This window comes from Mus musculus, chromosome 2 (genome assembly GCF_000001635.26).
Source record: "Mus musculus strain C57BL/6J chromosome 2, GRCm38.p6 C57BL/6J".
Taxonomy (NCBI): Eukaryota; Metazoa; Chordata; class Mammalia; order Rodentia; family Muridae; genus Mus; species Mus musculus.
Genome location: NC_000068.7, coordinates 157,656,219 through 157,913,779, shown reverse-complemented (window position 1 = coordinate 157,913,779; position 257,561 = coordinate 157,656,219). Strand labels below are relative to the sequence as shown.

At 47.8% G+C, this 257,561-nt stretch overlaps 1 protein-coding gene, 1 long non-coding RNA gene, 2 other non-coding genes and 1 pseudogene across 7 annotated transcripts; 1 reads left to right on the top strand and 4 right to left on the bottom strand.

Moving 5' to 3' along the window:
* Gm14176 (predicted gene 14176) lies at positions 11,252 to 12,328 on the bottom strand (annotated as a pseudogene).
* Positions 21,877 to 176,379, bottom strand: Ctnnbl1 (catenin, beta like 1). Of its 2 annotated transcripts, NM_025680.4 has the most exons (16): positions 176,221 to 176,379; positions 139,181 to 139,369; positions 133,862 to 133,968; positions 124,649 to 124,788; positions 114,256 to 114,353; positions 107,012 to 107,105; positions 104,224 to 104,315; positions 95,953 to 96,025; positions 95,671 to 95,729; positions 94,178 to 94,326; positions 77,089 to 77,270; positions 45,383 to 45,480; positions 42,592 to 42,672; positions 29,510 to 29,647; positions 29,280 to 29,352; positions 21,877 to 22,875 (listed from the first exon to the last, which is right to left on the bottom strand). In NM_025680.4, exons 1-16 carry the CDS (start codon positions 176,248 to 176,250, stop codon positions 22,787 to 22,789), a joined length of 1,692 nt encoding a protein of 563 aa, NP_079956.3. In that variant the 5' UTR covers positions 176,251 to 176,379; the 3' UTR covers positions 21,877 to 22,786. The 2 variants fall into 2 exon arrangements, with proteins under 2 accessions (NP_079956.3, XP_006500085.1); XM_006500022.3 differs by lacking the exons at positions 114,256 to 114,353; positions 124,649 to 124,788; positions 133,862 to 133,968; positions 139,181 to 139,369; positions 176,221 to 176,379 and adding an exon at positions 112,241 to 112,294 and having other exon boundaries at positions 22,164 to 22,875.
* Positions 176,380 to 187,674: 11,295 nt separating this feature from the next.
* Positions 187,675 to 187,776, bottom strand: Gm23463. The gene has a single exon (XR_003954158.1). It is a non-coding gene; the product is annotated as a U6 spliceosomal RNA (small nuclear RNA).
* Positions 187,777 to 199,978: 12,202 nt separating this feature from the next.
* Positions 199,979 to 200,112, top strand: Gm25407. The gene has a single exon (XR_003954213.1). It is a non-coding gene; the product is annotated as a small nucleolar RNA SNORA17 (small nucleolar RNA).
* A 31,208-nt stretch (positions 200,113 to 231,320) lies between these two features.
* On the bottom strand, positions 231,321 to 237,217 carry Gm34293. 3 transcript variants are annotated; one of them, XR_866908.1, is made up of 5 exons: positions 237,118 to 237,217; positions 236,360 to 236,464; positions 236,125 to 236,256; positions 233,700 to 233,798; positions 231,321 to 232,205 (listed from the first exon to the last, which is right to left on the bottom strand). It is a non-coding gene; the product is annotated as a predicted gene, 34293 (long non-coding RNA). The 3 variants fall into 3 exon arrangements; XR_375173.2 differs by lacking the exon at positions 231,321 to 232,205 and adding an exon at positions 232,413 to 233,104; XR_866909.1 differs by lacking the exon at positions 236,125 to 236,256.
* Between the last annotated feature and the right edge of the window lie 20,344 nt (positions 237,218 to 257,561).

Below are 257,561 nucleotides of genomic sequence, written 5' to 3'. Positions count from 1 at the left end.
AGGCTTTTGTGACAGGAAAAGAGGGTTGGGGGGTTATTTTAAAGAAAAGCCTATTTCATAAGGCTGCCTTCTCCGAGGTCTTGAGAAGATCCGGAGCAAGGTTTCGGACCCCGGGAAGGATTCTTCCTACCCTCATTTCTCCTCTGCCTTCGCCGGCAGGCATTGTTTCAGCATTGCGGACAGCACCCTTTTCGTTTCATCCTTTAAGAACCGCGGACAGCGCCTCGGGGGTGATTAGATGCGAGGGTTCAGCACCGTGGACAGATCCCCGCTCCACACACACAGCACCGCAGGGATCCAGCTTCCAGCACGGCTCACAGTACCTAAAGTTTGAGAGATCTAAAAAGCGGAGTGACACACCGTGCTTGCTGTCTTTATTCTGTCTCCCTATGCCCCTTTCAGATATTATGGTGGATAGTATACTGTTGTCACCAGGATCAACTCAAGTTTCCCTCCCTGCTAGGTGTTGCATGTTAGAGGCACAGTTTCAGCACCACGGACAGCTCCTCTTCAGCATCAGCCAGCTGTGCAGAGGCTCTTTAAACTCCTATCCAAGATCTTTCCAGAACACTGTGGTGGCAGAACCGGGGATCGGACCCGAGTGTTCTCCTCTTCAAACGCAGATTGGAAGTAAATAAATACATTTCAAAATATGAAGAGGGGCAGACAGAGAGACAGAGACTGAGTGAGACTGGAGGGAAGGGCACAGCAAAGGGACAAGAAGTCTCAGGTCCTTCCAGAACAGCCTCTAGGTACTATATCTGTCCTATCATTGTCAGGAAACTGAGGCTCAGAAAGGCTGAACTTGCTGCTTAAAGCAGGGCAATGCTAAAAGTGTGTTGGTCCAGGAAGTAGAGACCAGACTCTCAGGCATATATCTGAGCAGCCTTAACTCAGCCCTCCTTGTTACAGCTTTGGAAGGTAAGAACCAGGGAGGGCTTTCCTGAACAAGGTCCAAGTCCTCTGTCTCTCATCTCAGGACTCTCCCATTGCACCCACCTGCTCCACTTGTATCCCCCATACCAGTACAGTTTACACACCATATTCATATCCGTGACTCCTGAGGCAGGGGAACCTGAGATGTCTCCATCTCCCACCCCCACCCCCTTTAATTAAAGTTTCTAAATTGCTGCCTGAGGTTTGGATAAAGAGAATGACCTACAACTTTAGTAATGGCCATTGAGACTCCTGGCCCATCACTGGAGTGGCCCAGACTACACTGGGTTCCACCATTTACACTCCTGACCCCTGAGACTAATATCCTCCTTTCACAGTCAAGGAGACTGAAGCTCAGGGAGATGGAGTCACTTGTGCAAAGTGCATGCGTGAGTAGCAGAGCCAGATGCGGTGACTCTCCAGGCTATATGCTTTCCTTGTGTAATTGTTTCTTGTCTGCATCCCTGATCCAAATGCAAAGCACAGAGTCTGAAACGACTGAGTTGGGTGAGGCAGAGAGTACCCACACACTGTCCCCAGAAAGTCTCCAGGAATCTACCGGGGCAGAGCATTCTAATCACTCACAGAGCTCTGGAATGCTCCAGGAGAGAGTAAGTCTCCTGTCCCTGGAGGCAACTAAGCAAGCATCCAGCAGTCATGTGGATGGTGTGAGGCAAATATCACTGCTATTTCCCCTACACAAATGAGGCTTGGAAGGTGAGCAAATCCTTTAGCTGGGAAAGAAGCTCATCTCAAAGTTGCTCCAAGCAGGGGACCTTGTGTTCTCACTGCCAAGTCTGCAGAGCTCACTAGAGAGTCCCCACCCTCCCCTTGACTCTGGGAGGCCACCCCCCCTTCCCTCCTTGAAAGGTGTCACTTGAGCACTGTGGCTCTGTCAGTGGTAACAGCCGTAAGATTTGTCCTTTTAATCCAGAATCAATAACAAATTTCATTTAAAAATAAATTAAACTAGGCATTGGAAATCATTCACCGTGCGGGCCAGGGCCCTATAGAGCACCGTCTAAATGGCTTCCTCTCGCTCATCTATCAATGTCACGAGGGGGGAAATACCTGAGCTGCCTGATTCATGGGGAAACGACTTAAATGTATCAGGACCTAACAATGAGCAATGTAAGCCAGAGCCGCACCTTGCACACACCAATAACATGGGAGCGAGGCTTCATGAAAGCTTATCGAGACCCCACGGTCACTGGCTTTGAGGGAGCCCATTTGTAAGGGGGAACAATGGCTTTAGGATACAGCTGCCTAATTTCTAGAATGCATTACTGAGCTCAGAGGAGCAATGGAATTCTATTAAAGCCTTATCTGCCATGAGAGGGTATGAAACCGGCAGGGAAATCCAGACTTGGCACTAGCATGCCTAAGACAGCACCAGGGCTGACCTGGGAGGTGAGTAAAACAGCCCAGAGGTGGGGGTGGGGCAGGCGGGGCCCTGGGTGTGTGGAGATATGTGCATTAATAGAACTCCAGTTGCCAGCGATTACGTTTACATCAGCGAATAAAACTTGGCAATAAAACATCAGAGCTGCGTCTCCGACAGCACCTCCATTTATAGCCTGCGTATTTCACTCATTCTAACAGGAGGCAGGGAACTCAAGGTGTCCCCGTTTCTCCCCCCTTTAATTAAATTTCCTAAATTGCTGCCTAAGATTTGGATAAAGAGAATAACTTACAGCTCCAGTAATGGCCATCGAGGCTCCTGGCCCATCACTAGAGTGGCCCTGACTGTACCAGGTCCCATCATTATTAAAGTGAAATATAGTAAGCCTTGTCTTCCTGGGCTCTGGTTTGTAGAAGATGATACAGCCTCTTGTTAGATGCTGGCCCAGGCCCGGGCCCAGGTCTGCCTTAGTTATCATTTCTCCCTGTGTGAATTCTCCTCCACCATGCGTTCAACACTGTATGCATGCACACTCATTTGAAGTCTCTGACAATTGATCAGAGGCTAGAGCGACCCTCAGGATCCTCAAGTACACATCACATAAACTACTAGTGCCCAGGCCTCGTTGACATTGTGCCTCATATTACACCAATGCACAGCCAATGCTAAGCACCACTGGCTTAGACGGATTTTTTTTTTTTTTAAACAACCTTGGCTTGCTGGGAGCTCACTACATGGACCAGGCTGGCCACAAACTCATAGGGATCTACCTCCCTCTGCCTCCTGAGTGCTGAGATTAAAGGCATGTGCCATCATACTCACCAAACAATTTTTGTTTGTTGTTTTGTTTTTGAGACCAATTTTTATTAGGCATTTCATTTCCTCCTGGTTGGCCTGGAACTCACAGAGAGCTCCCTGTCTCTGCCTCCCTAATGCTGGGATTAAAGGCGTTTACCATCACACCTGAGCAGATCTTCTAATTTTTTTTTTAAGATTTGTTTTTATTTTTAAATTATAAGTCTCTGTGTGGGCTTGTATACCTGCGTGCAGTGCCCATGGAGACCGGAAGAGAGTATAGGAGGATCCCTTAGAGCTGGAGCTTCAGGCTCTACTGTCAGGCTCAAACTGTCCCATGTGGGTGCTGAGAGCTGAACGTGGGTCCTCTGTACTGCTCTCAACTGCTGAGCCATCTCTCCAGCCCTTGGGCAGAGTTTTGAGATGTCTGTAGCTTTAGAATCCCTAGGAAAAATGCTGTGCCCACTGAAGTATGGGCCTCACCTTGGGGGATTCTTGTACTTGGGTGGGGGGATACATTTAACAATCTGCCAACTTAAAACCTGTCCCCACCCCCACCCCCCAGTGTGTCTAACATGTGTCATACAGCACTGCTACGGTAGAGGGTCCTCAACTCCTGTCCCTGACTTATGATCATGGCTCTATCTGCTCTTGCTCTCATGGAGGTCAGCGCAGGGGTTGCACTGTGGCCAGACCCTCTCTGATGACTGCTGTCCTTCTTCCTCGATCCATCAAAAGCTGGAAACCTCCATAGATAGTTCATGTGAGCTTCCAGGCTTGCAGCCTTCTGCTTCTATGGCACCCTGGGGCAGATCCAGCCCTCCCACCAGGATGGAGCCTACCTTCATATGTGCTCTACCTCCCCTAGGGTGCCTGGCCAGGGCCAGGCAGGGATGGAGAGAGATTGTCCAATATGGCTCCTGCCTTGTCAAGCTAGAAACCCCATGAAGACTCCAGCTCCTAGCTGACAGGGACAGTCACTAGATTGAAGTTAAATATGTCTCCACTTGAACCTTGTAGAGAGTGGGAAACTGAGGCCCAGAGAGGAGAGGTGACACGGGTATGACAACTCACAGGTGGAAACCAGAGAAGGGGATGGAAGTCAAGGTCTCCCAGCTGTGCCAGGCTCTTTCCTCCATATCACGGCCTGACCAGGCAGACAGCCCGCTGTCACCTTGGCAGCCAAGGAGCTCATCCGAAGACATCCAACTCTGAAACTTCCCAAAAGACACCTGCACAGCTCCCAGGACCCTTTGTTTGAGAGTGTTCCATAACAAAACACCACAGACAGGGTGGCTTACACTGCACAGTTCCACAAGCCTCGATTCCAAACTTAAGGTGCCAGCAAGATAGGTTTCTCTTGCCGCCCATTCTCTTGGCTTGGAGGCGGGATCCATCTTGTGTGTTCTCAGATAGCTTCTGCTTTCTGCATGCAGACAGGAAGTGAGAAAGAGAAGGGGAAAGGAAGAAGGGGGGAATGGGGCCCCCAGCTCAGTTCCAGAGGTTCTACCACTCTATTTTGGTTTCCTTGTGCACAAATAAAAGTCAATCTTGAAATATATGAAGTTTTAAAAAATGTAATTTCAACAGATAATCAGTCATCTAACCCTTTCCTAGTGAGGTACGTCACAGCAACTCACTGACATGAGCATGTCTCAAGCTCTGTACATCTCAACTCCGATGGTCTCATGTAGGGCACAGTAGTCTTGCATGACTCCTGATTTTTATTAATGGCCAATGCAAGATGGACCAGGGGCTAGAAGGGACTAGAAGGCCAGTGTCTCCATGTACTCACGAGTGGGAGAGGCTCATCTGTTGAGCTGTGTGTGCCAGGTGTAGGACTTACCACTTTTAACTCTCACGCCTTGGGTGTGGCTGTTCACCACAGCTGGCTGTGTTGGCCAAGGTCCACTGCCCTAACTTCCTGTAACCAGAACCCTCAGGTGGAGGCCAGCAGAATTCAGGATCTCAGTATCGGGGAACAGAAAGAAACAAATCACCTTGTGAGTGTCCATCAAGAAGGATTGCTCACACTAAGGACTATTTCCCTCTTTGGAGACAATTCATTTTTGTGACTTCCTGCTACAGAGCAAAGGACAGACAGGCAGCAGGGTCCCAGCCAGAGAAGCCACAGAAGACCTCCAAGATGACCTCCATCACTATTTTAATGAAGCCATGGGTTGTACAGTTAGCCCTCAGTACGGCCACTGCCAAAGTGTAGGCTTTGTAATGGCAAAATAATGCCCCTCTCATTCCCCACGGTGTCCTCGAGGCCAGATGTAACCCCTGCTCGGTCAGCCACACCCTCTAGTAAACAGCAGAACCCTTCCAGAGTAGTTTCTTGCACCTGGGTTTGGGACCTGGTGTACAGTAAGCTCTGGTGTATGGCTGCCTTGGTGGTGATTTTTGGATCACCATAGCCATGGCTCACCAAGGGCTCAAACTGCATCAGGCAAGTTTCATGCCAAATAGAACCATGGTATTCTATTTAATCCTCCTAGGACTTGGTATACAAATACCATCTTGCATTTGGGGAAACTAAGGCCCAGGGAGGTGCCCAATGCCTGTCTGGTGGCAGATCCTGGAGCCATGGTGGATCTTTCTGAAGCAAACAATGAACAGTGTGCCTCAATGGCCATGTGCTGCTGCAGAGGAGAACACCAGGCAAATGCCACCCCATGTGGTGCCAGAGGTCCTGCAGGGACCCCTCTTGCACAATATGAGCCTGGTACCTAGAGGCCCAGAGGTGCGCTTAGAGGACAGACTGGATGGTCTGTGGGTCTTTCCATGGAAGCAGGGGGATTCTTTTTGTTCTGAGGGCAGGTTTGAGGTCAAGACCTCAGCTTGGTGATGAAGGTGGCCAGGTTATCCTCCTCCAGTGCTGGGGTTCAGTCCTCCCTACTAGGTGGCCCTAAGATCCAGCAGACACAGACCCTGTCTCCACTTCCTCTGGGTTCCAAGTCTCCTCCTGCAGGAGTCATCAATGGTCCCTGAAGGTTCTGGTACAAGCACTGGTTCAAGCCAGCATCCCCTCATTCCTTCGTGTGCCTAAGGCTGAAAAGGGCACTCAGCCCACCAGCAAGTGTCCCCTTCCATTTCAGAGACACAAACATTGCTGCCCAGTCTGTGTCTGATGGCTGGAACAGGCTTCAGTCTTTGCCAGCGTGCATGATTAAATCAAGCCACAGTGGATGAAAGGCAGAAGAGTCACCTTCTTATCTCGCTCTCTGTTTTTGTAGCCTGAACCTTCTAGCCCTGTTCCATTTACTCCTGGTGGTCTGTAGCCCTCTTCCTGGGTCATCTGGACCAGCTCCAGTCATGGCCCCAAATTCTGCTCAGCACAGGGACTTTTCTGAACCTTGCCATCCCAAAAGACCCTTCGAGATGTCTAGCCAAGAGTACCGAGGCAGCTTGAAGAACAGCTTTCAGGTCTATATTCATATTTTCATATTTCTTTCTGTCGTCCATAGTTCCAAATTTGCCATCACTGCTCTGCCACTGTGGTGAGAGACAGGCGATCACCATCACCCCTCTGCCACTGTGGTGAGAGGCAGGGCACACCACTGGCATAGCTCCTCTCGTACCTAGTTTCCTACCTTAGGAAATGTCCCCCTTACCCTGTCTCCCCAGGGCTGTTTAGATGAGCAGATACACTTGGCTGAAGATCCCTAGTGAACAAGCAAGGGTGTGCCCTTGGCTTCAGATGAATTGGCAGCTCCTGGGGGGGGGGGGGCTGTGATTATCCCCATTTCCCTGACGGACAAACTGAGATGGGAGAGGGTAGAAGCTTGGTGAGAAGCCTGGTTCTTCTTGCTGTGTGTACCTACATTCACTGCATGTCCTCCAGTGCATATCATCCTCAAACTGTCAGCTGCTCTCCCACCCTTGAGGGGTACAACTCCAATTGGATACACATTGTCCCATGTATGGATCAGAAAGTGGCCTCAGCCCAGTTCCAGAGTGCAGTGCTGAGACCTTCAGTTTCTTCCTTTCTAGACTGGAGGCAATGACTCTTGCCTTAGCTTTGTGAGAATTGAGATGTGCGAGAGAAATGTGGTTCAGCACCAGCAACAAGACGCCCAGAACACCAGTTATTGATTTGCCTGCCCTTGCTCCCTCTAGGTCATTCTCTAGTTGTTGGAGTGCTACCTCATTGTACATGTGGGGAAACCAAGGCCCAGGGAAGGGCAGAGATACAGGTCACACTGTACCTGGACAGGCCTGGATCTTGGGAGTCTCACTCCCCTTTGTCATGGTTCTCCATTTTGAGCTCCCATTGGCACTGCAGAGGGTCCCACAAAATCTGCACACACGCATTCACACACACACACACACACACACACACACACACACACACACACAGAGAGAGAGAGAGACACACACACACACAGAGACACACAGATACACACACCATGCATGCCCGGGCTTCCTTCATTACTGCCATCTTCTACCCCCATTCTCCCACTCCTTGGCCTTCTGGTGGCTTCTAGATTGTTCCATGTTCCTTCTGATTCCCTCTTCCTGCGGCACCACTTCCTGGAGGACAGAACCTCTTGAAAGCTTCCGATTCCCTCAGTAGCCCTGGCCTTCAAGATGCTGCCTTCCCAGGTGGCTCTCACTCTTGTTCAGAGCTTTGGGCCTCAGTAAATCCTGCTGAATGAAGAGATGGAATGTTAGGCCTGATGTCAGGGACTGGGCCTGGTGGGCCTGGGCCTAGACTCAGGGAAGCCCGATTCCACATAACTCTGATTTCTGGACCCTGTTTTTTCCTGGGAGAACAAAGGAGTGGGTTGTGCAGGAGGAAGGCTAGTGGCAGAGCTGAGGCCCAGAGGTGGCCTTAAGGGGTTAAGCTAGGAGAAGGACAAACGTTTTCATGGGCAGGGTGAGCTGGCTTGCTTATGGGGAAGTGAGTTCCCCATGGTTGGAGGCTTGCAAGCAGGCAGGATTAGTGGTGGAGCTAGGGGAACCCAGAGGTCAGAGCTAAGCCCAGTCACGGATGGAGCTGAGAGGGTCTGACTGAGTCAACTCAGTTCCAAATAGCCACAACCCAGTCTAGAAATGGAGGGGCAGGGCCAACCTGGTCACAGTGCTCAGAGCCAGCGGTGGTGCAAACGCTTGCTGGCACTGTCTTCCAGCCAGGCTGCACACCAGGTTGACAGTTTGGGCACTCCCAAGATGGCTGCAGCATCCTGAAATCAGAACGCCCTGGCCCCAGTTACCAGGTTTCATGGAGTACTCTGCCTGGGGCCTCGGTCTGGGGCCTTGCCTTGAACCCTGAGGGCTAGAAGACAAGATTCTTAAGTAGACCCCCACAGCACCTGCCCCTGCAGAATCTCCTGTGACCTTTTCCCTAACTCTCCATCATCCTCTCTCCCTTATCCCCCTCTTTCTCATCCCCTTTCCCCCACCCTCCTCTCCCTCATCCTGTCTCCCTCATCCCCTCCTCCTCCTCTCCTTCATCCCTTCTCCCTCACCCTCCTCTCCTTCATCCCTTCTCCCTCACCCTCCTCTCCCTCATCCCTTCCTCCTCCTCTCCTTCATCCCTTACCCTCCTCTCCATCATCCCTTCTCCCTCACCCTCCTCTCCCACATCCCCTCTCCCTCACCCCCCTCTCTCATCCCTTGCCTCCACACAGAGCCCCATCCTTTCCACGCCTCCCAATCACGGCAAACGGCCTCATCAATCATGTTCTCTCTAATTAACTTCTAATTTACCTCTTTAGTCAAATTTGTTTACAATCAGAGACAAGAAAACACGCAGCAGCCTGTGGTACGGATGAGGGGACCAGCTCCGGAGCCTGTGAAGGATCAATCAGCCCTTGACCAGGCAGCAGCTCTGAGGCCCCGCCTCCTTCTAAGGGCAGTAAGGTGCGGATGGGACCGCTGCTCAGTGTCCTTGGCACCTAGAGCAGGCAGGCATTCAGAGTGCCTATCTGTCTGGCTTCCCAGCCCCTCTTGGTCTTCTGCCTATCCATGGAGGAGCCAGCTCTAGCAGGTCTCCTGCCCCTCCATGGCCATGTGGCCTCAGAAAGCAGCTGGACACCTCTGCACTTTAGTTATAGCATGAGGGAAATTACCACCCATCTCACAGGGCCATGGAGTCGCCTGCGGCCCCCAATCACGGCCTGGTGCAGCTTATGACCCTGGGTCCAGGGGTGGGGGGCAGGAAAAAATGCCTTCTTTGTTTTTATAGTTGGGAAGTTTCAATTGTTTCAGAAATGTGAACTAATTTCAAACTCAAAGGAAAATCACAGTATGTGGCCACTGTATTTTCTAAGACACAGTGGCCAGTATTGGGACCTCTAGGTTCCAAGTCATATCCACACCATCTCATTGAGGGCCCAAGGATGTGGTTTTTGTCTTTGCCTGCATGTGTGTGTGTTTATACTCAGATGTGTACATGCGCGGCCTATGGAGGCCGGTGGCAGATGTCAGGTGTCTTCCTTGCTTGAACTACACTTTATCTTTTGAGAGAGGGTCTCTCACTGAACCTGGAGATCAAGAATTGGCTCTGCTGACTGGCCAGGGCCCCTGGAGAGCCTATTGCAGTCAGCACCAGCTCTGAGCTCAGTTGCTTTGCATGTGAGGGCTGGGGACTCCAAACTGGAGTCTTCACGATTGCATAGCCAGGGACCCCAAACCTGAATCTTTATGCTTGCATAGCTGTCTACTGACTGAGCCATCGTCCCAGCCTGAGGTTGTTTCGATTGCTGCATCAGCTCCTTGTATGGCCTGGACTTCACCTTCCTGCTCCATTTCTGAGTCTGGAAAAGGGGTGCCATATAGCACCCCATCCTCAGGTTGCCTCCGCAGCCTAATGCACCAGGGTGTGGAAAGGTGCACAGTGCCACTGGGTCACAGCTAGCTGCAGGACACATGGAAGTCTGGGGCTTTGAAGAGGAAGAGCCCTGAGATTTTTGGGGGGAGACTTCACATGCTCCAGTCAATGGGAGGACTTAGAAGACACGGAGCCATTTTCTTGGGCCTGTAGCCAATGTCAAGGGACAAACAAGTGATAGAAGGTAAGGGGGGAGGGGTAATGATTATTAATGGCTTGGTAATAATTCGAGCAGTGGAGAGCGCTCAGTCACCTTGGAGGAGGCCATGGTGGGGGGTGGGGGGGTGCGGGGCGGGGGTGCAAGAGCTCAAAGAGCAGAGCAGAGAGAAGAGCTAGGGGAACAGAACAATGGGCTCTGGCAGGGGACCAAGGATCCCTGAGCGACCTTGGTCCTGTGCGGTTGATTTCCTGCTTATTGTTCATCAATCAGATCATTGACTGCAGTTTGTACTCGATCTTCCCTTCCTGCAGCACTGCTCAGCTCTTCCCATGCTTGCTCCCACAAGTCTCAGCTCAGTTCTTCCACTAGAACTCTCAGGAAGCCCTCCCACCACACCACACATGCATACATACATACATGCATGTACACACACATGCATACTCATACACACATACATGTACACACACTCTCATACACATATATCACATATATGTACTCTCTCTCTCACACATGCCATCTCTCTCTCACACACAGACACATATATACATATACATGCACACTCACACACATACATGCATACTTACACACATATACACATGCACTCACATTTATACACACATACATGCACGCAGACATATGCATACACTCACACACCCATACATGCATACATGCTCTCATACACACATATACATCACACATAAACAGTCTCTCTCACACACACGTGCCATCTCTCTCACACACATACACACATACACACTCACACACACATACATGCATACTCACACACATATACACATGCACTCACATTCACACACACATACATGCACACAGATATGTGCACACTCACACATATACATGCATACTCACACACACATACATGCATACTCACACACATATACACATGTAATCACATTCACGCACACATACATGCATACACTCTCATATACACATATATCACATATATATATATATATCACATATATGCAGTTTCTTTCACATACATGCAGTCTTTCTCTTTTCTCTCACATATAAGCACGAACACACACACACACACACACACACACACACACACACACACACTCATTTGTTCTTTATCTTTTTTTTTTTTTTTTTTTTTTTTAACCTTTATATAAACAGTTTATTTACTCTAAACAGCAACACAGACGAAACGCCATATAAACACAAAGGAAGTGGTGCAGGATGGAAATGCTGGCCAACTTTGGATCTGAGGCTCATAAGCAACAGCCCAGGTTTCTGAGAAGGACGAGGGTAGGGAAGGAGGGACAGTGTGGTTCTGTCACACAGCCAGATGGAAGCCAGAGCTCTGAACAGTGGGAAGCATGCCTGCATCCGAGCGTGACGCAAAGAAACTAGCTGCTAGGGGCTTACCAAGTACAAAAGTTTATCACTTTACAGCAGTTGAAATACTGACATCAATATTAAAATAAAAGCAAGTTTTACTTAATAATCAAAAATACAAAAGACTGAATATGCCAGTGGCGGAAATGGAAAATGGCGCCCGCTCAACCCTCCCAGGCGACTAGTAACTGTACGGAGCGACTTAGATCTGCAAAAGGTTGTAAACAAGTTCTTGCCAAGCCAATCCCTTCCTCGTCATGGAGCCCAGGGCCGCTGCTTATGAGGGGGCAAACTTCTTCGCTTGTGCTCGGACCCTTTTCTCATATTCCACTCTGTTTTGGCAGTAAATTGTGTAGGCCTCTGCTTGAGCTGGGTCTTGAATATTTGGTTCATTTAGAAGTTCTTGTATTCCTAATAAGATCTGTTTGATGGTGATAGCTGGCCTCCAGTCCTTGTCTTCCTCCAGGATGGACAGGCACACTGTGCCAGAAGGATACACGTTTGGATGAAACAGTGGGGGCTCAAATTTACATTTTGGTGGTGAGGACGGATAGTCATCTTTGAAAAGCATCCGTAGCTTGAACAAGCCTCCTTCCCATGGAGTCCCCTTCTTTCCAGGGATAGCGCACTCCCCGTTCATCAGGTTCATTGTGCCATCAGGGTTCTTTGTTGGGACAGCTACAAAGCCAAAAGGGTGGTCCTTCCTCCAGGCTTTCCTTTCCTGCGCAAGGCGGCTGAGGGCGATCCCCGACATATTCAAAGTCCCTGGGCGACCGCGGCCCGGACCGTCGCGGCAGCAGAGGCGGCGGCGCTCCTTTGTCTCGGGACTTCCCTCCGCTTGTTCTTTATCTTATTACCTTGTTTATTTTCTTCTATCAGCAGTTGATCAGGGACCTCTGTCCTTTCTGTAGAGTCTTCCTTTTCATGAGTTCCTTGAGGGGGAACCCCATCCTCAGGTTGCCTCTGCGGCTTAACGCACCAGGATGTGGAAAGGTGCAGTACCATCCATTATGCTAGATTTTTGTCTCCCAGAGTCCAGGGAGACACAAATCCCACACTTGTGTCAGTTTAAACCTTAAGTCACCCATCCAGCAGTGTCCACTTGTACACCCAGTGTAGGGACAGGGGAACATGGCCAACAGGGGCTCTGCCCTCACCTGCCTGCTGTCCTGCCCATGCATCACTATAGAACCTCATGGTGGACTCTGACTAGTTAAGAAGAACCAAACTCCCTGGAGAAACACCTTGAGTGCCAGGCCAGAAGAGAGCCCGCCCACACTGAGTCTCCCAGAGCATGCGACCAGCCATGCCGTGTCCACTCCTGCAAAGCCCTGAGCACCAGCTGTCAACCTAAAGGACACCTGCCAACCATGAAGTTCTTGGACAGCTTTTGGAGGTCAACCTCGTGCCCACCCAGATGGCCACAGTCAGGTCCATGATTCTCCATAGGCTCTTGGAGCCTGCCTAGCTGCTGAAGGTCTCCATGTTAGGAGCAGCGGGGTCTTGTTTGGGGACCAGGAGGCCCACCGTGCCCAAGAGGTCCCCAGACAAGAGCTCCTGTGGTGATCAGTGCTGGGAGGGGCCAATGCCACCTCAACCTTGTTTGATCATAATTCCGTCTCCCCTTTGCTCTCATACCGGCCTGTGCAATTAGGCCACAGTACCTCAGTTCCGAAAGAATTTGCCTTGTTTAATCAAGGAACAGCATGGCTGTTCCTGATGGCTGCTCTTTTTTCCAGAAGAGAAAATAAGTTGTTATGGATGAAGGGAGCTTGGAGGTGGGGATTTAATCCGTCAGACTCTCAGGACCTGGAGCCTGCCATTTCCCCCCTCCCAGGCCCCAGGGTGCCCACTTGCAGAACAAAGGGCTGCACTTCACTGTCTCAGAGCTGGGGCTTTGGATGAAGGGTTGGCTGAGCACCTACTGTGCGCAGCATGATGCCATGAACTAGTGCATCACTCACTCTGGTACTGGAGGCAGAGGGGCTTAAATCCAAGGTGGCATTTTATTGCCATGTTCTTTTTTGTTTTGTTTGTTTTGTTTTGTTTTGTTTTTCGAGACAGGGTTTCTCTGTGTAGCCCTGGCTGTCCTGGAACTCACTCTATAGACCAGGAAGGCCTCGAATTCAGAAATCCGCCTGCCTCTGCCTCTCGAGTATTGGAATTAAAGGCATGCACCACCACTGCCCAACTATCGCCACGTTCTTAATTGTAATCACAATTTGATTAATGATATTAATAACACTAATAGTGTACCACTGTCCTTTGTTTGGGATGATGACATTGTAGGGTGGCTATCCTTAGGAGCTGGGCAGCAGTGGGCTCTCCCCCTCCTCTGTCTTCCTCTCCCTTCCCAAGTTTGACTTCCCATCATGTGATCTTGTTGCCCTGAGTCATAAACCCCATTGTCACAATGACCTCCCCTATTATGGCAGCTCAGGGACAGTCCAGTCATTCCTGTGTCCCCACATAGCAAGGGGCTGGCCTGAGGGACAGGCTGGTTGAGAGAAAGGATGCATAGATGGATGGTGGGGGGCAGGAAGGCCAGCTTATGTTTCTGGGGACACAGCAGCCACCCCATGTGGTGTGAGGGAAGGAGTGTGGTGCCTCTGTTCTATGGAATACAGGTGGAATTTGACCATGGTGACCCATGAAAGAGGTAAGTCTGGAGCTTCGAAGACAAGGAGCCCTGAGATTTTTGGTGGGCTTCATGTGCCCATTCAGTGGGAGGACCGTATGAAGGCTGACATGATGTGATCTACAGATGTGTTCAGCCACATTCACAGGGCTGCATGCATAAAGGTTGGCCATGCCTGAAGAGGGTCTAACCTTCTGTCTATACACAGCCCTCAGTATGCCCTCTACCTCCTTAGCCTGAGGTCACTGCTCCTCTGGAAGCCACCACCACGGAGGGACTTCATCCTGGCTTCCCTGAGTAGCAGCCAGCTTCCACCCACTCACAGATGGCCTTTTATCTCCTTCATCCTCCCTGCCACTGTCCTGGACTCTGTGCTCTGCACTCTGGAGTGGCTCCCTGCCTGTCTGGCCGTCTCATGGCTGTTTTTGTGCCATCCAGCCTGGTTCTGAATAGTTGTCAGTCAGCCTTCTGCGGCAGAACCAGCACTTCGTCTGAGAAGTCCCATCTGATGCCCAGAGAGGAGGGACCACTGCCCACCACCTGCGTGTCTCTGCCCACTGCTATAAGCGTTTCAGGAAAGGGAATGCCAGGACATACTCTGTTGGCCATTCCTGGGCTCAGAGTTCTAGTCTTAGGCCCCACTTGGAGTAGCTGAGCACCAGCTAACCCTGAGCCTTAGCTTCTCAGCTAAGGCGGGCTTCTGGGTCTGAGAGGGCCCAGCTCAGAGTGGGACCTCTGAACTCTGACCCGGGCCTCCTGTGGCCTAAGCTGTCGTCCAACCCAAGACACAATACCTGTCCTTCAGTCCCAGGTCAGGCAAAAGAAGAGACTGCCCAGCCATAACAGGCTGTTCCAGGAACAAGTTCCAGGTCCCATGTTCGGGTGTTTTGTTCTGACCACTTTGAGGGTCATTTGAGACAAAGCCAAGGGGACATAGAATGAGAGTGGCCCTGCCCCAGCCACAGTGGCATTTCAGTCTCCCCCACCCCCGCCCCCAGCTGTGCTGCTCCTTCACACAAACCCCCTGTGGCCATTTTAGCCCTGTGTAACAGTCTCCATGAGCCCCCTTTGCAGGTTAGAGGTGATCCAACTCCTTCTGGGACAAAGCCCCCCTGCCCAGTCCAGCCCCTCACCTCTGCATCTGCCTCACATTCTCAACTACACATCTGTCTGTTGAGTGTGTGAAGCACACGCCTGTCATAGGGCCTTTGTGCTCACTGTTTCCCTTGCCAGAGATATCCCCCCTCCCCCCAATCCTGATACCCCCATTATGTCAGTCTCAGCTCTGATGGTACCCCCCAGGTCTCCTCTGCTGATTCACAGCTGGGGTACCCTTCCTTTCAGCCACTCTCTCCCTTCTCCATAGCATGCCTCTGCCGCCTTGCTGGCTTATTCTAGGAAGGCAGCAGCAGGGTGCCCAAGTGCCTTGGGCACTGTTCCTCCCCACACCCTGTCACAGCGAGGCCCAGACATGTGTCATTCAAGACCCTGCCAGGCCATCCCACCTTCCACAGCCTGCTGGCCCAGTGAAGCCGGCTGGTGACCTCTCCTGAGGGCAGCGTGAAGGGTTGGGATCCCGGTCCTCTGCTCCAGGGTATGTATGCTTGCTTCTGTCTACGCCTTTGCTCCAGAGGGTGGAGAGGCTGTAGAGAGACCAGAACTAACTCGGGCAGTGCTGAGGGATCGGTCAGAGGTGTGGATGGAGGCTTGTGGTCCTGGACGTGGAACGTGAATACATGCAGCCTTGCTGACCACTCTGCTTCTGTGGGACCCTGTGGGACTCTGCTTCTGTGGGACCCTGTGGGACTCTGCTTCTGTGGGACCCTGACTTGGGGTATACTGATGGCTGAGCAGAGATCTGTCCTTGTGGGTGTGGTCAGTCCTTCTAGACAGTATAAACAAGCGGATGAGGGTTGGTGAAACGGTACGGCATGGCTCAGCACTGTGCGTGGGTACTCATGGCTCTGCTCCAAGTGCACTAGCACGGTCACTGCCCGCCATGAGCACACATCATGTGCAGATGGGGAAACTGAGGCTCAGGGAGGTGAAAGGGCTTGCTCAGGGTCACACAGCTAGGCAGTGACAGGGCTGAAACTTGAAAGAGCTGGCCAGGGCAGGCTCTGTGCTGTGTGGTCATTGCCCAGGTGGCCACCTCCAGACCCTGTGTGGGGCCCTTTGGACACCTCCTCCTTGTGGCAGCTGGGCTGGGAACCTGTCCTCTGGCTCCCAGAGGGCTGAGGTGAGATGAGGAACGGAGACATCTGGCAGGACTGTGGATGGTCGCCTAATGGGCCTAACTGATGACTGGCTGTCCAGGCAGGTTGCCAGCTGGACATGCTCACTGACAGTGGGGACAACAGAGAGACCAAAGGATTCCTACCCAGCATTGCAAGGAGAGCTGTGTGACCTTGTGCCAATCCTTGACTTCTCTGTTCAGTATTTCATCCGTAAAGCCAGTGAGGAGCCTTGTAAGACATCGCTGGGCTCAGAGGTGTGCTTTTGTCAGTGACTTGTGGTTCACAGACTTTCTGCTGGTGCTTGCTGTCACTCAGAATTTTCCCACCCCAGTCTTTTGGTAGACTCCTGGTTTAAAGCTGGGCGTGGTGACTCACACTCATAACAGCAGCACCAGAGAGGCCGAGGTAGGAGATTTGCTGTGAATTTGAGGCTACCCTGCACTACAATGTCAGATGGTCTCAGCTTCCCATTTTGATGACTGAGGCTAGGGAAAACACAACCCCAGCCCCAGCACACAACAAGGGGGAAAGTGCTCCTTAGAGACCCAGGTGTGTATCTGGCTCACCATTGCTGGGACTCAGTGTTTGCACCTGCAAAATGGGCCAGTCAGTCATGAATCAGGGAAATAGCCCTTGACAAGGGCTTGGCCCAATAAATATGGTACTAAAGAGTGTAGCAACTATATGGCAGCTTGAGTGCTGGGTCTGCTAACCTGGAGTGGCCTTAGCATAGCCACCTGTTCTGAAGGGGTTCCATTTCCTCACTTGGAAAGCTCGATTCCTCCAAGTGAGGCTTCACTAGCTCTGAGGTTCCAGGATCTCCTTTGTGTTGAAAGCAGCTGCCCCTGAACTCAGCTCAAGTGAATTAGAGGGGAAGGCTGTAGGGTTCTAGTGTCACAAGGAGGAAAGTGTCAGTGACAAGCCACATGTCCCTGCCTCCTGTGGCCCCACGCTTGTCCTGGTGTGGAAAGGACCAATGTCTGTAGGCCCAGGACAGGCATGCATGTGTGGAACCCTGGGCTCACTCGGGTCACCTGGGAGCCAGGCGGGGCTGGAGGCGGGGGTGGTGGTGGTGGTGGTGGTGGATTTACTGCAGCCGGGCTGTCCCCTGCAGCGCCTGCTTCTAATGGAATTTTATGGCAGGTGGAAATGATGGGACTCGGCAGCCTTAAAAGCACTTCTATTTATTCATTAAAGATATTTATACACTGAGCCAGGCTCTCCACCGCCCCACCCGGCTCCTGCTGGCCCAGGAAATGGCTCCCAGGCCTCATTGCTGGGATGCCTCTGGACAGGGCCTCCTGTGCAGAGCCTGGCAGGTTCTGCCTCCATCTTCCTACCCCAATCCTCAATGGTGGCCCCCGTGGCCCACAACACGAGGCCTCTTCACTGGTCCAGGCTCTACTGCTCCTTGGAGCTCCTTCTTCTTCCACAGCACTGCCTCTCTAGGGCTCCCCAGAGCATGGTTTCGAAGTCAGGCCTCACCCCTTCCAAGCTCAGGACTCCCCTCCTCTGCCTGCTGCTCTGGCCCCATCCTGATTGGCTTCTGCCTCTCCCTGACTCCTGCCACTGTGGCCTCTTCTCAGGCCTTTTGCACGCATGTCTGTACGTGGATCCTTCTGCCCTGGGTTTCCTACTCCCTGTCTCTGCTCAGGTTTTGAATGGGCGCCACACAGAGACCTTTCTAGGGCACTAAGCCAGGCCACTCCCTTGCTCCTCGGTCCGATTTGTGTGCCTTGCTTGCTCTTTTGACTCTCAGAAATTGTCCTCTGCATTCGCTTACAAGTGTACCAACTTGGGGTTTGTCTTCTGAGATCAGAGCTCCCTCAAGGTAGGGATAGTAACTGCTTTGTTCCCACGTGGCGTCTGGCGGCTGCTCACTAAAAGGTGGGGTGATAGGTGACAAAGATACCTGGGTCCCCTGTCGGGGCACAGAGTGGGGGATTGGTCTGTGGGGGATTCACAAAGCTAGCCAGCCCCTTAGTGAGACCCAATAGCGGGCAGGTATCTCAGGAGGCTGGGCTGAGCTCCTGGGTTCCCTGGATGGGCTAGCTGGAGGCTGTGGAGTCGGGCACACAGCCTGGCTTCAGTACAGTCCATTCCAACGGCTTCTACCCACCTGCCCAGGTCCAAGAAGGCGAAGGACAGTCTGGGCTGACCGAGACTGGAGCTGTCCTTCCTTAGTCCCTGTCCTGGTGACTTTGTGAGGCTGTCTCTTGCCTGGGGCTCAGAGTTCAGATTCCTGGGCTGCTGTGGGCTGTTTCTCGTCTTTCTGTAGGAACTGAAAGGGCCACAGGAACTGGAGACGAGGCTTGACCTGGGGCAAGCTGGGAGACTAGCCTCGACCCTTCCCTACAACCCCTCTTTTCACAGGGCTTGTTGGGCTTGGCCATGGGAAAGGCTCAGGTGACCATCACCCATGGCAGAGGGAGGCAGGGGACCTACAGGGGCTGCAGCTGCCAGGTGGGGGAGGGGCTGTCCTGGAGCCTCCTGGACACCTAGCTAGGCCTCCGCTTCTAGTCTGTCCTGCACCACCTTCTTTACTTTTCCTTCCTTTGCATGGGGAATAGTGGCTTCACCAGGAACATGGCTGGCTAGATTGCATTCTCGGCTCTGCCCTCTGGACCAAGGTTGCTCCAGGTCAGGCTGAAATGTGGGTAGTGATAAAACACTGGCTTCACGGAGGAATGTAGCAGAGGCCTGTGGCTTGTGGAAACCTGTGGCTTTCGGAGAGACATGGTGGAGTTGGGGGGGGGGGGCACCAGCTAATATACCACACATCCTGCGAAGACATTCTAAAACCCTGGAGTGACTCAGAAGAGAGATGCCGGCCAAATGCCACCAGAGCCCCACTGATCCAGAGCCACCAGTTCCCTAAGCAGGACTTAGGACATGTTCACACAGGTGACAATGACAAATGCCCTCTCCTCTTTGACTTTGCAACTCTCCTTTAGAATTTAAGCAGACCTGTGGAATGACAGTCAACATGCTTACAGATTGATGCTATAGTCTAAGGTCAGCCATGAGCAATGTACCCATCAACTCCGCAGCTACATCAGGGCCCAGCTTTGTAATGAAGCTCTGCTGTCGGAGCGGGCAAGTGTGTGCCATGTGGCAGATGTCAAATGAAAAGCAAGAGGTGGAACAAGACGAGCTCATCCTGGATGGACCTGGAGGGGATGCCTCCTGGGAGGGGGCTGAGTGGCTAGGAGACACATCTGGAGGGGAGATTTGTGCAGGGTAGCCTTGCATGCTTTCACAAGCCTCTACCAAGGGCATGTGTCAGCTAATCAAGATGAAGGTGAGTGGGAGAAGCCTGCTCTTTTTCCTGGCACCAATAACTAAGGCCCACCGCTGTGATCCAACCAGTTTCCATGTGCACCAAAGAACACGGCAGATTGAAAATGTGGGCCTGCCTTTACCTCTGCTGCTGGGTAAGAAATCTCATCAAGAAGTCTTGCCTCTAGGAAAGCGAGTCTTGTCTCCCTGCTGACACTAAATTGACGCTTGTGGTAATAGCAGAAGGTGCCACCTGGGCACTGGTATTTACTATGGGTGACTGAGGGATGCCTTCCAGCACCCGACAACAGCCCCTCACAGAAAGGAATTCAGCCTGCATGCAAATCTCTCAGACTCGCCCATCTTGCTACCACAAGATTCAGGTATGTGGATCCACCATCAAGCAGCCTGTGAAGGAGACAGACATGGCCTTTCCCTCAGGAGTTCCTTGCTAAGGTTTCTCAGATCACATCTGGATGGGAAAAGAAATACCACCTCTCTGGGGTGCTCTGCTCTGGGACCACTCAGCTGTGGACACAGGATGGACAGGAAGGAAGAGCTCTGAGCTCCAAGAGTCGGTGGAACCAAGGACAAGAGTGGATGGCTTTCACGGGAGCCTAGTAGTTCTCCCAGAGCAGGGGTGGGCACAAGCTGCTCTGTGAAGCACAGGCATCTTAGTCAGCTGTGAGTAGCCTTAAGAACTGGCACCATAGCCCAGGAGCCCAGGGTTCCTAGTTAGCAGAAAAACATGGGTCTGTGTTGCATTTAAAGGTCTCAGCTTTACGGAGCAGGGTGTTATGATAAGGACAGAAGTAATAATTCAGTAATCGTGTCCCATTGGTCACAGTCCCTGGAACTGTGCACTTTCCTGTCCCCATAGGGACTAGACTTTGTGTTTCCCCCTGCCCTTACACCTATCAGAAAGGGGCCTACTTATCGTCTGTGAAACGTGTGTGTGTATAGGGGGAGGTATCAGGCCCTGAACCCAGGGCCTTGCACTTGCTAAGCAAGTGTTCATGTGAGAGACTAAGGAAGCTAAGTTCTGACTAAGCCCTTGACAGAAGGGCTTTGGGGGCATGAAAGGATCTCAGGCAGCTAAGAGCTGGTGTCTGGAGATCTGCAGAGCCTGGCTCCCTGAGCTGGCTAACCTGCATGTGGGCAGGTTTGGAAGCTCATGACTGGACAGTGCTGTCCACATATTGGGAAGACTGGGTGGCAGGAGCAGTTTGTGCAATGTTTTAAAATTAAAACATTGTAGGAGGCTCCTTGTGCAATGTTTTAAAATTAAAATGTGAACTCGGATACCATGTGGGTTGCACTGGTTAAAAACCAATGCAGTTTAAAGAAATACAAGAAGTATTGAACAAGCAATGATCAAAGGAGGACCAGCTTTAGCTGGAGAAGTGCTCTGAGACTGGGGCACTACATCAGAGGATCAGACAAACTTTGGTTTGAATCTGGGTTGTGGTTCACTGGCCACAGGACCCCCCCCCCCCCCCCCCCCCCCCCGTATAACATTGAGACCTCGACCTCAGTACTGGCTTCCCGCAGTTGGGAGTGGCCAGGCCAACAGGGCTGCTGGGATGGTCCTCAGTTCATGATGGAACACATCTTCTCCATCTTCACACAGCCTCCCAGAGCTGACACACATGGCGCCCGCTCTGCCTGTGATGGGCATCACACAGATGCCACAGACACGGAGTGTGCAGGTGGCTGATGCCTGGTCCCTTGTGGTTTAGTAAGTAGCAAGAAGCATTGTGTGGCATCGGGACCACAAGGCATCAGGCCCTGGCAAGGGTTTGGCATTCCTTGCAGCTTTTTTGGTAACTGAGGGCTCATGCTTTGCTGGGAGGAACCTCTGGGTTCCCACTGCTGCTCTGCACTCCCTGGCACGTGAGGACTCTCTGAGGATATTGTGATGTTGGCGGGGTGCTGGTGAGGCCTTCGTTTCACCTCAGCTGGGAGGGAAGACCACATTTCCCAAGCCACAGCCACACAAGATGGAAGTCAGTATCAAAGCTACCCACCACATCTGTCGCCATGGGCTTCTCATTCCCATGAGCACTAGCATACTGTCAGACTGCTCTGGGGATGTCACAAGAGGTCAAAACCATATATCCAACGGGTCACACTTGAGGATAAGGTCAGGGTCATGTGCTGACCTTACCCACACCCCCAACCTCCATGCTCAGAACCTCTCAGGAGCCTAAATCACCAGCACCAGGACCATGTACAGATTATCACTATTACTATTTTATTATTAATATTATTATTAATTTGGGTTTTTTGAGACAGGGTTTCTCTGTGTAGTCCTGGCTGTCCTGGACCTTGCTCTATAGACCATGTTAGCTTTGAACTCAAAGATCTGTCTGCCTTTGCCTCCCAAGTGCTGGGATTAAAGGCGTGTACCACCACACTCATCCAAGAATAAAATCTTAAGGTTGCAAATGGTAACGTCCAAACTCCCACAAGAGCTAGGACAATTCTGTGGGAAGCACATCGCAAGACTAGAGAAGCAGTCCAGACTGAAGGTCGACGGCTTAGCAGCCCCCTTCCCTCAACAGCTTTATTAGAAACCACATCATTTGATTTGTCCTCTGAGAATGTACAACTCCGTGGTATCAGCGTGCTCACAATGAAGTGTGCTCACATCCATGACCAACCACAGAGCGTTTCCACCACCCTGTGAGAAAACCATGCCCCTCTGTTCCTGGCTGCATTCCCTGGCTCCTGAGCTCCCAGCAGCCACAGCTCTGGGTGGTGTCTGCAGACTCGCCTACTCCAGGCATTTGAAGACAGAAGCACAGGGCTGTGGGTGGGGGTGGGGGTGTAGTGATGTGCTGGGACTGCAGTGGCAGGTAATCCCCTGTGCCCGGCAGTCCCAGAGCCCTGTTCAGACTGCTGTGCACAAACGGGTGCTGCCCACACCAGGTGTCTCCTGTCACCACTGGCTTCTCTGGCCTTCCCCAGGTGTGCCTGTGCTCACTGGGGAGGAGCGGGACAGGGCTGGCGGGAAGCTTACACATACAATGTCAGCCCCAGGATACCAAAACTAGCTTTAATTTGTTCAAGCCATACAACTGTAAAAATGGTTTCCAGGAGGGAGCCAGGGGTCGGTGGCCGTCACGCTCTCCCTAGCATTCTAGAAGTTCTCCAACAAGGCCAGGATGCGCTTCTGCTCGGTCTCCCGGAACTCAGGGCTCCGGCCATCTCCAATGTTCTCTGCGTACTCTAGGGAAAAAGGACAGGGTGAGTTAGGTTGGACCATGTATGTGGTCCCCAGAGTTGTGTCTTTCCACACCGTTCCCAAATCTTAGTGCGTAACTAGGAGCCTGAGGCTTGTGAGCCACTGAGGCCCAGCTCTTCATGGCAGCCACAGCAGTGACCTGGAGGCTCTGTGGAAGGGTCTGACTTAGCTTTCCACCCATGCTTAGCACGTGTGGCTTCACTCTTCATGCTGTCCCTCAACAAAAACCTAGTGGGCACCGATGTGCCTGCACACCTGCATCCCCCAACCCTTTATGCTGCAGCCCTGCCCCCTATATGAATGGGATGTGACTCTTACACACATCTCTGGGGAACAACGAGGGTCTTTTGTTCTGCCACACAGACAGACAACATTCTTGGCTTTTCTCTCCTATGCCAAAGACCAACTTTGATCTTGGACATCCCAGTCTCTAGAACTTTAAGGAAATATATTTCTTCCTGTATAATAAAGTATTCCTCCTCAGGCATTTTGCTCTAGTATCACAGCTTTGCAGTGAGGGGACATGATCAACAGCATGGAATCATGGGAGAACATCCTAGAAGTGCAAGGATTGAGGCCCACTCTGCTGCTTAAGTAGGAAACCCTGGGGGTGTGTCTCAGTGCTAGGCCATGCATTTAGTCCCTCCTACAGCAAGAGGGAAGGAGGAAGAGAAGAGAAGGGATTTGCTTCTGCAATGCCTACTTTCCAGTGAGGGTGAGAAAGGAGATATAAACAAGAGTACATGGCAGCTGCCAGGAGCTGTGGGGGAGGAGGGCTTGCTGAGGATCTAAGAGGTCAGTGGAGGGCTGCTCAGGCCTGGGGCAGTGAGCAGCAGGCCCTGCTGGGCTGTGAGCGCTGGGGGGTTAGCCACGTCACATCCTCTCCTGTCCCAGTGTGTTCATTCTGTTTCAGTTCTCATGGATGTTCCCAGTTACTTCCCTGGAGGGAACTCATCCCAGATGCAGAGCACAAAGAGCTGTCAGCCTGTGAATGCCCTGTCCCCATGGCCATCTTAGCAGGTTTCTCAGCCAGGCTGTGGGGGGTGGGGAGGGTGGGGGAGGCAAGTCTGGCTGATAAGCCACACCCTGGCTAAGTAAGTTCACACTTACTGGTGCCTGGTTCTACAGATGTGGCCAAACCACAGGCAGGTCGAAGGGTCAGTTCTACTCAGAGAAGCACCCGAGGATGTGAAGGAACTGAGGTATGGCTTGTGAGAAGAGGGGGAGTTTATCCACAATCAGCAGTGGAAAGAGGTGAGGCTGGTCCTCAAAGTGGCAATCTGCGACCAAAGTAATCTCTGCTCTTGCCTATTCCTGAGCTCCGGAAACTCTGCTCCTGTAGCCTCCCAAAGCTGTTCCACAGGGCAGGCCTGGGTGCACTGCTGTGCTGAAGGGCCTCAGTGGCCGGGACAGGCGTGGGGTGGACTGGGCAGAGACCGACAGGGAGCTGGCTGTCCCCAGAAGCAGGTTCCCCCACCGTCTCCTATAGTCTCTGGCAGTGTGCATCCACAGTACAGCTGGGCCAACGCCTGAGCCCAGCCTCCACCTTTGTTTCTGGAGTTCTGGTTAGAGCAGATCTTGGTGCTGGCTACCGCCAGTTATTTCAGCTGCTGCAGCAGTTGATAAATATTGAACAGATTCCTCCCAGAGGTCTTGGGGAAGGAAGAGGAGAGATGCTAGCTGAAGGGAGCACTCTGGGGTAGGGAAGAGGGAGTGATGGAGGACCAGGGAAAGGGAAGGGGAGGAGGGGTGGGCTAGAGAGAGGGGGACATCACTGCCCTTCCCTACTTTCACAGCATTTGAAAGGCTCTTAGAATAAGGCCTTTGATGGAGCTCTAACCCAGGCAGCAGTGCTGAACGCATAAATATTAAAGCAAACTTTAGACAGCAGGTTTACCATACAGACATGGAATACAAGCTGTTCTGTTTATGTTGAGAGGGAGAGGGAGGGGGTGGGGAGGGCAAAGGGAAAGCTGTCTTCCAGGCAGGGGTCTGGACCAGTGCGTGCAGCTTGCTCAGAGGAGATGCAGGGTGGAGGAGGGAGGGATGGGCAGGCCAGCATCTCCACCCTGAAGACCTCATTGACATACACCAAACACAAGACATAAGCTGCCAAGGCAGGCCCCTCATGTCCATAGTGCCTGCTTGACAACACTGGGGTTGGTGACATGCTTTAGCAGGACATTTGCTGGGCCAGGGGAACTTATTAAGGACACCTTCTGAGAAAGGAAGTTGCTGTTGGTGCTGATGGGCCACATGGCCATTTTAGCTGGCTGGTAAAGCTCCTGCTCGTCCCAGTCTGGAGGCTGGACTGCACTGGCCACAGCTTGCCCGCTGGTTCCTCAGTCCAGGCTGCTGCCAGCTCCAGGCCAAGGAAGAAAGGGCTCCGTGGGATGAGCATATCCTAGACAGCCAGCAACAGCAACTTCAGCCTTACAACAAGCACCCGAGTGACACGCGTGGGACACGGTGACACTACTCAACCCCGCCTTGTGTGCTCAGCAGTCACCCTGCATTCCAGGGCTTCTGGACAACCACGGGTGACACATGATAAAAGTACAGTTAAGCCTGTAATCACGGCTGCACAGGAGGCTGAGACAGGAGGATCATAAGTTCAAGGTCTGCCAGGGCTACAGAGGGAGACCCTGTCTCAAAAAATAAAACAAGAAGAAAGCAACACAAACCCCTACAGCCAGATAACAACCAAGGCCAAGAAGGTGTGTGTGTGTCAGTGGGAGCACTGCTCTTCCTCTAAGGTTGGACTTCTGTCAGAGAGAAGCCTAAGGACCCACCTTGGCACGCAGCTGACTCAGTGGAACATGCCCTGCTTTGTGCCAGGTATCAGGGATGGAGGCAGGAAGCCACCGCTCTCCTGAGGAGCCCACAGGGGAACTGCCCTTCTCAGTCCCTTCAAGGGCCTGTGGTCTTCAGAACTGTCCGCCTGTTTGGGGATGGCTGGACCAGGGAGCGCCGAGTAAGCAGTCTGCAGAGAGCAGGGCTTTAATGAGCCATCAATTATTCGGTAGCTCTTGGCACCCCCCAACAGAAAAGGAGGGGGAAACCATGAAAAAGGGGACTAAAAGCCCTGGGAAAGTCCCCTGCTGGGCCTGCCTCATCAGCGGTTTCCTGAGACCTCAAGGGATACATCAGCTGTCATCCTGCCAGCAAAACTTAGGAAATATGTAGGCCATAAAATCAAAGAAAAAAAAAAGCTCTCATCTAATTAGTATGTTAAAAAAAAAAAGGAAGCAACCCAAACTGAAAAACAAAATTAAAATCAAAGAGGACAGAGCGATGAGCTGGTGTTCTTTACGAGGCTTTGTTTCTTCACTCAGTTTGATGGTGACAGGGAGGGGAGTGATGGGGCTGAGAGGAGGGCAGGGCAGGCTTCCTGGGGTGGCCTGCACAGAGCCAGCCTTGATTTACTGCCTGCCCTCTAATCTCAACCCTGACCTCACACTGCCCTGAGGGTCCTGCACCCTGTAAGGGGTCAGAGATACAGCACCAGCCCTGAATCACAGCACAGGGATAGGCTCCCCTGCCGTGTAAGAGGCAGGGCGGCCTCAGGACAGGATTGAGACCCTCCTATTATAAAGGTCAGCATCACTGTTGCAGGCCTTCTTGACCAAGTAATGGCACCCAGTTCCCTCCTGTAACTGTACCCGCACACTAATGGCTTCAAATATCCAAACCCTCTCCTGTGAGCCCTAGGGAGGTGCTTACAGGCTTCTGGCAAACGGTGATGGTTACCACACGTATCCCAAGCTCACTGTGAACCCAAAGAATTCCTAACCTGCCATGATACCAGTGTCTCACCTGCTGGGACCTAGTCCAGATCACTGACACCTCTGCTCCTCTGCCTGGATGTGGCTGGGTCGGTCTCTGCCCCCTGCCTGTCTGGTGCTCCTTAGCTCCATGTTTACAACTCCTGGGTGGCACTTAGCATGCTATGTCTGTGATCAACAAGGAGAAGGGACGCACTGTCTCTCCTGCACTAGAGGCAGATCTGGGCCAGAGCAGTGTCCACTGAATGTTTGAATTGTAACTGGTCATTGATCCACCCGTGTCCCTTAGATCTGCATCCTCTGCGAGGGTAGGTACTGGGGACACAGTGCCCAGCCAGCACTTGAAGAGCCAGGAGGAATCTTAGGGGACATCCTCACCATGAATCCCTGCAGAGGAGAGCTCTGATGAGCAGTGCTGAAACACTGCTGAGTTCCTATTATGAGCGGCTGCCCAGGAATTAGGAGACATGGTGAATACAGCAGCAACACGCCTTATATCATGGAGCCTCCATTTTAATGTGTGAGACAGATCAAATGAGTAAACAAACACATAAATAAAAACAATTACTGACTGTGATAAAGTGCTTGGGAGGAATCCAGATGGAGAGGAGCAGATAGATTCAAGGCAGCTTCAGGAGGCAGAGTGGGCAGGACTTCCTGCAGGGCTAGCTGTGGTCAATGCTGAGAGAACTGGGCTTGGAAGGAGGGTGTGGGGTCTGGCCAGAGGTGGGGGAAAGAAGCCATAGCAGAGAGCAGCTGCAGAGCCCCCCTCCCCCAGACCCTCAGTGGATAATGCTGTCAGCACGCAGGGTAAGCCAGCACAGAGGGTGGCAGAGGCTGGCTTGAACGGGATGTTTTGAATGACCTAAGGTCCACAAAGAAAACATCCACCTACTATGTTTCTAGCCGCTACCAACACTTTTTTCCTTCCTGGAAGCTTGCTGTTTTGACTAAAGGGATGGAGGTGTGGGGAGAAGCCTGGAAGCAAGACAGCAGAGCCAGGGTGATCAAAAGCTCTAATTGAGCACGTAGGCGTGGGAAGTAAATGGCACTTATAGGCTGGAGGGGCACTACTGGTGGCACCCCCCTCCCCAGGAGGCTGGCTCACACTGAAGGGAACACCCAGGGTCCCCCACAGGGCCAGGGCCACCCCACCCTCTTCCCTTTGAGAGAAGAGCAGATGCTAAGGCCTCGTAGCCACTGTCCATCATCAGCATGGACTCCATGGGCGCCACCCTGCAGGACTGCACCAAGCATATGGCTCGGCTCATACCTTCTTCACTCATACTGTTCTTTCCTCTTGGAATGTCACTGTCTCAGCCCCCAGACCAGCTTCATGCCAGTTCTCTTCCGAGGCCTCCCACAGGCCTTCAGATGAGCCTTACTGATGGCAGTGATGAGCATAATTATCTAACATTTTATGACCGCCATCATTACTCATTGAGCTTATTGAGACTCAAACAGTTCCCATCAACTGCCACAGCCACCTTCTTCACCTGCATGGTGCACAGAGCCTGGGTCTCCTCCTGAGGTAAAACAGCCATCACAGAGCCAGGAGGCAGACTGCAGCTGGCCTCACAGCCTCTCATCTTCCCATCTCCACATCTGTAGCAAGGAGCTACAGGCAACTGAGATGCAAAACCTCAGGCAATGTAGCTCATCTAAGCAGTGTGCAGATCGAGGTCCAGGAGGAAAGTGGCTGTCTGTGCTCCACCAACTCGACAGGACCCTTAACTGTGGTGTCATCCTGGACGTCTAAGGCCACCATGTCCCAGTTAGTGACAAGCTGAAGTGGTCCACGTTGCTCCTGCAGCCTGAGCTCAGGACAGACAGTCTGTCTTGTGACTGAGGCTCACTGGATGACCAGAGCCTTTCCAGGGCTACTCCAGCCTGTCAGGTCCAGATAAAGACCCAGGAGCACTTGGGAGATATCCTCGAGAATGGAGGGAAGAGAAATGCTCACCTTTACACTTGGTGCAGAGCCAGCAGCACCTCGATCAACCTTCCCGCACTCTTCCTCACTGTGCTGGCATGGGTGAGGTGAATCTTGCTAAGATACCACCTCAGAGTCACCGCTCAGCTGGTAAAGCCACAGCTGCTTGTCATGTCCTCGTTCTCTGAACTATGTCCTTATTTTCTGCTTTACTGTGGCTTTAGTGTGTGGGTGAAATGTGTATGTACCTGTTGGTGTGTGAGCGCATGCTTGTGTGTGTATACATGTAGAGGCCACAGGTTAAAGTTGGGCACCTTTCTCAATGAGCCTGAACTGACAGATTCAGCTCGACTGGCTGGCCAGCAAGCTCCAGGATCCTCCTGACCCCACCTGCTGATGTGTGCCAGGCTGTGGTGGGGATCTGAACTCAAGTCCTCGTGCTATGTGAGGTTGAGCACCTCCCTATCCTATATGTGTTTTAGAAGCAGAAGGTCCTGAGCCCGAGTGCTTCATACCTGTGCTCACCACAGATGGCCCGGCACAGTGAGGTGTAGAGGCACTTGTGCTTTCTCTCCAGAACATCTGGAGCACCAGTTGCCGTGCACACTTATGGGGTGTGCAGCAAGCATGAGTGGCCCCCAGAGATTCAACCCAGCAGCACCCAACTCACCCTTGATGATGTGCCTGACGATCTTGATGGAGCTGCCACGCATGTTCAGGATCTGGTGAACCCGCTGGCGAATCTAACAAGGACGGCAAAGAATGGGATGAGGAAGAAGTCTCCAGGACACAGTGTCATCCTTACCCCACCCAAAACTGAGGACCCACAGTGAGGGGACTATGGGAAGCACTGTGCCTCTATCCATGTGCGTGGCCAGGAAGGAGAAGGAACCCTCCTACCTGGGGGACATTGGCATTGCAGATCTCCGCCATGATGTAACAGATGTGCTGTAGGATGAAGAGCCCGGCATCCAGGCGCCGCAGGTAGAACTCGTCCTCCATGTCATTGTCTATGATCTCCCCACGCCGCACTATGTCCTGGAAACAAACAAGCACGGGGTGGGTAAGGGCTGGGTACCACTCGGAGAAGCAAAGGATGAGTCTCCACAAAGAACAGCACTACCTACAGGGAAAGCCCTCGTCCCTCTGTCCTGAGCATCTTCCCGGTGCTCCTCATTCTGCATGGACCATGGAAGCCACAAAGACAAGTTCAAAGCTCAGACTTCCTTTCTGATGACTTGGGGCCAATATGACCTCACTCATCTGCATATTCCATCCCAGAAAAGATGAAGAGAAACAGCCTAAGCAAGTATCAGCCTTTCTATTTTAAAAATTAAGGTTTTCATTTGTTTTTCTGAGACAGGGTCTCTCTCTATATATATTCTAGGACTCACTATGTAGACCAGGCTGGTCCCGAACTTACAGAGTTCCACCTACTTTTGCCTCCCAAATCCTGGGATTAAAGTTATGTGCCACCACATCTTGGCTAAAGTTTAGTTTGCTTAAAAAAACAAAAAAGCTTAACTGGAGGCTGGGGAGATGGCTTAGTGGGTTAAGTGCTTACCATACAAGCCCGAGGACCTGAGCTCAGGCCTCTAGCACCCCAGGAAAAAGCTAGCATGTGGGTGGATACTTGTAAGCAGTCCTGGGGTATCAGGAGACAGACACAAGAGGATCCCTGGAGTCCAGTGGCAGCCAGCCTAACCAAAGGGTGAGCTCCAGGTTATCAAGAGACCATCTTTCAGACAAAAAGGTAGAGAGTGATTATGGGAGACATGTGGACCTCTGACCTCCACATACATGTGTGCACGCATGCAAATGCACTTGCACACACATATTCAAACAAAAATTAAAAAATAAAGTGTTTGACACGCCATACTGGTACATGAGTACGTGGCACAGTACTGAAGTGGAATAACCACATGAAGGGAATGAGTGGCTCTTTTCTTACACAGCCATCATTTCTGTGTCAGGAGGCTTTGACTTGTCTGTAAGTTCTTTATAAAATCCTTTGGTCTACCCCCCCCCCCCAAGCTTCTGAGCCTGCCCTTCCCTCCTCTCCAGGAGATGAGCTGCTTCAGCCTACCCACTCTGCGCTGCACAGGTAACTTCTCCGTAAGACGTACAGTCCTCCACTCTCCATCACAAGAACCCAGTCCCTTTCTCCCCATCCTACCCAGTGTCCAGACAACAGGACTGGCATGTGTGTCCCCTAGCTTCTGTTATATAATATCTGTGACAAGATACAACTGTCCCATTATTTCTCACAAGTCTGTCATCCCTCTATACCTCCGAAGTGATGACAGGCTCTCTCCAAGACCCGCCAGACTGTCTGTACTCCTCTTCCTTTGCAGCCAATTCTTATTTTAAAAAACAATTCCCCAAACGAAACAGGATTATAAAGACACCATGCACACACCATGCCACTCTCTCATGCTCTCCCATGCACGGCCCGTTACGCAGCAGTTTTTACTGATCACCCTCTAGCCTACAGCACTTCTAGAACACCACCCCTCTCCCAAACTGTGGTCAAGCAGCAGGGACTGATGGGAGAATTCTCACCCCCAGTTTAGCCTCATGTTTCCCTAACATGGACCCTGACTGTCCCTCAAGTCTGTGCTGTTTTTAGGCAACCTCTTCTACAAAGCCTTTCCTGATTATTTAAGGTCACTGCCTATTCCTTCCTCTATATCTCATGAGTACCTGAGGTGACACACCCTCTCCCTGTGCACCTCTGCCACAGACTCTGTTGTCATCATGTGGACATTTGACAGGGTGGACTGTGAGCACCGGAGGCTGGGCGGGGCCCAGGGTGAATAAGGCTTCTCTGCTGAGGGCCTTAGTGCAGGAATGGAGGACTTGAGAGTCTGCTCCAATCTAAGACGGTCTACGATGGCAGGCGCACAGCCTACACTTGTGATGACAACGGCCCATTTCCTAATTCCCCGGCTATTTTTATGGCCATGGCTCCTTCTGACAACACAGGCTCCTGTCACTGAGGGAGCCCTGGGGACACTAGAACTGGAAGGCTTAACACATGGCCGTCAATCTCCAGCAGGAGCCCTTCAGAGACCACTTAGTCGCAGATAATGCACTTCTTTATTTACCCGGGGGGCCAGCCTGCAGCAGCGCAAGGCTACTTTTCATCTCGCCCCTAAGGCCTGTCAGAGGGCTGCAAGCCACTCTGCTCTGCCTGGGGATCACACAAGGATCCTCAGCCTCGCTCAATAGCCAACTTCCTGGTTATGTGGTAATCGTTAGTGCTTACACACTAGTCACAGAGCAAGGCTGATGCCACAGTTTATAAAGAGTCTCATTCTCATCTCACGCAGATCCTAACTTCCTGCTCCGGGGGTGGGTGGGTGGGAGGCCCAGGAATCACCCTGACTTCCATTCACAAAAGCATCCGGTACCCGTACTGTGCATTTCTACATCGTTATAGAGTTTAAGGTCTTATTATACACACATCTCTTTAGGAGCAAAATTAAAGGGTAGAGGGAAGGGATTATTAATCCCACCGCACAAATCAGAAACCAAGGCATTCGGAGGTGAAATTGCTCATTATTCATAATTGCCCGTTAACAGAATACAGACTCCCTGAGGAGGGGACACTTGTCTGGTCCACCTCCCTGTGGAGATGAGTAACAGTGGGCAGTTCAGGACCTGGCCTTAGTAGGTGTCGAGGAGCAAGAAATATTACCCTAAGGCAGAGAAGACAGAAGGAAAAATAAATAGGGGAGAGGAAGGAGGCTTCTGGAGGGACTGGAATCCCTGCATCCACCCAGCCACCACCGTGTGCTGAGCTGGGACTGCAGAGGCTCTCACAGTGTCAGGAGCTTAACGTACAGGAGTGAACCATTTCTGAAGGCAGCATGGGGACAGGACATGTGCCCTGCATAAATCCTGTAGGACCCAGAGGCTGGATGAAGCCTGAGGGAGCGGGGAGAGGCTGAGTCTCTACGCTGGGATCTGACTGAGTCTCATAGGACATACTAGACACAAGAAGAGGTGAATTTCGATGACTTTGATAAGGCCAGCCTAGTCTATATAATGAGACCCTTTCTCTAAATAAATAAATAAATAAATAAATAAATAAATAAATAAAACCAACACCAACAAAAAAAACCAACCGACTACAAAAGGAACAGCTAGAAACAATGGTAAAGAGAGGCCAGCCTGGCTGGCCTGGGAGAGCAGAGTGGTGAAGCACGGTGCATGGACAGGAAGCAGGGGAGTGGCTTTGGTTGCGACCTTCCAGTAACCAGCAGCTCACATTAGTTCTGATAGATTACTATGGGAGAGCAATACAGGAGGCCATGGGAATAATGATCACGGCTACATCACGCACCCACGGAAGGGAGCGGCTGAGCCCCTGAAGGTGGCCTTTGGTGTCAGGCCATCACTCCTTTCTCCACATGGGCTCTCACACACCATGGTTAGACCAGCTCAAGCAGGGCCACCTCGCCAGGCCAGGCTGGCAGCACTGGGACGGAGACCTGCACCTGTGTTCTCCACGTCAGTGACCAGCAGGCACTGAGGTCAGAATAACAAACAGAGATGATAAAGAGCCCAGGGCTCTACAATGAGGCTAGGCCAGCTGCTTGTGTTCCTCTCAATGGCCCAGTGCCCCAATACTGCTTTCTGACACACTTACCCTACAGCCTGACTTTTTAACTGGACAGGACACTGTGCCCCCAGGCTTCTCCATGCAGTTCTGTAGAATGCACAGAACCAAGAGACCAACACCAAGCTCCACCTGTCTCTTTTTCTCTCTCTTTCCTGGAAGCAGCCCCAACATCAGTCCACTCAATGCTCAACTCCAAACATACAGCCTTAGGACTGGAAAGCAGAACCTTCAAGTATAGACCTGAGAGAAGTCAACAGCTCCTCTCCAGGAAGGGCGTGGCCATCACTGATTGCACTGAGCCAAGCTGGCTTCTCAAGGCTAGGTGTCCACCCTAGCAGTTTCAGAAGTGCCATAGAAAGTGCAGTGCAGTGAGGCTGAGATTTTGGGTTGGCATTTTATCTAGCCTGTTACAATTCTGGGCGGTGGGTTTGGGGATACAGAATGCAAACATGCTCTTACTATTAAGGGGAAACAAAAGAAACCGTTTCTATGTCACTCAGATGGGAAGCAAGTAAGGTTGGGCACAATTCTTTCCAGCCCACCTTCTCAAGTTCTGTTCTGTTTGCAAAGGACACGATACAGCAAGTCCCTGCCTTCCTCTACCCTTGGTCTTGGCACCACAAAGTCCACATCTGACAGACACTCTAAGGGTGCCGAAGACTCCCAAATGACTATTAGCACAGCTCAAGTTATACAGCTGCCTGGGACTTGTGTCTGGGGAATACAGAAACTTAAGGATTTAAAATGTTCACTGTAAGCTTCTCCATCCAATCTCTTTCCTAGTGAATGGATCCCATAGTGACGCAGGTCTCAGGCATGCCAATGATTTTGTTCTACAGACAGACAAGCAAACCTGTAGGGTAGTTGAGATACATTGAACAAAGCCCACCCACAGGAGAGGCACATTTCAAGAACGATTGCACAAGGAACAGAGTGCTGGCTGAGTGGCCTCTGCATTGTCTACCCTGCAGCCCAGACTTTCTTTAGCACAGTGACACAAATACTAAGCTAACAGATCATCCAGGGCTGAAGTACCTTCCTAGCTAGGTGCCAGGATTTCTGCCTGTTTGAGGTTGTGTGGATGGATTTAGGCTGACGGATGGCGGTGATCAGGGGAGCCAGTTCAAGAAATGCCTGGTGCTGGAGCCAAACATTAACACCTGAGCTGGGCATGGCAGTTAACCATTCAGATCACCCTCCCATAAGTAAATTAAACCTCCCTACAACAAACACACAGCCGCTGGGTCTGCCACTGCACTGGGCAGATAATTCACAACCAACTTGGGTATGCAAATCAAGTGCTCCTCCGCTGGGGCTGTTAAAGAGATATTGAGTCTGGGTGCACATGCCACCCCACTTACCAAGTTTCAGAAGGAGAATCTCTACATATGCTTCCTGTACATGGAACAGGACAGGAGTTTTAAAGTCTTAAAGCCTTCCAGAGAATCTCTACATATGCTGGAATTCACACGGAACAGGACAGGAGTTAAGTTTTAAAGCCTTCCACAGGGAGGTGAAAGTGACTGCCTTCTGCCCTGTGTGGCCCCTGCTGGGCATGGGTAGCAGGTTTCACCTTCAGATTCCAGAGGGAAAAAGCTGAGACATATATCACGTGACTACTGCAGCCCTTCAGTGGGTGAGTCCAGCATCCTTCCCTGGCGCAAGGCCTTTCCTTTAGTCTGTTCATTTTCAGCAAAAGTGTTTTTTCCTGAGTGCCAGGCTGCCCCGGATGAATAATATTTCTTCCTCTGAACCCCAAGAGGTAAGAGGTAAGAGGTATGACTATATCCACATTCCACATTGGAAGCTTAGGGCAGAGAGGCCCACACTCTGGCTCCAAGCCTGTGTTCCCTTTCATAGTGTAAAAGAGCATCATCTTAGTAGCATGGACCACTCCAGCATTAGCCACTGTCTTTAAGTTATATGGGAATTAGTGTAAACCAGGAACATTAAACATAGGGATTCTTGGCCTGCCTTTCTCCCAGTAAAGAAGATATTTAGAAATGAGAGGAGGGCCGGGATGTAGCCTGGCTGGAGAGTGGGTACCTCCCACCTCATGCTCCCGACACCCTTGGGTTTGCATCTCAGCCATCTCATCATGGTGGTATACACCTGCAACCCTACTGCTTGAGGGGTGGAGGCAGGGGACCAGAAACTGAGGACAATCCTTGGTTAGCTACAGAGTAGTTTAATACTAGGCTGGCACACATGGGACCGTGTGAAAGCATGGTGGGTGAGGGAGGAGAGACTAGAGCTAGATCAGAAGATTCCATATTCAGTTTGGGAGACAGAGTGAGAAGACACCCTGCTAGGCTTTGTTTTGCTCACTCTGTACACGAGGGCTGGGATAAAATCTTAGATGGTAATTGAGTGAATGGTGCACTGTAAGTGGAACAGATTGCAGTTCCCAGCAGCATAAGCCTGTCGGAGGGTTGCTAAAATAAACAGATTCATCGCCAAAGATACCAGAGAGGGGAATGTGGAACGTCAAGGTGCTATTACTGCAGGCTGGTGTGTTCTCTCTTTCAGCTGCATCTCCACTGTAAATGTTAATCTGGCTTTGGAAGCACAACCAAACCACCAGTTTCCCTTGCCTCTCTCTGGCACAAGCCCTTGGAGGGCTCTGATGGCATTTCTCATCTGCCCTGACAGGTAGTGAGCTAGCTGTCTCAGGCTGAGGGAAGGGGACCATCATAAAGAGGTGGCTGTGAACCCTTTACATGCAGCCCCAACTGGAAGTGGTAAATGGAGACAAGAGATGCAAATGTCCCCAAATAAAGCCCTTCCTCCAAATGCCTCTAAAATAGGGTGCAGATCTTAGAAGCCTGTCTTCTCAGCTGGGAAGCGGGAGGCTAGGAATCTGGGGTTCGGTGTGTGTGCATAAAAATCCACGGCTGGCTCTTAGGCCAGGGCCTGGTCATAAGGAGGAGGCTGATTACACAAGCACACTTGCATGTGCCAGGTTCCCACAAATGGCCTTGTCCCTCCTAGAACAAAGGGCACTTTCCACTCTGTGTGGCAAAGCTGGTACTTAACCTGGCTATACAGGGTTCCTTGGTTCTGTTGTGCCTCCTTTCCCCTAAAAAACAAACAAACAAAACCCCAAACACCCAACTGTTCATTTTTGCCAACAGGGAACAAGTATTGAGAGGCAGAGTTCCCACCATAGCAGGTATTATCAGAAAATGATGGTTCTATGGGGAGAAAGTACACGCAAACTCTACCAGTGAGGACTCCACTGGATTGGAGGACGGACGGACAAGCACGCAGGCCAGAGCCACTTGTGACAATAATTCTGACGAACAGCCTCTTAAGCCAGGGACTATCTGTGCTTAGGTTCCACTGCGCAAGATCAGTGCTCTTATACTCACTTTCGCCAGTAAGCAAAGCAGGGAGTTCAAGGGAGGCAGAGCCAGAACAGTGGCCAAGTCTCTCATCTGCATCCCGAGGCTGTGGTGCAGATGTGCTTAGTACCACGGCGAGGCTCTGGGCATCCTCAGGGATGGGTTTCTAAGAACTGAGGGAGACTACTACTGCAGCTGCTCTGTATGACAGGCACCACACACACACACACACACACACACACACACACACACACACACACACCTAATATCTGTCTACACACCCGAGCCCTGAAGGCTACTGAAGGGGCGGGCAGCCAGCTGCAGCAGAGGAGGGTGCGGAAGAGATGCTGCAGACATAACGGGCAAGTGTCCAGTGGGTGTTTCAGCCTTGGGTCTGAGATTCTTCTGCCTCGGTCTCCCAAGAGCTGAGATTATGGCTGTGCACTACCACACCTGGCTCTTGCAGATTTGAGAAAGTGAATCCAGAAGCAACAAGTGGCTTCTTCATGTAGTGATGGGCAAGGGATGTGGCAGGGCCTGGTTTAGGTTCACCTACAAGCGGATGGTATCACAACAACACTGGATTGACTGTGTGTGTGTGTGAGTGTGTGTGTGAGTGTTGGGAATGGTCTAAGCAAGTATGCACGTAGATACTCTCTGGGTAGGGTGAGGAAGACCCACAGGGCACACTCCTAGAGTAAGGAGCCTAGTTAGGTGGCTGCTGTGTGAAAGCAAAGGAAGTGATGAAGCCCGTGGCAGTGAGAAGGGCTGGGAGCCAATGCCGGTAGAGCTTGTCTGGTGGATGTGAGGCAGCAGATGGCTTCCAGGGTCTGACTGGTTACACTGGTGAATGGTCCTAGGGTGTTCCCACTCTGCGGACCCCATGGTTTGGGTTTGACTTAATGAGCCAGAGGAGCCTATAAGTGACATCCAGGTACACCGGACTGTGAGCCTACAGAGGTATGGGAGGGGGCACAGCCCTAACCCTTGCAAACCCGACAACAAGCCTGGGAGGTGGCGGAGAGGTGAGATGTTAGCTTCACTGAGTGAGCACTCAGTTTCAGAAAGGAAAAGCACTGTGCTCAGGGCCACGATGCTGTAAGGCAAGTGCAGGGGTGTGGATCCAGAACTCAGACCTACTGACTTCTTTTCCAGTAACTGATTGGAAATGACTGTCAGAGAAGCAGGAGGCACCAAAGGGGCCATGGCTGAAACAGTGGGTGTCCAAAGAGGGCAGTAGGAGACAGGAAAAGACACCCTCCCCACTAGCTTCTACTGGCAAACTCCCTGGCTGAGAAAGTCTGTGAGGTACTGGCTTAAAGATGGGCTGAGAGGAACTCTCAGCAGGATGCACTCTCTCTTTTTTAAAGCTTGCTTTGGAAGCTTCCAGCATAGTTAGTAGAACAGCAGAAACCAGATCTCCACCTGGCGCTCAGGGTCACGCACCCCACATGCTCATTCCACCCTTCACCCCCGTTCACCCATATCTTCAAGTGAGTTCTGGATGCTGAAGAAACAGCCAGTCTGCTTAAGATATCAAGTCCTGTGGATACTGTTTCATTACAGAGTCCATCTTTTTCTTTGCAGGATAAAGCCTAGAATGACTTAACTGTGGCAAAATTAGCATGCAATTTGTAAGTCATTACGGTGAGAAGTATGTGGTGAGAACACTTTATTGAATAAACCTGCTGAGTATAATTTTCCCAGGAACTAAGAAAGAAAAGCCTCTCTCTAAGGCTCTCCTCCCTCTTTCAGAAATCCCTGCCAGCACCTATCTAATTACGTCTTGCTTCTGAAGGCAGCTTCTGTACGCTGAACCCACAGGGATCCTGGTCTTTTCTGGGCTTCAGCCTGTTTGGGGAGCCCAGTGAAATCTGCTGAGACAAGCGCCCTGGATATTTACTGATCACGAGGGCTGCTGCTTGCTGGAAGAGTTGGAAACATTACACGGCCTTTAAAAGTTCAAATCTTGTTAACCAGGAGCCCCTGGGGTATGTCCAACTTCACTCTGGATCTCAAGGACACTGAGTACAGCCGGAACACACTGGGCACCAACCAGCCCAAGGCATGGACGGCGCTCTCTTCCAGTTATGTACTGCTGTAGTAATATACTATGAACTGAAAATGCTAAAATAATCTAGTGCTGGAGGAGTCCCATGCATGCTTCTAAGCATGTTTGTTTCCTTAGTGCAGACAGCTGCAGGACTGGGGATGTTGCTCCACAGGAGAGCATTTGCCCTGCATGTGTAAGGCCCTGGCTTCTATTCCTAACACTGCAAGCAACAAGACAAGACCCATCACCAACCAAACACTATGCTACTGCTGCAGTCACATTAGAATCTACTTGTGTGTACTTTCAAGTATTTTCAGTGAGAGGGGTTGTGTGGGGTTTTGTTGTTTTGTAAACTAAGCACTACCAGCAAAAATGAAAGTTCTGGAACAACGTGGAGGTAGGCAGATCCCTCCATCCTTAACACCCAGGGGGCAGACAACGAACTCCCTCAAGGAGCAGTGGTCCTTTCCTCAGGCTCAGGGTGAAAATCTTAAGAGGAGACCATGCTGGGGTGGTGATGGTGCACACCTTTAGTCCCAGTACTGGGGAGGCAGAGACAGGTGGATCTCTGAGTTTGAGGCCAGCCTGGCCTACAGAGTGAGTTCCAGGACAGTCAGGGCTACACAAAAAGAAACCCTGCCTCAGAAAAACCAAAACCAACCAACCACCACCACCAACAAAATGACAGGCACAGAGGAAGCAAACAAGCACACTGCCTACCAGCTATGAAGGGACGGGTTTTATGACTATTTCTCTGAGGTGGGCACATATTTAATGAGATCTGACCTTGTAGGAGGCACTAGCTCTAATACCCAAGGCAGGAAGACAGGGCTGGAGGTGTAGGGAAGGCAGAGAACCAACTGGGAGTTAACAGGGACCTCCCAGAGAAAAGGAAACAAAGGCTCTCTGCCTGTTCCTGGTGCTGGGTCAGGCGTTACTTGTTATACCACTACCTACCCAGTTTCTCCAAGCACAAAAATTCAAACACCTTAAAAACAAATGGGGAAAAATAGTCCGGGCCAGTGAGGCTATGTGTCCTGAGCAGAGAGTCAGGGAAAGGCCACCTCCCTGGTCCCCCCTCCTCTCCCAGGGTCTGGCAGTAGACTGAAAAACCCCATCCCTACTTGGTGTGCATGTGGAAGAGTCACAGAGTCACTGGGGTGGCTTGAGCTGCCCTCTGGGTCCCTGGCTCTCCCCAGCAGCACACACCACACTCAGGTTTCTAATTGGCACTTGGGCCTCTCGTCTTTGGCCAGTGCCTGGTCCAGCACTTGGCCCAGAACAGGAGTCTATCAACATTTGCCAAATGACTGGATTCTCTCCACTGAATCTTGGTCAAGTGCAAACCACATACAGAGAAATGGAGGTTTTCAGGGAAAGGTTAGGGTGAGAGACACTGAAAAGCCAATGTTTGACTCTGTTATCTAGAGTGGGTGTCCTTTCAGGCTTAGTGAAATACTAGACCCTCATTCCTAATCTGAGGGTCACTGCCATCCAAATGCCTTAGAAATAGTGCTTGCATCAGCACTGGCTGAGGAGTTCCCACTCGGTGTAGAACGTCTGTACTGGGAGCAGGGAGAGCAGCTGTCCATGACTTAGAGAGGACAACAGGAGGAAGGGGTGAAAGGGAGCTTGTGTTGCTCTGTGACACAACACCCATGAGGTGGCTTCATCTGCCAAGACAGCCCAAGTGCTGGCAGCAAATGCCTCTCACCAACATGCCCCTCCTGCCTTGGCTCTTGGAGCAGCACGAGGCTGCTGAGCACTAATGGCCTTGGAATGTTTGCCAGTGCCCAGCAAAACGGCCTTGGCACCAAGGAGACAGCTGTTTGTCAGCGAATGGCAGGGCCCGAGTTGGTGGCACACAGCAGCCTGCTGGAGGCTGGGGGTGGGGCTGCAGCCATCACTCTCCCTCACTGCAAACCAATTCCACACCCTCTTCAATGCAGATAATGGATCATCTTTGGGGAAGCACACCAAGGACCCTAACAGTGACGTGCAAGGTGCTCCCAACACTCAAGTGCCTACTGGTCTTCCTCGGAGTGTGTACCCCCACCTCTAACAAAGCACCTGGCTGTGCCATTAAGTGAAACACTAAGCTAAAGGGACCTAGGAGCCACACGAGGAACAGTGACAAGCCATGACTGATAGTAACTTCAAGATGGTGTATCTGCCTCCCAGGTTTTCTTCTGCCACTTGGAATCTGCTCCAGCAGGTTCTATGAGGGGCTATGGCTGGGCTAGAGTTCCGGTGGTGTCATGGCTGCTCCCACACAGAAGTAGAGCATCTTCATTTGTGTCTAGTTGTCACTCTCACAAAGAAAGGCTCCCTTACTGTGGCACTCATCAGTCCCCCAGTGCCCCTCAGGTATCAGATAGAATGAAGGAGGGGGTGAGGAGCGTGCCTAGGTACCTAAGCCTAGCTCAGTGTTTACAGACTCAGCCTGTACCTGAGGTTGTATCTCTGTGTGAAGAAGAAAGTCCCTATTAATCAATTCAATCAATCAGCCAACACTTGAGCACTGACTGGGCTTAGAGATCACAGGCAAGCTCCAAGACTGAGTCACAGTTACAGTCTACTGCTCTGCCTAGGTGGACTTGTGCTTTGTGTCAGAGTTGAAGTGGCAAAGAAACAAGTCTCAGGCTCCTCTGTTCACCCCAGCTCCAGCTTGGCTGTGCAATGCAGATGAGCAGAGTTCTGCAGGCTGCGGGGTGGATGCCCAACACTCCTGGCAGAGAGGCTCCAAAGCTGCGAGGGTCTCTTCAAGGTGAGAATTGAGAGATTCAGAAAATCAAGATCACAAGGAAACTTGGGGCTCCGGCAGACTGCTAAAAGCAGGAAAGGGCTCACACTGTACTGTGGCTACACACTGGGGGGTGTCCACAGGTCAGAACACAGACTGGACAATAGGGAAATGTGAAAACTTGCTCTACTTAAGATGTGTGCTAAGTAAGGCATAGGCCTGGAGACTGAATGATATAGAGGCAGGGAGAATCGGGGGAGGGCAGCAGCTAACAGAAGAGTAGGTAAGACCCCTCAAGAAGGAAACCCAGCCAGGCTCATGAGTTTCCTGGGTCCTCAGAAAGCTGCAGGACCAGAAGACAGGACCAGGTATGCCAGCTTAGGGCGTGGCCTGGCCACAGAGGTGGAGCCTTTACTCCATGTGCCTTCTGCATATGGGAAGCTGGATCTGCTGACTTCTCAGCTTCCTCCTGCTCTCCTACTCTGGGATCCCTTTCCTTAGAGTCACATCCCCCCACTTCCTCAGGACAACGGCAGCCAGCAACTGACCAATACAACTTGGTCACCATGGTACCAAGTCCTGGCACTGTCCTTGGGCACTTCTGAGAGTTGTGCTTGTCTAGGATCTTGTCTAACTCCTAGGATGACCCTGGCCAGTCCTACATCCACCCTCTTAAAAGCTAACCACTTGAAGGGTAGTTACACTGTGACTGTCAATCTTCACAGTTGACCTCTGTGGAAATGCACATCGGGTATGAGTGTGAGGTTGTTTTCAGAAGGCAGATCCACCCAGCATCATCCCATGGGCTGGGGTCTGGATAAAGACTGGATAAAGAGAGGAGAGGAAGCTAAGCCCCAGCCCCAGCCTCTTCCCACTTGGTGACTGCAGGCGCCGTGTGATGGGCTGCCTCAATCTGCTACTGCAATGCCCATGGACAGATAGACTGTACGGCCTATGGACAGACAGACTGTATGGCCTCAAACTGTGAGCCAGCGTGAATCCCTCTCCCCGGGACTTGTCAGGCATTTGATCAAAACAGTAACAGTAACTAATACACATGAATACACAGCAGTCTCTGGCTCTGCTCTTAGGACTTTAGGTGGCCCACGGCTGCAGGCACACCTTTGTCCTACCTGTCCTGTGTAGAGAGGAGGCACACAAAGGACCAAATGGAGTGTGTGTCAGGGACTGTCAAGAAGTGGGCAGGGTACGTACATGTTTCTCCCCTTCAATCTTCTTGTCGGCCACCTGCATTGCGCTGAGATATTTAAAATGCAGCTCCATTAGTCTGTCAACCTGAAAGAGAGCCACAGGCAGGGAGAGGAGGGATGAGCACACTGCCTGCAAAGGAAGGCCACACCGCCACTTCTGACATGGGGATGAGCATCAGGACATGCTCAGAGCAGACAGAGGTGCTGCTGAGAACACGGCATCAGCCAGCATGCAGCAGCTTGAACATGTGCCCTGGAACAAAGAAGGAGTGCGGGCCCCTCTGGGGCCCCTCCTGCCGGCCCCTTTGGGGCTCCTGAGAATTCTAGTTAACAGCAAATAAATAAGTCAACATTTGAGTCTCTTCTTGCAAAGAGAAGATGCTTGAAGTTACACACTTGATATTCACTTAGAACTTAGATTTCTTTTTTCCAACCAAAACCTTTCATGTTCTGATTCTGCCCCAGAGCTGATCTTTTTTTCAATAATAAAAAAAAAAATGCCTGAGTAAAATCTTTTTAGTTGCTTTTGAGTTGGAAGAGAGAGCCAGAAAAACTCCTTCAGTAACTTGAGAAAAGACTTTGACGTCTGTTCAGAAATAACTTGAGTCAGTTTTCAGCTTAGTAGAGCCATCTTGGAACACAGCCTGGGGACACTGAGCAGGTTTGGAAAGGTTCATTTTCCCAAGACCTTCAAAGGACAGAAAGTGCTGCCGCGATGCCGGCCAGACTTCTGACCTATCCACCAGGCTGGCACCACCTTGGCTCTCTGGCAAGCAGTATTTTTCTGCACAGGAGCTGATATCATGTTGCTCCAACAACACAGCCACCGACAGCCCAGGCAGATCACACCCCAGCCCCAACCCTTGGCAGCTGCCGGTGACTTGGTGAATTTATGCATTTCCCTCCACATGTTTCTTTGTCCATGATTTCCTTAAACCATGAAAAACCACATCAGATAACAGAGAAGTGCTCTCACTCTTCCTACAAACACGTGGAGACTGGAACACAGCCGTGACTACTGAGATGCTCCGTGCTGTGGTACATTGCTACCAAGCAGCACAAACAGTTGAAGGTGGGCTCAAAGAGGCAGAACAAGATCTCTGAAGACTGTGCCCCAGCCCTACTGTGGCTATAAGCAGGAACGTACTTATCGTGTGTTGAAAGGGGACTCTGAGCCTTCCTTCTATTCCTATGGAACTGCCTACCACACAGGGTGTGAAGAGATGTACTGGCTTCCTTGCTCAGCAACCTGGGTTCGAGTCCCAGCTCCGGTAGTATTAGTAGCACGACCTGGGACAAGTCCCTGGATGTCTCTAACTTTCAGTTTCCTAGTGAGAATGTGAATGTCAGGGACTCTAGGATAACTACAGCTTCACATAGTACAATGAAGGGGGCTGCTGGTTCCCCACCCCACAGCAGTGGCTCAGTGAATGGCTGCTACTGCTATTGCTGAATTCTATTGGTTTGGGATGAGAAATGGCAATATGAAGTGCCATCACTCTCAGTTAGCATAGAGACCATTACCACCAGCTTCCACAGCCTACCCGGGGCTGCTCAGCAGCTCCTTCTTAAGACCTGTCTGTCCTTCCTCACCTTTGGGAAGGTCAGTCAACCCTTTCACAGGAGTCTCTTATCAGATACTTATAATTCATAACAGAAATTGCAGTTATGAAGTAACCATGAAAATAAATTTACGGTTGGGGGTCATTACAACAGGAGAAACTGTATTAAAGGGTTGCAGTGTTAGGAAGGTTGGGAATCAGGCTGGACAGATGGCTCAGTGGTTAAGAGCATCGACTGCTCTTCCAAAAGTCCTGAGTTCAAATCCCAGCAACCACATGGTAGCTCAAAACCATCCATAATGAGGTCTGACTTCCTCTTGTGGAGTGTCTGAAGACAGCCACAGTGTACTTATATATAATCAATCAAAAGGAAGAAAGAAAGAAAGGAAGGAAGGAAGGAAGGAAGGAAGGAAGAAAGAAAGAAAGAAAGAAAGAAAGAAAGAAAGAAAGAAAGAAAGAAAGAAAGAAAGAAAGGAAGGTAGGTAGGTTGGGAAACACTAACCTGGTGGAGAGCTCATGTAATCAGTTCATCCCGACGGCCCTGCCCTGCAACCTAAGTCTCCAGTTTAGAGTTGGGGGAAGTGAGGCTCAGAGCCGCACACACCTTTCTGCATGTGGCAGTTCGAGGCAGATGCCAGGTGTCTTCCTTGCTTGCTCTCCTCTTTGCTTATTGAGGTGAAGCCTCTTACTGAGCCAAAGCTCACTGACCCCAGCTAGCCTGGTTCCCAGTCAGCCTGCTCGCCCAGGGATCTCTCATCTTTGGCTTCTGGGATTACAGGTAGTGGCTACAGCTCTTTCATGGATTCTGGGTATCTAAAGTCTAGTCTATCTGCTTGCATGGCAAGTGCTTTCATTCACTCAGCCATGTCTGCAGGCCACGTATCTTGAAAGTAACAAAATCAGCTCAACTGCAGACCTCTGAATCCAAAGCTAGTGTTCTCAATCACCAGGCTGTGCTGTACACCCACCAGACCCTCACCTGAACCCTCTGAAAGTCTCCTCTATCCCCTAGCCTAGTGTCATTGCTGCCACTCAGGAGGTACTGCACTCCAAGGGAAGGACACTGAACACAGGCATGGAGACTTGTAAGAACCTTCAAGAGACAATGCAACAGACCCACATGCTGGTGAAGGTACGTTAAAGCAGAAGCACTTGGCCCCAGCACCCTCAGGTAAGGGGCTGTCTCCACACCACTCTGCTCCTGGCCCCATCTGCATGGCCACGGTCACCCACCTTCTCACTGTCGTTCTCCGTAAATTTATTCAGAAGCCGGGTCCGCTGCTGCCCTCTCAGGTTGCGCAGGAGGGAAGCCAGGATCGAACAGACATGCTCTGGGGTGGGAAGGAGAGAAGAGAACACGCTGAGATCAGAGCAGTAATTACTACCTCTTCAGGCCCGTCTGCTCTATCAGAGGAGGAGAAAGGAGGCATAGCTGACTGAGACTATTGATTAATAAGACAAGAGCATCAACGGTGTCATCAGAAAACCGAACTGATCTTGGCGAGCCCCGCAGATACAGTCAGAAGGATGACATCCTCAAGGACAGAGAGAGCAAGGAGACCAAAGGGAGGTGAGAATTTCTATCTTGCCGGGAATTAATTGACTTGTATTGTCCACAACAGAACCTCAAACTAATCCCCCATTTACAGGAATGACCCGTGAACAGAATACAAATACCATCAGGACATGAGTGAACGATAAATAAGAAATGTCTGTCACTTCTCAAATTGCCTTGTGACTTTCCCTGGCAACTGCCCTGGAATGAAATACGTAGGGTGATGGCGCCCAAACTCGGCCGTGCTAACCCTCACTTGATGCTGAGGGGAGCCGGGAGGCAAGCCGTCACACTGTGTCACCCTCCTGTGCCACTGCAGCTCAGCAGCTCCCTCAGAAACTGCTATTCTAGCCCCACAGAGAGGACAGCCACAGGATCTGGCACAGGCTTCAGTGGGGAAGACAGGTTTTTCTTCAAGCATTACAAAAAATTCTTGAGAGATGGCTGGGTGGGTAAAGGGCAGGTGTACAAGCACAAGAACCCGAGTTCATATCCCAGAATCCACATAAAGCCCCACATGGTAGGGCATGTCTGTAACCCTGGGGCTTCTATACCAAGCTAGGAAGAAGGGACAGAAGGATTCCCAGAAGCTCCAGGAGGGCTGCCTGGCACATGCTGCAGCAAGCAAGAGATGTGAAGACTGACATCCACAATGTTTTCCAGCTCTACCCCCACACCATGGCCCACACATGTGCCTGGACCCTTCCCCCCAGCTCTACCCCCACACCATGGCCCACACATGTGCCTGCATCCCCCCTCCAGCTCTACCCCCACACCATGGCCCACACATGTGCCTGGACCCTTCCCCCCAGATCTATACCAAAACCATGGCCCACACATGCGAGTACACATACCCCCTGTTTAAAAATTCTTCAATAATGACCTTGAAAAGGAGGCCACAGATACCTACTTATAAGGAAACGAGCGAGTTTATTTTGAAATAGATTGCCGGTGCTGGAGAGATGTCTCAGAGGTTAAGAGTGCTCACTGTTCTTTCAAAAGACCAAGGTTCAGTTCCTAGTCACATGGGGTGGCTGACAGCCACCTGTAACTCCAGCTCCATGGTATCCAACATCTTCTTAGTGGTCTCACCAGGCACCCATACAAACTTGGTACATATATATGCAGACATACACTAAAAAGGGGTGGGATGTGGGGTTGAAGGGACAGGTCAGGTTAAGAGCACTGGCTGTCCTTCCTCTTCTGTAAGCACCAGGCACATACATGGTGCACAGACCATACATGGAGGCAAAACACCCATATAAGTAAAATAATTTAACAATTAAACTAAACGGGGAAAAATTGCTCAGCATGGACGGCAGCTGCTATCTGGCAACTGAGGGGTACCTTCACATGCAGATGCTACTCAGAATTCTGAGTTCTGTGACTGTGAACCTCAAAGACCCACTAGGAAGCATCCCACATGTGCCTGTGGCATCCTGTGCTTGGATATGTCCTTACTGAATCGGTGTCAGTGGTAACTCAAGTAAGAGGTCTCTGTATCAAAAGTTCCCCCCAAAGACCAGGCCATTGTTTGGAATGGAACTACCTCTGGCATGGCCTCAATTCAATAGAGAGAGCCCTGAGGGCCCCGTAGTAGCTGGGGATGGGTCATCAGAGTCTGAAGAAATGATTTATCCATCGGAGTAGGACACAGGGACAGAAGTGGTCCCCATGTGGCCAGGAAAGACCAGGGTTACTGGGCTCGGGACTCAATTTTTCCTGGGTTTTGGCCCCATCTGATAGAGTATTTCTCTGCCACCAGTGAACTGAGCCAATTCAAACCAGATTAGATTAGATTACAGGCAGGTTTACTAGAAGCTGGAGTTTACTAGCCCTAGGACCAAGGCCAGGGAAGTCTCTGTGTTGGGGGAAGGGTATGCCAGGTAGGGACTGAGGAAGCTGGAAGAACCTGGAGGCCAGGTCTGCTTTGGTATGTAAAATATGCCCCTCAGTCCCTTGTCTGGGTTGAAACCAAATGGTTCTCTACAGGTCCCCATAAAACCAGACTCCTTTGTTTTCAGACATTGGCAGAGCTGTGCTCATCCTATCTTATGTCTTTGGAAACCATTTACATGCTAAGACACAAACTTGAACCCATAGCCAGACCTGCCCTTTAAATATCTATTCGAGTCACACAATCTACTGCTCCCCCCATCCCCACCCCTGCCCCCAGCTGTCTCAACCCGCCTACAGCAAGACCCTGCCCTCCCTCCTCAGCCGGCTCCATTTACTGCACAGTAACCAGGTTCTCAAGTTTCTCAAGCCCCTCAGCAGATCCTTCATGGAGTCACCTTGCAAGTTCCCCCTTCAGATGTGACCCCAGCTCTACACCATCACAACCGTCCCCCTACTCTAGTCTGGCACACTCTCATCCCAGCCCACAACATGCCATAGCCTGCTAGCAGGTGTCCTTGTGTCCATCCTTGCCCATGGGCGTAGTCTTCACAGAAGACCATGATGTTTCTTCAGCAATGGCTCCTGACCTCTTCCTGACTGCGGCTTCTGACACGACACAGGTGCTCCTGCCTCAAGGCCTCTGCCAGGAACGCTCCCTACAGGGAACCCATGCTTACTCTCAGATTCAGAGGCCTCAGCCTTCTCTACTACTTCTCTGCTCCCTTGTCCACACTCTTTGAAAATGCAAAGCTCTAACACAGCTAGTCCTGGAGTCTCATTGAGTCTTCCTTCTCTCTTCATCACACACTGTATGTTTACTAATTTGATCACCGATCCCTTCAATATGCATGGCCTGAAGTCAGGGACTCTAATCTGCATTGGTTACTGCTTATGCCCAGCTCCCATTCCAGTTTGGTGTTTTGGGAAACCTTGGCAAATGAGTAGGAAGGAAACAGGTACTCTGTATGACCAGCCAGAGCTGGTGGTGGGCCCCAAACAGACCATTTCCGAGTTCTAGATATCTTTTTAATGCCTTCATACTCTGGGTATAGCACCCAGCCTAGGTCCAGAGACAGGCTGCCTTGCATGCTAAACAGGAAGAACAGGTTACGAGGTGCCAGGAAGCTCTGCTCTGGAGCGGGCATGGCATAAGCAGGACATTTTCAAAGGCACAGTGGGGTTGGAAGCTGGTGGCTGGGGGTTTGGGAGGGAAGCAAGGCTGCGCTCGGAATGAGCCAAGAAGAGAAGAGAAGACCAGAAGGTAGAGTGTGGGACACCCCAGTTCTACTACTCAAGGCTGATTGAGCAGGGACTCTGATCCCTTCAGCTGGTGAACAGGTGTGAGATGAGCCATAAGGAATGCAGTGAATCTCATACTCAGGCCTGAAACTTTGAAGTTACTTAGCACAGCAGCTGGGAACAACCTCCATGTATATCTACATATAAAGCACCTGACAGGCACAGAAGGAGAGAGGGAACATCAGACAGCTCTCATGCAGTGTCTGAGACAACCCGCTCTCTGCAGGATGGAGAAACCCAGGCCAGGAGCAAAGCACCTCATGGCCCCCCTAGTTGGTGCCAGAGGTCGGTAAGATCCAACTTCAGATGGCACGTGTGTTCACTACCAAGCTCTGCATGTGTGAGAAGGGAGTGCTCAGGGCTCCAAACAGCAGGATCCCTAACCTGAAGGAGCTCCTTAAGGGCAGAGGGTGCAGATCGACAACCACAGCGCAGTGTCAGGTAGGTGACAGCAACTTGGTAGGCATGGGACATCTGCCTAATGCTTCCCACTGGAAAACAAAATTGAAAATCCTCATCCTGGTAGCCTTGCAGAAAAGGAAAGAACCTTTTAGAAAGGCCACTGGATGGAGTGTAATGCACACGTTGGTAAGAGCAACCACCCAGGACCACCAGTGCATTTAGAGGGGGCGCAGAGAGCAGAGCTCTCAAGGTTTAATCCCATCTCAGCAGCCACATTCCTGCAGACCTAGGAACCCTAAGAATGGGTTTCTTTCCTGAGGAATTTTTTGTTTTTCCTTATCAAGGTTCCTCCCTCTGTCTTGGCTTTTAGGAAGTTGAAAGACAAGCTTACAGTAACCAGAGGAAACGGCTTCCTTCTTGCTTTACTGACCATTCCAACAGAGAGCAATGGATGGATAGATGCACGTGGTAAAAAAGTAGCTACACACGGACGGCACAGACATACGGAACATCACGAGTGTCTGTACAAGCATTCTCCTTTCCCCATTCTCCTCCCGCTGTCTTGACCTTCCAAGAAAAACCCACAAAGTATCTTGGGTAAATTCTCAACAGAGAATTGATATTATACTCATATATGTTCCCAAATATAACTGCCCTTACCAGCACAGACTTTCTTTTTTAAACCGCTATCTAGAATGCCACTGAATTTAACTAGTGAGCCATTTCTGGGTATTTTTGGTAGCTTCTAGTGTGAGGGTTTTTTTTTTTTTGTTGTTGTTGTTATTAAGGACAATGACATTCACACGCTGTTGGCATACTTTTGCATGTTCTTTTTCCCTTATAGTATATCCTTAAAAATAAAATATGTGACTCAAATGAAAATCACACATAAAATGTTAAATGCCATTTGGGCTGAAGAGATGGCTCAACAGGTAAAGATGGCACTTGCCATGCAAGCTTGGGAACCTGAGTTCAAGCCCTGGAACTCAAATCAAAGTGGAAGGGAGAACTGACTTCACTACGATGTCCTGACTTCCGTGTGTGGGCTGGCTGTGGCACAGGAGCTCCCTCCGACATACCATGTGTACACATACACAAAGACATACATATGTTGAATATGTCTCCCTACACCTTTCCTCACAGTCTCCACGACCCAAGAGAAGTGACAACAGCCGGGCAGATAGAACCAGACCCCCTTCTTCCCCACCTACGTCCCTGATTAGCAGTTGTGCAACATCCTTTTCCTATGTGCTTGAACCAGGGAACAGCAGGATACCTTACAACACAGAGGCCATGAGGGTTTGGCTTGGGTGACTCAGAAATCTTATCCTAGGCATCTGCAAGCTGAAGGCCTGGGAAAGCAAGAGGGGGCAGTCCCACTGCAAGCCCAAAGGCCAAATACACTAAGCCCCAGTCTTTGGAGGGCTGAGAACGATGTCTGAGGGCAGGGAAAGATGGCTGTCTGGCCCCTCCTCTTTGTTATTATTTAGAGTTCTCAATAGATGGGGTGATGCCCACCTACACAGGTGAGGGTAATCTTTACTCAGCCACCTGATTCAAATGCTAACCTGTCCCAGAAACACTCTCCTAGGCACACTCAGGCCCCGTTACATCCGCTAGCAGGGCTTCCTTTAGCACCGCCGCAGTAGCACATGACGGACTCATAAGACTATGCTTACTAATGTTTGTTTTGCTTCTCCTGCCAACTCATAGCTTTCTTAACTTTGATTCCTAAGGGATCTTTGTAAGTTAAGGAAACTACCTTCTTCGTATATCTTGTGGATGTTTTCCTTAGTTTGCCATCTGTCTTTCGGAAATTCTTACTCAAAGTCAGGCTTAGCAGCAGCGTGCTGCCCTGCTCTCACCCTGCTTCAGATGCCTGTTTGTGGGCTAGAGGCACAGCTCGGCAGGCAGATGTTTCTACCACACGCACGAGGTCACAGGTCCGGGTTTGGCTCCAGCACCCTTCTCCCCAGTCTTACTTGGGAGCAGGTTGGCACCTCGTGCATTTGTCGTGCATGTGTGACAGAACACTATTTTGTCAACATACCTTACAGCCAAACTATGAGAAAAGTGCTATTTTTATCTTAGTCTTGTTAATCTGGAACAGAAAACCCAGAGAGGTTAGTTTGCGATCCCATGTATGAAAAAGTTACCCGACTCCAAACTATAACCAATCCTTTGGCTCTTAAAGATGAAGAGGAGACCTGAAACCAACCTTGCCTAAAAACAGGCCCCACAAGGGCTCACTGTGCCCAAAAGACAGACACGATGTAAATGTGGATTTATAAAACCCCACAGTTTTAACGAGGCTAAAATGAAGCAAAAGGCCATATGGAGGAAGACACAAATAACAACCCGTCTTCCCACTTTACAGAATTAAGTCTTCCCAGAAGCAATTTCTTTCAGAGTCTAAATAAAGAAGAGACTTTGGATTTTACAGTTCCACAGATACCGAACCAGAGCCTTACTCTGCAGTCCTCTCCCCTTTGAATCCTGCTGATTCTGATGGGGAAGAAAGTTACAAGGGACTGTTCTTTCTATGCCTTACCAGGAGGGCGGGGGTTACCGGGGCCTGGGAAGGCATCTGGAGCACTGTGTTTCAAGCAGGGAAATGTGGTCCTTGAAAGAACGTTTGTGATACTCTTAGTTAGCATGCACGTCCACAGCTCAGCCCAGTCTAGGCAGGAGAAACCTTGACCACCAACACAGTACACTAAGCAAGCTGTCACCTGCCTGACTGATAGGGCTTTAAGCCAAGCACGCCCAAAGCTGCCCTTGCTCCTTCTACCTCTGTAAGCTCTGGCCTGTCATGTCATAGGGAAACACTCCAGCCACCCCAAGTTTTAGCACACAGGTTTCATTAGCTACTAATAAATGTAGCTTCCCTAAGAACAGATTTCAGCCCATGGTAGTGTCAATTTTTCATACACCAAGGAGATGGGGAGAGCCGCTGGCACAGAGAGCAGAGGAGATAACAGGTTTATCTGCTGGCCAGCACCGCTCAGCTGCTCTGTCATTTCGACAGCATAAAATGGAGGTGAAGGATGGCTACGGAGCTGTCAGTGTGGACATGTAGATGCAGTAGCTCCACGGCAGAGGAAAACACATAGACATATATCCTCCTATCAGGCACACATGCTCCACATACATACATGCCACACAGGTGCCACATACACAATCCACCACACCACATCTATACATCCCACATGCTACCCCTGGAACCCACAAAGGGGAGGGTCAAGTAAACCTCCATTTTTCAATTCACTGGTGAGAGAGGTTGGCATCTTAGCATCCTGGTGGAATGTATGAGCCAGCACAGACACTGTGCCCATGTAACTCCCTGCCTGCTGGGCATCCTGCTCAATAGTCATACAACTGGCTGCCTCCTACATTAATTACTGAAATTGCCTGGAGGGGTGGCTCTGGTCCACCCTTCCCCCTTTACTCTCCTCAGGGCCTCTCTAGGGCGATTAGCAATGAGCTAGATTGCTAAAAGTTTGATTTTCCAGGGCAGTTAAGAGTTTTATGATTTTCAGAGCTGGAAGGGGCTAGAGCTCTCTAGTCTACTTCCCCTGGGGTTCTTCATATAGAAACAATGGCCTAGGGAAGGGTATGACTTGCCTCAGGTTAAAAGCACATTCGAAGGAGCACAGGAATCTACAATCTACAGCTGATCCACCCACCCTCGCTCCCTCCCTCTGTTCCTCAAACCAGTCTACTGTAGAATCTGAGGAATACTTCAGCATGGACTCTGGGCATCCACCTCTCTTAGAGATGGTGTCTCAGTTAAGGATCCTCACTTACACGCAAACCAGGGCTTTCCAGACTAGGGAAATGAGGGAGTCATTCCAAGTAGGTTTCTGGTGTACACCGTTTTGCAAAAAATTGAACAGGTCAGTGTTTCTTAAAAGTCAGCGAGGTCTAAATCCCAAGATGCATTTGGTAAGCAGCGTCTCACTCTGTGAGAAGAGCCATTTCCCCTCTAGAGAGACCTGTTCCTAAGGGGAGATAGGTATCAGGTCCCTGCAGAGAGAGACAAGCCCCAAGTCCTTGCTTCAGAACCATCCAGGCTTGAGTTCAAATCCTGCCCCCAGCAGTTCCTAGCTATTAAACCTCAGAGTGGGTGTTTTTTCTGCCTCAATTTCCTTGTTTGTAAGATGAGGTTGATCCATCACCTATTAAATCCATGGTCTCAAGGGAACATGCACAGTGCTCACTCATCAGATGGCAGCCTAAGATGTGCTGCACCAAAAAGAGCTTCGTGGGACTTCTTCACCTGTGCACTGGGGGCTTGGCTCTCTCCTTCCACACTTTTCTGGTCCCATAGTCCCTGCAGTGTGCTTGTCTGCCTGGGTCCTGGTGAGAAAATATCTTTCTAATACTAAAATGGAGCAAGGTCAACTTCACTCTTGCTCTTTAATCCTACAATAAATTAAAATAAAGTGCTGGGGTGTGACTGTCTATAAAGCCAAATAATACAAAATTCTGGAGACCCGCAGACATCCCCGAGGCAAGTAGTAGCTGTTTATAGGAAGCTGAAGGACACATCATATCTAGGCAGAGATGAGCTTACCTTTCAATAAAAATGAATACATTTAGCCATAATAACCATTTATTGAAAAGAGAATACATAATTTGCAGAACTATAAAAAATAGCTTATTGTTCCTCAGTTGTGGTCAGTGATAGGACATAAAGCATTCTGAATATCTTCTATGTGCTAGATACCATAGCAAGCAGAGGACCATAGAGATGAATGTAGGACTGTGCAAAACTACCTGTGTCTTGAAGAGAGGTGTGTGTGTGTGTGTGTGTGTGCGCGCGCATGCTGTGGTACATGTGGAGGAGTTGGCTCTCTCCTCCCACCATGTGAGTCTCAGGGCTCTGACTCAGGCTGTCAGGCTTGGCAGCAAGTGCCTTTACCTGCTGAGCCATCCATCTCGCCAGGCTTGGCAGGCCACTCTACAGCCTCAGAACCTCCACCTGCCTTCCAATGGTCCAAATGCTTGGCTAAGGACACACACACACAGGTCAGCCAGGGTTCTAATAGGATGGAAATGGTCCCTGTTCTTCACACATCAGGCTATATCCTGGTCAGATCCAGCAAGGCTTCTTTAAAATTCAGGCCATGCTGCCTTTGTTTCCACTCAACACCCAAGGCCACCGGTGCCTTTGTTTTAAGGAAACCAAATGCCGCGCTGTTTTTATGCTCTAAAATTACAGCCATCCAGTTTTAGTACTGAGCCCACTGCCCACCTCCCTTCAGCTACCCAGATGGACTGACATCCTGGTTTCTGCTAAGATTCTAGATGCAAACAGGATGTTCAAAATACCCTAATTAGATCGATCCCAGCCTCAGCAGTGGTGTGCTGGAATACAGATTAATCTGCCTCATGGTCTGCACTGGTAGCTGAAGTAGCAGGAGGCCCTGTCAAATCAAGTCATAGTCATATCTTCTGCTTTTATTATTATTGTTTTTTTTTCTCTTCTTACACTTCATGATAATGGACATCTGCCTAGTCAGGGATGTATTGAGCCATGCAGAGTCACACGTGTATGCTCAGCCCCTCCTGCTGAATATTGATGCCAGTCAGATCACTCTTCGAAAGACACATGCATCTGTGTGAGCATCTATGTATAGCCTCTTTGGCACACACATAAAATACATGTATTCTTCTCCAACCTCCCCTGAATATTCAATACACGGCAGGCAGGCATATGTGGGGGCTTGAGATGGCAGCACACATGCAAACTACAATGTGTCTGTGTGCACTCTGCATGTCTCATGTCGCTTCACTCTCACAACAACCTACAGGTCACTTTGACCAGTCTCCCTGTTTCCCATCAAGGAACAAGTGACCTGGTCAGTTCTACAGTGACCAAGCTCATCCTTTCCCTTAAGTGTTACAACAGCCCCCAACCCTGCTGGTGAGGCAGATAAAACCACAAGCTACTTCCCCTCAGCGAAGCTTTCAAAGCGGAACGCCAGGGAGGATGTGTGGGAATGCTCTCCCACTCTGCTGTCCATCAGAGCCCTTGTCACACTAAGCCACAGGGCCTCAGTCCCGCCTGTCCTTAGTCCTGCATCACACACACGCACACGCACACACACACAAACATCTAAATCCCTGAGAAGGGAGGGAGAGGAAGGTCAAGGCAAACGAAATGCTCCAGTTTCCCAGCAGTGGAACACGGGGGCAGAGGAGTAAGAGTATGCCAGACAAAGTGCAAGAGGCTGGGGCACAGAGACATGAAGAGCAGGTCTCTCACTGGAGGTGGGCAAGGGTGGAGCAAATAGGGAAGTGTAGGAGGCGTAAGCTAGAATCCCACATCTCAGTCTAGAATCTGGACTTCGTTGCATATGACACAGGTCAGCTAGCAGAAACAAGCAGCACTATGTGTGTTCTAAGAGAGTCATCCTAGAAAAGGGACAGGGAGGCGTCTCACAGAATCACAGGCACCAAACAAGTTTTCACTGCATTCAGATGTCTCTAACAGTAAACTGTCCCTAAGCAGAATTTGAAATAGTCAATGACCTCCCTCAAGAGTCTCAGGCTTGGCCATCTTCCTCTGGGAGGGAGGGGGATGTACAAAGGAACTGGGAGAATAGACTTTTAGTCCACACCCCAAGAAAAACTCTCTATGGGTCTTTTGTCCACCTACAGCTTGGGGACCTTTTCTTGACTATGGGGTGAGAATGACTTAGATAGCCTGCTAGTTATCAAAAAGACGCAAACTAGTGAGTGACCCAACATGAGGTCATGGAAACGTGAAACCACTGAGACTTAGACAAGTGTTCCTGGCAGCTCTATTCCCCAAGGTCCAATTCTGGAACAGCCTATTAACAGGAAGAATGAAGTTTATCCACATAACAGAATTCTACTCAGCAACAACAATAGCAACAACAAAAGAACCCACCAATGCATACCTCAACTATGAACGAACTTCACAAAGGGCACACAGAGTGGATGCCTTACCCGGTAGACAAGAAGGTATTGTGTGGCCCCGGAGTGAAGATCTAGGTGAGGTTAACCTTGTTGTGGTGGGGAAAAAGGAACAGCGGTAAGTTACCTCTATGGGGGCAGGGAGGATTAGTGAAAGGGAATTTTCTGGGGTACTAGAATGTTCTATATTTGACAGTGCCCTTGCCCAAATGCATTACTAGTCTCTCAAGCTCCGTGCATCCCAGTCGTACCTGAGCAATAACAAAGCGAGGTTAATGATAAGCACACTGGAGTGTGACATATGCTGGTGTCTGCAACTTACATTCTGCACCAAAAAGTCACCCAGGCGATGAGAGGCACGTAAAAGTAACAGAGTGGTAAAGAAGGCAGGTGGGGCGTGAACGGTGGCCAGTGCCAGGTATGGCAGCATTTGCTCCACCTTTCTTTCACCTTTTCTACGTTTGAAATTTTCTTAAAAGGCTAAGGAGGAGGCAGAAGTGAGAGGAGCATGAACTGGGTACAAAGGAAGTGCCTTCCAAAGGCAACTCTCTGAAAAGGAGTTCTCAGACGTGTTATCTGAAACTGCGAATGCCGAATGCCGTTTCCCACTGAAGCCTGTTCTACCTGAAGCATCACTAAATTTAACTAAATACTCTCACTTCTGGGTTGTGCTGAGACTCCACAAACACCCTGCACTCACTGGGTGCAGAGAGGTGCGGTACCGCCTGGGTTGGCTTTCCTTCCCCTGGGATTCCCTTCATCGGCCCAGAATCACACGGATTAGGGAAGTACTTAAGTGCTATCCTGCTAAAGCTGGAACCCGGGGGAAAAGCTTCTGTGTGTTACCGCCTGGCTCCCAGAGCCCAGGGACCAGGGCTGAATGGTGTGGCTTCTCATAGGCCCAAGGCTCCCAAGGAGAAGTGCTCCTGGAGCACAAAGGCCCAGACTTCAGGGAGAGGGGAGCTGCATGTAAGACCTACCATGTGTGCGCTACGATCTGCGATCTGGAAGTGGGGTCTCTTCACCTGCAGTTTTCTCTGGCTGCTGTAATGTGATCTATCAGGGATGCCAACCCTATCACTTCAGCAGCAGCAGCAGCAGCAGCAGCATGTCCTTATGACAATGGCTCTGGAGAGCACCATTTGACTTCTGAACCCCAGTGCAGGCTTGGTCACATTGTCACGAGAGGACAGGAAGCAGAAGGGCTCAAGCTGCCACTGCCCACCCACAGTGGACCACCTCAGATTTCTCAGCACTAGAGCCCATTTTAAATATAGAGATCTTTCGACAAAACAAACAAAATCTTGCAGGACTACATGGCTAACTTTACATCAATAATTTAGGCTGGGCTGGCATTTGAGACCTTTAGGAAGGGACATATCCCGGCTGTCCTTCCCCGTCTCTTTCCTGCTCTTTGGAATATAGGAGTTATAACCAGGGCACTAGCAGCCATCTGGGACCATAAAACAATCTTGAAAAGCACAGCCAGGTCTTTCATAGGCGCTTGGGGGCCCACTGAGGGCCAACAAATGCTTCTGGCCTTGAGATAAGAATGGCAGGACGGGCTGGTGAGATGGGTAAGAGCACCCGACTGCTCTTCTGAAGGTCAGGTGTTCAAATCCCAGCAACCACATGGTGGCTTACAACCATCCGTAACAAGATCTGACTCCCTCTTCTGGAGTGTCTGAGGACAGCTACAGTGTACTTACATATAATAAATAAATAAATAAATCTTTAAAAAAAAAAAAAAAAAAAGAATGGCAGGACACCCAGAAGCGTCAGAATGGCCCTGCTGGCCTCCAGATTGTCTTACCCAGGAGAGACAATACACACCTCTTGCTCTCAGCAGTAATCCTGCGTCTTCTGACTGACCCCTTATCCTTAAGTTCTTTCTTAGTTCTTTCTTAGGACTCCCCAAAGCAAAAAGAGAGCCTAACTGTCCTGAGTGTCCTGAGGTTGCTCCTAAGCAAAGGGACGTGCACACAGGCAGCCCTATTCTCAGAAGCAGGCCCGCATGGCAACAGGAGAAGCCTCAGAAGCACATCAACTGCCGATGGAAAGGCACGCTTCTCCTCAGGGCACTCCCATGATTATACACAGACCAGACACTGGTAGGAAGAACCAGGAAGCTTCTGCCTGGAGTTCAACACCTTCATTTTACAAGGGATGCCCATATGTGTTGTCCCCATGGAGCTGAGTGCTGACAAAGACCAGCTTCTCTGGCCACATGGAGGCTTGGGTGAGGCCTCTGATGGAGAAAGCCCTGCAGCAGCCACAGCTCAGCTCAGTTCCCTGCCTTTTGCTTTCAGAGTATTTCATCTAAATGAAAGCTCACTGTGGCCTACAAGCTCTTTCAGAGTTTGGGAAGTGAATTCTCTAGGTACTGTCGTTCCTTTGCAATGAAGCACATAACAACATCTTTAGATCCTAAAATGAGACAAACGGTTAGGATATTTGTACTGTGACTTTTTTTTTTTTTTTTTTTTTTTTTTTTGTAAAGTGTTCTTGATGGCCAGCTCAGTGTCTTGTCAAAGAGCTCTATAGGATTGAGGCACAGTATAACTGCTTGGCATACTATGCTTGGCCCGGACTGGTACCCAGAGGCCAGGCACAGATGTCAGAAACTCCCACACTCCATCAGCAAATCTGCTCTTCCCTACTTGTGCATCCCAATTATAGGGGGTGCAGGGGCAGCAGAGCCAACCATAACAACTTAAGACATGGGAGTTGCTTTCATACTCCTAAACTCCCCATGCACTGTGCCTGCTTTGAAAAGTAGTGCATGCATGTATATGTGTGTGTGTGTGTGTGCGTGCACGCACATGTAAGCACATGTATGTTGAAGATGCAAGAGTAGAAGTCAAGGCCCCTTAGAATGAGCTAAAGTCATCCCTACCACTTTCACCTTATTTGGAGGCTCTGTCTTAGTCCCCAACTGCCCCATCTGATCCTTCCACACTAAACACCATAGTCATGTACAGATGTCTGAGGCCTCATCAACTGTTGAGCTTCAGGGATCTGCTGATAGCCACAGAAACCAGAAAACCGTGCACAGACCCAAAGCAGCTTGTGCTTATTTGCTCAAGGCTTGACATGGCATGGTGTGAGGTCAGAGGGTTTCAGAGCAAGAAGATGGAGGCATTTCAGTGCTGCTGGAACAGCATGTCTGTTCCATGTTCCTTCACTCCATGTCTGAGTGAACAAACTAAACCAGTCCCTGATCACTCACACAGGAAGTCAAGCCTTCTGTGAAAATGTCTGAGGTCACACTCTAACAGGTGTGGGACCCCTTCTCAGGAAAAGAGGACTCAGCGACTCCTAATCCACATGGGCTAGGGCCTGGATGTCAAGCTTTCTTCCATGTACCAGGACAACCACCTCACAGATACATAATAAAGAGCTGGGGAGGCTGGGCATGTGAGGCCATGACTGGTCTGTTTGGTGTACACAGTGAGTCCCAGGCCAGCCAGGGCTACACAGTGAGACCCTACCTAAAAAACAGAGACAGAGGAGGTGGAAGGAAAGAAGAAAAAGAGGAGGAGGAGGAAGAGGAAGAGGAAGAAGAGGGGGAGGAGGAGGAAGAAAAGGAAGAAGAGAGAAAAGAACAAATGACCAGGGGTGGGCACGAGGCTGTTCCTGCCTTCCCCAAAGGGTCCAAGGAGGGAAAACCATCTGTTAGAACTCCATAACAGACTCCATGCCAGTCAGTTCTCCATTTTCTTTCCTTCCTTCCTTTTTCCTCACGCAAAGCAGGCCCTGTGTTGTGTGTGCTCCCCACCTCTTTGTGGGGAGCCGCCTTTGTGCCTCCCTTACACAGGATTCTCCCTACACAAATGGAAACAAATAAGGCCCAGCCAGGTGCTGTGCCTTCCTAGGGAATTATGTTCTCTAGCATACAGTTTTACAGATACTACTTAGTGAGCGGAGTTGAAGGAACTAAGCAGAGAGCCCATTGTGAAGAAAATCGCCAGTGTCCTTTTGTTTTATATAAAACAGATGGTTTCTGGTAAAAATGGACTTCAAAGTAATTTCTGTGAAACAAATGCTCCTTGGACTGCTCTGGAATCCAAGATTTGTTCCCCAGGAGAGATGCCCGCTACCAGCAGTACCTTGTGCAAGGGTGTGGCCACCAGCCTGGCTGATGAGGGCATGGGTGTAGATCTGGAACAACCTACCCTGTTGCTGCTGCTTTCCTAGAGCTCCTGTAAGCAGGCCAAGGGCTCTCCTGCTCGGTGAGTCACACCCACGGGGAACACAGGTCTGTCCATTGCTGAGGTCTGTTCTGCTATGTAGTGAATGTTACACTTTATACCCACAGGTTTAGGTGGTGATTGACAGTTTATGTTTACCAGTGTTTATTGTGTAAACCTTATTTCTTGATTAAAAACTATTGGTTAAACAAAATTGGTTACAGCTAATTACTGGAGGTAGAGGTAGGTAGGTTTGGAGTGACTTTAAAGGGGAGGAGGAAAACCGAGGGAGAGAGAGGAAGCCGCCATGAGGGAGATGGGTGGTGAGCACATGGCCATGGCCAAGAGAAACAAGTACTGGGGTACACCGCTGGGGAGGTGGGGAGGCCAGAGGTTAGAAGAGTAGATTAGGGGGTAACCCCACCAGTAATTGTCAAGGCCAAATAAAATAACCATAGCCTGAGTCTCATTTATTTGTAAGCAAGTCCAGGGTAAGCTTAAAGTAAAATGGCTCATGTCTAGGAAGCCTGTACCTAACCCCAGTGGCTCTGAGTGGCATGATGGGATATGGCACAGGGAACAGAAAGCTGACTTTACTCTCCAGGGTACTAACAGGCATCATCAGAACCAGAAGTTTCCCTGCCTACTGAGCAATCCTCCCATGGCCTTTCTCAAGGGGAGGAGCTGAGTGGGAGGAGCCCACAGTGGGAGATACTTTGCAATTTTGCTGTGTATGTGTGATGGTGGGAGATGTCACTGGGCTCTGGTAGGTGGAGGACAGACATGCCGCTGAAAGCCTTATACACACAGGACAGCCCCTCACACCGAAGCATGCCCTGCTTTAAAGTGTCATCAGAGACAAGGCTGAGAGACACGAGCTAGGCTACTTCTGACATCTAACTGCTCAACTGTTAGTGTATCTCAATATTAACAAACACATTCCAGCTAGAAAAATGGCTAAATTCAGGGCTCTTGTTCTTAGCGGTTACTGATTTGATAAACATTCCATGAGAAAAAATTCCTCCCTGTCTAGGGATGCCTTAAAATATTCTAGGAAAAAAAGGGGTGGGAAGCAGGATGAAACCAGATTGGCAAAATACCAATCATCAGAACGGGATGATGGGCAAGCCCGGGAGCTCAGCAGATATGCTTTACAGATCTCGAAAAGTCCCACAATAAAGAAAATTTTCTTCTCCCAATTGAGTTTACATAAAGAGATCCACCCGACAAAAGAGTTCCATTCACCCCACCCCTCACCTGGCGCATGCCTGGCAGAGCTCTTGCTGACTGGAAACCAGCCGGCCAACCCCTAGGATACTGCTGGATATAAGTGGGGGTAGGTGGAGAGAGGTGGAGGAGAAGTCAGTGGGAAAGCAGGACAGGCTGCAAGAAAGCAATAGGATGGGGAATCCCAAAGCTCTCAGAGAATGAGTCAGGGAAGGCGTCCGTCCCTGTGCAAGCATGGAAGGGAGAAGGCGGCATCCTGGGGCGTGCTGGGGAGGAACTATGCAGTCAGACCACTAGAAACAGGACTCCAGGAAGGACAAGATGCTGCTGGAGAAGGTAACCGGCTGGTCTCCCATGCTACGCCACGGTTTAGGTTTTTGTTCTTTGTTTTTTCGGGATAGGGTTTCTCTTTGTAGTCCTGGCTGTCCTGGAACTAGCTCTGTGAGATCCACCTGCCTCTACCTCCCAAGTACTGGAATTAAAGGCGTGCACCAGGGTCTAGTTTTATTCTAGATCTGTAGTAAGAAGGCTTTAAAGCCTCAAACAGAAGTGCAACCAGATTCCTGTTTTAGAGGCCCTGGAGGCAGTCACTTGTCTTCTCTAGGACCCTGAAAGAGCCAAGGACAGTTTGGAAAGAGGCAGCAATTCCCAGAGTGAGCCAGTGACAGAAAAGGGCTGTCATCACTTGGGAAAGAATCTGAGGGGCGCAGGTAAGAACCAAGACTGCACTCAGGAGGTTCCTGTACTATGGTGCTGTTCATAACTGACATCACGCGTGGGCTACAGAGTGAAGGGAGTTTAATGAAAGGTCTGCCTTAAGAAGTCCTACGTGTGGGGCTGGAGAAATGGCTCAGCAGTTAAAAGTACCAAGTGCTCTTCCAGAGGTCCTGAGTTCAAATCCCAGCAACCACATGGTGGCTTTCAACTATCTGTGTAATGCTATCTGATTTCCTCTTCAGATGTGTCTGAAGACAGTGACAGTGTACTCATATAAATAAAATGAATAATTCTTAAAAGAAAAAAAAAGAAGTCCTATATGTGATCCTAGAAAGAAAATAAATTTAGTAGCACTCCAGGTGTTAACCAAAATAATGACTTGTGGCTCCTTTATTCCCAAAGAGCCACACACTGTGACCAGAAGTACCTGGCCTCTGCCCTCCTGGTCACCGGTCTGAGCTTGTGGAGGGCAGGCAGCAGTATGGCTTGCTACATTGGCCTGCACACTGGAAGCCTGGCCTCTGTAGAGCCCTGTGGGGATCTCTCGGCCTTTGTACCTGCTCTTCCTTTTGCTGAACAGCTCTTCTCCGGGTCTGGTCCGCGTGGAAAGTCCCTACTTCCTTTCTCTTGCAAGTTTACTTGGGGATGATTTGTGGGTCATGATAGATTATTTCTCTGCAGGTGAAATGAACCAGTTCAAGCCAGATCAGATCATATTAAAGGCAGGTTTATTGGGAAGCTGCTCTCCAGCAAGAAAGAGTCCACTGGCCCCAAAGAGGGAGGCCAGGGAAGCTGTCATGGGGAGAGAAGGGCGTGAAGAGAAAGAAAGGGCATGCAGAGGAAGAGGAAGAGGAAGAGGAAGAGGAAGAGGAGGAGGAGGGGGGAGGGGAGGGGAGAGAACATGGAAGCAAGAGAGAGCGAGAGAGCACATGTGTGTGAGCAAGTGAGCTTTAGCCCAACAGGTGTGGATCATATTGGGACGAGCCTCGGAGGGAAGGGCAGCCCAGGTCCTGGGCTGGAAAGTTCAGGGTGGTGGGCAGGTATGCCAGGTAGGAACTGAGGGATGCTGGGAGAACCTGGAGGCCAGGTCTGCTTTGGTATGTAAAACATGCACCTCAGTCCCTTGTCCCAGGGTCTGAAACCAAACAGTTCTCTCTCCAGATAGACCAGATATCTAGTTCGTTCTTCAGTGTTTACAGCTGGCATGAGCTGGGACTTCAATTTGTGTCTCCAGATTCTAATAAAAGGCTATGCTTTTCCTACTGTATTTTAGCTGAGACCCCTACACCAAAGCACACCTAACGTAATATGAACTATATGGAAAGAACCCTACCAGAACATGGCTCATTATCCTAAAAATTAAAATGAAGTTACAAAAAGGTTTGTCATCCCATACTATCCAATAGGAAACACTTGTAGTGCTTTGCTGCCCTGCCCTGCCAGTATCACCCAGTTTCCTCTGCCATTCCCAGAAATAGCTAGTTACAGCACTGTTGCCTTGGAGATTAAAAGTCATTTAACTTTCTGGTCTAGGGCTACCTCCTTGAGAGGCTGGAACACAGTATTAAGAGCTCTGTGGCTTTAGGTTCTTGCTGCTAATTTAAACTGTGCTCAGTTGAGGAAGTGCTTAACTTCTTGGGGGGGGGGGCTGTCTTCTCAATAATAAGGCAAATGCATGACACCCCCATGCAAGGCTGGCAGTCGATACAGCATCAAACATATACTGAACACAGCAATATTTGATAAACCCGAGTCCCCATGCACTGTCAACCCAGGCTGACACCTCAGGCCGTCAGCTTGCTAATCAGCTACAGCACTGTCATCCCCAAAGCTCGCCAGCCAGCAGGCACACTTACTGCAACATGATTTATTACTAATCAATACATTTAAGGAAGTGTTAAGCATGCTTTTAGTGATTATCAAAATCATACGCTTAATTTATTTTATGGTACCTTGCAGCAAATAAGGAACAAATTAATAATCATTTTCTTCTTACTTTGGAATCAGGGATAAAAAGTGCTACAAAGAAGTATAAAGAATGTAGACGACATGGAGGAAACATGGCTAGCCATGTCCACCAGCCATCACTGTCCCGCATACTATCTTACACAGTCTCTTATGTTGTGAAGTACTGCTATCGCCATCTTTAAGATATGGAAACCGAGGTTCTGGGGGAAGCAAGCAAGATAATGTGCAAAACAGAGGAGTAAGCTAAACAGAGGAGTCAGGGCAGAAACACAGCCCAGTCTCCTGAAACCAGTGGCCACGGTCTCTCCTGGGCCACTCCGGAATTTAAAGGGACTCTTCACAAAGAGTCAACTTCAGGAAACCACCCTTTACCAGGTCTAGGAGTCTCCAAAACCACTCGGGTGCTCACCTGCACAGAGCCATAACTGAGAGCAAAGCATAGCCTCAGGTGTGCCCGATACAGGAGAATAACCTCTGTTCGGGGATCCATTGTTTGGCTACCGAGAAAGACTGTTCAACATCTTTCCAGCCTCCTTCCTATGCTAATTACAGCTCATCAGCATCTGGACACCCACAAGCAAAATCAATCTGGCACCAGAAGCCAGCCAAAGACATTTTCCTACTATAAAAAAACAAACAAACAAGGCTGCAACATGATTAAACACACTGAGCATTTCCCCAGTAACCTGCAGGCTGCTGCACATACACATTACATCGGATTTTACAAGCATCCAGGAGGAAGGACACTAACAAACACCTCACACTCGCAACCATGTTCTTTATGAGCACGGAAATGTATACACGTTTATTTTCTGTGCTTCCTTTCTATGTCATATCTTCCATCAAGTACCAATATATCCAACACACTCAAGTATATACACAGTAAAAGATGCCAGCAGAAAAACACCTTCCGAAGTCTCGTGCGCTAAGTGAATAAACCTGGACACTGGATTTTGGTCCTCAGGTCATTCCCTGGCCACCTTGCAGTTCCAATTACTCCCACATAGATGAAAGAAGCACCTTGCCGTCCCAGCTCTCCTCCAAGCTAAATTGCCTCCAAAGCTGCTACTCACCTGAACTCTTTGCTTGCCTTCTAAAGACAGTGGAGCTTCGCAGTATCACTGAAAGGCCCACTCCAGCCAACAGACCCCATCCCCATGTGTTCAGGGACAGACCCTGTTTCAAAGGGACAGGTGGAGAGCTATAGAGGACAATAAGCTTGGACCCAATGCCCTCTTCTGACCTCTGTTCATGTGCACACGCACAGGACCCACCCACAGACATGAATCTATTACTCATACAGACACAGACATAATTAATGGAAACCTTTTAAGAAATACCAATGCTCCAAGGCTCAAGACTTCTGGAGAAGGCCAGGTCCAAGCATTTTGTCAAAGCTCTTCAAGTGTCACCAACCAACTAGGATTGAAAGCTGTAAATTGATGCCATTTTTAAAGATGGGTCAATAGAGGGACAGAGCAAGGTTACAAGAGCAATCATTTCTAGGAGCAAAGTCTGGAGGCCGAGCAGCATTGAGCACCAGCTCTGGAAAGCCCCAGGCAGGGAAGATGTGGTGGGCCGATACATCTTGGGTTTGAGGCAAACAAAGTGAGACAGGCCAAAAGAGTTACCACTGAGAGATGGAGACTATTTATGCAGGGCTACAGAGCAAGAGGCTAAGTAGGAAATGAGTTTAAATCAAACTCTCTATAGGCGAGGGGCTTTAGTTTACGATTAAAAACAAGGCCTTCACAGTCTGAGTTCACATGTGCATCAGTTCTGTTGAATAAAAATCCCCAGCCCTAACCAAGAAGCCATAACTGGTACCTGCTGGGGAAGGAAAAACTTGTTTTCTCATGGAGTAGCACTGGGCATATCAACCACACTGTAGGACAGGGCCAACGCCTAGGAGTAGTTGGCCAACACAAAACAGACTCCATGGTGTGTGTGTGTGTGTGTGTGATGTTTGTCTTACTGATTTTCTTTACTTTTTTTTGTCTGTTTCAATTTTTGTTAGTTTGTTTATTTAGAAAGATACTCGGAGAACTAGAGAGAAACATGAAGCTGGGAGGACAAGGAGATGGGGAGGAGCCAGGAGAAGCTGGGGAAGGGAAGGAATACAATCAATTATAGTACCTGAAAACAAAACAAACAAAATAAAAACCAAGGCCAAACAAAACCCATATTGTTTTGATTTTGAAGACACAGGAAATTCTGGGTTCAGTTTCTAACAGTCCATCTGCACCACCTCTAAACCCACGGTTGGTTCCTTGCTTGTGCTCTCACAGGTCAAGTGAGGCAACAAGAAGACGTGGTAAGGATTAGGCCAAAAGGGATGAGGACTAAGGATAAACAGCCTTGAAATGGTGAGGCTAGGAACTGCATCCCAGCAGAGATTATGTGTTGAATTTTAATTAACCATAGTTCACAGTTAATAACTGACTAGTTTCTGTTGTTTCTTTGTTTGGGGGCTACTTACAACACTGCAGAGGTAACCTAAAAACAGTCTGGCTGTTCTTCAGTTGTTGGTGGTGTTTGTTTGATTTCTATAAAGATATAATTACATACTAAACCATTCCTATAAAATTTAACCAAGATCATAAACAAACACTATCATATTCCTATTGACAACACTACAAATGCACCAAAAGAAATTCTATTTCCAGAACGAGAATTCTCCTAATGCCACAAAAGAGCTAACCTGCTACTAGACACACTGAAAGCTGCAAAGGGAACACAGGAAAGAGAGCTGTTCTCTACCCTCCCCTCAGGACTCAACATGGAATTTTCCATAAATTAGCTTAAAAGTCCAAGATAACAGAAATTAATGCTATACCTTTGATCTGTGAAAATTCGGGAGGTCCTTTTGGTATGAAATAATAAAGTTATTAACATAACAGCAACAAGAGCTAACTCAAATGAACATTTCCCCGCGCCAGGAAGGTCTTGTGCTTGTCCCTGGTGAACTCAGGCCCTGCACAGCTCTGGCTTCTGTGTAATGTTCTAATTTCCCTCTACAGGCTGGGGTCAGAAGAGCCTCAGACACACTCCAGGGCTTGCAGAGGTGGTATGGGTAGACAGTAAGGAACATACAGGCTCTACAAGATGCTGATGGTGGCCAGGTTTAAGGACCACTGTCTGTCTGAGTCTGTAAGTCTGTCCCGTCTGTCTTTTCTATATGTGGTTTTCCCCTGACATTACTACTCAGCATCTACCAATGTATGACTCAGGTAGCCACAGGACCTCAATCATCCTTCCACCTTGGCATAGAAATGCAAGCTTTGTCTGTTTTCTCCATGAGCTGTGAGCACGCTCGTCTTCCATCTTTACCTTGTGACATAAATGCGGGTTTCTGTCTTGCTGGCTGCACTGTGGGTTTGTTCACCTTCCATCTAGAACAGCAGCCTGGCACAAAGAGGAACTAATGCTTACCTCGTGAAGGAGCATCTTTCTTTAGAAATCAGCCCCGGGGCCCCAGCCCTAGTGAAGGCAGTCAAGAATGGGAGCCTGAAGCCAGAACAAAGCTGGCCATGTCATCCAGGCAGGGATGAACCTCACTCCTGAGGCCCAGGCTTAGAGGCCATTATGTTAACAGTGACTATCCTGCCCTGATAATTCCTGTTAGGATCCAACCTTTCCACAGATTGGATCATAAATGGGTTCTATGTCCACAAAAGCAGGAGTCTGTACCGCACATGTAAGCACAGAACCTATCTCTGAAGGAATCCAACATTAGTCACTGTACCCCACTGCTGGGGACTGAATACAGGACATTCCCAATTATTACTTTGTACAACCTCAAGGGAGGAGGTTACCAGTCTTGCTTGACTCAAGTGGAATTTCAAGTTCAAACAAAAGAAATAACTTGCCCAAGGCCACTCAACAGCCTGCGAGTAGAGCTGGGGTCTGAACTGCTGGTCAGCCTGCCTGTAAAAGCAATCTTTCTCCTCAACCCTGTGCTGTTTCTCAACACCCAACAGAAGACCCACAGCTGCCCTGCTGCTGGAAGACGGTTTGAACCTGACCTCAGCTCAAATTCTGCATCTGAAACTTAAAAGGTGCTTGGGAACTGGCAAACTCTAAGAGAAGAAAAAGACGGCAAAGAGAGAAAAGTCTAATTACTAAAGCACGGGTAAAGGCCCGTGCCTTTTAGAGGATAGCCTGTTTCCTCCCCCAACACCCCGGCCCCCAAGGGAAGTACCCCCTCCAGGATTGTGAGTGTACCTCTCTCTGTCTTCCTAGGGGCAAACAAGAGAGTGCTGCCTGTGTAAATCCTGAGGGGCTTAAGCCAGTTAGCAAGTCAGATCACAACACTCAAAACTTAAGCACAGTGCCTTGTTTCGGCATCCTACACTCTGCTATCCCTGGCAAGGGTGGGGTTGGGGTGGAGTGCTGAGACAACTGGAGGGAGGGAAAGGACACTGATCCAGAAAGTGTTTGGTTACAAGGCTTTCAACACAAAGCAGCAGCAAGGCATCTCCTCTGTATTCTGCACCAGGGTCCATCAGTGTACGCCCAGTGTCATCACACCTCCTTCTCACTGTTCCCTTGCCAACAACTAACTGTTTAGGCTTGGGAAGAGAGGAGCTGAGTTTGCAAGCTCTGGCATGGGTTCTGTGGAAAAGTGGGCTCCTGGAACTTCCTGTTGAATACTCTCTGGGAAGGTTTTTTTGTCTGATGTTCCACACAGAACTGACATGCACACATACAGCCCAGCTCCAAGACTGGCAGGTTCAAGAAACCAAGTGAAGTCTTTGTCAGGTACATACTTTAACTGCCGAGATAGTAGAAGCAGAGGAATGTGAACGAGAAGCCATCCTCACAGCAGCACCACTAATGAAACTGGGGGCGTGTTCAATACTGTCTGTGTTTCTGAATGACCAACAAGTCCAAATCAAACCCAAACAAGGAATGAGTCGGAGGTGTGTCTGGCATGACGTGTGTCCTGTGTGTGACGTCACAGCAGCTATGGCTCTGAACATACCTATGAGTACTTTGTGTCTTCATACCAGAGAACTCAGCCTAGGATGTCTTGGTGCAAATTTGAGACTACTGTGTGCTCTGAGCCAGTTTTTACTGCACACATGAACTTTTCAGCTTGTATGGAAACATAATGGTTTAATTGTGGAAAACAAAGACTGTTAATATTTTCCTACTGTTATCCCTCAGCATCCACATATTGATTTAGTGTATCTTTTGATTGTTTTGTGTTCGAATGTTTGATATTAAAAACTGCCGTTTGAATTGCTGACTTGAGTTTCATAAAGAGTCATTAAGTGAATTTTGGTTTGGGATTAGGAGAGAATTCCCCAGATTCTCTGAAACTGTCCTAGACATTCTTCTGCCACTGCGCACTGTGCAGCTTTATGATGTGGTATTTTCAGCACTGGTGATAATCAAACCTAAACTCTGAGAAGCATCTCTGAAAATGCTCTATATCAAATACTCAGACAAACTGTACATCCATCTTCATTAGTATACCAATCTGTTTTATCTATAATAAATGAAAAAAACTATATATACCAAAATTGTTTTAGAGCAACTTTATTTATTACTATCAGTGAATGCTGACATTTATCAATCTATTTTTCTATGTGTGTGTGCATGGGCATGTAGCACATGAGGATGGTGTGTGTGTGTGTGTATGTACATGGGCACGCAGCATCCATGGAGGGTGTCAGATGGTTTGAAGCCTGACTTTCAGTCAGCTCTTAGCTACCTGGTGATACAGACGATGGAAACCAAACCCTGGTCCTCTCCAAGAGCAGCAAGTGTTCCTACAAAGTGCTCTCTCTCCAGCCCCAAATGTTGACTTTCTATGCTTATAGTTTATGTACTATTATACCAAGGATTACATACAAATTTCTTGGGTGGAAACATTTAAGCACCTCTGCTCTAACACAACACTTATGAAGGAGTGCTGCCTGGGGTCAGTGTTATGTGATGGCCTACCATAAAAGAACATTTATTAATATTAATAATAACATTAATTATTAGTTCCACTATTAATAATATGGAATTAATAATTCCATGTTAATATGGAAGCTAGCTCAGTCCTTCCATAACTCAGAAAGGTGAGTAGAGCATTTGTTCTTAGAGACTAAGGAACAAATCTGTATGGACTATTACTGAGCAACTTCTTGGAGTAGAAACCCCTGCATGTTTAAGAAATACAGATTCAGTCACGCTTTGAAATCCTGGCCGGACCTTGGTGGCAGTCACTATACACCATGCGGGTGCTACATAAACTCATTTATTGGCGCCCCCAGCATGTACTGAACACCTATCGTGTACCAAGCGTACGGCAGGCACTAGAAATGCCCAGGCACTAGAAATGCCCAGCCACACTTTTACCCAGTCGCTGCCTTCCTCTTCACAATCTGAGATTCAGAAGGATAACGTTAGACTTCTGGAGGCTGGCACAAACAATTCAAGGAGACAAGGAGACATTCTGGCTCATGATAGCAGAGTTTGGTCTACCTGGTGGGCTCCCTCACTTCTGGACTATGCTGAGGAAAGCTGCTCACCTCAGGGCAGCAGGGAAGTAGCCAGGAGGAGAGAGACAGGAACCAAGTTTAGCCCCACAGAACATAGCTCCAGTGACTTCTCCAGTTGGGTGCCCATATCCTCACATTTCCAAAACAGCACCACCAGCTAGGGACTAGGCTTTCAACATATAAGCCTGCAGGGAATGGTTCACATTCAAAATGAAAAAGAGCTAAACAAGAATCGCTTCCACCATGACAACTTGTAATGAAGTGAGTTTTCTGATTAAGAACTCATGTAACTAACCGAGCAAAACAAATGGGCAAGGCAGCCCCAGCTCATGAAATAACGAGAATTGTGATCCAAGTGGAGGGAGTCTGAGTCTTCCTTTAGTGACTGACCTGGTGGTGGTGTCATCGAGGCTCAGCGTCGCTGAACCTTTAGAAAAGAAAATGACCCTGAGCTGGAGGGCTGTGAACGATGTACAACGGGGATGTCCTGGCCTAGTGCTGGGTCCTTGCCCTCTCCCCTCCACCTTCCTCTTCTTTAAGGCCCTTGCTCTGTTATCTTTAATGATGAAATCCTCTTGTCAGGAAGGTCTTTGTAATTGCTAATGGAATTCTGTGATTAATATCTACCTAACCAACTTTACCCCCTTGGCTATTTCCTCCTTTCCTAAAAGACTGCTAAAGGCTGGGAGTTCTGATTCATTTACTGCCTTTGAGACAGAGGGGACTCAGGAAATGGGTTCAAGGAGCTAGATATTAGGGCTGCAGAGAAGTTCACTGAGGTGACACAGGTAGCCAAGGCAACAGAGAGAGCTGGTGGAGACTTTTATAAGGTAGAAGTCATAGTTTAAAAAACAAAGTGCACATGGGGAATCACAGAGGTCCACATGGGATGCTGGCTTCTGTGCGCAGCAGGAGCAGTGCTGAAGCAGGGCAGGAAGAGGCCTGCTGAATATGTGGGTGTATCTGTTGGTGATTAGCTGTGCTGACCAGGCCTTGGGAGACAGAAGAGGATCAAGGTCTGGGAGCCAGGGACAAATGGAGGTCAAAGACTTGAGGGGAGCACCCAGGCCAGTGGTGCAAGTGACACCTGTGTAAGTGAGCAGGGAGGCTGCAGGGCAGGCAGAAGCAGGGAACATGGAGCTGGGGCCTGGGAAGAGCAGACAGACTCTGCAGAATTGGCAGGCCACTATCTTCCCTGTGCACACAAGCCCTGCCGTATCCTAAGGTCTCTGCCCTATTTTAACCACAGTGTTAATTCCATCCTACGCTTGCACAAAAGGATGGGATGCCATCATGCCTTAGCCGCAGTCTGTAACAGTGCTTCCTTTTCCTCTGGGCTGACCAAAGTCCCCTTATGTCTGACTGCCGAGAAGCCATGCCCTTTCTGTTCTGACCCTTGCAGGATCTGAGGAGTGTCATGGGAGCCTGGCCTGTTCTTTTGTTGTGTTAGAAGTCCAGGAAGCCTGGGGCATCAACATGTTTCCTGACATTCGGAGTTGACTAGAATCACTTAAAACCCTTCACTGACAACAGAAAAGTCGTCTTCAAAGCACTGACCTGCTATCAACCACTGTCACTGTGGATAAGGTGGAAATGTACGCGCATGCCCAGCAAGCATGCCACACACCTACACTGCTTGGGAGCTCACCCCCTCAAAGCTCTTAACAGCCTCCAGGGGAACCATGTTAAAACAGCGCAATTAACTAGAACGGCTACAAACTCAATAACTCACCTACCTAATGAGGCAATACAAGGAAAATTGGGCCTATTTTAATAAGAATTTAAAAGAGAGCCAGGAAGTAAAGGTCAGATGCCATTTCTGGATCCCAGTTCTTTTATCCTCCCTGCCTATGCTAAAGTAGTTAAAACCAAGGAGACAATACACACTGTGCAATTCTTTATAAATCCAAGGAGGCAGCCAGTCATATTACTGCACCCAAGGGCAAGTGGCTCTTTCTGACCCATCCCCCACACTAAGTGCCTCCCCAGATCTATTTCTGAAGGTTTTATTATGCAAACCTGAATGGATTTCAATTACAATAATTCTTTTCCTTCCCCACCCAGACTCACAAAAGAGGAACCAATTACCAGCAGTTTGAGGTTCTGAGAGCAGTTCTGTTTCCCCCTCCTCTCCAGAGTCTGGAGTCTAGAGGCTCTCCTTTCTCAACCCCTCCTATTGGCTGAGAGGCCATAGCTGGCTTATGAAACCATGGTATTCAGCAGGACCTCTCCACCAAGGAGGAGCTCTCTCTCCCAGGGCTCATTTGGTGAAGTGCTTGCCCAACAGTCAAAAGTCACACATGTGGTGCTTGCCTACAGTCCCAGTGATGACGAGGCAGAGACAGGAGGATTCCTAGAACCAGCCACTCAGTGGAAGACCCTATCTTAAAAATTTGGGTGGAGAGCAATGGAGACACAGACTCTGGCCTCTCCATGTGCTTGCACACAAACAAACATGCATACATACAGCCCTCCTATTGTCAAGTTCACCCCAAGACTTCTAGAAAGGGCTGGGTTGTGTGGCCAAGGCACAGATATACAAAACTGCCAGCAATATTGTTATGAGACAGAATTAACACTTTTCAAAGCTGACTATTTAATTGTAGGGTCTATGATAGGCATAAAAAGCCATCTCTCAGTATCTGAGAGGGGATTAGGCCCAGAGCCTGGCAGAGATAACAAAATATGTAGCTGCCAAGGTCCCTTAAGTAAAATAGCACAGTATTTGCACATAATCCAGAAATAACCTCCCATATTCATTAAATCATCAAGCCACAGTACACAGCGCTGAGGAAGAAGAGACAGACAGATCTCTTTGTGAGTTCAAGGCCAGTCTGATCTCACAACAGATCCAAGCCATCCAAGGGTGCTTGTCTCCAGCCAATCAATCAACAAATCAATCAATCAACAAATCAATCAATCATCTCTAGATCACCGTAATAACTGCAATGTAAAAGCTGTATGAGAAAGCTATATTGCTTGAGAAATAATGACTGACACACACTCAAAAGAGACTGCACATGCTCACTACTGACAGTTGGTGTGTCTCACATTCTCAATCCACAGTTGGTGGGTCTCACATTCTCAATCCACAGTTGGTGGGACCACCACGCGGATGTAGAGCAGCAGCAGTCTTACTACTACTGTCCTTCCATCTGGCCCTTATACACAGCCAGAGTGGGTGATTCAAGTCCCACTATTTTATAGACCAGGCAGCTGAGGCTCAGAGAGAGAATTTAGAATGTGCCCAAGACCGCACATGATTAGCAGTGAGCTACCTGTGCCACCAGACTAAATTGCCACTGCAGTTGCTTGGGGCAGGTCCTGAGGTGACAGGGCTGAGAATGGACTTAAGGCAACCAGCATGTAAGACAAATCTAAAACTTGCTAAGAAAGAAAAGGGGACGTTCTAGGCAGTTTCCAGACTGGGGAACGAACTCCCTTTGCATGATGATTAATTAGGAATCTGAGTACCAGCAGAAGCTTGTCCTGAGCAAGCCTTACCTATGATGAAGCTCTGTGCATACTGGGCCCCTGAGGGTACAGCTACTATCATCTCTAAGCCAGAGTGACAGAATCCAAGGTGCCTAGCAAAGGTCTTACTTCTACTTCAGAAGAACCTGGAAGAAAGACCCTTATTAAAGGCATACATCACTGAGAACCATCGTGTGAACTACTCAGCTATGTGCCTTTAGCAAGTTGGGGAGAGGCTCAAGCCTGTGCTGACCTTCATGAAATCTTCCAGGGAAGGTGTTAAAACTAGCAGCCTCCAAACATTTATTGTGCTCTTATTTACACATCAAGCACCAGGCTAGGCAGTGGGACCCAGAGATGACAAGCACCGATTTTTTAATGTCATGGGTTGGGGACCAAGTCTTAGAATCAAGATGCATTAATTAGAGGGCCTGTCTAAGAAAGAGACATCCAACTAAGGATGACCAGCTGCTAGCCAGACCAATCGATGAGCACTAAGTACTGCCAACAGTGGAAGGGGCCAATGGAAGCCTGAGAGGAACCTAGTCACAAGCAATCCTGATGGTGAGAGGTCACGGTGCTCTGCTGTTGCACACAGACCTGGCACACTTGCATCAGAAGGGCATGGACAGCAGTCAGAGCACAGGGCTTGCACAGGGGACAAGGCAGGGTAAAGAAACCTGCATGATGTGCCGTATCTAGTCTTCCCGCCATTTAAAGATTATGGGAGTTTGCCAGGATGCGCAGCTGGAGGGTGGCAGAAGGCAGGGCGGTGCTTTGTCCTTGGGCCTTCCTTCTACTTCTGGGTGCTGCTGTGTGCAGGATGCACGGCTTATCCTCGCTAGCCTTCTAGGAGCTGTCTTCCCAAGCCATTGCCCCCACTAATATAATGTTATCAGATTCCTAATGTGGGCACTCTAAAGGCAATGTTCTGTCACCAGCATGCCACCGGGCACATTTTTCAGCAGGAAAACAGCTGCTCGCTGAATCTGTCACTTCCTCTTCTCAGATCCCTGCACATGAACAAGAGCTGGCTCAGGGCTGTTTTCCTTCACCCTCTCTCCACGCATGCTCAAAGCAGCGTCAAGGCTCTCAGCAGAAGCCAGCAGGTTGGACACAGCAGTGTGAAGAGTCGCCGGCTTATGAAGCAGTTTTGGCAACTAGGGCTCAGACCTCAGGAGTTGAAGACACAGACATCACAGCTTAGTTCACTGGTCTCATTCCCTCAGATTTCAGACCAAGGGTCTGGATGGGGCCAGCTAGGGGCAGGAGGAGACGGCTCAGTCAGTAAAGTGCCTGCCTTGCCAGAGTGAGGACCCGAGTTTATCCCCAGAACCCAAGTGAAAGTGGTGGTACTTGTACTGGGGCAACAGAGATAGGAGGACCTCTGGGGCCTGCTGGCCACACTGGCTTAGCCAATTAGTGAGCCCCAGGCCAGAGGGTCTCTGTGTGTCTTAAGAAACAAAGTAGACAGCTGCCAAGGAGCAAGTTCTCTGATCTCCCCATGTATACACACACATATATGCACACACATATATCCACATAAATACACAAGAACTCACACACTGGCCCCTGTCTGAGCTGATTTTCTTTAAGATTAAGCAAAGATACCACCATCTTCTCCACTGGTGGTGAGGCCTAAACCAGACTGTGAGCAACATGGCTCGAGCAGAACCTGGCACCACCCAACAGTGGCTGCCATAAGCTTGTCTAGATATCCAGGCCCTCATTTCTCTTCCCAGGGCCTCTTCCAGCTGAGTTCTACAGAGAAAGAAAAAGGCTGGCAGCGGGGTTAACTTGTTTACAGCTAGCTTGGTCAATATCCGACGGGAATCTGATGAGGTCTCTAACTTGTTCTCGTCTGAGTGCTGCCTCTAGAGAGTTCATATGATCACTCAAACGATCTTCAAGTTTCGGGAGACAGGGCCAGGTCTACTTGAGACAGACAGGGGTGAGGGCACAGCAGATATGGCAGGTGTCTAGGTCAACTCTACCAATCACTGAGGAAAGTCACCCAAACCATGGGACACGGTGCCTTTGACAGAGCCACTGAGTTTCCCTAACAGCTCAGGCCTCTTTCCTCTTTCCCACGCACTGCTTCCTGTCTCCCTGCACGCTCCTGCACTTTAAAATAGCCATCCAACCATGTAAATTCTCGGGTGCAAGTGTCTGCTAGCCTCCAGCAGAGCTGTCAATGTCCATAAATCGCCAGCCTTCCAGATTGCATTGCAGTCATTTACTGGGGGAGGGATGCTGCAGGCCACCAGACAATACCAGGAAGACACTGGCCTGGCGGTAACTACTCTGGTTACGGCCTCACAATTCACAGCAGCATTTTGCTAGGAGTATGCTCCATCAGGGAGGAGAAACATAAAAAGGGGAACCTGGGCTGTAAATAGTTTATTCCGGCAATTCCTGATGTTGGCTGAATCATACTTTAATACAGAAATACATGAAAGCACCACTCCGGAGGTGACATGTGGTGCCACCTCATTACTCTTTGCAAAAGGGTCTTCCATCAGAGAGACACCTCACCGCAAATTACAGGGAGGAACACAAAGCCTCTCACGCACGCACACACACAGGCCAGAGGGAGTTGAACCTCCAGGATTCAGGCATACGCAGAGCCGGACCCACAAAGGCCACCGGTCACCCTTAGTCTCCGGGTTGCTTTGCCACACTCGGAACAGCAGACAGACACCAGTGAGTGCTCTCCCTCGGCAGGACCCAGCTACCTCTCCCAGTCGTCCCTACAGTGAACCCTACCTTCATGCTCCTTCTCTGTGGTTCCCACCTTCTTGATTTTCCGAGGAGACTTCATGAAGAGTGGAAAGATGGTCCGTAAGCCAAGAATGTCAACAAACTTGTGGCAGTTGTCTGTGCCTTCAGGCCCAATCATGGCATGGTCCAGCACCTTCAGGGCGCTGCTCCGGGAGACCTTCTTCTCCCTACAAACCAAATGCATTCCATCAGAAGCAATATCAATGTGTGTGTGTGTGTGTAACTTTTTTCTTAGTGTGTACCCATTCTACTAGGAAAAAAAATCTCCCCATAAAAACAGAAAAATTGAGACAGTATTTACATTATGAAATATCTAAGCAGAATGCCATATACATTAATAGAATCTAGAATAGGAAGAATAAATTCTTACCCACCCACACAATCTTAAGGTTGCAAATGGTAACGTCCAAATTCCCACAAGAGCTAGGACAATTCTGTGGGAAGCACATCGCAAGACTAGAGAAGCAGACCAGACTGAGGGTCGACGGCTTAGCAGCCCCCTTCCCTCAACAGCTTTATTAGAAACCACATCATTTGATTTGTCCTCTGAGAATGTACAACTCCATGGTATCAGCCTGCTCACATGCAGGTAACCATCCCACGACCGACCACAGAGCGTTTCCACCACCCTGTGAGAAAACCATGTCCCCTCTGTTCCTGGCTGCATTCCCTGGCTCCTGAGCTCCCAGCAGCCACAGCTCTGGGTGGTGTCTGCAGACTCGCCTACTCCAGGCATTTCAAGCAAATGCCATTACACATGGTCTTTGTGACTTGATGTCATGTTCTCAGGGCTTAACCCGTGTTCTAGGTTGTCAGTGGTCCATTCGCCTTTTTAATGGTGACTAGTGTTCTAGGTTGTCAGTGGTCCATTCGCCTTTTTAATGGTGACTAGTTCATTATATAGTTATCTATATGTTGATTTGTATACAAGTGAATATATATTTTCTATTGTAAATAATGCTGCTGTAAATATTCATGTATATATAAAAGGGGACATGAACTTCATTTTTCTTGAGTACATCTATGTTAGGAGGGGCTGCTGGTTACAAGGGTAACTATGCTGACCCACTAGACTGCTCTCCACAGTGGGACACGTCACTTTACATCAGTGACAAGGATCCTCTTGCCCCACACCTTGAAAACCTTTGCCTTTGGGTTCTCATTATCCCAGTGGTTTTAACAATGCTGTCCAGGAAATCACGCCCTAGAAAAAGCAAGAAAGTAATCCCTCAACAAACCAAAAAGAAGACTGCCACAAGAAAAGAATGCCAACTCTAACAACAAAAATAAAAGGAAGCAACAATTACTTTTCCTTAATATCTCTTAATATCAATGGACTCAATTCCCCAATAAAAAGACATAGACTAACAGACTGGCTACACAAACAGGACCCAACATTCTGCTGCTTACAAGAAACCCATCTCAGGGAAAAAGACAGACACTACCTCAGAGTGAAAGGCTGGAAAACAATTTTCCAAGCAAATGGTCTGAAGAAACAAGCTGGAGTAGCCATTCTGATATAGAATAAAATCGACTTCCAACCCAAAGTTATCAAAAAAGACAAGGAGGGACACTTCATACTCATCAAAGGTAAAATCCTCCAAGAGGAACTCTCAATTCTGAATATCTATGCCCCAAATGCAAGGGCAGCCACATTCATTAAAGACACTTTAGTAAAGCTCAAAGCACACATTGCACCTCACACAATAATAGTGGGAGACTTCAACACACCACTTTCATCAATGGAGAGATCATGGAAACAGAAACTAAACAGGGTCACAGTGAAACTAACAGAAGTTATGAAACAAATGGACTTAGCAGATATCTACAGAACATTTTATCCTAAAACAAAAGGATATACCTTCTTCTCAGCACTTCACGGGACCTTCTCCAAAATTGACCATATAATTGGTCACAAAACAGGCCTCAATAGACACAAAAATATTGAAATTGTCCCATGCATCCTATCAGACCACCATGGACCAAGGCTGATCTTCAATAACAACATAAATAATGGAAAGCCAACATTCACGTGGAAACTGAATAACACTCTTCTCAATGATACCTTGGTCAATGATGGAATAAAGAAAGAAATTAAAGACTTTTTAGAGTTTAATGAAAATGAAGCCACAACATACCCAAACCTATGGGACACAATGAAAGCATTTCTAAGAGGGAAACTCATAGCTCTGAGTGCCTCCAAAAAGAAACTGGAGAGAGCACACACTAGCAGCTTGACAACACATCTCAAAGCTCTAGAAAAAAAGGAAGAAAATTCACCCAAGAGGAGTTGACGGCAGGAAATAATCAAACTCAGGGGTGAAATCAACCAAATGGAAACAAGAAGAACTATTCAAAGAATTAACCAAACGAGGAGTTGGTTCTTTGAGAAAATCAATAAGATAGATAAACCCTTAGCTAGACTCACTAGAGGGCACAGGGACAAAATCCTAATTAACAAAATCAGAAATGAAAAGGGAGACATAACAACAGATCCTGAAGAAATCCAAAACACCATCAGATCCTTCTACAAAAGGCTATACTCAACAAAACTGGAAAACCTGGATGAAATGGACAAAGTTCTGGACAGATACCAGGTACCAAAGTTAAATCAGGATCAAGTTAACGATCTAAACAGTCCCATATCCCCTAAAGAAATAGAAGCAGTTATTAATAGCCTCCCAGCCAAAAAAAGCCCAGGACCAGACGGGTTTAGTGCAGAGTTCTATCAGACCTTCAAAGAAGATCTAATTCCAGTTCTGCACAAACTATTTCACAAAATAGAAGTAGAAGGTACTCTACCCAACTCATTTTATGAAGCCACAATTACTCTGATACCTAAACCACAGAAAGATCCAACAAAGATAGAGAACTTCAGACCAATTTCTCTTATGAATATCGATGCAAAAATACTCAATAAAATTCTCGCTAACCGAATCCAAGAACACATTAAAGCAATCATCCATCCTGACCAAGTAGGTTTTATTCCAGGGATGCAGGGATGGTTTAATACACGAAAATCCATCAATGTAATCCATTATATAAACAAACTCAAAGACAAAAACCACATGATCATCTTGTTAGATGCAGAAAAAGCATTTGACAAGATCCAACACCCATTCATGATAAAAGTCTTGGAAAGATCAGGAATTCAAGGCCCATACCTAAACATGATAAAAGCAATCTACAGCAAACCAATAGCCAACATCAAAGTAAATGGTGAGAAGCTGGAAGCAATCCCACTAAAATCAGGGACTAGACAAGGCTGTCCACTCTCCCCATACCTATTCAACATTGTACTTGAAGTCCTAGCCAGAGCAATTCGACAACAAAAGGAGATCAAGGAGATACAAATTGGAAAAGATGAAGTAAAAAATATCACTTTTTGCAAATGATATGATAGTATATATAAGTGACCCTAAAAATTCCACCAGAGAACTCCTAAACCTGATAAACAGCTTCTGTGAAGTAGCAGGATATAAAATTAACTCAAACAAGTCAATGGCCTTTCTCTACACAAAGAATAAACAGGCTGAGAAAGAAATTAGGGAAACAACACCCTTCTCAATAGTCACAAATAATATAAAATATCTTGGCGTGACTCTAAGGAAGTGAAAGATCTGTATAATAAAAACTTCAAGTCTCTGAAGAAAGAAATTAAAGAAGATCTCAGAAGATGGAAAGATCTCCCATGCTCATGGATTGGCAGTATCAACATTGTAAAAATGGCTATCTTGCTAAAAGCAATCTACAGATTCAATGCAATCCCCATCAAAATTCCAACTCAATTCTTCAACGAATTAGAAAGAGCAATCTGCAAATTCATCTGGAATAACAAAAAACCTAGGATAGCAAAAACTCTTCTCAAGGATAAAAGAACCTCTGGTGGAATCACCATGCCTGACCTAAAGCTTTACTACAGAGCAATTGTGATAAAAACTGCATGGTACTGGTATAGTGACAGACAAGTAGACCAATGGAATAGAATTGAAGACCCAGAAATGAACCCACACACCTATGGTCATTTGATCTTCGACAAGGGAGCTAAAACCATCCAGTGGAAGAAAGACAGCATTTTCAACAAATGGTGCTGGCACAACTGGTTGTTATCATGTAGAAGAATGCGAATTCCTTTTGCCACTTCTTAGTGCCTTTCATTTTCCAACAGTGAACATGTACTTTGTAAAATTAGAAAAGTTAAGTGGCTCTTAAGAAGAAACCAAAGCAAAGCAAAGCAAAGGTGATACTACCCTTGATGCTGAAGGTCAGCAATCCTGTTAGTGGCTACCACTTTGTAGATTTCTCTAGGGAGTTTGTGACAAGATACCGGAGACACCTTACAAAGAAGAAAGGTTCATCTTGCCTGTTTCTGAGGTTTTACTCTGTGCTCACCTGGCCCCACAGAGCACAGCATGTCACAATGGGGCTGTGTGGTAATGGGGCTGCTCAGAAGCAGGTGGGGGTGGTCCTCAAGTCCCTCTTCAGGGACATACCCCCTCACTGACCTCACTCTTTTCCATTACACCCTACTTCATTATGGTTCCACTATTTCCCAACAGAACTGCAGGCTGGCAACCAAACCTTCAGTACAGGGAGCTTTGGAGACTTTTAAGATCTAAAAGATCTAAAAGTAACAAGCATAATTTCCTAAAATCTTATATGATTTTCTTTAACACTCTAAGCGGTACACAGAAACAAATCATTTACTTCCTAATTGGGTACAGACGGTGAACCAGCCACCCAAGTGCACGGTGTTTACTGAGCACTTATTCAGTACTGTAGTACACACAAAGACATGGATTCTGCTCCAAAAAGTGGAATCCATCTGGGGAGACCAAATGAATGTGAGGTGATCAGGAAAATTGCCCCTGTGTTTGGTCCCCACAATACCTGCTGGACACCTTTCCTGTCAAAGAGGAAAGCTGTCACTGTACCCTACAGCTTACACTCTGCAGAAAGCCAGGGGACAGGAAGGTGGTCAGGATGTGCAACGACTATTCCCACCTCCATCCTCCTCAGCACAGATAACCACCCAGCTACTCAAGGTGGGCACCAAAGGGGCACAATTAAAGGGCTTAGTCCAGAAGCAGAGAGAAGAGGGGGCTGGAGGGGCAGACCTTGTGGGCAGGGAGGACGGTTCAGAGACTATGGCAATAGAGTAAATGCGATACAAAAAGAGGTCTGACTGCAGCAGAGGGGCGGGGAGGCGTTAAAAAGGGCCTATTTAAGAGAAATATTAAAGTTTAAACATCAGGGGGAGGCAAACAAGGTTTGCTATCTACTGGGAAGAACTTTCTGTCTCAAGATGAAATTCTAGTAGGAGGCTACACAAATAACATTCTCATTCTTGCTGTGGTTGGACTTCTGAAGCCAGCTTTACAAGCTGGGATTTATAGAGGTTATGACTAGGGCAGATAATCACTCGGGCAGAAATTAGGAAACACGGCTACAAATGCTCACTGGTTAGCCACCAGGAAAAGGCGTCCTGAATTGAACGATGACTGCTGACCAGGGCACCTTCAGCTTCTGTTGAACATACACTGAAACTATTTCACAAATGACATAGGATTGCCCGAAACACTAAAGGCAAAGGAGCCTGGCTGAGCCAAGGCTCTCCTTTTTCCCTGCCTAAGCAAATTTGAGAAACAAAAGACTTTAAAAGCAAGCCCTTCTTTGGGTAGGCAGCACAGCAGCTTAGGACACGTTTAAAGGGGGCAGTAATTGTGTATTGATCACCATTTAGGCAAACTGCATGGAGGTGAACTTTGGAATATTCATTGGGCTCAAGTTCAGGCTTTTAGCAATCAATAGCTGTTTGGCCTGACTTTCTTTGGTTGACTTTATTTGAAATATTTATTCTGCTGGAGGACAAGTAGTTTATCTTAGTCTTGTCTGGGTTCATCGGGTTGTCGATCATGCCAGCACCAATGTGAAAACCAGCCTCTACAGCTGGGGCCATGGCCAATGGCTAGGGTTGGCTGATGCCTATGTGCTCATGTGTGCCTTGGATGCCGCAGCAGTATCTCCTGTTGTCGTTTTAATTAGCTTATTCTTTATCACACCCAAACACGTCTGTGATGAACATAGATTCTGAGTATGATTTTCCTTGCTCATTTTTTTTTCTTTCCTCAAATATTTATGAGACACCTAACAGGTGCCAGACATCTAGTCAAGAATGCAGAGACAAAGCTCAGCTCGGGGCTTCTGGGGAGTTGGTCCGCACGGCATGGAAACAAGCAGATGAGGGATGAGCTGCCTAAGAAGGGCTGAGTCCTGCAGGAGAGGCACAGGCAAAGGAGGGGAGTGCAGCCATGAGGCCTGGTCAGGAGGTGAAGCTGAACTGTGTTTAGCAGACAGGTGAAGAGGGAGCAGAAGGGAACAGGAGCACAGGCAGAGCAGAGCAGGGGCACCTGGGAAGGAGTGGGTGCCACCACAGTGGAGGCCAGGGGACTGCGTGCCTGGGGAGTCGGGTTGCACAGCAGCCGGTGGCTGGGTCAGGAGAAAGAAGAGAGAGAGAGTGGGCTGTGGAGGTTTGAGTAAGAATCCCCCTCACACAGGTGAGAGCTTAGTCATCAGGGAGTGACACTTTTGGAAAGGATTAGGAAGATTAGGAGGTGAGGCTTGTTGGAGGAAGTGTCCGTGGAGTGGCCCAGGCTCACTCTCTCAAGGCCTGTAAGGCAGGATGCTACTGCTCCAAGACCCTGAGTACTGTCATGCTCCTGCCACTACGGTAAAAGACTAAACCTTTACAACTGAATGCAAGCCCACAATTAATTTGTTTTTAAATATGTTGCCATGGTCATGATGTCTCTTAGTGACTAAGAAACAGGGCAAAGGAGCAGACAGGGATGAAAATGGCCAAGAGTTCTGGCTAAGCCCAAAAAATATTTTCAACAAAATCATAGAAGAAAAACTGTCTAACCTAAAGAAGGAGATGCCTATAAAGGTACCAGAAGCTTATAGAATACCAAATAGATTCGATTGGAAAAGAAAGTCTCTATACCACATAATAATCAAAACACTAAACATACAGAACAAAGAAAGTATATAAAATGCTGCTAGAGAGAGAGGTCCAGTAACACATAAAATCAGGCCTATAAGAATTAACTGCACTTGACTTCTCAATGGATACTCAAAAAGCCAGAAGGGCCTGGACAGATATGTTGTAGAGACCACAGATGTCAGTCCAGATTATTATACCCAGCAAAACTTCCAATCGCCATAGATGGAGAATGAAAGATATTCTATGACAAAGCTGAATTCAGACAATATCTAACTACAAATCCAGCTCTACAGCAGGTACTAGAAGAAGGAAAACTCCAACCCAAGGAGTTAGTTTATTTCATGAGTATCTACACTCATGAAAACATGAACATATTCATTCTCTCTCTCTCTCTCTCTCTCCCTCTCTCTCTCCCTCTCTTTCTCTCTCTCCTTCCCTTCCTTCCCCCCCTCCCCACTACCACCACCACTAACAATGACTATAATTGGTCACTAACATCTCTCAAAAATCAACGGTCTCAATTCTCCAATAAAAGGAGAATAGAATGGATGTGATAATGGAATCTATCATTCTGTTGCATACAAGAAATACATCTTAGCATCAAGGATAGATATAAAGGTTTGGAAGAAGATCTTCCAAACAATTGGACCTAAGAAAGCAAACTGGTGTAGCCATTTTAATACCTAACAAAATAGACTTCAAACAAAAACTAATGAAAAGAGACAGAAAAGATACTATATACTCATCAAAGGAAAATTTCACCAAGATGACATTTCAATTCTTAACATCTATGCCCCAAACACAAGGATACCTACTTCTGTAAAAGAAACACTATGAAAGCTCAAGTTACACATTGACCCTCACATACTAATAGTGGTAGACTTCATTACTCCACTCTCACCAATGTACAGGTCACCTACACAAAAAATAAATGGAGAAATACAAACATAATGAAGTGAACAGGTATTTATAGAGTATTTCACCCAAACACAAAAGAATATACCTTTGTTTCAGCACCTCATGGAACTTTCTCCAAAATTAATACTTGGATACAAAGCAAATATCAATAGATACAAGGAAGTTGAAAGAGAGTTATTTCCTACCCAAATAAATCCTACCAAACCACCATGATTAAAAATGGATACCAACAACAGAAACAATAGAACGCTTACAAGTTCTAGAAACTGAACAACTCTATATTGAATAAAAAGTAGGACCAGATAGAAATAAAGAAATTAAGGACTTTCTAGAATTCCATAAAAATGAATATACAACATACCCAAAGCTAAAAGGAAAGTTCATAGCAATAAGTGCCTACATTAAAAGGAGAGATCTCATACTAGCAACTTAACAGCATATCTAAAGCTCTAGAACAAAACGTAAGCACACCCAAGGAGTAGACAGCAAGAAATACTGAAACTGAGAGCTAAAAATCAACAAAAGGAAAGCAAAGAGAAAAATACAAAGAATAAACAAAAGAGTTGGTTCTGAAAGAGATAGACAAACCCTTATCTAAATTAACTAAAAGAGGGAGAGAGAATATCCAAATCAATAAAAGGGAGACATAACAATAGACAGAGGAGATCCAGATAGTCATAAGGACATACTTTCAGAACCTTTACTCCACCAAACTGAAAAATCAAAGATTATTTTCTTGATAGATACCACTTACCAAAGTTAAGTCAAGATCAGATAAACAATTTAAATAGCTCTATAACCTATAAGGAAATAGAAGCAGTCATTAAAAGTCTCCCAACCAAAATAAGCCCAGGGCAAGATGGTTTTAGGGCAGAACTGTACCAGACTTTCAAAGAATTAATACCAATATTCTTCAAATTATTCCACAAAATAGAAAAAACATTGCCCAATTCATTTATCAGGTTACAGTTATGCTGAAAGCCAAACTAAATAAAGATTCAACAAAGAAAGAACATTACGTATCAATTCTCCTTATAAACATATATTTAAAAACACCCAATAAACTACTTGGAAACAAAATACAAGAACAGATCAAAAAATCATCCTCAATGATCAAGTAGGCCTCATCCCACAGATGCAAGGATGGTTCAACATATAAAAATCAGTCAATGTAGCCGGGCATGGTGGAGCACACCTTTAATCCCAGCACTTGGGAGGCAGAGGCAGGCGAATTTCTGAGTTCGAGATCAGCTTGTTCTATAGAGTGTGTTCCAGTACAGCCAGGGCTACACAGAGAAACCCTGTCTTGAAAAAAAAACAAAAACCAAAAAACCAAAACCAAACCAACCAAACAAAAAACCAGTAACAACAAAAATCAGTCAATGAAATTCACCATATAGACAAAATGAAAGAAAGAAAGAAACCAAAAACACATGATCACCGCATTAGATGCTGAAAAAAAAAAACCTTTGAAGAAAATCCAACACTCCTACATGATAAACGTACTGGAGAGATTAGGAATACAAGGGACATACCTAAACATAATAAAAGTAATTTACAGCAAGCCTATAGGCAACTACAAGTTAAATGGAGAAAAACTCAAAGCAATTCCACTAAGGATAAGATAAGGCCGTGGTCAAGATGCATTGTATGAGAGAAGAATCTATTCTTAATAAAAAATATGTAGATATAGAGAACAGAAATATATTTAATAGAAAAGACCATTTTTCTATTAAAAATCTATTTTAAAAGATAACTGATCATTTAAACAAAAAGAAGACTCTCCAGTGGGATTTCCATCGTATTCTGACATCAAATATGTGACCGCAGCAGCAGGAAGGACAGAGAGAGAAACGATCCAGTGGGTCCCACAGCACCCTGAGAGGGCACGCCTGGGGTGCAACCATAAAAACCTCTTTTATACTGTCTCCAGCCACCCGGGATGGGGGGTGGTTCCAGGGCTTCAGCATATACATTTGGTGGGAGAAGGGAGCAAGGCATCAGACAGCATACAACTTATTCCTGAACAGAGAGATGCTCAAAGATACCATGCTAACACTCATTAAGAGGAAGCTGTGGTGTTACAATACTAGGAATCAAGTTTCAGATCAAAGAGCAATCCTAGTGATAGAGAAAGTAATTTCTTCATAATAAAAGGGTCAGTTACACAAAAGAGCATAAACTCTGAAATGTTTTTTTTAACTTTTTGTTTGTTTGCTGGGAAAGGGCTTCTCTGTGTAGCCCTGGCAGTCCTAAAACTCGCTCTGTAGACAAGGCTGCCCTTATTAATCCAAATTCAGAGATCCATCTGCCTCTGCCTTTCGAGCACTGGGAATAAAACTGTGTGCCACCCCAACTGATGTCGTCCCAGATGTTTAAGCACCTAAATAGCTTCAGAATGCGTGGAGCCAAAGCATACATGGATGAGAGGACAAAGGCCAACGCCACGGTTTCACCGCCACCTCACACTAACTACCAAAATAGAAAACAACCTGTAAGCAACATGACACCAACTCTACCCCCTCCCACTGCAAAGCCCCTGCGCCGGGGCAGGCAGCAGAGGCTCTTCAGAGGGCTTGGCAGCATGACCAACCTGGGCCCACACAAGGCTTTGTAGATCCAGAAGGGTTCCAGTCACATGAAGTGTATTCTCAGACAGCATGAGGAAGTAGAAGTCAGTGAGGACAGACAACTGGAAAAGAGGACAGACAGCTGGAAAAGAGAACAGACAGCTAGAAAAGCACCCAATATTTGAGAACTTTACAACACACTTCTAAGTACTTCATTTTGGATGAAATAAAAATGAAAACACATGACAGCAAGAGAGCAGCCGGCTGCCTTGACTCTTCAGCGAGCAGGGATTTATAGCAGCACACACATTAGAAAATAACAGAGCCCTCAAATGAACAACCTCATATTTCTATCTTGAAAAGTCAAGAAATGAAGACCAGAGCAGAAATCTCCAACACAAAAAACCAGAAAAGGGGTAGAGAAAAATCATTAAACAAAGCTGGGTCTACAGACTTAAGGGAGAGCGAGGGTAGACTTGCACACAATAAGACTGTCAACAAACCAAAGTGATACATTTCTTGAAAGACAGGAGATACTCAAGTTACTCAGACAGAAACAGGTCACTGGAATAAATAAATCACCATCGGAATTAAGATTTTTCAAAAGATGACCGTGGAAAGGAAAAGGCAGAGCCCAGGGCAGAACACAATGCCTGCACCACAGGCCTGTCGGGCCTGTGTCCATGAGGCTGTACTCTTCATCACTGGCACAGTTTCCTGCACCCAAGGGCAGAGGATTTGATGAGAACTGACCAGCAGAGAGATGTGGGGATGAGTTTGCACTCAGATACCCAATACTGCTAGTCATAAGGAAAAACAAATTCTAACTGTATGAGACAACCCCCGCCACACACTGTGCAGACGTTAGCACGGCTCCACTAAAAGGCTGACCAAATGCTAATGGGAAACCAGGGCTCCTGGAACTCACACAGTGCCATGGGATTCAAAATGGCATCATTTTGCAAGCAGTTTGACAGAGCTTTAAAAACCAAAGTACACACCAGTTATATGGTTCCACTCAGCTCCTCAGTATTGACCCAAGATCAATGAGAACTGCGTGTGCCTGAAGCCTTGCACAGTTATGTTCATTCCTCTCAAGGGTTACAAACAGGATACAAACAGAGCATCAGTAAGTGAGTCAACAGACTGTGGCTTAGTCATATGATAAAATATTATTTGGTGGTGAAAAAGGAACAAGCTATTGATACACTGCAAGGATCAATCTCAAAACACATTACATGGTGAACTTGGTCAGATGAGCTGCCACACCCAGCCGAAAGCACATGCTATATGACTCCCTTTACACTGAATTCCATAAAATGAAATTTAATATATAGTGGCCAAAAAGCCAGTCAATTGTTACCTAGAAACAATGAGTCAGAGTGTACAGGGAAACTCAGGAGCGTGATAAAGGCAGATGTCATTAGGCTGGTGGCAAGGATGTGAAGGGTGGTCCACACATGGAGGACGCAGCAAACAGACACCTCAATTATGCACAATTTACCCTGGGCTGAAAAACAACTATGGAGTCAGACAGAAGGGCTCAGACAGGGCAGACAGGTCTGCCACAATTTCTGGTCAGCTAATCCGCTCCTACCACGGCATTCTCCATTTATGAAGTGGTACCATCAGCCTGCAGGACTGGGAAAGATTGCTCTGTGCCTGTGAAGCATTTGTCTGTTCTCAGAGAACAGGTGCAAACTATCGGGATCCATCTACGACAGAGCACTGGGATTTGGCTTACAGGCAAGGAACAACAAGCCACGGACGCATGCATGCACAGCTCAGAACATGCCCGGGCATCTTCAGCCCCACGGTGGCACAGCTGCCCACAGACCTGGCCCGAGGATCTCTTCTGCCTGATCCTAAGAGACTGGAGCTTAGAGAAGGCGCTAGCTCTTGGAACATGGTGAAGGTCGGGACTGAAAATGCAGAGTGGTTCAGACTGTTGTAACATGTATGGCCATCAAGAACAAAACCACTGGACTGCAGGAAAAAGACCAGGGAATGAACACCCAGGGCCCAGGATGCCCTCTTTACCCATATACTTTGCCACAAGCCCTGTTCAGAATGGGACCTGCTGAGCCTCACTCTGCAAATGGCATGTCAACACCCTCTCTGTCACATTCTTGAGAAAGGAAAACCTTCCTAAAAAACTCAGCAAAACCCAACCAAACAAGAATCAGTGATTCCTGGACGATGTGACTGTGTCCTTCTGTCTCTCTTTTTACCTGTACAGTTAATAACGGAGACGAGCTCACTCACTGTGTTTCTGCTACACAACTCAGGCTGGGCTGAGCACATCTCTGGGGAGCGTGGTGGTCTTCTGTCTAACTGGAACAATGTTTACAACAGAAGCAATAAGCCTCACGTCAACATTTTCAAAGAAATTGACAATGTAATTCTTCCTGTCCTGGCAGCTTGGCAGTTCCTGAAGAGCACCAAACTGTTCACAGCCAAGGACACACTGGTATAAAGTGCCTGCCGGCGCTGCAAGAAAGACTGTTGGGAGCACAGGCTAAAATTAACCCACATCTATTGAAATTTTCTATTTGTAGCAAGCATCTCACTGGAGAGAGACATCTGTGGGGATGAAGGAGGAGACAGCAGCTCCATCTCATTCAGGGCTTCTGGGGCAGTTACAGTGCCATCTCCCTTCCTGCCCCATTCCAGACTGTGTGTAATTCTGCAGACTGGCACCTCTCAATTCCACAGTCCTTTTTTTAAAAATGTCTTTTTTTCAAGACAGGGTTTCATTGTAGTCCTGTCTTGAAACTGGCTCTGTAGGCAAGGCTGGTCTCGAACTCACAGAGATCCAGCTGCCTCTACCTCTAGAGTACTAGGATTAATGTTCTTAAACAGCACAATAAACTGCAGCTCCTTTGAGTTTTATCTTTTTTCTTTTTCATTTTTTTCTCTTTTTCTCTTTTTGTGACAGGGTTTCTCTGTGCAGCTCTGGATGCCCTGGAACTCACTCTGTACACCTTGTAGTTCAAGGCTGACCTTGAACTCAGGGTCTCTCTGACTCCCTAGTGCTGAGATTAAAGACATTCACTGCTACACCCAGTTTTAAAATTTATTTTCCACTCAACCACCTCTGACTATAAAAATATCAGCTGGTTTTTGTCTTTACCTCAATTCTCCTGCTGCCTACCAAAAGGCCACCCCCCCCCCCCCGCCCCGCCGCCACCACCACCTTCTCTCTGCCCATCCTACACTGTCTACCATTGTTCTCAATTCTCAGACCAAGACAGAGGCCAGACATAGCACACCTTTATGTCAGAGACACCTCTCCCTAAAGGTGTCATGCTAGGCACTGCCCAGAGCCTCTGTGTGTTCTGCTAACAGCTATGGGACCACATGGGAAATGGGTTTTTTCCTTTCACTGTGGCTCCTACAGGACAGGACAGGATAGCTGCCTGCTGCTTCTATCGCAGCATGAGGCTCACTCTTCAATATGACCATAAAAATCTTTGCTTCTTTTTCAAGACGTCTTCATTTGTTCTTTGGCAGTGAGAGAAGCACAAATACATAAAAAGGGCCCCTCCCTGCCATTGATTCTGTCAAGTACTGTGAAATCCAGACAGCTCAGGAGTGAGGGAAAGTCACCTGACCACTCAGCTGGCCCCTGGTGGTACAGAGGAAAAAGACAAAGGCCAGAAGAATAGAGTCCAGTCCCACATCTGCTGAAGGCTGCCTTGAGCTGGAGCAGAAATGAGGCAGGGAATGCTACCCAAAACACAGCCCAGGAGGGCTCAGGAGGATGAAGGAAGACGGCTGAGAGTTCAAGGCTCAGAAGGGACAAGGCACTGGCTTTATGGGTGCAGGCGGAGCCTGGAACGGCCTGGCACTTAGGTCTCCTTGAATTTGAGCTTCAGTATCACAAATACCCTACAGCCTGTTCTTTGCTCTTCATCTTCTAAAAATGTGGCCAGGAAACCCAGGACAAAACACTTCACTCCATTGTCTTTAAACAAGTCTCTCTCCTCTCTGCAGCCTATCTATGGGTTCAGGTAGAAATTCTGCATCAGTGGCTCTAAACAGTAAGAGCATCCTCAGCTTTTCTAGCTCACACGGAGAAGATGGACTGGAAGCCACTGTACATCTATTGTTGGACAGGAGAAGATTGGATTGCTGCTCTGAGAAGCTCACAATCCAAACTGGGTATGGTAGTACCCTTAAATGCCAGAACTTAGAAAGCAGAGGCAGGAAGATCTCTGTGAGTTCCAGATTTTCAAGGACTACAGTCTCACAAAGAAAGCACCTCTAGTTCCGTTGAGTCAGACAAACATGCTGGCCATCTTGTGGTGTATCTAACACAGCAAACAAAGGTCTCCACATCTAGAATCTAAGAGGGCAGAGGACTAGGTTGGGAGATGTGACATGGGTAGAGGTTCAATAATAAACATCAAGTATTATCAGAGGAGATAATGAGATATTACAGCATCTAAAACAGTCTTGGTTGGAGCAGGGGAGAGAGAGAGAGGCAGAGACAGAGAGACAGAAGGAGACAGAGACAGGAGGCAGAGTTGGCTCTGAGAGGGGCAGGCTCTGGCTCCCAAGCCCCTTGGAGCTCTTTAATTAGCCTCCTAGAACCTCAGCATTCCAGTCTGAATAATCCATATTTCTGGTTATTTATTCAGCTCCCCACTGCTACACATTACAGAGCCATATGCTGAAGGAATTCATCACGTCACGTCTGCACTCAGCCATCCAGACACTGGCAGTTCAGGCCTGGAAGAAGCTTAGGGGAAAGTCCCTGGAGAGGGAAGCTTTAAGGTTAGAAAACCCAGAAAGCCAAATGCTTTACACACTGTTTGCTTGGGAGACAGCGGCCATTTCAATAAAGGCCAGGCAATTAGAAGGGTAAGAGACGAATGCTCTCAAGAAAGGAAAGCCAGAGTCACCTCAACAGCAAAGGCCTTGGAGTAATTTCCCAGAACTCTCTAAAGAACAATTTGCATTTAAAAGCAATTTCTCAAAAGAAGATTCTCAATCAATCCAGGGTCTAGGATACACTGTATGACAGCCGTATTTCAGCTCTCCACAAACCTTTTAAAGAAAAGGAACTTTAGAGTTCTGTACATTGATAATCCCCAAGTCATTTAAAACACAAAACTGGTCATTGTAGACTACGTCATGATAGTGGAAATGGCCGCAATGTTCCTTGTGTCCCTCAAGTAGTTACTGCCCTCTCATGACACTTATGTCACAGAATGACAAATACCACGGGAAGTTAAAAAGGAAACAATATGAAACGGTAGAATGTGGCAGGACTAAATGTTAAATCAAACAAACAAGTAACTCCCACCAAAATAATAATAAATGATGATATAATAATAGTAGTACTGACAATAAAACCAAGAAGACTCTATCTGCCCAAAGGTGGGCTACTCTTGGGTGACAGACTGGGGCATTTTAGCTTCTGGGAGGACTCGGCCTTGTTGGCAAGACACTTAACAAACACAGTAACTAAAAATATCCTAATAGAAAACAGAATGAGGGGGCTGGTGAGATGGCTCAGTGGGTAAGAGCACCCGACTGCTCTTCCGAAGGTCAGGAGTTCAAATCCCAGCAACCACATGGTGGCTCACAACCATCCGATCACGAGATCTGACTCCCTCTTCTGGAGTGTCTGAAGACAACTACATAGTGTACTTACATATAATAAATAAATAAATCTTTAAAAAAAAAAAAAAAAAAAAAAAAAAAAAAAAAAAAAAGAAAACAGAATGAACACCCACAGTCTAAATTATGCTTAATAAGTATACGTCCAATTTGTAAGGCACTTTCAGAGACATCTTTGTTCAGTTGTCACTGCATGTGACTAGAGGTTTTACGATGTTTGACCCCGGCTCAACTCCACGAATTCCATGATTAGAAAATTCCTAATGTGTTTGCAAGCAGCACCCAGAGCCTCTCAATTTCAAATGCTGTCCCTTAGTGGTACTCCATTCTGGTCACCTCCTCAGGAACTCTCTTTTCCTTCCCAGCCACATTTCTCAATAAAACACCCAAACAAGCCACTTCTCCACTTTATTTCCAACTTTAAGATTCTTTGGACTAACTGAGAAGCTGAAGCAGTGTTGTCTTTAGAGAGTAGAGCAGAACAAAAAAGATACATTAAAGGAAGTATAAGCCCACAGTTGTAGAAGCATCTTTCATATTTCATATTCCCTGTGCTTAGGCACACGGCACACACAGAATTCATTACTGAATGAATAAATATGAATATTTTGCTGTCAACGGCAGGAATATAGACAGAGAGATCTATGGAGCATACAGATTTTGAGACGAACAAGCCCAAAAGGTAATGCTTAGCTTTCTCCAAAACCAACACAATAAAAGAAACAAGGACATGATCCTCAGGGCAGTGGCTGCGTCACCAACTGACACCCGGCACACAAACGAGGCACAGCTTTATGTGCCAGCCCACCCTTCAGGAAAGCTCAGACACATCCCTAAATGAACACTGTCTGGATGAATGGGAAACTCAAGGGACTGAAGGACCACAGCTACGCATCCTAAAGTCAGGCTAGCAGTGCCGGGCAGACAGACAGGCACAGTGAGGACTGGGGCAAACCTGAGCATGAGGTTCATGAGCTGCAGCCCCTCGCCCTTCAGGAAGCGCTCTCGATTGGAGCTGAGCATTAAGCAGGAACAGAGCGCATCGAACAGGTTCTCCATCATTTCCTGCTCCTCAGCGGTGCTGGGGTTGTGTCTTTTAAATACCTGCCAAGGAGAGTAGAACGGAGCCATTAAAAAATGCGCACCCTACAGTTTCCAAAGCCCACCAAGGAAAGTGAACTCTACTAATGAAGCTCTCGCCAGTTTCCAGCTTAGAGAAACTGAGCTTTCTAGGTGTGGGCACTAAATAAAGATATACAAGTTCACATAAAAACACTGAGCCAAGCACTGGGCCGAGATTGACTGACAGCGTCAAGGCAGCAAGTCAGCCAAACAAAACAGCACACCTCAGGCCTTGGCCTCTGTGAAAATCAGAAAGAGACAAGGCCATACTGGACACACACAGTGAAACTGAGAGGGAACACGTCTGAAACCACAGCTCAGCTCCAAAACCAACTCTGGCAGAAAGCCCTACAGCCTTGTCCCTGCTCCGTCCAGCCCCACTTCACCCCCTTTCTACGGTACCCACAACCCAGAGTAGCCGATCCTATCTTAGGTGAAGAGGTGCTTCTTCACAGCGCGGCTGCTGCATTCCCCTCACTCAATAGCAGGGGCTCCGAGGCCCAGGCATGCATCTGGGCAGCTGTGCATGTCAGCGCTGAGCACGGGTTGGGAGAGCCCCTGAGCCAGCTGGGCAGGTGGCCCCATAGGGGCTGCAATCAGTGACTGCACAGCACTTCATGGGAACCGCAAACAGCTTCCCACCACAAAGCTCTATTTTTAGGGTGGAGGCCAAGTCACTCAGCGGCTGGCACGGCAGGAAAGCTGTATGCAAACTGCCGTCTCAGACACTCAACACTCTTCAGCCTGTATCCAAATGATCTATTTTCAGTGCTGTTTTGGAGTAACACAGATAAGGTTTTTGAGGAGGAACCCTGATGGCACTTCCAGACTGCCAGCAGGTAACATTTCAACTGGATTTACATTGCTTTCAACCAGCAAAAGGCACGTTCCACCTTCCCACTCCCGCCTGCAGTGCCACAACCATCCCTACTGTCCCGACCACCACGACCCTCGTGCCATGGAGCTGGAAACTGCTCTCCTTGCGCTCCCCTGGAACCTCAGTGAGCAGACAGACTCTTCTAGGGAAGGACCAAAGGGGAAGGAGCTGAACCGTGCTGGGTGCTAGAAAGGAACACAACTGGCTCATCCTGGCTGGGGACAGAGGAGAGCTCCCTACTTCTCCCTACTTTTGGATCAGCAGTTGGGAAGGGCTGTGCCAGTTTCACCATGACACTCGATCAGAAAGGGCCAGTGAGTAAGAAAAAAAGGTAAGCCCTGTGCTCCAGTGTGACCTCCAACCTGCCCTTGGTCCCCATGTGGCTGCCCCTTCCCATATTTCTACTTCTACCTCCCACTGAGAGCAGGCCCACAGGAACAGGTACTCACGGATAACTGCTGAAGAAGCACGTCAATGCCATCCAGCTCTCCCAGCAATTCCCTGTTTTCTAAAAGAAGGAAAATAAAGGGAGAAAAAAAAAAAGAAGCCAACTGTCAGATTTTACAGCCGTCTACCACTGATCCGTCAGCTAACAAAATCAATACAGCTTGACAGAGTACAAAAGCTGCACGGAGAGCAAGCAGAGAGCCCAGGCGATGCCAAAGGCAAGTTCACCGGATCTGAGACTGAGTGTGGCTCCCAGCCTGGCCTGTCTCTGTGAGGGCACTCACCGTCATTGTCCTGGAGGAGGATGGCCAGCACTTCACTACAGTACAGCTTGTTGGCATCGAAGGGCATCTTGGCCTGTGGGAAACAGAAACGAGAGAGCCATTAAGGAATCTTGCTCCCTTTCCAGGGCAAACTGTTTACCCACCAGATACGAGGAGGTTAAAGGAAAGGCAGGTTAGGGGGACCAGATACATGTTCTCAATGCTAAATAACAAAGGGACAGAGTAGCCCTACCCAGTGTGTGAATGTACCCTCCTCCACAGAGCATACCTTGTGCCCATATTTTAAGTCTAGAGACTGTGTATCCCCAAGGCAAGTAAGAGAAAGTTTTGAGCTTATAAGATTAAAACATATGAAACTCCAATTTACAAGTTACAACCAGAAAATGAGGCTGTAAATTAGCTGATACATGATCAGAGAAGTTGAAAAGAAAGCAAGTTCTTGTTGAGATTAGCTAAAAATATTTATAACGAAGTAGCTCCTTTTGGAATTTTTTTAATGTTTAAAATTTAATTTGAACCCATAAACCTATCTGCTTATAGGCCATAATCTGCCTACTATTTAAAAAGGAAACCACATTAAATATGCAAAAATGTGTTAATATTTTAATACCTAAATTACTACCCACAATTCTTCCCTTGCTGTGTGCTCTGCAGCTCGCAGCCGCAGAGGGGACACCCGCAGAGGGGACACGTCCACTGCAGAGACCATCTTTCATGGCTGCCCAGTTACTCCAGCTGCAAGACTTTAACATGGCACCATCAGTGGCACCGTGCAAACCTCGCTGATGTTTTTACCTAAGAGAGCCAGGTCCTTGAGATACAGACACACAGACAATGGCTTTAATCAGCACAACTCCTGCTTTGTAGCTAGGTTTTTGAAATGACAAATAATTTCTGTAGCTGCAGAGGACAGGGCAAGTGTTCATACTGAAGCTGGCACCTCCATCACCCTGCACCATTCACAGAGCTGTTTGGACATTGATTTTGTACTTAAGGAGGAAGAGCGGTAGCGTCTAATCAAGAAACAGCCAGTGCTGGTTCAGTTTCTGTGCACGTCTTCTTCATCAAGCCCAAGTGCACCTCACAGGGTTTTAGGAGGGAGCTGCATCTGACTCATCTCAGGTTAAAAGACCCATAAGTGCAAGGCTGTATACATGCTGGCTGTACTGCATGCTCCCTGGGCAAGCTGGAGGCCTGATTTCAAGAAATCTGTATAACAGCCAGAGCTTAACTACAGTCTACAGTATATTTTGCCTGAAGAAAAGTGGTTTTATAAACTTAAAACACGGGGCTAGAAAGCCAGGCAGTGGACAGCAGTCAGGAGCAAGGGTTCTTCAACTAGTCAAGTGCTTACTCAAGTTACTTAAGCCCCCACTGTTGTGATTAGATTTAAATGATTTTAGCCACATAACTACATAACTTTACGTGTAGCTTTTCAAAAGCCAGGATATTTTGAAACAGGGTACTCTAAAATAAAGGAAGGCCAATGACGACACTGGGCCACCACATCAATGTATTTTTGAACTGAAAGAAGGCCAATGACACTGGCTATTGTGATAATGGTCTTTCTGGGCTTCCATGCCTCTTGTCTTTTACAGAACTTCATAGACTTCTGTCTCCAAGTTAAAAGGGAATCTTTCTCTTCCTTTCGATAACTAATTATTGGCTACCTGCTATATGTAAGATAGAGAATTGAGGACCACAACAAAGAGAGGTAAATTAAAGCTGAAGCCTGTTGACCATTATGTAACTTGCTATGCTACCTATGTGCCACAAAGTCTGGTGTTCCCAAATTGAGCTGAGGAAGTTGGGTTGGCAGATTGAATTCACCACAGGCTATGTTGAGATTTTTCAGGGACAAGTTGGTGACACTTGACAGCTGTGAAGTACTGTACACACTGCTCAAGGTCCCTTCTTCTAATGACATCATACCTTTGTAAGCTAGGTTTGGTAGTTACTATATGAAAATGTGTGAGGATTAGATGAGGAGCGACACTCCATTAGTAGTGACTGGAGTGCTCAAGATGAAATCAATGATGCTTTCTTCTAATTTATGTGTGTTTTCCCTTCAAATAGCTATTGGATTGCTAGAATACACACACACACACACACACACACACACACACACACACACTCACAGCCCCTTGTATCTAACTACCTAATAAACCATCATAGTAAAAACAAAATTACTGAGACAACATCACCAAGAACCAGCAACAGGATCTATAACCCAAGTAAAGTTCTATTTCTCCATCTGTAAAATAGAAATGAAAACATAATACTTCTGGATAGCAGCTAGAGGCACTTGCTGTGATGTCTGACAATCTGATTTTGATCCCTGGTACCCATATGGTGGAGGGAGAGAAATGACTCCAGTAAGTAGTCCTCTGACCTCTAAACGAAGACTACAGTGTACACATGCATATACTAAATAAACAGACATATATAATGCATTCTACTTTAAAAAAAGAAAAACCCTTCTTTCTTTAGAGAGTTACCGTGGGACTTGTGCAGGGCAACAGGAAAGCCTCCAAGGCCCAGTGTGGACCGAGGCTTCTGGACTGGGTCAGAATGTGTGAGTTAAGAGTCTCAGCTCTAACCACTCACTTTGATGGGCTCTGGGTCAAATGACTCTGCTCTCCTAACCCAAGGTCTCCTGTGTGGCTATGTCTTCCTTCTGAGGTGGCTGCACTCAATGAACTGTGCTGAATCAGCATTCCTAACAGGCCCCAGCACCTGAGTCCGCTCCTGAGGACTTCTGGGTGCTCAGATCTCCAAATCTTGCTTGGCCACAAGAAGGAATTTCCAGTTTTCCAAAGTGAAAACTAAAAGAAAAAAAATCATCTTTTTCTTAAAACAGAAGTTCTCTTGTTGACAAATTGGCACAAAGGAGAACTCTAATCAGGAAGCTAAGATGTCTAGACATGACAGCTCCCAGCCCTGAGCTGTGCGAGGTAGCTTGGCAAGGAGAGCCAAGCCCAGCTTACTGGCCCTCCTGTCCACTTCATCAGGCTTTCTCCTTATCTGAACCTGGGACAGCTGCATGCTGCCGGCAGAGCTGTTATGAGGATTAGAATACACAGGCAAGGGTGTGGACAAGCACCTCACACGTTAATACATGAAAGCAGTGTCGGCTCGGGGAAGCAGGAGATGATGGCAGCAATGTCACTTGAAGCAGGTAGGTGACTAACCCTTCATGTCTAGTCAAAGATAAAACATATCAAGGAAACTTAATTCCTGTTTGATTATCAGCCAGAGATTGCACAGTACAAACTGCCAAATAACAAAGACATTTAATCCGAAAGAGGAAGGAGAACTCACAGGGCAGAGGCTGTCTCTTAGCTACTACAATGTACCCCAGGGGGATTTGAGCTGGCAGGGTTCTGCCATCCAGGAGCCTGGTGATCCTACATCTTTCAGCTGTCAGAGTAATTGCAGAGTCAAGCACAGGTTTGTACTCAGCATGGATTAGCCTTGAATAAAATTAAACTTCACCTTCTTGGGAGCTGCTGCTTTTTTGGAAAGTAGAAAACAATTATGCTACCACCCGCACGGCCAGAGGGTAGAGGTTGTATCTACAGCTCACCTGAACACAGGTCGGGGTGGGGCTCACACACATCACCAGCCCCTTACAACTGTCAAAGAGAACTCCTGTCACCCGCAGCTGAAGATCTTGCATCAACCAGCCATACTGGCCGCTTAACTGGCCAGGTGTGAATTAATTAGCTCATGGGGAATGTGGCAATGGTTCCCGGAATGTTGTTTTAACAGGAAACTCAGTGGGAATCCTAATTTCATTTCTTTAGAAAACTTCTGGTTTTGATGCTATTTCCAATAGTATCTGGCATCCTGACATTTGTAGGCCCCACGTTAAAAAAACAAAAACAAAACAAACAAAAAAACCGAACACGAAAGTGATTTATGATACAGTGTCTCTCCTGCTAGAGAGACATCTATCTGTTCACTTGCTAATCTGTACCATTCTCTGCAATGGGTCTTAGTCTCCTTAGGAAAAATTAGTAAGGTTTCATTTGTTGGATGAGAAAAAGCCCATTACTGTTGCTACATGCTGCTGGGCTTCCAGCATGAAACGGTGTAAGCTGTATCTAACGTGCCTGCCATCCATCTCTTACTGAGAATTACTGAAGGATCCCTAAATAAAAATGGAACATCAGTCAAAATGGAGGGTTTAATCCAGCAACCTCGACGCATAAGGACTCTAGAATTTCAGCTCTGAGACTTTCTCTTCCATCACACACCATGAGGGCTCCCTAAAACATGAGGCTCAGCCCTAGTTTTGAAGATTAAGTACACCTGGGGGATCTGAGAACCTGCAGGAAGCACAAAAGAAAGACAGGGTGGGCTGGCTGGGGAAGCTTGTGGGGATATACAAGACAGAGAGAGCCAGGCCGGGCCTCCACTCAGGATATCCAGGCTGAGGGAAACAGTTTGCTCAGGCTGTTCCATGAGATCTCCTCTCCTTGCTGGATGAAGAAAGCTCTCCCAGCAGAGCTGGAATCCAGATTGGCTAACTCCCAGAAGAATTCCTTTCGGAAAAACCTGAAGGGGGCTGGTTTGCAGAACCAGAACTGCTCATGGGCTGGAGGCAGAGCGGCACTGCAGAAAGGCCCTTGAGAACGCTTCTGGGCTGTGGGTCAAGCCCAGCTCCAGCTCTACCTGTATAGGTTTGGGCAAGTCACTTAGCACCTATAGGTCTTGACTTTTAGCTATTTCTCCACAATAGAACTTACACACTTGCCTTCAGAATAATTCTAAGAATGATTCAGGCTGTGTGAAAGAGTAGGGACTCAGGCTGTCCCACAGTGGTGTGTATATAAAACACAGGAGGAAAAAGTACTGTGCGTGGTGGAGACAGGGACGTAAGCAAAACAGAGACAAGCAAAGGAGCTATGCGACAGATAATAGGGCTAGCGTTTCAGAACTGAGAAATGAAGAGACCAGACTGCGGCAGGGAAGTTGCCTTAAAGCAGGTCGGGAGGTGGGCACTGAAGAAGTAGTGGCTATTCCCCTGTATCCGTCTGTAGGTAAGAACAGAAAAGAGGGTTCACTTTCTAGAGCCCAGTGGACCTTAGTGAGCAGCATACACTGATGCATAGGAGGAATTTCTAGAATATATTAGCAGTGGACCCTGAGATGGTAAATGTGCTGGTTAGTTGTGTGTCTACTTGACACTGGTAGAATCAAAGGAGAGGAGGGAGCCTCAGTTGAGAAGAGTTTATCATCTATAAGATCAGGCTGTGGGCAAGCCTTGGGCATTTTCTTCCTCAATGATTGATAATGGAAAGCCCAGCCAAGTGTGGCCATCCTTAAGCTGGTGTTCCTGGGTTCTATAAGAAAGCAGGCTGAACAAGGCATGAGGAGCAGGGCAGTAAGCAGTACCCCTCTATGGCCTCTGCATCAGCTCCTGCCTCCAGGTTCCTGCCCTGTCTGAGCTCCTGTCCTGACTTCCTTCAGTCATGAACTGTGGTGCGGAAGTGTGAGACACATAAACCCTTTCTTCTCCAGCTTACTTTTGGTCATGGTGTTTTCACCAGTGAGCCTCACTGGGACGGTAGGTCTGCGCTGGGTCCAGGGAACCTGGTTTTCAAAATTGCACTAAAGATCTTTCAACACAACTGCTGAAGGCCCTGGCTGCCAGGATGGTCATGAGTTGAAGGCACTTTCACGTGGATTTTCAGTCACCTCGTGGGACCTCAGTGGTCCCCTGAAAGAAAGGGGCCAGACAAGTGAAGGACCACTAGCTGCAGCCACCCAGCTCCAAGGGAAGACAGACTCTAGGTCCAGTCCACCAGGAATCTCTAAGGCTGATGTTGGTGAAGAATCAACACGCACTTGCTTGGGCTAGAGACCCAGAACAAAGCATATTCAAGCGTCATGGCTTCCTTCTTGCCGCCTTGCTCTTAGCTTAGCTTGCTTTTGTGACCATTCCATGCAGCACAGAGTTTTACTTGATTCCCAGTAAAATAACCAAATACCAATTTAAAGTTTAAATACTGGAAACCTTGAAAATGGTTATAGATTGTAACAAGGCTCTTCCTGTCCTGAGGATTATACAAATTTCTGTGCCCTGTGGCGAAACTCAATAATAGCTTGCTAAAATAGCAAATGAAACCCAGACTAAACACCCAAAGGTCTCAATTTCTCTTATAGAAGCAACTCCAAAAAAAGAAAGAATGAACGAGAGAGAGAGAGAGAGAAAGAGAGACAGAGAGACAGAGAGACAGAGACAGAGAGACAGAGACTGAGCAAGAGAATGCTGTTATGGCTAATTTAAGCACCTTTCAAAGGACAGAGGAGTTTTAAAGAATGAGCCTCAAATTCATTATTAAGTCCCAAGGACCTAAAAACCCTATCCTGACTTCACAAAGACAAAGACTATGAGATTATTTTCTGTATGTTAAGGTTGGGTCTACAAATTCCACCAGGAACCCAGATTCTTGTTATCCTTTCCTCTACCCCTCACTCCCTAAGTGTTTCAATGAGGATGGAAACACAAACTGAGTGCTGAGAAGTAGGTGGGGAAGGAACTGTACGCTGAACAAGTGCAGCTTAAGGCCAAAGACCACCTGGACTCAGAAGTCCAAAGGAAGATGCCAAGATGGCAGCAGATAAACCAGCTACCTGCTGGATACAGGCCCAAGTGGGAAAAGGAAAGGGCTTACAAGGGCTCAGTGCACTGGGCTCTGCCTGGCAAATATGTCTATCTCTACTGATAGCACTACTGGGCAGAGGCTCCCCTGATGTGTGTGTGTGTGTGTGTGTGTGTGTGTGTGTGTGTGTGTGTGTGTGAGAGTGTATGTGTGTGTGTGTCTATCTTATGGGGTTACATAAGCAGAGCTGGAGAAGACCTAGACTGTCTGGCTGCCTTCCCCTTAGGCCTGCCAAGACAAGGACTGTGAACCTGACCTGACACAGCCCAGACATTCCGGATAAGCCATGACTACTTTAAGAGTCATTCCTCCTTAAAGAAACCTCTCTTATCTTGCTAGTGAGGACCTCCACAGTAGCCTTCCTATCACACAGTTGGTCAAGCTAATGGCTTTTCCCTTCCTTTCTTATTTACTCGATGGGACAGCAGTAATAGTTAAAAACATGGTGACTCTGTGCTAAGAAAGAGAATGAGGGATACAACAGAAATAAGGATAAAGGATACAAATATAAAGCTAAAAGAAATTAATACAAATAGCTGTCATTATTGTTGTTTTGAGACAGGCTCTTATACAGCCCAGGCCGGCCTGCTCCTTACTGTGTAGTAGAGGGTGACTTTGAACTTCTGATCCTTCTGCCTCCACTTCCTAGGGCTGGGACTACAGCTGGGTACAGGCATCCTACCTGCTGGACCACTTCCCCAAGCCCATGAATGGCTACTAAGCAACTGGAAGCCAATACACATTCTTTGATTTAAAAATGTAAATTGAAGTAGCCTAGCATCAATGTTCACTTCTAAGTGCACGAAAGCCTTAAGTATGTTGATGCCTGGTATTCCCGGGAGCAACAGGGGAGTGGCCAGCAGGGCAAACTTGACAGGTGACAATTCTACAACACCTGCCTCAAACGTTAATGCAAATACCCTATGGCCTGAATGTTCCACTAGTAGGGGTTTAACACACAGATAAGCTAAGTGCACCAGAATAGTGTTCAGATGTGATACCCACTATAAACTGCTTATAACAGTCAAAATTAAAACTGAGAGCCCGGCAAAGGATGTGGCTCAGTTGTTAGGGTGATGGCTGAGCATGCACAAGGCCAGGGGTTCAATCCCCACTCCTGCATAAATTGGGCAGGGAGGCACACACATGTAATCCCAGCACATGGAAAGGAGAGGCAAGAAGATCAGGAGTTCAAAGTCTCCTGAACTGCAGGCCAGCCTGGACTACATGAATCCCTATTTCAAAAAAAAAATAATAATAATATTGGTACTTCTGTCCAATGGAACACTAGGCTATCATTAGTTCAGTGAAAAAACAATTTGCATAAGAAAACATTATATAATTCTTTTTACGTCAACATACAACACTAGCTCCTATGTATGTTCAGAAATTTTCTAAAAGAATATATATGATATTGTTAACAACAGATGCTTTTTTAAAGTAGAACTCAAAAAGATTATTGGGGATGGAGACAAGCAACAAAAGGGCCAGAAACTTCCCAAACTAGACATGTGGAGGTCGGAGGATGTCTATCGACACCATGGCACCAGCCACAGCCAGAGCAGAGACATATGGGTGGCAGGGCCACTGGCTCCCTTACCTTCAGCCTCTTCAACAGCCACTGCAGGAGTCCCTGCTGGGCAGCCTCTGTGCACATCTCCGGACGGAACTCGGCCATATTCTCCACAATAGCTGAAAGAGACAGACACCAGTCACCTGGGAAAGCATCTCTCTGCTCCTACTCGCATCAAGCCCACTTCCCATGACAAGCACTTTAGCCTTTGTCCCACTTCCCTGTATTCTACTCAACAGATGCTGTTGTCACTTTTAGATTAACCAAGGAGTTGCTATGTTTTTTCCCCTTTTTCTTCAAGTTATGTTACAAGTAGAAGTCATAACTGAAAATGACGGAATTCGCAGAAGAGATGAGGGATGGGTTTTTATGCTAATAGAGGTGACTCCAGAGCAGAGCACGCTGATGGGTGGAGAGCTGCCTAGCAAAGCACGCTCAGTCCCAGAGGTCTGCAGCTAGTCAGGCTAGGGCAGGGTCTCCTAGGGCCAGGTAGTCTCTTCTCTCTCTCTCTCTTCTCTCTCTCTCTCTCTCTCTCTCTCTCTCTCTCTCTCTCTCTCTCTCTCTCACACACACACACACACACACACACACATTGTGGTATTGTGATTCATATGAAAACCAAGACACTGGCAGGGAGGTGAGCATGATCTTCTTAATTGAGCACACTAACGCGTGCAGAGGGGAAAGGCCATGACGGCAGAGGTAGCTGCCAGCTATCGGGAAGCAAATAATTGGTCCTGCTATCTCCTACAACAGTCAAAGTGTGACTTAATAGGAAAATTAAAAGTTAGAAGGCAAAGGGAAAAAAGCTATTACATGCTATGACATCAAGAAGAAGAGCATTAAAAAAAACCACCACTGCCCTTACCACATCAAATGCTTTCCTTCCCTCCAGGGCCCCTCTGCTTCCTATCTTACAACAGGCCACTCTCACAAGGCAGACACTGTTCTGTGTTCTCAAAGCATAATATCCAGAGCGTGCTGCTGTGCCTGGATTCTGAAGGAGCAAGGGCCAAAGAAACCCAAGCCAGGCTCCTCAAGAGCCAGGCTCTTTCTTTCACCCAAGCCAGGTTCCTCAAGAGCCACTGAAAGGAGATCGGGCAGTCATGAGGGAGGGGACACATGCTGACAGTGAGCAGCAGAGGGACTCAAGAGACCAAACAGTCTCTCTCAATCAAGCACTTGTTCATTTTATCTTGTTCTGTTCGTACTACACATGATCTCCTGTTACACACAAGAAACAAAGCCACACTTCCTGCCATGGTTCACAGGGTCTTCCAAACTCTGGACAGACTCACTCCCTGATCTCACTGCCCCAACCCCACCTCCCGCCCTCATTTTCCAGAAGCACAGCCTCGCTTGACTTAGCCAAAGACAGCCACGGACTCCTCCACAGGCCAAGGGCCCCAGTCAGCTCCCCTGCAACACTCAAGGCCCTTGCTCTCAGTCTCTAGGATGTTCTTACTGACACTAATCATAGCTCTTGTCACTGGCACTCCTTCCTCTGTCCTGGGCTTTCCCATGAGAGCACCCTTGTATTAGTCATGCCTGACTCCTCCTGATCTGCCCTAGCTCCCAGTACTGTGTCTGAGAAACACCAGGCACCCAAGGAGTGGGAAGGAGGAGGCATGAATCTGAGTGTGGTAGGTGCCTGAGCAGAGACCAGGCAGATTTGCCAGAGCTGCGCTTTCCTACCACACCAGGGCCTTTTTATGAACAGCCAGCTAAGACTTTTGATAAGCTTTCCATGTTGCAAAATCCAGCATTAGGCTGACAGATGGCAATGCCAACTTCTGCCTCTGCACTAGAGCCAGCTCCCAACCGCAGGCTGTCGTGTTCCCCTCTCATACTCCCTGGGTGCCCATCTTCCCTCTTCTTTACAATAATCCACACTGAAGAGTCTAGCACTACAAGGGAGATCTGCAGTAAGCACAGAGGAGCCGGGAGGGAAACTAATCTCATAGAAACTCCTGTTTCAGCTCGGCCCCCTTCATTGCTGGAGCTCAGCTTGCAAAGATGCCACCGCTGGTTTAACACAATAGCAGCCAGGGAGGAAGCGGCCTGCCCAAAGGCATGACTTTAAATATGGCAACTGTGCGAAGGGAGAAGCTGGAGAGATTTGAGGGAGAAGGAAAGGACTGTAGAAGAATGCACTGAAATGAATGGGACTCGGGCAGCAGAGTCGCTGGAAGTATTTTAACTCACTTAGCCAAGCCGTCTGTACCAAAGACAAGGAAACACTGGCTCTTTCAATGCAAATACCTTTTTGTAATGTCCACAGATGTGCAAACACCTGCAGCTCCACTGAAGGAAGTGGGTGAGGGAAGCTGACACGAGATCACCCACAAATTTAAAACTTTGCTTCCTAGGGCAGAAAGGGCCCCACAAGGATTTCATCTTAACTTTTGGAGGCAAAGGCTGCTAAGGAGAGGTGTTCATATTGCTCTTGCAAAGATCTGGGTTTGCTTTCCAGCACCTATATCAGAGGGTCTACCACTTTTAACTCTAGCACAGGAAATCCAACAAGGATCTCCTGGCCTCCACAATGATGTGCAAACACTCCCCAACATACATATATACATAATTAGAAACAGTAAAATCTTAAAATAAAATTTAGGAGCCAGCATATTTTATATTTTCTCTTGGATGGGTACCTACTTAGTGGATTTCAGCTTTTATTGCCTATATACCAAATCAAAGCTGTAGTTACATGAAATGCACACATGGGTCTTCATTTTTAAAAGGCAGCTTTGGAGTATAGGGGAAAAAAAAAAACCAAAACCCATTTGGTTGTTAATTGGTGCCAGCCCCTCACCTAGGGTGTTGTGGACGCCATCAGCCTCCTCCCTCACAGACTCATCCAGGCGCTCCAGATTCTGCACCAACAATGCGGCCACCTGCCCGTCCACCTGCGGGAATAGGAAGCAAAGGAAGAGAAGAACACATCACAGGTCAATCCCCAAATGTCCCCATTCCCCTAGTCACAGCTCTCCATTCAAATGAGCAAACTGAGTGCAGAACTGGCAGCCTGCAGTGCTCTCTCAACCCATGGCCTCTTCAAGGCACTCCGAGGCAAGGAAGGGGTCTTAATGGCTTCCTAACCCCAAGTTAGTCCTGACCCCGGCTGGGCAAGCCAGAGATGAGTGGCACAAAGGAAAAGGCAGGGTTACAAAGCTGGTGAATGCAAGGTTCTCATGGTCATCATCCCACCTCTCCTTCCCCAAGCTCTGCCTCAGCAGTACCTACACATGATGGAAAAACAGGGCATGAGGCATTGGGTAAAACATACTTCCAGCTCTTACTTGAGTCACCTTTTGAGGTCGGTAGGAAACCCACAGTAGCTACAGAATACACACATCTGCCAAGGAGCGATACCAAAGTCAGGATTCCTTCTAGAATCTTGAAGAGAGCCTTTCCTCCTTTACACTGCCATCTGTACAACAGGTTCTGGGGGACTGCCTGTGGGCAACCCCAGGGCATGCAGGGAAGGAAGGAGGGAAGGCAGCCCTGGTTTTCTCTCCTGGAGAAGAGACTCTTTAGCTAAGACAGCTGTGATCAGGCATCTAGGAAGACTGGAGAGCTGGGTACAGCCTCCCTTCCCCTTCCCACTGCCTTGCTTGCCTTACACAGGAAGTGAGGATAAAGAAGAATCCTACAGCAATCGCAGGAAAATGGGGGGAGGGGGCACTACTTTTGGCTAAAGGAACAACTCAAAATGCCCACAATCAAGTTTGCATCGAGTTTTGTTCTCACTCCATGCCATTTACCTCGCTGGGGAAGAAAAAGCCAAGTTCTTTGCTAGCAAGCCCCTTACTTCACGGACCCTGGCTCACTTTAAGATCTTGAACAACTCTGCCCAAACAGATACCTGAGAAACTAACCTTACCAAATAAACTTATGCAGTCACTGTGTGCTCTCAGTCAGTGTTGCATCTACCCTGGCATAAAGCTCACAGCTCTCACTCACAGAGCACACAACAAAGGCTCAGGGAGGTTAGGCAGCCTGGCCAGAGCCATAGAGCTGGGACAGCAGTGAGCAGAGAACAGAAAGACAGACAGGAGGAGGAAGAGCCCAGTGAGCTGCACTCTACAGACCTGGTTGGACAGAGCCTAAGGATGACAGGGAGGAGAAGACAAATACAGCCCCTGCTCTTTCTGGGACTTTCTGAGACTCAGGGGCAACATCTGGACATGAAGAAAATCTGAAATTTGTGGCCTGTCTGCACACCCAGTTGCTAGTCAGTGACGCTTTCTGAGCTCTCCCTTATGCCTTGGGGAAGGAATGGGGACGGAGCCACTGGAGAGGAGCTGGTGCCAGAGCTGGAAGGGCTGCAGCAGAAAATGAGCTGCTCTCCCTCTTCTCCCAGGGATACACAATCGTGCTCTCAAGTCTCACAGCCAGTAAGAACATTAAAGTGTTTCCCTTAATAAACTGAATCATTTATGCATGGCAAAGAAAGCAGAAAACATCTGGGGGCACAGAGCATCCACAACTTAGTTTTTTCTAAACCACCCTAACTAACTCCCCTATCTCCCCCAATTCAGAAGTGGCAAACGTCACAGCTCTGCTTGGCAGCAATGGCTTGTCACTGCTACAAACAAGACGGCATGGCCGGCTTCTGCTGCGATGGATGGCAGCATTATTTATTTGCATTATTTGTCTCTTTCCCTGATTCTTAGTTATGTTTGCCATCTCTGCTGTCTAGAAACTGGCAGGACAGTGGCGGTGAGCAGCACTTAGATCCTAGAGCCAAGTGGATATGGTTGGTGGGTGTCTGGCTGGAGGAAAGTCTTTTTTCTTGTTACAGAAATCTAACTTCCAACAGGCAGACTTTTTAAGCTTGCAAAGTGTGAAACTCAATGTTTAGTTGGGTTAGATACAATTTTATCTGATTGCAGGAGGGCCGAGAGCAGTCAAAATACATTTAGCTCAGAAAACCCTTAGGAAAGTATTTGTATTATGCATGGCTCTGGAGTCGGCTGGTAAGGAGTGCAAATTAGCATTCTGCCTACTTCCTCCAGCCTCCAGCCTACCTTCAATTTTCTGGATCTGTGACCAAGTCTGAAACTAAAAACAAATCCTGCGTGGGGATTAAAGCACCAGCCAGAGCAGCCCTGGCCTTGGAAATGAGGTCTCTCTGAGGCCTGGCAGTTTCTGATAAGTCTCTGGTTATTTCTGCTTGTTAGCAGGTCCCCAAACAGCAGGTCTCACTATGAGGAGGTTTGAGGGCATGATCAGACATCTTTTTCCACTTGACCAAAGAAGAAGGATATAAGAGAAAAGGAGGAAAGAGGGAAACAGGCAGATGAGAGGGTCTGAAGAGGATTCCTTTTCTACCTGGCCCACTCCATGACACTCAAGAGCTAGATTGGAGTTCTTCCACCCACAACGCGTTTCAGAAATGTCATGTTTAAAAAAATAATAAAATAACCCCCAAACATGTGGAAGGGATCTTGATCAAATAAGTTTTGAAAGTCATAATACTAAAAGCAAGCCTACAGTCACCTCTTGAGATATGTGCCTCCATTCCTGCCCTCCCACTCCCCACCCACAGCTGCCTGTCGGTTGTTCTAAACATCTAGACAGACACTTGCCAATCCCATGCCTAATGTCTGCCCATGCAGACGATTTCACAGAGGCCTATAGGACGCAGAACCACTCCCCACACCAAGTGGCTCCTCTCATTCTCCCTGGTGCCAAGCTCATTCTCACCTTGGTCTCTTCCCTGTCCTACCCTGCTCTTGGCCATTTTGAATGGCTGGCTTCTTCTTGTACCCAGAACTCAGGCCTGTACTGGTTGATTTTGTGTCAACTTGACACAAGCTGGAGTTATCACAGAAAAAGGAGCTTCAGGTGAGGAAATGCCTCCATGAGATCCAGGTATGGCATTTTCTCAATTAGTGATCAAGGGGGGAGGGTCCCATTGTGGGTGGTTCAATCCCTGGGCTGGTAGTCTTGGGTTCTAAAAGAAAGCAAGCTGAGCAAGCCAGGGGAAGCAAGCCAGTAAGGAACATCCCTCCATGGCCTCTGCATCAGCTCCTGCTTCCTGACCTGCTTGAGTTCCAGTTCTGACTTCCTTTGGTGATGAACAGCAATGTGGAAAATGTGAGCTGAATAAACCCTTTCCTCCCCAACTTGCTTCTTGATCATGATGTTCATGCAGGAATAGAAACCCTGACTAAGACAAGGCCTTTTTAGAGAACCAGGTCTAACCAGACCCCCACACACTCAGCCATTCCATTTTCATCCTCTGCATGACCATCTTGTTTCACCCCCTGAGAGCAGAGACCCTATCAGCCATACTGAGAGCTACAAGCAGCCAGTTTCTAGGACCAAGAGGAAGTCAGCACGCAGTGAGCATCAAGCGAATGAAGACCTGGTGAGTTCTGCTTTGCGACAGAGATAAAGGAGAGAACACGAATGGAAGCAAGAAGGCCAGGAAGCAGAGGCTGACACGGTGACAAGCGTCAGGAGACCCTCAGCGTGGCTGCACCTGAGCAGCACAAAGCAAGCAGCACATCAGACCAAGGCAGACCATGGCCTGCGCTCAGGACTGGGCATCTGAGAAGGGCTGCCTGAGGGCAAGGATGGGTGTGGAAGGGTCCCCAGGTTCTCTACAGCAAGGTACACTTGCTCCAGTCTACAGAAGATGCGGGGCTCAGGCAGCTTCACGCCTCAGCGGCTCTTTACCCTGCTCTGTATGACTCCTCCGCACAATCTGAAATTCTGTTGGCTTGGCCCCAGATCTGACCAGCCCTACTCTTCATCCCACAGAGCCTGCCTTCTCAACCTCCTGGCCTCCTGTATCCTCATTGCTGTTTTCTTTAAACAAAGCCTCCATCTTTGGATGTCTTATTTAGACCCAAGTCATCCAAATATTTAAAAATAATTACTGAAAATGCTTTCTGAAACATTTTCAAACTGAAAACTGTTCAACAAACATCCACAAACATGTCACCATGTGGTAGATGACACTTCTCACCATCACCTGACATTTACAAACTGCTGGATCTCCACCAGTTCTGGAAAACAGCCAGCAAGTAGTGGGTGCCCTAAAGATCTCTAAATACGTACTGATGCCTCACAGGTGCACTGTGTGACAAACATGTGAAACACAACACGGAAGGGAAAGTAACCTTCACAGGGCACACAGTGAGTGGCAGAGCTGCAGGCCTGACCAGTCCCCCAGTGGGACCACAACTTGGGAAAGACAAACTGGCCCACAGAAGCTATAATGCAATGTGTCAAGTTCCCAGGTCTCTGCTGGGGAGATGATATGGAAAAGCTTCAAAGACTGAGCTGAGGCTGGGGGAGGCTTGACAGGAAGATATAAGGGTCCCAGAAAGCTCAGGGAGGCACTCACTGCAGGCCATCCACTGTCTGGTCACTGCACTCAGGAGCCACATGGCTGTGGAGGGGTGAGCCAGGGAGTTCTCACCAGCGCAATAAACCTCACATCTATGATCTCCAGAGAAGTCCATCTTCCAGGCTCCTAAATTGATTTGTTCCAAAGCACAAATACTCCCTTTGTGTATACAGAACAGCAATGAATGTGATCCAAAATTTAAAACCCCAAAGATTCCCAAGACTGCCAGGACAGCACTTTGCTCACAAATGTGCTACTCTATTGCTGGGACTTCCAACTGGGAAAAAGACCAAGGCAATAACTGCAAACTGTACGCCATAATAAATCCTGCCACATGCCCTCTAGCCTCTGCTCCAGCGAGTCCAGGCTTCCAATATTGGCCCCAAATTAAAACTATGAAGACAACTCAACCCTTGTAATATGAGAATACTTATCAAACTTCTTCCTCAATGTGGCACGAGGGCGAGATAAACAGAAGCCTCCTCTCCAGCTCTGCCCACTGATATTTACCGACGACTTCTGAGTGGTAGCAGACAAGCAAATAACATACTGGACTCCAGAATGCAGTGTCTGTGATTCACAAAAGCCCCACCAGGATAAAGCCGTAAGAGCCAAAATCTTAAAATAATATAATCATAAAAAACCCCAAACAAACAGGAAATCCTGCACAGCAGCTACCTAATGGCTCCCAAGACTGAGGAGGAACTGCTCCCTTCCAGACAGACAATAAAATCTGCAAGATGCAGCCTTTGTTGGTGGGCTTGGCAACACGGAGACACAAAGGGGGCTTTGTGCGAGCTGCTGCTTCTATGTAGGTTCACAGCAGCCGCCTGGCTGGCTGTTCCCCTCTCATCTTCTCCATTCACACAGGCAAAGGACGGTAATTAAAACCAGCCCAGGGACTAGGCAGGAAGGCGCACACAGGGCCCACCGTAATTAACCTCTGGAAGGTAAGACTGCACAAATGACACTGTGGAGAGACAGTGCAGGAGGGGGTGCCACAGCCTTGCGACAAATGCTCCTCAAAACAAAGGCTGCCCTGGCAGAATCCTTCCCTGTCTGTACAGTGGTTCTAAGGAAAAATAAAGGTCTCAAAGCCCATGAAAGTGGCAGCTCACTCTAGGAAGGAGCCTGAAAGGAAACCAGCTATAGAAATTTCACACTAGCATCACGGGTCCTGCTGGACTTCAGCCGGGCTCAGAGACAGTCCTTCATCTCCAAAGGGTTCCCAACCCCTCCACTTATACCACATCAGCAGTGAGCTCAGTGTGGGGAAGATCTGGTGCTGAGAACCTTAGTGGCAGGCCGTACTGCAGAGGCGTCTCCCAGGCACTGGAGTTCCCAGTCCAGTTACCTTGATTCCCTAGGTCTGTGGGTGGGACCAGAAGGCAGCTTAATGAGCCTATCATGAATGGCTGCAGTGGCTTCTGAGAAATTACAGACTTCTCAGAAAGCAACACTTGCCACCATTCTTATCAGAGAGAAGAGGCAGAAGAGGGCAAAAGGAAAGGGAAGCCCAGAGTCCCTAGCAGTGAGCAGAATGAACTGCCATCAAAATTAGGGGAAGAGGCTAGACCAAATCTGCCTCCCCCACTGGCTAGCTGTAGTGCCTCTTCAGACTGGAGGCCTCCCTCATCAGGTAGGGATCAGAGCATGCAAGCAAGTTTTTGCTTCAGTGGACACAGGCCAGGCTGAGGGGCCCAGCAGGAGGAGTCCATGTGTCTCTGGGCTTTCTCATATGTCAAGCTGGGACCTGGTGAACAGGGGTTGCCTTGGTGCACCCTGGGTAACCGCTGAGGAAGTGAGTGATGTCTGAGGCTTGGCCTTGGCTTCACACATATGGCGATGCAAATCTTTAATTCAAACACAGAGAAAGCAAAGGCAGACAGAGATCTGTGAGTTCAGATCTCTGAGATTTTGAGGCCAGCCTAGTCTACAAATCAAGTTCCAGGCTAGCCCGAATTACATAGTGAGACCCTATAACAAACTAACTAACTCAGCATGGGATGCAGTTCTCACCTACATGAGATCTCAGCAATTCCCCCCAACCCCCACATGGCAATGGTAGGCCCCCATTTCTCTACTCTCTCCTTCTCTCTGCCTTTTTCTGCCTCTGCTACCCTCTTAACTCCCCTCCCCATGCCCTGAATAAATTCTATTGTATTCTATACTAAAAAAAAACAAAACAAACCAAAAAAAGAGAAATCTCAGGTTTGCTCTTCATTTCTAACACTCCCTGTCTCCCTGACGACCCATCTTGTGTACAGTAAGTAACAGTGTCCATCCTCGCTGCAATTATAAAGCTCAAGACAGAAAGCAAACATCTGTGAGATCCCTCTATCAAAAGGTTAGTAGCAACCAGCGAGTGAGGGAAAGACACAGAATCAGAGAGAAGAGAGACTACAGAGATGCTGTTCCGCCTCTCCTGTGCCCCCGCTTCCAGGAGGATGTGGGGAGGAATAAGCAGAGCTAGGGAAGGAGAAAAGTCCTGCCAAGAGCACTTGGTTAGTAGGCACTGGGTTCCTCTCGCCTCCTCCCTCACAGTCCCACAGAAGAACTCGGCCCACCAGCTGCATTTCTGCACCACCTCCATCCAGCTCCAACCAGCATTCTACGGATGCCCCCTGAGCAGAGTGGCAAGGCCAAGGCCAACACGTCACAATCCCACACAACCTGAAGTGCGAGCTACTTACCAGGGCGTCGATGAGAACTTCTGCTCCTTCTTCACTCTCGTGGAGGGTGTCTATGTCTGTCAGCTCCTGGAGGAGATCGACCACAGCTATGGACACATGTGATGAGCGTTGTTAAGGATAGTCCATGCACATTGAGGCCCTGCTGACATCTTGCTCAGTTTTTGGCTCCCCTTGGGTACACTGGCCACCATCACTGTATATCTGTAACACCCGCAGGTCTTTCCTCCATCAGTGGGTCTCAGTGAATGCAGCTGAACTGACTCACTTACAGCTTAGTTTGCAGGTCTACTATGTTTTCATAATTTCCAAGCTTTAAATCTGGGGACGCTGCATTTCTAGCTCTTTATCCTTATCTCATAACTTCAACTCTCAAAATGCAGCATGATTGGACCTGCCTGGCACAGCTCACCAGCAAAGGCAGGAAAAGTAAGTGTGCCTACCAGGGGGTCGTCAGAGACCAGAGCAGGATGAAATGCTGGGCACTGGAAAGGAAAGAGTTTCCACAGGGCAGCGCTGAGCCCCAGCCATACTCCCTTGATCCATACAAAGAAGGTGAACAATGGGGCTGGAAAGACAGTAAGTGTTAAGTGTGTGTTAGGAGTTTAAGTGCTTAGGGTGTATAGGTGTTAGGAGTGTGTTATGAGTGTAAGTGTTAGGAATATGTGTGTTAGGAGTACATGTGTTAGGGGTGTAAGCGTTAGGAGTGTACTTACAATTAGAAGTACATATTGTTTTTGCACAGGACCCAAGATTAGTTCCCAGCACCTACATCAAGTAGCTCATAACTCCCTGTAACTCCAGCTGCTCCAGGGGGTCCAGTGCATTTCTGGCTTCCACAGGCACTGCACACATGCACCCCCTACCCCAAAGGCCTAATTAAATAATTGTTTTTAATGTGTACAATGGAATCAAATCATGGGAAAAAAGAGGAAAAGGAGTGTGAAGTTTAAGCAAAAGAAAACAAGAAGTGGGAGAAAAGAGTGATTTTGAAACTAGAAGGCAGAACTAAGCTTTCTTTCCCTAGAAAGCCGAACTTGTCTCTGTCTGTCTCTCTTCTCCCTCACATAACCTGCATTTACTGAATGCCCATGGTTAAAAAGCACCGCAGAGTGCCAAAGACAAACCCATTCATGGCTCTGGTTGTCGGTCTCTGCCTCTGTGGAACGATAATCAGACATTTTAGTCTCATGTATCAAACAAGGACACGGACCGGGAACTCTACGTATGACCTGAGTGAGGAGCTTGGGAATGGCTTCCTGAAAGGACACCGGCCAGAAACCAGGCAATGAGGAACACGGGTCCACGTAAGCTAGGGAGCAAAACTACAGGATCAAAAGCACAGATGCTGGACTTCACCAAAACACGAAGGGGAGAGTGGAGGACTAGGGGGCAAGTTCTAATTTGGTGAAGAAAAAAGGCTGCACAAGTGGGCTGGAGAGGGCAGCCAGATGGGTAAGAGGAGTCTCTGCGCAATCGCAAGGATCTGAGTTCAGGTCCTGGTACAGACATAAAAAGCCAGGTGTTGGGGTGGAAGGGAGACAGGAGGCTCATGGGGCATGTAGCCATCAGCTTAGCTCAAGCTTCAGTAAAAGCCCTGTATCTCAGGAACAAGGGGAGAGGAATAGAGCAGGACACCCCAAATCCTTCTGTGGTCTCCATGAATGCATGCACAGGCGCGCACACACACACACACACACACACACACACACGAATATGATAAATAAAATAAAAAACCATTTTTTTGTTTGCTTTCTCAAGATAGAGTTTCTTTGTGTAGCCTTGGCTGTCCTGGAACTTTCTGTGGATTGGGCTGGCCTTGAACTCACAGAGATCCACCTGCCTCTCTACTGTCTGGGAGAGTGCTGGGATTAAAGATGTGTGCTACCACAGCACAATTTTTTTAAAAGAGAAAGAAAACAAACTGAAGAGGCAAGCTAGGGCTCATGCGGACATGATATGCTGCGAGAGCTGGGGTCAGGGTGCATAGCTGGTGGGGAAGTGGGACTCACTCCAAAGCTGCGACACACAGGGAGTGTAGAATTGGAGACAAGATCAAGCCAGGACAGTCTCATTGCAACAGAAAGAAAAACAGAAGAGGCAGGACATACTGACAAGAATGGCAGAAATGCTGCTGCTAACTGATGGCCTAGGGATTTTATGGACAGCTTTTGCTGGAAAAAAAAAAAAAAAAAAAGGAGGTTTACTGACTAGATGGCTATCATGAATAAGTAATTACACTTTTTATGTCTCTTTTACTCTTAAAGGTGATATTTACCCAAACTGCAAAAGTGCTACAGACAGGATAATGAGCTTAAAGGTCTTTGGACAAAAATCTTTCACATTTTATAAATGAGGTAACCAGAAAGCTGTTGACATAAAAGACCATGGGTCATACTTGATATACAGTAAATCCTAATACACACGTCATTTTCATTAAACTTTTAAAGAGCTAACAAATTAATGCCTAGAAACCCCAGTGCTACCCTGCAAGCAGGTTTGTTCTCCATGAAAGCCAAAACAATCTCCATCATAAAGTCGGCCATCACTGGAAAGAGAGGCCCATTGGACTTGCAAACTTTATATGCCCCAGTACATCCACATCACAAGAGCCAAGGGAGCATTCCAGGTCATAATCCCTAATCCAGCCGTAACACCGCGCCACACCTTTCACACTGATGCATGGCTCAAGCACAGCAGACTCGGGTAAATTCTGGTTTAAGGGAATTACTGCAATCACAGGAAAGAACGCCCCAGTATTTATTTCTACCATAAATTATTAAAAGTCTTAGGCTAAAGGATAAAATGTTAATAACTCACTCTTGCCTCTCTTGCTTCCTCTCTAGCCCTCTCGCTCCCTCTTCCCTTCTCTCCACATGGCCACGGCCGCCCTCTGTTTCTCTACTCTTTCTCTCTGCCTTTCTACAATAAACACCTTGAAACCAAAAAAAAAAAAAAAGTTAATAACTCCTCATCTAAGGAACTCCCACATTTAAACTCTCGAAAAGGTCTTAGGTGTGATAACCCATCACCATGCTTACTTAATATGCACAGCAACATTCTATTAACATTTATCTACCCACACACCCATTCGTCTATCCCTCTATCCATCCACAACCCATCCTTTTCTCCCTCCCTTCTTCCAATAGCCCACCTACCCCTTCATTTATCATCTACCCACACCTCCATCTATCTACTGACCCATCCACCCATCCCTCGATCCATACACCAACCCACTCCTCCCTCCCTCCCTCCCTTCCCATCTCTCCACCTGTCCACTGGTTTTCCTATCCACCCACAGAGCCTCCATCTGTCCAATGACTGCTCTATGTACCCAGCAGACAATCTCTGCATCCACCCACTGACCCCACCCCATCATTCATCTACCATAGTTGCTTGTATATAGGAAAGGATATGAACCAGGTACAATAAGTAGTATCATTCTATCCCTTGAATGGCAGCAGGAATGATTACTTATTAATTAGTATGTATAATTAATCATAAAATAGACTCAAGACAACCACCAACTCATGATGGTTTATTTGATTTTCAATTTGTTGACTTTACCAAGGTGTGAAAGGATATGTTCAGCAGAAAATACATTTAGACTTTGGGATTTGATCTTCTCCACACTATTAATAGGCAGTACACTATTCTGCTCCATGCTGGGCAGAGCCATGAGCTGTAACTTCCAGCTGGCATCAGATCATGAGAGTGATGCCCATATTCCACCTGTATGCTCTTGCTAGAATACATGTGGTAGCCTAGAAGTTCTACACAACATTTTTGTCTTTAAATAGTTCAACTTAGTGATGGGTTTATTGTACCTGGCTGGGTGATGGATGGATCAGCAAAAATCTGAGGTCAGGGGTCATAACATGCTCATCTTTGCTTTGATGAGTAGGACGGTCTGATAATCAACAACAGCCATATAACCTTGCGCAAGCCCCTCTACTTCTTTATGTCTTTGCTTCCTTACCTGTAAAATCTGGGTGATCATCTATGCCCAACTGATGTCCCTGTATGGTGTAAGAAAGAAAAGAGGCAGACCTTCCAAGGTCGTGTAAGTTAAAACTAAAGTTTTTATATACAAGAGCCCAGAGCAATCTCTTTAGGGCAGATCTTACTTATCTTTGTTTAGTCTCACAGCGTGTGCCAATGTTTCACATCAGTTATAGGATTTAAGTTAGAAAATTGATAATGTAAGTAGCTTTATATGGGAACCCAATGTCTTTCTTTCTACCAAGAAAAGTCGTTTCATATAATGCTCTAGTAGACTCTTTTCCTGGCTTACTTTCCTGCCTAATTTGAGAATAAGCTATTCACTAGGTCTAACAAACATCTTATCTGATCCCCCACTGATTTTATATAAACCCTCAACTTTCCCAAAATAGCATTTCGGAAGCCAATAAAGAGACCATAATTATGACCATCAACTCCTAGGGAAAATAATATGACCACAAGAAGGAAGGTCATTTGAAGACCAGAAATAGGAACAAGGACGGACCAGGACTAAAGATGGACAGACAAGGAGCCTCTTCCATAGGCAGGCACTGGGCATGGAGACAGGCTTCTCCACTGCAGGTAATCGCAACTGCACAAGGTAAAAGCTTGCCCATCTAAGCATAACAGGAAGACAGAGAGCCTGTCTTTCTGGGGATGACTAAAACACAGTTTGGTTTGGTTTAAGAGTCTATTTTGTCATGTTGAATAAAAGGGCCACCCCACTTGTTCCCCCTGTATCTGCCCACTCCCGGGGCAATACAGCGAAGTGGAAAAGACCAGTGGGGCATGAACAGCCCCTCACACAGAGGTTTTTGGACAAGGGTGCTGCTTCCTTCTGTTGTGTGGTTTGGCTGTAGATATTTGGTTAAAAGAGAGGAGGAAGAAGAATAAGGAGCACCAAACAGATGGCTTCTTAAAAGTCATTTAAAGAAGACAAGCCAGAATAGATTCGAAGGATATGTGTGATTTAACACAGCGAATGTGGCTCTCTTTAACAAAAATACTTCCGTTTTTCTTTGTGGGTCGGGTAGTGATTAGATATAGCTGAATTAATGCAGATGAATTTAAAAAACAGACAATATGGTTTTCCTCTTTGAAAATAGTAGCACAATGTTGCCCAGACAGGATCTGGATTCTTCTAGTTATATTGACCCTAAATCAAATGCTATGGAGAGCACATACTCTGTCAACACTGGGTGCCTACTCACACCCATAGGCACCGACTGACATGCCACAGAGGAAGTGTCCAGTGCAGGCCACACCCTCTGTAGCCTTGGAAGACAGGGCTTCCTCACAGCTACAAGCAAGATCAAGAGTTACGGTAAGATGGCTCTACTTTCCTAGCCTGTCACTTTAGCTTGTTATTTGTAAGCCTAATCTAGACATGTTCTTTACAACATATCACCTGACTCCAAAACCAAGGGTGGCGGCTCAGGAGGCATTATCTGGGAAGCTGTGTGACACGTGAAGAAAATAAGACAATTTTTTTCTGTTGTGGTTTTGAGTCTGGAAATATCAGATTGAGACTGGCTCCTAAAAAGCCAACAGCTCAAGATATGCACGTCTTGTTAGACAGGGCTTGCCGGAGAGCAGCTAGCAGGAACCGGCTCCCTCCCAGTCCAATTAGAAAGAAGGCCCCTCGGCAGCTTAAGCCTTCCCAGCCCTGTTCTTGCTCATTAATGCTGGGTTTATAACACAAGGCACCCTAGACTACAGTGCACACTCTCTGGGATAATATGATGTCTCAGTCAGTTGGTTCCACTTTAGCACTCCCAGACCAAACTGCTCAAGTTCAATTGATCCCTGTTGGTCTAAGAAAAACAAGTCTGCTCTTTTTCCAAATTCCCACCGTAATTCTTTATAACACAGCAAGGGCAACTCTACAAGTTCTCCAGCTTGCTAAAGTCTGTGCCAAGAGCTATCTTAGACAACAGTGGTAACCATCACTCCCTAAAGCTGGTCCGCACAAGAAGGAGCTGTCCCATTGCCACCAGGGAAATATGGACCAATTTCTCCCTTCCTGCACATCCAGCTAACCATCACAACTCTCTCTTTCTGCATCACAAGTGCAGGGGAGGGGGCAGAAGGGATACATTCTGGTTGGACGGCCTGATCCCTTGCTGCAGAGCAGCAGGCACGGTTACCTTCCTTCCTCTTTCTAGATTAAGAAATCTAGTGTCAGTTATCAGGACACATCCGGATGAGTACAGGTTGGCAGCACAGTTGCCCGGGAGACAGTAGAGCACTGACAAACCTGCACCGCCCTCCTTCGCTTGCATCCATCTGAAGCTTCCTAACTCTAACCCTCAGCTCCTGACTGGCCCCAAGCCAGGGAGGACACTGCCCTCCTTAGAGCTCCAAGGGCATTTCCTGAGAGTATGGCTACAAGGGGGCCTCCCAATATGCACCAGGCAGTAATCTCGGTGCTTTGCTCTTAGCTACTGGGGCTGTCCCTTGCTTCTTCGTAGTGTACAACAGCATATAATGGAAGAGCCCGAGAGGAGTCAAATCTACCACAATGACTTCAGCTATGTCACATAGACCGGACACTCAGTCAAGAGCATGGCAAATGACATAGTAACAGGATGCTTACAATCTTGTTGCTATGAGGACTGTTTTAGAAGTTTGTCACAGAAGGGGTGGCCAGCTACCATCTGTGGTAATTTCACTACTGTACTCTCTCCTTGAGGTATTCCTCTTCCTTTCTTCAAATAAATTAAGAAAACACTGGGCCAGAAACAAACTGTGGCTAGTAATATCTTAGAAAACTATCTTTCACATCTTTGCTTTTACTTTTAAAAATTAATTTATTTACTTTACATCCCAACTGCAGTGTCTCCCTGTCTCCCTCACTGCCCCCCCACCCCCCCCACCCCCCCGCAGACTTTTCTCTTCTGAAGAAGTCTCAGAAAAAGGGAGGCCTCCCATGGCTATCAACCCACCTTGGCAGGCCAAGCTGCAGTAGGACAAAAGGCATCTCCTCCTACTGTGGCTAGCATTGCAAGGGGAAAGTAATCCAAAGGTGGGCCACAGAGTCAGATACAGAGCCTGCTCCATCCCATGAGTGCTCTCTGTTGGTGGTTCAGTCTCTGTGGGCCACTATGGGCCCAGGTTAGATGATTCTCTATGTTTTCTTGTGGGCTTCTATTTTTCTATAGCAATGCTCCAAACAGTTCACACCCAATAAAGTGGGGTGAAGGTGTTGTTGGCAATCTAAAAATGCTCAAATCATTAAGTTATAGGATATTATTTAAAAATAAGATATTTTGAGAGGGCAGCAGCTGTTTGGTTCTACCTTGTGCTTCTTCTAAACACATTTAATGCAATGTAAGGTGGGTCCCCTCCCCCTCTCCTCACAGACCAGAGTTCTACTCTGCATCCAGCCCATAACCCAGCCTCTGGGGGACAGCGAGACAGCTGACGAGCCCTCAGCAGCGGCAGTGGTGCGGAGAGCCAGGATCAACTGTTCAGCAGCTTCTCACGGTTGAAAGGACTGAAGGACGAGGCACAAGCTGTTGCCTCCCATCCACTGCCTCTTAAGGTTACAACAAACCAGACTCAGATCCAATTAAAATCCCCATCATTTATGTTTCCTCAGAGAAGGACAAAGCAGAGATGACCTGTGCTTGGTGGGAACACACCAGCCATGTATGGTCCTGCGTGATAAATGAAGAGTTAAAAAAAGATTAAAAATTGAAGTCATGACAGCCATGAAATTGTTTATTCATGGTAAGGTGTTGCGGGCAGTTACAGCTGTACAACAGTAAATCGTTAACAACCGTTTCCTGAAGAATTTCCATTACAGATCACAGATAAGCGGGTGCGGCATTGGGGAAGATCACCATGGCAAAGACAGCATGTTAGCTGCAAGTTGGGAGGGCTTCCCTTTCCCGAAACCACTTGCAAGAAACTCGTACTTTGAAGAGGATGACATTTACCCTAATTGCTGCATCTAATTAAAATTAAGGTAATTAAAAATATTTCAAATGCACTTTAAATGTGATGTAGGGCATAATTAAAAATCAGATTTTAAAAAATATCATTAGGGCAGTTGGGTGAGGGCTGGCAGAAAGGAGGGCAGAACAGCCTGGCCCTGGGAAAACAGGAGGAAAATGGCAGTCTGTCAGAGACGCTACAGGGAGATACATTTCTTCCCTTTTACAGACCAGGACGCAACTTGAACATCTGTGCCCTTGCCGCTCCCAAGAACACGGATGCCGGCCAAGCAGCAAAGCCCATGTCAGTCCTTTCCCCAGCAGAAATGGCCATTGAATCAGAAGTGTCAGCAGCTTGTAGCATAGCTCACACTGTTTTGAATTAGCAGGAAAGAATGAATGGGATCCGAGATTCCAGAAACAAAACAGGTCATTTCTGTCTCAATATGCAGAGTGACAGGTGACTAAACAACTCTGTCAAGGGCATGACTCCAGGTATGCTTCAGGAAATGTAGGGACCAGGGACATTGATGTGCCAGCCTTGACTGCCAGTTAGCTGTGGGATGCACCTGAGAGAGCCAGATCCCTACAAATTTGCAGGCTGGCCTGTGTGGTAGAGGAAGACAGCCTTTCTCAAACTGAAAGCGGAAGGTGCCTGAGGACCACAGCTGAGGTTGTCTTCTGATCTCTACAAATGTACTGTGTCCTGTCCCAGTACCTGCACATGCACACACACACGCACAAATAACTACAGTAGCAAATGACAGATGAATCAACAAGGTGTAGGCTAACCTTGGTGGGACTCGGAAACCGACTATTCAGTCCGTGAATCAGAGCTAGACTGCCCCATCACTAAATCTGCCCTTGAGTAAACCAGTCTTGTATCAGGTACCTGGAACAGACAGAACAAATGTTTACCCCAATTCCTATGTTGAAACCTAATTTCAAAAGAGATAACTCATGTAGGCAGGGACTTCGGGAAGTGAAGAGGCCAGAGGCCTCACAGGTAAAGTCAATGTCCTTATAAAGAAACTTGGCAAGGTCCTTACCCTCTCACCATGAAAGGACACAGGGGGAAAATGGCTATGTGGAATCAGAAACCCAAATTACCAGATACTAGCATCGCCAGCCTTATGGGACGTCTAACACCAGAACTACAGAAAACAATTCTCTTAATCATATGAGCCACTTGTCCATGGTTCTTTGTAATAGCAGCCCAAGAGGCCTAAGACAATACCCAGTATGCTTATGGGCTAATGCTCTCTGAGCACCCGAACAGTGGACGCTGCTGAGGCCCAGCACTAAGCTCACACCTAAGAGCACTCAGTTGTGTCTATATGGGACAAATGACCATGTGGGACAGCTGGCTGGGAACCCCACAGCAAACCCTGTCAACCTGGAGATGGGCTGAGCCATTCTTAACAAGAACAGTACATGAAGCATCAGCAATGTCTTCAGATTGCCCTTCAAGAAGCCACATTAAAACTATTCACTGATTTATTTCTGTGAGAATTATCAGTCAGGAAAGAGCCTAGTCAGACATGCTCTCAGGAGAGAGATCACCAGAAAGATGAAACTAACAGAAGCAGAGCAGATTTCCTGTGACTGTCACTCAAGCAGACCCACAACATTTATCTCTTACCTTTGGAAATCTGGATTCAAACAACTAGACTCTGTTTAACGAACATAACCCCATGCACAGCACATGGAACACCAACATTGCAGCGACCACACGAACCGCAACAGAGACAGAGTATGAAACGGTTTCAGAAGTCATGACACAGAGTTTGTTACAGGGAACATTAGTAAGTGCCTACTACACGCCAGGAGCTATGTGTGACAAGCTAATGTCTCTGATTTCTTCGATAACACTGAGGGACAAGGTTTTTAACTCTAGCTTTGCAGGTGAAAATACCAAATTTTACTGAAAATGAGGCTAGGAATCAAGCCCACCTTGTCTGTTTAGGTCTAAAGCTCATTCGTCAAGTAGGAAATACCCAGTCTTCTTTTAAGGAACTTGAAAATAGTAGTGGACAAAACAGACAAGCTCTCCCATCCTCTGGACATCCCGACAAGCACTCTGCCACGGTTCACTGCCTCCTCTAGCCTCAATCCACAGAGCCATCTGTTAGCAGAATGATGTCTCCATCAACACATGCAAGTCTGTCTGCTCCTACCTCAATAAGGAGCCTCCAAATCCTGACCTGGAAACCTACCACTGGGGATGAGGGGTGCACTAGCACTGTCAGCCGGGACAGGTAAGGATCTGCCCCAGGCATGCTCATAGATAAGGCTCAGGCGTTCATGAGTAAAGAGCAATGTGCATTTCAGGAAGGAGGAGCGTAGAGTGGCAGGAGAACGGCGGCTGTGACAGCAGCCATCAGCAAAGACAGGCAGGTGGAGAGAGAAACCCGCTCCCTCGTGTCAGACTTCCACCGCACAGATCTCAAGGATATCTGTATTATCATGTCCCAGCAAGCCGAGAAGTGACTGCACGGCACTCAGCTCCACGAGAAGGTGGTACAGGTCAGGCATGGTGGCCACCACGTGCATCTCCTGAATGATGTCATTGAGGTCCAGCTCGGATTCCATGAACCTAGGAGGGGAGAACAGGGCAGGTCACTGAACGGCAAGGGGTAGTCTTGGCATGTGAGAGCCAACAGCAACACAATCCAGACTGACACAATCTGTCAAAATGTCGACAGCAGACCAACCAAGAAGTACACTCATCCAGACATCATACTGCCACACGGTTTCCTTGGGAAATCGATTTCCTCATTATAAAAATCAATCTTGGATTCAGATCTCATTACAGGGTCCCCTCACTCCTACAGCCACAGCTGCCTCCTAAGGCCCCCGAAGCCTTCGGCAGCAATAAATGTTCTGTCCTCCGGTCTTATGGATTAGCTACCATTACCCCTTGGGGTGCCATTTACTCTGGGGCGCTGGACTGGTCAGCCGCCCAAAGGAAAAGAATAAGACCCTGCAGCCTCCCAATAGCCACCCTCTCCTCCCTTCACACAAGCTCTAGTGAGGTAAGAGCGGGTCACAGTCAGGCTGATCTAGACTCTGACATTTTGCAATACTGTCCCTGTCACTTGTCTACCCTGAACCTTCTCACAAACCTGTCTAGACACAGGGAACAGGAGCACTTTGCGTTCCTGACCTCTGCATGCCCTCCACAGTGCCTGATGAACAAGACAGGAGTGTTTGTTCCCAGAAGCAAACGAGCTTCTGCAAGTACAGCCCCTGAGCAACGCCAGACCCAGAGTGACTGAGAGGACACGGCGGTTACACAGGCTCCACAGCCCAATCGCCTGGGCTTGAACCTGGCTCAGTTACTTTCTTGATGTGTCTATGTCTCAGTTTCCTCATCTGTAAGTGGGACAATAATGGTACCTATCCCCTGGGTGTTGTCAGATAACAGTCAACACATACAGGACTTAGAACAATGTCAGACTCCTAAGAAGCAGGAAGCCTGTACGTACTGCCTCTGTGCTGGGCCACTCCTGTTACTCTGTGCCTGGCTTCTCTTCTGGACTGTAAGCTTTGGACAGACAGGAATGCTGGGGTTTGTCTCCTACATGTGCAGATGCCCATCTCATTAAGTGGAGGCCTCAAAAAAGGAACATAAGCAGGGCCCATGGGAGCCACAAGCATTCTCCATGTTCTAGATGCTAAACGGCAGGCAGACACTGGAATCCAGAATCCATAAAGAGCAAACCATCAAGACTAGATTTGGTTAAAACATCCTCAGTTAATATCCCTTGTCATTGTTTTTCCTGTCATTAGTGTTAAGCACTTACAAATATATTTCATAAGTATAAAATATTACTTTTCACAGAAGACTGAGGAGAGAAAGGCCAGCCATTTAAGTATGCAGAGGTCATCCATAATCCTCTGAACTGGAAATAGCCCTGATGATAGGCCAGCGTGCTTGGGCCGTTTTTCTCAATTCTTAGCCTTTTACCCACAAAGCAAATCTCTGGTCTATTCCCAATTTTACTGTACTGTTAACAATGGCTAAACATTCTTTTACAACAGTAAGAGCCAGTTCCTGACAAATTATTGCTGGATGGCCATTCTCCTTCTCCCAAGAAGCCCCTAACTGATAGCACCAGTCTCCCCTGACGCTCAGCCTGGCCCTGGCTTCCAAATCCTTCTCTAGACAATACTCCAAGACGGAACTGCCAATCAATCACAGAGTGCGTGGGAGACTGTTTATCTGAAATTCCAGTTGTAAATCATCAATTTTAAACAGCTGCATGGTACACGCGCTCATGTTGGTGTGCGGTAATTTATTTAAAGAATCCCCCTTTCTCAGACAGTTTCCACTCCCCCATAACAAATGGCACATAGCTGTGCATTCACAATCACTAGGTAGAGTAAGTGCACAGGAAGGAATAAACTGTCAGAAGGCAACAACTCTGTCTGATGTTTCCTCTTCCCTTCTCCTCAAGCAGGAGTAGCTAGTCAAAACTGCCTCCAATTCAAGACAGCAAAGAAGTTCAAAATTTCTGCATTTATGATTTTTCTTTTAAAAAAAGGTTAACATTTGTTTACTATTTCCAATTATTCTTTACTCGTTTTTAAGCCAGGATTTGGCCTTATTTCCTGATTAATAAAACGCTTTCTATACTAAGGAAATTAATCTGCCACGCTGTAAAAAAATTTTTTTTTTAAATTTTAAAAAAGGGGGGAAAACCGAGGGGGAAATTGTCTCAATTTATATGCTACACTTTTTTTTTGACATATCTGTATTTATTTATCTATTTGTTGACATAAAAGCTTTCACAAACCCAGGCGTCACACCTTTCTTTGCTTTTAGCAACTCTACTCCACATATATATGAGTCAAGTTTTTCTATGTGAAGATCAATCAGATGGGTTTTTGTTTTTTTTTTTTTTTAAGATTTATTTATTTTATGTATGTGAGTACACTGTAGCTGTTCTCAGACACACAAGAAGAGGGCATCAGATCCTGTTACATGGTTGTGAGCCACCATGTGGTTGCTGGGAATTGAACTCAGGACCTCTGGAAGAGCAGTCAGTGCTCTTAACTGCTGAGCCATCTCTCCAGCCCCCAAGATCAGATGTTCTATGTCTTATGAAATTTACTGAAACATGCTTTACTTTCTACGACTCTCTGGAGTGCGGCCGGACTCCACGCTCTGCTCTCGCCCTCTCACCTGAAAGGAAGGCCATCTACCACACAGTAAAGTCTGATGTGTATTCCCGTTTCTAGGCTTTCCATGCTACCTCTCTGATCAGTTACGAACTCCAGAGCCTCCACATTCCCACACTGTCCTCTTCTGTTGTGAAACACACTGTTGTTCTTTTTCACTGACACTTTCTGCCTACTCTCACCTGCTTATAACTCAAAGTAAGCTCTACAACTGCTTTACCAAGAATTCCCAACATCATTTTTTAAAGGAGCCTTTTTCTGGGCACACAAATAGATAATATTTCCCGACCTCTGAAATGTGATCCCATTCAGAGTTATGGATCAGGAGGGCTTGTGCCGGGCTGAGTGGAAGTCCAGTGGCAGAGCTCTTGCCTGGCACACACGAGGACCTAGATTCAATGCCCAGCACCACAGAAGGAAAAGACAATTGCACTGATGTCAAGCGTCAATGTGTGGGGTGGGCCAGGTAGTCCAAAAGAGCAGCAAGTGCCGAGGGGACTGGATAAAAAGCAATGCAAAGCATGAGAAGGCCCCTCCAGGGCACCCTATTTCATACTCACCTCTGGCCTCCAGCACTCGCTAGTGACCATAGAAACTACCATGGGTGCCTGTCAGAGGGAAGAACAAAGGCAAGCCATACCACAAACATTCCTGTAACTTGAGCCTGCTTAAAAGAAGATGGGATACAGTCCTCACACTGATTAGATGACCCTGAAGCTTTGTGACATCTGTTACAGAGCTGTACTTCAGGGGACAGAGAAACTGATTCTGGGAAATAACCAAGATTTCAAGAAGAGAATCTAATGAAATTCTTTTTCATTCTTAGGACTCTTAAGAATCAGAATTGCCAAAAGATAGAACACGTTTAGTTTTTTTGTTTGTTTGGTTGGTTGGTTTGGTTTTGCATAGTTAGATCTTTGTCACTGGGAATGACATAAAAGACCAACCCAGAATGATGGTGACACAAGCCCTTTAATCTCAACACTTGGGAGGCAGAAGTTGAGGCAGATGGATCTTGCTGAGTTCAAGACCGATTTGATCCATACGGTGAGTTCCAGGCCAACTAAGGCTGCATACTTAAAACTCTGCCTAAAAAATAAAATAAAATACCCTCCTATGTAGGGTGGCAAATGCCTGTAATCCCAGCACCAAGGAGGATCACAAGTTCAAGACCCCTTTGGCTACAGAGTGAGCCTGAGCCCACCTCAACCTCCAGGCCTTGTCTGGAAACAAAACAAAACAAAACTGAAGCATAAGCCAGTAGTAGACAACAAGCCTACTAGGTGCAGTGTCCTAGTTCCCATCCTTACTTCCACTAAGTATATAAACAAGTAAGCAGACAAGAGAGATGCCCCGGCTTAGACAGCAGTAGTAACACACTGTTCCTCAGTCCAACTTTGTAATTCTCTGAAATATCTGATATTAGCCCTAGACTTTTAAGATTTAGAAAGTCAGAGCATTATTCAAACAAAACAAACTAGCAGAGAAGCAAACTGTATAATCACACCACAAAAGTCCTACTGGCCGAGGAGCTACATGGGTAATGAGTCATAGTGAGAAATGTTTGGACTCAGGACACACTGGCCTGAGTACAGAGCATGTACCAGACAAAAAGATCAGCCAGGGTCTCTGAGCTCCCAGCCTACCACGAATGCAAAGCCATCCATTGCACACTAGTAAGTGTAAGTGCTGCCCAAGAGGCAGTGTGGTCAAAGACAGAACATTAACTACTTATCTCTAAATCTTGATTTCCTTATCTTCCTGGTTGAAGGATAGTGAGGATTTAAAGAAAGAATACATATAAAGTGCCTAATTACAACAGTGTTGGCACACAGCAGCTGCCTTGAGTCTGTTATGTTCTCAAAAAGACGATTCTCTTCTGTTCCCGCTGACCACGTACAGCCCACTCACTTAAAGCACACATACTATTTGCAGAAGGTTGTCTTCAGGGAGCCAGCACAGCTTCTGCAACACATGACTCCCAGCCAGGGCAGAGGTCAGGTGAGAAGCGATGGGAAAGCAATAGAGCAACATATTAAAACAGTAACCAGGCAGAGATGGGGTCATGGACTCCATCTGACAGACAGACACTGTCCCCTGGTCTGCCCAGGCTCATCTGGTTCAGACACGCAGGGCGTTCTCCCTCAGCCTGAGAATGGATAGTAACAAACGACCTCAGTGTTCAAAACCACAGGCCTACAAAACATGACAAGTCTGAGATGCCATCACACGAGCAGCCATCACTGCACAGGGAGCGTGACAATACTTCCACCCAATTAAAACAGCTAGTTGTTCTCAAGGTGTGGTCCCTTGATATGGCCGAGGCAGCAGGAGATCCCTAGGGAAGGGAGAAACTGAGAGATCAAAGACTTTATAATTCTAGGTACTAGTAGGCCTTTTTACACTGCTTTTGCCAGAATTCACACCATGGAGTTTTCTCAAGGTCTATACAACAAAGTATCCATTGTATGTGTATCACACTGGGACATGTGAACATGTGTGATGTCTGTGGCATATGCAAGTGTGTGTGCTAATGGCAATGTACGGAGGCCGGAGGAAGATCTCAGGTGTCCTGACCAGTTGCTCTCCGGGTAAGTCCTCTGATGAGCCCAGAAAATGTGGAGCTAGGCTGGTGGCCTCAAGCCCCATGGTCCTCCCGTATCTACCTCCCAAAGTGCTGGAGCTACAGACACATGTGCAGGCCTTTCCCAGGGATGCTAGGAATATGAGCTCAGGTCTTCACGCTTATGCAGCAAGTACTCCTGCCCAGAGAGCGAGCCATCTCCCCAACTCCTAGACCATTACCTTGACAGCTAGAAGAATATGAGCTTGCATGTTCTTGTGTTTGCTACGGTTTTCTGAGAAAAACACTTTAGGATACTCTCATTTGAGTGCAAAGGAGCCATGAGACCAATAATGGTTGTGGATCACTACACTAAATGGTTGCGTCCCTGCGAAAATGAAGAGAAGTACTAAGGACTCACTACAGAGGCAGCGGGCTCAGTGTGGGGTTGGGAGAAGGATCGCAGAGCCCAGTGGAGGCTGCGGCGGAGGCTGCCGGCTAAATCTGAACCGCAGCCAAAGGAAGAACAACATTTGGGCGGATGCGATCAAAATGACACAGGCAGGAAAATAAATCGGAACGTTTCTGATCTCAACTGCAAAGCCTCATTCAAACATGCGGGAGCAATCTTCATCTTAATTGCCCCTCGCTGATCTAGAGAATTACGGAAGACGTTGTGCCAGCAGAACTCAAGGTTAAAGCACACGACAATTTCCTAACTGCTTTTTGACACAACAAAAAAGTTTTATGTGTAATTTCAATTTTTATATGTTCAAGTTTTAAACTAAAATAGCACATAAACTTCTTTCTCAATGGAAAACACTTTTTAAAGAACATAAGCCTCTTTCTGAAAAGCAGCTTATCAGCCAGAGACCAGTGGTACCTAAGGAGAGGATGGCGGCCACGGCTGCCATGACTTCACTGCTCTCAACCACAGGGCAATGGACGCCAAGTGCACGAGGTGATGCTGTCATTCCAGGCAGGATTTGGATCTCACACTTTCAGTGTTATCAGTGTTTCCTCCGGGGGATTCTTGGCTTCCACACCAGGGGGACAGAATAAAGATGGCAAAGGCTGCACAGCTCTTGTGTTTGCTGAGCATCTGCAGCCCGGTGGGCATGACACCCATGCCACGGGGACAAACAAGACACAGTCTACCCCAATAGCAAGAGCTCAGCATAGAGGAACAAGAAACAAACAATGAGGGTGCTAAAGCCTGGCCGGCCATGTCTAGGTGAGAACGTGGAAACACACATGGCTGTGGTGAGAATGAACGGACAGAGCAGGGAGCCTGGAACAGGGAGCCTGCAGTGGCTTTCAGAGATTACACCTGCATGCCCTCAGTTTGCAGTCAGCGTTTAGGCATCTATCCTACAGGAAGACATACACACAGAGGCATATATACAACGAGGTCTACCCAGCACTGCTTATAAAAACCAATGTTTAAATTAATCTAAACTGCTAGAGATGGCTCAGCAGGTAAGAACACTGTCTGCTCCTCTAGAGGACCAAGGTTCAATTCCCAGCACCACATAGTGGCTCACAAACATCTGTAATAGCAGTCCCAGGGGGTTCAATACCCTCTTCTGACCTCCATGGGTACCAGGCACATATGTGGTACACAGATATACATCCAGGCAAAACACTCATATACATGAAATAAAATAAAATTTAAAAAATTGTAAAATGACCTAAAGACCATCAATAGAAAAATAACTAAATACATTATGGAATTTCCTAACTATGAAATATTATGCACCAGCCCAAAACAAAAGATAGAGAGACAGGCACGAACAGGAAAACATTTTCTGTTTTATAAACCCAAATTTGTGTAGGCTAAATCTTTGTATAGTATAAAGCAGGGTATAGAAAACAGGCTAAAGGGATCATCACAGAATTGGTCACGAGGTCAGTTATAGATACTGGGGTTGTAGTAGGATTGATACAGTGAAGAAACTTCCCTTTCAGACTCTACTTATGTACTCAAATTACTTTCTACAATAGTATCAGTCTGTGTGGTACTCGTATAATTAAACACACACACACACACACACACACACACACACACACATACACACACACACACACTGTGAACTTTTTTTCCTATATGGTGGAGGTCAGCACAATGCCAGAGACAATGCAGGTGCTAGGATGCTGGGCTGTGATCTGGCTGCTATCACAGTAGGCTGGGCACAGAGGGCTGGGTGTTCTCTGACACTCTCCATCCACAGAAACGGAGAACTGAGTCACACTGTCTCCCAGGCTTGCTGTGAACACTCTCTGCCCTCCAGCATCCGGGACTTTGTGTTTTCTCTCTACCTCCCCCTTTCTCATCGTCTCGTGCGTGCATGCATGCGTGCATGTGTGAGTGTGAGAGTGGGCATGTCTAAGTGTGCCTGTGTGCAGGTACACATGGCAACGCACACTGCAGAGATCAACACAACCTCCAGTGCCGTCCTCACGCTCCATCTTGTTTGAGATGCTCTTTTCTCTGCTGTGCACATCAGGATACCTGGCCCAGGAGCTTCAGGGGATTCTCCTGTTTCTGCCTCCCAAAAGTACCCACACTTCACCCTCTGAGCCAACTCATCAGCCCGGCTTTTCACTGTGTGCCAGCTGCACACCGGCCATGAGGCCCGGCCCAAACACTCCCTCCCTTGTGAGGTCCTCAACAAAGCCTTTGCTGCTTCTCTCCACTCCCACAGCATTCTAGTTATATCTCTATCTGTGTATTTCCTTCTACCTCACATTCACAGTCAGTCTCCCTAGTAACCTACAAACTTGAGTGCAAAGATCCAACCATCCAACTCTTAATTGCCTCAGGGCTTTGGGCCTATTAAAATTCATTAAACCATTTATCTGGGAAGGGAGACAGGCAGGGAAGAAAACATAGATTTAGAACTCTAAAATCTATACAAATCTTTAATCCTTTTTAATTGGGATTCAAGATTGAAAGATCCCATATCCCACACTGTGGCACCTCACAGTAAAACCCGTATCAGGAGCATCTATCTACCGGGTGCAGGTGCAGGGATCCAAGCTAGCCATTGTTCTCACTTAACTTTCCCAACAATCCTGTAGCCTTACACAGAAGGGACACGCAAAGCTGGGAAAGATGTGGTCATTTAGCGTCATGCAGTGGTCTCACGCACATCTGTCTGACCCCTAAATTGGGCCATTTTCTCTGCAATAAAGTTTCCACCTGGCAGCCATGGGTGGTTTTGGGGGCACTGAAAGAATGAGGTAGGAAAGAGCTAGAGTAGGGCCAGCTCACAAGGCTGACCCAGAGCTGGCAGCCAGGAGCTGGCTTCTGAGCACATCCCTGAGTACTAAGCGTGCTCAGCCAGCCAACAGCACCCAACAGCTGTTTGTTTTCTGTAAGTCTGGAACTGCAGGGGTTGCAGCTATCAGAGAACGCAAACCTGGCCTGTCCTTCTCAAATCAGCCTCCCACTGGAGGTCTACTGCTACACTGGTACAGTGTACTCCCACTGGAGGTCTACTGCTACACTGGTACAGTGTACTCCCACTGGAGGTCTACTGCTACACTGGTACAGTGTACTCCCACTGGAGGTCTACTGCTACACTGGTACAGTGTACTCCCACTGGAGGTCTACTGCTACACTGGTACAGTGTACTGCGGGAAGATCAGTGCTGTCTGCTCTCTCCCAGTGAAGGGAAGCAGGAAGCCGGACACAGACTTCACTAGACTCTGCACTTCTAGTCAACACGTGTCTTCGTGGACTCCGACCATAATAAAGCATAGCCCTCAAAGTCCTATGTGTCCTTCCAGTGGCATCCCAAGCATGTGGGCAACACTGGGATGCCTGACCAAGCCACAGAAAGCCAACAAGTCAAACAACAAATCCAACAATTAGAACACAGGCCGCCACGGAGGAGAGGGTCAGCAAAGAGGAGCTTACTTCTCCGGATTGTCTGGAAACTTGATCCGCAGCTCCTGGTTTTTGTAGGATCGCTTCTCAAATGTGAGAATCATCTTCTTCACTGAGCTTTCATCCAGCGGCTCCTCCTGGAACAAGGATAACAGCTTCAGCGTGCTGATCTCACATTCATGGTCGCTCTCACCACGGCTCTTTGTCCGCCCACTCTGCCGCAGACCTCCGTGAGCTCAACACACAGCATACACTTTTGCTCCCCAACTAGAATGACAGCAAGAAGCATCGTCCTGGGTGTCATGTCAAATGCCCTGCCTCTACCCCAGCAAGCTCTGTCTCAGGAGTAGAGACTCAGCCAACAAAGGTTTCTCAGGCACACTGTGGGCAGAGTAAGCAAAGGACGCTGCGTACTGAGGCAATGTTATATCTTCCTTCTCCTTTAATGCAGGGGTAAGAAAGAGTCAGAAACCAAGAAGAATTTGCACCAGGGCCCCTAGTCTCTTCTTCACACCAGAGGTCACAAACCAGTGTGCAGGCTGAAACTGCTCTCCTATCTTGTTTGTACTCAGCCCAGAACTGACAAATGGCAGCTGGGGAGCCACACACAGTGCTTCACACTCTAACATGGTTCTGTGATGGGGATATCAGGAACTACTGAGAGAGAAGCGAGACAAGGACTCTGAAATGCTAGTGGAGCACCAAGCATTAGTTCATCTTGAGCCAGATGTGGCTAAGGCAAGATGATCATGAGTTTAAGGGTAGCTTGGCTACATGGATGTGGTATGAGGAAGGAGGGAGGGAGGGAGGGAGGGAGGGAGGGAGGGAGGGAGGGAGGGAGGGAGGGAGGGAGGGAGAGGGAGGGAGGGAGGGAGGGAGAGGGAGGGAGGGAGGGAGGGAGAGAGGGAAGGGAAGAAGAAAGGAAGAAAGGAGGGAGGGAAGGTAGGTGGACAGGCTGGTGAATAGTTGGAGATGATATAACATCCTATAATCTCAAAACTCAGATAAAGGCAGTGGTATTGCCACAGTCTGAGGCCAGTCTGCTCCACACAGTAAATTCTAAGCCAGCTATAGCTATCTAGAGAGAAGTTGTCTCAAATAAATAAATGAATAAATATTAAATATAAAAACTAAAGCATTGCCTGGTGGTGCATACTTTTAATCCCAGCACTCAGGAGGCAGAGGCAGGCGAAAAATAAGAAAACTAACACTACAAAACTGAGTTGTCTTGCTTCATACACTTCAGAGATACCTAGGGAAGTAGTTGAATTGAATATTATACATTGAAGGGCCGAAGAAAAAGGGCTCAGAGGTTAAGAGTTCCTGTTCATCACAAATCTTAGTTCCCAGCACCCACACCGTGGCTCACAACCACCTGCAATTTTAGCTTCAGGGGATCTGATACCCTCTACTGGCCTCCACGAACACCTGCAGAATGCACACACGCATGCACGCACAGGCATGCACATAAATAAAAATCAATTTTTTTCAACTTTGAAATAACCTATAGAGATTTCAGAAATGCTGTATCCTCGGTTCACTTGCCAGTTTAAAGTCACTGCAGCAGTACACCCTGCTCTCTAACACTTTCCCAATTCCCAGCTCCTCTGCTGTAAAGTAATGGCCATAACTCACACCTAAAAGCAATAAAGAAACTGCTTTTAGGAGAACGTGAAATAGATCCTTTTGAAAAGCACTGAATCATCCTATAATTCTGTAAGGACTCAGAAATGCTAGCTATTATTTTATTATGAAATCTCAATGTTCTTCCTATATTGGGTTTTAAGTGGGAGAAGCCTATACGTTCATTTTGAACATGATGCATTTCTTACTTCTAGCGACTTCAGGATCTGGAAGCACTCTGCTGGGCTCTCACCTCTCCCTAATTCTACAGGTCAGCAGGGCTTCCCCAACATGGTGAAAGCCAGAGTCAGTGTCTGCCTTGGTTGAGACTCAGAGCCTAGACTCCCTCTACACTAAGCACAGAGCAACAAAACTTAACTAATAAATTCCTTAAAGCCCTAGCAAGTCTAGCTCAAAGCTCCTCATTAAATTTTCCTAACTGCATCCACTTGGTATCACAAATCCTTCACATGGCCTACAAAAGGAAAGTCTGGAAGGGACTGGTCCCCACCAACTGCTTCAACTTCAACAGTTAGCTGGAGAAATGGCTGGGCAGTTACGCTCACTGGCTCCTATTCCAGAGGAGCCACGTTTGATTCCCAGCTTCCACACAACAGCTCACAACTGTCTGCAACTCCAGTTCCAGGGATCCAATGCCCTTTTCTAGTCCTGTACTATAAACAAAACACCTGCACAAATAAAATAACAAAAAGTTTAAAACTGAAAGAAAAAACCCAGGGCTGACTTGACTCCCTGCAGACCCCCATGCATCCTCGGACACTGCAGATTCTTTAGGACCTGGCTCACAGCAGGTCCCCACAAAAGATCTGAATAGAGGGAAGGAGGGAGGAAGTGTGATGAGAATGTAGGCTGGATCTTTCAAGGACATATGAAGGACCTGAATAAACTGTGTACATAAAACTGTTTGGTGAGCTCCAGTAATGAGTAATGCTGTTGTTCTTAATAGCACTAGACACAGCGAGACACAGAGTGGCTGGCCGACCAAGAGCGTCTCCTCACTTTCCAGCCCCCTCACAGCCACTGCTTCTCTTTCCCTAACATCTTGACCACTTTGAGGGAACTATGTTCATGTGCGTGCAGTTCTGGTAGAATTTCTAGCATCTCCACCTCTCCAGGGTTTGGTCTTCCCTCCTCTAATTCCTCTCCAACACCAGGGAACCAAATTATCAGTCTTAGTCATCGGCCTCAGCAGTATCTCCAATAGCTCAACGTCAGAACAGTAGCGGGAGATTTCAGAAAGATGGATGCTAGTGATGTAGCACAAAAAGGACAATAATATTTTACAAGCCCACGTGACCACAGGGGCAAGCACCACTTGTTTTCCATCAAATGGGACTTTGGTACCAGTAAGAAAATAAGTCCTGGACTTTTAGCCTTCTGTGTGTCATTTTTACAAAGTGATCTCTTTGTCCCTGCCCCTTTAAAGAAAGGCCTTTCTCCCATTATATTTCTGTCTCCTAGGCTAGAAGACTTACCCATGACAGCTACTGCCCCAGTCCCCCAAATCATCCACACAGGAGCGCTACCTTCCAATTAACTGCTGCTACAGGGTGAACAGACTGAGCAGGAGCCAGCGGGAGGAAGCGAGCATCAGCTTCACACACTGTGTAAGCCCCGTGGGCTCGCTGCCCTCGGAGAGACAATTCAGAACTCCTGGTGCTCACCACTGACTCCTCAAAATGTCATTATGTTTAAGGGACAGAACCCTAGATAGCAATGGTCCAGACCCCAGGAAAGAGGGAACTAGTATCTTAACATAGAAAAGACCTGTTTGGAATACAAATCAAGTTGTTTCTTTCTCTCAGATTCATGCTTCTCCCTCATTTTTAAAAGCCAAACTTAGCATCATGGCTTTGAGGGAACTGGAAAACAGCTGCCTCGTAAGAATCCATTTCCATAATTCATATTGAACAAAATGCCAGAGTGCGACAACATATAAGTTAACACTTAAGGATTTAAAAAGACACAAGGTAAGGTCATTTTGTTTTAATCACTGGTATTTTGCCTCTGCACCTCTCTGCTCCATTCATTTACTCACTCAATAAATATTTATCGGGGCCTAGGAAGAGCTGGGTGTTGCTCCACATGCCAGAAATATAACTGTGAACAAAACAGAGCCTGGCCATGTTCATGGGAGGCTGAGGGAAGGAAAGCAAGCTGAAGATAAATACAGATTTGAAACTATGAGTCATGCTATGAAGACAATATACAGAATCAAGTGAGAACTTAGGTTGAATGGCCTCAGGGCCACCTCAGAGATGGGACAGACTTCTTGGAGGAGAAAAACGCCTGGGCTTGTAAGTGGGAAGAACTGCAGCACATGAGGCACCAAGGAAGAGTACTCAGAAAGATGCACTGCTGTGTGGCAGCGCCAAGTGCAGCATGAGGCAAGACTGAGGACAACAGCCCAAAGGTACTGTCTTCCTTCAACCGGTGTGAGCCTGACTGTTGGTTCTGTTTTTCTGAGAAAGGTCTTGCTACATTGCTGGGGCTGGTCTTGAACTCTTGAGCTCAAAGTGATCCTCTGACCTCAGCTTCTGAATGCTAAGACTACAGGCATTAGCCACCATGCTTCAGCAAGACCCAATACCTAACCTAATAGCACTCTGCACTTCATTCTTAAAAGCCCTGCTACCTTGTGTTATTGAGGTTTGGTCTGTTGCTATGTATTATAACGCTAAGTGCAGGACCCAAGACCTAGTCCCCAGAAACTAGAGAATCTGAACGAATGTAGACCCAAGTGACTATAGGACCTTGCCCCCAAGTTATTTCAGGTTGGTAAATAAAGATGCCTACAGCCTATAGCTGGGCAGAATTGAGATAGGCAGTGCTTGGAATTCCCAATCAGGGGTCAGAGAAAACCATGAGGGAGAGAGAAGAGGGCAAAGAAAGGACTAAGAAGGCCCTGAGGACTGGCCAACTGGAGTTAAGAGCAGCCCAGACAAAACATAGTAAGTAGTAACTCAGGGCCGGTGATAGGAAAGTAGAATCTAATAGCAGAGAGAGCAGATACCTGCCCAGCTCTTGTGCTGATTAAGGCTTATTGTAAATAATAAAATGTGTGTCTTTTATCCAGGAATGAAATGATCAAAAGTGGGGTTGAAGCCCTGGATTGGGATTAAAAATTTCTACAGCAATGTGTTATTGACAAGATTTGGCATTTCTTTTGGACTACAGACTATATTTTTTAAAATGATGGGTTACTGGGTGATGGTGGCATATGCCTTTAATCCCAGCTCTCTGAAGGCAGAGGCAGGTGGATCTCAGTTAGAGGCTACCTTGTTCTAGAGCAAGTTCCAGGACAGACAAGGCTACACAGAGAAACCCTGCCTGAAACACCAGCCCCGCACCCTCCCCCAAAGAAAAGAAAAAGATAAAGGGAGGGTGGGTAGGGGAGGGAGGCAGGCAGGCAGGAAGATGGGTCTTCTACATGTCCTCAGAATGGTTGGTCAGGAAGCTCTCTGCTCTCTGCTGTCAACAGCAGCCATCTCTTCTCTGTGCTCCTGTGATGATCCTTACACTGTGCAAATTCTTTCCAGACTCAACTCTCCCACCCATCCTCGGCCTCAGTGCTCCGAAGCAGATTTTCCTAGCCCCAGCTTACAGAGGAGACTGGGAGGCTCGGGTAGCACTCTGCCCCCAGCTATGCTGCATGGGATATGTCAGGGCTACTCTTCGGGCTCCTGCCCAGCTCTGGCTTACTACCTCCTCCTCTTCTTCCTCGCCATCCCTGTCAATAATCTGCAGCAGCCTTTTCTTGTCATCAGCTGTGTCTTCGGCTGCCGTGGCCTCCTCTTCGCGATAGCGGCCGCGTTCTCGAGGACCAGTTTGCTTGCGGCGTGTCTTCAGTTCTTCTTCCTCATCATCCCGGGGTCGTTTTGTGCCCCTGTTGGGCTGAGAAAAAGGAAAGAGATGTAGGATGTTAAAGCACAGGCATCAAGCATTCTAAAAGCATCCAAGGACCCCGATAGCAAAGTGTCTAGGGTTATCACCTTTCCCACACAACCACAAGGCTAGTTCTATCAAGTTTCAGGCCCTTAATGCTTTCGCGAACATACCATGACCAATGAGCTTTTTTAAAAAATGAGGTTGCTGGGGGAACATGTGGGGGACTTTTGGGATAGCATTGGAAATGTAAATGAAATAAATACAAAAAAAAAAAAAAAATGAAGTTGCACCACTTCACAAGATTCCCAGAGTATATAGGGGCAAAGCGGCCCTGAAAAGGGGACGTGGAGTTACACACACTTTCCTTTCGAGATAGATACAATCCCCAACCTCCAGTCCTCAGCACAAATCTTAGGTCAATGTCTTTTTTGCATTTCCTCAGTTCAAGTAGGATAATGGTACACAGATACCTTCCAAGTCTACTGAACCCTGGATTCTACTACACAGGACCCTGGATTCTACTACACAAGAGAACAGATGGCCAGAGGCCAGGCAAGGTTGGCCACTCCTCAAGAGAACACACAGTAATGGCTAACAGACAAAGGAGAGGGGGAAAGTTTTTGTGTTATTAATCAGGAAACAGAATGCAACCATGGGCCATCATCTGTTAGAACAGCTGAGGGGCTATGGAGAAGAGGAAAGCCAGTGAGTGCCCTTCTGGCAGGCATGGGAGTTCACATGGCCAGTATGGAAGACAGGATGGAGGCTCCTCAGAAAACCAAAAACAGAACTGCCACCCTATGCTGCAGCAGTCTCCAAAGGAAGTGAAGCCAGTGTGCCAGAGAGGTCCCTGCACTGACACACTCAATGTGATACTGTTCATCAGAGCTATGAGACAGAGGCAAGGTGCCCATGAGCAGATGAAAGAGATGCTCGCCAGGAGAAGAAAGGCTGCCGCTAGCAATTCGTCTCTGTGTGCACATACCACAACTGCTCAAGCTGGAGGATACACATGCCGAATCAAACACCACACAATCTCACTTCTAGAAAAGAGCTCAGCAGCGGCGACTAAAAGGGTAGTTAGGAACGGCTGGAAGAACTAACTTCAGTCATCTAGTGCGCAGAATGGCACATACAGTATATACTAATGCCCTGCATACTTCAAAATTGGGAAAAATATTTTAAATTTTCTCCACAAGAAGTACTCACTGATGAATCTGTTAATTTACCAGGTTAAATCATTCTATAATGTAAACATATGTCAGAATACATTGTGCCCTATAAACACAGAGTTGTCAATTAAAAACAAACAAACAAACAACCCTGCTGCAGAGATGGTTCAGTGCTGAAGATCTGGGTTCAGGTCCTAGCATACAGATGACAATGGCTGGGCATTGCTGCACAAGCACCTGTAACCCCAGCAGAGACAAGGGCTCGCTGTGCTGCCTGCCTGCCAGCCACGCACCAGGTTCAATGAAAGACTCTGCTGACTCAGAACTAAGAGCCCTCCCTGGCCTGCATGCACACGCACCCCTGTATACAACACGCAGGCAGTACACTTGATATGTCATCAGTTGTTTAATTACGTGTTTGAATGTATGATGGTACACACAAGCGCCAGTGCCCTCTGGGTTGGAGAACAGAGTCAGAGCCCTTGAAGCTGGAGTTGAAGGTGGTTGTGAGCTGCCTGCTGTGGTGCGGACTGAACCTGGTCCACTAAAGCAAGCAGTACATGCTCACAACTTCTAAGCATCCTTTTTCTCCAGGCTCCAAACACTTTTAAACATAAAAATTTTCCAGAAGTAAAGAACTGTGAGAGGAAAGTGGCAAGTCTTCAGCCTCATGGAACTAGAACTTCCAGGTTCCTCTGTGGACCCCCCTGGGGCCCTGCTGTTCCTTTGCTGACACAGACACAAGGTGCAGAGGCCTTCTTACTGCTGCTTCCTACAACATTAGAATAAAGCAGGCACCAGTGAAGTGGACTCGAAGTTGAGGAGAAGCACTGTGGCGGACACCAAACGGCCCCATCTCACCTCTCAGCTCAGCTTGCCACTGGAACAACTCTGGGCAGATGTTCTGCCTCCCTAAGCCTTAGCTTTCTAATGGCAAATGAGGATTATAACCCCTTTCTCTGTGAACTTTAAAAAGCTGCTTTTAAAGGGAAAGCACTCTAAACTACAACAGTACCAAAGAAAATTACCACTCTGAGGCAATCCATGTGATTCTGTCTTCCCTAGCACTTGAGATAGGCTTGTATGAACTTTTCCTTCTCCAATGACAACTGCTCACACTGATAGCTTGATAGTGCAATGAGGGCTGTTACTACCAAACAGAAGAAAATGCAGTGCTCACCGACACCCTGCTAAGGTGTCTGGTAATAACAGACAAACTCCCATCACGCACATCACACATCTTGCCTTGTGACTGCTACAGAATTGCACCACGCCAGGGGTGCAAAGTCATTCTCTGTCCAAGTGAATGCTGGCGGGTCTACACACCAGGTGCTTCAGTGACCTGAGCAGACGATGGTGCTTAGGAAAGTCCAATTAGACAATTCTGTTTGTAGGGTACCACCTGCCATTTTTCACTCTCTTCTGAGTCTCTCTGGGACACACCCAATTCCTTTAAGGATAACAACCTACTGTTATCATTACTGTTCTGCCCTTAAAGGTATGGGGTGGGAAGGTGGTGGGTTGGAGGAGCGTAGGCTGGTAGCTAGGGACCTCAAGAAAAAGAGGTGGGGGCTGGTGAGATGGCTCAGTGGGTTAGAGCACCCGACTGCTCTTCCGATGGTCCAGAGTTCAAATCCCAGCAACCACATGGTGGCTCACAACCATCCGTAACAAGATCTGACTCCCTCTTCTGGAGTGTCTGAAGACAGCTACAGTGTACTTACATATAATAAATAAATAAATCTTTAAAAAAAAAAAAAAAAAGAAATTTAAAAAAAAAAAAAAAAAAAAAAGAAAAAGAGGTGGATGTTCTCATGTGGGAAGGGAAGGGAGGCAGCTTCATCCTTGAGGAGCCAGGCTTCAAACAGAAATCTGTAGCTCCCCAGCAGGTAAGAACTTCAGCCTCCTGGGAACTCGCATCTTTCAGGCTCATAAAGCAAGCCCTGCTGCGATTGTGATTACTGAGAGCTGGCTGCAGCAGCCAAGTCGAGGCTTGAGCTCCAGAGTTCTCCACACAGAGGAGACTGCAGGATGGAGAGAAAAGGTGGCAGAGCCACAGTTAACAGGAGGAAGCTGAGGGCCGCCACCGTCAAGGGCAGACTAGAAACAACAGTGGTCTTGTCCCTTATAGCCCACTTCTTTAAAGGCCAGGGGAGGAGCTTCATTGTCATTTCTAATAGTCCACTGAAATGGCACATTCCTTGGGCAGGACTTTAATCCACCACACCCCTGGGAACCAGAAGCAGTTAAGAGTTCCATTGTATAAGCAGGGAACAGAATGCCAGGGGTGCCAGCAATCTCTCAATAAACACTTGCAGAGACACACTGGAGAAGGTGCCCATCCACCTTGATTATGTAACTCTCGGTGACACAGTTCTGAGGGACTTAAATGTACCCACAGATATAAGCCATGTAAGATCTTGGTTAAATTAAAGTGGTATTTGTTAAGTCATTAACAGCCACGACAACAACAAACTTAGTATAAGACTTCTAAGGCATGAAACCCTGTAATGAGGTGGCCCAATAGCACTCCCAGGTTTCCAGTTGGATGCTGCCTAAACTGGGTCATGGGGAGAGGCAGGGCCAGGCGTGAATTGGCTTCTAGAAGTTTTCTGACTGGTCTCTTTCAATATCATACACACAACATCAGTTCCTCTTGGAACTGGCCTGGCACAGTAGAGTCTGGCCCGGGACCTTTACCAGCACAGCCATGGTACCTCCTCCTCCTATAAGTGGGCGAGTTGAGCAAGGGAGGCCCTGAGATGGTTTGTTCTTTTGTTTTGTTTTGTTTTTTTCCCTCAAATTTTTACTCAGAGGCAAAAATTTTGCTCTTCACTCCTCTTCTAGGCCTCCAATTGTCTCTTTTCAAGAGCCAACACCCTCAACAGAGCTTCCACTCATTCGTGAGACTCCAGTGTAGAGCTATGGACTAGGCTGGCTCCTTCCTTCACAAGTACTTACTAAGTGCCAGCAGTGTCTGAGGCTCTGGGAGAGGACAGATGACCACATCCAAGACAGACACCGCCTTGTTATCACTTCACCAGAACGATAGACTAATCAAACACAGTGTAAGCCATTGGCATGTTAATATACATGTTAATAGCTGCATTTTTTAAAGTAAAAAGAAACAGGTAAAAATTAATTTCAGTAGATATTTTATTTAGTACAACATACCTAAAATAGCAATTTAATATGTAGTCAGTATTTTTTAATGCCAGCTTACTTTTTCTTTTAATACTAAGCTATTGGCATATAGCTCACATTTACACTCACACTCAGCTCAATCAGCCCAGCCCCACCACACGTGCAGGGCCGCCATCATACTGCTCCTGATGAGGCCTCAGCAGAACCTACTTCAGCAACAATGAATGGAGCAGGGGCTCTTAGAAAGCTCTGGAAACCCACAACAATCATGAAGCAAAGTCTATACCCTCACCTTGAAGTAGACTCCTTGATATGTAGCCTTGGGAGAGCAACTGATTACACACACACACACAACACACACACACACACACACACACACACACACACACACACACACGAGTGCATGGGAGAAACTCAGAGCTGTCAGACTGATTTCACTGTGGGGAATCAAAGAACTGTTGATCGAAAAAAGAGAGCATAACACCAGAGTCTGCCAGAGGTCAGAGGCTCAGGCCACGAAAACTCTCCTCGTGTCTCACACGGCCAATCTCAAGAGGCTTAAGCCATTCTTACAAGTCACCTCTGGAGACTAATCTGCTCTGGTCCCTGAACGGTAGGTATTTGGCATCCCTCAAGATGAAGGAATGACAAAAGCGACTGCTCTTAATAAAGTCATTTCTCTGCTTCAGCTGCCCACAGGACGAGAGAAATGATTAAATCTTAACTTCTCCTGATCCAAACAGAATATGAGCCCTGAAGTGCTTCTCTGGCCTCCTTACTTCCCCGGTCAGTCACACAGAAGGTGGAACTCTTGCCAACACCCAATCACACGGTCAGGGGCCTCTCGAAGACACAAGAAAGGACTGGCTGTTCTCAAAGCTCATGGAGGCCTCGAGATCACAAATATGCCTAAGGCTTTCAGTAACTTTACTCTCTCTCTCTCTCTCTGTGTGTGTGTGTGTGTGTGTGTGTGTGTAAGCACACAAGCATGCACTTCTCCACCCTCCCCCACCTCACCCCAGGAAAGTGAAATCAAGACATCACCACAGAAGCTTTGAAAGAGTTAAAGAATTAAGTAAGCAAACCGCCTGCAGTACTCCCTGTGTACCCAGACGATATCCAACCTAGGCTTTAGGTTTCATTTCCCCCTCTCTATTTTTTTTAATTAAAAAGCAGTGAGAAGCTGCAGCTATAATGAGGGGCTGTGGGAACATGCAGTTATATTGGACTCAAAGTAATGTACCATAGGAAGAGGCTACATCACCAGAACGAAGCCTAAATTAAAACTCCACTATGAAACCCACTCCATTTCCTCTGGGCGTGCAATCTGTATTATCACATTTATGGTCTGTCTCGACCTCAATTAGACTTAGGGGTGGGGGGTGGGGAAAGAACTTCTATAGTAAGCAATAATGGTATCATTATGATAAATTATGAAAAGGTACAGTGCAATTATTAATGCACAGCACATGTGCACTGGGATACAACAGTAAAAATGCATGTTCATGTGTCTAAAGATAGTGCAGCCTTCCAAGTTACCTGGCTCAGGAGATAATTCATGAAAGGCACTTTCACAATGACAGAGGGAAAAAAAACTCACCCAATTCCATATGGGAACTAGAAAACATCAATAGAAGCCCTTCATGACCTTGAAATAAACCACAAATTCTTCACCTGGCAACAAGAAGCTCAGATAACCTCAGAAAAGGGTCTATCCAGTGAGGTGTGATATGCTGTTGCTCAAGTATTAAACGCTAGGAAGAACTCAGAAGTATGAAGTGTAAGACAGAAATGTCTTAACTAGGAATTCTAACCCAACTTGTCTATGGTGAGCAAGAGTGCAAGGCTCATTTCCTTTTCCATTCTCACCCAAGACTAATTGGAAGACAGAGAAGAGAATGTTGAGGACACCACGAGTCAGTAGGCCAAGCTCCTATTATATAAGAACATGGACTGGCCCCCACGATAAGAGAGGAGAGATGTATGTAGCTAGCAGACATCATCTGATGGCCAGAGCCAGTGATCAGCTCTGTTTCAACAATGCTATCCTAAATGAAGAATGGGTTTGCAGTCAGGCTTTTCTAAACTCAAACCCTGCTCCCTCTACTTGAATCCTAGAGGGTAACTTAACTCTAAATGGAGGTTAATAACCCCCTTCATAGACATTTCCGAGCATTTATCTACTCATAAAGGTGATGTTTCTATAGCATAGGGTATGGTGCTATCCACAGAGCTCCCCACCTTTGATTGAAAATCAGCAAGGTAGAAGGAGGCTTTGAACATAAATAGGCTTTAAAATGTGGGTTCCTGGGCAAGACGTGTAGCTCAGTGGCAGAGTTCAATCCCCACTATCACTTGGAGGAAAATAACAAAAATAAAAGGGAGGGTACTTTTGATTATCAAAAATATTTACCAGGTAACCTTCCCCACTTGTATTTTGGCAGCTGTGACAGAGGAAGAGGAAGGATACATAAGCGAGAGTCAATGACAACCTCGCTTCCTGATGTTTTTTCCCCCTTTGGTTTGTTTTGAGCTCTACTTGACTCTGTAGCCACTGGACAGCAAATGCCTGACCTCCCCTTGCCAGGGCTCTCACTAGAGTGAGTCTATGGGCTCAGGCATCTTCCATGTCACACAATGGTCATCTACTTGACGTCTGATTTCTCTTAGAAAACGTTTCTGGGCAGATATGGGCTGGGACTCTCCGGACACCTCTGTGGACCACACATAGTCCTCCCTAAGTGTCCCTCCCCATCTTTGGATCCTTCCTTCAGTTTACCACACCGAGGAAAGCTCAGCCGCCCTACAATCAGTCGCCTTCCCTGGTCCTTGCCCTTGAAGGACAAGCCTAGCCTGACTCACATATGGGCTTTAACCATCAGCTTCATCTGAAGACAGTGATCCCATTTGCCGCTTCCTCTTCTGCTGCTTTTTCTTCCTCGGAGTAAACGCTTCCAATAGGAAAGCAGGGGTGTGCGGCACAGAGGAGAGAGGGGAGCATGCACATAATTAAATTCCTCCTACCATGACTTTGGGATTTCATCATTTTAAAATGTTCTAATACCCCGTGAGATAATTAGACATTTGGAATGTCGCAGCCCGAGCTTGGGGACAGATCGGTCTAACCAATCTGAACTGCTCAGAAATCATCGGCTGTTAACCTCTCCTGATTACCTTTTGTCGGAATAAAAGGTAGTTTTCAAACATTCCTTCTTACCAGATGGTAGTGAGAGGCCTGACCCAGAAGCTGCAGACGAGCTGCGGTAATGAGTTCCCCCTGCCTGCACCGACTGCACATTCGCTGGTGACATTTTACAGTGAGGACTTCTGGCTCAATCAATATTTGCAGGCATGAAACCTGCCAAAGTTAACATCAGGGCTCCCTTGCAAATTTGCTCAAGGCACAACTGAAAAGGCTCATAGTCTCTTCCACTGCAACTACCATAAGCCAAAATTCATAATTAGAGATCAAAGCAATCAGAGACAGAAAATTCCACCCACCAAAAGGCTGTGGGGACGACTAAACAGACCACTTCCCAAAAAGTCTCATGTAAACTTAGTGCTGAACCAGCAAGAGAAGCCAGCAGGCCACACGTACTTTTAGGGAATACTTAAGTGCATATATAATTTGCTTTTGCAAATTCACAAGAATTAAAACTTGAAAAATATCAGTGAATTGTGGCCATCTACTAACTTGTATTTTTGGAAGGCTGCTGTGCTATACACTATACCAACGACATCTACCTGTCTTTCCAAGGTAAAAAAAAAAAAGGTACCAAGAATTCTTCAAATCCTGAGGGAAAGTTACCCCAAAATATAGAGCCCCCAGCCATTCCAATCAACCAATCAATCAATAAAAGTACAGAGGCCACGGTAACTACTGGGCAGTCTACTGTCCACAATGAGAGGAAATATGGTAACATCAAAACCGAAGGTAAGATGGCAAAATAGCAATCTCCCTCCAAAGACCTGATTCAAGAGATCGGTCAGCAGAAGGAAACAACAGAACCTACTGCAAAGAGAGAAAAAGAGAAGGCAGGATCCCTGCAAAGCTGGAGAAGAGGACAGGCAACGCACTAAAGAGGCTCCAGCCCAACTCAGCTCCAACCACCAGCTTCCAGCATGGGGGGTGGGGTGGGCAGTAGAAGACCTTAAGGTAAGCTGGGCGGCTCTGTGGGGGAGACACTAACAAACCCACTATCTTTAGGAGAAGCACACAGAACTCATGAGCTTCAAACCAATTTCCAGGTTAGTGAGACAGTGAGTGCTCTGGCAGACAGGTTGGCAGTGAATTTTGTCTCTGTGACTGACTCCACGTACAGGGACCTGGCATCTTGAAAGAGAACCCACTGTTTGAACTGTACAACCCTGGAAGCTGGGGAACAAAGGCACAACCACAAGTCTCAGCCTGAAATTAATTTGCCACAGCCCTCCATGAGCTTTGGGAGTTTGTAGAGAGCGGAAGGGCCAGACTGACAAGCCAAAAGTGCAGTCTATAGAAAGCTTGGCTCAGACAGTGGAGTGCACAGGGAAGGGTAACCCGCCCTTGGTTGCCAGGAACAGTACTCACCAGCTAAGACCCCTGAGACACAGCTCAACAGGTGGAGCCACAGAGCTGCCAGTTACTGCCTGTAGCATGAACCCTGAAGCTCCTGCAGGCTACACAGAGCTGCATCCCTGCAGCAATACTTTGGAGGTCTTGAAAGCAGAAAGACTGCCTCTGCTTGGGCATATCTCAAGGCTATGGATGCTTCCAATATTCTCAGTGCCTTGAGAGACACCCCTCGTCCCCACACACATACGAGAAGATTAGCTACTCCAGGAGGCGTGAGAGAAGTGTGGTCACCCAGAGAAGGGAAACCACGTAAAAGAAGACAGTTCTGAGGAACATCAGACATTTGGGCCGTATTGGTTCAACATCAGCATAAGCCACCAGGAAGACAAGCACCCAAAGTCCAATGGACTGTTGCCCACGTGCGATGGCAGCAGGGTCTGTGCAGAGTGTCCAGTGCCAGGTCGCCTTCTCGCTCAGCCCTGTGCTCCCCATCCTTCCCTGGCTACTCTTGGAGCAGCTGTCTACTTTACCATATTTTAAGGTCTTCTTATCCCCTTCACATGTTCATCTTTGATTACTGAGTGATCGATCGTTCTTCTCTCCCTTTCCCCACACCCCGGTTTCACTCCCAAGCCTTCCCCTTCCCTCCGTCTCTCCTACACGTGTAGCCACACGACAATTTTACTTATAGGGTGTTTTAGCTGCTGTTCTACTGCCATGATAAGACAGCACCACCAAGGCAACTTATAAAAGAAGGTGGTTTGACTGGACCTATGGTTCCAGGGAGTGAGAGTTCACAGGCATGGGCAGCCGCAGGAATAGTTGCAAGTTCACATCTCAATCTACAAGGACACAGACAAAGACACACTGAGAATAGCATGAGACCTTTGAAACCTTACCCTTCGGGCCTCAATCCTTCCCTCAACTCTTCAGAGCCCCTGAACTCTGTCCAGTGTTTGGCTGTGGGTCTCTGTATCTGTTTACAACCTGCCTTTTTAATGTTCACATGTATGTGCAATTGCCTGTATTGTGTGCACCGTGTGCCTAAGCAGGGTAGATCGGGACATTGGATCCCCTGGGTGCTGGGAACCAAACTGAGGTTCTCTGTGAGAGCAGCCAGTGCTCTTGAGTACTGAGCCATTGTTTCAACCCCTTTCCTAATTTCTCACTCTTCCCTTTCAAACCATTCTCCTCCCCCCTCTTCCATCTCCTTTCATTTATTCAGCCTTACTTTCCCTTCCCTGTGGTGACAAACTAGCAGGCTTGACTCCTATCTCGCATGGTTTGACTATGTTGCTGCTGTAACAGTCTGCCTTCTCCCTTCTGAGTGGCACTCAGGATTGAGTCCCCAAATGTAAGCCTCTCAATAAAACTTCTCAAATAAAACAGAAGAGATATCTAAGCCAACAGAATAAAATCAGCACCATGGAAACACACACACACACACACACACACACACACACACACACACACGTGTTTACATATACTCACTCATACACACACACACAAGCACATGCACACAGAAGCAAGGCAAAATGACCCCTCCAAACGATATCTCTTCAATTATTGAATTAAAAGTTCCTAAAATAGGCCCAGTGCTGATTTCACAAAGTTTAATTTACTAACAAAATAACCAAAGAGGATACAAACAAACAGGCTTAATCCCAGTCTTGATGAAGAAAAGCAGTTAACATTCAGGAAAAAGCCGGCAAAAGGGATGAGACGATAAGTAATATGGCTTAAAAAGGCAGCAATCTGGAAGGAAAATTCAGTAACAAAACTGAAATCTTAACATGGAAAATCCAGAAATGTTGAAAACAAAAAACCTATAATGAACCAAACACACAGAAGATAAATAAGGAACAAATAAATAAACAATAAACAAGCAGATGAACAAAACAACTCAGCGGGAGAATCCATCAACAGACGCGACCCACCCGGCAGAGTAAAGAATCTGAGGCAGAGACAAAGCCAAGGAAACACTACAGTCAAACCCCAACAAGGAAATAACAAAGCAGCCACGTCCACAACATCCAAATGAAATAAGGCAAGAGGTCAAACCATGGCCAAGTCCAAGGGACTAAAAATGGAACTAGGATCAAAAACTGAAGACATGGAAAACCTATTTAATGAAATTAAAGTGAAAGTTTCCCAAATCTAGAGAAAGAAACAGGCATCCAAAAGAGGCATTTAGAACCCCAAACAGACACAACCAGAGAAAAACCGCTCTGTAACATACCCTAACCAAGACATCAGAACTATAACTCAAAGGAACATTAAAATGGTAAGGGAACTCCACTGACCTACAAAGGAAAACACATGAGAATGGCTTCAGATTCTCTCATCAGCAACTCCCAAAGCCAGAAAAGCACGAGGCAACACGTTCCAAGTTCTAGAAGTAAACACTTGCCAAAGAAGATGCTACACCAACAAACCTCTTTCCAAACTGACGGTAAAATGAGGACATTTCAAGAGGAGCACAATGAAGGCAGTGCCAACAACCAAGTCAGCCCTGCAAAGACTAATCAACAGGATACTAACCACAGAGGAAGACTGTGTGAATCACAAGGGCACTGGAAGGACAAATCTCCTAAGAATAAATGAGCAGACGTGGTAGGAAGAAATCCACTTGTCCAAGTAAACGGCCAACCTCCTAATATTAATGGGTAGAGACAAAGAGCAAACAATGACTCAATACCAACCAGAAAAGCAAACAAAATCCCTGGAATTACAAACGCCTTGGCTGCAAGCACCTCTACCTACTGAGCCATCTCACCTGCCCCACGCTCATCTTCGGATAAGTCACTGAAACTAAAAAGCAACAAGGAAACATCAGAATTAAACTACAAAGCAGGTGCAAACCAAATGCACAACAGACCACTCTAGCCAACAGAAGCAGAAACACTGGCTTTTGAGCACACCGAGGCCTCAAACAAGCCTAACAAATACAGAGACAACCTTTTATATTCTATTTAGATCACGATGGGGTAAATCTAAAAATCAAAAAGAAAGCCATTAACATAAACTACAGGAAGGGCACAGCAAGGGGTAGTGAGGTGATGGTGGTGCACACCTTTCATCCCAGCATAGGGAGGCAGAGGCAGGAGGATCTCTGAGTTCAAGGCCGGTCTACAGAGTGAGTTCCAGGTGTCTCTAGGTCACTGAAGAAATGAGGAAAGACATTAGCCCAGAAACTTAGGATACCCAAGATATAAGATACAATTTGCTAAACGCATGAAACTCAAGAAGAACGAAGACCAAAGTGTGGACACTTTGCCCCTTCTTAGAATTGGGAACAAAACACCCAGAGTTACAGAGACAATGTTTGGAGCAGTGACGAAAGGATGGACCATCTAGAGACTGCCATATCCGGGGATCCATCCCATAATTAGCCTCCAAACGATGACACCATTGCATACACTAGCAAGATTTTGCTGAAAGGACCCAGTTAGAGCTCTCTCTTGTGAGACTATGCTGGGGCCTAGCAAACACAGAAGTGGATGCTCACAGTCAGCTATTGGATGGATCACAGGGTCCCCAATGGAGGAGCTAGAGAAAGTACCCAAGGAGCTAAAGGGATCTGCAACCCTACAGGTGGAACAACAATATGAACTAACCAGTACCCCTGAGCTCTTGACTCTAGCTGCATATGTATCAAAAGATGGCCTAGTCGGCCATCACTGGAAAGAGAGGCCCATTGGATTTGCAAACTTTATATACCCTAGTACAGGGGAATGCCAGGGCCAAAAAGTGGGAGTGGGTGGGTAGGGGAGTGGGGAGGGAGGGTATGGGGGACTTTTGGGATAGCATTGGAAATGTAAATGAGGAAAATACCTAATAGAAAAAAAAAGAGTTCCTTGAGGTGGGGCTAAAGAATGGTTGAGTTAGTGGCTGCCACACAAGCGTGAGGACCTGAGTTCAGATCCCAGCACCCATGTCAAAAAGAACAAGGCAGTGTGCACCTGATCCCAGCACTGGGAAGCAGACAGAGATGGAGTCCTGGAACTGACTGGCTAGCCAGTCAAACTGTCTCAGAAAAGAAAGTAGAGAGACATCTGACATTGGTTCAGATTTTTAGACACACACACAATTCCTAGCATCAATTTGGGATGCAACAAAGACTGAGATGACATGAAACTACAAAGCTTCTTCTACACAGCAAAGAAAACAAGCACCTTACTAAGAAAAAACTTACTGTAACAAGAAAAGTGTTTGCTAACTATACATTATACAGATTACTATAGAATGAACTACAAAAATTATGCACAAAAAAAAAATCCAACCAATGAAAAGGCCAATGACCCTAACAGCCAGTTCTCAAAAGAACAACTACAAAAGGCCAACAAAATACTTGAAAACATATTCAACATCCTTAGTCACCAGGAACAATGCAAATCAGCCTGCTCTGAGATCCCCTCCTACCCCAGTTAGAATGGCTACCACGCAAACGCTGGTAAAATGTAAACTGCTTTAGCCATCATGGAGATCAGTGTGGAAATGCTACCCAAAACCACCTAAAGCTAGAACTTCCATATATAACCCAGCTCTACTGCTCCTGGGTACTTACCCAAAAGCCCCTATATCCTACCACACAGATACTAGCACACCCATGCTTCCCGCTGCTGCTCTGTTCTCAATGGCCAGAAAATAGAAGCAATCTAAATGCCTATCAACATACAAATGCATAAAGAAAATGTTACACATATGCACAGAGCAGCTTTCTTTATTCAGCCATAAAGAAAAATGGAATTACGTCCTTTGCTACAATGGATGCAATTGGAGATCATTATGTTAAACAAAATTAGTCAGATTCAGAAAGACAACCTCTATTTTCTCTCCTATGCAGTCTAGATTTGAGCGAGAAAGAGGGGGGAGTAGACAGAACTATGAGAAGAGAGGAAGAGATCTTAACAGAGAGGAAGGGGAAAACAAGGGGAGGTAATAGAATGAAATCAAGAGGGGCTGTCTGAGGGAAGGAAGGCAATAAGCAAGAGAGAGCCACCAAGGAAGGGGACAGGTGTTAAGAACACAGTATAATGACATGTATGTATGAAGTACCATAATGAAACCCATTACACTGTATGCCAACTTTAAAAGTTATAAGTCTTCAATAAAAAAGGCCAAAAAGCAAAGTTACCAAAGCCTCCTTATAATCTGCAATCTGATTGGCTGACAGGTAAGGCCATGTGATTTATGATGCGGATCACTAGTCATAAAGACTGTACTTAATCTAATTTTTCCTCCCCAAAAAAACTTTTATTTCTTGTTAAAACCTGAATATATATTCACCCTCCCACCAAAGGCAGTAGTGTAGGTTTCTTTCTAGAAACACAAAGTACACTTTAATGTCCATGATTTACTTTGACATCTTCTCTGATTAATTCTGCAGCTACATCAGGAAGCTGAATACTGATTTGGTTTCTTTATCAACACTAACACAGGCAGACCCTTGTAAAGCCACTGCAAGGTAAAACATCTCCATTTTAGCACACTGATTATGAATATGTTTTGTCAGCTACACCAGAGCCATCATCACTCATTCATTCACTCCACGGTATTTACTGAGCTAATAGAAGTTCAACCTCACTCTATTAGGAGCGGCAGGAAATATTCGACAGCAACCCACAGCATAACAACAGAACAGCGCTATCTACAAGACCTAGCAGTACTGTACAAACAGCAGAGGAACAATGGTCAGGGAAATCTGGGTGCAAGTGAATCATTTTCGAGTCATGTGACATATTAATGCTACATTATCAAAATACTCTGGCTTTGCTCTGCAACCGCCAAGTTACCTTTAGGAAGATACAGGGTAATAAGATTACCTAAAATAAGACAGAATATAAGCAGACGACCACAAAACAAGAAACACTGAGTAGCCAATCTGCATGTAAAAGCTCTCCAACTTCATGAGATTAGGGAAGCATACCTTAAAACTCTAACACATCAGATTGACAAAAAAATGAAAACTGAAATCTGGCAGCGTGAGGGCTGACTGAGGATGCAGCCACTGACATGTCTGTGGGGTATCGTGAGGGCAGAGCTCACTGGTGATGCTAAAGACACATAGGTCTGCAACCATCCCAGCGAACACATGCACACTGGGATGTGGGAATGCTCACATCCACAGAGATGGCTACACAATGCTCACTGGAGCACACGTACAATAAGAAAATGGTTCCATGGATAATGTGGTAAGGGTAGCCAAAAAGTATGTGGGAATAAAACAAGTTCCCAGGAGCCTGCTGGGCAGGGCAAGAGGATGTCATTAAGGAGAAGGGCTGCACCACGAAATGGAACTGGGAAAGGAAATGAGGGAAACCTGGAACTTATGATATTTATTTTTAGAAAGATTTGAATTGAATTTGAAAAAATGGCATAGCTATATAAGCAACGCAGGTGAAAGGAGGCAGACCACTAAGGGCTGCGGACGAGGGGCTGTGATCTTTTGACACCTGTTACTGCTGAATAAGATCCTGGGTTTGCAATACCATTTGTAGAGCTAGGAACAACAAGACCTTTCAGTAACGTCCTCAAGAGCACAGAGAAAGACAGAGTGTGCGGCACAGTCAGGTGGCCTTCCTTCTGGATAGAGAGCCTCCACTCAGCCTGGAGCCCCTGCCCAATGTCATGTCCTGGGAGAGTCCTCCAAACACTCCATCAAGGTTTCTGAGCATCCTCAGTGGTGGATTATACCTCTGCTGATGCACATGCATCACACACACACTCTCTCTCACACACACACACACACACACACACACACACACACACACACACACAAACACACACCTTCTTCATCCCCTCCATTAAACCAGGACTTAGGTTCTGAAGAGCAGGAACCCTGGGATCCTGCTGGGCACCCAACCGTGCTTGCTCAGAGATACCTGATCCTGGCTGCCCAATCACTGAGATGGGCTTTGGCTTCAGCACACACATACTGCTAAGGTGAAGACAACAGATAAGGTGCCCAAGCACCGCAAGTGTCCATGGAGCCCGATACCGTGCTCTGTCAACAGCCCTGCCCCCTACCCCATCCACCATCCCAGCAGGCCCTCTACATTCTGAGATCCTGGCATTCAGTATCTGAGCCTTAGCCAGGCAGTGGTACCAGGCAGCACACGCCTTTAATCCCAGGAGGCAGAGGCAGGCAGATTTCTGAGTTTGAGGTCAGCCTGGTCTACAGAGTGAGTTCCAGGACAAGCCAAGGCTATACAAAGAAACCCTGTCTCAAAAACGCAAAACCAAAACAGTATCTGAGCCCTTACTCAACCTAAATGAAAACTATCTTTTGTTGCTCTCTGGCTGCTTTTCAAAATGATAATTTGCCACAACTCTTTTAAGTTAAAAAAAAAAAAAGTTTTATCCATCTTGCTGATGAAATTTCAGAAGTGGCATAAATACCAGTCATGATCACAGAATAGAATCAGAATACCTCTACAGATCATGTTTTATTTTGTTTTAGATTAATTTTCTAACATTTTTAAGGCTGTTGCATTTAAAAGACAATTCCGTTTGATAAGTAAATGAGTATTGAGTACATATGTTGCCATGAACATGAAGGTCAGACAAAGAAAGGACACTCACACACAGACACACTCAACAGCCGCTCCCCAGACTCCCAGAACTTACACACCTACACAACACCACGCTAGGAAAACAAGTGTTAAAACACAAAGAAACGCAGACAGGCATTACCTTCCAGATACCTGAGTTCTTGTGAGAAACGCAAGAAAAAAAGATAGTGGGTCTTCTAGCCGTGGCTAATGTGGACATTGGAAACACCAGAACTATGGAGAGATATTTGGATCAGACCAGAGACCAAGAGCCGTGTCACGGTCAAGTGGGAGAGGACAGAGACACCAAAGAACCAGCCAGGCTGCCAGAACTGGTAATGTATTATTAATACAAATACGCAAATTCTCAATGTTCCCCTGACTGCAGAGAGACTCCATCTTTCTATACTCCTATGTCTAATCACATGGCTTGCTGTGTTCAAAGCTTAGTACATTCAGCACTTAGTGATATTCAGAGGGTAAGGTAAGCACAGGGAAATGCAGACTCAGACAATCAGCCTCACCCTATCACTTACAGATGAATAAACTCAGCAGAAAAAGGACTGGAGCCTGAAAGCCTCCCCTGCACCCCAGAAGTGGCCTTCTTATTGCCACATGCACATCACTTCTGCCCAGTGCCACCATGTTTTAGCAAAATTAAAGCCCCTTCTGTGGCTTTTCTGCCACTCATTAATCAGGAGAGCACTACCTATGGAAATCCAGGTTCCCAGAGTGTGGAAGGAAGGTCTCCGTGCAGCATGACCTTAACCACTCTCTTCCCGAGATCTCCTGGAGAGGAGCTCATGCTGGGCCTCCGGTTACCTCCCCCAACACCAGGCCACTCTCAAGGTCTAAACATTAAAAACAAGCTGACCTGAAAAAACTACTGATTACTGATGAGACGAGCATGACAGCACACCTGCAAGTTCAGCACTTGTGAGGCAAAGGCAGGAAGTCTGAGGCTAGCCTGGGCTACAGAAGGCCTTGTCCAGGAAACCCCTATCTGTCTTAAAGCACAGCGCAGATACAAGTCCACTGTTTAGGCTTACACAGTGCTTTAAGACGATGAGGATGGGGCATGTGCATTTGGCACCAGTGAGCCCGCATGTGGCTCTGAATGTTGTATATGGCACATCTGTCGCAGCCACCAGACCACTGCCTCTAGCAACAGATGATTCATTAACAAAGTGGGGCCAAGAAGTCTTGATGCTGTCTAAGATCACCGAAACTCTGAAGTGCATTCTTCCTTCAAACAGAAGGGAAGGGCTATTGCAGGGAGGACGCACTTAATCCAGGACAGACAGTAAGGACACTTGGAGAAGGGAGGATGAAGACTCAGACCGGATTGCAAGTGCGAACTTTAATTATTAATCTGTCAGCCCTTCCTCCTTGATTGCTTGAGCCTTCTCCCTTCGTTTTGATCTCAGCCACATAACTCTGTTTACACACAAGCAGCCTGTTTCCCAGGGACGTGAAAGTTGGGTGGACCTATACCTGCGTGAAAATAAGCCTCCATGTGATACTGCAGAGGGAGGAAGGGCAGGGTCTGCAGAGGGAGGAAGGCAGGGCCCAGCACAACTGCCCCAGGCTCTGCAGCGCCCCCTACTGGGGGCCTCAAAGGTTGAATGACATATGTCCTGTCAACGTGGACACATGCCTATTGATGAGCCCATCATGCATAAAGATGCCATGGTCCTAGATGCACTTCTGTCTCCTTACTCGAAGGTTTTACTATTTTATAGATGGCTGACAAGCTACAGACGTTAGCACAGTATCTCCACTCCCACTAAAGAGAAGGCTGCTGAAGGAGGCTGGTGAAGGAGGCTGGTGAAGGAATGATCCAAGTCAGGCATCCAATGTCTGAAAACATTTCTCTAGGAAAGGAAAGCACGCTGGCCACTTGGCCATGTGGAGGAGAGGGGCAAAGGGCCAATGGCTTAGTAGCTACCTGCAAATTCACTGTGCCGGCCTCATCCCACCACCACTCTCCCAGGGAGGCTATAAAACAGATTTCAACGTGACCTGAGACTAACTGCCACTGACGTCAGGGGCATTTGAAGGTCCTCAGCGTCCTGGCAGGAGCACCTGGTACACGGGCTAGGAACAACACATTCCTCACAGACAGAACGCCACTGCAGCTGAGAAACAGGTACCTAACTGTCCTCCAAACATATACACTGGACTCACACAGCTGTTTTGAACCATCTTATCAGGCTCTGGATATCAAGTTTAAAACTGACTGACTCAAAAGATACAAAACAGAGCAACAACATAGGGGAAAAATGGTCTCAACTATCTGAAAGTAACATGCATGGCTCAAAGACAGCGTCTCTGTCAGGGCTTGACTTCATGACAAAGAACAGCAAATGTTCATAAGCAGGGCTCCTCTGTGGGTGAATCTCCAGTCAGTTACAGCCAGCTCAGGGAGAGCCATCAGGCAAACTACCCATTAGCTGTCACGTTAGAATGACTTCAGAAAGCCAGCCCCAGAGCTCTGCTGATATCTTTTCAACAACCTCTTAATCTTGTTTATAACACCTGTGTTAAGGCAACCTGACATCAATTCTACTCACTTGTCTCAGACTGAAATTACTCAGAAACTCGAGGATTCCCGTGAACATCACAACACCAGAGGCATGCTGCCTCAAACAGCCTGAAAGACAGAAGGCGTCCGCCTCTTAAAACAAAGCCACATCATGAGCCTTGCTGGGCCTTAAATTTCACACACACACACACAAAAGCATGAAGATCCTAGAATTGTGGGGTCTGAAGAACCCAGAAAATTCTCCCTACAGCTTTTTACCAAATGACCACTGAAGTGGCACAGCCACCACGGTCTGCAGGCCTGCTCCAGGTCATAAGTGCACCGCTTTCTTCCCAGTCCCGAGCGCGCCTTCTGCAGAGGTAATATTCCTGCTACCAAATGGAGCAAGTGGGGCTGCGAGAGACACCTCAGCATATTGCCCAAAGTCACAGAGCTGGAAAACGGTGGCGAAGAATTCAATCATGACAGAAGCAGCCTGCCTCACCTGCTTTCCGTGTTTACTGTACATCCCTGCCTGGGGCTCCTTACACTTAAAATGAGCTGACAGCAGTGATGTAGACATGTGCGTCCTAGGACTGTATGAAACACAAAACACCCAAGAAACTGATGGGAACTAGTCCACGAATACGGAGAAGGACAAGGGAAGAGAATGCACTTTGGTGACCGAATTTGCTGTCACTAGTGTGTGACCTTGGACAAATCACCATAAATCTTGGGGGGGGGGAGCCCCCCTACTGTTGTAAATAATATGGAGAAAAGCCAAACCCAGAAAAAGTCCACAACAAATATTAAACACACACATAATCTCTATATAATATATATGTACATATGCACATGTGTGTATATATATTTCATACATAGGAAATGGATATTCTCGAGCCAACTAACACAAAATAAAAACCAACCTTATTGCTTTGTGCAGGCTCATTTCTTGCCTATAAGTCTGGGTGCTGAGAAAAACAGCAATTATGGCCCACAGTGGACTTACAGTAAATCTCTGGCAAATAAATGAATCAATCGATCTCTTGCTTTAGGGTCAGAGGCAGCCCTAGTCTTTAAAAGAAATGCCAATCAACTCTCAGGTTATAGAAGGAACAGAATAGACCATCTGCTATTATTTAAAGCAAGTTTCCTATGAGTAAGACCAAGATCAGTCACAACACAGCTTAATCTACTTCATCAAGAAAGAAGCAGCAGCAAGGGGCTGAGATTTAGCTCCATCATGAAAGGCCTACCTAGCATATGTGAGGCCCTGGCTTCAGTGAAAAGAAATGTTTAAGAACAAAAACAAAGGTTGGAGAAATAACTCAGTGGATAAGAGTTCAAATACTCAGCACTCACATAAAAACCTGGTATGGTCACAGATGAACTGTGGTACCAATGATGTGGGGACAGACAGGAGGCTCACTAGGGTTTGCTGGCTAAAGATGGAGTGGTTGAAGAGGGAACGAAGAATGGTTGAATGTCTTTCTAGGGCCTCTACCTGGGCACTTCTCCTATGGACCCTCACATCGATAATCCCAGCAGGAAGAAAGTTGAGGCAGAAGAGCTGTAAACAGGCAACAGGAGAGATGGCAAACAACACTGTAGGTGACCCCCCAATGTATTCCCCAGTTTTGGGTGGCCACTTCCGTCACTCATCCACCCCTCACTCCATTCTTCCTTAGTCAAGGGCATTTACTGAGCAGTGTCCCCCCCCCGCCCCAGCAAGCTCTCATCTGGCCACAGCCTTAGAGGACCTCAGGGCAATGAGGAGAAGGGCATTTACATGTAACCAGTCTTTCTATACAAAAATGATACCTGTGGCAGGAACTACAAGGCCAATCAATGGTGCTGTGCCTCCCCATTCCCCATAAGTCTCTGCTGTCTTTATTTTAGGCTGCCGTCACTCATGGTCTTCTTCTAGGAAGAAGGGTCAACCTTCTCCTCCCCAGGTGTTCCATGCAGCAGCAGCTCTGGAGCCTCCCCTTCCTCTGCTCCAAATAGAGAGGAACACAGCACATGCACATCACACAGCTGGAGCCTCGCATGAAGTGTGGGCTTCAACATGGAAGTCACAGCCTGTCCTGTTTGTGGGTGGGTGACAGCCACTGCTCCTCTTTGAGCTGATTGTCATCTGCGGCTGTTTAGACACATCTTCCCTCTAAGTGACCCTCTTTTTCCATAAACACAAAGGCAACCTGCCAACTGGAGGGCAAGCTGCCTCTGCTGCAGAGGGGAGCCCTCAGGCCCAGCTGCACAACAACCCTCGGCCATGTCACCCCGCCAGGCTCAGTGTCATACCCCTGAGAAAAGTCACATTCACCGTGCTTGGCCATCACAAAGGTCACGTGGGCAAAAGAGCCTCTCTGCCACACAAAGTGAAGCAAGAGTCAAAATTGCTTTTTTAATTAAACTAAGACTTCCTCAACCTTCTGCTGACAACCCCAGGTACAACACAAAGCCCAGTATCAGCTACTAACCAGCCTCCAGGATTCGGAAGGACAGTCTGTGGCAGTCAGAGGAGGGAGGGGAAAATTACTAATTTAAACAAAATGTTTAATCTTCTAATTATGGGGCAGGCTCCAAGAGGATGGAAAGTGCTTTGCAATCTTCATTATGGAATCCCCACACGACCATGGCACAAGTCATGTCAGCCAGAGGCAGATGCCATCTCTCCTTCTCCTCTGAGCCTTCTGTGTCCTTGCCAGATCTGAGAGGAAGGAGGAAATCTAACAGAAGAAAAGTATAGGTGAACCATGAATTGTGGCTCTCCAGTTGGTTATGCTGGTGAGGCAGATGCCCCGTGAGAGGCTGGCGAGGCAACATCCCATGCTTCACTCGGCAGGCAGCCTGAGCAGCCCGAGGCCATCTCAAGCTCTGAGCCTAGCACAACTGCCCACCCCAGGTGCTGCTGGAGCAATTCTTTCCCCTTCTCTCCTCAGCACTGAGAAGCATGGAGAATCGGGGTGGCGCAGCAATGGCACCTCTGGTCAAAAAGAGAGCTGTCCCTCTGCAGATAGGCTTATCCCCTGGTTAATTTGCGTTATCTCTGCCTATTCAGATCTCAGTGCTAACTCAGGGGGAAAAGTCCCTGCAAGCCACTCTGACAAGTCTAATGGCAGAATTCCCATAGGGGACTGCTGGAGGCAACAGGGGAAGGCAATTATTCCCTTTCATTAGGGACAGGTCTTTTTTAAATTTTGAAATCAAGAAGTAGCCACATGCGGACACTGCTCGCAGCCTCTTACAGGACTGACAGAAACTGAAATGCCGCTCCGCCCCCAGCCCTGCCACCCCAAGCCAGTTGCAGAAGATGTGCTGGAGCCCTAGAAACGGCCGTGCCCCTAATTACCCGCTGCCGTGTGAGAGCAGGCTTGGAGGGGATGGCCGCAGATCTGGCAGATCAGCGACGACATGTAATCAGCAGCTCCGGCCCATGCAGCTGCTCTGCAGGAGCGCGGGGTTCACAGTTCCAAAGCTTCCCGCACAGCGCAGGTGCTGCGGGTCAGCTGTGCGTCCCAGGCCTGCCAGGGCTGCTTTCTTCATTCTCTCAGGCCAGGGTACTCAATGAAGGGCACTCTGCCCGCACTCTGTGCCAACCCTGGCACTAGGAGAGAGCTGCCTCTTGATTAGTGCACAACACAGAGGAAATGTGCAGGAAACAGCAGAGGCGGGAAAGCAATTATCTAAGGGAGAGCATGGCGTCAGCTGTGGCCTGACAGCACAAAGGTGGACTCTGCACCCCTTCAGCAGCCATGCTGGCCAGACTGCCCCTCCATGGCCTCTTGTCTGAGCCAGACCGTGTCACTCCACAGCTTAAGAGCCCTAATGACTTCCACTACACTGAGGACAAATGGCAGAGTTGGGTCCTCCCTCCTCCGGCTGACCTTGGGGCCTGTACTGGCAGTTCACAGCAGTATATGAGTTCATATGGCTGGCGTTCCCATCTCTTAGTTCTCAACTCAAATACCATCTCTTCAAGAGGCCCTCTAGAACTTTAAACAAGTTAATAACAGTCATTGCTACAGTTACACTGCCATGTTTTCTCTTACGACACATCTGAATCATCTTCCAGGACGTCTGCTTACATATTCTTATTTACTCGTTCTGGCTTACTGTCTGTCTCTCCTCCCTGGATAGAAGCCCCACACAGACAGGGGCTTTGACCAGAGTCTAGTGTAATACTTTACATGTAGTTGGCATTTAATAAGTGTGTAGACCGATTCAAGAACAAAAGGTTCAATATGGGCCACTAATCCACATAAAATTTACTAACCCCTGAAAATCTGGGTTGGCTCACCGCCTGACTCTGAGCATATGCCAGGGTGCCCTGGAAACAAGAGTAAACAATATCCTCTCTCCTTGCCAAGCCCTAGTAAACGACTAGGAAACAATAACAAAGGCAGACAGAGCCAAGACGGAGAACTTGCAGACTGCCCGAGAACTGGAAGAATAGAGGGCTTCCTGAGTGGGATTTACCCAAACCGTCCTCTCAAACAAAACTCAGGTGGGTTGGACATAATGACCACCAATGGGCGGTGGCCCAAACATGGCTCTTGAAGATTCAGAGAGAAGATACATCATCTGAGATGGTCCAGGTCCATTCCATTCATATAGTTCAGATGCTAGGAGCCAGCCAGCACACATGCAGAACGATTTCTAAAACAGACACCATTACATACTCAGGGGTGTAAAGAGCAGCAGAAGGAGAGGCTGCCAGAGAGCCTCGAGCACGAGAAAGGCACAATGGGCCAGGAATAGGCATCCTGAGCTCTGATGTCTGCTGCCTTCGAGGTGCCGTGGGATGCTGGGTGTGAGAAACTGGATGTGGATGCTAGCTAGAACAAAACCCGGGCTGGAGCAATGGCTCAGATGTCAAGAGCACTGAGTGTGCCTGCTGAGAGCCCAGGTTCAGTCGCCAGCAGTCTCGTGGCAGCTCAAAACTGTCCATAACTTCAGCTCTAAGGAATTTGATGCCCTCTTCTGACCTCCAGACACCAGGCATACATATGGTACACAGACATACGCATACACAAAATACGTCATACACATAAAAAAAGAAAAGAGAACCACAACAGCCACAGATCTAAATGAACAGCTCCCCTCCAAAAAAGGTACATGTCCAGAGAGAGGAAGCCCTACGGATGAGACATTCTCTAATGCCCACGATGCCAGTGTCAGGCCAAAGGAAAATGCCTTAAAGAAACAAAGACAAGCCTCAGTATCTTGTAGATGAATTCTACCAAAACTAAACTTTATCCAACAACCACAGTTTTCTGTGATAGCATTCAAAGAAGGAAACAAATGGCCTCAGAGGTTAGACAGACATCTCTCCCACGGCAGCACGAAGGAGTGACAGCAGACACCAAGGAGGAGAGTGAACAGCCAGGGAAAGTGGTCCAGGATCTCAACCCCTCTGCGGCATCATGCAGTGGTCACAGCTCTGCACAGGTCAGGAGAAAGCCTGCACACAGGGAACACGCACTCATCATGATAGCCTGCGTACACAGTGCAGCCTGCCGGAAAGGCGAAATGTGTATGCTCATGTGTGCTTAGGAGAATCTGTTTTCAAATTAATGAAGAGGACAGGAGGCATGATCATGGACAAAGTTCTGCTCTCAACTCCATCAGCCAGTAGCTGGGTCCTTAGGCAAGGTTCTCTCCTCCCTGGGTTCCAGCCTCCCCACGTGTAAGAGGAGGCAGGTGCAATGAGAACTTCTGGCTCCTCCTCACTCTGCACTCCCACCTCAACAGGCCTCTGAGACCTAGAAAATCTGTTTATGAAGAGCCTGCAGTTCACTCTCCACAGACAGCAGGCAAGCGGGAGTAGGCACAATTCAATACAACCTGCTCCACCTTCTACCTCATTACAGGCTTCTCTCAGCAGCCACCCCCGACTGATCAATAGTCCTCTTTTATCGCTGAGCTTCGATGTTCTGCTGGATCTTTGGTAGGTCTGTCTTCCCCCTGACCAACGGCTGCAACCCTGTTTCAGCTAAGCCATTACGTGACATCAAAATGCCCAATACTTTCTCTCATCATTAATCACTAATCTGAGATTCCACTGAAGTACCGTGGGCGGAGAAACCAGTGAAAGACAACCTGATAAACTCAAGAGCTGCAAAGAAAACAGCCTTCCAACAGTCCATACTAGAGTGCTGATACAGAGGGACGATTAGTTAAAGTCCAGTGGAATCCCAGCTGGGAAGCCCTCTGGCCACCTCTCAATTCTGGGCATTAACACAATAAGCATGTGAATGACATCAAGCAACTTGTTCAATGATCAATCCTACCTGCTTTTGGAAAGCAGGTATTTTGCTGTTTTGGATCCTTCTGGGGTCAGTTAGTACTGCAAGGCTAATGGGAAGGCCAGGACTGAGGTGGATGGTGTGTCTACACAAGGCTAACAATATTTTGCTGAGCATGGTAGTAGCACCTGTAATGCTAGCACATGGGAGGCTGAAGCAGGAGGATCATGGATTCCCAGCCAATTTGAGCTACACAGCTAGACTCCACCTAAAACAACAAAAACAAAAACCAAAATCAAGGGGTCAGGGTGATTGGATTAGTCAGTAAAGTACGTGTCACAAAACCACAGTGACCTGTGTTCCAGGCACAGCAGCCTATACCTATAACCGCAGCGCTGGAGAGGTGGAGATCGGCAGATCCCTGCAGCTCACTGGCCAGCCAGTCTGGACAAATAAGCTTCCAGGTGACATCTTGTCTCAAACGGTGGAGAGTAAGTGAAGATGATAACCAACATTTTTTCCTGTAACCCTGACTTGTGCACACAAACACACACCCCAAGGGGGCAAGGGGAGGGAGGGCACTTGCAACCCGGCCATACACACACCAAAAAATAAAGATAAGAGCTCCGTGGCTATTTACTAACCTCCAGGACAAGGATAACCCACTGTGTGTCTATCCGCCAGCCTGTATGGAGCTGGGATCCTAAGCTCACTCTGGAACTCTATGGAAAAGAAACCGGCTCTGAACAAGTCAGGTGAAAAGGCCAATGGCTGACTCCGAAAAGGCAAAAGAAGGCTCAGAACTCAGGCTCCATCTCCTAATTCCAGCTTCTCTCCAGCTACAAAAGACTCAGATCAAAACCACCCACTTCCCTCAGGATGACTGGGAGGAAAAGACAAAGGAAGAGGTGATTTGTAAGTGAGACTCCTGGTACCTGCTAAGCAGGAACTGTGATTTCCCAGTGCTGAGGAGGAGACCTGGGGAACAAATGGCAGCTGCTGGAGGCATAATTTTTGCTATCGGTGACGGCTAACTGTGGTGGAACAGGGCTGTGCTCTAGCCTACTGAGAATATGCTACACTGTGGAAGTGTGGGTGACAAACTGTTCTCATTTTGCTTTATTGAATTCTAAGCCTTATTCTCCAAGGAACCAAAGATCTTGGGAACACTGAGGCAGCTTTGCAAAATTTAAGACAAACTTGCTTCCTGGTAACATGTTTGTTTGGCATATCAAAAATAAACAGCTTCTATTTACTGAGAACTATACCAGCCACGCTGCCTCATTTAATCCTGTTGTTTTTTGGTTTTTTGTTTGTTTGTTTTTTTGGGTTTTTTAATATAGGTGATACCCAGACACGGAGGCACATGCCTTTAATCCCAGCACTCAAAAATCAGCAGCAGCAGACCTGTGAGTTCCAGGCCAGCCTGGTCTACATAGAATTCCAAGGCAGTCAGGACTACAAGGTAAGACCTTGGGGTTGTTTGTTTTTAAAAGATGGTAATGATAACGTAAGAATATTTCTAGAGATGGTGAACTAGAGGTAGTCCTGTTAGATGATCTCCATTTGAAAGATAAAAGCCAAGGCTTAAAGAGGTTAATTAACTGGACCAAGGTCACACAGCTAGCTCTCAGCAGGACTGGGGTTCAAATGCAGACCATCTGACCCACAGTCTGCATTCATCTGCCATGCTAAACATTAAAGCTACTTCACAGGTTTCCCATTCTTTCCTCCCACAGTACTGACGAGCTATTTTGAACCTCTGCATTCCCTGATGCAGTCATTTTTATATAGAAAAAATTCTCTATCGTGTTCAACCTTATACATTCAATCCCCCAACTGAAAAACAGTGGCAGCCACTGAAAGCACAGAAAGAGACTGGTCACCAATTTTACCCCCAGAATTAAGGAGGCTATTTATTCACTATGACCTACCCCAACCAGTCTTTCTGAAATGGAGAGGGAGTGGCTGCTGCATCTACCTCTATATGACCTCCATGCCTGAAGAAGAGCATTGTCTGTCAGCATACAAAGGAAATGGACCCTTATCTACCGTGACAACAGCACCACAGCACCACATCTGGGAAGCCACCTGAGTGGCAAAGCCTTGCAGGGCTACAGCTTGAGGTGATGGTGGAAACACGAGGACAAAAAGAAGGCTCTTAAGGACACAGCCCTCCTCCTCTGGGAAGCCTCTGTCCCACAGTGGGACTGTTTGGCTCAGGATCCCACACCTTGCTGATGCCACCCCATGTGGCAGCACTGTGTGGCACTGGGTGCCGGGACCTCAAACCTTTGGAGCTCCCTCTGGAATGCAAGCTCCCCAAGCTTCACTGGGCCTCTTCCTACCCAGACTGAGTCAGTCACTCACACAGGCACAGGCCTTCTCCTCCTGGAAGGAGTTGGCTCACAAGCTCATGCGGTCTAGGGGGAGAGAATCTTTCATCTCGCAGCACTTTCATCTCTGAGAAAGAGCCCCAAGGCTTCTTTCAAGTCACTGAGCAGCTGACAGCCCTGACTAAAATGTAAAGTTGGGCTGGGAGGAAGGGAGGGCGGGCGGGCGGGCGGGCGGGCAGAGGAGGAAGCAGAGGATTGTGTGATAGCTGAACATCTGGCCAGAAGTTCAGTCGACACAAGAAATGTCAATCAGAGCTCCAGGGCTAACAGGTAGCTACATAAAGGAGCTGAAGCGGAAGACTGGATGGGCTCCTCTGAAGGGACAAGACTGGGCCTACAGCCACACCTAGTAAAAAGTTGGGAACAAGCCAGGCGTGGTGGTGCACGCCTTTAATCCCAGCACTCGGGAGGCAGAGGCAGGCAGATTTCTGAGTTCGAGGCCAGCCTGGTCTACAAAGTGAGTTCCAGGACAGCCAGGACTATACAGAAAAACCCTGTCTCAAAAAACCAAAAAAAAAAAAAAAAAGTTAGGAACAGTGAGGCCCAAGAAATAGCTGACAGAAAAGGGCACAGGCATTCTTCAACGATGTGGGTTTTTTAAACCAGTACTCTTCAAACTCTGACACAGGAACCAAAGAACTATGACAATTAAATGCAGGAACCTCCACAGAACACTGAACTAAAAAAATGGAGCATTAGTGAGAGAGCCGGCAGCAGGTGCGAGCACATGCACACACACACACTTTTTTAAAGAGTTAAATTAGGTAAATTAGGGACTGGGAGATGGGTCATTGATTAAGGATACTGCAGCTCTTCCAGAGAAATCTAATTCCCGGCACCCATATAGCAGATCATAACTGTCTGTAATTCCATTCCCAGGGTATCTGATGCCCTCTTCTGGACTCTGAGTGCACTGCACCCAGAAGGTTCACATATGTGCAGCAAAACAGCCACACACATAAAATAACTAATTTAAAATAAATAAATAAATAAATAAATAAACAAATAAACAAATAAACTAATAAATAAGAGCCAGGTGGTGGTGGCGCACACCTTTGATCCCAGTGCCCAGGAGGCAGAGGCAGGTGAATCTCTTGAGTTCCAGGTCAGCCTAATCTACAAAGTGAGTTCCAGGACAGCCAAGGCTACAAAGAAAAACCCTGTCTTGAAAAACAAATGTACAAAAATGTAAGAGAAAAACTGTTCAGAAGGTGATGTGACAACCGTCCTCGGAAGGGAAAGGAAGGGCACCATCCCAGCCAGCAAGCGAGGCAGAGGAGGGTGAGCTTCCAAAAGAAGGAAACTCCACAGCACACATATCCCGTCCCCACCGTTAATCTGCACTTGACTAGCCCCAGCCCCCACCCCCCACCCCACCCCCAAGGCTGGTAAGATGGCTCTGCAGTTAAAAGCACTTGCTGCTCTTCCAGAGGACCTGGATTCAGCTCCCAGCACCCACTTGGCAGTTCACAACCATCTGTAACTCCAGGTTTCAGGAAATTTAATGCCCTCCTCTGGCCTCTTTGGCCACAAAGCATGCACATGGTACACATATGTACAACACAGAAAAACACTTACACTTATAAAATAGCAATAAATAAATCTTTAGAAGCAACATGGAAACACACCTTTGGGTGTATCTGTGTGGGAGTTTTTGACCCAGGAGGGAAGACCTTCCCTGAATACCAGCCCATGGACTAGGTTCCAGAAATAAGTGAAAAGAAAATTCCAGCTGATCACCAGTTGATCATCTCTGCTTCCTGATTGTGGATGCAATGTGACCAGGCCCTCACATGCTGGCTGCCATGTGATCCCTACCACAATGGAACGATAGTGACTAGAATGAGGGATGCCCCCCAAAGGCTCCAGTGTCTGAACACTTGGTCCCCAGTTGGTACCGCTGTTTAGGAAGGTTCTGAACTCTTTAGAAGGCAGAGCCTTGCTGCAGGAAGCCCATCACTGAGGGCGGGCATTGAAGGTTTATAGCCTGGCAGCACTTCCTATGTGCCCATGTGCACAGGAAATGTGACCTCTCTGCTCCCTGACTGCCTGCCCGGCAGCCTCATGCTCCGGCTGCATCCCTTCCCCACCGGGGAGGACTCTATATTCTGGAACTGTGAGCCAGACGAAACCTTTTCTTAAGTTGCTTTTTGTCAGGATTCAATCACAGCAACAGGAGAGTAACTAATATAAATTGTATTCCCTGTGACCAAAACACTGTGACCAAAACAAACCTTTGCACTCTTTACTTGCTTTCTGTCAAGTATTTGATCTTAGCATTAAAAAAATTAATACACAAGCCGTTCCCAAACAACTATTACTGGACACTGAGGATGGTAAGACATGCTGCTAGATGCTGGCTGCCTCCCTGAATTTACAGGAGGCACAGGAGCATACTGTATATTCTGTGATAAGAATGAGCGGGAGGAAAGACAGATGAGGAAGTCATGGCGAGAAGAAATGAACTTACAGGAGAAAAAACATGGAGAGAGGAAATAAATGGGGAAGGAACACCAGTGGAACTTGCTCTTTACCTGTTATTTATAGCCAGCTTGCTAACAAAATTAACCTGGGAAAGCATGAAGCTGTCATGCAAAAAGCAGTCTCTTTCAGTATGATCAGAATAATATTCTCAGGGTTAGAACATAACATGAAGCTGCCACAAAAATGAAGGATGCATTTTGAACTCAAGAGTTCAGACTTTCAATAATGTGCCTTACACGCCCAAGAACAACAAAAACAAAAACTGAAAAGGCTCAATTACAAACTGTTTTAACAGGGGGAAGCAGGTAGCAAGAAGTACAAATGATACACATGTACAAGAAAAATACACTCACTCAATAACTCTGAGCTAGCGCTTTATGTGCCTACTAGATAAATGGCAGAAATGTAAGTCACTACAAGCAGTACTATCAGGATGCAGTAAACAGGAGTGCATGGAGCTGAATGAAGGGGTGGCCCCACATGAGCGCTGGCCGCATTGTCCCTGCAGCTAAAGGGACCCCACTCTCTCTGGCTACTCCCCCAATTCCCTGAACACCCATCACACAACTTTGCTCCTAACAGTTGGCAACTGACCCCTCCCAGCCTCCTCTGCCACCCACAGACTCTTCCATCAGGGCTGGGATTCTAAGCCCTCTCTTTTCTCAATGACCCAACTGAATCCACGCCCTCTGATCCAGCACCTCCTTGAGCTTATCCAACTGCTCCTTACACAGTGCTCCCAGGATACTTACACACAGTGAGGTGTTTAAATGCCCACCTCACATCTCAGATCATGAATTCTTCAAGCCCAGATCAGGTCGCAATGATTTTAACACATGTGACCCTTACCTCAGGAAATAGCACAAAGTAATTATGAGTGACAAGGGGAGAGAGAAATGCCACTTGAACAAAGAAGCTCCACACAATATACCTCCAAGAACAAAAACCTGAATACTACCGAAATATCCAACTGAGGAGAAATAATGGAGGGGAAAATGGTCTATTATTCAAACAAAAGCTCACATACGTTAGAGAACAGCATGAAAGCTATGTAGAAAAGAAATGCATGCTTAAAATAAACAACACAAAAGAACCCATATGCAATACTTACAGGTACCCAAGCTGGGAGAATATGAAAACAAAAAAATAGTCCTTAGATACGGGTGATGGTTTTTCCTCGCCTCAAAATCTTTCATACTATTTTTGACAGTTGATTATCATTATCATTAAAATTTATTTCAAAAGTAAGAAATGGGAGAGGTGCAAAACAGAGATTGGTAGAAGCCCCTCCAATCCAAGAAAATGCTGATATTACCCACATCTGACAGGGGGAGTGGGTGTCTGCAATATCACCCAAGCCAAGGGTCTCTGACCCCAATCTGTCTCAAAGAGAATTTCTCTGGTGGTGCAAAGCCAGCCGTTCCCACCGAGCCAATCTGAACTAAATGTGAATTCTTTATTGCAAAACTTCAGAGGTAAAAGAACTTTCTCCCAGACATCTGTGGAATGAGTATTAATGAGAGTGCCCTGGAGTTCAGCTCTGCGCCTATGCGGCAGAAACTTCTCTGCCAAGCCACTGCTGGGCACACCTCTTGATGAGATGTCTAAGCCTGAAGGCATCAAAAAGTGCATTTCCATATTGGGAACATAACTGGTTTCCTCTTTAAGACTTTCCCCACCACCTCCTGTCCACATTGTAATTCTCCTGTCTTCTCAAATGAATTGTTAACATCTGTCAAGGGTAGAAGGCATGCACTGAGGCGCTCTTCTGCCTATTACCAGAAGAACCAATCTCAGCAGAAAATTGCAATCTTCCCACTGACTTGCCCCAAAAAATGAAATTTAATAAGCATGCTAAAAAAATTGTTAAACTTTTAATAAACACTTCCTATTGCTGTATGATAGTTCTTCTTGCTCACCTTAGACCCTGAGTTTCAGAATGGAAAGAACCAGAAGTTGTACTGTCTGACCTCCTCACTTTACAACTAACGGGAAGAACGATGTGCAGAGAGGGAAAGTGACACCCAGATAAGTGCTGATAAAGGCTGGATTAGAACCCCAATCTCTCAGGTCTCCAGCCCCAACTTCTTCACCCCATCAGGCTTTTTCAGCCCCTGGACTCTCTGGAGTCCCTGGCCTAAATAATTAGTATAGCAGAATTTTAAAGCTACTAGAGACCTCGGAGAGAGTCATACTTAATCCCCTCATTAGGCATAGGAGGAAACTGAGGCCCAGAGAGATTAAGTGATTTGCTCTCCATTTTGAGTGGCAGGGAAGAAGTACAGCTTAAGCTGAAAAGCCTGCAGACCAGTGCCCAGGAGAAGCAAGGGTCGTCTCAACTGGGAAAAGCTTAAGTGAATGCAGATGAGTCTAGACCAGGGTGCCTTTGTGGACAGTCCCTGACCACCAGTTTTAGCATCACCCCAAATGCACACCCCCAACTCTCAGGACACTGAGTCAAACACTTGAGTTGGGAATGGGATAGCTTTGCTCCCTTCTGTTCCCACGCAGGGAGCTTCCGTGCTCAGTGGCAGTCGGCTTTGCCAGTGCTGACTATATGCCACAGTGCTTACAATGTACGCTTTCTTCTACATAAGCACATCAACGCAAAGGCTTTTTTCAAAATGGCAAACATGCTTGGGTGTTCAGTGCTGGCTCTACTGCTTCCTGGCTTTGTGAGTTTCACAGACAGGAAACTTGCCTCCCTAGCTCCAGTTTCCCTTTCCATGAAGCAGTCACACCATCTCCCTTTGGAGGATGTGCTGACAACCATACCTGACAACTTATCTGCAAGCAAGTTAGTTCTGCCTCTGGCACACAGCAGACAGACCAGCAGAACAGTCAGGAGCTCCAGCTACAGAATAGGACTGCCTGAGCACTCTCTGGCTAGGTACCTTCAGTGGCTAGGTCTCAGTTTCTCCCTCTGTAAATCAGAGATTAAAACAGTTCCTCATACCGGACATGGCCATGCCTTTAATCACAGCACTCCAAAGGCAATGGCAAGCAGCAGGCAAATGTTTGTGAGTTTGAGGCTAGCCTGGTCTACAGGCCAGCCAGGGTTATATAGTGAGACTCTGTGGGGTCCAGGGAATTCCTCCTGGACTAGAGATGTAGCTCGCTTGGTAGAGTGCTTGCCTAGCGTTCATGAAGCCCCGGCTCTGTCCAAAGCATACCATAAGCCAGATGTGGTGGTGAACACCTGCAATCCCAGCATTTGAAAGGTGGAACAGGAGAGTCAGAAATTCAGGGTCACCCTTGGCTACAAAGTGAGTTTAAGGACAGCCTGTTCTACATAAGATCCTGACTAGAAAAGAAAGTTAGTTCCTGGTAAGGCTGTTATATGGATTTAGTGAAGAGGCAGATAAATAACTAATTATTTTGTGTAAGATTATCACTGTCTTCAAAGAACTTTCACTTATAACTAATTATTTTGTGTAAGATTATCACTGTCTTCAAAGAACTTTCACTTCTATAGGCTCATCTCATCCTCAAGATTTCCCACAGGAGGCCATGTCTGACTGATTATAGAGTAGACTCTATAGATTTAGACTACAGATTCTAGATTAGACTACCACCTTTTCAGATAGGAATGGAAGTAGACCCTGCTGAAAGGAACAGAGCTGTAATTCCAAGACCAAGATTCTGGAGACATGTCAGTCACTGCCTTGGCCTGTCAGTCACAGCCCTAGCTTGAAACCTTAGCTGGGTCTGTCTATCAGATCTGAGTTCTTAGTAAGTTACAAACAGTTAGGTTGAATGAAGACATCTGTATCACCTCTATAAATGCAAAGGCTTTTAAGGAAGTCCTACATCGTCTGTAGTCTGCCAACATTTCCAGCTCCATCCCCTTCTGGTGTCCTGCTCACTCACCAAGTTCGGGCTACACGGCTCTTCTCTCTACTCATCTAATGGGCCTAGGCCTGCACTCACAGTCGCTGCTCCTGCCTTCACTATTCTGCCCTGTCATATGCTGGCTCCTCAACCTTCAGAGCACTAATGCTGGCTCATCAGACTCCTTCCCTGATCACTCAGTCTACAGAGACCCTAAAAGGAGCTATTTACAATGGCGCTGGCCTACAGAAATGCAGTGGAAGTCACAAACTTTACATAGAAGATTAAACTTGGAAGTAGGCACAAAATTTAAGTTTAATAATCTATTATCCTTAATCCAGTATATCAAATGTAATCCATATTTAAAAATTAAGACATTTCATCTTTCCACAATAAGGCTGTGAGATGCAGGGTGCACTTTACACATAAGAAAGAACTTGATGCAGATGGGCCCCCCTTTTGACGTGCACTAGCCATGTGCACAACAGCCACCACGTATGCTCACATGTCCGCGGCGGACCCTGCTGCACTCCCTCACAACACGTCCAGCCATCTGAAGTTCTTGTTTACTTCCTTAGTTATTCTCTGGTGACTCCCCCACCATATTTGCCTTTTCACACAAAAGCAAGAGCCTTGTCTCATTTCTTTCCACATCATATGCTCAGTGGACCAAGTGCATTGCACACAGTAGATGGTCAATAAATATCTGTAACCAAAGAATGGGCCCCTTCTGGTAGTGTTGCTCCACATCTGAAACAATGGACTGGACTAGCCAGCCCAGAACTCCCAGACGAGCACTCATCGGTGACCTTCCCACCATCTTTCTTGTTTCATCACCAATTACATATCTTAAAGAGAAAACTATTATGGCCTCGCATCTGTTATCTGTTGCTTATGTATTCTTTCCCTTTTTTTCTTTTAATGTATTCTTTCTCATCAGGCCTGGAGTCTCCATCTACGGGGTCAGTGTTGTATATATTGGCTAAAGGAAATAACTACCAATATTAGTATTTATGGGCTGTTTTAACTGCAACAAACATTGGCCTAACACTGCTTTTTTTTTCTCTTTTCTTTTTTCTTTTCTTTTGGTTTGGTTTGGTTTCTGAACACGATTTCTCTGTGAGACCCTGGCTGTCCTGGAACTCACTCTGTAGACGAGGCTGGCCTCAAACTCAGAAATCCGCCTGCCTCTGCCTCCTCCCAAATGCTGGGACTAAAGGTGTGAATCACCAACCACCAGACATAGCTAGGCTTTTTGTTGTTCTTTCATTTTGGTTTGCTTTTATTTTTTGGTTTTTCAAGACAGAGTCTCTCTGTGTAGCCTTGGCTGTCCTCTGTAGACCAGGCTGGCCTCGGACTCAATGAGATACACCTGCCTCTGCCTCCCAAGTGCTGGGATTAAAGGCGCCAGCTTCTTAACAGACTCTTACCAGAAGAAGAACTTTCTTCACAACCGACCATAAGGTCGGTACCATGAGGTATCTGTTCAAGATTACAACAACTAGTTAGTAAGGCAAAAGGCATGGAAGGCAACCTGGGGCTCCAAATCCAGGCCTTTTATTTTATTTTATTGTAGTGGTGGTGGGGTGTCTCAGTATGTACCCCTGGCTGGCCTGGAACTCAGTGACCCACTGGCCGCTGCCTCCCTCCCAACTTTCAGGCACTGAGATTCAAGGCAGCCATGGCTAACAGCTCAGGTTCACAGGTTCTTACCGCCTACTCTGGCCTGCAGAGATATCACTTTTTTGTTGTTGTTGGTTTTGGGGGTTTTTTGAGTTTTTTTTTTTTTTTTTTTTTAGAGACAGGGTTTCTCTGTATAGCCCTAGCTGTCCTGGAACTCACTCTGTAGACCAGGCTGGCCTCAAACTCAGAAATCCATCTGCCTCTGCCTCCCAAGTGCTGGGATTAAAGGCACGAGCCACCACGCCCGGCCTAGAGCTATCACTTTTAAACTCAAGTTCACAGGTTCTCACTGCCTACTCTTGACTGCAAAGCTATCACTTTTAAAACATCACACCTTGAACAAAATGCAAGTGGATAAGGTTGGCTTACCCACTTTTTATTTCATCCATCACCCAAAGTCTGCTCCATCATATTATGGCCTCATACATATTCAATCAATATGATCAAGGATCTGTGATCAATATAAAAATACTACCTTTTTCATACTAAGTCTTTAAAATGAAGTGTGATTTACAATTACAGTACTTCCTAATTCAGAATAATTACAGTTTATGGGTCCCAACGCCTATTGCAGCTAATGAAAACAAAGATGGACACAAGAAGCCTCGTTAGGCAGTCAAAAGAGGGACAAAACTCTGAGTTGGGAGTCTGGACACTTGAGCTTTGTAACTGTTGAGTGACCTCAAGAGAGTCCTTTCTTCTCTCTGGGTCACCCGTTCCTCACAAGCACCCTGAGCAAGGAGGTCGAGAGGTCTCTTACCGACCCATTCCAAGCTCCGTCTTCCAAACAGCTTAACAATAGCAGGGAACGTGGGCACAGGTTTCTGCACTTTCAAATGACCTTTCACATACATCCATCCACTTTATAGATTTTAAAAGAAGAATTGAGACTCCGTGACGGGAGAAAGACTTCTCCAAAGCTACACTGACACTTGGTAAAGAAACTGAGGCTCAACACCGGGGGGGGGGGGGGGGCGGGGGTCTTCACAACTGTCTCCCCAAGCCCTGTGAATTGGTAGAAACGAGACGGAAGAGGAGCTGAGGGCTACCGGGTGGGGAACAGAAATCACAAGGCTCAGGTCTGGAGAAGGAAGGGGTCGAAAGGGTCCAGAGGGCTTAGGGGAGTGAAGTGCAATGACAGGATGCAAGCCCGGGTGACATGAGAAGTGAGGGCCAGGGACCGAGGGGAGGCAAGATGACGGGACTCTGTCCCTGCTACCCGAGCGAGGATGAGGAGCCCTCCGGCCTCGCCAACTGCTCTTACCTGGTAGCTTAAAAGTTCGCCCACGTCCATGGTTCCGGACCCAATCAGCACAGGGTACCCTGGTTGCCTCCACTCAACTCCCGAACCACGGGCCGCTCAGAGGCTTTTCCTGACACACTGCCGTAAAGCGCCAGGCCCCAGAACCAATAGAGTAAAAGAGCGCGTGGCCGGTGAGCCCGCCACACTGCCGTAAAAGGACGCGCTGCCGTAAAGCGCGCCGCGTTTTGACAATTCTGCTTCCGCCTGTAACCTGAAGGGGCGGGGAAAGGGGCGGATACTTAGGGGATGAACCTAAAAGCGAGGCCGTTATCCAAGAGTAGAGCAGAGTGCTTGGCATTTCGTGGGTAACCTTAAAGAGCTTCCAGAGACTGGCACTTTTGTTCTTTCATTCTCATTTCACAGATAATTGAAGTTGGCCTGTTGGTGGTGTTGAATGCCTTTAATCCCAGCACTGGGGAAGCAGAGGCAGGCAGAGCTCCGCAGGCATATGTTTTGAGTTCGAGGACAGCCTCGTCTACAGAAACGAGTTCCAGGACAGCTAGGGCTACAGGGAGAGAAGAGGGAGGGAAAGAGGGAGAGGAAGGAGCTGAGGTTTGAAATTATGCGCCCCATAGTTAGTCACATGTGGCTCTGGGGCACTTGAAGTGTGCCTAGTCCTAATAAAGATGTTAAGTGTTAATCAAATGCACAGTGGATTTTTCGTACTTGAACTGGTTCCTTTTTTTTTTTTCACTTACTGGGTAAAGGAAGATATATTATGAAATGAATTTGACTTTCCTCTCATTTGTTAAGCGTACTTAGTAGATATACTGAAATTGTATATGTGGATTTCATTTTGGGGTTCCCATTATGCTTCCCCTGGGCTTACAAAATGGCTTCCGGCCATAGGTGGCTGAGAAACCATTGATATCATGTTTGTTTTTTTCCCCCAGGCTTCTTTGTATTCACTAACACAAGACCCAGTGGCAACTGGAAGATCTCCTGTCTACCCAAGCTGTATTAAAGGGTCTGGGGGTCTGGAGACATGGCTCAGCGCTTAGAACCATTTACTGCTCTCTAGACGTCTACTTCCGTTCCCAGCACCCATGCTGGACAGCTCACAATTGCCTGTAACTCCAGTTCTGGGGGATCTGGTGCTCTCTTCTGGTCTCTGTGCAGACCCACAAGCACACGCATACACACATTTATATATATATAAAGGTTGGTTCCTGGGGAAGGAATTTGCCCATTATTGAGAGATAGTCAAGGCGTTCCTCTTCTGGGATTACAACAGACACCATCCAGAAACCCCATTCAACTACCTCCAACTACACATAAGAAAATTGTTATTCCTCAAACTGCCACAACCTCTCCTCATTATTCTCTCTGTTAGCACTTCCTCTACTGTTCACAGACTCAATCTGTCATTTTGTACTTGATGGTTGACATTTTATGTTTTGACAGCCTCATTAATTGGACTCCAAACTCTCTAAAAGTTGGGATTGAGTTTGTCAACCTCACCCTCGAATCTTCAAAGCCCAGAACAACGCATGACAGAGAAGGTTTCACCGTGGGCTTTGTGAGTGTTGTTAAGGAGAGTGGATTTTATGTTATCTACTTTGGGAAGTTGTTGAGATCGTCAAAACAGGGATGCTTTCTGATTGGGTTTTTGTTTTTAAAGAGTAGCCAATGTAAACTGCTTTTTACAGAGTTCATTTGCATGTCCTTCCCCTCCCTTTCAATTAAGTGTAGATTGTGACCTCCAGAGAGGCAGGACAGAATAAAGGTAACCATGAACAGAACTATTTTCTAGTTTGTGCCTTGCCTCAGTCAGCTTCAATAGGCAGATTTGCAAAAGCCCAGTCTGGAGGTTTGAATAAAAATGGCCCCCATGGGCCCATAGGGAGTGGCACTATTAGGAGGTGTGGCCTTGTTAGAGGAGGTGTGGCTTTGTTGGAAAGGTGTGTCACTAGGGAGTAGGTTTTGAGGTTTCAGAAGCTCAAGCCTGGCTATTGTATCACTGTCTCTCCCTGCTAGCTACAGATCGAGATATAGAACTCTCAGCTCCTTCTCCAGCACCATGTCTGTCTGCACAATGCCATGTTTCCCACCATAACCATAATGGACTAAACCTCTGAACTGTAAGCCAGCCCCAAAGAAACCTTTGTATAAGAGTTGCCATGGTCATAGTATCTCTTCACAACAATAAAACCCTGACTAAGGTAGGTGCCAGGGACTGGGGTATTGCTGTGATAAGCCTGACCATGCTTTGGTTTGGAGGAGTGCAGACTTTGGGATTTTGGATTAGAAAAGCAGTTGAATGCTTTAAGTGGGGCTTAATGGGCCATCTTAGTAGGAACATGGAAGATAGTGGTACCTGGAGTGATTTGAACCTATGGGGACCTGCCTCAAGAGGTTTCAATGGAGAAGAATGTTAGTGTGTGGCCTAGAGACTGTTCAAGGAGAAATGGGACAGCAAGAAGTAGAGTGGAGCTAAATCCTCTATTCAAGGAGATAATTTTTTTTTAATCTTGATGTTAAATGGAATGAAGGGAGCAGTGGCTTCATAGCAAGATCCCACCCAGCTAAGCTGCCAATTTATGAAAATGAGTTAAAGAAAAGGTCAGGGCCAGGTGTGATGGTGCACCCCTTTAATCCTAGCACTCCAGAAGCAGGGGCATACGGATCTCTCAGTAGGAGGCACATGCTTCTGGAGATTCCGCTGTCTCCAGCTCCCATCTCAGCACAAAGCCTTGGGATTACAGGTGCGCGCTATCATGCCTGGCTTTACACGGGTTTAGGGTTTCAAACTGAGGTCTTCAGGCTTTCAAGGCAAGTGCTTCACACGGGGAGTGATCTCCCCAGCTCCAGCATGGAGCTCTGGGAACATATACTGTAGTTAGGGAGAAAAATCTTAAACAAAAAATATTGTCCAGGGTTAAAATCCCAGGTGTGTACATCATGCCCAGCAGGCGTCAATAGACACTCGCTGACTAACGGCCCTTGACCGCACCAGCCTGGGAATCTCAGGCCAGTGCTTGTGGAGGCCCAAACTGTCTGCAGGTGTGCACCTGTTCTGTCCCTGCTCTGTTAGTGCTCTCCAGGGAGCCTCTGCACGGGTTCTTTATTGCCACCTGCTAAAGCACTTGAAAGGGAGCCTGGCCCCTGTCACTGTCATTATTGCTCTTCCCAGGGCACTATTCCCAGCTACCCCAATAACTGCAGGCCCCCAGAGGGGCTGTGGCATCTGCTTGGATTCTCACAAAAGCAATGTCATACTGCACCTTGCAGAAACGTGGGGTACAGGCTGTCATCCTCTGGGATGTACCAGTTTGGGCTCCGAGGCACTTCCACTTGACTCCCTGTCTTAGTCAGGGTTTTACTGCTGTGAACAGACACCATGACCAAGGCAATTCTTAGAAAGAACAACATTGAATTGGGGCTGGCTTACAGGTTCAGAGGTTCAGTCCATTATCATCAAGGTGGAAGCATGGCAGCTTCCAGGCAGGCATGGTGCAGGCAGAGCTGAGAGGCTCTTCATCTGAAGGCTTCTAGGAGAAGAGTGACTTCCAGGCATCCAGGGCAAGGGTATTAAAGCCCATACCCACAGTGACATACCTGCTCCAAGGAGACCACACAAACTTCAACAAGGCCACACCTCCTAGTAGTGCCACTTACTGAGCCAAGCATATACAAACCATCACATTCCACTCCCTGGCCCCTATAGGCTTGTTCAAACACATACATCTATGGGGGCCATAGCTAGCCATAGCATAATAAAAATGTACACTTAGTCCAACATAGTCTATACCAGTCTTAACAATGTTAAAAGTCCAAAGCCCCTTCCGAGATCCATCCAAAGTTTTTTCTCCTGAGCTGATGCCACTCCCTGTTAGCAGCTTTCCCTGGCAGGTATCCTGTGGTTCTGGCATCTTTAACATCGTAAGGTCAACTCCAGCTTCACAGCTTCTTGTTCCAGTGTCTTTGGTCCACACATGATCTGGGCTCCTCCAAAGGGCTGGCATCACTTCTCCAGCTCTGCCCTCTGTAGCACTCTAGTCTCTGGTTAACTCCATTCCACTGCTGCTGCTGTTCTTGGTGATCATCCCATGGTACTGGCATCTCCAATACACTGGGATCTTCCACTGCAACTAAGATTCACCAATAGCCTCTCATAGGATTTCTTCATGGTGCCAAACCTCAACTTCTTTGCATGACCCCTTCAGTCCTGGGCAATCAGTTGCAACTGAGACTGAATCTTCACCAATGGCCTTCCATGGCCTCTCAAAGTGCCCAGCCTCAGCTGCTCGCCATGACCCCTTCATTCCTTCAAAACCAATACCATCTCAATTATTCTTACATTACCAAGTCCAGCTGCAGCACAAGGTACAACCTTGGCTATCTCTGGAACACAGATTCTCTTACTCTCAGAAAACACTTCCCTGATTTCATTTCAGTGATGCCGGTCTCTTTGTAATCAACACTAATTTCTTAGCTCCAGCTAAGCTACACCAATTGTCACAGTAGTCTTGTCTATTCTTGACTCTAAATCCAGAGACAAATGACCAAAGCTGCCAAGATCTGCAGCTTGCTGGAGCTGGAACATGGTCCCCCTCATTCTATTACCAGCTTTCTTTTTTTCAACTCTTACTGCCTAAACTTGGCTGTCCTGGAACTTGCTCTGTAGATTGACTTTGAACTCAGAGATATGCATGGCTCTATCTCCTGGATTCTGGAATTAAAGGCATGTACCACCATGCCTGAACTTAAGCTTTTTCCCCTAGAACTTACTCTGTCCCAGGCTGGCCTTGAACTCAGAGATCTGCTTGGCTTTGTCTCCTGGGATTAAAGATGTGTACCACTGTCTTAGTCAGGGTTTCTATCCTTGCACAAAACATCATGACTGAGAAGCAAGTTGGGGAAGAAAGGGTTTATTCAGCGTATACTTCCACGTTGCTGTTCATCACCAAAGGGTCAGGACTGGAACTAAGCAGCTCTGAATCAGGAGCTGATGCAGAGGCTATGGAGGGATGTTACTTACTGGCTTGCTTCCCTGGCTTGCTCAGCTTGCTCTCTTATAGACCCCAAGACTAACAGCCCAGGGCACCACCCACAATGGGCCCTCCCCCCTTGATCACTAATTGAGAAAATGCCTTACAGCTGGATCTGGTGGAGGCACTTCCCCAACTGAAGCTCTTCTCTGTGATAACTCCAGCTTGTGTCAAGTTGACACACAAAGCCAGCCAGTACAACCACCATTTATGGTCCTAATATTTTCATGGCCAGTGTCCCTCAAAAACCAGTTCAAAAGCCTGTGTCTTCCAGACTCAGGATCTGGATCACAAGTGTACCCCCATTTCTGGATTATACTTCATTCCGGATTAGAAGTCCAAACTTCCCTAGATCAATTGCAAACACCAACAATAAGCTTAGCTGGGTGGGATCTTGCTCTGAGATCACCACTCCCTCAATCTTTTATCTCCTTGAACATAGGATTTGGCTCCACTTCACTTCCTGGTACCCTTTATTACTTGAATCATACATTTTATATGCTTCCTTTTTCCGCTTGTTCTTTTTCATTAAAACACTCTTTATAAAACTAAACCAGAGAACAAAGTCTCTACTAGACTCTTTTGAGACTTCCTTGGTCGATACAATTAATATAAATCTTTACCTTAGCCTCAGATAGAATCTTCAGACAAAGGCAAAAAGCAGCCACCACATTCTTCACCAAAATATCACAAAAGCAATCTCTAGGCCACATACTGAAATTCTTCTTCACTGAAACCTCTTGGGCCAGGTCTACACAGTTCAAATCACTCTCACCAACACAATCTTCCATATTCATACTAGGACAGACCATTAAGCCCCACTTAAAGCATCCCACTGCTTTCCAAATCCAAAGTCTCAAAGCCCACATTCTTCCAAATAAAAGCATGGTCAGGCCCATCACAGCAATACCCCACTCCCGGTACCAACTTCTGTCTTACTTAGGGTTTTACTGCTGTGAACAGACACTGTGACCAAGGCAACTCTTATAAAAAAAATTTAATGAGGACTGGCTTACATGTTCTGAGGTTCAGTCCATTATAATCAAGGTGGGAGCATGGCAGCGTCTAGGCAGGGATGGTGCAGGAGGAGCTAAGAGTTCGACATTTTCATCTGAAGGCTGCTAGAAGAAGACTGGCTTCCTGGCAGCTAGGATGAGAGTTTTAAAGCTTAAACCCACAGTGGTACACCTACTCCAACAAAGTCACACCTACTTCAACATGGCCTAATAGTGCCACTCCCTGAGCTGAACATATACAAACCATCATATTCGTATATCTCATCTCTTCCCTCTACAGCATCTCACTCTATGGAAGTTATATACGATTTCTGCCACAGACCAGGCAGCAGACGTTGTATTGATACCCCATTTCACCACCTACTCCCAATTGTCACACAAACCCTCCAAGATTCTTCCCTTTCCCATAGCTCCCTTCTTTCTTCCTCCCTTCCCTCTCCCCCTCCTCTCTTCCCTCCCTCCCTTCCCCTCTCCTCAGTACTTCATTTCACTTCTTCCTTCTTCCCAACCCTGCCACTTTATCATCATTTTCCTGTTACCCATTAGGCATAGCATTAGGTCACCATACTCAAAGTCCTAGATCGGGCCCTGATCCCCAAACCCAACAGAGAGAAGGTTCACAGCAGTCTCTCAGAGCAGTGGGGTAAAGATAGCTTTACTTTTTTCCCCTTTCCTCTTACTTTACTTTCTCAGTTTCTGTCTTGAGCCAATATTAAATATCACTGACTGAATAATTTTGAAAATCACTTTCATTATCACAGGATTCATAAAGTTACTTGCAAGCCAGTTACTTGAGCTTTGTTGGTTGCATGCATCTGTCTGGATGCCTAGGTCTCCCCAGCACACAGCTAACCATCAATTTCTCCCCATGATGAACAGCCACTGTTGGTGTTTTAGGAATAGGTTATAGCACGTGTTACATTTTATATGTATAGTTATGTTACACACTTTTATTTCTACCATCATGGTATTTCAGAAAGGATTTCGGATGGCTTACAAAAGTTCTTGAATCACAGTTAGGGAGCATAAGTTAAAAAAGAAAGCACAAGAGGAGGGAGCGTGTAGGGAAGAGAATGGAGAAGAGACAGATGAAAATAAGACAAAGAATGCTTGGTGTCTACCCCATGCTCTGTGAGGCCATGTGTTGGGTTTCAGCCACTTACTAGCAAATACTCTGCCTAAATCTCTCCCTTTAATGCCAACCAGCCCACCTAGCAGTTTTCAATGAATGCTTCTGCAAAATAGTTTTGGAAATTGGCTCCAGCTGTAGAAGACCAGTGGCCTTGGACCAGTTGATGGGTAGAGAGGATGGGCAGGGAACACCACTTTCATGAGTTTACTTTCTTTCTTCCTTCCTTCCTTCCTTCCTTCCTTTCTTTCTCTCTCTCTTCCTTCCTTCCTTCCTTTCTTTCTTTCTTTCTTTCTTTCTTTCTTTCTTTCTTTCTTTCTTTCCTTCTTTCCTTCCTTCCCTCCCTCTTTCTTCCTTCCTTTCTTCCCTGTCTCCCTCCCTCCTTCCTTCCCTCACTCCCTTCCTTCCTTCCTCCTCCTCCTCCTCCTCCTCCTCCTCCTCCTCCTTCTTCTTCTTCTTCTTCTTCTCTCTCTCTCTCTCTCTCTCTCTCTCTCTGACACATTAGTGCATGAGTGTGTTTCCTACATGCATGTATGTGCCTAGGGTACATGTGTGGTACCCTCAGAGAGCAGAAGAGGACTTCAGATGCTCTGGAACTGGAGTTACAGGTAATTGTGAGCCATCATGTAGATGCTGGGAAACCACACCCAAGTCCTCTGCAGAAGCAATGAATGCTCTTAACTGCCGAGCCATCTCTTCAGCCCATATTGGAGCTGTGTGTTCTTTTCTGAGACAGGGTCTCACTCTGTAAACTTTGATAGCCTGGAACTTACTTATGTGGACCAAGCTGGTCTTGAACTCAGAGATCTGTGCACCTCTGTCTTCCAAGTGCTGAGATTAAAGGAATGTACTACTACACCCATCTATTGTGGGCAGTTTTTATGGAGGAACCTAGTATAAAATGTATTTGATCATATAAAATTGTGTATTTATTCACCTTAGAGTTATTCTGCTACTGCTTTGCGGTGTTCTGCAAGCAGGAAAAATTCAGAGTTCTTTATCACCAACTGGAAGGTTGGGAGCAGTGTAGTCACAATGCCTGTGAGCTGTCAAGCAACCTGGGCTGAACACTCACAGTGCACCAAGTGCAGTCACAGTGAACGATCTTTATGTTCCCCAGATATGTTTGTACTTGGAGAATTTCCTATCTACAAATAATGAAATAAGATCATACAGCCTCCTTAGTGAAAAGTTTTCATTACTGTTTGTTTGTTTGTTTGTTTGTTTGTTTGTTTGTTTGGAGGGGCACAGACCACGATGGGTGTGTGGAGGTCAGAGGACAGCTTGCAGAGGACAGTTCTAGTTCTCTCACCCCACCAGTTAGGTTCTGGGACTTGATCTCAAGTCTCAGCTTCAGCAGCAAGTGCAATTCACCCACCGAGCCACCCCACTCACATTTTGAAATAAGCATTAAAAAATACATCTTCTAGAAATTTCTAGTCTAATGCAGGACAACACTGCATCTTGATTTTCAGGAGGGTGAGGACAGTTGCCACTGGCAACTCTTTAGCCTTTGGGCTTTTCTCTTAGGCACTTGGTATAAAGGTTAGAAAGCAAGGATGAAAACTGCCTTCATACTGAAGCATGGGTGTGTCTGAATCCCACCTTAGTGTGTGTGTATGTGTGTGTGTGTGTGTGTGTGTGTGTATGTGTGTGTATCTGTGTGTGCATGTGTGTGTGGCTCTGTGTGTGTATGTCTATCTCTGTGTGTGTGTCTCTGTGTGTGTGTGCCTGTATGTGTGTCTCTGTGTGTGTGTCTCTGTGTGTGTGTCTCTCTGTGTGTCTCTCTGGTCTGTCTCTCTGCCTGCTCTGGAGGCAGGCACTCAGCTCTGCCACATCCTGACTGTGAAAGCTTGGACAACTCACTTCATGTCTCTGAGCCCGTTTTCCATACAAACTGCACAACTTTGGGAAGCCTGAATTGGGTCCCCAAATGAGTATGGGACTCGTGAAGACTTTCTTGGCAGGACACGTCTGTGTGGTGTCATCTGGCTTCACTGTAGCCCTGGTTCTGAACACACAACTTGTCACTGAGGGCCTGAAACACCTTGGCTCAGATCCAAGACTATTGCATGTCATGAATGGCATTGTGTTTACCGTACATACAAACTCTTAGTGCTTTTATAGAAATGTGATGATTTAATTATAGAAAACAAAGATTTTTTAAAAATATATTCTTACCACCATCCCTTATCATACAAGTGTCAAATTACTTTATCTTTGGATTATATTGTGTTAGAATGTTTGGTTTAAAAAAATTACTATTTGAGTTCCTGACTTGAGTTTCATAAAAGGAAATCATGAAATGCAATTTGGCTTGAGACTAAGGCACACTTTCCAATAATTTCAGAAGTAGTTCTAAACCTTCATCTTCGGTCTTGTACTGTGTATGTATTTACATGAGTCAGTGTTCTTAGCTTTGGTGAGTATGAAGTTGGGATGTCTGTCCATCAAGGCCATTCCTCTATTGGAGCCCCTCCCACTCTCGAGAATTCATTCTCACTTTTTTAAAAGAGTTTTTTACAGTTAATAATTTATCCTCATAGTGAGAGAGGGTGCATGCGTGTGCTACCGCCTGCACGTGGAGGTAAGAGGACAGCCCCTAGAATTGGTTCTCCCTGTCTGACCATCAAGTTCCAGGGATTAAATTCAGATCACCAGACTTGGGAGCAAGCTCCTTCATGCATTGGGCCATGTTCCTGTCCTTATCACTTTTTCTTTATAGATCTACGTTCTTATAAAAATAAAATCAATCCTGAATAATATGGAAGATGCTTAACATCGTGCAGTAGCAAAGATTTAGCTCTATGCAAAAATAAACAGGCACATAACCTCATTAGTATGCAAATTTTCTTTCATTTTAATAAGTAGCAAAATTATATGTACACCAAAGACTCGTTCACACATAAATTTCTTTGTGATTTTTTTCATCAGCAAATGTTTGATTTTGTACTTACTTATATACCTATACGCCAGGGATCATATAAAAATTTCTCAAGCAAAAGAGGTTGCCAGTAGAAAATGTTTAAGCAGCCCTGGTCTGTAGAACCTTCAGAGAAATGCCAGTTTCGAGTAGTTCGATTGCTGCAATTAACAACAGTGTGGGTATCATTTATTCATTTCCATATGTTCCTGTGTGTTGTGTGTATATGTTCATGTGGAGGTGTATACACATATACTTGGAAGCCAGAGGTCAAGATCTTGAGTTTCCTCACTTGGTATTTGAGACATGGTCTTTAATGAATCTGGAGTTTGCTGATTCAGCGAGGCTGGCTGGCCAGAGACATTAGGGCTCTGCCAGCCCCTCTCCTGCCTGCGTCAGAGTCCCGCAGCATCTGCCTTTGCGAGGTAGGTACCTTGGGCATCTTAACTCATGCTCCTGTGGCTGGCACTTTATACCCTGAGCCATTTCCCAGACCCTTTGGATATTTATTTCTTGTTCACAACAGTCCCAGGAGGGTTTTAGACAGATGGCCTTCTGTATACTGACTCAGGCTTCTGCCCCTTTGTACCTTGTGGCTTCCCTTGGGGGATTCAGGACTTTTGCAGCCAGTTGGGGGAGGGTGGAAGGGTCACTGCGAGTTACTTCATCTGTGTTTCACCCCTGTTCTAATCCCAGTACCAGAATACAGCCACATGGTTACCATGCACAAGAAAGGCTATGAAATGTAGTTCCTCCATGGCCACAGAGAATAGTGAGTGGGGCTCAGTGGGTTCTTAGCCTCAGCTACTTACACTTCTCAGGACCACAGAAGAGTCTGCAAAGGTGACATGCCTGGCACATCGTGCCTAGTAGGTGCTCAGTCAACATGGGCATATGAGGCCATATGCTGTCTTAGTGTGAGAATAGTGGTATTTCTTCAGTAGCTAAAACATGAATGAAGCAACGGGCTTCTTCTTAATCTCTGCTCCTTTCAGCACCTTGCCAGGCCTGAAGATTATTACCCTCTCTATACAGATGAGGAAACCAAGACCCAGAGAGGGCAAGTGGCTGGCCCAACGCCACACAGCTAAGAGGAATCAACTCACACCCAAGGAGTTGAAGCTCAACAACCTGTGATCTTCTCATCAAATCGAGATCGTATGGAGCACAAAGAACACACACAGATCTGGACTGACCGCAGGCAAAAGGCTGCTTTGGTGGCTCTTCATAAGGAAGAATAGCAAAAGGAATGATACACACAGATGTATTCTGAAAGTTTATTCATAAAACAGCAGCAGAATAATGCTAAGCACAGTCTTTTTTCTTTTTTCTTTTTTCTTTTTTTTTTTTTTTTTTTTTTTTTTTTTTTTTTTTGCTAGTCAATATGAAACGCTTAGCAGGGGCCATGCTAATCTTCTCTGTATCCTTCCAATTTTAGTATATGTGCTGCCAAAGCAAGCATAGACGCAGTCTTCTATTTCCATCTGCTTCCTATAGCCAGTACCTCTCCTCCCGCTCATGCCTTTTGTGTTTCCCTGCAGTTCCCTCCCTCACTGTGTCCCTCCTGTACGAATCCACTGGCCTCTGAGTTTCCTGAGTGGGTCTGAGAAAGACCCCACTGAATCCTTGTCTCTCCACACTTTTCTTTGCTCACCTACCAAAATATTTTGTGCTGAGCCCAGAGGATGAGTCCGGTGGCAAAGACAGACAGGAATCTTACACAAACAGACTCAGGAAAACGGATCTCTGAGTGGGGACCAGAGGGAATTTGAGTCAGCCTAGGAGATGACACCAGGCTGCCCAGAAATATAAAGGATATGTAGGGGTGATGTAGGTGGGGGAGGGGAAACAGGTAGCAGGACCAGATGTACAAAGGCTGTGTTGAGAGAAACCATGTTTGAAGAACAGAAAAGAGGCCAGAGCTGCTAAGGCGGAGGGTGGATGGAAAGAGGGATGAGGTGAGGAGGCAGAGGTGGAAAGGTGCTGACACACTAAGGCCCAGGAGAATGAAGACAAAGACTATTTGGTCTTTACCTCTGAGAGCAGAAACAAACCCACCAAACGGTTTTAAATCAAAGGATGTGTCTGCTAGGTGAGATGCTGACATCCACTCCTCTACCCTGTACCCAGAATCTCAGCAGATAGTTTTTGTTTTGTTTTGTTTTGTTTTGTTTTGTTTTGTTTTGTTTTGTGTTTCCGAGACAGGGTTTCTCTGTATAGCCCTGGCTATCCTGGAACTCACTCTGCAGACCAGGCTGGCCTCAAATTCAGAAATTCGCCTGCCTCTGCCTCCCAAGTGCTGGGATTAAAGGCGTGTGCCACCACACCTGGCCTCAGCAGATAGTTACAACCTTCGTCCCATTAGCTAAGTCTAATAGCTCAGTCTGGCAGCCTGGTGGGTAAGTACCCAGTCCCTTCCTACTCAGGCAAGAGGAAGACCAGCCAGAGGCTTCTTGGCTCCCAAGTGACTTCATCCCTAGGTGCCCAAAGTACCCAGATGCCCCTCCACCTCCCTATTTCCAGGACTTTCCTGGAATCACCCCAGATAAACCCCGTAAAGGTTGTATACAACTTTGCCTAGAGACAACTTCCCCCTCTCCCCCCACCCCCACAAAAGAAGCCCATCTGCAATAAAGACGGTGCACTTGAGAGGAAGCAGGAAGCAGGAAGAGCTGCCCTTTGGGTTGGAGAGTCGCTGGAGTAGCAGCCCTGGGCAGAGCATAGCATCCCATCAGCAGGACTGTGAGATGCAGTGGCCATGTTGAGGAAGGGAGGGGGCCGTGGGAAGCACTGCCCAAGCTTCTGTCCACCCTAGCAGGGAGGGCAAGGGAAAAGGCCAAGAATACATATGTTAATATTTCTACGCATGTCAGAGAACAGCTTGTAGCCAGCAGATTTTCTGGAACTCTGCTGTCTTTTCACCCTGCCTTGACACATCAGACTCTAGAAGAGCCCAGCTGCCATGTCCCGGGGAAGCCAGCGTTTTCTCCTGCAGGGCAGGATCCAATAACAGTGTTCTCATCCAATAAAGGAGGCTGGCGCACAGGGACAAAATATTGAATTAAAAACAATACCAGAGCCGCTGAGCTCATGCCACCCCTGAACTGCCTGTGCATGCTTTTGCTCTGCAAATTGGTAATGGGAGCCCCAGGGAAATACTGTCCAGGAAAGGAGGGGAGGGAAGAGGCGGTGGGGTAGGGGGAGGAGAGAGATGCAGCAGACTCCTGGCCACAGCTGGCTGAGCCAGCACCAGGAGCAACAAAGATTCAGCTTCGAAAACCCAGCCCCAAGCTCTGGGCCCTGGCCTTGGCCATGTCTCCACGGAGCTCATTATGGGTAGGAGATACCAGTGTTCACTCACAGCTCTGGGATCAGCCACTCCTGCCTTTGCTCTATCAGTGTACCACACACTGTTGTCTCTGGGCCTCATCCAGGCCAGTACTGTGGTTAGGCATTATTTGATCCCAGCCACTGGCCCACTTCCAAGGCCCCGAATGGTTAAGTCACTTGCCCAGGATCACACAGCCAGGTATAGCCAGAGATCTCAGACCAAAGTGGTAGAACTTCTGCTGTGGTCTTGAGGCTTGGGTCCTCCCAGACTCTTGCCTTGAATCCTATCCCCACTGTGATAGCACTGAGAGGCAATGCTCAGGGAGGTGACAAGGCCACAGGGCAGAGCCCACACTGATAGGATTAGTGTCTGTCTTATATAGGGTTTTTACTGCTGTGATAGAACACCATGACCAAGAGCAACTTGGGAAGGAAAGGATTTATTTCATCTTACAGCTTATAGTCCATCAGTCAGAGGAGGAACTCAAGGCAGGAACCTGGAGGCAGGAGCTGATGCAGAGGCCATCGAGGAATGCTGCTTACTGGCTTGCTCATCATGACTTGCTCAACTTGTCTTCTTATAGAACCCAGGACCAACAGCACAGGGATGCACGCACGTACACACACACACACACACACACACACACACACACACACACACACACACAATCGGCTGGGCTCTCCCTCATGAATCGCTAATTAAGGAAATGCCCTACAGGCTTGCCTATAAACAGATCTTCTGGAGGCATTGTCTCAATTCAGATTTCCTCCTCCTCCATGGTATCTTTAGCCTCTGTCAAGTTGACATAAAACTATCCGGCACATTTATTCTGCCATTTTCTTTGGACAAGGTCTCTTTGTGTGTAGCCTTAGCTGCCTTGAAAATTCATTATGTAGACCAGGCTGAGAGATCCACCTGCCTCTGCCTCCTAAGTGCTATGACTAAAGGGTGGGGCCATCATACCCTGCTCAAGGGGGCTTTATAAATATCAGTCCCAATACCCACCATCCAAACAATTTCTTTTTTAAAAATAATTCAGATACTCTGATATCCACCGTTGATCTTGCATGCAAGTTTGATTGATTTAAGAGGCATCTCAGAGGTTAGTAAGGACTCTTTTAGGTGTGTGTGCAGTTTTCAGAGACAATTAACTACTTGGGAGGACCCATCAGGGATATAGGTGACACTATGGGGGCCCAGATGAAGCAGAAGAGGAAGAAGGAAGAAGCAGCCTAGTACTGGCATGCTTGCTGTCCGGATCCATGAGGTGAGCAGCTTCACTCCCTACACCCTTCCGTCATGGTGTTCCTCACCACAGCCCACAAATGACCTGGACTGCAATCTTTGAGATTACAGCCAGAATAAATCTTCCCTCCCTTCACTTGCACCTCTCAGGTCACAGCAATGAAGAGTCTGACTAACGCAGCAGTCAACATGTCTCTACCGTGAGCCAGAGAGGAGAGTTCAGCTGGAGTTCAGAGCGGAGCTGAGGTGGTAAGCGCGGCATTTGCTGGGGTAGAACCACACAAGCCAGTGAGATGACTCGGGGAGCATAAGTCGGAAGAGATGGACAGGAGTGGTACCATGGCTCCGGGCGTGCCCCATGTCCTGCTTGAGATAGAACATGGGCAGGATGGCATGGCTTCACAAAGGGCAGAGTCAAGTAGAGAGAGCAGCCAGGTCCAGGGCAGGCTAGAGCTTGGGAAGGTCTTGGCCAGGGTCCATATCTGTCCTTATAGGAGAAGTTCAACTGGAATTGGTTAAGGCAAAAGGAGCATGGTCTTAGGTATTTAAGGGATAATGGGAGTTTCTGTTGGGGACAGGGCATCTGTGCCCTTTGACCTCCAAAAGTAAGTGCTATCAACTCAGAGGTACCTGGGCCTCACACTTTCCTTACTCTCACATGACACCCTGACTTCTTCCACACAGTGGGGGAACATGACTTCTGGTAGCCTCTGGATTTCAGTCTTGCAATGTATGCCTTGCAAAGAGATTGGTGCCGCCCCTGGTTTGGAAAATACAATGGAAGAAGCTGGGCATGTAGCTCAGTTGGTACAGTGCCTGCCTAGAATGCACAAGGTACTGAGTTCGACTCCAGCACTGCATAAAACTGGTGGTGCTGGTGGTGGCTACCTACACTCCAAGCACTCAGGTGGAGGAAACACAGAAATCAGAAGTTTAAGGTCATCCTCAGCTACATTTTGAACATAAGGCTAGGTTGGAATACAGAAGGCTCTGCCTCCAAATGAATGAATGAGTGAATGAATGAGCAATGGAAAGTGACCAGTGGGCTTTGGGCTGGGATCTACTTGTGGTCTGATGTAGCATGGACAGAGAGATGAGGCTAAGCAACAGCATGGTTGCTCTGTTGCGGATCACAACTGCCCGGAATCATGGCTCACAGAAACTGGACTTCAAGAGGGATGAAAGCAGCTGCAACACAATAACCATCCTTGACAACAGAACTACAGAGCCCAGGACCATCCCTGACCATCCTCAGAAATACAAACCACAACGGCAAAGGAGTCAGACAGCAAGAAGCACCGAGCATGTAGCCCACCGCTTGCTTGTCTGCCATTTACATGGTAGGGAAGACTCAGGCATGAAGGATGATGGCTCCTGCTGCCTTTGTTGTCCTTCTTTTTAGGTGACACCTTTGACTTAGTGCCGGAGATTTTAAGATGCAGAGCAGCTGCTTGGCTCAAGAGGTTTGTGATCATTTGAAAGAGAAATGTCCCCACTGGGTTCCTGTAACTGAATACTTGGTACCCAGTTAGTACTGTTTGGGGATATTATGGAACTTTTTGAAGCCTTGCTGGAGGAAATGTGTCACTGGGGACAGGCTCTGAGAAGGTATAGCCTGGCCCCACTTCCTGTTTGCTCTCTCTTCTTCCCACTGCTGCGGCCACACCTCCTCTGCCATTGTGGACTCTGCCTCTGAAAGCATAAACCCAAATAAACCCTTCCTTTGTTAAGTTGTCCTCAATCATGGCATTTTATCACACATTTTAATCACAGCAACAGAAACATAGCTAATACATTGTTCAAACAGCCTTGGGCAAGAGGGAAATCCTCTCTGTCACAGGAATATCAGCATGACGATACTCTCGAGTGCTGTGGTGCCTAGGGTACTGTAGCTGACTTCTCTAGAACCCTCTCCATACCCACCCCTGATGCAGGCACGGGATGCCAGGACCTCCAATGCCACCTTCCCAGGCGAGTACAACCTTACAGTAGGCATGGGGTGTGTAATGGCTAGTTTGAATTACCATCTTACACAATCGAGACTCACCAAGAAGAGGGTCTCTGTGTGGTCTCTGCAAACACCAGGGCCAGCAGAGTTTTGATCCATGTGAGGAAAGAAGAAAATCCAGTCCAGCACAGCCCGTAACCAGTGTCCGTTCAAACTCCTTGAGCCTGACCCCAACCAGGCAGATATTTTAGGTGTATTTAAGCACAGCACAAATTGGGGTTGGGGGCAGGGGGAGTGTCCTGATGATAATAAATTCAATCTTGTGTGTAGAACAAAGCTTGAGAGGTGATTACGTTGAAACTCTGTTCAAAGTACATGTAGCCCCTCCCATGGAGATGGGCTCGATTGGCTGAGAAACAGCGCTCAAGACAAGGATGTAGGGAGTATGGCTGAGATAAATACAAGACTCTGGGGGAGTTGGGTGTGGTCTGGCCATACAACTAGCACAGAGATCTCCAGGCTATTAACCATATCCATTCCGGTTTTGGTTTTGGCTTTGGTTTTGGTTTTTTTTCCAGACAGGGTTTCTCTGTATAGCCCTGGCTGTCCTGGAACTCACTTTGTAGACCAGGCTGGCCTCGAACTCAGAAATCCACCTGCCTCTGCCTCCCTAGTGCTGGGATTAAAGGTGTGTGCCACCACACCCAGCAACCACATCCATTCCTAGTCTTCGGGGCAGGAAACAGGTTATACACGGCTTCCTTTGAAGAGACAACACCATGTGTTTAACACTCCTTGTTTCCTTCATGCTTACCTGTGAGCACAGACCTTCCGTGTCCCCCCAACAGGTCGTAGTGAGGGGTTATTTAGATCAGGTTGAACACGCATATGAAGATTGTCTTGACTATATAGAGGAATGCAGGAAGGCCCAGGCTAAAATCAGGTGGCACCATTCTCTGAGTTGTATGGAGTAGAGGAAGTAAGCTGAGCAGTAAATGTTCAATCGTTGATCGAGAAAATGTCCCTAGAAACTTAACTACAGGCCAATCTGATGGAGGCATTTTCTCAGCTGAGGTTCCTTCTTCCTAAGTGATCCTGACTTGTGTCAAGATGACAAGAGACTAGCTAGCAGAGTGTGACACGTATTGTTACTGTCGATACGTCTTTTTCTTCTTTAAAACACGTATGGAAAGCCTTTGCACTCCCCCTGTCCTGCTTTCCCTTCCTGGTGCTGTGAGAAAATACCCTGACAAAAAGCTACTCAGGGGAGAAAGAGTTTCAAGTTACAGTCCTTCATTACTGAGAAGTCGGGGCAGGAAGGGGAAGCAGCTAGTCACAGCCTCAGTCAAGGATGCAGAGGATGCCTTTTCTCATACTGATCAAGGATTTATACTGGAAGGACCAGCCCACCGTGGGTGGTGCCACCCCCCATCCCCCCATCCCCCACCCCCCACCCCCACATGTAGTCCTGGGTTGTATTTTTACAACCCAGGACTACATGAGGGACTAGAGAGGTGGCTCTGTGGTTAAGAGCACTTGCTGCTCTTCCAGAGAACCTGGGTTGGAGTCCCAGCACCCACCTGGCATCTCACAATCATCTGTAATTCTAGTTGCAGGGGCTCTAATACCCTCTCCTGGCCTCCATGGGCACCAGACACGCAGCATGGTGTACAGACATGTATGTAGAAAAAAAATTTTTTAAGCCAAACAAGCCATGGGGAGCAAGCCAGTAAATAGCATTCTCTTTTATCTCTGCTTCAATTCCCAACCCCAGGATCCTGCCTTAAGCACCTGCCCTGGCTTCCTTCAGCGGAGAGCTATAAACTATAAGATGAAGGAAACCCTTTCCTCCCCAGTTGCTTCTAGTCATGGCGTTTATCACAGCAATAGAAAGCAAACGAGGACACATATCATTCCCAACAGCCCTTCCATTTGTCTTATCCCACAATGTATTATCCTCGTGCCCAGGAACGAAAACCTCGACATTAAATGACATGTCCAAGGTCACACATCTAGCAAGTTGCTGAGCTGAGGCTTGGGATGCTCTGCTGGGTTGCACAGCCTGAGCCCTGAACCCTTGGCCTCCTTAATCCCTCCTGCGAGCTGGAGCTGTAAAATAACAGCCTTGGAATCTACTTCTGCTTCTATTGGCTGGAAGGCCTCGGGGCTGCAGAAATACCAGTCTCACTGGTTAACACTGAGAAGTTCAGTTCTGAGGTACAGGGCAGCTGTAGGAGTCACTCCTTCCATGGCTCCATCCCAGCACCCCCTCCCCCTTGTGACATCACAAGAACTCAGTTTTATCCATCTGTTCACAGGGTGATTGCCACATCCGAAGACATTATACACAGATACAGCCATGTCCAGCAACAAAACAGGGATTTTTTTTTTTCCTTTCTGAGAAACAAGAAAATCTTTTCTAGAAACCCTTAGGCAGGCACTCCTCACATCTCACTGGGCAGAATTGTTCCTGACTCCAAACACATCGCTCACTCTGCAATTGGAACTGCATGGCCAGCTTGGTACAGTGGCCCCGGGCCATCTGCAGGGAAATGACCCACCCTCCAAATTAAGGTTCTGTTTGAAAAAGGAGAGCAGTGACTCGTTCAGGGTGAGCATCTGACAAAAGTGGGCACATGCCTTTTGTTTTCATTCTCACTCCCAGACTCCTTCATCCCCAAAGGTTGTCTTCTCTTGCTGTCATTTTTAAAGTTAGCACACATTCACTATACACCCTGATGGGTTTCACCACAATTCCATCTGTGGGTGCAGTGTGCTCCATTATCCCCTCTTGCCCCTCCTCCAAGCCCACTGGTCCCCTTCATCGTTCTGAAAAGTCCCCCTTCAACTTTGATGTCACACACATGCGTGCATGTACACACACACACACACACACACACACACACACACACAAATGCACATGCACACTCACGCACGCACAGAGGATTCAGTACGTATGAGAACGCATGCAGTTGTCTCTTTCAAATTTTTATTTTAAACATTTTTATCGTGTGTGTGTGTGTGTGTGTGTGTGTGTGTGTGTGTGTGTGCATGCATGCATGTGCCACAGATCATGTGTGAAGATCAGAGGACAACTCACAGGAGTCAGATGTGGGAGTCAGTTCCCTCCTTCTACTGTATGGATCCCAGGAATTAAACTCAGGCTGTCAGGCTTGGCCACAAACACCTTTACCTGCTGAGCCATCTCACTGCCCCCGTAAATTTGTCTTTCTAAGTCTCCTTTATCACTTAACATGTTGATTTCCAATTCCACCTAATTTCTCTCAGAGGACATTTTTTCTTTATTTTTGAAAGTTTCATAAATATATGCAACATGTTTTTACTGTATCTAACCCATTGGCCTAGGTGGTTCCTCTTCCTTTCCTTCTGAAACTCTTCATCCCATTTAGTCCCCCAGTGGCTACACAATTAAATAAAATAACACCCCCTCCTCAAGAAGCCATTGACATCATTAGCTCCTCAGAAAAGGACAGGAGACTCATGGGACTTCCTCTGTCCATGTGGAAGGGCTCGGTCTTTGTGCTGTGTGATTATGACTGCAACAACCATACCTGGATGGCAGCGTCCCACAACCCTCCTCCCACCCCCAGCTCTTCTGCTCTTCCCACTCTGTCTTGTGAAATGTTCTCTGGGCCTTGGAAGGGGAAGACACATTTTCCAGTTTTTTGTTGGTGGCCGTGTAGGCTGGTCCCAGACCTGGACTATGTTGGATAGTACAGCAATAAACACAGATTTACAAACATCTCTGCTAAGTGTTGACTTAGAATCCTTGGGGTATGTTCCCAGGAGAGGCAGAGCTGGTCATTGGGGCATCCTATTTTAGCTCACAGAGAAACCTCCGCATTGATTTCGACTGCAGATGCACTGTTTTACAGCCCACCAGCAGTGAATGAGAGTTCTCTTTCCCCACATCTTGGTCAGCAATTCCTAACGACCGCCACTCAGACTGGAGCGAGATGAAATCTCAAAGTAGTTTTGATTTGCATGTCTCCGACAGCAGAGGATGGTGAACATCTTTTCATTTATTTATTGGCTATTTGCTCCTGCTCCCTCCAAGGCCATCCCCCCTCCCAGTTTTTGAAACCATTACATCTATCATATCCTGGAAGTCCCCAAGAGGAGCTAGCGAGTGTACTAGCTACTCTGTTAGGTTTAGGTGTTGCTCCTTCTTGGAGTCCTCGTCGGAACCTGTGATATCTGACAATTTTTAGCTGCTTCATTTGCCCCGCCCCAGGGAGTGTTTCTTCTCTCAGATCTGGCACTCCAGTTTTACTTCCCGGGGTGCTTGGCAGGGCAGCCATGTTTGCCAGAGGCCCACTTCTGAAGGCCATAGCCCTTGAAGTCACAGCGTATGTGGCTTATTGGACACTTTCCTGGAGACGTCTTCTCTTCCTCATCTTGCTTTGCTTAAGACAGTGTATGCCCCCTTTTAAGAAAGCTGTTCAGTTCATTGGGCTGTTTATTGACTGGGTAATTGAGGAGGAGGAGTTGCTGAATTTCTTATTCTACTAAGTAACATTGTAGCTCCCCCTCCCTTGAAGGGGCATTGTGAACACTGCCTCTCCCCAGCAGTGGCTACCACATCCTGAGTCAGGCTGTCCCTGCTCTCCTCAGCCAGCCTCCTTGGTTTCCTCGCCTGTGTAAGGATGCATCTTTCCTAAGGCATGTTTGAGAATTAGGGCAGATGATTGGGGGGAGGGGCGATTATTATCAGTAATTTCCCTGGAGAGATGAAAGGGAAGGAGGTCAGGCTGGCCAAAATTTAGTTCCTTTTGAGAAGAAAGCAGAAGTTCTTCCAAGGTGCCCGCACCCAGGCCCATCCCCACCATTCTCCCCCAGCCCCTAGCTCTCCCAGCAAAGTCATTTTTCATCCCCAAAGTCATTTGGCTTAGAGCGAGGGGAAAGAGGCAATGGCAGGGTCTGTATTGTGCTGGCCTGGCCACCATCCATCACCCGGACGACAGGAACTCACCTCCCACAAATAAAGTTATGACAAGCGTCCCCAACCCATTCTTTCAGCCGTAGCCTCCCTGTTTCCATCATCTCTGACATTATAAGCCATCAGCCAAGCTGTTTGTCACGCCTCTGACAGGGCCTTGGCAACACGGGCAGGGGTCCGTGCCAAGGTACAGCTGTGCTGGGGCAAGTGTCTACCCCCACTACGCTGGAGATCCCGGCTATTACACACTTGCTTTGTTTCCCCATGGAGGCAGGAGTCCAGTGGAGTCATGCAGTCAGACTGACCGCAAACAGGGAACAGTCCCTTCCTTTTAGTCATACAGCAAACATTAGTGACTGTCTGTCCCTCCTATACCCAAAGCTGTGAGGTGTCCGAGTAGCCACAATGAGAAGTGAAGTGCATTGATGACCTTAAAGGGTGTCTGACCCCAACAGAGACAGAGCAAGTTGTGCTGACAGGTAGCATAAAGATACACAGAGACCCTGGAGTGAAGAGGTGGAGCCACGAAGGGACTCAGAAAGAAGGCGGCATTTCAGCTGAGACCTGCAGAACCCAGAGTAAAGACACAGAGAGCATAAAGAAGGTTGTGGAAAGCATCCTGTCCTCTTAAAGCACAAATCACACCAAGTTGTCACAAGCACCAAAATGTAGAGGCGAGCAGAGGCGGGAGGGAGGGGTGTGGGGGGGGGGGCTTAGGACCTGGGGAGTGGAACACATGGAGTTGCTTCTTCATTTTGCCTTCTAAAACTGTTGTAACAAATTACCTCAATCCAGAGAAAATGCATTTGTTTCTGCAGACTAGCCATCTCCGGAGTCCTTGGGGCAGGGTTGGGGGGCTGTTTTGGTCGCTTCCTGGCTTCCAGTGGCTGTGGACAAACCTGAGCATTCCTTAGCTTGTGAGCAGACGCCTCCCATTCTCTCTGTCCTCCGTAGTCACATGGCTGTCCCACTTTTGCCAGGTCTTGGGTCTCCTCCTTCTTCCTCTGTGAGAAAACCTGTAAGCCAGGCCTGGAGCTCAGGCCGGCAATGCCAGCCCTCAGGAGGCAGGGGTGGCACCTGAGATCCTGTCTCAAAAGGAAGGATGGGGAATGTAAGAGATCAGAGTGGCTCAGGACCCCAAGACCAATTTCTCAGCACAAATGAGACTTATTTATAACAGTGGGATTAAAGGGCAGAGAATAAGAAAGAGACCAAGACAAGAGAGAGAAGGGTATTTGTCCAGGAGGGACAAAGGACAGCCTCTGTATAGAAAGGAGACAGAATGGCCCAAAGGAAAATGGAGGTTTATAAAGGTAAAGGCAGACCCCTGTGTTAGGATGAGGTGTTTAATTTTAATTGTGTGTGTTAATTAAGCCAGATTTTGATAGCTGGACCTTGGTAATCAGCTTCAAGAGGAAGAAGTGGCCAAATGAGGGAATAGACCTTGGTGGCTAGCTTTAGGAATGTCATCTAATGAAGGCAGAGGGGATGAAAAAGGAGCAAGAACTGTTGAGCTATGCTTGAACTGGCCAGAGTCCAGTCCCCAGAGTGGGAAGAAATGGGAAATGAGGTGAGAGAGGGATCCAAAAAGTAGGGAAGGAGGACAAAGAGGAGGCCTGCCCACACTGACCCCATCCATGATGTCTTGCCGTTCTTGTGTTGTTTACTTCTTCAAAGACCCCATTCCCTATAAGGCCATATTCATAGGGACCTGGGATTAAGATTCTGAAATGTGTTGGGGGCCAGCACTATTCAGTCAACTGAAGACACAGAGACAAGAGCGTATGCTATGTCCTGAAGACATGGAGGTTTAGTGTGACTGGAACATCAAGACTGGGTCACCTCAGACCTGTTCCTCTCATCAGTGAGGAAAAACGAGCAAGGCTAAGCCCCTTGGTCCATTGTCTGCCATGTGGACTTTTTCTTCCCATTTCTCAGGGTGAAAGGCAGTCAGTCTTCCCACAGGAGTTGAGGAGATGGTTCACTCAGTAAAGTGACTTGCAAGCATTAGAACCAGAGAGCTCAGTCCCTGAGGCCACACACATATCTAGGAGCAGGACTATGCATCTGACCTCAGAGTTGGGAGGGTAAACTTTGATCTACCCAACTTGATAGGTTCCATATTCGGTGAGAGATCTTGTCTTCAAAAAAATATTTGTTTTAAAGTATAATTGAGTCTTCCCCTAGAGTCATTGCAGGTGTGGAGGCTGTGTCACACATGTGTCAATAGGTGGCAGAGAGGAGAGTGGCTATGTCTATATGCTCAGTATTCTGACCAATGAATATCTGAATGATTAGTAGACTAACATTCTCTGAAAAGAGCAAGCCTGAGGTGACCACCAGACCAGTGCCATGGGGCCCAGACAGGGAGCTAGCCTGAGGTGACCACTAGTCCAGTGCTGTGCAGGCCTGGGGGAGCAGACCATGCCTAAGATGACCCCATCCCAGGTGCTATAATGCATGAGTGTGGTATAGAACTCCTGAGACAACCCCAGATGCTCAGAGACCCCAGGTGCCACTTAGAGGAGCAAGTCAGTGGTAGAGAGATGGAAGAGAAGAGAAACAGAAGGATGTGGGCACAGTGAAGAGAGGCAGAACTGGAGACTGCAGGGTAGCCTGGGACCATGTTGGGGTCCTGGCCTATGCTGCCACCAGAGCTGTCCCTAAGGTCATCAGAGCAGGAGAGCTGCCCCTGTCCCTCATCTGCTGCATCATTTGGGAGAGCAAGCCCTGCACCTCACTCGCTCTTGCCACCATCAGTGGGCAGGAGAGCCGGCACCTACAAGGTCATGAGAGAGCAGGTGAGCTGTCTCTGCTGAACTTCATCTGCAGGCGAGCTGTCCCCAAGGACCTGAGTGCAGCAGAGGCAGCCCTACCTCTTGTCTGCTGGGCAGTGGTACAGATGATCGAGAAATGCCCTCTTCCCCTCCCTCATCCCTCACCATCTCCGGCAGGAAAGAAAGCTGGTCCCAGGGTCATGGGAGTGGGAGAACTGGCCATGTCCCTCACTACCGTGACACTTGGGAGAGCTTCTCCAGGATTCAGGGGTTGCTGGTAAGCCCGCCCCAAACACGTGATAATGGAAGTGTGAGCAGGCTGACCAGCTGAGAGTCCTCTCAGGCACAGATCCAGGCCCTACTCCGACATCCACCCCATCAATGAACTGCTGGAATGCATGAAGGGGCCTGTCTCAGTTTGTGTTTTATTGCTGTGAAGAGACACCATGAGCAACTTTTATTAAGGACAACATTTAACTGGGGCTGGCTTACTGTTTCAGAGATTTAGTCCATCATCATCATGGTGGGAAACATAGCAGCATCCAGGCAGGCATGGTGCAGGAGGAGCTGAGGGTTCTACAACTTGATCTGCAGGCAGCAGAAGGAGGCTGTCTTCCACAGGCAACTGGGAAAAGGCTCACTTCTGCACTGAGTGGAGCCTGAACACAGGAGACCTCAAAGCCCACTCCCTCCAGAGACACACCTCCTCCAACAAGGCCACGCCTACTCCAACAAATCTAATGTTACTTCCTATGGCCAAGTATTCAAATTCATGAATCTATAGGGTGGTTGGGGGTGGGGGTGGAGAGTGAGCAAACCTATTCAAACTACCACAGGGCCAGTTTTAAAGATCTTAAATTACAGGATCTCCATGACACGGCGGGGCAACAACAGGATAACTGAGAGGAGACCCACTGAGGGTCTAATATTGATAGAATAGCAGAAGCCAGAAGCTTCATACCAGATCAACAAGTCACTGCAACGGACATTTGCAAAGAAGTATGGCCAAAAGGGTGCACTGTAGGACATACTGTGGCACACTACAGCTTCCACAATTAGATATTTTTTTCTGTTTAGGAGGAGGTGGCAAGGGTGGAGGGTGGGTACAAGGAGAGGGGGGAATGAATGGAATTGGGGTACACAATGTGAAGTTCATAAAGAACCAATAAAAGGGTTTTCTTTTAAGTATAATTGAAGAACATGCCCAATATCAACTTCTGACTTCCACATGTGCACATGCACACACACATATGTGCTTATTCGTCATAGTTCTACATACAGACAGACATACACACCACCACCACCACCACCACCACCACCACCACCACCACCACCACCGGTTTTTCCACTGCTGTGTATAAGTCAGGGACAGAAAACAACCCAAACTATCCTAAGCATTAGAAGATGGTATTAGCATTTGTACTGAGAAAGTCTGAGACTAAAACAGCTTCCGGCTCTGCTGGACCCAGGCTCCAGATGGTGTGTTCAGGATCATTGCATCTCCTTAGCCTCTGGGTTTTGCACTGCATTGAAGTTCACTAATGAACCTGACTTCCTACCACGCATGCTAAGTAGCCATCAGTAGAGGGGACACAGCAAGCCCCAGCCACAAGGCATATCAGGTGAGATCGTACCCAGAATCTGAAACGTGAAGACCACCACTGCCTGCTGAGGGTAATAAAAGGGCCGTTTATCTGCCTTTGACAGCTCATGGCCCAGATTGGTTGTAAAAGTTTGTTCTATGAAAACTGGATCCTTGCCAACGAACAAAAGCAAACTAGAGAGTCTGAGGAGAGAGGCTTCCTCAGGGCCTGGTAGGTATTGAGCACCCGTTGTCCTGGAAGAGGCCTGGAGACTGACAGAAGCAGTTCTCAGAGGGCAGAGAATGTCCCCAGGGGTGTCCTCTCTGCCTCATGCACCTGCCACCTCCTGCTTGCTAAGCAAGGGCTTCATTTATAAATAAGGCCTCAGCATTGCAACAGACCAGAAGACAGGGTGCACACAGGCTTTCCCTGAGGCTGGCCCCACACTCAGGAATCCCTAGAGAGGTGACAGACTGCTAAAGTCCTAAAGTAGAAGTGACTCCTTGCTTGGGGAATCTCTGGGTTGTAGAATCTTGGAAGTAGAAGTTGAATATTCCAGAGCTGCAGACAACTGAGTCTTAGGAATGGGTGAGCTGGCTAAAGACTCCAGAAGAGGTCGGGGCCAGCTGGCCTACTTAGGTTTCAATCACAGTGAGAAAACACCATAACCAAGGGTTTACTTCATCTTACAGTTTAGGGCTGGAACCCAGGACAGGAACTCAGAGCAGGAACCCAGAGGCAGAAACGACAGCAGAGCCCACCGGGGAAAAAAAAAAAAACAAAAAACAAAAAAAAAAAACAAAAAACCTGCTTAATGGCTTGTTCTTCTTGCTTTGCTCAACCTGCTTTCTCATACACCCCAGGACGACCTGCCACAGATGACACCACTCACAGAGGGCGGGACCCTTTCACTTGAATCATCAATCAAGAAAATGCCCAAAGGCTTGCCCGTGCACTGTTCTGCTGGGAGGGCATTTTCTCAACTAAGGCTTCTTGTCAGATGACTCTAGCTTGTGTCGCGTTGAAAAGACAAAACAAACAACAATGAAAATCCAAACAGAACAGTTGCTCTTCACTTGAGCCTTTCTGTCTCCCCATGCTCTGGTGAAGCCTTGGCTGAGCTGCGAGCCTGAAAGGCCATCTTCCTCTAGGAGGTGGGGTAAGTCCCCAGGTTCTAGAGTAGAAGAAACCGGTCCCTCCGGGAGGCAGGAATCAAAAGGGAGTGTCTTGGGAGGGAGGTATGGCAAGAGCATAGTAGGGCAGCAAGAAAGCTGTGTGTGGGTGCATGCATGTGTGCTGTTTGTGCTATGTGTGCATCTATGCATGTGTGCGAGCATGAGTGTAGGTGTGCATGTGTGTGTGCATTTGTGACTGCGTGTGTGTACTGTGTGTATATGTACTGCATTGTGCTGTTTGTGCTGTGTATGCATGCATGCATGTGTGCAAGGATGAGTGTATATACATGTGCTATGTGTGTACTGTGTACGTGTTGTTTGTGCTGTGTATGTGTGCATGCACGTGTGTGTGTGTGTGTGTGTGTGTGTGTGTGTGGTGTAGGTCCAAGGAAAACAGGTGTCTCTTCTTCCCTTCTATCTTGTTTATGGCAGGATCTATTTGTTCTCTGCCACTGCACACACCAGGATAGCCAACCCACAAACTTCCAGGGATTATTCTCTTGTCTCAGCTTTCTATCTTACCACAGGAGTGCTGAGATTACAAATACCCATCACAACCAGGCAGTAGTGAGTACAACTTGAATCCCAGCACTCAGGAGGCAGAAGCAAGTGGAGCTTTGAGGCCAATTTCCATAGTGAGCTCCAGGACAGCTAGGACTACATAGTGAGACCATCTCGAAAAGCCTAAAACAACAACAAAACCCCAAATACCCATTATAGTATCTGGCTTTTACATAGGTCATTTACATAGGGATCCAAACACAGGTGGTCTGGCTTGCACAGTAAGGACTTTACCCACTGAGCTATTATCTTCCAGCCCTGAACACAGCTTTGAGAGGCCTCACCTTGCAGAGAGAGTGGTAGTATGAAGAAAGGCATATTTTATATATATATGTATATATATATGTATATATATATATATATACACATATATATACTTGTATATATATACTTGTATATATATACTTATAATATATATACATATATTTGTGTGTGTATGTATATGTATATATATATATATATATATATATACATATACATATATGTATGTATATTACGTGACTTGTTAAGGTCCCTGTTAAGGTTATTGTTTTGATTTTCTTTATTTTTTCAGAGCTGAGGACTGAACTTAGCCTTGTATTTGGTAGGCAAGCAAAAATCTCCCAACTTAGTGGTTTTCCTTTGAGACAAAGTTTTACTTTAACCCATGCTAGTCTAACTGTGCAGTTTAGGGCTACCTCAGCTTGAGCTTGTAGCAGTCCTCCTGCCTCAGTCTCCCAAGTGCTGGGATTACAGGGAAGTGCCACCACGACTGGCTTACGATTTAGATATGAAGCAACTCCCCCCCCCCCCCGTTCTAGTGCTTTGATTGAGCATGGTAGCCATATGAAGGCTTGGTTTTCAGTTGGTGGAACTGTTTGGGAAGGGTGAAGAAGTGTGGCCTTAGGAGAGGAGTTACATCACAAAGGTAGGCTTTGACAGTTCAAAGTGCTCACACCAGGCCCAGTGTCTCCTTCTGCCTCCTGCTTGTAGATCAGACATGAGCCCTCAGCTACTGCTCCAGTGCCATGCCTGTCTGTCTGCTTCAGTGCTCCCTGCCACAATGGTCATGGACTCAGCCAATAAATTCTTTCTTTCATTTCTACTTTGGAGCTTTTTAAAATATGTTTATGGAGTCGCATTAATGGTAAAGAGTCATCATTGAACTAAAAAATGTTTTTCTTAGGTAAAATAACTTAGTAATCCCATATTGGTATACACTCATACAGACATACACATGCACATAATGTTTTGCCGTCTGGAGAGATGGCTCATTGGCGAAGCACACTGAGTTCTCTTCCAGAGGATGTGGTCTTGATTTCTAGCACCCACATGGCAGCTCACAACTGTCTGTAACTAATTCCAGGGGCCCCGACACCCCTTCTTCTGCTCTCCACAGCTATCAGGCATAATCCAAACCAAACACTTACATGCATAAAATAAAATGAAATAAACACATAAAAGAGAATTTTAGATATTTGCTATTGCCTGGCCACTGAAACTTCAAAAACTGGAGCTACCAATCAGAAGCTGTGGGTCCAGCCTGGGCATGTGTGCGTGCGTGCGTGCGTGCGTGCGTGCGTGGAGCGGCTGATTATTTGCTCTCTGACAGTGATCAGTCTTCATGGCTGTTTTGACAGCCTAGCCTAGGGCAGCTTTCCACCCCCACCTCTTTACTGTTCATTCCTCCTTTCCCGTTTCTTCCCTTGGGGGAGCTCAGCCTGCTCAGCATTGTACTCCTGCAGACACCTGTTTATTAGCTGCTGTCTAAATTTGTATGCTGGCAGCGTGAGGTTGTGTTCATGTGCACACCTCGGCCTAGTGATGCTCTTAGTGCAGGGTAGGGGCTTAGGAAGTATTTGTGGAAGGAAAGACGAGAAGGAAGGAAGGAAGGAAACAAAAAAGGGACCGAGGGAGGAAAAGAGAGAGGGACAAAGAGCCATGGAGCCTGGGACCTCAGTTTGGAGAACATCAGTCTGCGGAGCTCTCATGCCACCGACCCTTCGTCATACCTGTGACCTCAGCAAGGCCCCCAGTGCACAGTACCCAGCAGGCCAATAGCAGCCCTCCCCTCCCCCTTAAGAACCTGTCTCTGCGTCTTCTTCCCTTAAGCACATAGGGTTAAAGTGAGATCCAGCACCTACCACAGTGCTGTGCTTCCCCCGAGAGGTGCTAGGAGTTGGTGGACTGATGCCCAGACTTTCAGCCAGCTATTTAGGATTGAGCCCTGATTGCCCAAGGCAGTGTCTACTGGCTCCCCAGCCACTCACTTCCCAAATACCTTCCTTTACTAAGCCTTTGTTTCCAGTGCTGATTCTGGAATAGCCTGCCCAGAAACTGGCTGGGGCACCTCCCTATAACCTGCTACCCCCTTTCCTTAACTCTCCTCCTTGATCCCAAGTCCTCTGCCCGCTCTTTCAATGACTTCTACAGAAATGCCCCTCTGGCCACCCTCTCACCTCACCTGGCAGACAAGCTGGCAGGTCTTGACTTCCTTCCAACCTGGCTAGAGTTCCAAGAAATTTTAATGAAGAGCCTTGGCTGGGCACTGCAGGGCCCAGGTGCTTTGCAGCAGGGGAGGGCGGGTGAGGAGGGCAGCGGGCGAGAAAGGCCGCCTTTAACAAGAGTCTGCAGTGATTAAATCACCTGCTGTCTCCTCAACCCCTCCATTTGTTCCTAGATGCTGCCTCCAATCCATGACCGCCCCAGCAACCCTCCATTTCCTCCATCCCCTGCAACCTTATTCCCCACCCCCACTCCTCACACCACTCTACCACCCCTACCATCCCCCATCCCCATCCTGCTACCCTGCAGTTACCTTAGCAGCAGTGCTGACTGGGCCTTCCCAGAACTACAGGTCATTTAATTAGGAGATTAAGGTTGTGTTGATGTGTGGTGTTGTGTTGTGTTGTGTTGTGTTGTGTTTTGAGACAGGTCTTACAATGTAGCCCAGGCTGGCCTAGAGGCCACTTTATAAACCAGACTGGCCTCACATGTGTAGTAATCCTACCTCAGTATCCGTGCTGGGATTACAGGCTGTGCCACTCTGCCTGGCTGAGAATTATTTTCATAAAAATGTGTATTCACATCAGGGAGAAACAGGAGTAGAACCTGACTAGAAAGTCATATAATCAATATTCATCCTTCTCTCCATCCATCCATCTCTGGGAGTATTTTCATATCTAAGTCCTGGGACAAAGGCTGTGGCCCTCCCCACCAGGTCCTTACATTCCAGCAGTGACCAGATCAGACAGTGTGGAAGCAGGAACCACTGAAGGAATCACACCAGAGGAACTTCTTCAGTTAGAAGGTAATGGAGATTCTGAGAAGCAACTGGAGGTTCAGAGGAGTCCAAAGACCAGCTGCAGAAGGCTGCCCCCATGCTGTGCCTGAGAGACAGAGGAGAAGGCTGTGTGCTAGCTATCCAGGAGAGGGCTCCCAGTGGACTGTGGCGCTCCTGGGAGCCAGAGACCCAGAGGAGAGGCCACCCCGACAGAGAAACACCTAACATCCCCCTTGCTCCTACACAAGTAGGACATAGGACTTATGAAAAATGAGCGGCACTGGAGGGGGCTCAGGGATAGAGCAGAGTGTGGAAAACGTGACGGGGAGCTGTGGCTTTGCCAGGAGAATGCAGCAGCCAAGGGAGTTGGGTTTTGAGGCATGAACAGGAGCTCACTGAGCATCAAATTAGAGGAGTGTGGCCCAAGGAGCTGGCCTATTACACCGTGGCTCCCTACTATGCTCAGGGGATATGTCTCAAGAATCCCAGTGGATGCCCGAAGCCACAGGTTGTAGTTAGCTTCGTGCATACTGACACTCGGATATGGGTGACCAGCCATTAATATTCTGACTCAAGGCACACACTCTTTCTCCTCCCTGTAAGGCCTGTGTCCAAGTCTCAGCACATGCCGGTGTTGGGATAAGCTCCCAGCACCCCCTGAGGCCTGCCTCTGGCCCAACCTTACTCTTAGCCACCAGCAGAGCTGATGGTCCCTCTAGACCACCATGGGGGAGAGATTTTTGACCCGGTCATCGTACCTGAGTCTTCTGTACTTTGATAAGAACCCCCCCCCCCCACCAGCCCAGGTTTTAAGCTGACCCCGCCGGCCTTGAGCCTTTGGCAGGCAGCCGGCCAGCGGGAGGGCCCAGAGCTCAGGACCAAGAGACTCCAGTTTCCATTTTGCTCAGTCCAGATGCCTCCAGATCTAATTCCGAATAAATAATTATGCTGAGTAACCCGGGTCCCTTGGTGATTAAGTAAACAGGCCGAGGCGGGTGGAAATTGAATTAGTGCAGCGTGCTCAGCCATTATTACCCACCCCTTCTCATGCATATTAATGAGGGGTTATTAAGAAATGTAAATGCTGCCCCAGGGGGCGTGGAGATGGGGAAGGGAGGTCAGGGCCAGAGGACAGGCCCTTCCGAAAGCCGCGTGATCGAAGGCATTTTGAAAATTATGTCGGGAACGTTCGCTTCTGCACTATGGCAACATTTCCGGATGCCTCGCTTTTATTAAAATGAGGAAAGGGGAACAAATTTTAATTTGAGGATAAAATTAGCATTTTCCAAAAAGCCTTGGCAGCAGAGAGGACATATTTTGCCAGAAAATGGACATTCAGGGCCGGGCGGGGCAAGGTTGTGCGGCTGATGGACGATTAGTTCTCTCAGTTCATCTCCAGGCAAGGGAGTAAACAAATTAATCTCCGGGCAGGGAACAGGCCGGAAGATGCTGGAAACCTACGGGAGCCAGCAAAGTCTTCACTGGAAAGCCAGAGGTGTCACTGGGGCCTGGAATCCTCTCAGTGCTGGCCAGGAGAGGTCACACTCTGCTCTGAGGTCGCTCTGGAAGGCCGAGAGCTCTGGCTGAGTTTTGTAGCAAGATGGATGAAGGAGACGGCTTCTCCCCGACACACTGGGCAAGGGTGGAATCCAGGGATGCAACCTCTGCCCACCACTCTTCTCACCTGACCTCCAGGGTCCGCGGTATCTTCCCCCTCTGCTCCTAGCTTGTCCTCAGCACTCTGTTCCCATCTCTGCTACCAGATTCATCCCCACCCCCCACTCCAGCCAGGTCTCTTTTCACTGGGTAACCTGTCAGGAGTCACTAGTTCCCTTAGGCTGAAGTTGCATTCCTCTTGCCATTGGGGTGTCTCCAGGATCTGACCTCAGTTTAAACTCCTGCTGTTCCCTGCAGTTGCAATTGGATGGAGAGAGAGCACAAGCAGGCAAAAATAAATAAATAAATAAATAAATAAATAAATAAAGACAAAGAGGCAGGAAAAGGAAGGAAGAGCTGGAGAAAGAAGCAAATGTTAAGATTCACTAAGACTTTATGTAAGGCTGTGCTGGGATGGACAGCTGCCGACCATCATGGACCAGTTGCAGGACCAATTGTATCACTCCCTGAAGCATAGCTGTCTCGACATCACAGAGGACACAGCTCTCATCCGAGCACAGAACTTTTACTCTGGGTCACCATGGGCATCAAAGCTTGAACTCTGACCTACTACTGTGACTATGGGGCTAAGGATGACCTTGAATTTCCCATCATCCTGCCTCTTCTTCCTAAGACCCACATGGTCCTCAGATTTCCACATGCACACTGTGGCTCTTGAGCCAGACCCCCCCCCCCTCCCACGTAACTGCAATTTTAGAAACTTTTAAAAAGAAGGAGGAGGAGGAGGAGAAGGAGGAGGAGGAGGAGAAGGAGAAGGAGAAGAGGAAGAGGAAGAGGAAGAGGAAGAGGAAGAAGAAGAAGGAGGAGGAAGAGGAAGAAGAAGAAGAAGAAGAAGAAGAAGAAGAAGAAGAAGAAGAAGAAGAAGAAGAAGAAGAAGAAGAAGAAAGGGAGTTTAATCACTATGTGCTGCAAGTATCCAAGAAAAACAGGTAGAAGAAAAGAATGAAAGTTCTGGAATCAAGCCTCATCCATCTTGAGGAATATCTCTTCTGGCAGGGACTGGGGCTCAGCTGGTCACATGCTTGCCTAGTAGGCACAAGGCTCTGAGTTCCATTCCCAGCACTACCTAAACTGGGTGTGGTTGTGCACACCTGGGATCCCAACACAGTTAGAGGCATCGGGGATGAGACGTTCAAGGTCATCCATCCTTGGCTGCATAGTGAGTCAGGCCAGTCTAGGATATGTGAGACCTTGTCTCAAAATAAACAAGGAGGCAGAAGGAGGGAGAGAGGGAAGGGAGGGGAGAGGAAAAGAGAGGGAGGGAAGGAGAGAGGGAGTGAGGAAGGGAGAGAAGGAGTGGGAGAGGGAGGGAGAGAGAGATTGAAGAGAAGAAAGACTGCCTTTCAAGACACAAATATAATTCACCCGCTTCCTGCACCCAGTGGAAACACACATACTATCAGAGATCCAACCATGCTGTGCTCCCCACAGTATCTCTTAGATGAAGTTGATATCAACCCTATGGCATCCATAGACATCCTCACCATGAGTCCCTGAGCTGCCAATGGGAGCCCAGATGTGGGCCTCTTGGGACTCACCACGCACCCCACCCCCAGCCAAGAAAGAGTGGATCCGATCTAACTCATGCATTTTAACGACTTCTCCAGCACGCCTCGCTCCACCCGCTCGCTTGCAGGAATAAAGGCTGACAGGTGCAGCTGAGTTAATCAGAGTGGATAATAGAGGAAGAGACAGGAATCGCTGGCCAAATTGCTGCAGAGAAAAATGGGGCAAAACCATGAGAAGCAAGTCAAAAGTGTCCAATTAAAGTGTGGTGGTGTTTAAAGGGCAGGAACCACATCCCTGAAAGTAGCCGCGTGCTCTGGGGGCCGAGGGCACCCTCCGCCCTAAGAACCATTTCTCGTGGTTTACAGATGAATTCCTTTATATCTGAATAGATATTTTAATGTGTATTACAAAAATGCAAGTAGCATATAAAACCTGCTATTTCATGCATATTACTGCCTAGGATGAGTCTGAGAAGATATTTTATTGCTAGTCAATTAAAAGAAAAAATTTTATTTTATAAGGGAAGGAAGATATAAGGGAAAGAAGAATAGGGTAAAAATATGATGTTGGCTCTGTGTCTGTATGTGTGCACATGTACACACGCATGTCTGTATATGTCTATGTGTTTTGTGTATATGTTTCTCTGTGTGTGTATGTCTCTGTGTGTATATGTGTATAAGTCTGTATACGTATGTGTGGTCTCTGTGTGCATGCCTCTCTGTGTGTATATGTCTATATGATCTGTCTTTCTCTGTGTGTGTCTGTATGTATGTCTGCATGTATGTGTGTGTATGTCTGTATATGTCTCTGTGTGTGTTCATCTTTGTCTATGTGTTTGCATACATGTCTGCATATGCATGCCTGGTCTGTGTGTGTGTGTGAACTCTCTTTTTTTTATATCTGTATGTGTTTGCATATGTGTATGTCAATATATGTCTGTATAATCTGTGTGTCTCTCTGCATATATGTCTGTATATGCATTATCTGTCTCTGTGTGTATGTGTCTGTGTCCTGTTACTGGTTCTCTGTCTCTTAGTGTCCCTTGACTGCTGACTGTGTGAAGTGGTGTCTTACAGGTTCGATTTTCATTTGTTTTTTGCTGTTCTTTGTTTTCAGACAGGGGCCCCTTACATGGTCCCTGGCTCTCCTCTAACTCATACTGATCCTTGCTCCTCTGCTTCCTGAGTGCTGGAAATAAACGCATGCCCACCACACCCAGAATGGCCAGAATGGACTAATACAAGCCCTAAAGCCCAAATCTTGCGGGGGTCCTGCCTCCGTTGGGACCTGGAGTAGCATTGCCATCCCATATTAAGCTGCCTGCTGCTGCATACTGGTGAGGGGCCAGCAGTGAGTGGCACAGTGTGGACTTGGTTGCAGAGGTCACACAGTAGGAGAGCAGAGAAGCTAGCCAAATTTTGGCTCCATCTGAAGCAACCCCAGGGTAGGGCAGGAAGGTCTCTGCTTTGTGATCTCTCACCTCCAGATTACAATAACTCAGGAGTTCAGCTCCAAGTTGGCATCCTTCTTCACAGGGGTGGTACCATCCTTGACATCAAGTGCAGGCATTTCAGAGCCTTGGCAGAAGTCAGATAAACTGGTGGGAACTGATGCTGCCAGCTGGAGCTGCTGGTGGAGGGCCTGAGGGGCTACCGTGCATTCTCTAGCCTGATCCTTCTCACTGAGGATTTGTGTACCGTGTGTACGCAAGTCACATGGTCTCTTGTTAAAATGCAGTTATTGACAATGTAGGTCTGGGAGAGGTGCACACACACACACACACACACACACACACAGAGTCTGCATTCCTCTCAAGCTGCTATAAGGTACTATATTGCTGTCCCATGCTCCCCACTTTGAGTAACAAGGAATTCAAATATTCATTCCTAAGCTTTGTTCCCATAAGAGCAACATCAGGAGCTGGGGTGATGGCTCAGTAGGTAATAGTGTGCGCTCTGCTCAAATCCCCACACCCACATAAAAAGCTGGGCATAGCTGTTTGTGTTATAGGTTATGTACCTGTCACCTAGGGCTGTGGGGACAGAGACAGGAGGATCAGTGGGGTCTGCTGGCCCTCTGGGTTCAGTAAGAGACACTCTGTAAGAGGAATAAGGTGGAGAGTGTTAGAACAGGATGCCTACCATCCTCCACTCTCCTACAAACGTGCACACAGTCTTGTGTGCCTACACACATGTATGTACATATACTATACACAGACACATACACACAGAGACAGATAATGCATATACAGACATATATGCAGAGAGACACACACAGATTATACAGACATATATTGACATACACATATGCAAACACATACAGATATAAAAAAAGAGAGTTCACACACACATGCGTTTATTTCCAGCACTCAGGAAGCAGAGGAGCAAGGATCAGTATGAGTTAGAGGAGAGCCAGGGACCATGTAAGGGGCCCCTGTCTGAAAACAAAGAACAGCAAAAAACAAATGAAAATCGAACCTGCAAGACACCACTTCACACAGTCAGCAGTCAAGGGACACTAAGAGACAGAGAACCAGTAACAGGAAAGACAGAGAAACCAGAGCCTCCTACTCTGCTGGGGGCAGAGCAAAGGGCACAGCCACCCGGAAAACAACGAACACACTCAGAAAACTAGGGACAACTGCAGGCCTATCAATGGGTGGCCAATAGGTAAATACAGTATGGTATGCACAGGAGGGGAAATATTACCCAAAATAGTATTTGTGTTGTATGATTGTCTTCACATGAAATATCCACAACAGGGAAAGCTATCCGTGTAGGAAGCAGACTAGTGGCTGCCCTCATTGGGGGTTTGGGGGACAGAGGAACTCCTGGCACATAGAGCCAGAGCCAGGAGTTACTGCTAAGAGGCAGGAGGACCTTTGGGGATGATGAAAATGTTTTAAAGCAACTACGTGGTATGGTGGTTCGAGTGTAGTGCCCAAGGAGTGGCACTATTGGGAGTAGGTGTGTTACTGTGGGTTTAGGTTTTAAAACTCTCATCCTAGCTGCCAGGAAGCCAGTATTCTGTTAGCAGCCTTCTAGTGAAGATGTAGAACTCTCAGCTTCTCCTGCACATGCCTGTCTGGATGCTGCCATGCTTCCACATTGATGATAATGGACTGAACCTCTGAACCTGTAAGCCAGCCCCAATTAAATGTTGTCCTTATAAGAGTTGCCTTGGTCATGGTGTCTGTTCACAGCAGTGAAACCCTAACTAAGACAGGCAATGACAGCCATAACATTGGGGTCAAACTACAATCATGTGTATATGTGTGCTTGTGTGTATGTGTATGTATGTGTGTATGTACAGATGTGTTGCATATGGAGGCCAGATGTCAACCTCCAGTGCTGTTTCTCTGGTACTTATCTACCTTACTCTTTGCTGCAGGATTTCTTACTAGCCTGAAGGTTAGGGTTAGGGTTAGGGTTTCCTGTTTCCTCCTCCCCAGTGCTATGATGGATAGTGTGTGCCATCACATCTGGCTTTTTATGTGAGTGCTGGGATTAAAATTCAGGTCCTTACACTTATTCAATAAGCACATTGCCAGCTAAGCCATCTCCCCAGTCTACCACAATACTTAGTTACACATTTTAAATGTGAGGTTGTGTGGAGCCATAACAATGGCCCCTCAGAGATGTCCATCTTCTCAGCCCCAGACTCCACAAGCATGTTAGTTACCATGGTGAGAAGGAGCTAAGCTTGCAATGGGAAGTAAGGGTATCAATCTGCTGGTTTTAAATGAGGGAGGTTTTCCTTGGGGGAAATCAGATAGAAATATAATCCCAAGGGCTCTCGAAAGTAGAGGCAAGTCCCCAAAAGGAAGTGTAACAAGGACTTGTGGCCACCATTGAAATTCCAGAAAGGGAGGTCTGAGCGTGAGGCTTCCTCTCCAAGCTTGACAAGGAGAGGAAACTGATTCTCTAGATGAGCCTCAGGAGAGGCGCCCAGCCCTGTCTGCACATTGATCTTAGCCTAGCAAGATCTGTCCCTCTTCTGAGCTAAAGAACTAGAAGAAGAGCCGCTGAGCTGTGGCCATTTGCTGCAGCAGCAGTAGCAGAGAATCCATACATGTAACGTGTGAACTCTATGAAAGTAAAGCTGTTTAAAAGTGGCTGTCGCCTGAGGCTGCATAAGTAGAATATGGGCTCCAGCAGGGTGGGGGTGAGGCTTCTTGTAATCTCAGGGAGCTAGATCCCACACGGAGTTCAGCTCTCAATTATGTGCTGTATGAGGAAGGTGGGAGACTTGGGGTGGATTCAAAGAAAAATGGTGTGCTGGTGAAAAGAGCCGACAAGATGGGTAAGGACTCCCAGGGGCAGCGAGTCTTCAATTGAGAGAAGACTGCTGTCTGCCTGCCCTTGTTGGCGGCTGTTGTCGACACAGAAGCAGGTTGTTTTATGGGACACAGGGCATGTCACTCACAGGCCCAAGGCTTGGCTTAAGATAAATTTTCTTTTCTCTTAAAAAACATTTTACTTGGGCTGGTGAGATGGCTCAGCGGTTAAGAGCACTGACTATTTCTCCAGAGGTCATAAGTTCAAATCCCAGTAACCACGTGGTGCTCACAATCATCTGTAATGAGAAACAAACAAACAAACAAACAAAAAACCTATGGGTTGAAGCAAGCAGGGGCCGGAGCAAGAGGGAGAAAGAGAAGGGGGTAAAGAAAACGAAAAAGAGAAAAAAACCATTTTACTTCGGGGCTAGAGAGATGGCTCTATGGTTAAAAACACTTGTGGCTCTTAGAGATAATGCAGGTTCAATTCCTGGCATCTGCGTGGCGACTTTCACCCATTGGTAATTCTATGACAGCCTTGTCTGGCCTCTGTAGGCATCAGGCATGTGCTTGGTGCACAGACAAACACGCAGGTAAAAACACCCATGCATGTAAAACAAATATTAAAATCCTTTTTAAAATATCGTATTTTAGCCAAAGCACATGTTTACTTAGGAAATATAGATAAGACAGAAAAAAGAAAGCATGGGGATCAAGTCGATGGATGGACGACTCAGCAGCTGTGCGCAAGCCTGGTTGCCTGACACCCAGCCCCAGGTCTCACTTGGTAGAATAAGGGAATAGATCCCCCCAAGGGCTCACCTGACCTCTATACATGCGCCAGCGCACACACGCACACACACACACACACACACTAAATGAATGTGATAATAATAATAATCATTTTAACTTAAGAACCAGACAATTAAAAACTAAACAACCGGGCTGGTGAGATGGCTCAGTGGGTAAGAGCACCCGATTGTTCTTCCGAAGGTCCAGAGTTCAAATCCCAGCAACCACATGGTGGCTCACAACCATCTGTAACAAGATCTGACTCCCTCTTCTGGTGTGTCTGAAGACAGCTACAGTGTAGTTACATATAATAATAAAATAAATCTAAAAAAAAAAAAAAAAAAACTAAACAACCACTCAACATGTTGGTGCAAGTTATGGATGCTTCTAGTGCCCTGCCCCATGGAGAAGAAAACCCGAGTCTGTCAATGTCACATTCTCAAACCATCTCAGGACAGACGACCATGAGGTGCTTGTTGAGTGAACACGTGAACCGCAGACACAGACATTTTTTAATTCACAGCACTAGTGTCTCCTGCACACACAGCCTCTCACCTGCTCCCCCGCTGCTAATCTCCCGGGAGCGTCTTTCCAGTTCAATAAATATACATTTTTATCCTGGATGTAATGGAGCTGGCCAGACTGCAAATAGAATTCAGGGGGGCTGTGAACTCAAATGGGCGGGAAATTATATTCTTATTTTCACTTGCCTCAAACTGAAATTTCTCATTTCCTTCAGTCTGAATGAGGGCAAGCTAGCTAGGGAAGAGCTGGTGTGAGGTATAGGCAGACTTCCCACAATGCTGTTTGCCTTCACCACTGCAATGAGAGGACACTGGCTCTCACACCTGCCACTGGGTCTTGCCAGGGAATATGGTAATTAGGGAGCAAGTTCATTACCATATCGGGATTTCTAAAGTGTGCACCTGCGTGTGCATGCTCGCATATTCTCATGCGTGCTGCTTCTTGTTTCTTTCCTTCTTCTTTTTTTTTTAATCAGTCCTTAAAACACTTTGACAATTGTTCTCTTCGTGGAATTCTTAAACATCTTATGTGTTTAAAACAGTTATCCTGAGAAATAATGCTATTCTTCTCCATGATCTAGCCAGGGCTGGGGCTGCACACCTGTGATCTTAGCACTTGGGAAGTGGAGACAGAAGGATTAGGAGTTTAAGGTTATCCTCGGGAACATAAGGAGTTCAAGACCCTGCCTGGGCTTGGCAAAATAGCTCAGCAGGTAAAGGGCTTGCCATGAAAGCTTAATGCCTTGAGTTCAATCCCTGGAACCCACAGAAAAGGTGGAAGGCAAGAACCAACTCCACAAAGTTGACCTCTGACCTTCACACATGCCCCATGGCACACATGCCCCCAACATCATCCACACACACACACACAATGTATGTATTTCTGGCAGGAAGAACACAAGAGCAATCGCATGTCCACTTAGAGGTATTGTCAGGGTGTCCTATCAGGAGCATATATGGTGGCCCTCACCTCCTTTATTTTATTTATTTATTTATTTGCAGCTTATGTCATCATTGGTCCCCTTGCAGCAGGCTTGTAGCTTACTGTGGTAGACAGGCCTACCTGGAGAACACAGCAGCCTCTGGGGTGATGGGAAGGAGGACCCCAATCCCCAGAGGCACACAACAGCCTGCCTGCACCGGAAGTGCTTGTGATTCCCTAGAGAGAATCTAGTGGCACAGGCTGCTCACACAGTGCACAGGGGCAAGAAGCAAGAGTGCGTGCATCCTCTCCGGGACTCTGCTCCCTGCAGTGCTGGCTCCGGTTAATCCACCGAGCTCCCTGCCCTACTGAGGGCTAATTGCCTCTAAGAGCTGAGCTCACTGGAGGGGAAAATGCAAGGCAGCCTGACCTTTGCTGGGCTCAGCCAGCCAATGGCTTCCCACTCACCCAGCCCGCCCCCCTTCTTCTCCCTGCCATGACTGCTAATGGACGGGTGTGGGGGTGGAGTGGCCACAGTGACTCACCCAGTGCCAGCAAGGCAGGGCTGCTGGGAATTAGCACCAACACATGATGCTGGGCACCCCAATGCACAAGGGGCCAGAGCTTGAGAAGAGGGACTGGAAGCAGCTAAGGGAAGCTCAGTGCTCATGGGAGCTCAATACCCCACCTGGCACCCACCCTCAGAGATGGGGGAGCAGGTCTCACGTGGCTACCGAGTGACCCTTCAGACTGTGAGAGAAGGAGGCCTCCTGAATTCATCCATTTGCCCGAGGCTTAATAGTGGGCTACTTTCAGGTAGCGTACACCTGAGTAAAGCTGCTTCGTCTGTCTAGCACAAGAGTGTGTGAAGAATGTGAGCGGTGGGTGTGAACGCTTGCTGAGCAAACAGGAAAACGTGAGGTTGGATCCCCAGCACCTGCAGATAGAGCCAGGTGTGGCACATCTGTAATCCTAGCAGAGAGAGAGAGAGATGGGAGATGGGAGGAGCCCTAGGGCCAGCCTGAATGGGGTGAGCTCCAGATTCAGTGAGAGACCCTGCCTCAAGGGAATATAGTAGCACTCGGTAGAGGAGGATACCCAGCATCCCTGGCCTCCGCACATAGTGCATTAACCTATACACAGATCTGCATCCATGTGTACAACAGACATAAAAAGAAAAGATTCTGCTTTGTGTGAGATTCAATTTTAGCAGCAACAGAAAGATTGCAAAGAACCAGAGGTTCCCCCTTGGTTGTCTCTGGAGGTGGAGGAGGAGGCAGAAAGAGGCTAGAGTTCCCAGCTCAGTCAGTGTGGCTTCTTGGCTTTGAGTCCGGCGGTACCCAGGGTCCAGTCGGCAGGATCGGGCTGATGATGTGGCCTCCGTGACTGAGTTAAGAAAGCCAGTTGGAAGATGCAAGAACAACCAAGGCCTTAATAGGCCCAAGTCAGCGTGGGCGATGGATTCAGTGAGTCCTGGCCTGGGCCCCGAAGGCATAACCATGAGTCAATACAATCCCCACCTTGAGCCTTAGGCCTGGCAGGAAGAGCAAGCCACAGTTGGACAGGTGTCAGTGGATCCGAGGGCTGTGGAAGAGCAGACCGACCAGGAAAGGGCCCTGGAGGCCGGTGGAGGGCAGGATCCACTGGGCCTGGGTGCGAGGAGTAGATGGGCGCTCAGGAAGAACTGAACCAGCAGGTTGAGGAAAGGCCAAGGCAGGCTTAGGTGGCTAAGATGGCTGGCAGCGCTCTAGCAGGGTCTCATTGGGAAGACCCTGGGAAGCTCCAATCAGAAACGGTATCATCTCACTTCAGTAACAGCCAACAGCCAGTCAAACTCAGAAACAGTCTGGAAGCCACGTGAGAACCGAACCCTCACAGCCCTGTTAGTGCAAAGTGGCCGCTGCAGTCTCTAAGACAGAGGTTCTCAGCCTTCTGGACTCTGCGACCTCCTTTTAATACGGTTCCTTGTGCTGTGGTGACCCTCAGCTATAAAATTATTTCGTTGCTACTTCATAAATTGTTCTAAATTGTAATGAATATCTGTATTTTCCAGTGGTCTTAGGTAACCCCTATGGAAGGGTCATTTGATTCCCAAAGGGGTCATGACTCATACAGGCTGAGAACTGTTGCTGTAAGGGGCCAGGAATAGACATGTTCTGCTGGGTCATGTGGGACCCACCGTACTGTAAAGATCATCCAAGTGGATAGTGTACACAATAGGATAATGTACCCCAAACCTCAGTTAAAGTGTAAAAGCACAAGAAGGGTCAGTGAGATGGTTCAGTGGATAAAGGAGCTTGCTGATAATCCTAATGACCTGAGTTCAATCCCCAGAACCCATATGGAACATGCGTGTGCGCGCGCGCGCACACACACACACACACACACACACGCTAAATGTAATTTAAATTTTTAATGAAAAACTATTTAGCATGTTAGGTATTGGTGCTCCTTACCTGTAATCCCAGCACTTAGGAGGTAGAGGCAGAAGGAATAAGAGTTCAAGGTCATTCTTGGTTAATTAGTGAGTTCTAGGTTAGCTGAACTTATTTAACACCTTGCCTCGGGAAAAACAAAAAAAAAGCAAAGAAATTAGCTAACTCCACATGTCCACACATGTGGAGGCCAGAGATCGCTGCTGGGCATTTTCCTCACTTGCCCTCCACCTTATTTTTTAAAAAACAAACATGTTTGTGTGTGGGAGTGGTTACACAGGACACTTGTGGAGGTCGAAGGATGACAGGCAGAAGTCAGGTGTCTTCCCTCCTTTTCCCATGTGATCATGAATATCAAACTCAAGTTGTCAGGCTTGGTGGCAAGAGCCTTTCCCAGTGAGCCATCTCACCAGCTCTTTACTGTGGTCATTTGTTTGTCTGTTTGTTTGTTTGCTTGCTTGCTTTGTTTTAAGATTCCCTTCATATTTATTTTATGTGTATGGCTATTTCTCCTCCATGTGCATCTGTGCGCTGTGTTCATGCATTACCCACAGAGGCCACCATGTGGGCGCTGGAAATTGAACCTGGGTCCTTGGGAAGAACAGCCAGAGTTCTTAACTGATGAGCCATTTCCCCATGGTCTGATGCTCTCTTCTAATGGGTGCAGGACATGTGTTCCAGCTGTGTTTACCACTGCCTCCCTGGAGACATTTGATACTTTGTTTCCCACAGATACCTTGTGCCCTGTGCAGCAGATGCCTTCCCTTCCATCAGCTCCTGGCATTCTCAGGCTCTCCTGAGCCTCCTGGCAGTTGGACTTGTCCAGGCAGGCGGTTGTGACCAGAACTGTGCACTGCAGCACTTTAGGGTGTCTTTGCAAAATGTTCCCACTCTGAGCTCAGGGAGATGGTTTTGAAGAACTATCATGTCTTTCTTTCTCTCTCTTTCTCTCTCTTTCTTTCTTTCTCTTTCTTTCTCTCTCTCTCTCTCTCTCTCTTTCTTTCTTTCTTTCTTTCTTTCTTTCTTTCTTTCTTTCTTTCTTCTTTTGCTGCTATGTAATGTTCCAGTGTATGGACAGGTAGCCAGTTATTTACCTATGTGCTAGCAGATGAGCTATGGGGGGATTGTTTTCCATTTTTGGCAACTGTGAATAAAGTTGTTAAAAATCATTTGAAAGACATGTTATTTCTCTCTTTTTTTTTTTTTGACATGTTATTTCTCTTGAGTCAGTCTGTTAGTATTGGGGTTGCTGGAACTCATAGCAAATCCAACACTGGGGTGCCAAAGTGCTTGCTGGATAAGGATGCTCAGACTAGACAAGGGAAGTAGGGTTGAAGGGCCAGATGCCCTGCCTGAAGCCCCATGGCAAATGGTTCCCAGAGCCCAACTGGTATATTCATAAGTTCCTCCAGAAACAGTTGCATCTGACAACCCCCGACCTGATAACTGAGGCAGTGGACATGGGGTGGAGCCGTTTTGCCCCTCTAAGGAAGGAAATAATGAAAGAAGAAAAGAGGCAGGCAATGTGAAAGCCGAGAAAATTGCCAGATATAGTGAAATATTAATTCATCTGAAACTGGTCGTTTCCCTCTGCTCCCCACGTCCCTCGGTCCCCAGCAAATTTTCAAATTAAAGTGCTGAAGGGCCCTCCTCTCTCCTCACCCCCAGGGGCCCACAACTGAGAGCACTGTGGACAGAATATAATCTGAACCAGCAAACTCACGACACCCGCAGCCCCAGACAGGCCCCTACCCCAGCCAGCATACTGGGAGGTGACATCCCCGAGTTTGAGGCAGGCTTGACCCTGGCGGGGTTGCAGGGGGGAGGGAGGTTAATGAGATTTGGATGAACTTGCCTTCTCCATTTTGTGAGGGAGAAGGCTCAGAGCGCTGCTAATTAAAGGGAGCTGACCTGTGAAATGAGCCTGGGGCTGGGCGGCGGGGCCGGAAGCCTGGCCAGGGAGGAGAACAGCCCTTCAGCGGTGTTCTTCCTACTGAAGCAGGGAGACCAGGCCCAGAGACTGGGAGCGGTTGGCCCTAGGACACAGCCGATCCAGCTGGAGCTGGACTTAAAAGGTGGAGAGGGACGACGGACTGAGAGCCCGAGCAATGTAGAGATAGAGAAAGAGGCAGAGAAGAGACCTGGAGAGGTGGCTCAGTTTAGCAAGAGCTTATCTTGTGAACATGAGGACCTGAGTTTGTGAACATGAGGACCCTACCCAAAGAGCGCTCAGCACTCAGGGCAGTCTCCTACCAGGCTGTGGGACCCAGAGATGGCAAGTAGCTTGCCCAAAGGCATTAAGCTGGCCAGGTATATCCGACCCCATACTTAGAGCAGCACCTTCCAGATGCTGAGGGCGAGGCCAGCTGGCACACGCTGTCCTGTTACAAATACAGAGTGTCCCTTTTCCAATCCAAATTGAAAACGTCTAGGACTCCCCCACCTCAGCTGCACTTAACAAACCGTGACACTCCCAGCCCGGGCTCCAGGTCTCGGCATAAACTCAACAAATCACCCTAACGCGTAGAGCAGTGCCTATCCATTTTGGATGTTCCAGAAATATTTGTCGGAGGGTGGAAGGCATGAAGGAATAGGGAGCCCCCACTGGGGCAGGAACTGTGTGCGACTGTGTCCCATGAGGAGCATGCGCAGGACCGGCTGCAGTGTTTGTTGATTGACTTCTGTCTGAAGTAGTCTGATGGACTGACCACCTAGACCAGAGGGCTGGGGGAGTGGGATGGGGCAGGCTTGGGCCAGCCAGTGGCAGGTTCAGGCAAGGAAGAATCATATTGCTCGCTGCCTGTCTTCTCTGGCCACACCCACCTCCCCAGCCCAGCCCCTCCCTTTCCCTTCTCCTTTTCCTTTCTGAGATGAGACAGTGAAATGATTTTTCTACTTGAGCAGTTTTCAATTTAGATTAAGAAAAACGCAGACTGCAGTCACTCAGCAAGAGCCCCAACAGCTTTGTCCCTTTGGGGACTGGGGTCTGCTCAACCATTGGCAGAGCACAGCTGGCTACAGAGTGAGGGGCTTTGGAAACAGTCTTCATGCCCTCTGCCTCCCCAACCCCTCCCCTGGCTTGTTTTCCTGCTGTTCCCACCAAAGGTCTAGGACATGCAATAAAATAGAATCCAGCGGTTAGGCTCTGGTCATGAAGCTGTGTGACCTCAGGTGGGCAACTGGCCTCTCTGAGCCTTCCCACTCCATCTGTAGAAAAGGTCCATGTTAAACTTTCTAAACTGGTCCCTGCCTGCTCCCAGGTCAAGGGGCCTCTCCCAGCCCCACAGCCTGTGGAAGAATGAACAGCAGTGAGGCCTGGGAGAGGTAGGCAGAGTCTCAAAATCCACCACGGTCAGGGTAGAAGGACAGATGGGCTGAGAATGAGGGAGGCCAGAATTCCTCATGGAAGTGTCCAGGGTGATGGTTGGAGGTCAACGGAGGTCCAAGTCCAGGTCATCTCTGTTTGTCTGGGAAGGGGGAGAGGGAGGCTGAATGCTGGGGTGCCCTGTAGTCTTCACCCCGAGGGAGATCTAAAACAGGTGGAGAACACTGGGCTCCAGCCTTGTCCTGGTGGATGATGTCACTGCGTGACTTAATCTCAGGATGCTCAGCCTTTCTGAGCCTCCCAATTGTTCTGTGTCCATCTTGGCTACACTGGCCCCAGAGATGCGATTTACATCTGGCAAGCTGCATCTGTCTAACTTTGTTTTGCTTCTTTGAGACAGGGTCTCACTATATAGCCGTGGCTGGCCTGGAACTCCCTAGGTCAAGCTGGCCTTGAATTCAGAGATCTGCCTGCCCCTGCTGCTAGAGTGCTGGGACAAAGGAGAGCACCACTATTTTAGGATAAGTTTTAAAACCCATGCAAGCCATGTTGTCGTCGCCTTGATCCGGAAAATCAATAGTTTGGTCTCAAATGATCTCTTGAAGCTGGGCACGGTGGAGTGTGCCTATGATCTCAGGGCTTGGGAGGCTAAGGTTGGAGGATCTCAAGTCCAAGGCCACCCTGGGCTATATAGGAAGCTACTCATAGACACACCATCATATAGATCTGGTATGCCCTCCCCAGGACACCTAGAGGTCCAGTGTGCTGTGGGTCACCTGTCACTGGCCACGGTGCACCTGCAAGTCTCTCCCTAACAGGTGACAACTCCAGCTGGCAGCCTGATCTCCTGACTCACGATGACATTTTTCATTCTGATTCTTTTGTGAGTCCGTGAGCTGCTGGCTCAAAAGAAGGTCTGAGTCTTCTGATTCCACTTATCAAGTCCCAGCACCCAGTAGGACGCTGCAAACAGCAGGTGCTCCATAGTGAATGAGTGAGAAGGGGCCTGTGTCTGAGGGTCTCCCTGGCTACACCCTCCAAGTGTGACTCTCCTCAGTGGCCCTATCAGTGTCCTGTTAGTGTCTGGCCACAGTTAGCAAATGCTCCTTAAACGCTCAGTGGATTTTTATTCTCTGCAGCCTCTCCGGACAATCCGATCTGAGGCATCGGGCACGCGCAGCACCAGTGCGGACAGAATCTTTTCATTTTGAAGTCATTTCAAACTGTACAGAGAAGTAGCAAAGACCTGCACTCAAAAGGCCACTCCCAGATGCCAGCCTTGCCTGCCTCACCCTTTTCTTTTGTAAGTGCTTACAGATGCCTGGCTCTGTTGGTAACATAGATGAGCATGCATATGGCTGTAGGTCGTGTTACTATTTTAAAAAAGGACCTGAGATGAGATGAGATGAGATGAGATGAGATGAGATGAGATGAGATGAGATGAGATGGGTCAGCAGATCAAAGCAGGTGCCACCAAGCCTGGAGACCTAAGTTTGATCTCTGGGTCCCACAGGGTGGAAAGACAGGGTGGAAAGAGAACAGACTCCTTCAGGTTGCTCTTTGACATCCACACATATTCTCTCTCTCTCTCTCTCTCTCTCTCTCTCTCTCTCTCTCTCTCTCATATATACACACACACACACACCATACACACCACACACACACACACACACACACACCACACTAAATTGGTTACTTAATTTCAATTTAAAAAATAAGGAAAGTACTTGAGGGCCTGGGGTGCATCTTAGTGATGCACCGTTACCTAGCATATCAGGTCCTAGGTTAAATCCCAGAATCTACTGTAAAACAGAAAGTAAAGAGAGAGAGAGAAAGAAAGAAAAAGAAAAAGAAAAAGAAAAAGAAAAAAGAAAAGGAAAAGGAAAAGAAAAAAAGAAAAGGAAAAGGAAAGGAAAAGAAAAAGAAAAAGAAAAAGAAAAAAGGAAAAAGGAAAAAGGAAAAGGGAAAAAGGAAAAAGGAAAAAGGAAAGAATCAGCCAGCCTGGGGATGTAGCTCAGTTGGTAGAGGGCTTGCCTAGGATGCACGAGGACAGACTAGATGTGCTAAACCATGCCTGTAACCTCAATTCTCAGAAGACAGAGAACCAGAAGTTCAAGGTTATCCTTGGTATATATCAAGTTAAGTTAGCCTGGACTCCCTGAGACCCTGGTTAATAAGAAGAGAAGGAATGAGAAGGGGAAGGAAAAGAGGAGGAGGAGAGTGGGGCCCTTTTTGGGAGGTCCTTGGCTACCAGGCCCACAAGGGCTACCATATAGGGGTTCAGATGGTTGTGGTACCAACGGATTAACTTCCGGGATCAGCTTCAGTGAGACAACTCAACTTCACGGGGATGAACAAGAGCTGTATAGATCTCGGGGAGTGGGTAGGGATTTCCAGGGTGAGTACATTATTGGCTGGCAGGTTCTTTTCAGGGCAAGAGGAAGTTGAACTTGAAATTTGACCAAAGACTGCATGACTGTTCTCAGAGGTTCGGAAATAGAGGTCACATGCAGAAGTAGGCAGAAGATGGGAAGAGAGCCGTCCTAACTTCTGCCAGTCTTGGGATGAGATTGTCAGGGCTTTGGGCACACCTCATGGTCCAGGCCAGCTTCCCCAGAAGCAGGTGCTCACAGAGGAGAGGAAGGAAAGAAGAGAAGAATGAAAGGGAGAGATGGAGGGAAGGAAGGGGGGGCAAGCAAATCTTGCCCCCCTCCCGCCCTGCTCTAGTCACTTCTCTACAGAGATTGCTTTTCCCACATAACTTCCCTTCCATGCGGCTCTCTCACTAGATTTACTCATGAGACATGATCAGAACTCGGGCCCTGTCTGGTGAGAAGCTGTTGGCTTGGCAATGTTTTCCTCTTTTGCATTGGGATGGCTGCAGTCCAGCCAAGGGTGGTCCCATCTTAGTTCAGAGGTCAACACGGCATTGGGGTGAGGGGGATTCTCTCTGCAGACAGGCAGGATAGGACAGAGCAACCCCCACTGGAGGGAGACACTGCTCACTACAGTATAACTTCACAGACACAAAAGCATGTGTGGGACACCCACCCATACACTGAGATTTGAGAAGTCGGACATTAGCCACAGTAACCCAAGGTGTGACCGAATAGCCCAATTTGATGAGGGTCAGCTGAGGTGTCTTCCAAGGCTTCTCAGTTAGGAAAAGGGCAGTGATGACTCTGGAGGCTCCTGTCCTTCCCCTCCTCCCCCTCCTCCCCCTCCTCCCCCTCCTCCCTCTCTTCCCCTCCTCCTCCCCCTCCTCCCCCTCCTCCCTCTCTTCCCCTCCTCCCCTCTTCCCCCTCCTCCTTCTTCCTCCCCCTCTTCCTCCCCCTCCTCCCCCTCCTCCCCCTCCTCCTCCTGCTGCCAGCCCCATTCCTGAAGGTTCTTTCCTCAGCTGAATGCCAGCTGGCTCTGTGAAGGAGTGAGCTGCAAACCGGAGGTGTTACCTGTTAATGAAGGTGCCAGCAGTAACGAAGGCATTAGCTAATATGGATTAACACCTCTCCAGGTGTTGGCATATTAATAAGGGAAGGCCCAAACCACTTAGAGGGCCAGAGGAGCAGAGCTTCAAAGGCAGCAGAGTACCGCTGATCCATAATCCCTCTGCCATAGTGCTAGCTAGGCCCAAGCTCAGACACACAGTGAGCCCATTGTAGACACACAGTGAGCCCACTGTAGACACACAGTGAGCCCACTGTAGACACACAGTGAGCTCACTGTAGACACACAGTGAGCCCACTGTAGACACACAGTGAGCCCACTGTAGACACACAGTGAGCCCACTGTAGACACACAGTGAGCCCACTGTAGACACATAGGCACACATCTTAGGTTCACAAAGCTCAGTGTTGGCCAACTTCTCCCTCATCTATCATCTTTCCCTCAGTCTTTAGGTCACACAGCAAGGTGAGAGTCTCCATCCCCATCATACCAAGGGGAGCTGAAGCTCAAATAAACAAGTAGCTTACTCACCGAGGCTACATGCTAGGGGATGCTAAGTCCTGGTCCTGTGTTCCTCCCATGGTCTCCAAACCTTCAATATAGGTAGAGGAATATGGTGATTTGAATGAGAACGGCCCCCATAGTTTCATATATTTGAATGCTTGGTCTCTGCTTGGTGGAACTATTTGGAGAGGATTAGGAGGTGCGGTCTCATTGGGGGAGGTGTGTCGCTGGGGGTGGGCTTTTGAGGTTTCAAGCTGAGGACATTCTCAGTTAACTCTCTCTCTCTCTCTGCATCATGGTTGCTGGGTCAAGATGTGAACTCTCAGCTACTGCCACAATGCCATGCCTGCCTGCCTGCTGCCATGCTCCACACCATGATGATCACAGACTCACCCCCAATAAACTCTTTCCTCTAGATGTTGCCTTGGTTATGGTGCCTCTTGACTAAGATAAGGACCAGACCAACTTCAGTCTCATCTTCACCCTCAGACCCCAGGGAGTCAGAACCAAGGCTAGGCTGGCTCATGAGCTCATGGCCCACTGCGTCAGTAAATACTCTATTGCTGTGACAAGATAACTAGGACAAGCAGCCTAAGGAAGAAAGGAAGGGCTTGTTTTCGTTCACAGCATGAGAGTATGGTCCATAGTGTTAGAGAAATCATGGTGTCAGGAGCATGAGGTGGCTGGTCATGTTGCATCCACAATCAGAAAACAGAGAGATGAATGCTGGTACCCAGTTCATTACCCATTCCCCTTTAATACAGGACCCTGTCTGTGGGATAGTGCCACCAAATTCAGAGTGGGTCTTCCCTCCACAGTTAACCCTTTCTGGAAACACCTCACAAAGATGCCCAGAGATGTGTCTCCTAGGTGATTCCAAGTTAAGTCAAGTTGACAATGAAGATTAATCATCACTTATCAACTTGAAAACTCGAACATATCATGTATGTGTTTGTATATGTATATGTGGTATGAGTGCATGTGCATATACATGTATGTATGTATGTGGGGGGATGTATATGCAAATGTGGGTGCATATATGTGCTGTGTATATGTGTGCATTTGTGTATGTGTGTTTATAATGTGGTGGTTTGAATGAAAATGACCCCATGGGCTCATAGGGAGTGGCACTATTGGGAGGTATGGCTTCGTTGGAGTAGGTATGGCCTTGTTGGAGAAAGTGCATCACTAAGGGCAGGCTTGGAGGTTCCAGAAGCTCAAGCCAGACCTAATGTCTTACTATCTCTTCCTGCTACTTGTGGATCCAGATGTAGAACTCTCAGCTACCTCTCTGGCACCATGTCTGCTTGCAAGCTTCCTGCCATGATGATAATGGACTAATTCTCTGAACTGTAAGCCAGCTGCCCCAATGAAACGTTTTCCTTTATAAGAGCTGTCATGGTCATGGTGTCTCTTTACAGCAATAGAAGCACCAACACAGAATTTGGAACCAGGAATGAAGTATTGCTGTAGTAGGCTGCTTCTTGTTGCCAGAACATAGACTTTGGAACTTCGGATTAGAAAAGCAGTTGAACACTTTAAGAGGGGCTTAATGGGCCACACTAGTAGGGACATGGAAGACAGTGGTGATGAGGGTAATTTGACCTATGCAGGCCTGACTCAAGAGTATTCAGAGGAGAAAATCTTGAGTCTGTAGTCTAGAGATCATTGTTGTGGTATTTTGGTGAAGAATGTGGCTGCTCTCTGCCCTTGCCTAAGTTGAAGAGTTATGGATTATCAGCTTTGGCAGAGGACATTTCCAAACAACCTAGCATTGACTGCACAGTGTGGCTGCTAGTAGCCAGTCTCATGCAGATCTATAATGAAAAGGAGCAAGCCCAACAAGGAAACATACAAAACCTGTGGTTTGAGGAGGAAATGGGCACCAGGACGTGTAAACCAATTAAAGAAAAGCCTGATGCTAAGTGAAATAAAGGGAGTGGTGACCTCAGAGCAAGATCCCACCCAGCTAAGCTTCCAACCTATGGAAGGGCAATTAAAGAAAAATGAAAAGGAATTAGAGAAAAGCTTAGGGCTGGGCAAGGTGGTGCATACATTTCATTCCAGCACTTAAGAGGCAGAGCTTGGTGGATCTCTGAGTTTGAGGCCAGCCTGGTCTACAGACCGAGTTTTAAGACAGTCAACCATAAACAGTGAAAGAAACCATCAAAGCCAGAAACCTGGTGAGAATGTATTTGAACAAGGGGGCCATGTTCCCGTCCCAGCAAGCAGCAGAACTTGGCAGCTTTGGCCCCGCGGTTCTGGCTTTAGAGTCAAGGATAGAAGGGGTTATGGAATCTCCCTCCACAACTAAGGAAAGTGTATGTCAGGGGGGTCCCTGAATGGAGGCTTAGAGAGAACATTTCATAAATCTGTGAAGGCAAAGCCTGGGTTGAGTTAGAGACCCCAAGTTGTCGGAGATGCCAAAGTCGAGGAACACCTGCTGAGAAAAGCTGCTAACTCGAGAAAGTGTGCTGCCTTCAACAAAGATGAAAGGAGCTAGAGATCTGAAGAGAACTCTGACCTCAGACATGGAGATGCAGATCTTGGAGTTTGGCCAGTTGGATTTTCATCCTGTTTTGGTCCAGTATCTCCTCATTATGCTTTTCTTTCCTCCCTAGGGAATGGTAATGTATATCCTGTGCCACTAGATATTGGAAGTATGTGATCTGCTTTTTATTTTCATTTTACAGGAAATTACAGTTAAAAGATTGCAAGAGTCTCAGAAGTCTTCGGACTTTTAAACTTTGTTGAGACTGTGAGAGATTATGGGGACTTTTGAAGTTGGACTGAATGCATTTTTGCAAGATGATATGACTACAAGCCTCTGGGAGCCAGGGAGTAGAATGCGGGGGTTTTGATGAAAATGGCCCTATAGCCTCAGGGAGTGGCAACATTGGGAGGTGTGGCTTTGTTGGAGTAGGTGTGACCTTGTTGGAGGAAGTGTGTCACTGGGGGGGGGGGGGGTCATGCTTTGAGGTTTCAGAAGCTCCAGCCAGGTTTAGTGGCTCACTCTCCCTTCCTGCTCCCTATGGATCCAGATGTAGAACTCTCCACTACTTTTCCAGCACCATGTCTGCCTGCATGCCACCATGCTTCCCACCATAACCATAATGGACTAATTTTCTAGACTGTAAACCAGCCCCTGTTAAATGTTCTCCTTTAGAAGAGTTGCCATGGTCATGGTGTCTCTTCATAGGAATAGACACACCTAAGGCATGTGTATATGCACTAGTATGTATTTGTCTGCACTAGTGTGTGTGTACTTGTACCTGTGTATATGCACTAATATGTGTATGCACTGGTCTGTGTGTACACACTAGTGTGTGTGCATGCATGCACTAGTATGGTATGTGTGAATGTCTCTGTGTGTATGTGTGTCTGTGTGCGTGTGTGTGTGTGTGTGTGTGTGTGTGTGTGTGTGTCTGTGTCTCTGTGTGTGTCTTATGAAGGCTTGAAAATATCAACTCTCATGCTCAACAGTTCTCTACTTTATTGAGGCAGACTTTCTTGTTGAGCCCAGAGTTCACCAATTCCAGCTCATCTAGCTAGCCAGCTTGCCCCAGGGATCTGGTCTTACCCTTCTGTGTGCTGGGGTTAGAGGCAAGACTCCACCCCTTCCCAGCTTTTATGTGGGTTCTGGGAATCCGAATGCTTTCCAAGAAAACACTTTATCCACAGAGCTATCTCTCCAGTGCATCCAATGGACCACTTTTAAACCATATAGCGTTCCATTCCTGGTGCTCAGACACACACGACCATCTCCTAGGCAAAAAGCATCTAGCCCAACTTCAAAAGTCCTCATTGTCTTTAACGACCCCCACACTTCAAAAGTCCAGGGTCTCCTCTGAGATTCAAAGCAATCTCTTTTTTTAAAAAAACCTTTCTGAAAACTTTGATTAAAAAGAAAAACCAGCACAGAACGCAGACCTTTTCACTTCAGTATGTGATGTGTTACCTTTTCCAGACCTGTTCGGTGCTTCAAAGCTCAAAGCATTTGTGTTGCACATGAACCTGAAGCAGCCTGGCTTTTGGCAAGCAGGCAGGAGACCCAAAACAAAACTCAAAATAGGAAAAGCAGCATCCTGGATGCAAGGCACATCTGTGAACACATTATACCTGTGGAAATTACAGCCTCAGTAAGAGTGATCCAGTTTATTTCTGAAAGAAGCACCTGAAACCGGCCAGCCCGCTACAGCAGCTTGTTATAGGTATCATGTCTAAAAAGTTTTGTTTACATAGCATGGAATTGGCAATCCCTGCTCAGACTTCAAACGAACGTAAGCAGGGCAGAAATCCAAACCAAAAGAAGTGTTTTTCTCTATTGTAAATCCAATAGCTTCTTTCAGAAACTGTTTGTTAAAAGCCTGAAATGTGGGCTGGAGAGACAGCCCAGTGGCTAAGAGAACCCGCTGCCACCCTTGCAGAGGACCAGACTCAGTTTCCAGCACCTACACAATGGTTCACAAGCACCTACAGCTCCAGACCCAGGCGATCTGATGCCCTCTTCTTACTTCTGTGGGAGCCCAGTATGCATCTGATGCACATAGATACACGCATATAAAACACACATACATAAAATAAAATGTTTTTGAAAGGCTTTAAATAATTAACAATACCAGAAAATCCATCCACACCACAATCACTCAATCTTAAGAAAATGGACAGAGGAAAATGTAACGACTTTCTTCCCAAATGTGTCCAAGGGAGATAATCTCCTTTTGTTAGAAGGCTGAAATTATAAACGTCAAGACAATCTGAACAGTGAGCTCCATCAAATCAAACAGTAAGCCACATGTTTCTGTATATAATAGCACAGATCCAGCATTCCCATTCCAAATGGAAAAAATGGGCCACCACAGTAAAGATCAGACCAATGCAAGACCGAAGCAAGCAGGGAGAGAACAAAGCTGTAATTCCATGTCAGACACCTGAGGTTCGTGGCGGTGTCATCTGGACTCTAGTAGCCTTGAGCAGCGCAGGCCCCTCAGTTCCGCCTCCTACAGCACACAGAGCCTCTCTCTTAGGCCAGCCATACTCCGTGCTTGCAGCTTTTCTTGGCAGATATCCTTTGGTCTTGGCATATCCAACATACTTGTGATCTCCATTTCAACATAGGCTTCCCTCCCACAGCTTCAAACAATGACTGCTTAAGGTCTCTTAGTTATTTTTCTATTGTTGTGAAGAGACACCATCACCGAGGCAACTTATAAAAGAGAGAGTTGAATTGGGGGTTTGCTTAGAGTGTCAGAGAGGGAGTAGAGTCCATAGCCATTATGGTAGCAGGCAAACAAGCATGGCACTGTGCTGGCTCCTTGCCAGCAGGTCCAGGCGAGAGGAGAGAGGTCTCCATCCCGATGGAGTCTCTCCGGGGCTGAGCAGGATGGAGAGTGTCCATGGCCCAAAAGAAATAGCAGGGTATTCTTATCCAAACCACTACAGTTTCCTTGCAGGCAATCTGATCCTTTTCAGCTTTCTGGACCCTTGGTATAAGTCTCCATGTCCCCATAACTCTTACATTTTGCTGCCTGCAGAAACAACACCTTTTGAGTAGTACTTCCAAGTTCTCTGACAGCTCAAGATGTAGCCTCCTTTGACCACAGATGTGGTCTCCATGCACCTTGGCAGCTGCACCTAGAAAAACACTTCCCTAGGTGGTTGTATTGAGCAGCAGGGTACCCCTTCAATAGCATCCTCCATTAATCCTCTGACAGATGGGGTTTTGCCTTGGGGTACCTTTCCCATGATATTGGTGAAGAGCACAGAACATCTCTTTAATGATAGTGATCTGGCTAGCAGTGGCAACTGCTTTCTCTGCACCTTCCTTTTTCTGCATCTTTGAACTTGCCCCCATCTGTCCTTGACAAACCTTCCATTGTTCATCGCTCTCCACTCTCATGGTAGAGCTGACTACGTGGTGAGCAATAACTATGCAGTAAGCCAGCTAGGTAAGGTTTGCACAAAATGTGGCCATTTGAAGGTAAAACCAGAAATCTGTTTTCATTGTCTAAAGAGCCTAGTAATACTCCACTATCCATTGCAAGGTGACATTTGCATCTTCACAGTCTTTGCATCCAAGTATGTGTGCTAACCATATCTATACCAACCTGGCACATTCTAGGACATCTTCCTTGAACCTGTGAGTCCTGAGTGTAGGAGTAGGAGGACCAGAAAATGGCCCATTGTGTTTGCTGTCCTTCATGAGATTATGTGCCAATTACCTCATTGGCTTCTTTTGATGGTATTGTCAATTAGGCAGAGTCTAGAATCACCCCATGGATGAGCCTCTGGGCATATTTTGGGTGAATGGATATCTCGATTATGCTAATTGATATGGAAAGACTCAACTGTGGGCAGAGCCATGCCTGGGTGAGGGACCCTAGGCTGTAGAAAAAGGAGAGTCAGCTGAGCACCACCTCATTCTGCTTCCTGATTGTACAAGTGGTGTTCTCTGCTGCTTCCAACTCCGGATGCCTTGACTTCCTTACCATGATGAACCGGAGTCAGAATAAACCCTGTGTCTCATAAGTTGACTTTGTCAGAGAGAGAGAGAGAGAGAGAGAAAGAGAGAGAGAGAGAGAGAGAGAGAGAGAGAGAGAGAGAGAGATCCATTCCACTGGGATGCAAGCTCCTTGAGGATCATCCCCATTGCAGCCTAGCTCCCAGCACATCCCAGAACTCAGCACACTGTACCAGTTAGTTGAAGAATACACGAATATATGAAAACCACGTTCAGGCAGTGCCAGAACTAAGCCTGACAGAGCCTAGCGTGAATTCATTATGGGACTCTGGCTGTTTTCTGTGGTGGTCTTAGAAGTCTCAGCAGGACTCCTGCATGTGACATTCCGAAGCCAGTCTCTACAGACTTTCAGGGCAGCCTCAGTACCTCTGATTTGTCTCCCTAGGTTTGAGCATATAGACACGGAAGGAGGGAAGAGCCTGGGAGCCTGTTTTCCTGCAGTCACTGGGTCTCCTCTTTAGCTCCCCAATCGAATGCACAACCCCTCCCTCAAGAGCTTCAGTCCCTCAAGGCAGCCCAATTCCTGACCTCTCAGCATCCCCTCTATCCCCTGTAGTACTGGAAATCCCCAGGGAACACCCAGGGGATGGAAGACTGGTGGTTATTACCTTCCATAACAGCGTCTTGCTGTGGGTAAGGTCTCAGTGGTCTCTGCTCCAGCTCCTTCCAAGTGTCCTCTCTCTGTGCTAATGCTCCCTCCGAGACACCTGATAAGGCACAAGTGTACCATTTGTTCAAACACTTATTAAGCTAATGTGATCACTGTGATAATCCTCCAACGGGGATTCCATCACTATCCTCATCCTAGAGATGGATAAACTGAGTCCTGGGGAGGTTAAGAAACCTGCTCCAGGCTATACAGTTAATAACTGGGCAGCAGGAGCTAGGGGAGGATCCTGGGTCAGATGCCCTAGCAAAAAGAGAATTTCCTTTCCGTCCTTCTACATGGTTTCTTATCTTGGATGAATATAACTCAATCTTGTGTTGGTTGTTTTCTTGTTGGTTTGGGGGGAAGTGGGGGTTGCTTTGTTTTGTTTTGAGACAGGAGGCCCAAGTTGGCTTCAAACTTGCACATCTCCTGCCTCAGCCTCCCGAGTGCTGAAACATGAGCTACACAACCTGGTGTCTGCTAGTTTGTGTTTGTGCTTTCTATGAGGCGAAAAGCCAACTGTGGGTACAAGGTGAAACCAATTCATAAATGCTTTTTTATAGCCAACCCTTTGCCTAGTGTGTGATAGGTACTCAGTCAGGGCTGAATAAAGGGATGGGTGGATAGACAGACAGACAGACAGACAGACAGACAGAGATGGATAGATATAGGTGAGAAAATAGAAAGGGAGGGAAAGATGAGAAAGAGAAGAAAGGAGGAAGATGAAAGATTGAGAAAAGTGGGGGGGAAGAAGATAAAAAAATGAACCAAAGGAAGAAGGATGAGCAAATACAAACTGGATGAATGGATCAGTGACCGGAGTACAGAGGGATGGATGGAAGAAAAGACAAAAAGATGGATGAGTAAGAGAGTTTCGATGGGTAAAGAGTCAGCTAATTGATGGATAAGATGATGTGGTGGAAGGATGTGTGCATAGATGCCTGGACAGAACTAATGGGTGGATGAGTAGATGGATGGATGTGTGGCTTAGTGGTTAGGACAGTGATGGGGTGCATGAGTGTGACAGGATAGGTAAATGGCTGGGTGAGTGGAGTGGATAGGCAAATGTGTGGGTATGGATAGATTGGGTAGATAGATGAAGAAATGGGCAGATGAATCCATGGAGGGATGAGTGGAGAGGTAGATGCATTGGTTGGATAGATGGATGGATGGGTGGATAGGTGGAGTGGGTCCATGCCTGGGTTCAAGGTGCCATTAAAGATGTCTATGTCTTAAATCTCTCTTTCTCTCTCCCTCTTCCTCTCCCCCTCCTGTGTGTGTGTGTGTGTGTGTGTGTGTGTGTGTGTGTGAGTGAAGTGGAAACTTAAGGGTTCTTTGGAAAGTTGGCTGGATGGTGTTTTGCTGAGGCAAACACATGAAGGAATGTTTAGCTGAAGCAGACACAGGTGAAGGGATGTCTTACTAAAAAGCAAGCACATGAAAGGACATGTGATGAAAGATTCTTTGCTGACAACAGACATATATTGGTGTGCCTTACATTGCATAGTTGAGCTGCATTTGTCAGGACTCCATAGAAAGAAATGAGCCAAAAAACTTCTGGTGATCTGTTGCAGTTTCTTGCCACTTCTGAGGACTCGGGCTGATTGGCAGAATGATGTCAGCTGAGACAGATATATGTGCTGAGATAAGATCGGTGGAGGGCACGTGATATTTGGAGGGTATAAATAGGACTCGATGAACAGTGATGGAGGCTGAACTAGGCTTGCTTATAGCTCTATCATGCAATGCCTATGGGTCTCTCATCTTTGCTGATCTTCGATTTGCTGAGAGAGGCACATCTGAGAACTTTTCCTGGCATCACTTTGGGTCCCTCCTGCTGACTCCTGCCGAGGCTGAGGCCTGGCTGTCTCTGCTAGGTCGTGCCACCACTGCTGGTTCGTGTTTGCTATCCCGACTCTATCTAACTGGACTGCTGGTGTAGCTGTGACGTGTTTGTGAATGCATTGAGCTGCCGCTGCTAACCTGTGAACTGAACTGCCAACTTCCAGACAACACAGACAGGGGTTGCTTCAGAGAACCTTTCTAAACAGGTCCACTTCCCCTGTATCTTTTCTTTCCCATGACCTCTGGTGGGTGGTGGGCTAGAAGGGAGGTTAAAGCACTTACAAACTATCATTAAAGATAAGGGTTGAAGAAATTAAAGTTACATGTGCCCACTACCGTGTGCCCAACACTGTCCTAAGCACTTTAAAGAGATTAGATTTATAAGCTGTGTGTGGCACCTGCTTAGAATCCCAGTTCATCAAATGAATGTGAAGACTTGGATTTGAACCCAGGCCAGCTAAGTGGATCCAGACTCCATGCTTTTGAAATGCCTCATTCTCAAGGAATAAAGTGTTCTGTATGCCTCAGCTCTCAGAGACCTGATGCTCTTGGCTGGACAGTCTGGGCTGCAGGGGCTGGGTTGCCTCCCGGGAAAGAGAGAAGGCCTGGCTGGTGCCAGCTAGCCAACCCTTGCTGATGTCAGGAGCTCAGCTGTCACTCTTGCTGTTAACCTTGGGGGAAAAAACACATTTGTGGCAGATAAGAGGCGCAAGGGTGTGCCAGCCCTCCGCCCGCCACAGGCCTGATGGATGGGCTACATGGGCCCCCCCTGACCTGTGTGTGTTCTGTTATCTGCTCGGCCACAGGAAGCTGTTCATCACAGCGACAGCTAGGCGAAGAACACCTGCTGGGCTTGCATCAGCCAGAGCCACCAACATCCTGGGAGGAAGGAAGGAAAGGAGGTTGTCCAAGGGAAGGACAAAGCAGGGTGGGGAAATACAGGGAGGAAGGCCTGAGACCCAAGCACAGGAACATCCCCACACCAAGCACTGGCCCCAACAGTGGCACTGTATTCTGGGGACAATGCCTGGCTTCTTCCCATTCCTAGTGGTATTTTGGAAGAGCTGTGTGACCATGGGCTAGTCACTTAACCTCTCTGAGATGTACCGTCTTCCCACTCCCTCCTCCCACACCCTCCTCCCGCTGCCTCTTTCCACTCCCTCCTCCCACTCCCTCCCACTGGTATGACTGGCCTGCTCCCTCCCAGCCACAGAGCTCAATTCATCCTGTACCTCTTGGGAAAGACTTGCTGGAAGGAAAACCACACCCCCAACCCTGCCCCCACCCGGTATCCAGATCTCATCGGCTCCCCACACCCAGCACAACCCAAGGTGATGCTGTCTGTTCACAGGCGTTTGCTGTGTGCCCCTCACAAGGTGAATGCTCCCAAGTGCCATGGTCGGTGCTCCGAAGGCTTCTTTCTTCAGAGTTGAAACAGATAGTCTCTCCTATGCTAAGGGCTGTGTACCAGCTCCCTCTGCCTAGCTGCCTCTTTCCCTCCCCTCCCCTCCCCCACCCCAGCTCCTTCTCACCTAGCAGATCTGTAGGTCTTCCTCCTTCCATGATGGTGATGGTCTCAGGACCACTCTGAGGGAAACGCTGGGGCTCACGTGGAGCTGATGTCTCCTCCCCTTCATGTGAGCTAAGTTCTGACATCTTGTAGCCACAGGGTGTGCTGTAACACAGGCATCCTTCTGAGGGAAGGCCGGGGACCCTGGGCCACTATGTAAGTGCAGTACACACCCAAGTGTCCTAAGGACCCTGTGCTGAAAACATTTCAGGTCAGTCACAGGGAGGAGGTCGACAGAGGCTCACTTGACCCTGTAGAAGGGGAAAGTCTGCCCTCTATCCTCTCACCAAATCCTCATAAGACCAGCATGGAGCCCCTGGGCTGGGCCTTCTTCACCCTAACCCAGAGTAACCACAGGCGATGGCAGATATAATGGCAGCTTAGAGCCCCCCAAGCTCCCTCTATGTGAGTGTTAGAGACTCAGAGCCAATATCTGCCATTCAGGACTCTGCCATTGCCCTGGAACTCTGAGATCTCTTTTTCCCCTCTCCCACTGAAATCTGTGGTGTTGCCAGCTTCAAGCAATGCCTGGCACATTGCAGGCAGGGCCTCAGCCACCATTGGTTTGGTCATTCAGTCCTCTAAAACCTCACCATGAACACAAAGACATTCTATCCTTGCCTAAAGCCACACAGCAGAACAAGGGGAGGCCCACTGTTTTTGACTTCTCTCTATGGGTGGAGGGATGGAGATTGGGGGGTGGGGGGGGGGCGGTGGTCCTGAAAGTGGGAAGTGAGAGGGACCAGACTTCCTCCAGCTTAACCTTTCATTTCCTTGTGGGAGAAAGAGGCCAGAGAAGGAAGGAATGAGTCCAGGGCCACCACATCACAACCAGAAGCCCCACATTCCTGGCCCGGGTGTCACAGGCCACATTCACGGAGCCTCTGTGGACTGAGCACAACAAAAGATCCGGGCTAGGAAGGGGCATAGGCAACAGGAGGCATCTTTGTACAAAGCTGAGGACACAGAATGGGCCTAGGACCGTTTAGGAAAGCTTTGGGGTCTTAACGATTCCATGGAGCAACTCACAACAGTCAGAAGATACCACTATTGCACTTTGCATAAGAGGGAACGGAGGCTCAGACATGGCTAGATGATACCCGGGGAACCCGACTGGTCCCTGCAGGGTCAGGACCTGAATGTGAGTCTGTCTCTCATACCCTTTGGTTAAGAGGCCAGGTTGGCGTCACAGAGACCACCCAGGAGTCCACGAGAGACTGGGTGGCTGTAAAGGAAGCAGGGTTTTCCCAAAGACTGAGGGGGCGGATGGGGGACGTTGGTACCTTGTTAGAATCTGGGCAGAGAGTGGGTCCCCATTCCTGCCCTTGCTGCCGGGTCACCTTCCTCAGCACCCCGCCCCCACCTCGCCTGAACAAGGGCTGGAAAATAAATGAGTCTGTTTATGAAGACCATCATGTTGCCGGCAAAACAAGGCACTCGGCAGAGCAGCTCGGCGCCTCTAATGGGACATTATTTATGTCATTTTCCTCTAGGCGTTGGAGCCATTACCGCCCGGGATGGTGCTCCGTCACCCTCCACTCCCCCAGTGATGTTCCAATGTCACGCTGAAGGATGTGCGCCGTGGCTTCGCGGGGAGCAAACGACTGTCAGCTCCAGGACCTGGAGAGGAAGGAGAGGGGGTGAGGTCGCCCTTCCCAGCTAGTCAGGGTCCCTGCCCCGCTGCCAAGAGAACCCTGTCTCTTCTACAGTTGCTCTTGGTGCCCGCGGGCCTACCAATGGGTGAAATCCTCCATGACCACCACCACCCCCGCCCCCATTGCCCTGCAGAGAAACCCACTGTCCAGTCAATCACAGAAGCCTCGGTTCTGGGCCCCGCCCACCACCCCCAACCTCAAATGCTGCCACACCCACCTTTCCAGCCTAGGCCTCTGGGCTTGACTAGGTTTCCCCACCAGAACCTGTACTTCACAAAGGGCTCCCACAGCCTCCATCTGCTCTTCAAGTTAGCTGCCCCAGCTTTCCCTAGACAAAGGCCAGTCTGCAACCTCCGTCAAGTGCACCAAATGGCAGCCACTGGTTCAGCTCAGGACGGGACCTTCAGCTCTTCACACCATCTTACACTCAGTAAAGAGGTGGCTCATGCATGTAATCCCAGCACTTGGTGAGTGGGTGGCAGGAGGATTGCCATGAGTTCAAGCTAGGATATTAAGTACCAGGCCATCGGAAAAGCACCTTTTGGGCGGCTGGATCAGGCTTCCCTAGGAGTCAAGGACTCTAAAGTGTAGAGCCAGCTGGATGAGGTGAGGCCAAACTCAGACACATGGATTGCTCCCACATACCTGCTACCCAGGGGATGCCCAGACATGTGCCCCTCTGCTAACCGGCTCCTTTTCTCTCCACTTCGGTCCTTCCCATTGCTCAGTTTGTACTGGCGCCAGCTCCCGCGCCAGCCCGGCCTCTGCCTCAGGAAGCCCCATCCTGCTGCCCTTGCACGCTTGCTGAATGAAGCATGCGCTTGCTGAATGAAGCATGGGGCCAAATCATGAGTTTGCCTTAGCACCCTCTGCTCTGGGGTGGAGATGGTAACAGTCCTGGCTGCAGGATTGCTGTGGTTCTCTGGAGACTGCAAGGGTGTCTTGTGGGTTGCATCTGCAACTGCGGTGGTAGGGGCTGTTTTAGGACCACCGGGCTGCCTGCCTCAGCACAGTCTGCGGGGGATCTCAGGAGTCCCTCCCACTCCCAGGAAGCCTCTGCTGTGCTCCATGTGGTTGGGCAATGGGTTTAGTAGTAGTTGATGGTTTTCTGGCACCTTTCCCTTGGCGACTCCTGAAGGTGGGGCTGAGAGTTTGGCTCTGCTGTATACCCTGTCCTTAGCGCAGTGCCTGGAAGAAAGCCCACGCCTTGATTTTAGTAAGCAAGCACATGAACGAGCTCACGTTGCTCCTACCACAGCCTTGCATCGTGAGGTCAGCTCCTTTTGTCTCCTGTTTCTGTTTTTTTTTTTTTTTTTTTTTTTTTGAGGCAGGGTTTCTCTGTATAGCCCTGGCTGTCCTGGAACTCCCTCTGTAGACCAGGCTGGCCTCGAACTCAGAAATCCACCTGCCTCTGCCTCCCGAGTGCTGGGATTAAAGGCATGTGCCACCACACCCAGCTCATAATTTTTGTTTTTCTCTCTTAAAACTTTTCCCCTTTTGGATTTATTGTCTGTCATTCCTCGTAACCCAAATTGAAATTTTTGTTTATACTTAAACCATCTTACTTTTCTTGCATGTGTGTGTGTTTGTGTGTGTGTGTGCCTGTGATGTATAAGCACGTGTATAACCATGTGGAGGTGTGGAGTGGAAGCCAGAGGTCAATAACCAATGTCTTATGTTTTGAGACAGACTCTCCAGTCTGAGTTCAAAGCTTACCTATTCAGCTAGAGGGACAGCAAGCCTCGGGGTGCCTCCCGTCTCCACCTCCCCGGCTCTAGGATTTCATGTATGTGCTTCTGCACATGGCTTTTTGTAGGAGCTCAGGGAATCCAAACTTCAGTCTTCAGTTATGCATAAGTCATTTTCCCAACTGAGCCACCATCACCCTCAGCCTCTAATCCAGCTTGTTTTCAAATGCATTAGAGATTAAGAATTACTCTCTGATTCCTCTTTCTGTCTGTCTGTCTGTCTGTCTGTCTGTCTGTCTGTCTCCACAAACACCCATGCAGACAGGACACATTCTCTCCACCTTTTGGTTTTAAACAGCTATATCAGTTACTTTCCTATCGCTCTGAGCAAATGACATGGCAGCTCATACAAGAGGGGTTGATTTGGCTGATGGTTCCAGAAGGATAAGAATGCATCTTGGTAGGACACCAGGGCAGCAAGCAGCAGACATAGTGGCTGGAACAGAAGTTAAAAGCAGAGAGTGGAACTGGGGAAGACAAGAGTCTGAAACCTCAAAGCCCACCCACAATGAAAAGCTTTCTTCCAGCAAGGCTACACCCTCCAAACAGCACCAATTGGGGACCAAGTAATCAAATGCCAGAGACTATGCAGGACACCCCATTCGAATGCCACAATGACTTATACTTTGTCACTGTTTTATAAATGAGAAAACTGTATAAAGGACGAAGCAATGGGCCCAAAACCACAAATCAAGACAGACAGGGCTGGATCGGGACCAACGTCCCCTGCTCTTTCTTCCCCTCAGTTATATTACCCGAAGCTGTCCATTGTTGTAGCAGGATACATAGCCCCTTGGGACTGCTATACCGAAGTCCCAGGCAGAGTACCAGCAAACTAGTCTTCACAGCTCTGAGGGTAGAGGGTCTAGGCCAAGGCCAAGATCAGAGGCTGGCATGGTCAGGTTCTGGAGAGGGTACCCTAGAGGGTTGATAAGAACTAGATAGTTCCTATTTCCATAGTGAGAACACAGTCCCATGCACAGGGCTCCACCTCCTGTACCTAATTATGTCCCAGGGTCATGGGTTTGAATATATAGACTGAGGGAAAGGCTGATCTTCAGCCTCCCTCAGTTTTACCAGAGGTCTCACATTGTTAGCCTAGTGGTGTAGCCTCCCTTTCCCCTCTGCCCTCTCCCCTCTCTTTCTTGCCTTGTTTTTTTTTCTTTTTTGTTTCAGACTGTATGTACCCCAGCTTACTGGCTGTGACCCTGGGATCTTCTCAAAGCTTATATCTCGAGCTCTTGTGTGTTTCTTTCCTGTACACAACTCTAAGCTGACCTCTCCTTTCTCAGAGTGCTCACCCAGGCAGGTATGGAACCGAGAGTCTGCTGGATGCTGGATTGCTTAAGGATTCTTGGCCCACTCTAACCTCAGCAATTCTCCTGGGAGCTGAGGTGGCTTTGTTCTCCCCTGAAGATTTGCCTAGTGCTGCCTCTTGGCTTGCAGATAGCGAGAGACAAATCCTGGCGACTTCATCTAGAAGTACTGTACTGTGCACCCAGTCAGCCACGCTCATGTTAGTTTCTCTCTGGGTTCTTATTGTGAAGGCGGCTGATGTTGATGCTGAGCCTGAGGAATTGGATTTGAGCCCCAGAACCCACAGGGTAGAAGAAGAGAACCCAACTCCTGAAATGTATCCTGTGACCTCCACACACGTGCCGTAGAGTGTGTGTGTGTGTGTGTGTGTGTGTGTGTGTGTGTGTGTGAGTGAGAGAGAGAGAGAGAGAGAGAGAGAGAGAGAGAGAGAGTATGTATCCTTGTACAATGTGTTTGTAACTCTTCTGACAATGTCAGTGGGGTGACAGGAGAGGCATTGTGTAAACTGTAAAGTTCTTTACCTAGGACAAGGCTCTCCTGGCCAGGGCTGTGACCATAGCAGACAGATGCCTGGTAAGAGCCTGGGATACTTCAAGGGGAGCAGATGAGGCCCAAGGTTTCCCCTCCCTACCTTTCCTTGATGTCCTCCTGGGTCTTCAGCTCAGCATCAGAGCAGGTGGCACTGCCTATCCACAGCAGGGTTGGGAAGGTCACCACAGTCCCCCAGTGCAGTAACACTGTGCCAGCTACAACATCTGCCATACTGAGTCTCAGCTATTTTAAATTGTCCTCTGCCTGCCCCATCCCAATACATGTGCCGATGTAAACATGTGTACAGGTATATATATACACACACATATACCCATCAGTTCACTCATACACAAACCCCTCATGCATACACACATGCACATGTATGCAATCAGACATATGTGCACGCATGTGTCCAGGGCTCTCCTCTTGCTGCAGCTCACAGCACTGGCGTTCAGAGTTGAGAAGCCTGAGGCCCTCTCCTCGACCTTCCCTTCAGGGTCCCCCTACGTGATCTGCAACTCTCCACCACAAACGGTTCCTCCCTCAGGGAAGCCATGATGTCCTTGGAGCTGGGCAGTGATTCCAGGGCTAGAGTGCCACCAGGGTCTCACCCCTGTGGTGTCCTGCAGATGGCTAGAGCAACTCTTTCAGTCCTCATTGCCTCTCTTACCACCCACTCTACAGAGGAGTGGAGATCCAAGGCTCAGGGAACCCTCTCCAGCTTGAAAACCAGTTGGCCTGGGCATCTAGGTGAGCTCAGTTTGTTTACTCTAAGGTGTACTGGCTGCAGGTCCTTTCAGTCCATTGACTTAACCAGGCCTGGGGACAGGTGAGCCCTTTATTGGTATTGATATATTCGGGGTAGTGTTTGAGACAACAGACTTGCTGAATGACTAAATCCATCTCACACCCCACCAAGCTAAGAGTGAGGCCCAAGCTCAGAATGGAGCAGGAAGCCCATGTGACCACACTGATAGTCCAGTAACTGCTCTGGGAATCCAGCCAAGAGAAGTGCTGCCAGGGCAGACAGAAACAAGAATAGGTGAATGAAATATTGAGTGTGTCAGGTGATAAGAGGGTTACCCAGGCAAGGTCCATACCCTTAACGCCCTAAGTCATAAGGCTGAGGTTAAGAAGGTTGAAAGTTCAAGAGCTTCTTGAGTTACAGAGTGAGTTCAAGGTCAGTTGAGGCAAATTAATGAGACCTTGCATCAAAATAAAGAATAAAGAGGGGTGTGGATGTAGCCAGAGCGCTTGTGTAGCAGATATAAGGCCCTGGGTTTGATCCCCAGAAGAGAACAACAGATGATCCGGTCGAAGGTCAAATGAAGCACAGCTGAGCCTCATATGGGCATGCTCTGCAGTACATCCCAGGTCCCTCCTCTCTGGCCACTGGAGCAAGTCTCCATGTGGGGGACAAGGACAAGGAGCTAGCAGATGATGCAGGGTGATGGCCAGCCACCATTCCGCAACCCTCAGGCACACACTCCTGCCTGGCACTTAACAGGCTCAGAAGCAGGGCAGAGGATCCTGCTGTCTTAAGGCCTGTGCCTTGGTGTGACGGTGGCCACACGAAAGGTAGCAGCGTGACGGGAATGGCCGCACGGGTGATGCAGGCAGAATTATGGCTCCTCATTGGCCTTATTTATGGCCTTAATGCCTCTGCTCCTGCCTTGCTGCCCAGGGCTCGGGCAGAGGGAGGGAGCCCCAGCCTGCCTGGCCCAGGGTGACCTTGCAGACAGCGTGCAGCATTCCTGTCCCAGCAGTGTCCACAGTAGGGCTGGGCTTGGGACTGGGGGCTAGCGTTACCAGTCTCCATCCAGCAGCCCCTGCTGAAGTCATGTCCATTAGAAGCCTGAGCCATTTATTTTACTCAGAAAGCAGAAACAGGGTCGGGGAAGAAGCGTTTATCAAAACTTCTGTGCCCAGAAGTGCATGCACCTAATGGCTTTTAATCAGCACAGACATTCTGTCTGGAAATCCTATCTCCATGTTAGAAATGGGGCCGTTGCAACTCAGAGAGGTTAATTAATGAGTCTAAAGTCATACAGCAAGTAAAACGCAGACCTCTTTTCCTTCTAAACTCCTATGCTCCAGCATTCCCTGCTTACATAGTATCCTTCCAGTCCCCAACCTTCTCTGCAGAGCAGAGGTTCATGTCTTAGGTCATGAGGTCACACAAGGATGGGTAACTCTTCCAGCTGTGCCAATATCATGGAGAGCTAAAGTCTCTTCCTCTTCACACCTGGGTTTTCCCATCCATAGAGTGTGCACAGTAATGTTCTCCTGCACCCTGTGGTTTAGGCTGGTGAGGTGCCGGGTATTGAGGCCTTTGAGCAGGCCCTGCCTGAGCTGGTAGAGCTCTGATACAATGGGAAGCCAAGCAAGGGTTAAAGAGAAAGGATCTGCTCTTGTCCGGGTGACAACAGCACCTCCAGGCAAGCTTTACCTGTTTACAGCCCATTACAAGCCATTATTGCTGAGTCTAGGGCAGAGGCACAGCCTTGACCTTGGTGCGTGCCTGACAGCAGCAAGCTGTAATCTGGGCAGTGGGAGTCATTTCAGCAGCATCAAAAAGGTCACAGGGGCTGAGGGCCTCTTTCAGGCCTTCTCTGTCCCAGCTTCCATCCCAAGCCTGAGTCCCAGTCTCTCAGGTAGCCTCCAGATCAGCACCAACAGTTCATAGCTTTGACTGGTTAACAGTAATGGGAGAAGAACTCTGTCAGGAGCCAGGCTTCAAGGAGCCCCAAAGAGATAGGCCAATCTCCAACCTTTGTTTAGACAGAGAATGAAGAAGGTTCAAAGTGAAGAGAGAATCAGGCTGGATCTCCAGGGATTCCAGGCTCTAAGATGCTCACATCTGGGATTTCAGTGGTGATGGTAGGGGTGTAGGCTGTAGGATTTGATATGGTATTAAGTAGGTAACGCCACCTCTGGATGTCAAGAACAGCAGACCCTAGAAGCAGATGGTTCTAAACCAAGCTTCTTCCCTAATGACCCCAAAGCAAGAGAGAGAAAGAGAAAGAGACACATCTACTTCTTTATATCTTTACTTCTCTATATATTATATAATAATATTATATTATAACATTTATATAACATATAATACATATATGTGATATATATAAAACGTAAAGGGTGAGCTTGAGTCTAAGTGTCTGCCTTGCCTTCATTGTTTGCTTCTCTTTTATTCCACTTTATATCTTTATTGTAAAGCCTTCAGTGTCCCTAGGCCCTCTTCCCATCCCCATTTTTTTTTTAAAGTTAAGTCTCATTCATACTCAAGAGCAAATGGCTGGCAATAGTTCTAGGTAATAGAACTTTAAGAAGAGGTGGGGATGGAGAGCCAGGCCAATGTTAAGAGCACTTGCTGCTCTTGCACAACTGTAACTTTAGTTTTTTAAAACCTTATTTTAATGATGGTTCTTAAATGCTTTAACCTCCCTTGTAGCCCACCACCCACCAGAAGTAGTGGAAAAGAAAGGATAGGGGGAAAGTGGAGCTGTTGAGAAAGATTCTTTGGAGCAACTCCTGTCTGTGTTGTCTGGAAATTGGCAGTTCAGTTCACAGGTTAGCAGCGGCAGCTCAATCCACTGGCAAACGCTCCATGAATACACCACCAGTCCAGCTTGGTAGCATTGGATTAGCAACAGTGATGACACACCGTAGCCAGGCCTCAGCCTCAGCTTGAGTCAGCAGAAGGGACAGCAGGAACACCAGGAGACGTTCTCAACTGTTTCTCTCTCCGCGGAGCAAAGATCAGTGAAGACACAAGATCAACAAGCATTGCACAGCTAGCTGTACCAGCAAGCCAAGCTCTGTCTCCATCACTTTGTCCTGTTTATACCCTCCAAACATCATGTGTTCTCCACGGTTCATGCCTCAGCATGTGCATCCAGTGAGCCTGAGTCCTCAGAGTCCCAACAAATGGAGCTCAACTATGTAACATAAGGCAGACCAATACATGCAGGTTGTTAGCAAAGGATCTTTTATCATGTGTCCTTTCATGTGTTAGCTTTAGATGAATATGCTCTCTTCCATGTCTGCTTCAGTGAAATGTTCTCTCATGAGTCTGCCTTAGCCTTTCACCTGTGTCCACTTCAGGAAAACACTCCTTTACCCCAGCAAAACACTATCTAACACTGACTCTTCAAAGAATCCTTAAATTTCTACTTCAGAGGACCCAGGTTCAATTCTCAGTCCTTATTTTGAGTAGGTCACCACTACCTGGAACTCCAATTCAATGGGATCTGATGACCTCTTCTGGTTTCCTCAGGTACTCACCCACACACATGTACACAAATAAAAATAAAAATAAATATTTCTTTAATAAAGAGAGATGTAGCCAGGCAGTGGTGGCGCACGCCTTTAATCCTAGCACTTGGGAGGCAGAGACAGGCGGATTTCTGAGTTCGAGGCCAGCCTGGTCTACAAAGTGAGTTCCAGGACAGCCAAGACTACAGAGAAACCCTGTCTCGAAAAACCAAAAAAAAAAAAAAAAAAAGAGAGAGAGATGTAAGCCAGGCAGTGGTGGTACACACCTTTAATCCCAGAACTTGGAAGATAGAGGAAGGCAGATCTCTGAGTTGAAGGCCAGCTTGTCTATAGAGCAAGTTACAGGACAGCCAGGGCTACAAAGGGAAACCCTGTTTCAAACACACACACACACACACACACACGCACACACACACACACACACGTAGGAAGAAAGCCACACACACACATCCTTCCCAACCTAAATGCAAGTCCTTCCCCTGGTGATGGCGTCGTCCATGTCCTCACTGAAGTTTCCTTTCAGGAACCTCTTAAACCCTCCAAGGTAGTGTGGATGAAAATGGTACCAAAAGACTCATATGCTTGCCTGCCCCTGAGTTGGTGGAACTGTTTTGGAAGGATTAGGAGGTGTGGCCTTGTTGGAGGAGGTGTTTTGCTTGGGGAAGGGCTTTGAGGTTTCAAAACATTCACTACATTCCTAATGTGCTCTCCTACCTCCTGCTTGTAGTTTGGGCTGCAAGCTCTGAGCTGATCCTGACACTGTGCCTTTGTTGGGTCATGGACTTAACCCTGTGAAACTATACGCTCAAATTAAACGTTTCCTTTTATAAGTTGCCTTTGTCGTGAGGTTTCATCACAGCAATGAAAAGTAGCTGAGACATGCCCCAGCTGACCTGCCTCCCCTGTCACATGCCCTTTTAGAACTTATCTCCTTTTCTTCAGAGACCTCTGTCGTTGAAGCCTACAGACTGATGAGCATCTGTCACCCTCCATTAGACTATTAGGTGCCTAAGAGCATCTGTCTCCAGTGTCTTTCCAGGGCACAGAGAGTCGTTGGGACATAGTACATACTCAGCAAATATCTTTTGAATGAATAATGGAATTCTTTGATGGATAAAGCCTGAGGAGGCCACACAGTCTGGAGCCTGCCTTCACTGGAGACGAACAACCTCAGCCTCTTTAAAATCAGGCACTCTGCCAGGGATTGAGATGGCACCACACCCAGACATTTTTGTCCCGCAGAGGCACTCCATCTCCTGTGCCCCAAACTGCCACTCTTTTCTCTGGGAGGAGACCTCTGTTGACCAGGATCATTTCTCAAAGATGAGTCCCTCTCTCCCATCATGCAACAGTCCACAGATGAACAGGCAATGATGGGGTGTCCCAGGTGAGCCCCTTGTGGCAAGGCAGGGTCAGTTCTGTGGTGCAGCCAGGGAAAGACTCCCCTGGAACCTATTCTATCTCCTCCTTGCCCCCCCCCCCCGTGTCTTCCTCTCCTGTTGTGCAGAACTTCTTCATGCTCCTCACTGAGTCTTAGATGCAGCATCCCTCCCTCCCAGGATCTTCTGGGCCCAAATCAGAGACAGTCCTTCTCAAACCTCCTGTGTGCTCTAGGTGTGTAATCTTACCCCAGCAAGGAGCTAATTCATTTCCTACAGTGTTCCAGAAGCCATGATGGATGCTTTGTATCTGTCATCTTCCTTAAAGAGGGGGGGGGGGGAGTATACAACACTTGCTCAGGGCCACACAGTTGATAAACAGTGAATCGGGGATTTGATCCTGGCTCTGGCATTAAGAGCAGCCCAGCACTGCCACGTAGGGTAATTATTGCTATCACCGTATATGAACAAGAGTTTGGCATTGTCAGGAAGTGGGCAGATTAAAAGAATCTTCTCAAAGGAGAAAGGCCCAAGTCTTGACGTCTCCAGCACTGGAAAACAGCAGAGGAAGGGTGGGTATGCAAGTCAGAGGGAAGGGCCGTGCTTGTGGAAGTGGGGCTGAAACACATCCTTCCTGTAGGCTCGGACTGCCTAGGTCAATGAGACAGGGTTTGTCCAACAGGAAGCTGAACTCCGTGGTTGGCTTTAGGGGCGAGAAGGACATACACATTTCTGTTTAGAGACATGGCTCCAGTGGCCAGAATGGAAGACAGATTGGAGAAAAGACTTGAGAGAGAAGCGTTTGGTGGGAAGAGGACATGATACTGCATTAAAGCTAGGGGTGGGATAAAGAAAAGTGAGAAATTCAAGAGCCAGAGTGACCTGGGAAAGGAAAACACTGGTCTTGGAGCCCTGCACATGGTCATGAGAGGAGGGGGAGGCTGGGATGCTTCCAAGTGTCGGCCATTAGTTTTGTCTCCTGTCAGACTGAGAAGACAGACATATTTGAGTATTTGAGCCTAGATTCTATTTGGATGCAATGAACTTTCTCCAGGGGGCGCTGTTGAAGAGGCAGTAGACACATGGTCTCACCTCTCCTAGAGCTGAGTCGGGTGGGAGGTGAAGTTTTGTATGGAAAACTCTAATTGGCTCTTTGTGACATCATAAAAATGAGGCTAGGAGCGGTACCCTTGACCGTTTAAAACATCGAGGATAACTTAGTCTATTTTTCTCATGTTGATCTCACTGTCCCGGGTGAGCTTACAGAACTGCCTTCTTTCAAACTGAGTTCTTTGGACTTTTCTTCAAACCTGGCCTTTATCCACCCCACCCCATCCTTTCAAAAAAAGAAAAAAAAAAAGGAAAAAGGAAAAAGAAATGAGAGGTGGGGGTAGATGATTTGGGAGCTGCAAGCCTCCAAATGGGGAGGTTATATTCTCGAGGCAGTGGCATCCATCACCACATTTCCATTATTAAGTAACGCGGCACTGTGCGGGACTGCTTTCGCACCTTATCTGAACCTACCAGCTGTGCCCTAAATTCCAGCCGTGGCGCCTGTCTGCGGGAATTCAGTTGCCTGTGTTTAAAATGAGTGTTAGCATCTATCATTTCCCCACACCAAATGGTTTTGTGTCAGTGGTTGGCAGCGCTAATCTGTCACCAGGGTACTCCACTGCCCGGCTCAATACCTTCTTCGTCACTGTTGTGGTGGGGAGGGACGGGTGGCCCTCAGAATGGGGGGAATGTCACTGTGAGGACAATTGCAACATTTGGGGCTCTTTTATTAAAAAGGAAAAAAAAAGGGAGGGAGCCATCTGTGTCGACTACCCATTCAGATTTGCCATCCCCACTGATCCCTTGCATCAAGAATCCTCCAGCTGCCCTAGGTTAGAAAGGAAGTTGGCCAGACTTGTGAGGAGCCCCGCGGTTCGAGCGCTGTCCGTGGTGCTGACTGGCTTTGGCTGCCTTCATTTCTCAAGGGCAGAAAGCACATCCCAAGCATTTGCCCCAAAGAGCCTTCGGCCACCTGTGCTGGAGAGTCAACCTCGTTTTGGCCTCAGAAACATTTCACAATATGTATATTTAAAAATATCATGGACACTATACTTGAGGAGGGGAGGAACAAAAAACTTTAAAAACTCAAATTGTGAGCTAGGTAGTAGTGGTACACGCCTTTAATTTTCAGCCCTTGGGAGTCAGAGGCAGGTAGATCTCTGAGTTTGAGGCCACTCTGGTCTACAGAGCAAGTTCCAGAACAGCCAGGGCTACACAGAGAAACCCTGTCTTGAAAAACAAATGAAAAAAAAATGTACATTTTAGTACCAAAACTAGGGTAGTATTTCCTAGGATTTCTAGACTCCTGGCCAAGAATCTCAGACATAGTTGGATGCCATGTTGGTACACATCTGTCACATCTGCAATTCCAGAACTTGGAAGGCTGATGTCAGAGGACTGTAAGTTCTAGGTCAGCCTGGCTTCTGAAGCAAAAGCTTCTCTGAGAAATAAAATAATCAGCTGTAAATCAACCTCAAAAAACAGAAAACAAAAACTGAGCCTCCTGGAGAAGAGCTGTTTGTCAAAATTTTGAGAGTAAATGGGTGGGATGTGGAGTTGAGGACAAAGGGGAAAAGTCAGGGAGATGCAGTTGTAGTGGAAAGAGAGGGAGAGCCCAAAGGGTCCGAGTCTGAGTCATCTCCACAGCACAGTTACTCCTTGCCTGTGTGGTTACAGTTGCTTCTCTTTCCAAACCTGTTTTCTTCATTTCCAGAGCTGGATGATACAATGTAGTCTACAGGGCTGCAAGAGGGATTAGTGTTGATGGGACAAACGTGCTTTAGTGGATGCTGAACTGCTCGCACAGACCTCCCTTCAGACCTAAAGGATTTGTTTCACCAGCTATCAGGGGTGTCCCTGGCAAGAGGAGCCATCAGCCTGTCAGTGCCTGAGGGAGCTACCTCAGCTGAAGAGCGCAGTTTCACTCTAGGTAACAACTCTTCTGGGGCAGCTTGCATTCCTTTCCTGATTACCAAGACAATGTAACAGCCCCCCCCCCCATGCCTTCCCTCTCCTCTCCCTCCACCCCATACTTCCCCTCTCCCCCCAGGAGAGGAAACAATCACAGGGCTGACCGGGCCCTGTTTCTTGGTCCCATCTCCCTAAGTGTGCAGTCTGACAAGTGCCCTGTACACTCGTCTCCATCCCCACAGTTACTTTCTCCAATATGGGGATAGAGAGGTTCTTCTGGCTAGAAGGCTCAGGTGGCTTCCTCTACTGGACTTTGCTGTGGAGTGTAGAGTATGCGGCTTGTGTCTCCCTGGCAGTGCTTTGCTGTCTGAAGGTAATCCCTTCCAGGCTCCTCTGCTCAGTGCCCCTGGAAACCAGATTGGCTCTTGAGTTAGCATCATTAGTTCAGTCTGCCCCTCATTTCCAGGCAATAGTGTTTGGAGCTGGCTAGACAGAGATGACTGGCTGACTTGACAAGGTGCTGTCCCATTCCTGATTACCCTGAAACGCCTCTCCAGATCACTGCAAGAGATGCACGGGTGGCCGGGGCACTGCCTGCAGCTTAGGTACTCCATCTTTAGCCAGGGGTTGCTAAGTGCATGCTGCAGGAGGGCTCTGGGCTCTGGGGACGTGGCATCCAGCCTGTCTGGAGAGGCTCCAGGAACAGGTGTATGCACTCATTAAGGCAGCCTTGCAACTGTATTTATGAATCCAGATTTCATGTTGTGCCCTGGGGAGACAATGATGACAAAGAGAGATGTGTTCCCTTCCCTAAGAAGATCATGCCTCAGGCGTCCCTGCCAGTTGGTCCCTCCCGGGGTTCAGCTCCCTACGGTTGCCAGGAGACCACGTCCTTCTGCCAGTCACAGTTTCCTCATTTAGACTCAATATGTGGCGTTTGCCCACTCCACATAGCTCTACCCTGACCTTTGAAGGCCCACCCACCCACCAGGCCTTATACACCCCTCTGTTTCTTGGTTTCAAATTAGTTTCGTGTCAGATCAGTATTGAGCTGAGGTGGAGAGGCCAAGGTGCCGGTGAGGGAGATGGCTCAGTGGGTAAGGGTACCCAAGGGAAAGCAAGAGGGCCTGAATGTCCAGCACCCAAGTAAAAAGCTGACTGTGGTCATGTGGGTCTATAACCCCAGCACTGGGTGGCAGAGACAGGCTCTCTGGACAGCTGGCCAGTCTACCCAAAAGGACATGCTTCAGGTTCAGTCAGTGTCATTGCCCCAAAAACTGAGCTGGAGGGCCAGAGAGATAGCTCAGCAGGCAAAGACATTTACCTGATGACCCATGAGTTCAATCCCTGAGACCCATGTGGTTGAAAAGAGAGAACCAACTCCTTCAAGTTGTCCTTTGACCTCAATATGCACACCATGGCACATATGTGTACCATCATACACACAAATACATAGATATATATACACATGTTCGCGTAAATAGGAAAAAGTTAAGGTGTAAATTGACAGACGCTCTGTCATTCACATGTGGGCATGTTGGCATAGACGCACGCTTACACATACTGATACACCTACACCACACACACATGCTGAGGTCACAAGATACGTATGTATGTTCATCCACTTGAATTCCTCCATTGCCAAACGATGCTTGCTCTTGACCTTTGCCCACCCTCCAGAACTAAGGTCATCTACCTGGGATTGTGTCGCTATACTCAGTACCCCTCGACAAGCAGAAAGCCTACTTCCAACCAAGACTACTGGGAAAGGGGCATAAAGTAGAGAAACAATGTGGCCAAAGTCATGCTACTCTCCTGAGGTGCAATTTCTGCTGCTGAGCGGAAAGGGAGGCCTGAAGAGATGGACCACTGGGTAAAAGTGCATGCCACTCAGGTGTGAGGACCGGAGTTTGGATCCCCAGCACCTACATAAATGCTAAGTGTGCCAGTAAAACTAGTTAACTGGAGGTAAAAGTGGAATTCCTGGAGCAAGCTGGCTACCTGGACTAGCTGTATAGTTGTTCTGCCTCAGTGTACAGTGTATCTGCATATGCAGAGAGGACCACAGGCATGCAAATGTAAACACACATATGCATACACTGCCAATCACACACACACACACACACACACACACACACACACACACACGTTAGTAAAGAGAGAGAGAGACTGATAGATGTAAATACACAGGTGGGAAGGATGGAAGGAAAGAGCAGAGGGAGAAAACTGGGAGGTGAACAGGATGAGGGAGGAGGAGGAAATGAGAGCAGGGAGTGGGCAGAAGGGGAGAAGAGAGAAGGGGGGGAGGGAAGGAGAGAGAGAGAAGAGAGGGAGGTAAGATAGAAAGGGGGAGTGTCCCCCCCCACATCTTTTTGCTTTGCTTTCCTAACACATTTCTCTTTCATCTGACCTTAGAAGAGTCTATTTGTGTTGAGATTTTAAATTGAGAAGTTTCCCCCCCCCCTTTTTCCCCACAAACATCCCCATGCTGTTAGCCTGGTTCTAGATTAATTTCTATTCATGCCAGTGGCTTCAGTATTTATTCTCCTCCAAAATCACTGAGTTGGAAGGGACAGAGTGAAAGTCATTTGGCTTTGTGTTTATTTGCGTTCCGAGCCTGAGCCTGGAGAGCGGGGGTTGGGGGGGGGGGCAGATGCCACTGTAGGCAAGAGGGGTGATTGCTAGAGCCTGACTCTCCTGCCCAAATCTTGTGATAAGCAGGGCACTGGTGGACGGGTCAGAGCTACAAGTCCCTGGGACTCAGCCAGTCAGCATTCCGGATGGATTTTGAAGCTTCTAGTAAACTCAGTGCCACTGTCGCCAAGAAGTCTGGCCTGGACATGGGGATCTGCGTCTGGAGATACAGCTGGCTTCACCATTTCGTGCCTGCAGAACCCAATGAGCATCCCTTTGTTCTCTGAGCCTCATTGGCTCTTCTCTGCAACAGGAGATCAGTAAAGTGCTGTCATGAGGGGATGGGGGCACCACGGAGGTGACATTTCAGGCAGAGTATGGCATAGTGTTTGCGAGCTGAGTACGTAGAGATCCTGCATAGGAGCAGATATTCTGCAAGCAGAAGAGAATATACTAATTCTCTCCCCAGTGTGTGCCTGCCTGTGTAACCTTGGCCCAGCAGACTTACTCCTCGGAGCCCATATTTATGAGCAGTCCAGGCAGAGATGATACAGTGGCACTTCCTAGTGTCGTGGGGGAAGAGTGAACCAGAACAACCATGCACGAGGCTCACCATGTTGCCTGGTACACAGTAAGAGCTCAGTGGGTACTCATTAGAAACAAAGCATATAGGCAGGCACCCACAAAGCAAAGAGACGGAGAGACTGGGATAGCAGCACAAAGGACAGAGAAAGGAATGGAAGGAATGGGATGTAGGACACTGGAACTGCAACCATCAGAGCAGTGGTAGGAGCTGAGCTGCTGATGAGGGCAGAGGAGCCCCTCACAGACCTCGTATGGCAGTCAAGGGAGGTTTGACTTCTCTCTGAAAAAGGGTAGAGCTGCTGGGGGTGGGGGGCTAAGCCAGAGAGGAGTGTGGTCATGTGATGATTAAAACGATTAACTTGACAGGACCCTAGGAAAAGAATTTCTGCTCGTGGCCATGAGGGATTATCTAGATGAGGTTAGCCTCGGAGCACGCCTGTGAGGGATTATCTAAATTAGGTTAATTGAGGTGGAGTCTTGGTTTCCTTTGCAGTTGCTATGACAACTTAAGGGAGAGAGGGCTTATTTGGTTTATAATTCCAGGTTGTAGTCCATCATTGTGGGGATGTCAAGGATGACAGGAACTTGAAGCACAGGTCACATCCTCAGTCCAAAAACAAAGAGAAAATGAATGAAATATGTTAGCGCTCAGTGTATTGTCTCCGTTCTTTTAGCATTTAGAATTTTCTTCCTAGGGATTGGTGCCACCCACAGTGGGTAGATTCTCCCACCTCAGTTAACATAATCAAGATAATCCCCACCGACCAACCTGATCTAGGCAGTTCCTCCTGGAGGCCATCTTCCCAGGTGTTTCTAAATTGTGTCACTTTGACAGTCCAAACAAGCCATCACAGGTAGGAAGAAGACCCTGTGGGTAGCAAGCACCGTTCTCTAAGCTAGGATCCCGAACTGAATAAAAAGGAGACGGCAAACAGAAAAACAAATCTTGTCATAGCAATGATACAGAGTAACCATGTACTGGGACAACCTGAGTTTGCAGTTTGAGCTTGGGAGGAAGGTGTGAGTGAGCAGGTGTTGATAAATGGATGGAAAACAAGCCCAGGCCCCTATGAGGAAGGACCTGCCTAGAGCCTGTGGCGAGGCCTCTGGAGAAAAAAGATAGAATCCTGGCTTCTCTCTTTTCTTCTCTTGTCCCAAACAAGTCCCAGAGTCCTGGTGCCATGTGACCATGCCCCAAGCACTACACACAAAACAGCCAGGATAACCAGAACTAAACAAGTACTGGGCTAGCTAGCTAGTATGAGGTGCAACTGAGTGGCTTCCCTGGTCCTACTTCCTTCCCATACCCCTCCTCTCTCCCATGCTCTCCTCTTCTCCTCCTCTTCCTCCTCATGCACGGATCCAGCTAGAAATGACTGCATGAGGACCAGACTGAGGACCAGGTTAGCACCATGCAAGTCCTTCCCAGCCCCTCATGACCACACCCCTCATGACCACACCCCTTCCTGACCACACCTCCTCATGACCACACCCCCTCATGACCACACCTATACTATGGCAGCATCAGCCAGGAAAGTCACACAGTCAGGCAATGCCAATTTCAGTCAGGGTGAGTGGGATCTAAGGGATTACAAGGCCTTGAACTAGAAAGGGAACGCGGAACAGTCCAGCCGGAGGTCCTGAGGCTCCCGCCCTCTTTCAGGTACCCTCTTGTTCCCTCGGTTATGGCCCCGTGTCATACGCTGTGGAAGCACATTGTCCTGCCCACACTATCATAATCCCCGTCTCCCCAGCCTCGCCCTCTGCTTCTTACCTCAATACAGCAAGCTCCCCGAATACTTCCCCACCTCCGGTCCTTCTGTATGCATGCCCCCTCTCTTCCCCACCTGTCTCTATGGAGACTCTCTCCCTGACAACTCCATCCGAGTCTTCCATCATCCTCTCTCTGAAGCTTGTTCATTTCCTTTATAGCTCCTATCGTTGTTTGAAACTGAGTTAATTGGTTTGATTCATGCCTATCTCTTTCTCTCTCAAGACTTTCAGTCCAGCAAGGGAGTTTAGGCCTAATGAGATGAATCAAGCTTTCCGTGTAAAAGATAGCCAGTAAATATTTATAGGAAGACATAGAGGAAGGGGAAAAAAAACAATGGGAAAGGAAGGAGGAAAAAGAGAGGGAGGCCAGGAGGGTGGGAGGGAGGAAAGAAGGAAGAAGGGGACGGAAGAAAAAATGAGCTTGAGAATAGAGAAGGTAGGAAAGAGGGAGGACCTGACACAAGGGCCTGCCCATTCACAGACCTAGACAGGAAGTCCCTGGCCCAAAAGACTATGTGCACTATGAAGCCACCATGGAAACCCAGACCTAGAGCCTGGTTAGCGGCACATGCCTAGCATCCCAACAGTCAGAGAGCTGAGGCAGAAGAATTAAAAGTGTGAGGTTTGAGGCCAGTCTGGGCTACGTATGGATGCACTGCTTCAAAGCAAACAGCACAAGCTTATCAGGTCTTCCCCTACTCCCTGTCCTACCCTCCAGACTGCTAAGTGCCTCAAACTACCCTAAACACATTCCGTGCACAGCTGGGCACCTGCAGGCGCTCAAGCTACAGAACAGGAAGGTGATTTCCAAGGGGTCAGGGCTCCTTCCAGATCCCCAGAGGTGATTCGACAGCAGGTGGCTTCTCTGCTTTCTCAGGCACAGTGTGCGCCTCTCCTCTGAGACCTGTGCCCAACTGTGTTGACTCAGATCAAGAGCATCTTCTCTGTGTGTCTTTGTGTCACTTGCTTCTCCACTCCGTGTTAAGCTGGCATGCACATCCCAGCAGCTCCATTCCGCTCATCTTTGCGGCTCTCTGTTCTTCCTTAACCCCCTTCCCACCCTCTCCTTTACCTCCCTCCCTCTCCCCTCCCTCCCTCCCTCTCTTCCTTCTTCCTGGTGGATTCCTGTTTTATTCAATATATTCAATATATTATCCACTGTTACTGTCAACTCATCTTGAGATTTACACTGCCCCAGGTCTTGGGTCCCCTTAAAACTAGATCCTACATTCCTTTCAAAGGAAATGGTATCTAGGGGCTGGAGAGATGGATGGCTCAGCAGATAAGAGCACTGACTGCTCTTCTGAAGGTCCTGAGTTCAAATTCCAGGAACCACATGGTGGCTCACTGTGGAGAGCCGGTACGTGCTGCGAGCAATCGCATGCGTGCTGCCAGTAATCTCTGAGGAGAGCCGTGTGTGCCGCGAGCAATCGCCATTATAAGATGGTGCGGGCCTCCGCTGTGCCTAACTAGTAAACAAGCCTTGTACGCAGGTGCGAGAGTGAATTCACTCCTAGTCACTCCCATTCTCGGGGTGTAATAGTG

What these genes read in the sequence shown, in the direction of transcription:
- Ctnnbl1 (NM_025680.4), bottom strand. Translation starts at nt 176,250, where the DNA reads ATGGACGTGGGCGAACTTTTAAGCTACCAG. An exon ending in AAGTTCTCATCGACGCCCTG is followed by an intron (nt 107,106 to 114,255) that starts GTAAGTAGCTCG and finishes CTATTCCCGCAG; the next exon opens with GTGGACGGGCAGGTGGCCGC. An exon ending in CGGAGAACGACAGTGAGAAG is followed by an intron (nt 42,673 to 45,382) that starts GTGGGTGACCGT and finishes GCTCTCTTTCAG; the next exon opens with GTTGACAGACTAATGGAGCT.